The 238,081-nt window shown below is 43.0% G+C and overlaps 1 protein-coding gene across 2 annotated transcripts; it reads right to left on the bottom strand.

Moving 5' to 3' along the window:
• Positions 1-17,845: 17,845 nt before the first annotated feature.
• On the bottom strand, positions 17,846-237,279 carry NEXMIF (neurite extension and migration factor). 2 transcript variants are annotated; one of them, XM_083484953.1, is made up of 6 exons: positions 236,351-237,279; positions 124,917-125,025; positions 107,403-107,461; positions 84,720-84,876; positions 35,188-35,312; positions 17,846-33,852 (listed from the first exon to the last, which is right to left on the bottom strand). In XM_083484953.1, the coding sequence occupies exons 5-6, from the start codon at positions 35,273-35,275 to the stop codon at positions 29,567-29,569; spliced, it is 4,374 nt and encodes a 1,457-aa protein (XP_083341079.1). In that variant the 5' UTR covers positions 35,276-35,312; positions 84,720-84,876; positions 107,403-107,461; positions 124,917-125,025; positions 236,351-237,279; the 3' UTR covers positions 17,846-29,566. The 2 variants fall into 2 exon arrangements, with proteins under 2 accessions (XP_083341079.1, XP_083341080.1); XM_083484954.1 differs by lacking the exon at positions 84,720-84,876.
• Positions 237,280-238,081: the final 802 nt, after the last annotated feature.

Consider the following 238,081-nt stretch of genomic DNA (forward strand, 5'->3'; position numbering starts at 1 on the left):
CATTGAGTTTCAATGTCATGACAAACTGTGCTTTCTCAGTATAGAAACACACTTCCTTTCTTGTGGATGCAGACAGGAGATTAGAAGCTTCTGCTTCCTATTTCGGTTAACCGCAATTTAGCATTATGCCCAAATCCTATGCTGTAGTTAATTATGCATTGTTGAAACTAACCAGCTTCATAGACCATTGTCTTCCTTCATGATTCAAACTAACGCAGGATTGCCACCATGAGCTGGGCATCAGCTGAGGACGCTCCAGCAAGGAGCCCACTGACAGAAGCCACCTGGATCTGCACCTCTTTACCATTGCTGCCTGGTTGCTTCTTCACCCATCTCTTCTTACTCTGGTGCCACTATCTGATTGCCCACTGGCTCTCTGCCTGGCAAGCAAGCAGGTGGTAGCAACGTGAGGAAGAGGAGCATTGGCAGCTGGTGATCATGGCAGGGAGGAAGCAGACTCGGGCCACATTCTCACCACACATTGAAAGCACAGTGATACTATTTTAAACAGTCACGGCTTCCCCCAAAGAATTTTGGGAGCTGTGGTTTGTTAGGGGAGCTGTGAGTTGTCAGGAGGCTTCTGTTCCCCTCCCAGAGCTATAACTTCTAGAGCAGGGATGGCCAACTCCCAAGAGACTGTGATCTACTCATAGAGTTAAAACTGACAGTGATCTACCCCCTTTTGGGGGGTAGGTTGTTAAGCCTTGTTAAGGGAGGTGGAAGGGGTTCAGCAGGGCAAAGGTGTTGAGCTTCTTTGGGGCGAGCCAGTGATCTACTGGTGATCTACCACAGATGTCCAGTGATCTACTGGTAGATCACGATCTATCTGTTGGACATGCCTTTTCTAGAGTGACTGGGAAGATGGAATGATTGTCAAACCAGTGTGAGAACTGTACCTCTTTGAGGGAAATAATACAGGGCTCCTAACAACTCACAGCGCCATTAACAAAACACAGCTACAAGAATTATGGGGGAAGCCATGATTTTTATAAAACTCTGAAGCAATTTAACAATAAAACATCAATACTAAAAAGTATATTTTAAAAACAATGCCAAGCCCAATAAAAAATATGGATTTGTTTTCACTATGGAGCAGGAAAGCAAGTCAGGCATAGCATAGTTTTCAATTATGAGTGTACTAAATCCAGCTAAGCAAACACACACCCTCACCTGGGAGATTAGTCAAACAGCTGCCTATGAATTTCATATAAATTCCTACATTTTATCTGTTCATTCTTCTAAATAGCCAATATCTAAAATATGAGATTGTACAGATATTACAAGCTTAATACACAATGAATAAAATATACGTTTCCGAGCACAATTCAAAGTGCTGGTGTTGACCTTTAAAGCCCTAAACAGCCTCAGCCCAGTATACCTGAAGGAGCGTCTCCACCCCCATCGTTCTGCCCGGGCGCTGAGATCCAGCGCCGAGGGCCTTCTGGCGGTTCCCTCATTGCGAGAAGCAAAGCTACAGGGAACCAGGCAGAGGGCCTTTTCGGTAGTGGCGCCCGCCCTGTGGAACGCCCTCCCATCAGATGTCAAAATGATAAACAACTACCTGACATTCAGAAGACATCTTAAGGCAGCCCTGTTCAGGGAAGTTTTTAATGTATGATATTTTAGTGTTTTTTTGGTTTCTGTGGAAGCCACCCAGAGTGGCTGGGGAAGCCCAGCCAGATGGGCGGGGTACAAATAATAAATTATTATTATTATTATTATTATTATTATTATTATTATTATTATTAAGTAAATTGGATATAAAAATATATACAAGAACATTTAATATCCTTTTAAAATATTTGCTTGTGTTATAACAGCATCATGTCCACTAGAATCCCTCTTTTTATATATAGCACAGCTGGACTCCAATCACCCAACCTTTCTTTAAAATTTCGGTGTTCCTTTAGCACCATTGTCAGTTTAACTATGCCCATCTTCTCCCATAAACACCAAACCAGTTCCATTCATCTCTGCATGTCTCTCCAAATAGAATCCTAGCTAATGTTAGTATGTATAGGACCTGAATGCAAAAAGTATTTAGTATCATATGGTCATTTACATGATTCAGTGAACTTGTAGCAGGTTAGTAATCAAACACAGCCGAAGTATTTCATTAATAACTGAAAATACAACCACTTTCAGCATGTCCACCAGATGTGTATAAACATTGGGAAACCAGTGTTTTCAGTTACTATTGTCCCCCTGCCATTTTGCTTTTCCATGGTGAGCAGTGCCACTCTAATGCCGTATTAATACAATTTTCTCAGTCATTTGTGGCTGTTCTAAAATTTGAGCAAAAAATGAAAGCAGAAAAAGAAACTCCATACTTCTTTTGGGATTTCCATTTGTAAGCCATTTCCCCACATACCTATATTTTACCTCATTGTGTTCTTGGGTCACATACGATATAATTTAGAGACCCATTCAACTTGCTTATACCTATGCTACTTACAGCAAAGCTTTCCAAACTGTGTTGTAACACATTAGTGTGTAGGTGTGTCACGCGAACGCTCTCTGCACTCCTTCCGGGGCTGGAAAGGGGTTAGGTTAACCTCTGGTTTGCTAGTAAAACTGAATTACTGTTTCGTGAAATGATGCATGTCCAGAAAGTGTGTCACCAACATGAAAAGTTTGGAAAGCTCTGACTTACAGGGTCTGGTTTAAGCCACAGATGATCGATGCCAACTCCACCCAGTAGAGGGCAGTGTGTGAATGCATAGTAACAAATATATTACCCCATGTATTGTTTGCCTAATTGCATGGGTCTTTAAAATAGAACACCTCCTTGTGTTGGCCACCACATTAACAGCTCATTTGATTCCGTTCTTCAGAGCATCTAGCAAAACAATTGGGACGCGTTCTCCATCCAGTTAGGAATGGCATTGGCAATGCCAAGTCTTGCACCAGGATAAAGAGCTGGAAATTAACAGCATTTATTTGTGCTGGGCTGATTTGCCCTTTCTTGGGTGCAGTTAAAAATGCTGTCCTCAAGGAATCGGCCATTAATGGTTCAGAAATGAAGGAGATCAAGGAGTTGGTTTTCAATACTTGGCAACTCCAGGTAGGTCTGGAATAGAACCCTCCCTGAAACCCTGTTGCTGCCCGTCAGTGTAGACAATATTGAGCTAGTTGGACCAATGGTCTGACTTAGTATAAGGTAGTTTCCTCTGTCCCTGTGTGTGCCCCTATTGTGCCTAAAACATTATTTCAAAAACAGCTAACAACATTGTTGAGGGGGAGATGAGACAAGAATGAACTAGCAGCTAGTTTAAAGCAAGGGTGGGTCAATTTGTGGCCCTGCAGACATTGTTGAACTCCCAGCTCCCTTCTTCCCTGGCCATACTGTCAAACAACCACAGGTTCCATATCACACTGAATGTTCTAGTGCAGAAGGGTCACAGCTCAGTGGTAAAGCATCTGCTTTGCATACAGAACGTCCCATGTTCAGCATCTCCAGGTAGAGCTGAGGATGTCTTCTGTCTGAAACTGTGGGGGTTTCTGCCAATTACTGTAGGCAACAGTGAGCTAGCTGGACCAATGCTCTGACTCCCTATAAGGCAACTTCTCCTGTTCTCATGGCTTTGGAAGGACTGACACCCTGTGGATAAAAGCTGGAACTACATTAAGCATCGGTAAAAACGTGCTGCTTAGACTCTCCTGCCTGTGATGTTGTTCCTCAAGTGCCACCCCTCTCCACCTGCCCTCCTCTCTCATAAGATTTCACCCTTTCTCCTTTGCTGCTCTGTGCACTTGGAGCTGTGCCTAAGCCTTAAGATGTGTAGCTGAAACAAATCCATATCCTACAGCCTTTTAAATGTGTCTGTGGGAAGAGGGGGTTATTGCTTTGTTGTTTTGGTTTAATTATTTACTTGCATTTACTTTATTCTGCATTCTTTTGATGAAGGGTGTGTATATTATTATTATTATTATTATTATTATTATTATTATTATTATTATTATTTCTTTCCAAATTGTCCATGCATCTATTCTCTCTTTGGCTTTGCTGTATTTAAGTTTATATTCTAAGCCCCCTTGATGCATGGACCTGCCCTCTTGTACACTTTATAAAGCTCCTTGTACATTCATGGCATTATCTAAATAATCAATATCCCCCCTAATTAAGCAAATGGAAAGAAGTCAGCCTTGGGTAGGAATATCCAATGCGTTGCCTTCCAGGTGTTGCTGGAGTTCCAACTCCCAGGAGTGTGACTGCAGACTGCAGGCTGGGGAAACTTCTAAAGCTATTCTTATAATTCTCACACTATCAAAATTCACTGTGTCTCACAGAATACAGAAGGATCGGCCTCCTGCCCAAAGGCACTCCCAGGCCAACATTTGACACAGGGGAAGACAGCAGAGGGAAAGGCAAGGAGACCAAGACCTCCTCACTCTGGCTTCACAACACATCTCCCATTCAGAGCTGCTGCAAGTCATCACTTTGGTAGCTGAAAGCATGTGGGTGGGGAACCTCCAGTCTATGGCTCAATCCACTTTGCAAGACACCCCTCTCTCACCAGGCCCTGCCCTTCACCAGTCCCCCTCTGCACCCTCACTGAGTGCTTTTGCCTTAGTGGAGTGTGTGCTCTTGAACTGAGATGCTTCTTGCCAGTAGGATGGGAAGATATGGGCGGGTACGTGTGTGTTGTAGGAACCCAAAGTGTGTGGTACTGCTCCGGGGGGGGGGTAATCTAGGGAGTACTAAGAGGCAAGGGGCGCTGGATGTATAATGTATATCAGCCCTTGAATAGCTGGCATCACTGCATCAATGCCATCTGCTTTGTTGAATTAATTAAATTAAATAGTGCTAATTGGATTTTGAATAAATATGCAGTTGTTGCTCTTTTGAATTCCATTGTGTTATTATCTTCCATAGCGGGTCATGCTGACAGCTATTCTGAATACAGTGGTACCTCGGGTTAAGAACTTAATTTGTTCTGGAGGTCCATTCTTAACCTGAAACTGTTCTTAACCTGAGGTACCACTTTAGCTAATGGGGCCTCCCACTGCCTCAGCACCACCGCCACACGATTTCTGTTCTCATCCTGAAGCAAAGTTCTTAACCCGAGGGAATATTTCTGGGTTAGTGGAGTCTGTAACCTGAAGTGTCTGTAACCCGAGGTACCACTGTAATGTTTTTTATAAGGTAGAGTAGGGGGTCCTTATGGAACCAAGGGGGAGTGGCCTGAAAAAGTTTGGGAGCCACTGCTCCAGCATCAGCGTGGCTGCAATGTAGTGCCCTTTATGAAAGAGTTGCAGCAAGTGCTCTGTCCAGTTTTTCTCCTAGCTCTACCCATTCCAGGCCTGGCCCTGGCTTTGTTGGGATGTTCCATTCCACTGTAAGGAACAGACGTGGGACTGTTGCGTGTCACATGTCTGTAACACATACCAGCATTGCACGCTGGGAACTTCTGTTTGTGTATAGCTTTGCTGTTTTGCTTTGGACACGAAGGAGATCAGACATGTTTCCTTTTGTTCTGATCTACGCTGAATAAAACCTGCTTGTAAATATGCTCACACAGCCTCTCGTGCCACTTCTGTCTGCGCAGCATTTACTCCGCTGAGTAGCGTGCTTAGTCTTCTAAAGCCTGGGTTGCAGATTTATGCTGCACCAAGGACCGGAGTTCACCCAGCACACCGGCTGGTGGGCTGGAGCCAGCTGGGGACCTGCCAATTGCCCCCATTTCCTTGGGTGCAGTCTGTCCCCATAAGTTTCCTCAGCCTTGTTTCATTGGATGGTGTATTATTTGTTTTTTAATCAGTTCATTCTGTAAGCAGCCATGAAATGTCATCAGCAGCATTTCCATAAAACAAAGAAGCCTTATTCTCCTGCTAACACTGCCAGCGTGAATGCCCACTGAGGTGTAGCCATGCCCTCTTGCTCAACACCCTTCTTCCTCATATCAAGCCGGGCTCTAGCTAGAAACCTGCTTCTCCTCTCCTCTACTGGCTCACATTTTTGCATCTTGCAGATCTGTTCACTTGAGTCCCCACCCCCCTCAAGCAACTTATACATTACATTAAACCAGTGAGTGAAATAAGTGGTGGTGGGAATCTGTCCTTTCCGTAGACAGCTCACAACACAGAACTCCTCAAGGGCGATGACACGGCGTGTTAGATTCATTAAAATATGTGGAGAAAGAGGCAGGCACTGATGCACTCACAGGAACCTCAGCTTACTTATTAAGAATGGCATGTGATTTATTGCGACATCTTTTCCAAGCCCAGGGCTTAAAGTCTCTGCTCATAAACGCCCAAGGGAAGGATGTAGTGCAAGGAAAGGAAACACATTATGGGCCTTGCTCAGAGGTGCTGCAGCAGACTTCTCCAACCTGGTGCCCTTCATAATAATAATAATAATAATAATTTATTTATACCCCGCCCACCTGGCTGGGTTTCCCTAGCCACTCTAGGCAGCTTCCAACTGAATATTAAAAACAATGCAGCATCAGTCATTAGAAACTTCCCTAAACAGGGGCACCTTCAGTTGTCTTTTAAAAGTAAAATAGTTGTTTATTGCCTTGACATCTGCTGGGAGGGTGTTCCCCAGGGCAGGCGCCACTACTGAGAAGGCCCTCTGCCTGGTTCCCTGTAACCTCACTTATTACAGCAAGGTAACCACCAGAATGCCCTCGGCACTGGACCTCAGTGTATGGGCTAGATGGTGGGGGTGGAGATGCTCCTTCAGGTGCACCAGTGTGGTGTAGTGGTTGAGAGCAGTAAACTCATAATCTGGGGAACCAGGTTCGCGTCTCTGCTCCTCCACATGCAGCTGCTGGATGACCTTGGGCTAGTCACACTTCTCTGAAGTCTCTCAGCCCCACGCACCTCATAGAGTGTTTGTTGTGGGGGAGGAAGGGAAAGGAGAATGTTAGCCGCTTTGAGACTCCTTAGGGTACTGATAAAGCAAGATATCAAATCCAAACTCTTCTACAGGTCAGAGGCCGTTTAGGGCTTTAAAGGTCAGCACCAACACTTTGAATTGTGCTCAGAAACGTACTGGGAGCCAATGAAGATCTTTCAGGACTGGTGTTATATGGTCTCGGCGGCCACTCCCAGTCACCAGTCTAGCTGCTGCATTCTGGGTTAATTGCAGTTTCCGAGTCACCTTCAAAGGTAGCCCCACGTAGAGCGCATTGCTGTAGTCCAAGCAGGAGATAAGTAGAGCATGCACCACTCTGGCAAGACAGTCTGCAGGCAGGTAGGGTCTCAGCCTGCGTGGAGTTGGTAGACAGCTGCCCTGGATACAGAATTAACCTGCGCCTCTATGGACAGCTGTGAGTCCAAAATGACTCCCAGGCCACGCACCTGGTCCTTCAGGGGCACAATTACCCCATTCAGGATCAGGGAGTCCTCCACACCAGCCCGCCCTCTGTCCCCTCCAAAACAGTGCTTCTGTCTTGTCAGGATTCAACTTCAATCCATTAGCTTCCATCAATCCTCCAACCGTCTCCAGACACTTCAGCTCCTTTGGACTGCCGCTCCCATCATTCTCAGTTCAAAACATCTGGAGGGTGCCAGGCTGGGGAAGGCTGTGCTGGAGAGGCACTGTCCCCACTCTAGGTTTTTGAACCCACGGAATGTGCATGCAGCAAAGAGGATCACATAGAATCACAGAATTTTAGAATTGGAAGGGACCTCAAGGATCATCTAGTCCAACCCCCCTGCAGTACATGAATCACAGTTAAAATTTTGAAAAAACACTGGCTGTCACTATTTAATTACAGTCGTACCTCGGATCTCAAACGTCCTGGCTCCCGAACAAATCAGCTCTCAAACAATTGAAACCTGGAAGTGAGTGTTCTGGTTTTCGAATGATTTTCGGAAGCTGAACATCTGGTGTTGCTTCCACGGCTTCTGATTGGCTGCCAGACATTCCTGCAGCCCATCAGAAGCCGCACCTTGGTTTTCAAACAGTTCCTGGAGTCGAAGGACTCCTAGAACGCATTCTGTTTGAGAACCAAGGTATGACTGTACCAGGCATATAGCCATGATTTTATGACACCCGTTCGTCTATTCTGACTTTTGTGGACTTATGTTTTGTCTGACTTATGTTTTAAAAACATAGATGTGGACACACCCAAAATCTTCTGGCATATTTGTTATCCTCCTGCCCTGAATCACTAAATCTTAGAATATCTCACTTCTAATGTGCATTCATGTAAATGAATAATAAAATGCCCCCCAACCATCCAGAGAGGCAATGTTGCTAATGGATCAAGCCTATCATGGTGGTGGTGAGGAGGGTCTGTGGCAGAGCTGCCATAGTTCCCTAAGCTTGGTGGGACTGCTTTCTCTTACATCCTTGATTTGTCTTCTCAGTGGGAGAAGTCAATGGGAGGGAAATGGGAAAATGGTTTCAAAGGAACAATGGAGTTTAGGGACCCACTGGTCCTCTGTCATCCCCGAATGTCCTGTTACCTTGACCAACTATATCACAGGGTGCGTACAATCAATGGTCACAGCCACAGGTAAGGTGACTTGAGGGCATCGTGGCTTGGAGGGAGCAGGCTATGCAAGGCCACCTCAGTCTAGTTTCAGACCTAGTTTTAGTTCAAAAATAGTCTTGGTCCTCCTGCTTAATGACCTTTATTCGGGAGGAGACATGGGGCACAATCTTATTAGTTCTATTTGTTCTCTCAACAATTTTCAACATAATTTAGCACAATGTCCTTCTGGAATGACTCAGTGCACTGGGAGTTGACGAGGCATTTGGTCCCTCCCAGAAGCCACTAATGGACCATTAGACTGCCTGAATATCCTTGGAATATATTAAGAGTTGCACCTTCTAGGAAGCAGTTTTTCAGAATACAAGACTGAAGTTGGTTACTAGTCCCCAGTTACTCATTTAGAGGAACCTTTAAACACACTCAGTAAATCAGAGACAGCATGGTGTAGTGGTTAGAGTATTAGACTAGGATCTGGGAGAGACGAGGGTTTGAATCCCCATTCAACCATGAAGCTCACGGGGTGTGACCTTGGGGGCCAGTCACTGCCTTTCAGCCCAAGCTACCACACAAGGGGGATTGTTGTGGGGATTAAATGAGGGCGGGGGGAGAACCAGGAGTGCCACCTTGAGGAAAAGGTGGAATATAAATACAAATAATAATAACAACTTTATAACAAGTTCATTTCATGTATCTTAATGTCTGGGGAACCAGCCTCTTCAAGACGGAGAACAATTCTCTCCAGTCAAAGCTGTCATTTTTGTGCAATGCTCATTAATGTGCCATACGTACCCTTGCGAACCCCTGGAAAAAAGCACTGTATATAGTACATATAAAAGAATCAAGACCCATTCAGTGCTATATTTCTGCAGCACAATTTTTAAAGCATAAATACAAAAGTATTTTTATACAGTTTTATGCATTGCTGTATTTATTTATTTGTTCATGTTCTGGTTTCTTTAGGGAACTTGGAGTGTATTATATTGTATGCACAGTGATGCACACAATTTGTGTGAGTGGCTCTTTTTTTGTATAACTGGTAAAAAAGTAAGTTGCTTCTCATTGAGATCACAGAATGATATGGGAATGGGGGGGATCTGTGCGAATAAGCTGATAATTGAGATTTTCAGAAAATTCAATCCCTAGTGTGAGTGTATGATTTTTTTTTTTTATTAAAGATTTTCTTGGTTTACAAAAGTATGTGCAATCTCTCTCTCTCTCTCTCTCTCTCTCTCTCTCTCTCTCTTCAAGTAACATTTTTTACAGATCAATTTCATTTGTTGAGACATTAGGAAGAAAAGGGGGAAAGAGGTGGAAGGAGGAAAAGGTGAGTGGCGGTGGGGTTGTGTGGCGATGTTTCTATTATACTTAATATATGTGGGGTTTTGTGTCAATGTTGCTTGTGCAGGTTCTCTGCTATTCACTTGTGTTTCTTTGCTGGTGAGAGAGGTTGGGGTTGGCCTAGGGTATGGTTGTTTGTTTGTGATTGGCTGTGGTGATCTTTGTTTTAATGTGTGAGTGGGGTGGGTGGGTGTTTTGGATCAGGTTAGCCATATTGATTTGTATGCTGTTGGTGGATTTTTGTCATTGTCATGTTGGGCTGTCTATGTGATAAAGGGGAGCCATACTGGGGTGAAGGCATCTTCTTCTATTTGTCCCCGTGTCAGTTTCAGTTTATTGGTTAATTTTTCTAGTAAGGTTGTTTCCCATACTATTTGGTACCATTGGTCCATGCTTACTCCTGACAGGTCTCTCCAGTGTCTGGTTATGATGTTTCTGGCTGCTGAAAGTAGGTGGGTTATGAGTTCTTTGTGGTGTAAATGGGCATTGTTGTCTTGGAAGATGTTTAGTAGAGCCAATTCTGGGGTGATTTCTAATACTTGCTTAGTTATTTTACATAATTCTTGTATGGCTGTTGTCCAGAATAGTTGGATTTTGGGACACTCCCACCACATGTGTGACACTCCCAACACATGTATGTGCCTGTGGAGGTGCACCCTCTCCAGCATTTTGGTGAAGTTCCTGGGCGTATTAGCGCTAGTTTCCTTGGTGTTAGGTACCACTTGTAGGTGAGTTTCAGAGTGAGTTCTTTTCTTTTCGTTGATATGGATTTAAAGGGGGGTTTAGACCACATTCTGGTCCATTGAGTGGGGTTAATCTCATAGCCTATGTCATCCTCCCATTGTTTTTTGATTGCGTCTAGGGGGTTCGTGGGATTTTGTAGTATTTTGTATATTGCGGATACCATCCCTTTACCATGTCCTTTTGTTGTTAGAAGGATGTTTTCGAAGGTTGTCAGGGGCCTAGTTGCTGCTGATTTTACTGCTGGATTGTTTAAGAGGGCATGTAATTGGTGTTGTGCTAACCAGGGCATTTGGGTATCTTTTAGTTTGTCCTGTATTTCTTGTGTTGACAAAGGTTTGCTATTTTTATAGAAGTCTATTAGGTGATATAAGCCTTTGGTTTGCCAGGTTATTATCTGGAGGTTTTGTGCTGCATGGTGGAATAATGGGTGGTACGCCAGGGGAGTTAGTGGGGATGGGGATAGTTTGCCTATTTCTGTTTTCCATGCTTTGAGCATGGTCTGTGTATATGTGTTAAGTGTTGTGGGAGTTTTCCTTTGTTTGTTTGGGAGGAGTGGGTATGCTGTGGTGCAGGTATTTTCAATTGTATCCCTCCCTAGGTGTATCCATTGTTTTGCCTCATCTTCTAGTATATATGGGATTATATGGCGTATTTGGTTGGCACTGTAATATGCTTCTATGTTGGGGATTCCCCATCCTCCTTCTGAGGTGGGGAGATGCAGGTATTTGGGGCTTATTCTTGTTTTTTCCTGTGAGAAGATAAAAAAGTGTAGTTTTCTCTGCCATCTGCGGAGTTGGGTAGGGGGAATGCAGATTGGGAGGGCTTGGAATAGGTAGGTTACTTTTGGGAGTGTGATCATTTTGATCATGGCTATTTTGTCTGAGAGAGTGAAATTCATGTTGTTCCATCTCTTTAGGTCTTTGTTAATTTGTCGCCACAGGGGCTTGTAGTTGTGGAGGTACTATTTCTTGAGGTTTCTGGTTATTTGTACCCCTAGGTATCAGAACATGGTGTGGCAAAGTTTTATCTTGGTGACCTTCGTGAGTTCTTTTTGGGTGTGAGGAGGGGTGTTGAAGCACATAGCTTCTGACTTTGCAAAATTTACCTGTAGGCCCGACACCATTGCAAATGTGTTGAGTTCTCTGATTAGGGAGGTTGCTGTGCTTATGGGGTCTGGTGTTGTGACCATTAGGTCATCTGCAAAGAGCCCTGATTTATAGGTTCTGCCTTTTATTTACACTCTCTTGATGTCTGTGGCTGCTTGGATTCGGATTGCCAAGGGTTCCAGAGCCAAGATAAATAAGAAGGGAGACAGTGGGCATCCTTGTTTCATGCCTCTTTGGATTGCTATAGTATTAGAGTCCATATTGTTAGTTCTGCATTTTGCTGAGGCTTGGGAGTATATTTGTTTGAGGATTTGTATGAAGGTGAGTGTATGATTTTGAGTGGCCCAAAGCTTAGTTTGGGGACCATACCTCCAGCTCCTTATTTGTAATTTTCACTTGGAGCCATGCGTTAAAAGAGTTTTGTACGGAAACAATCCGTTCATAAAACTGGAGATGGCAAGGATTGAATCAGGGGTCTTCTACACGCAAGGCTACAGCCCCTCTCTTCCAGAGGAAACTTACTTTCTGGGGACATGCTGTGGGGAAGACAGCAGGACCCCAGGGTTTGGGCTTTGGATAAGGGAGACCCTAGACATATGTCCCTGCTTAGCCATGAAGGTAACTGGAGGTTACTGAACCAGACCTTCTATGTTCAACCTACTTCACAGAGTTTTTGTAAAGAGAAAATTAGGTAACCCTCTCATCTGCCCACTTTGTCAGACTGGATACAAATTGAACTAAGAAGAACAGCTGGGGCAAAAGAAGACATACAAATTTGTACATTCAAAGATATTGATTCCTTTTTGAATGAGAGTAATCTTAAGAAAGAATGTGAAACTGTTTCATTCTGCTGGGGCATAGCAAATATTCATAGTAGATGGGCTCGCTGGGAGATGAAGTGCTCCATTTGAATGCAGAATGGCCTGTTTTCTGTTCATGGTTCATGAAATTAAAATACCAAGAGAGAAATTGTTCAGTTGTTCTGCATGATATTTGAAGAAGTTGTCCAGAGCCCAAGTGAATTGGAAGAATAAATTTTAATAGGAAATATCGAGAGGCAGAAATTAAGAAATGAACTCTTTTAATAGAAACAGAGAAAGCACTTTATTCATTTTCCTCCCCAGCCCCTGCTCCCCCCGCAACACAATACATTTAAAGTACACCGATTGAACTGTGGTTGCAAGAAAAATAGAACCTCTCCTCTTCCCAAGCAGAGAACTCGCATATGACACAGAGTCTAGCAGCTGCTCCACATACCTTCCCTAGCTGGGCAATTTTCGCAGGGACACGAGCTGCAGGAATACATTTGTAGGTGCTTTTGTGGCCAAATCAAGGCACTGCCTGAGGGGGTTTACATATAGGGAAATAAATGGTGGAAGATAAGGAAGGGGATATAATTCAATAGCAGGGACCTATTGCCATTACCTGGAGCACAGGCTTCCAAACACCTTGTAGGTTTAGGTGCATTCTGTGCACCTGTTCATATTCACCATTAAGCATGTGCCATCTCCTTTGATCTAATATTCAGATGACAGGGTCTTATGCCAGTGAGACTGCACATCTTGCTTCTTGCTTCCTTTTTCCTTGTTCTGAGGACAAGAATATTTCAGCCCTGGTCAGAGAGCAAGAGAAGGAGATTTCACACATCCCATTTGCTAAGCATTTAAATAACTGCATTCTCTTTGGTAGGCAGAGCATGGAAGAAAACCATTTCTCATCTTACAGAGGCTAGGATTATTAGAAAAGGAATTAAGGTAGCTTTGAGTAAAGGTACAGCAGAGTAGCCTTTAAGCAGAGGTAATCTCATAATGGGAAAACAGTATGGGGAATAGATGTGAAATTTAATCCTTCCTGAGATATGATGGTGCCAAGATTTAACCTGGAACCATTCAATATTCAGCCACTTGACCTAAGGGAAAAAACTAAATACTGACTAGGAGACGTTGTGTTTTTGTTACTTATTAAAAATCTCCCCCCCCCCCCCACACACACCCCGGTTGCTTACCGCAATAAAGCAAAGCAAACAGTTTGTTGTTGTTTTTAAGATGGGAGCAGAGCATTTAAAAAGAAGCAACAATTAATTATCTAAGGGACCAGCAAAATAACAACAGCTTGGAAGGCGAGGGTTCATCTTATTATTATATATTGCACTTGTTAGTCACTTTTTAAAAAGATGAAAAGGGACTTAAAGGGACTTACCCCCCAAAAAAGCCTGCCAAAAAAGCAAGGTATTTTCAAGGAAAATGGAACATCTTTACAAAAATAAGTCTAGTCTTAGTCATTTAGCTGACTGTGAAAACCAACAGTTCTGGCACAAGTTCCACCTGTTTTGCTATCTAAGAAAACGTTTTTTAGTTTAGATGTTTTTAAAAAATAAGATGAAAAATGCGTGTTCTTTGTAATTTTGCAAAATATGCTCATTAACCACATGAAAGGTACTCCCTGATGTTATTTTTTAATTTAACTTCCTAGTTTTCAAATGACTGAAGATTTTGATGGATATTTCTGAGCACTTGGGGTCAAAATTATTATTATTATTTATTAAATTTGTATACTTCCCTATACCCTCAGATCTCAGGGCAGTTCACAAGATAAAATCTCAATATAAAAAACACAAAATACATAATCAAAATAAAAACCAAAACAACCCAATAACACCCCCCACCCATTTTAAAAGGACATTGGATGTCAATCAGCTAAAGGCCTGGTTAAAGAAGAACATTTTTGCCTGGCGCCTAAAGGTGTGTAATGAATGCACCAGGCCAACCTCCCTGGGGAGAGCATTCCACAAACGGGGAGCCACTGCAGAGAAGGCCCTGTTCTTGTGTTGCCACCCTCTGGACATCTCGTGGAAGAGGCACATGAAGAAGGGCCTCAGAGGATGATCTCAGGGTCCAGGTAGGTTCATATGGAAAGAAAGCGAAAGAAAGCAATTTAAAACAACCGTTGTCGAGACATTTCATTCCGAATCTGCTAGATAGAACCAGACAGAGGATAATAACAGGTGGGTGCTTTGCCCTCCCCCCAAACATAAATCCTGGCTATGTTCATGGGCCCAGATAAGCAAAACAAGCAAACACAGCTGGCACTGGAGCACCAGCCCTGGAGAATGGGAATGGGCAGAGGTGGGAGGGCTTCCTCCTGTCCCCTCAGCAGTTGCTTCTCCACTCCACCTAAAAGGAGGACCAGCTCTGTGGGATTGTTATAACTGAAGTAGCTGATTTTACCAAACACACATTGTTTTGCCTTTCAAATTATATTTTTATTCAGTTTTATAAAGCGAACACACATATTTTAGCAGGAAATTAATAAAAGGAAAATTGGAAAAATCATAGTTTTTAAAAATATAATCTCAAATAAATATTTTGGATCTTAAGATGGTGGGGTTTTTTACACTAATACTCAATAACATAGTACTAATATAGTTCTGCTTTATATTTTGTTGGATTTGAGCCTTTATGCCATTATTAACCACTATACAGTGCAATCTTACTGCCAGTTAGACTGGATATCAGTTCTCTAACAGAACCTGATGTTAAAAGGATTGTTTCCTTTTTGTTAGCAGTTAATAAAAATAAACAGGCTCTAGGTCAAATTGCACACTCCTTATTCTCTCTAGTCTGTTTCACTATGGAGATCAACATCCCTTGGCTACTGTAACTTGGCCACCACATGTGGATTTAGCTTACAGTACTTTTTCTCAATTAAGTTCCAGTTATATTAGGAAGTCTTTCAGAGGGCAGATGCAATTTGGTCATCATCTTGGTCATCATTTTATCATAATAACATTTGAATATATTTTCAAAATATACTATTGTGTATTAAACACTATTAGAACTCATAAATGGGACCGCATTGCAACATTTCACTCTTTACTGGTTCTTCCACACAATAAATGGTAAGAAAGATTTTATAAAGATTTTACATAAGAGGCTTTCTGTTGCTAGAAAGATGTTTTAAAAACTTGTACTGCTTCTTAGATCAAATTATTTACATCTCAGTTGTCTATGACATTATCTCAGCTGCAGATATTCATACCAGAGAGGGAATAATCAGTATCGAGTAATCATTTTATTTAGTGACTGAAAAATACGTTGTCTGAATAAATCCATATACCTCTCTCTCTCTCTCTCTCTCTCTCTCTCTCTCTCTCTCTCTCTAACAGATAGCAGTTTCCTAACTGAATCTTTACTGAAATCTATGGGTTCAGCTATACAGCGTCAAATAAAACGTTTTAAGTGTGTTTTAAGTGCAAGATACAATGTGACACTAGATGGTGATGGTGAGCCTTATGTAAAATTCAATGTATTTTTTAAAAACGCTTTAAAAAAACACATGGGAATTCAGCAAGGCTAATTCTTCCAGAACCTAAAAAATTTGCTAAGTACAAAATGCTGTTCTATATATTTAAATTTCTTTACTTTCTACCAAGTTTGCCATATTACAGCAAGGTTCCACAGGTATTCTTTATTTTTGCTCCTCCTCCACCGAATCTGTTACCATCTCCCTTTGTAATGCATTGGCTGACTACGGGTTATCCAGCTTAAAATCTTCCTGTTAAGTGTACTCTACTATGACAGCCAGTGAGTTAGTGAGGATGAAGGCTTTTAAGAACACCTGTCTTCTCAGATAGCCCTACCTATCCTTCTAGGGGCAGAATTGCAGAGGAGGTGAGTAGAACCAAGTGTAGCTGTGCATGTGTGGGTGGAATGTCTTCTGTGAATGTAGGAGCCAACTCCCAGGGGCTGGGGTCCCTAAAATAATTAAAGGGGCCAGCCCACTAAGTTGATGGGCATTGCTATTCAAATGGTGTTTGTACACAGCATCATGTGATCAATTATGTGGAACGGGGCTTACCCCCAATCTTTTATTCAAGTTGGCTCCCCTGCTTGCAGAGGTGGAAATCTCAGAGTGCACTCCTTGGTGAGGGGAAGGAGGAACAGGGAGAGGGTGCAGTTCCACCCATCTCTGAGTGGGAGATTGCAACCTGGGTGGAAGTCAAATTGCTGCAAGCAACAATGAATGCTTTCCTTCTCTCCTGGTATTGCAGTATCTTTTCAGTAGAGTGATTGATAGTTTGGCAACTGTGAGGGAGATAATGGATTATGTGGATGGTGTGTGAAGTGAAGGAGTAAAACGGAATGAGTTTGCATTGGATGAGTGGTAGCATTGTATGATTTGTGCAGTGTGATGAGGTAGGAGTCAGCAGGCTGAGTGTTGCATATTCCAAGTCTGGATGTGACTAGGCAAGAGGGAGGCTGAAGAGGGAAGAGTTCCCTGACTCTTGAGATGTCTTCAAATGGGCTGCTGTGAGCTGAGGGAATCTCCAGATTTAATTACTGAATGGCTAAGTTATTCAAACTAAAAATGTAATGGGGTCATTGCTGACAGAGAAAGCCAGCTCTGAAGCTGTACAGGCAGCACAGAATTATCTGATGAGTGTAGTGAAAGACAATTAAAAGAAAAACCCATTGGCTGTATTTGGGCGTGGCACCACACAAAGCAAAGCCACTGTGGTACTTTCCAGACACTATTGGACTCTTGACTCCTGACAATGGCTGGACCCAGACCCAGCCAGCATAGCCACTTGTCAAGGAAGATTGGAGCTGTGGTCCAACAATATCTGTAGCATACCATGCTGGCTATATCTGTACGAAAGCATAGCTGAATACGACTTGAATGAGCCACAGTGAGGCTTGTGCACTCTGCACTGCCCCAACAGCTATGGGGAATGTGGAAGCTTTGGCTTCCATTTTGGCCTGTCGTGAAGTTTAAAGTTTCAAACTCTGGCTAATATTAACTATGGTTTATTTGAAGCAAGTCAACTTCAGACCACAGTTTGGATGACCCTGCAAACTGTGGTTAGGCAGAAATGGAAGAAGAATCTTCTAAACTCTTCCTTGTGGCTATGCAAGAAGAAGATGCCAATCCAAGTCTCACCATAGCCTGCGCCGTTCATACTGAAGTTTGGTTTTCTAAGGGGACTACATACAACCAAATGTGAGCAATTTTTGTTCCCTCCCTGCCCCCTGCCATGAAAAAGCATTGTTGTTGCTGTTTTAAATTTAGAATCGGGAACATTTCGAACATGACCCCAAGCAAACGTCTATGAAAAGAATGGATAACTCGAGCCAGAGACCGCACCATGGTACCACTCACTTTGCCTTCTGATACTCAATAAATGAGAGTTTGATTTCTTCACATACATCATCTTAAAATGAGATTTTTATTTGTATTTATTCCATAAACAATATAACAAAACTCAGCAAGTTAACAGTATGACGTTTCCACCGTACAGAGTCAGTCACAAATATTTAAAACCTTTGCAACAAGAACAACAAAACCAAAAAAATCTTACAAGAATAATTTACAAGAGGATCTATAAAACAGCAAAGCGCTCACAATTTTTTTCCAGTTTCCTTTACACAATATCACTACACTCTTTCACGACAATTTCTTTTTTATTACAAAATTCCCAACAAAAAGTTTTAAATTTTTTTTTCTTTGTATTTTGGTTTTTAAAACCAGAAACCTTTTAAGTGTACATCCTTTTATTAGCACCCGGAGGGGGTGCCAAAAAGGGGAAACCTCACACATACAATCACTTCACAGCACTTTTCTAAGAAAAATATACACTTACAAAATATTTTACAAATTGGCACACTTAAAAATATACAAGATTTTGTAGGCGTCTTAGAGTGATCCTTAAGAATTATACTTCAATTGACTCTACAGAATATTTATAAAGCTCATTCTAAAAGAAGAAGAAGAAGAAGAAAGGCAAATTATCCCCAAAACATGTTAAATTTGCAGTGTGTACACTGTTAAAAACAGAAATGGATATGTTACATTCATTTCAAGGGCCATATAGGGCTTCCATAATACTCAAGGGGAATAAAAGTTTTCTTTAGCACCATAAAACAGTAAGCAACTGAATAAAGAGGTGCCTCTGGTTCTATGGAAGTTAAACTTAAGGAGCAGTACATTCAAATCTCTGTAGGCAGCAATTAAAAGTGCCCACAGCCAGGGCTGCGGGTTACGAAACAGAGCATCTCCTTAGATTTCTACCCTGCTTCCAACTGGGAGTAAAAGACAAAAGGGAGTTTTAACTGGGTCTTCCCTTGCCTATCTCACAGTTTCTAAATACACCCCCTTTGTGCTTCTGATTCTGTCTCTACAAGGGTAGTGGTAACTAAAAAAAGGCTATTTCTTTCTTCCCTTTCCCCGCACCAAGTGTTCAACGTCTCAGTAAACTCACCTGCTAACTCTGCTCTCTCTCTCTCTCTCTCAAACATCCTTCTGCTTTGCTTCAGCTCCAGTTTATCCCCACCCCCCACCCCCCAATGGCTCTTACTCCATTGTCATTAGTGTCACTTAATTACCTGAGAAACAGATTTTTGTTTTTTTTGTTTTTTTAAGAAAAAGCCTTGGTTCAGCCAAAGATATACCATACTTTATTTTAATTCCACCCCCCTTTTTTGCATCTTTTTATTTTAAAAAATGGTTAGCTCATTGAAAAGAAGAGAGGGGCTCATTCTCAAACTGGTATTGTGGAGGCTCAAGCCACAGTTCCTCAGAGGTGCTTGGGGGAATTGCAATATGCAGAGCTGAGAATGCAAAGCTTTAAATGCTATAATCTAATACAACCTACAGTTCATAGACTTGTCTCTTTCTTAAACACTGATCTCAGTAGCCTTGGTTCAGGCATAATGCAAAATGATTTTCCGTAGTTCCACTGGTGCAAGTAATGCTCAGAGGGGCGGGGGCCAAGAAAAGAGAATGGGTGGGTTATATGACCTTTATTTATTTATTTATTTAAACATTATATAAGAAAGTAGTTTTGCCATATGAGTGTGGTGTGGATACTACTTCCATGTTCCCTTCTGGTAAACAGCTTGGAGTGTGTTTCACTGTTTGACCACAGGTAAATCTGGGTCAAAAGTAATGTGTGTAAGCCACCAGCAGCAAAGTCTCTCTCAAGCAACTCCTATCTCCTAAAACTACCCTCTCTAGCTTTGTTGAGAATTTCACATTTGGCAACCTGCTTCAAAGCTTCCTGGGGATTTGGAGTGTGTGCTAAAATGCCTTGTGGTAGCCACAATAATGACAGTTGTCACATTATAATGTTAAATGTGTCAGAATGCCAAAGTCCCTGCTCTTTAAACAATTCTGCACTCTGGTTCTCTGACATCTGCGTTGAAAAAACATGCCACAGGGCAGCAGCTTTGAAGGGTCCACATGTCTACATTTCAGCTTTCCCTTCAAAACACTCACAATGGGTGGCCAGGAGTAGGTTGGGCTCTTATCTGCAAGTATGTAGAAGAGAAAGGGCATGGTTTTATATGCATGCTGTAATAGTCAAAACGGAGATGAACCTTGCATTTTTGCACTTGGATCCTAATACCAAAATCTTAAAAAGTGGCTCTAATCTTCACATTTGGAGGTTTAAAACACATGGTAGTTTTGGCACAGAGCTGAAAAAGGGACCACTGTTGGTGGTTTGTACACTTATACCACTTCTGCCTCTGGGAAATAAGTTCAGTAGGTTTTTGTATTCCTTGAAAAAATCTGTTTGAGCAAAGGGAACAGTGGGGGGAAAAAGAAATGTGTGTACATATCATGGGGAATTCTATTTCTTTTCCAGCCCCTTTGAACCCTTTTGAAAAATACCTGTCCAGCTTCAGTATAAAATTAGGTGGCCTCTCCTGTTTAGAGGCAAACCTCTCCCCCAAAAAGCATGGGAATAAATTCAGGTGCTCTGGACTAGGGGGGCTAGGGGCAGCTTGCTTGAAAACAGCATCAATTTGGACTTCCAACAGACAAAAACATTGCATTCTCACCCTCCACCTCATATACTTGTTGGCTTTTAACTCTGTTTAGAACCCTGCTTGACATTTGGTTTGCAAACAGTTTTCAGAAGCGTTGCTGGCCTGATAATCTTTGTATAGACATGCCAGGATTTGCTCTCACTTCATGTATAAATGCCACAGGGGTTTTAAGAGCAAGAACGAAACAAGAGCCAGTGGAAACCCAGGCACCACTTAAGAAGAGTTGGGAAGGAGAGCAAGTTAACCAGTTTATACCAATAGGTGGGGCAGCCGATAGAAAAGGAAAAAAGAAAAGGAGAGGATGCCAAGAAGCAGGAGAGGATGTATCATTGCAGGAACAAGCCAGAGGGTGGGCATGAGGGCTTCATGGCAGAGCAACAGGGAAGTAAAGGGAGATGTACAATGGCAGCAGACACCATAGCTTCAATGTTCCAGATCTCTAGCTTGGGGGTGGACAATGCAATGAAACAGAAAACACCAAATTGAGCCAAGTGATGGTAGAGATGGGGGTGAGGTTTTTGGCAAATGCAGGAATGAGAAAAAAGGTGCTTATGACAATGCTAAATTGAGGTAGCAGTAAGGAAGGTGCACAGCACACAGGTTGGCAGTGCACCAATATGTTTGTTTGTTTGTTTGTTTTTCTAGGGGGGGGTTTCCAAGGGAAGGGGTGGAGAGTGAGTCTGAGAACTCAAGCAGTACAAATGAATGTGGGGGGGGGGTGAGAATTGAGTACAAACAACTTTTAACAGAGTGAGTGGTAAGACGACAAAAGGCTGAGAGAAATAGAGTGTGCATGGGAAGGCGGATACACAAGGAGCTAAGCGAGCAGAGGAGGCAGCACCTGTCTGAACTAAAAACAGGGAATGGGGAGAAGTTGCAGAGTGGGGAGGGAGACACCTGTATTACGAGTGCAGGTTTGTCAATATACTGCAAAAGAGAGAATCACCGTGTCCTTACATCCTGTATGCATGTCCTATTGCACAATTAGGAAACACAGTAACTATTGCTGCATGTTTCAGTACAACATACCTTATTATGTGTTGAATGTATGGATCATGATACAGGTTTATGTAGGAACATGGGGTACACGAAACATCAGTTCAGGGTCAGAGTGGAGGGAATCTGCTTTTGGCAAAAGACCTCGGCCACAGCAAGCCAAGCTTTCCACCATGAGGGAATCCTCTCCCCACCCTTTCCTCTCAAGAAGCCCAACTAGAAGCAGAGCTGAAAAAGCACAGCTGTGTCACACTGTGTCACATTCACAGGACTGGGCATTTACTTCTCAGAAGGCTCTGCAGGTACATAATGCCAACCTTCCTCAAATCTGGTGCAGGCTGGAGAACAACAGTAACCAGCTCATATCCCAGGGCTGTCTCTGCAAAAGGTGTAGGGTGGCACCTCTGCTCACCTACACCTGCCTGCCCTGTGCAGGGAGTGGAAGCCAGCATTACTTCCACGCATAGCATACAAGGCCAGTTTACATGTTAAGGCTCAGCTCCCCTGTGAGGTGACGACTTTAAATTAGGTGGAATCCACATATACAGCGGAATGAGGTGGTAGAACAGATTTACCACATCAGATTGCAGGCTGGGAATACTGTTTTGGATTGCGGGGGTTAGAGGAGGGTAGGAAGTGCTACTTTTAATTTAAAAAACAAACCCTAGTGCATGATGTTTAAATTTCTACCATTTCTTGTTGTGCTAGTTTTCTACTTGCAGGGAGCTTTTCACATTGGGGAGCATAAAAAAAAAATGTAACCCCTGCCCCACCTGTGGCCTGTAATGGTACCATCCATTCTACCACCTTGTTCCAGGCTTTTATACCTCACTAGCTTCATGTTCACCAACTCCCCATGCAGTTTGGGCCACATAGTGTTCTTCAGACCAGCATAAACTTTTAAACTATTTTTAAAAATGAAGCCTGTGCAGAAACTCTCTGCACACAAAAGCCCCCACCCTGCCCCCTGGTGTCAGCCATGAATGGCAGTGACACAAAGCAGTGTCCACATGCTTACTATATGTGAACCAGCATCACAGAGGTGCACTGTGACATGTTAATTAGCATGGGGAGCAGTAAGTATTTCAGGCAAGGGGGTGGACTAGAGGGGCCCTTTGGGTCCCTTCCAACTCTATAATTCTATGGTTCTAAGTAGTTTTTTATTTTGCAGTTGTGGAAATCAAACCACAGGGCCTCTCACAGGTACTTGGAATAAAGAGGAGCACCAAGCATGAAAGTCAAGACAGGGTATTGGGTGGGTGTGGGTTTGTGCAAGCTATTTGATCATGCAGCAGCTGCAACAACACATCACAAGCACATCCCAAGACAGGGATTCAACATGGTCTGGCTCAATGGTTTGTTTCAAGTACATAGCAAGTCTTGAACTTGCTATGGGCCAATGGTGTGTTTGAAGCATCCACATCACCAGCAGCCATTGGCCCCAAAGAAATCCACTCTGCGATGGCATCAACATTCTCCAAATCCTCCCACAGTGGGAGATGGTGCTGTGGCGTAAGACATGGGGCCAAGTATGTGGGCTGTGGTGGCCTCCCCTGTCCACCCTGCAGTTAGCAGAGGAAGAAGCCTGATGAGAAAGAATACTCTTTGAGTTTGCTTGTTAACTCTGTATTTTATAGCCGGGAGGAAGGTAATAAACATCAGTGGGGTTAGGCAAAGGGAGAAAGAGAAGCACCTGCAAAATGCAAATTGAGATAGAGGATGTTCTTAAAACAAATAAATTTGCTGGTGGGGGCACATTGTATATGCACCAGTGAGATCCTGCCAGTGGAAAGGAGGTGAAGATGGTGGAGGTTTTTAAACAGGTGGGGTGGCCATCTGTCAGGGATTCTTTAGTTGTGATTCCTGCATTGCATGGGGTTAGTTTAGCTCAGGGTTTCCCAAACTTGTGTCTCCAGATGTTTTTGGACTACAATTCCCATTCTCCATGCCTAGCTAGCAGGACCAGCGGTCAGGGATGATGGAAGTTGTAGTCCAACAACAGCTGGAGATCCAAGTTAGGAAAACCCTGGATTAGCTGAAACTTGGGAGTCCCTTCCAAGTGTACAGTATCATGATCGTAGCATCCTACCAGAGCCAGCCCACCCATTAGGCCATGTGAGATGTCTACCTCAGACATCAGGATCTGCCCAATCCACAGGGGCAGCAGATCTACCCCACCCAACACATAGGTGCCACTTCTGCTTAAAACTACTTTCAGCTGCTGCCCCTCTCCTTCCTTGGCCTTGTCTTCTAGCTTGGCTCATGCTTCCTTTTCACCCAGAAGCCCCCTGTGAGACAACAACTCTGCTGACTTTTCACTGAGGCCAGAGAGGGACAGCAGTTGAGAGGACCAGGAAGCGGAGGAGGAGGAGGAGGAGGAGAAGTCTAAGCCACTACTTTACCAATGTTGATCTTCAGCCCTGCTTCTTCCCTGTGTGGATCTCCACTCCCTCCGCAGATCATTAAATGTATAAAAACCAGGTATGATGACCTAACAGCTTGCCCTTGCTCCCAGTTGTGCTCGTTTTGGGAGAATCTTTGTATATTTCACCTAGTTTCCATTTGGCTCCAGTGACTTTCCTTCCCCTGATTCCTGAGTCAGTTCAGTTCTGCAGTGACTGAAAGCAGAGAGAGATTGCCTCTGATTCTCGGGCTGCAATTCTGGCCAGGGTGTTGATTCTTATTGAACATCCATGGGGTTTCCTCTTCCTACCCTGCGTGTAATTTGACGGGCCATTTGGATCTCGCCTGTTCAAAAATGGATTGGGCAGATTCCCTCTCCAAATACAGCCAGGCCGGTACAAGACATTTTGACACTTGAGGAGGACTCCAAAACGGTGCTCCCTCTCCTCGCCAGGGAAGAAAGGAGTCAGGGAAGATCTACAGCAGGAACAAGGGAAGGGTCGGGGGATAAAGATCAACCTTGGGAGCTGCTGCCCTAGGTGGATCCTGCCACCTGAGGTCACCTCACCTCACCTTTGCTCATGGATGGCTTGGTCCTGCATGCAGCTGCCAAGCAAAGGTGATTCTCCTGTTAACTCTTTGCCCTCTTCCTAAAATGATTGGTAGTAATGGGCTTTTTTTTTCTTTGCTAAACACATATACTAGGGAAAGTGTGGGATTTACTTACAAGTAAACATGCACAAAAGTGGGTTGCACATGCAATCAAAACATTGCCTTTAATGTCACTAACACCTTCATGCTTAATTAAGAGTATCATCTCATGTAATTTGGTGGGATTTACTTCTGGGCAAGCATGCATAGATTTCAGTAAACCCCATTGATTTCCACAGAATTTACGTTTTTGTTTGTTTGTTTTGTTTATTGCACTTATATCCCATCTTTTTTTCCAAGGAGCTCAAGGTGGTGTGCATGGTCCTTATTTAATCTCCGCAACAGCCCTGTGAGGTAGGTTAGGCTGAGAGGCGTTGGCTGGCCCAAGGTCACCTAGTGAGCTTCATGGCCGAGCAGGGATTTGAACCCTGGTCTCCCAAGGTTGCAGTCTGGTACTCTAACCACCACACCTTGCTGGCTCTCTACTTCCAAGTATTAGTTGTGGGTTAGGCTGTGAATTTAATTTAATTTAGAGGGGAAATCATGGTGGCATGACCATGGCAGAGGAAAAATTGGTTTCATTTTTTAAAAAAAAGGTTTTTGGTTGCTTGATGCTTATTTTAATTTTTCCTTTCTATGGTTGCTCTGCTTAGCAGGCACGGTTTTTGTTTTGTTTTTAAAAAGAAAACCTCTCATTACTGGGTCACCCTTAAAACCTCTGATTTCTAAACTTGTTGATAGTTCTCCAGACTGTATTCCACAGCTGGAGCTAGCCTGGAGTGGGGAAAGATATCCATTCCCTTTCAGTTCTTGATAATCATGCAAAAGGTGGAGGCATGTGGATGTAGGAAACATATAGAAAACCGTATTGTTCAAATATTAGCATCCATTATAAAAGTTACTACATGCTAGCCAGTCTTCAGTACTCCCAGCAAAAACCTATGCATGCTTATTCAGAAGTCAGCCTCACCATGTTCAGTTGGGCTTATTCATAGGTAAGTGTGCACAGGACTGCAGATTTAGCTGTATTCCCAAAGTTTCTGCAAAATTAATCTCGGGATGTGTTTGATATCTGTGTGCACATATGTTGATGGGTGTGCACAGCAAGGCACCATGCAATGCAAAGGTGGCCATTTTGGATACTACGGGAAGATTATCTTGTTTTGAACTGTATATTGTATAACAGTATCCCCACCCCCAACTATACCTATTTTAAATCTTTTTTCATCCCATTTATCTGTTGAGGGTGTTGTACACAATCCCTTCCCTCACAAATTTCTTTCCTCACAACAATCCTGTGAGGTAGACTAGGCTGAGAGCTGAAGGTGACCATGTCAGATTTATGAGAAGGTTGGGATTTGAAGTGGATATTTGAATGTTTTACTGAATGCATTGAGCAGGCAGGGCGGGGGAAATGCAGGGCTCACACAATGATTCTTGGCATCGGAACTGAATGTTAAAAGCAGGTAACGGCTTCAAAGTTCCAGAGAGCACAAAACATCAGTGGGTGGTGGCTACAGTCATGTGCATTGGAGTTGTGCTTAGAAGTCTGGTTTTGTACTCTACCCCCCCCCCAAATAAAGTAAAATTTATTCCACAGCTAAACTGGCAGGAGAGGCACCATTCTGTGGTTTGCCTCAGGTGCCAAAATGTGCTGGGCCAGCTCACCCACGAGGCAAGATGAGGCAATTGCCTCAGGTTGCAGAGCCTACTTGTAGGGAGGAAATGGAGGAGGCTACCCACTTAGGTCAACTAGAGTCTGCTCCTGCCAAGCATAATTCCAAGCCTCCCACAATGATGGCCTTTTATTCCCCACCTCAACCATTGTGTAAGGTTGTTTTGATTCTTCCCCTTGTTTCTGATACTGATCTCTATTCCCCTCTTATTCCTAATGTAAATCTTTATTCTCCTCTTGCTCCCAGTGTAGATATTTATCTTTGCCTGCCCCTGTTCCTGATGTAGATCTTCGCTCCCTCCTTCTTCCCTGGTGTGGAAGCACCATTTTGTGGTTCACCTCAAGTGCCAAAATGTATTGGGGCAGCCCTATCAGGCTCCTATGTGATCTTAGAACTAAACCACCAAGTAGCACTAAGACTGACCCAGAGTCAGCAATCTGACACTTCCTTCTTCAGGATGTAAATGAGTTAGGGCTGACATCTCTAACCTGGTGCCCTCCAGATGATTTGGACCAACACAGCTGGCTGCGGTGATGGGAGTTGTCATCTGGAGGGCACCAGGTTGCAGAAAGCTATGCAAGTGTATTGCTTTCAGGGCTGCAGCAAAGCAGTCTAATGGTTAAGGTATCCTTTATCTTCCAATTTACAGGAAGAGGAACTTGGCTAAATATTCAGACAGCCCCAATGAATGTGAAAGAAAGGTCAGGTGCCAATCAGGCCAAAACTAACCTCTGATTACCCATACTTTCCTGTATAGAACTATTCACCAGATTTTGTTTTTAATGCCCCTTTCCACCTTTGCTTTTAGCTGATCAGATACAATATCTGCCTGAAGGAGAAAGATATTAAAATAGGCACCACTATAGGTGCTTCCACATGGCAGCTTGTTGTGCTCATGCATGCAGGCTTTGTGGGGGGGGGGGGCAGAGTCCACATGATGGGACTCAAAAAGCAACCACCACCTTGCCCTTGGAATTTAATTCAGATTTCAATTTCCATGAGGTTTTTATTTTTGTTTTACTCGCTAGATTTTCTGTGGAAATGGTAAATCCCGATTGAAATGTGAAGCAGTATGGGATGGCATCTTGATGAAAACGGTATTGTATGGATCCCATGCAAAATGTGAGCAGCAGCATTTCCACAATCAGCTGCTGCATGGAAGCATCCTATGAGCCCCAAGGCTATAATCTGGAGGAGTAGGAGTCATGACTGTGCCACACTGAAAGGAACAAAACAGGACTTTGCGGTAAGTAGCTGAAGACCCTTGGTCACTTCAATGCTTTCCTTCCCTCTTTGGAAATGCCCTTAAATCCCTAGTCACTTTATCATTTCCCAGTGCAGCAGGTCCTAATCTTAGCTACATTTGCTTCCAAAAGGCTACCCAGCTGAGAGGCCTTTTCCATTATCAAGTTTTCATAAAAATCAGTAGCAAAATGTACAGGCTCAGGTTCACAAATGTATTTTTTTTTCCCTTGGAGGAGACTTGGGGTGGGGGGTAAGATTTGAAATAAGGCCTTTTGATAAAGTACATTGCCATTAAGCAGCCAGCACTTATTACTGTCCCCAGAATGCACTTACCCCCCTATATCTAGTCCCCAACTTGACAAGATCATAAAGAGTTCCACTTCCATATTTGTATGATATATGACGTCAACATACAAATTCGTAATTGCATTAGAAATTGTTTTTTAAAAAAACAAAACAACCCTTCAAACAATAATTTCTTTTAATCGTTTAGAAAACACCAAAGCTTGGAGCAGAGAGCTCTTCTAACAGGAGAAGCGTAGAAATGGCTACGAAACAGCTCAAAACAAAATACCAAAACAGTGTATATGAAATGCATTGGTTCCCATTTCCCCCCATCACTATTTTTTTTAGAATCTATCCCAAGTCGTATTATAAAATATAGAAAACTGAGTTACAAATATGAACAATACAACTTTGCTTTTGAAATAACCTCCAGCTACAGGTTTTGCTTGAAAGAAAACAGGCGACGGTATAACTGTTGCTCTTCATTTCACTGACTAATGTACACACTTGAGTTTCCAGTAAATTTACCTAGAGTGATTTTGTTTGATGTCTAAAACCCTCCAATCAAACACTCACAGAATGAGGTTTAAGTATTTCATCAATACTTTCCAGAGGGCACTGTAATTTCCCAGTTTCCATTTTAAAGTCCTCCTGGCCTCCCTACTAGAGGGCAAAAATTCATGAAATGAGGTAAGTTAATTTGGCACACACATGTTTAGTCATGCCCATAAAACTTTTGGTACATTACAGTATAAGTGAACATCATTTTCATAGTGGTTGCTTTTGAAGGGGGTAGCTAATCGTATCAGTGGAATGTTTACAGTAAATCAGAAGGCAAAAGAAAAATCAAGAAAGAAAGAAAATAGCTCCAGTAAACACTCACAACCCATTGTTGATAAAGAGTTGTAAAAATATGTACAGTACATCAATTCTTCAGAGTTTGGCACAATTTGTGTGGTTGTTGTCAGTAATAGTGCATCAACAACTGTACAACAGTATGACTTCTGAAACACAGGGAATACTATGTTAGATTTGCTGTTAAAGATGAAAAGTCCCACAATTTCAAAGTTTTGATTTCAGCACTTAAACACTTGAACATATTACAAGGCATTGTTATATATATATATATCTTTCTTGAGCAAGGAAGTGGTGGGGGGACAAAAAAGAAAAAAGGGAGGAACCCAAGCAAGCATCAAATGTCTTTCTAGAAAAAGGTGTCTCTTCTCCAAATACAGGTTTTTAAAAAATGCTCTCTGCTTTAAGAAGAATGTAGTCTGTTTCCCTGCAGAAAAACCAAACATTTTATGCCATCTTAGTTAGGTCAGGTGGTGTCATGTATGCTCTAACTTGGATAGATGAAGCTTTATGGTGCCAGTTAGGATATAAACAGCAGGGGGCTAGAATGCAGACCCAGAAGCCACATGGTGCACAACTAGGAATGAGTTGTCATTTTGCAAACTAAATGCTGTGTTTGTTTGGCTTTTTTAGGGGGAGGGGGGATGCACCACCTCTTTTTTCTCTTTATTTTTCAAACCGAAAAGTTAAAAAAAGTCTTTTCCTTTTTTTGAAAGCTTCAGAAAAAGGGAGAGCACAAAACAAGCCCTTAAAAATAAAACAAATGAATACAAACTGAAGAAGCCAAACAGCAAGAAAAAAAGGAGTAGCCTTGTTAATTTGTTTTTAACCCCAGCCAAGCCAGAGGAAAAAAAGTTTGGTCATTCTTTTAGGTAGCTTGCAAGAAATAAGTATTTTCATGCACTTTTGAGAACATAAAGGAGAACAACCACCAAAAAATATTAGCAGGTAGTAGGGGGAGGGGGCATTCCAGCGAGTTTGGTGCAGCATTACCTCAGTTTCTCAAATGAAGCCGTCGCAGACGGGTCCTTACGGACCTGCTCACGCTCCGCTTGCTTTGCTTTACAGTTGTCATCTCTCAGTGACTTAGAAGTGGATTTATGCCGATACAGCTTTTTATGGGTGGGCTCGTTTTTGGCTAAAGTGCTCAGGTTACTATAGCTTTTATCAAAAAAGGGAGAGTGAACGTCTGGGGAGTACCCAGCTGAACAGTTGGGACGTCCAGGATCACAGGAGGCAGCTCGGCCGCTGGCTTTGTTCAAACCCTTGTTCCCTGGCTTGTGACTCTTTGCCGTTGCAGAAGAACCACCATTCACCTTTTTCTTGGACTCTTGTGATGTGCCAGCCAGGATCTTAAGAGTTTTCAATTTCAGGCTGTTTGATTCAGGGGGCTGGAATACATCAGAGGCATTGTTATGAGAAACGGGCCCCCACAGTGGCTCAATGGAGACCTTCATGAATCTCTGAACATCTGCCATTCCAGATGCTATGTTTGACAAAATGTTGGACGGCTCCTCAAATTCCCTTTGATCGTCATTGAGGAGGCTGTTAGCATTACCTAGGCTTGCTTCAGACCAGCCTCCGCTGTTGTCCTTCCCCAGGGCCCATTCCCCAGGGAGCCCGTTAGGCTTCCCTATCTGGATGGAGGTCGGGCCACCACGGTGGATGGATTCCACCAGCGCTTTTGTCGCTGAGGCTGAGTTGTTCAGTGGAACTGCTGCTCTCCCACCAATGCTCAAAGCCTTTTCGTCATGAGCTCCAGCCACATTCTTCCCTTTCCTTGTTGATTTGGGAGGCTGTCTAGAATTTCTGCTTTGCCCCTTCTCCGTCCCTTTGCTGGCTTTGGGTGATTTTTTCCGTACGGTTTTCTGTGGAGGGTTTGGGGTTGCACCCATATTTTTATTGGATGAACCTTTCCTCTTCGGTTTTGACACTTTACCGTTGCTGTTAATTTGGCCAGATGGCTCATCAAATGTTGACAGGCATGGGCCCTTTTCAAGAAGGCCGACAGAATCTTCGTCATTAAACATATGGAACTGGAATTGGTGGTTATTTAAAGTAAATCCATTATCAGCCTGATCTTGGTGCGTCTGGAGGACCCCACATCCCCACTTGACTTTCTCAGGGTTATTCAGCACAGCCTGGGAGCTCTCAGGAAAACATTTCATGGCCCCCAGTGGTTTGACTTCCGACCCAGTTATCTGTGGGGAAAGGTTAGGGGTATCTGGGGGAGACATTTCTGAAAGAGATGATTGGCGGAACTTGTCAGGAGTGAAGTTGGAGATATCCAAAAGGTCCGTAGACTCCTTCAAAGGTGTTATTTCATCTATGCTTTGCTGAATCACTAGTTTGGGGCTGCAGTGGGCCAAGAAATCATCTGCAATGTCATCTTCACCATCCTTTTCACAGGACTTTAAACTTAGGGAACTGAAGTTGCTGGAACTAACCGACAAAGAGCCCACTGAATCAAAGCTAATCAGCCTCCCGTCGTCTGTGCTTAGTGCACCTTGTTGGAACTGAAAATGCCCCTCTCTATTATTGAAATGACACGACTGGAAAGATTCCTCTGACTGCGACTGCTGGCTATCTGACATGTACTTTTTTTGGTATGGCAGTTTGCTACTATTCAGGTTTACTTGACTGTATCCAGAGGCTGGAGGGCCATCTGCACCTGCACAGCTCCCGAACTCTGCAGCCGACTGTGCAGGAGCCTCCCGCAAATCACTCGGAAATTCCTGGCTGCTGCCACCGGATGCTTTGCTTGCTGGCCAGAGGCCTCCGAAGCTGCTGGGCTCCATCTCCAAGTGGCTTGGTGACTGCTGCAGCTCTGACTCTGGCGGGGACAGGACACAGCTCTGGGCAGGTTGCAGAGTGCAGAACGGCTTCTCTGCTTGAAGAAGGCCAGGGAGGGGCTCCTCCTGCTGCTGCTTTGACTGCTGATGGCTGAAGTAAGAGATCCCAGTGTTGCTTGACAAATCAGAGGCATCTAACAGTGTCTGCAGATACCCTCCAGGGATGAGGGGCACACTGGCAGCAAGATTAGCAGACGTAAGGGCCTTGTCTGAAGAGCAGGTGGTAGCTAGGAAAGCTGGAGGATTTTTAGCAACCTTATCCTCCTTGTGCTCGGTAAGGCGAGAGCCATCTGCAGGGCAAGGACCACTTTCACCCATTGCAAGAGGCTCCTGGTTCTCCAAGGCTGGCGAGGCCTCTGCCAGGCTGGCCTTAATCTGCTTGCACTTCAGCCTTGCTTCGCTTTTGAACTTGATCCTGCGCAACACTTTCCTCTCGGGCCCTTTGAATTCCTTTGGTGAGGCAAGGCTCGCGATGTCATTCAGCTGCAAGCTGTTTGCACAGCTGGGTGTTGCAACAGCCAGGGTCTGCATCCCTCTTGGGCCTGCATCGCTATCTCCAATTCTGCGGCAAACCTGCCTTGGGTCTGAAGAACAAGAGCCGGGCTTGGCCATGGGTTGCTCAATGGCTTTGATTCTTTGAATCCTGTGCCTATTGGCCAATTTGCCTTTTCGCTTCCTTGGGTGAGGCAAGGAGGAGACCTCAGAGCCATTGAGATATAAACCTTGTTTGCACTGAAGTTCTGATTTCAGTCGGTTCTGCCACTTCTCTTGCCAAAAGCTCTTCAGGGGGGCCATCTTGGCATATTTTTGCAAACGTTCTTCATTCAGGGTCACTGTAATTTCACTGGGATCCACTTTTGAAAGCTTGACAAGCATTTGTTTTTGCCCTTTAAAGCGGTTGGTAATGATGTATTTTATGATGACTGGGGGCTCCTTGCGAGAAACTTTTCTCCTTTTCTTTGGGCACCATTCATCATCATCCTCCTCCTTGGGTCCATCTGGGTGCCCCTCCTTCTTATCCACAATCTTCTCGCTCTCAATGGAATCCACATCATATAGGTAATCATCGCTGTATCTCACTTTTCTCTTTGCTCGCAGGCCATAGTTCTGTTGTATGAAGGAACTGGAGTGGTCTCTGGGCAGGTACTTATTGCAGTCCTTAAGATTTTGGAGAACATCAAAAGAAGATTCAGTACAGGTGCTGTCATCACTGAAGTCCCCGGGATCCTCTGTGGAATTAACAAGTTCCAAGAAGTGGTTTCTTTTGGGAGAAATGTACTGTACCACTTCTGTACTGGTGCAAGATTTGTTTAAGGCAACTTTCTCACTCTCCTCATCGTCATCCTCCCTTCCTCCATTTGCCTCCTCTTCCCCCCAAATGATGCTTTCCTCAGATTTGAACTGGGAAGTATCAGTGGCCCCTCGAGGCCCCCTCTTCAGGGCCATTCGGCCTTCCTTTTTAGGGCATCCACTGAGCACGTTTGGGAAGAAATTAAGCTGGGCATCGTCCTGCAGAGAACCTGCCTTCTCCTTCACACTGTCTTGGAAGGACTCATACCGAATTTTTAAGGAGCAGACGTCACTTCCCAAGTTTGAGTCATCATCAAACATGTAATTATCCACATCTTCCTCAGAAAACAGGTTCACAGAAAGCTCATTTTTGGAGCAAAGGTCGAGCAGCTCGATTTTGCTTTCACTGATGAAAGATTCAAAATAACCCCACTCCTGGCTGGGATTTGTTAGTAAAGGTTCCTCCCCATTGCACTTGTCTAAGAGTAATCCCTCATAGTAATTTTTCTGAGTGGGGTCCTCTGAATCGCTGTCAGATTTCTCTGCATCTCTCTTGTCTGCTGCTCTTGATTTATGCGCAGGGAAGCTTAAGAGTTGGTCTGAAAGCAGTTGATCCCCATATCTCATGGTTTCCCCTGTGCTCATGCAATGAATCCCTATATCAGAGACTGAACAGGTGTCATAATCCCTATTTATATCACCCACTTTCAGGCTTATTCCTGGCTCTGAATCAATGCCATCCTTTGATTCGATAAAGTAGCCCAGGCAGGTCCGGCTCGGCTGCATCAAGCAGTCACCAGTGAGGGCTGAGATGCTCCCAGGTTCCATAATGTTGAATGGAGCCTTCTCACAGTCTCCGGGCAGGGACCAGGTGCTCATGCCCTTGGAGATGCATGATGTGAGTGAAATGGCGTGTACAGAGGAGGAGTCATCAGAAATGTGGTCAGTTACATCAGCCAGCCTCAGGGGAGAGGGAGGGTTCAGCCAACAGGACTTCTTTGAAGCCGGGGCCTGCTGGGCGCGGCTGCCCCCTTGGCTTTCTTTCAGAGCACCTGGGAATGACAGCGGTGGAGATGGAACTGCGGCCTCTGCATCCTGTGAAGCCTTCTCTTCCCCATCCAGGTCTTGTGACTCTGAAAGAATGAGAGGGAAAAGGAGGGGTGGAGAGAAAAGGGAGCAGGAAAAATAAGACCCTCGGAATTTTCAATCTGAATCTTCATCCCTCCATGGAGGGTGGAGCAAATGGTTCCTACGAACCAAATGATGTGAAAAATAGCATTATTATTATTATTATTATTGCTGTCAGTATACCGATGTTTATTCACTTAATTTATTTGATGTTACCTTTAAAACACACACGCATATACACTCTCACTCACAAATTAAAAACAACCCTTAAACTAGCATATCGTGGCCATGTACCAATGAAGAACAGCACAGCTAATCCCTGTTTGGTGTTTAAATTTAAAACATGCTCTAAATTAATATTCTCACATCAAGCTGGCCACAGACTAGGTCACTGTACAGAGAAATTTTAATAACAACAACCCAGCTATTAGTTTGAAATTTAATTTCCATGTAGACAGACTCATGAACAATATTAATTATTTAACCTTCTCCTATAATGCTTGTTGATCATGCTCTGCAGCAAAATTTCACTGTGGAGGAGGCTTTTTAATATATATATAACACCACTTTCAAACTCTCTTTTTTAACTCACTAAGCTTTGATGCATAATATGCAGCTCAGATCATTTCGAAGCAGACAGCTCCATACACAAACACATTGGGGGGGAAAACCCCTTTTCCATCCCATTCTCCAGGGCTCTGGTGCTTTGGCCTATGTTTACCTGATGGTCAGGCTAATTACTAACCAATTGTCAAATGAAATGGAGTGAAAAAAGTCATAAATAAAATATTATGTATGAGAATTCTGGTGATTCCTGTGAGCATCATTGTAAAAAAAAAATACTCAGAGCAAAGAGTACAATGTACTCTTCACAAAAGCTCTTTCACAAGCTGCCTATTAACCCCAACCACTCTGTTTTTAAATCCTGCCAATTATGAAAATTAAAAATCGAAACATAAGAAAGAAGCCCAAACTTCCAAGCTTCCTAGTGAGTCTGGCATAGCAAGGTGACCGAGAGACATAGCTACAAATGAAAAGGGCTCTGGTTCAAATCTCACCCCTGACATGAACTCGTGAGGGATCCTTAGAAAAACCTCCATATGGTGATACTAATAATAATATTCACCCACCTTACAGAGTTATTGTAAGGAATGCAACTGATAATAAATGACTCGTGGATAATGTGTGCACTCAAGAGCATTGCATGAACGTGAAATATTTAATCTTATTAAGAAAATGGCACAAGGAAAGCAGGCTGACGTTCAGGGACAGATCTTGGAGTAAATCAGTTTCCATTAGGAGTTGGCAGTGGGTCCCTTGCTACAAATAGATTTCCTTACCATCCTCTTTCACCCCATTAATTGGGATTGGTTCTGGGTCTTCTGAGGCACGCTTATTATCTTCTTGGTCACCCATCAATTCAGTCATGAGTTCATCAATCCATTCTGAATTGAAGTCGGCCAGCCTACATATGTACAAAAAGAAAATTACAGGACATTAGAACCACCAAACCAATTTGCAGCCCTGTGAGTGGAAAAAAAGCTCAGTTAAGAAGACTGAAATGTGGAAGCACAATAACTGGCCTATCTTGATGTCTACTGTATTTTTCAATCAGGTCAGAAGCAAACAATGTCTACCACAACCGCACAACACTTCTACAGCCCCAATTGTGTGCAAAGCACTGCCCAGAACCCAGAGGCATATGGGTCACATCCAGGGCAATTATATTCTACACTGGGGGTGCCTCCAGACTGGCTTTTATTGCAGGATGGGTACTCTTTATGTATGCTCATTTTCCATAGCATCCACACAATGCTGTTAGAATCAGAATGTCAGCCTGTATCCTCACCAAACATTTAATCTGGCTTTACCCTTTCCAGAAAAAAAATATTCTAAATTAAACAAATCAGTTGCCTAAGACACATTTGTTATATCTGAACAATGCTTTTACAGTATTCAGCCTCCACCTGGAAGAATACTAGTTGGACAAGACTGAGATGATCAGCATAGACTGGAAACTGACAATGGTTTGGTTTAGATGTCACAGCAAAACCATAGTTTGGCCCTTGAGGTAGGGATAGGCCAATCTGGCAATTTTGGTTTCTCTCAGTTTCTCAATCTGAAGTTCAGCCCTCCAGATTGGTTCACAATTTTCTTTTATGAATAACCACCAGCATTTTAGAGCAAATTATTCATTATATACAATATTTTTTGTGTACAATTTCCTCTAATACGCAGATTTTTTGCTTATTGTTTCAGAATGTACAAATCGCCAGAATTTTAGTGCACATTATTCATTATATACAATTTTTTGTGTACAGTTTCCTCCAATACACAGATTTTTTGCAAAATAGTTTCCCCTAATATAATGCATTTTTTGTATGTTATCGTCACTTAACATATGGATTTTTATGCACACTTTAGCCTAGTATATACATTTTAGTACACATTACTTGGAGAACCACATTACAAAATTTGGAGACATCCGAATTTTGTGGGATGGCTGAGTTTAGATTTGCTTATCGTTTCAGAACGTATGAATCAGCTAGGTTTGCCTTTAAACTGAATTGAATTCCTCTTCCATCCCTACCTTGGGGCTGTTCCTTAGGCTCCCCCATCCCATCTCTCTTCACAAACTCCAATTCATTTTCTCAGTTATTGGTTCAAGTTACATATTATTTGCTTCCACTGTTAACCAAAGTTTGTCTCCAAGCCAGAATCAGAAACCATAGTTTGAACTGGGTTTCACGTTCTGGTCTGGAGGGAAGCTGCAGTTTATTTTAAAAATACTTTATTGCTTCAGTTGTAGCAAACAACAACTACTGCAAACCAGGAAGGAACTGAATCAAAGTATGGTGAAAAAAGCACCAAATGGCAACAACAGCAGGCAGGGTGGTTTTGATTTAAATCAAATCAATTTAAATCACTAGTCAGTAAGACTTGATTTAAATCATTTTTACAGGAAGGTTCAACCTTGCTGGCATCCTCTTAATATTTACAACCAGAGGAAGGTTTCATTTTTGGAATAATAAATTTTAAGAGTAGTTTTTACAGTTATATCAAAAATTACTGATTTGGTTATACTATCAGAAATACATAGGCAGATAATTATGAAATTATTGTTTCTATTTGGACAACTTTTCTGCTGTAATTTATTTGAAGGAGAAAAATAATCATTTCCTTAATAACAATTTAAACAATTTTTTAAACTAAAACAATAACATTATAGTATATGTATCCATGTTTGTTAACCAATATCGTTAAATGATTTTAAAAAAAAAACTTAGACTGAGTTTTAGCACACATGAAAAACTTTAAACAAATCCTTATTTCCAGATGAATAGCCTTTGGACTATAATGTAAATTAAACAGAAAACTATCTCTAGAAAGTTTTTTTTCCTCCAAAAGCATTTTATTTTAAAAATCCGATTTAAATAAAAAAAATATGATTTTAACAAAAAAAAATCCAACTTTTTTGATTTTTTTAAAAAAATCTTTGATTTTTATCCACCCCGACAGCAGGTGGGGTGAGGCTAAGGTGAGCCAGGGATACAAGAAGGCATCATATTCCATTCTGCTTTGTATTTTTTTGCATGTAGTACTGTTTGCATTCTGCTAGTTAGTCTTCCACCTATGTTATTCATCTTGCTGTCAGCTTGGGCAAAATTATGTAACCAAGTTACATGAATTACATTGTCACTACGTTGTTCCACCCCAATCAATTCAATGCAAAGGAAAGAATGCAAATGGGGGCGAGGGGAAGCAATCCGTTATGAATTGTTTGTGGTCCCAATCCCTTGCATTGTGCCCAGAAAGCAGTTGCATTGAATTCTACTAGCACAACTTTACAGGGTTCAAATGCTTGGCTACATGTTAATCACTTCATAGCAATTCAATAATGATAATGAAATTTCAGTTCATAGATACTATACACAAAGCATGAAAGTGTAGATTATAGTAGCAGAGACATAGCTAGAAACCCAAAAGCAGCTGGAGGAGGAGAAGGAGGAGGAGAAGAAGGAGGAGAGGGCAGAGGATGAAGAAAGAGCTACACATGGAACTGGGTGTGGAGAGTGCAGTTGAATGGGACATAGCTGTGGGCAGCCTAAGAAAGTTCCATCTACCTTGGGCCTGCACATAAAAAGCAAGTCTAGCATGAGAAACTAATGTGATGTCTGCTGCTTTCAGAAACTCTTCTTATTGTGAGACTTTTGTGGGTGAGCTGAGAGTTTGTCTGGACCCTGGGTGAGAACCCAGAAGCTGAGAGGGAGGGTGCGTGCCAGAAGGAAAATGAAGTGACATATATATGTGTGCATATGACTTTGTATTGATGTAACCTTTTTAAATGCTACTGTGTATTTTTGTAATATTTTGTTTAAGTTGTCATCGCTTCAGTTTTCTGTACACCGCTTAGAGATATTTTAAAAGTTTTAATAATCAATCAATCAATCAACCAACCAACCAACCAACGTATGGGTGGAAAGTATGGAAGAAAGTGATCCTATTTAAAGCTATTTTGTGCAATGCCCAATAAGCAGAATAAAAAGGCAATCATGTCATGAACAAGCAATTCCTCACTAACCACCAGGGAGTGCCAAAGACCTCTTGGAGAAACAACAACTGTCTTATGCAGCCATCTAAAGACAAGGAGCCAGGCTGCGTTAAGGAGCTTCTTCTGAGTGAGAGGTCCATAGTCTTGGTGTCACTACAGAGGAGAGCCTGTCTTGGATACAGAAGTCCCCCAGAACTAATGTCCTAGGATTCTCCAACACCATTCCAAAGACCTCCTTTGCCAGCTCAGTCAGGAAGGTGGTTGGGCCACAGGGTACATACTCCACCAACAAGACCCCTGTCCTGTCTCTGCCTCCCAGTACCGAGTACAAACCATCAAATCCATCTCCCAAAGGGACTGGCCTCCTAGTGAGAAGGATGGAGTTTTTATGAGTTACTGCCATGCCCTCTCCTCATCCCTATGTCCTCAGACTTGTGCTCCACGGGATACCCAGTTGGGAAAGCTGGGTAAGAACACACACACGTGCCCAAGTCTCTGCAATGCACACCAGATATACACCTTGCCCACAAGCAATTTTTGCTCAGTTTTGATGCAGCATGTTGACAACATCTTAAACCAAATATGCCCTCCATTCCCTTTCAGGCATAAATAATACATCATGCAATTACCACAGAGTGGGGCAGTGCTGGTAGCCCAGTTCCCAGATGTTCCCAGAGTGGTGCAGACTTCTGAACTAACAGAGGCAGTTGCTTGCATGCAGACCCCCAGTATGATTAGGGGCCTCAATCTCACAGAAGTCTAGTCTGGATGCCAAGGCTGGATCTATGCTTTGGGGCCCTTGGCACTGTGCCCTCTGTGTGCATCTTCGGGGACTCTTCTGATTGGCACCAGGTAGCTACCCCTATAATCTGCACTGGATTTTCACCCGTTTTCAATTTCCCACAATGTTCTGGAGCAAAAACTACATCGAGGCTCTGATGCATTCTGGAAAATTTAGGATAGTGGCTCTTCACATCCCACCACTTGGTCATGCACCCCCAGGGACAGGTAGGGCCCTGTCAAGTCCTGGAACCCTGGCAGCTAGCCAGGGAATCCAAATGCTAGCACCAACTGTGCTGGACACAACCGAAGCTGTGTGATGGTGCTCAGATCTGACTTCTCTAGGAAGGTTCACAGTGGACACACCAACTGCAATTGAATACACACAGTCCTGCCCACAGTCACAACCTGCCTCTCTAGGAACTGGGCTGGGTCCAGACACATTGCCACATTGCGAACCTGGTATTTTGGAGTGAGTGCATCATCAGCCCAAACAAGGTGAATTTCCAGATGGGCTTTTCCAATGGCCAGAATCACCTCTGTTTTGTCTGCCAACATCCAACCCATCACTGCTTCCAAACACCATAGTAATTTCCTAGAATCTGTGACGCAGCAGATTAGCTTGGCATACTCTTATCCCATACTGGGCAGGTAATATTGAGTGTAAATGGGAACTAGATGTGCAGTTTTCCAGCCTGAACCAACAGCCAGAACTCTATGCATACTAGCCCTTTGCAAACAAACAAAAAAGCTAGACTCCTGCAGGCCAGCTGCTCAGGAGGCAAATAGCCGAATGTTTGAATTACAGCCTTTTGCTATATGCAGGCAGCCTTGGCTGCATCTTTGTATGCAAGCACTTTGTTGGATCAGAGCCACTACCTCCCTTCCATTATTTCCTTGCATGCACAGCCAACCTGCCAAATTTGGCTTGGAGGGCTGATTTAAAAAGAAATAAAATAATTCCCACTCAGCTGTGTGCACAAATTTGCACATTAGCAATTCACCCAATTAGCTGAAGGTGTCATCATTAGACATAAAGATGTATCGTTTAATTGCCTCTTTAAAATAAATCAAGTTCAGTCATACTTTAAACTCTGATTTGTAAGGCGCAAAGTTCTGTGCTTGGAAGAGTCACTTGTAAGGCATATTCGGCTTTCTTTTTAAACCTGTATCCTGGTAACAATGTTAATGACAAAAGTATTTAAGGAGACCAAAGGCAAAAAGAAAAGAAGACACTATCTGGACATCTTTCCTAACTCCCAGGGAAAGCCATGTTCGCTTAAATCTTGGATAATCACTGACGGGAGATGTCACACTGCGGCTGAAGCATTTTTCTGAGGGCTGAATTATTCACCCATGAAATTTAGCTGTATAAGCCAAGAGCTCCCATTTATCTCTGGCTTCAGAAGTGTCTGACTACATTGTATGGCTCCTGGTCCACCTCCATCCTCTCCAGGAATATCAGTGAATGCTGGTACTGAATCCAAGAGAAATCAGAAACAAGTCATTATATCACAATGAAGGTAACTGCAAAACGCACAGCTGGGCAATAACATTAATGGGACCAACCAAAATGTCCCAAATAATTGACTTGCCAGGGAGTCCTCTGGACAATTTACTCATTGGAAGGAAAAAGTAAACTGACTGCGGCAAAATGCTTCCAAAATCAGCCCCACTACCTTGCAAAACGTTGTCTCTGCCTTCACCCTTGTCAAACACACATACCTGTTTTCCTCTGAAAAGAATGGAGTGAATGTCTCAAACGAAGGTGCCCGTCTGACTATCCTGCCTAGCTTCACTCGGTCAGAAAGCTCCAACACCTCTGCCTCCAATGAATTAAGAAAGGTGTGTAGAGCCTTTTTCTGGATCAAAACTCTGCTGTGCTTAACCTTGTTATCTTCCATAAGCCGGAGGTAAAGGGCTGTGTGTGCTGTCAACACAGAGCTGGGGAGAAGGCTATCAGCTTTCTCAGATGGATCCTTGGCGAGCACAGCATCTGCACTTTTGTGTTGGTGGTGAGTGAGAGGCTACCAGATGATCTAGCAAGCAGCCTCAGAGTCCCCTTGTAATTATACCACCAGTAGGTTGCAAGAGGCTTCAGGAATATTGACAGCTAACACCGATACATCATTGGCCTTGAAACCACTCTCTCTCCTTGTTGTATTTGCACGCTAAAGACTTAAATCTATTCAAATAATAGATTTTAGGCAGAGGCAGATTTAGGGGAGTACGACCAATTCGCCTGCACTGGGGCCCAAGCCAAGAGGGTATTGCAGGGGGTACCACAACAACGATAAACTACGGAAGGCAAGAGGGGGCACCAAATTTTGGTGTCACTGAAATTTTAAGGCCCAACGCCCACCACTGTTTTAGGGGGGGTTGTGAATTTCTTTTCCTATCTAAATAAGGATGAAAGCAACGGCATCTCACCACTCTTCTTACCTAGAAAAGATTCTGGGGTGGGTAAGGGGAACACCTATGTACAAAGGCATTAATCACATTGTGCTGGAGGTACTCGCTTTTGCATATTGAGCGGCTCAGCTCTAATTGTTTCATTAGAACGATTCTGGTTCTGCCCAAGGCTCCAGCAAACACAGAAGGGAGGCGGGTAGAAAACAACAGAGGAAACCCTAATGGGCAATACTACAGCAAAGATAATAAATTGATCAACGCTCCACATCTGACATTAGTTAATTCATCACAGTTTTGCTCACTTAAGGGCAACTACAGAACCAATTTCTCAGTAAAAATGAGCACAAAACACAAAGCAATAGAAATTTGTGCAACACTGTTTTCACAGTATAATGATAATAAAAGTGAAAGCTTCAGTTATTTAGAATTTCTGATAATCTTTGTTTGGTTTTAGGCAGAGCTGGAGCCACAGAAAAGCCTGGTTCACTCATAATGCAAAGCCAAACTGTGGCTTAATAAGTAAGCTTTGTAGGCACACAAAGGAAAATATGTCTTTTATGCCGCCCCTGGTTCTGCTGCCGACATGTTACCCAGAGCTATGCCATGGTTTGGCTTACTATTACTTGGGCACCCAAGGTCATGGTTTATCTCACTCCCAAACAAGTTTTTGGCTGAAACCAAGGTGTGTTCTGGATTTAGCACTCATGATTTGGGGAAGACAAACCACAAGCCTGGGTTTGGACATAACACTAAGTCAAACCATGGTTTAGCTCTGGTTAGTGTGGCAGCAGCAGAAGTGGAGGATGATGCAGGTAGCCTTGATTTTGCCTCTGGGTTCCTACATGCTTGCTCATTCTCACAACGCCATGCTTCTGCTTTAGTATTATATGCTAACAGGGTGAAAGAATGACACCATCAAGAAGGGCATAAGTTTTGCTAGTTTTCCTTAAGTGCTCTTTGACCTAAGCATGGAAGTGTTGATTCAATAAGTTACATCACTGTTTATTCATGCCCTCTGATGAGAGCAGGCTGTGCTTAGCTTTCTTGTCAGGTACCATGACAGACCCTCCAAGTGTCCCTATTTTCAGGGATTTACAGAGGTTGTCCTGGTTTCTGATTTGATCGTGGAATGTTCTGCTTTTCCTTAGGATGTCCCTATTTTCATCAGAGAAATGGTGGAAGTTATGCCATGAAAAATAAATATTGAAATACCAATACCCATTAAACTGAGGAACACCCAGAAAAGACTATTTAATATCTACCGTTGTCTCTGTAGACAAGATGAAAGAGAGAGGGAGAGGCTGTCTTTAATATGATAGTTGCTGGAAAAGGATCCTGTGAAGAGTCAGCTATGATGGGGAAATGAACAATACGGCATCCTTAATTACAGTTTCTCACCAGGTGAGGGGGCTGGGTGTTTTCTCCTTCCCTTTCTCTTTCACTGTGGCAGAATTCACTCACTCACCCAGAATTAATGTACTTCAAGGGATTTAACAAAGTCCACCTAGGACTTTGATCTCTTCAAACTGCCTTTTAGACATACATTCTTGTTCCCCTCTCCTCGGTTAAAAGGCCTGTGAGACTTACTGGAGGGCAGGGTGAGAATATGACAGTCAGTGTTCCACTTCGTATAAATACTGCACCAATAGTTGAAGCTGTGAACCAGATTTCTTTTACAGCCCACTCTCACAAATGTTTTTGGACAGGAATAGCAGGGTTTATTGGGGGGGGGGGGTATTCCGCCTCACACATCTAGAGCAAGGTGATTGGCAAGCATTATTATTATTATTATTATTATTATTATTATTATTATTATTATTATTTGCAGTAGAAATCTAAAGATGAAAACAAGTCATGAAAATTGTGCAATTACAGTGCTGGTAAGATTCCTGCTGCTGTTACAGACAGATGTGCATTAAAAAAACCACCTTTATATGGTCTATACAGGCACATTATGCTTACCGGACAGGGTGAAATGGGGGCACATTAAGTCAGGAGAAAAGCACACAGTTGGGCAATCAACAGCTAACCTTTCCTACGGTTCTTAAAAAAAAGTTTAAATGTTATTTTTTATTATGCTTTTATTTTCTTGTAAGCTGCCTTGTGGACCTGATTTAGGGCAAAATTCAGAACCATCTCAAATAACAAAGCAAATGTGATTACTTAAAGCCAACCCTCCCGTAAAGATTTAAGGCACCAAGCAACCAAAGTTAAGCACTCTGTTGCTTTCGGTTTATGGAACAGGTAACACACATGTTAATCACTCCCAGTGAAATTAATGAAACACAAAAGTGCTTAACTTTGGCTCAAACATTCCCTTTGTTAATCAACTTACTATCTAAGCCCCCTGACCTTAATTTTCCTGCTATCTAAATGTTTTAAATTTATTGTTATTCAGTAATACGTAACAGGTATGCACTAACAGATGTTATGACTGGCAGCAGTTACTGCCTGGAAATTTCCCCACATTGATTGTGGCTTCAAGCCTCTTGCCAGGGGTTCATTATGTGGTCTTGGGAAAGTCTCAGTTTGTCACCTGTAAAATGGGAATGGCAACAACCTCCCTTACAGGATTGTTGCGACGGCAAAGGCAATAAGTAGTGCTCACCTTTGCAAACTGAACATCTCAATTAGTTAAACTAATTAAATAAAAATCAATTATACAAACATTATTATTAGTGTTAGCAATGTCACATATATAATATACACTCCCAGAGGGCCCATAACGTGGAACGAAACAACATATTATGAATGTTTACATGTCTTTGAGTTGTATATATCAAGCTGAAAAGAAAACAAATCCTAATGCAATAGTGAAGCCCATTCTCAGTGTAAAACACATGTGTGGACAGTCACTTACCCACAATGTGTCTGAAAATGTAATAAAAGAAGCAGGATGAAGAATTATGGAGATATTTACCTGAGTTGCTAAGCTGCAAATTCACTTCAGGTGTTTCAGTGCTTTTCAGGCGCGTGTATGCTTTTGTATTTTAAAGGACAACCTTGTTCTTTGTGGGGGTTTGTAATAAAAATTGCAAAAGGACTCTACAAAATTCACTCTAAGCCTCTGTGTTACCTTATGGCTTGACCTTCTGACATCCATCTTTTATTTGCCATGAAACAGGCTGGCAGGAAAGAAAAGCCTCCGCAAGAGCTGCTACTTTCAGCCAGATATAAATGCTACCGGTTCAGAATTACTATCCAGCTCTAGCCAAAAAAAGAAGCACTCGTGAAAAAATAGGGCAGCTCACCAAAAGAGGGCAAATCTCAAGAACAGACTTCAGCAGTCATCTAATGGAACTGAAGAGCCCCATCAAACAATAGATCCGGCAGTTGTAGTCTCTCCTCTCTATACGGAAGGGTTGGCCTGACATTAAAGCCCTTACCGAATACATCCTGACTGGAGTCAAAGCTTGCTATGAGGCCAAAGTTGGTCCCTGATTCCCAGTTCTTTACTTAAGGGTAGCCAGAATAAGAAGCTGACATTTACACACCATTACATCCCCAAATAAATAAGCTTTCCACATGAAAATTAGAAAACCATGAACTGGAGACAGTACACACCAGCATCACCTCCATCTTAAAACTTGGTTCTTGCACAGTGAGCAAGAGGCCAAGATTTAGGAATAAGAAAGAGAAGGTATGCACTGCCTGAACTGGAGTAGCCCAGCATTCATTTTAATGCTCAAAGTTAGGTACATTTCTGTTTCTTGTTCAGGCAATTCCCTTAGTTGAGTGTTCAATAAGGAACTGGGTATCAGGAACTACTTCCAGCGGCATATTTTAGCTCAGTGGTTCCCAAATCTTTCGGGGGGCATGTTCCCTTGGTTTTACTCCCAGTGCTCCCTTCCCAACCTACCCTATAAAAAGCATTCAGAATGGTGGTTTGCAAAACCAACTAAGCAGTGCTATTTTTCTAGAGAAAGAGGTGCTGGAACTCACCATGAACACCTCCTTTGTTCTCTTATAATGGCAATGGTGCCCACCTGAGAGGCGCCATAACTGAGCTCTGGTGAGTTCCAGCTGAAAAAAGCCCTGCAACTAAGGCAGATAATAACAGAATAACTGGGGGGAACTGAAATTGACACATTTCTTCATCCCTAGCTGTTTCCAAGGGCTTGAATATTAGATAATTTTGAAATTTGGAGGCTAAACACAATTAAGGGTATAGCCAGTGCTGAAGAAGATAGCTTTTCAGCTCTCTTGAACAACAGAAGCAACCCCCTATAACAAATTGATGAAGTACTTATTTTCAAAGTCACAGCATTTCCCTGTGTTTTGGAGTGCCAGTGGACTTCAACAAACAGAAAACAAATAACCTCTCTGCCTTCTTCAAACCACAAGATAGAGGTAAACACAACAGAGGCCTACCACAAGATCAACTGCAGGTTGTGCCTAATATGGGATACACTTTATAAAATGAGGGAGACTCTGTATGAAATGGTGATCCTAGTCTTAGGGATGAGTTTGCCACCCAGCTGCCCTTCATGAGAAACATAGCCCGAAAGACATGGAAACAACTTACGTCTGTAATGGAGGACAGCTGGGTGACTAAGTGCAAGACTTAACATGCTCGCTGAGACGGCAAACTCTGCAAAGGAAATGGGCCTCAGGCACAAGAAGCAAGTACAATGCTTCTTGAGATACAAGCTCAAAGAAGTTGAGGACATAGTCTGAAGGGCAAACCTGGAGGGTGCAGAGCTTAAAGATTTAGCTTCCTTTGTTATTGATTGGTTCAAGCTGCTGATACCTGACCTAGTTATGGAGACTAATGATTTGGAATGTATCCACAGGGTCTCCGTGTAATTATTGGTTGGTTGATATTCTTGTTATTTATTAAAGAAATATATACTGAATTCAGATGGAAAGGATCACGATTTCTAGCCAATCAATGTCAGGAGCAAAAAATAATAATACAGTATAATCTATCAGGGGGAAGGATGGAAGGAAAAAATACACCCCTAAAGGTATTTCCACAGAATTTGCTTCCTTCTACAACTCCACAAACCCAGATACTGCTCAGATTAAGAACTTTTTACAATAACTGAAGAAGATGCATCCTTTTTGGTCAGTAAAATGTCCTCCATAGAAATAACTCAAGTGCTAAAAAGATTACATTCAAGTAAAGCTCCTGGGTCGGATGCCTCTACAAATTGTTCTATAAACAATTTAAAGATTTTGATGCCTTATTTTCTTTGATTGTTCAATGATATCTGGGAGGTGGCACCTTTACCCACAACATGGCTTGAGTCAAAAATAGTAACTATACCCAAATCATACAAGGACCCCCTGTTGGTGAAATCATACAATCCAGTATCACTGACAAATCATGAATATTAAGCTCTTTGGGTGGACAGAATTAAAAGGCATTTGCATAAATTAATTAGTTCAGATCTAGCTGGTTTAGTCCCACTTCAGAACATTGCTGACCCATTTAGAAAATTATTGAATATTGTTTTTTCACTCCACGTAGTTAGGCTCCCTTCTTACAATACAGTGGTACCTCAGGTTACATACGCTTCAGGTTATATACGCTTCAGGTTACAGACTCTGCTAACCCAGAAATAGTGCTTCAGGTTAAGAACTTTGCTCCAGGATGAGAACAGAAATCGTGCTCTGGCGGTGTGGCGGCAGCAGGAGGCCCCATTAGCTAAAGTGGTGCTTCAGGTTAAGAACAGTTTCAGGTTAAGAACAGACCTCCGGAATGAATTAAGTACTTAACCCGAGGTACCACTGTAATTATTTAAGGCCTCTGACTGCCTGGAGTAGAGAATTTTGTTTGAAGCTTTGGAAACGATGTAATTTGGCCCCAAATTTATTAAAACAATTCAGCATATCTATTCTATTTCCAAAGTAACAATTCAGACTAATAATAAATCAGAACTGATGGATATCCAACAGGGGACAAAACAAGTCTGTCCTCACTCTCCCATTCTTTTTATTTGGGCAATGGAACTGCTTATATGCATCGCCTGGGTATTCATATTAACCTTCCTATGTTCTGGGTCTTTATGCAGACTATATAATGGTTACCACCTCCCACTCCGGTGGAAGGTTTTTAAAATTTTAAAATGAGAGATGGATTGATATGCACATTTAAGGGAGTCTGTGGGTCAACTTTCCAAAATCTGAAGTAATGTGCTTTAATGTCCCTCCTTCAATCCAGAATAAGGTATCAGTATTCCACCAAATTAAACTGTGTCATCTACATTTGAGATATTTGGGTGCATATATCACAATGAATTTTAATAAGATTTTTTAATGATAATTTTTATAAAACATGGTCTTTATTAAATAAAGATATTAAAAGATGGGAAATGGGAACCTATTTTGTACTTGATAGATTGTATTGTTCTTCCTAAAATTACCTATATTTTTCAAACTCTCCCTGTATGGCTCTCTCCAGAACAGCTGCAAAGGTAGCAGAAAAAATTAATTCTTTTATTTTTGCACAAAAGAGACCAAGGGTTCTTAATAAATTGCTTTATTTTTCTATTAAAGAAAGAGGATGGGGGTTTGCCTAATTTAGAATTATGTTATTTGGCCGCTCAATTGAGACATATACTTAAATTGGTATGATAAACAATAGACCCATATAGAGGCTGAGAAAATAGAGAGAATATATGGTTCAAAAACAGGCCTTTTACAAACAATGTTTCAATGCTGGAACAGAAAATGTACATTAATAGCTCTAGTACATTCTCAATTGCCTTCCACCCCCTTTTTTATACTAAGAACCACACATAATATTATAATAGGGGAGGGTCAGGGAACTTTAATAAATATGCAAATTTTATTTTGAGAATGCTTCTAGTATGGAGATTGAAAGGAAACACAAATTAAGAAACATTAATGTTCCATGGTTGTTATGGTGCTAAATTTCCACCTTTTAAAATAAATTAAAAAAACACCAGCCAAACTGCTGCCACCTATAAATTAACTGAATTTGAGAATTTAATTACCATCACCTTTAAAGGTGGTAATAAAATATACAAATTCTAAATATATAAACTTTTAAAATAAATACCGTATTTTTTGCCCTATAGGCAAAAATGAAGGGGAAATGTGTGTGCGTCCTATGGGGCGAATGCAGGCTTTTGCTGAAGCCTGGAGAGCGAGGGGGGTCAGTGCGCACTGACCCCTCTCGCTCTCCGGGCTTCAGGAAGCTATCCGCTAGCCATGGGAGAGCTGTGTGAAATCGCGCAGCTCTCCCACGGCTTGCGGATAGCAGCCTGTTATGGGAGCTGGGGTCGGGGGAAGTTTGGGCTTCCCACGCCCCAGCCCTGCACCTGGGGGGGGGGGTAATTTTTTTTCTTTATTCCCCCCCCAAAAAAACTAGGTGTGCCCTATGGGCCGGTGCACCCTATGGGGCGAAAAATACGGTACATTTTTACTTTTAAGATGAACCTAATGGCCAGACAGGACTAAGACTGTCATGGAGCTACTGTAAGATCTGGACTGGAATGTAGAATCATAGAGTGGTAGAGTTGGAAGGGACCCTTGAGGGTCATCTAGTCCAACCCCTGCAATGCAGGAATCTTTTGCCCAACGTGGGGATCAAACCCACAACCCTGAGATTAAGAGCCTGATGCTCTACATACTTGAAAAATACTTAAGGCCAAAAAAAGAGGCTTAAACGTCATTTTCATACCATTTAGGCACGATACAAAGAAATTACTCTATAGTATATAAATGGTAAATGACCCCCAGATGGACGCCATATTTTGATGCATCCACCTTCTCAAAACATTAACGTGGATGTTCTGATATTGGACTGCATTACCATTTGTGGCGGGAGTTGCGTGAAGGTTCAAAACTTCTGGTCCACTGTTTTTTTTCGAGAAATTAATTATGGGTTGCCATACTGTCCCCTCCCAATTTGCATTATTGTCCATTTATGAAGAGAAGAGGCCGCTTTAAATTTGCACATTAGTTAATTCTTCATTTATTAATTGCTGCCAGGGTTAATATAACCCATTTTCGGAAAGCCCAAGCTAGAGCCAAACATACTTATTGGTACGTCCCATACCATACTTATTGGTATGGGACGTAGCTTAGAAAAAATAGTAGTTTTAGAAAAATTGACACATAAATTACAAGTTGCAATAATACATTTGTTACAACATTGTTTTACTACATATGAAAGTAAGAAGGGACATGGACAAGCCCCACCTACTGCTTATAAGTGAATTTGGTTAAGTCATTAATATATATCCTAATATTTCTTTCAGGGTTAACCCCCCCTTGACATAAAAGGGACCTGTATTATGTTTAGTTACCAGTTTACAAAATATCTGCTATATAAATTTTTTAGTTCTTTGTTATATCAGCCTACCATTTCTCTGTTATTACTATTTCGCCACAACAGACTTTTATTTAAACAGAGCTATAGAAACCCCAAGGATTATATCTTGAGTATTTTAAAAGAGGGTGTTTGTTTGTTTTTAAAAAGTGAGCCTTTTAAAATATAATGGCCCAGCGGACTGAGACCATTTTGGCACCGCTGTATTTCAGCTGCACAAGGACTGACAGCTTGAACCAAGTAGCAGTCCAACGAGAAGTGCCAGATCAAGATTAACTGTAGTGTTGCCACTAGTTACTATAATGATTTTAATCAAAGAGTATTGTGAGAAAAAGGAACTCTGGTTTGGCTGCTGTGGGCATGTCCAGATTTCTCATTAGGCATTAACAACGATAAACACTTTTGACCAGAAAATTCCATATTGAATCTTCAGGTCTTGTGTCTGAGAGTAAAGAGCCCATATGCATAAAGTGCATTCTTCTCTGCACCACTGAAAATATTCTTTAACACTTGTAATGGGAGGGGGGTAGAGGAGAAATAAATGAATGCTACTAGGAATTGTCAATCCACATTAAATTTCATAGGGAGCACTGCAAACAAAGATGGCTTTGTGTTCATTATCTGCGCTGAAAATATACCTTCACATTATCTTATTTGCATTGGATACTCAATTGGAAAAAATATGAGGGGTGGTAGAAAGAAAGATCCTTTATGTGGCATCATTTCATTCAAAAGCCAGAACCAGTCTGCCACTGGAAAGTGAGATTAAATATTTATTCATGTAGCCGGGATTTCACATTTTTGCTGTGGCTACTGAAATTACAAGATTAGAGGAGAAAATGCAAAGGCAGGAAAAACGGTACAACCGATCTGTTTTGGGTATTTAGTACATCCATATTCTCTGTCATAATTTGGTGTCTCCCCCTCCCTGCACCAAGACTTTGAATATAGTTAAAATGTAATTTCATATGGCAGTGGAAAAACCACTCCTCAAAAAACCTTCCCTGGACTTGGAAAAGCTAGGTAACTACCGGCCAGTTGCTAGTCTCCCCTCCTTGGGCAAGGTTCTTGAGCAGGTGGTCGCAGACCACATCCAGGTGCACTTGGAGGAAATTGGTTTTCTAGATCCATTTCAACTGGGGTTTAGACCTTGTTTTGGCACAGAAGCTGCTTTGGTAGCCTTGTATGATGACCTCTGTTGGGAGAGAGGCAGGGGAAATGTGATGGGTTGTGAAGGGCACCGTTTAAGGATCAGGGACTACTTGGCCACCTCCACAGCCCACACTGGAGACTCCCAAAGCATGCATGCACCCACACATGGGCTACAAGTTGCCAGCATGTGCTGCAGAGTACAATGTCTACACACACTAAAAGGCAATGGTTGTTACAAAGATCTGATTTATGAGAAGGCACAACAGATGGTACAACAAACAGATCCAAATGAATGTGGGTGTTTGAAAAGGAGTATCACTGATCATAACGTGTTTTTACATAGACTAGCTATGTGTATTGATTGATGGCCTTGAGTCATTTAAATATATTGGTGCAATATATAAATAAGTCAATATTTAATAATACCAAAAGCCCTCTAATGATGCTATAAAGGGAAGCAAAGGGGGGAGGGGGAAGATATTGAATGTATTGTCTTTAAAAAATAGAAGTTAATTTAATATGGAATTCCTGAAACTGTCTCTATTATGCAGCATAGCAGCACAATAAAAATGTTTATCATTTTACAAGTGTCCTATCAACTATTGACATTCTTGCATCAAGGTTTTTGGATTCCCCTCCCCCTGTGAAAAAACAACAAAAGCTCTGATTTTCGTGATTATAAGGTTTGAAAACACATGCAGAATCACATAAACTGCATGTTATCACAAGGAACTGACACTCAGCTGTGCATACACCCACACTCAAACACCTGTTTTTGGAAAAATCATCATAGCATGGGGAAATCACTAATTGATCACTTCACATTCTACACCCTACCTGCCCACTCAGATCTAGATCACAGACACAGGCTATGGCCTGCTTGATCAGATCAACAACCCATCTAGTCCAGCATCTTGTTCCCACAGTGGTCCACCGGAACAAGAATCCTCTCCCTTCCTGTGGTTTCCTGCAACCGTTATTCAGAAGCATGACTGCTTCTGACCATGGAGGCAAAGCTGTGGCTGTGGTAGAGAGAAGCCCAAACAGATCCAGCCCAACCCACATTCATCCATCCAGCCCATAATATCTATTATGGAGCATGGCCAAGGGGAGAGATCTGCCACCCATCAAGTCAGGCCGTAAGTCCAACTAGCTCACTATGGTCTGCTCTCCAGGTGTTGTTGGACTTCAGCTCCCACTATCTCTGACCATTGGCATTTCTGGCTATGGCTGATGGGAGGTTGGAATCCAACAGTAGACCATATAGTTTCCCCAGTGCTACTGACATCTATACGGAAATTATATTTCCCCAAAGTCCTGGGAGACTATTCCTGCAGCTGTAATTTGTATCAATTATTTTCAATTCTGAATTTTAGATTGCTATAACCTACCATGGGACCTGCTGGTGAAGGATGTTGGGGAAAATAAATATATTATTATTAATAACAGGGGTTTAATCTGGGGCTTCTTGTACACAGAGCATGTGCTCTACTACCAAGCTACAGAACTCAGAATAGCACAAATCAGCACTTTGGGATGGGGACCAGGAAGCCAGATTTAATCTCCTCTCTTGCATAGCCCTTTTTGTACTATTCAGAATAACCGCCAGATCTTATATGCATGCAGTTCAGGCAGCTGCACACACTTGGGTTTCGACTAAAGCCATTATGTGTAAACTAGGAGTAGGGAAACTCCTGTTCCTCTAAATGTTGCTGAACTATGATTCCCGTCCTCTCTGGCCATTGGCCATGCTTGTTGAGGTTGGCATGAGTTTCACTTCAGCAATATCTAGAGGGCCAAAAGTTCCCCATCCCTGATGTGAATGGAATCTGAAGCAGCCCTGAGGTATTTCAGAGCAGACGTTTTCACAACACATTTACTGCCAAGAACCTGCCCCAGCCTTCCCTAACAGGAGAAGATATTTTGGACCACAACTTCTATCAGTCCCAGCCAACACAGTTGCAGGTAGTTGTAGCCCAAAACATCTGGAGGGCACCAGGCTGGAGAAGGCTGGACAAGCAGACCTCTCCTTGCTCTAAATGCAAAAGCTGACTGAACACACATTTGAATCTTGCTTCAGGACTGAGGACGGGACAGCACCCCCACCATACCTTAGGGCAGGGTTTCCCAAACTTGGCTCTCCAGCTGTTTTTGGACTACAATTCCTATCCTCCCTGACCACTGATTCTGCTAGCTAGGGATTATGGGAGTTGTAGTCCAAAAACAGCCGGAGACCCAAGTTTGAGAAACCCTGCCTTAGGGCATCAGGCGCAGTGCAGGTGACCTGGCACAGCCAGTTCTGTCATCTTGAACACCAGGCCACTTTTTATTCTCCACTCCACCTGGTGCCAGCTTGCCACCCACTCAAACTAAATGGCTAGGTTGAGGAAGGTTAATTGCACCTCCCCCCACCCCAGAAGTTCAGAGTTATATGAAGAAGGCTCCCAGAGTCCCTCCATCCAAACTCAGGTGACACATGGCATTTAGTCAGGTACGTTTCCTTGATTGTTGTTATTATTTTATGAGAAGCACGTGAGAGGCAGCAAACTTCAGCAGAGCTGGAGGGAGGTTCTTAACCCATTTATTCTCTGACTTTTTTTCCATTTAAAAATCACCTAACCAACTAAAGATCTGTGAGGGAAAAGATTCAGGATGTGTGTTAGCAGCTTCGAAGGTTTTGGACTGTTACCTGTAGGGAATGGACACAGCACATTGCACTGCATCCATAAGGTCCTAGGTTTGACCTTTGGCATTTCCAGATAGGTCTGGGATTGTCCCACCCCCTGATGGACTAACGTTCTGACTTAGTTTAAGACAGGTTTCTATCCTGTAACTTTTCATGTTAAAAGTGATGCCTTGCAACATATATTGTGGCCTGAGACAGGAGGACAGCTTTGCTTTGCAGAAACTAAGCAGCACTCAACATCCACAACCAGCTTTTATAGATGGCAGCTGTGTATTGAGCTGCTCATCAGCTTCAAAATATATACAATACACACACACACCATCAAAATCTGTCTCAGTCCCCACCCCTAAAAAAAATAAAAATTCTCTGCAATACTTTCAGTTTCAAAGCCCAAATTACAGCCTAGTGCTTCGAAGTGATTCTGGATAGAAACTGACAAGCATCAAAAGAAGAATAATCAGCCCAATATTCATTCTCCCAACCCAATGAAGTGGAAATATAATCTATTAGCATCAGTGGTGAAAAGTAAATTAGATTTTTAACCTGTTCCAGTTGTTGTTGGTTTTTTTCCCTTTTAAAGTATTTTGATCTTTAAACCAACAGCTGCCTTTTAAAAGCTTGATTAGATGAATAGAAGCACATAGCCCCATGGAAGGCAGGAATTAAACCACAAGGAAATAAAATCCTAATAAGCTTTAACAAGCATGATTCATATATGACTAAATTATGCACCTTTCCCCCTTAATGCCTTTGCTAAACAAGTTTGCCCATTTTCTTTAAATTAAATTAAATATGGCTACTACATATTATAGCATTATTTAGTGCCAACAAGAGGAATGGCACAGAACTTGTGTGCCACACTGGTCTGCTTCTTGCAGGTTTTTGACCCCATTTGAAACAAGCCAGGCTAGGATGGATGGAGGATTCAGATAAACCACAAGGGGAGGCTAGGAGGCAGTGATGCAGCTAAAGTGGAGGTAAAGATAAAGCAATGCAGAAATGGTTAGCCTTGAGGACAGCAAAACAGCTTCTTTTTCCTACCTGGCGAAATCCAAGGAGCAGAGAGGAGGGAGGGAGGGCCTGATGAATATATTTATCTTACACAACTTCCTTCAGGGTAATGAAAGGACCAGTCAGACCCAAGAGATCTACAAAGGCTCATGTGGAGCTAGGACTTTTGCTTGTGCTCTGTCCAGGGTCCTGAATGACACCTCTAGTTGCATTTGTTCTCCAAAACAGAGTTCTCAACCCATGACTGTAGAAATCCATTCCTGCTCTTTCTATTTATTTCCTGCTCTCGTTGTCTGCGTCCAACCCCTGTTGGACAAGCTTCTTCCAAACCCTGCCAGGGATCAGCTTCCCTTTTAATTTTCTTACATTTTTCTTGCGCCAGCTTTGCATAGCAAGGTAAGAAAGTGCCTCATGTCAAGTCAAATGGACCTGCTAGCTCTGCATTATGATTCTCCAAGTCTCACTCAGGAGGACTTTCCTAGTTCTACCTGGAGATGCTGGGGATTTTCTGCATGCAAAGTGCGTGTTGTAGCAGATGTGCTGAGCTACAGCTCTTGGCTTTACACCTTCAGCAAGTAAGGAACATGCTAAAACAGGGGTGGGGTAACCTATGCCTCTTCAGATGCTGCCACACTACAACTCCCATCCTCACCCTGACCGTTGGCCATGCTAGCTGGGGCTGATGAGAGCTGAAGTACAACAACAACTGGAGGGCTACAGGCTTCCTGTGTTAAGAATATAGCATGCACCCACTTCTGCCTTATAACATGCAAAGTGGTGGCAGACCTCACTACACATGCCACAGCAGGGATGGAGAACCTTCAGTCCAGGCATCTCTTTCTGGCCTGCAGGACTCTCTTGTCCTCACACCCCTCACTGGCCCCACTTTGCATCTTCCTTGTGTGATTTTGCCAGGCTGGTAATTCAGATAATGCTTCTTGCTTACTTGGATGAAGCATAGAGACAGAGGTGTGTGTGTGTGTGTGCGCACGCGCGTGCGTGCGCGCCTACGGTACAAAGTTAAGATTAACATTTATTACTCTGCCTGGTTTTGCTTCTAGCCCTGCCTGCTACTGACATGTGGCCCCTGGAAGGTTGCACATAAAACAACAGCAACAAACACAAAAAGATTTCTGTACAATTTGGAAGCCTTACAAACAAGCAATACTATAGAGTTCTGATATACCTTTTGCTTGTTATTTATGCATCAGCCCTTTCTTGTTGGGGGATGTTCTAATAATGTCCTGCTTTTATGATTTTCTGCTGTATGCCCTCCACCTCCTTTAATATACCTACACAAAGAGCTCTCTTAGGTGGAACCAGAGCAGTGGCTTCTTTCTGGGACTACATGTAAGTGGCTAAAGCTTTGCTAGTCTGAAAGGAAGGAAGTGGGGTACAATAGGGCACATGAGATCAAGTGTCATCATAATTGAAGAGCACCAGCTCATTTATGGTACCCAGAGTGGGCAGTGGAGAAGAGAACCGAAGATGCTTAAGTGGCATGATAAAGAGCCTCTTTGATGGGTCATCTTTTAGCACAACTCTGCTGCTATGTGGATCTGCTGCACAGGGTGAAGTTGCGCCCTCTAATTAGGAATCATATTTATAAACTAGCTACATGGCAGAATTGTGGAAGGATGCTGGGCACTGCCTCCTTTCATTTATTACTCTGCCATAAATCAACAAGACCACCATAAAAAATGAGATTACTATAAAAATCTACGCCTGCACTTAAAAAGCCCTTCTTACAGAATTCAAAAGCTCAAACTGAGAAATGGAGGGAAATGTCTTGTAGCACCTCATATATCAGCAGGGCAGCTCTTCAATGACACAAGGACACAGCAAAATCCATTAAATCAAAGCCCATAGCCACACACTTTTACTATTATGCACATAGGTGTTACTTGTCTGGCTCAGACATGCTTCCCAAAAGCAAAACGTGGGCATTTGCAACACTCCTCATTCTAAACTATGCTTATTATGGTCTTTGGAGGAAGGAGAGGCTAAAATCTTATATGAACAAGGGTTCCACAAAGATTCACCTGGTTTGAATCAAGCTGTCTCAATGGGACACCTGGAGACAAGCGTTGAGTATACAAGATGTGTGTGTTTAGCCTGGGGAAGAAGGCTCCACGTGTTGGGACAATGGTGAGTAGTCAGAAGGAGAAGAGGGAGCAGACCAGGAAAAGGAGGTGTTGGAAGCTGAAGAGGTAACAGAGTTTAGTGAGTAAGAAGAGGCTGTAGCAGAGAGCAGACTTAGGCAGAAGTGGAGGCTGCAGAGAAAGGAGGATTGGAGGCAGAGTGGAGGCAGGCTGTGGAAGAAGACAGGGAGTCTCTCCCTTCTCCTGTTCCCCTCCTCCCTAGTCACCCAGAACATGAAGAGGAATGAAGAGGGTGGAGCAAAGAAAGAGACGAAAGCGCCTCAGATTGCTGGGGGAGGAGTCTTAGAGACGAGTGGGAAGGAGGGGGCCTTCAGTCCTTGCAACAGCCTCAATGGGGCAAGACCTACTGGGTCTTCCTACTGGGAAGAGTTGCTGTGATCACTAGTCCTGAGCTGTTTTTGTTTATTTCAATGAAGTTTAATTTTATTATGTTTACATCCTGCCTTTCCTCCAAGGAACCAAAAGCATCCTATATATGGTTCCTAAGCAGCCTCTCATGTAGGCACTGGGTAAATCTAGACCTGCTTGGTTACAGCAAGGTGGTTGCATCAGGAGCATTTGGATCAGGTCCCCGGACTTTTGCTTGATAAGTGACTCAGCTCCATCAGGATTTGTTAGACAGCAGACGATAATATGCACAAAAGAGGCGTCCTCTCTCCTCTTCCCACCATAACATCTTAGGCAGCTTACAAAAGGGGTGGGTCAAAAGCAAAAGTTGGGAACTACTTGAAGACCTTTGCATGGTCCGCAGCAGAACGCCAAAGATTTCCACTCCCCGTCCCCATTTCTTAACAATTACAAGAACTGTTCTTCCAAAATAAGGCTGGCGAAATGAAAAAAAAAAAAAAAAAGGCAGGGATTACTCACAGCTCTGTCCACCACATTACTGCTTGCTCAAGTGTCTGTCTGCTTATTGCTCACTGCCTGTTTAAAGAAGTGCTGCAAGACAGCAATGGTATCACCAACACGTGTCACACGAGAAGAGCAGTGCCTCCAATCACAGCCTGGGTGTCTGCCGTTCCATCAGGTGCTTTTCTCAAGTGTGCTCTTCATGAAATACTGGGAGAAAGTGAGGAGGTGAGATATCCAGCTCGCCCAATAACAAGTAAGCTTTAGTTCCTGCTTGCAGGCTTCCCATAAAGGGCATCTAGTTGGCTGCTGTGAGAGCAGAATGCTGGACTAGATGGGCCACTAGCCTGACCCAGCAAGCTTTTTTGTTCTAAAGTAGTTATTGTTGCAGGGGCACCAACTCAAGAGGAGTGGAGTGGGATGACCAATGATAGGTCTTAGGTGGAAAAAAACAGAGGTTGGACTATCATTGCTACCACAGCCTACAGCATCTGTTACCAGAAGTGGCCATGTCACTGCCTAATGGTAGGGTTGGTCTTGCACTTTGAGGAAGATCAAAAGAAACAGGCACACTAAAATGGGAGCAGGCAATTCTTGCTATATGATCTTGTCAACAACTGTTTATGTTGCTTGTACAGATGCAAGACTGGAAGTAAGTTTCACACTGAATGACCACAGCATCAACAGACCTGTAGGCTTGTGTTATTTACTAAGTAAATCCCATTGATTTTCATTTGACAGTATGCCATTTTGAATGGCATTTGTTTATCATAAATAGTGTGCATGGGATTACATCCTTAATTGCACAGATGCCATTAGCCAATCGATTTTAGCATTCTCCTTCCAGTAAGTGCTTATCATGTTTAAACCCCTGAATGACACAGCCCCCAAATATCTGAATGACCACGTCCTTCCCCGCAGATATACTGGGTGCTGAGACTGGTAGAGAAGGACCTCTTGGTAGTTCCTCCACCCTCAGAGGCTCAGTGGGTTGCAGTCCAGGAAAGGGCTATGGAACTTCATTCCCACAGAGGCATATCTGGCAAGTTCATCATACAGATTTGGAGAATGCTAAAGACACACCTCTTTGCCCTGGATTTTGATACTTAGCATGTATATTTTAAGGACACACCTTATTTTTGTGGTTGTAAATTGTTTTTAATTGTTTTTAATATTGTGTTGTAATTCTTGTAATTGTGTTGTAATTCATCACCACCACCACCTTCAACTTAAAAAAACTGTGCAGTCTGATCACTTAGCAAATGCCAGAACTGTATCTGAAGTATGCAATGCAATAACTTTTATGTAGGATTATTTATTACAACAGCAGTCATAAAGAAGAAATGTGAAGCACAGAGAAAAAAATGAGATACACAGGTTAAATTGCCATGTTGGCACTTTGCGATAAATAAGTGGGTTTGGAGTTGCGGTTTGGGCACTTGGTCTCTAAAAGGTTCACCATCACTGCCCTAGGCTGCTCCACTTGTGAGGCCCCTCCCCATCCCCCACCCTCACAACTAGAAGAAAATGGAAGAGTGTCATAAACAAAATTGAGTGAAGCCAAAGATTATGGCGGGTATTTAAAATTCTGCAATTCACAATTTCTCCTCTAAAGGACGTAAAATGTTATTGTTAAAAATCGTGGTGATTTTTTAAAAATGCATAAAATTAACACTGAAAAACATTTGCAATAACTGAACTTTGTAAACCCTTTGTGGAATAAGCATTAATTTTTAGGAAAATAAAGTTGTAATGTTATTCTTAAAAAAAACACCTTGAGTTTACAAAATATATTGCCTGGGAAGAGTAAATAATATGACCATGATTACCTGACAGTGCGGCACTTTTAGAATCTACTTTATGTTGCCATTAAAAAGTCAGTTTTAAAATACATATTAAGAAGTAAACTACAACCCTCAAATACAGTAAGGCTAAAAAAATTTTTTCTAGCCTTCCTCATAGCAAAATCACCCAAAACTTCATCAAAATTTGTTTGTCTAAGTTTGTCACTCAGTGCGGACAACCTCTCTTGAGACATTGTGGCCCTTAGTTCATTTTTAATTCTTTTGAGTCTTGAAAAACTCCTCTCTCCTGAGCAGTTGGTGACCATAAAGCTAAGAAATAATAATAACAATAAATTTTATTTATATCCCGCCCTCCCCAGCCAAAGCTGGGCTCAGGGCGGCTAACAACAATCAAAATAACCCAACATTCTAAAAACATTCATTATAAAATTAATTAAAATCAAATTGATGGCAACCATTAAGCAAAATTCTGTGCAGATTGCCAGAGGAGGGGGTCAGGCTGCGCCCTGACCAAAGGCCTCGTGGAACAGCTCCGTCTTGCAGGCCCTGCGGAAAGATGTCAGGTCCCGCAGGGCCCTAGTCTCTTGTGACAGAGCGTTCCACCAGATTGGGGCCACGGCCGAGAAAGCCCTGGCTCTAGTTGAGGCCAGCCTAACCTCTCTGTGGCCTGGGATCTTCAGGATGTTTTTATTTGCAGACTGTAAATTTCTCTGTGGGACATACCAGGAGAGGCAGTCCCGTAGGTACGAGGGTCCTAGGCCGTATAGGGCTTTAAAGGTTAAAACCAGCACCTTAAACCTGATCCTGTACTCCACCGGGAGCCAGTACCGGATGAATATGATCTCGCAGCAAAGACCCCATAAGGAGTCTCGCCACGGCATTCTGCACCTGCTGGAGTTTCTGAGTCAGTCTCAAGGGCAGCCCCACGTAGAGCGAGTTACAATAATCTAGTCTGGAGGTGACCGTCGCGTGGATCACAGTGGCTAGGTCAGGGCGAGAGAGATAAGGAGCCAACTGCTTAGCTTGGTGGAGATGAAAAAATGCCGCCTTTGTTATAGCTGTAGTCTGCGCCTCCATAGAGAGGGAGGTATCGAAAATTACACCCAAACTCTTAATGGACGATGCTGGCACTAACTGCACCCCCGCAAGAGATGGGAGTTGCCCCCTCAATCCCATATCGCCCCGTCCCAGCCAGAGGACCTCTGTCTTTGAAGGATTTAACTTTAACCGGCTCCCACGTAACCATCCAGCCACAGCTTCCAGACATCTGGTCAGTGTGTCTGGGGCAGAGTCAGGATGGCCATCCATCAACAGATAGAGTTGGGTGTCATCGGCATACTGATGGCAACCCAGCCCAAAACTCCGGACAAGCTGGGCGAGGCGGCGCATAAAGATGTTAAAAAGCATCGGGGAAAGAATCGCACCCTGAGGTACTCCACACACCAAGGAGTGGCGCGATGACAATTCCCCCCCAAGCGCCACCCTCTGTCCCCGACCAGAGAGAAACGAGTGCAGCCATTGAAGGACTGTGCCCTGGATCCCCACGTCGGCAAGGTGGTGGTCCAGGAGTTCGTGATCGGCCATGTCGAAGGCTGCTGACAGGTCTAGAAGAATCAGCAGCCCCGACCCGCCTCAATCCAGCTGCCTGTGGAGATCATCTGTTAGGGCGACCAGAGCCGTCTCGGTCCCATGACCAGCGCGGAAGCCAGACTGGAATGGATCGAGAGCCGATGTTTCATCCAGAAACCTACTAAGCTGTTCAGCAACCACTCTCTCAATCACCTTACCCAGGAATGGAAGATTCGAAACCAGGCGGTAATTGGATAGATCTACAGGATCTAATGATGTTTTCTTTAAGAGCAGATGCACCACTGCCTCCTTCAGTTCCCCTGGGAATATCCCGGTGCCAAGGGACAAATTGATGATATCACCCAGGGGGCCCGCACCTTGTCTGGACACGCTCTAATCAGCCAAGACGGGCACGGGTCAAGAGGACAGGTGGTGGGCTTTCCAGCTCGGAGGAGTCTGTCCACATCGGCTGGGGATATCCGGTCAAAGTGGTCCAATACTGGACCCGAGGACAGTCGAGGGGCCTCCTGTTCCTTTATTGTATCCAAATTGGCAGGGAGGTCATGGCGGAGCAACAGGACCTTCTCCGCAAAAAAGCTCGCAAATGCCTCACAGCTGTGTGTCAAATTGTTATTTAAATTTGGCTGTCCTTCAAGGGTCGTTAAAGACCTAATTATACTAAATAATTGCACCGGGCGAGAGCTAGCGGAGGCAATGGAGGCCGAGAAGTAGGACTTCTTAGAGGCCTTCACTGCCATCTCGTAGGTTTTTCATAAAAACCCTATAAGATGTTCTTGAGGCTCCGTCATGGGCACCCCGCCATACTCGCTCTAGCCGTATGAGGTCCCGCTTCATTTTCCGAAGCTCCTCGGTAAACCAGGGAGCCCGGTTTCTGCGGGGTCTCAGAGGGCACCTAGGTGTGATCTCATCAATGGCTGCTAGGAGCTGGATATTCCAGCCCTCAACAAGCTCAGTCAATGAGTCGCCAGGGGGAGCAAGGTCCCGCAAGGCCTGACGGAATCTATCAAGGTCCTTCAGCCTCTGCTAAGCAGGGTGGGGGTGGAAAATCAATCCTGGCTTTCAGAGCGTAGTGATCAGACCATGGCACCTTCATTGAAGGAGACATGATCACATCTATACCGACGCCAAAGATCAAATCCAGCGTGTGGCCTGTTTGATGTGTGGGGCCCGAAACAAACTGGGAGAGCCCTAGTGTCGCCATGGAAGACACCAGGTCCAGAGCCTGTGAGGAGGGAGTGGCATCAGCATGGATGTTGAAGTCCCCCAATACCAATAGGTTAGGGAACTCCAAGGCCCAGCCGGCCACCGCCTCCAGCAGGCCTGACAGGGTGGCTGCTGGTGCGCTAGGTGGCCGGTACACCAGCCAGACAGCCAAGCTCACCTCGGAGCCCCACACTAGGCCAACATATTCAATGCTGGGGATCGATGGCAATGGTAGAGCCCTGAAAGAACAATCTTCCTGGATTAATAATGCCACCCCTTCCCCCCGGCCCACAGTCCGTGACTGGTGGAGGACGGAGAAACCCGGGGGCGCCATCTCTCTTAAGGTAACAGTTTCTCCTTCGCGCACCCAGGTCTCCGTCACACAGGCCAGGTCGACCCCCTGCGAGGTGAAGAAATCTCACAGGGTGGCGGTTTTGTTGCCTATAGACCTGGCATTGCACAACACCAGTGATGGAGGTGAGTAATCCTTGCTCACCCTACCTTCGTCCCTCGGGATGGGGCACAGATTGGAAGGGGTACGAGCATATCCGTATCTCGATCCCCTTCGCCTATGACATCTGCCCCCACCGCCATACCTCCCTCGCCCCACTACGGTAGCAATCCGAAGCCTCAAACCAACCTCCATTTACAAAATAGAAAAACAAATCAAACCAAAAACAATTGTACCAAACAAAACAAATCCCCACCCCACTCAGTATTCAACCCCAAACCAAAATAAAACGGAACAAAATAAAAATACATCAATAAAAACCACCGTTCACAGTGGTACAACAAAGTAAAAGGTAAAAAACCCTTTAAAACACTTTAAAATATATAAAAACATTTATTTATAACATATATTTATAAATAGCCGCAATATTGTTTCCACATTAAGAAAGGCCATCTGAATTTTTTCCTTGTATATAACTTGATAAAGGCAGAGAGTGCTCTGCTATAATCCTATGTCTTTGTTTCACATACAGGTGAAAGTGCAAAAGTTCATCAAGACGTTTCAGGCCAGTATCTTCTGGGTATGCTTCTATCAACAGTTCCAAACCTTGCTGAATTTCTTGCTTAGATGTTGTCAAATTAGCAAGAATGGCAAACAATTGTGCAGCATCACTGTACACAGTATTTCTTCTTTTTAAATTGGCGTCAAGTGCATCTAATATAGGAATAAAGGATTTTATCCTAAACCTATCTCTTGAAGAAAGTGCATCTAAGGCATCAGGTGCACTTCTGTCATTTATCTGCTGTTCCCTCACTCTTTGTCTCCTTGTTTTGTAGCTGACATATGGCAAGGTGGCTTTTGCTTGTTTCTCAAGCTCATCAAAATCATCTCTAATTTTCCTTTAAAAAATCCAGAAGTGAACTGTACAAACTTGCACAAGAACTCAATAACAGGTCTGATTTCTGGAGAGCTTTGCTGACCTTGTGAAAATGACCTAGCACACAGGACCAAAAATGCAGCATAAATACAGATTCCAGTTCTTCCATTTTCTGCAAAAGATTGTTAGCTTGGAGCCTGGTCTCCCCCTTCCCATTAACATCAGAGTACAAATGACTGAGGGCATCAGTGATAGCACTGAAACTTTCCAAAACAGCTTCAGTGGCTTTTGTGTGTGTGTCCCACCTAGTGTCTGACAAATATTTAGGCACTTTAGAACGAGGTGGCAAAAATGATTTTAGAACTGCCCATCTCTTTGTGGAGGATGAAAAGAAGCTACAAATTTCATTGACAATGTCAAAACTGTTCACTGCATCAAGGCAGCAATCCACAGCTGAACGGCCCACCAGATTTAAAGAGTGACCCGCGCAAGGAATAAATTTTGCAAATTGGTTTTTCCCCGATGATTTTTTGCTGCATACCATTGTACTTTCCAGCCATGTTGGCAGTGATGTCATAAGACTGCCCACGGCATTTTCTAAAGTCAATTTCAGGCTCAATAGTGAAATAGTTGAACACAAAATCAGCCATGCTGTCTCCTGAGTGGTCTTTTGGCTCAAGGAAAGTTAAAAATCTCTCAGTTGGCAAACCATCTTCAGATGATACATATCTGATAATTAAAGTCAACTGATCAGTATGTGAAATGTCAGGAGTGGAATCTATTGAAAGGTTGAAATATCCAGCCTTTCTCACATCAGCCAGAATTGCATCCTTAACTTTTTTTGCCATGAGTTGAATAATTTCCTCACATATAGTTTTTTACAAAGAAGAGGGATTGTCTGATCCAGAATGTCCATAACGATTAATATGAGCAAGTAAAAATGGATCAAATTTTGCCACTAGTTCTAAAAGACCAAGATAATTGCCATTATTTGGAGATCCAAAGTGTTCATTGTCTCCTCTGAATGGTAAGCCTTGTTCTACAAGAGTGCATATTACAGCAATAATTCTCTCCATGACATGCCACCAGTACTGCTGTTCTGCTTTTATTTGTTCCTCTAGCTTGGAAGTTAACGTTTGCCCATGCTTCCTTGTTAGGTAGGCCAACATGGCATTCCTATGGTTCTCTGAGTTTTCATGACTTTGGGTAAGAGGGGTATTCCCCCCCCCCCCCGTCATCAAATCCACAGATAAAGCTGTGGAAGAAGATGCAAGGCCTGGAAAAGAGCTCTTGTACAAAACCTGGACTGCTTTTTGTACACTTGTTTGGAATCTGAAAATGGTCCACAATGATGCAGAACTTGAGAAAGACCCCTCTCTACTCAATAGGATACTTCCTCATATGATAATTCTGACCACAAATCAATATCTGTTAGTAGGTCTATATTTGGCACCATCTTTATCTGCATCCGGAACACCTTGGACTACTATCGTATCAGGTGTGAACTGCAAAATCTGACTATTCACATTCTTTTCTTGTGGCTCTTTAGCCTCTCCCTGCCCAGTAAGTGACTCTTGAATTAGTTCTATATTTTCAGTTTGAGCTAGTATCATGGCTGCTTCCTCATAATCAGCTTGCTGTTCCACATCCTGCTTCACTGTTTTTCTTTCAGGGAGGTTTTTGTCTGGTTGAATGCTTGTAGTTGGTTCAGACTGAATAGCTTCACTGAGTGGTTTATGCACGAAAGCAGTGATTGGTCTTAATTTCATTGTCATAGCATTTTCGAGTCTCTGCCTCTTGCACTTGCCAGCACCACTTTCAAATCTTTTACTCATGCTTAGATTAGAATCTAAAAATAAAAATAAAAATTAATCCTCAACTGGGTAAACCTGGGCTTCTGTCACTCTTCAGTAGCTGCCACCACTCACTGACTTCCCTATGCCTTTCTTGAGGGGCAGTGAGACCCCTCTGGCTGACTCCTGGGGTTTGGAGATGAAAACCCCTAAATTTGGGTTTCTCCTGGAGGGTTGGCACCTGCACATTTTGGGGCTTTTTTCCTCCCAGGACCCTTCTTAAGGCACTGGTAGTGGGCAGGGTGGGAGAGACTCCGGTCACAGCACCAGACTGGGCTTTTAAACAAAGAACAAATATTTTCTTGACTATCTACAAGTAACAGGATTTTAAACACAAAAGGCAGTTTAAATTAAACACAGAAAAGGAAAACACCACTGGGCACAAATAAAATAAGACAAAACGCATTTCCTCTGACCCTGAACTGACCCCTATACAGTGGTACCTCGGTTTAAGAACAGTCCGGTTTAAGAACGATTTGGTTTACAAACTCCGCAAAACTGGAAATAGTGTCTTGGTTTGAGAACTTTACCTTGGTCTAAGAACGGAATCCAAACGGTGGAAGGGCACCGGTGGTGGAAGGCCTCATTAGGGAAAGCGTAGAACAGTTTTGGTTTAAGAACTGACTTCCAGAATGGATTTAGTTCGTAAACCGAGGTAGCACTGTACTTATTTTCCCTTGGGAAGAGGTCCAGTTACCAACCTGCAGCCTGGCCTCCTCCCTTCTACAGGTAGTCCTGGATCCCTCTGAGGATCCCATCCTACCACTGGTGGAGAAAGGGGGGTGCTGTGGGGGCGGTCCACCTCGGGTGTCATCCCTGAGGGGCGACTGCTGTGGGCAGTGCCCCCCTGGGAAGCTTGCCACCACTTGCTAGTCTCAAGGACAGTGTTTCCGGAAATGATACTACTGTTTTGTGATAGTCTTCATCAGCTGAAAACACTGTCCTTGAGACTTTTGGCATGCCTTCTGTTGGAACTTTTGAAAAACATTTGAGAAAACCTTACTTTTTAGTCTTTTGAAACGTCTTTTGTTGAAACCTCTGAATAACCATTGTGAGACTGACCTTTGATACCTATCTTGAAAACATGGCTTGCTGTTCCGTGCCACTAGTCTGTTACATTGTCTATATGAACTCCAATAGATTTATTTCTACCTTTTGATTTATATCATTATTCTATTACATATGATTTAACAGTTATTAGCCTACGTGTTGTGTCTATATTTCTGTGATTGGTTACCTGCTTTCAGCAATACGGGTCACTGTTTGGTAGTACCCGATTGGTTAGCTGTCAGATTCTAGAGCTCCCTATTGGTGGCTTTTTGGTAATTCACAAAATACAGAGTCCATTCACGAAGCAGTAACATAAATCTCCATTGGTACATATTGGGTGTATATTTCAGCGGCTGAACATACAGTGGCACCTTGGGTTACAGATGCTTCAGGTTACAGGCTCCGCTAACCCAGAAATAGTACCTCTGGTTAAGAACCTTTCCTCAGGATGAGAACAGAAATCGTGCTCCGGCGGCATGGCAGCAGCAGGAGGCCCCATTAGCTAAAGTGGTACCTCAGGTTAAGAACAGTTTCAGGTTAAGAACAGACCTCTGGAACGAATTAAGTTCTTAACCCAAGGTCTCAACTGTACAGGTTTATGGCCATGCTGTAGTGTAATGCTTATGTGACTGTGAATAAAAGGTGGCTGGGCTCATCGTCTTGGGATTTTTAGGAAAACTGATTTCCAATAAGTGCTCCCCCCATTTCCATAACAAGTCATTGAGTCTGTACTCTGAATAGTGGCACCAGGGACCTAAAGGGGCAGGACTTGTCAGTCCAACCCCTGCACAGTCTCATCTGGGCTGGCCTTAAGGCAATTGGGCCAAATTGGGCTTCATGGGCCACTCCTAAGGGGCCTCCTGCACCGGGGCAATCTAAATGGATTTTATTTATATCTCTAAGATTCTGCAGACTTCAGCTGTGAACTGGGCCCTACAAAAAAAATTCAAGTTGGGCCCAGAGTCTCATAGCTGTTGGCCCGAGCTGCCCTGCCCTCGCATGAAGTCTTGGGTTTGCAATTATGAGAGAGGGGAGACTGTGGCACTGGGGAGCCAGCGGGCTAGGGAGGCCCCCTAGATTTAGAGGCCCTAGGCCCTTAGCCTATACATAAATCCGGCACTGCTGGTGGCAACCAAGTCTGGAACCAACCCACAGTGGCTGAAAGTTTTCTACCCAACAGCACTAGTTCTTGGACCGCAAATGAAAAACAGCAGGCCTAGAGAGAAATAGCAGGAATTTTATGATAACATGTGGCTTTGGGATTGCATGTAATGATCTTTCTTGAGGTAAAGAGAATTCAAGAAAGGAAAACAAGGAATCATTAACACACACACCCTGCCGCCCCGAAAAAAATCCTGCCTGTTTTGAAGCTAAACATCTCTGCAATCATCAGCTGATATATTAAACAAACTGCAAATAATCATTTTGCTATTTGCCTCATTAAATCTCTCTGCCCACAGAAAATGCCAACACACACACACACACACACACAAACACACACGTTTACATGTAAGAGAGAAAAGAAGACACAAAAAGGATGTTTAGAGAGAAATTAGGTATTTGGATTCAAACTGATTCTGTAGGTGTCCTAAAATCTTCCCCCCATCAACTGAACTGCTAGGGGTCGAAACCAATTTCATTACACACCATGAGAATGAGCCTGCTTTCTTCTTCTTCTTTTTCCACCACTAGAATCTGAGCCTAGAATCTGAGTCTGCAGGCAACTTCCAGTGGTGCAATGCATTTTTTGTACATTGTTTTCACTGATATATGCATTTCTGTGCTCACTTTCCCTGAATAAATGATTTTTTTCCTGTACAAATTATTTGATTGTTTTGTGAAGTGTAAATTAAGTGCTTTTGCACTGAGACGTCAATCAAATTTCTCCCTCCTACCAAAACAAACAGTGTGACCTGGCATAAGGCAGTCTTTCCATCTGCTGCCTGCATTCCAACTCCAGGTTTTCTTGCTATGCACTTTAAAACGGGAAACGCTTCAATCAGAGCTCGCACCTCATATCCCACGAAAGGGTCCACACAGGAGAGAAGCCCTACAAGTGTCTGGCGTGCGGGAAGAGCTTTGGTTGGCGGTCGGACCTTGTAAGACATCAGAGAATCCACACAGGGGAGAAGCCCTACATTTGCCCCGATTGTGGGAGGAGCTTTAGCGCCAGCTCAGACCTTACTAGGCATCAGAAAACCCACACAGGAGACAAATCCTACAAATGCGTGGCCTGCGGGAGAACGTTTAGCGGGCGATTGCAGGTTGCTAGTCACCAGAGACTCTGCACCAGGGGGAATTGCTGAAACCAGGAAAATGCCCATAGAAAAGGGCATTCTTGCGACTCGACAGTGAGCAGTCTTTTTTACTTGACAAGCGGGGTATATTTCTTCAAGGAGGGGTCCACAGTAGTCTGTGGTTTGCTCTGTTTCCTAGCAAAATTTTGTACGTTGAATCAAGATTTCTGGTGTGCTTAATAAAGATGACTTAAAGAAAACACACACACACACACACACACACACACACACACACACACACCAAAACTACCCTGTATTTCAGTCAGGTATTTTTATGGTCTCATACAATGTTGTTAAAAACAAACCCCCCCATCAAAGAAATGAGTTACAGAAGCACAATAAGAAAACAGCAGAGAGCAGCCATCAAAGCAATGCCACCTGCAGGGCAACAAAGCAGCGCATCCCAAAAGGCATGAGAAAGGATGAATAGATTTGCCACTTTCTGCCCCTTTACTCTCCTCATCAGTTCACTCTGTTCCACTCCAGTTTAATGAGGATAATTTCTAAAAAAAATTCTGGAACTGGAATCTGCACTCCAGTTCAGGGCTTTTGGGGTGAGGGATGGGGGATGGGGGGGTAGAGGGTATGTGTACCCTGGCTCTGCTCCCAGTTGCCCTGTAGGAGCTGGGAGGATTCCTGTCTGCAGCAGGTAAGCTTCCTGTGCTTTCGGGGCAGGGGAGGGGGATGTTCCCACACAATGCAGAAACCCAATTCCACCTTGCATGGGAAGCAGAGGAGGCTTCTTTCTGCAGACAACCATCCTCCATCTCAAGGAGGATGGGACAGCTTGTGCACACGTTTGTTCTCCCTTTCGCCGAAATACGAAGTCTAAACAGGGCTTACAACAGCACATGTGTGAATTGATAAAACTGTGGAAAAGGCAGTCTTGTTGCAATTGTTTGTATGGTTGTAGCAAGATTCTTTTTGTATGTAGCTTTATCAATGCACACAAAAAGATGGACCAAAATAATGGATCAAAAGAATCTCTGCACACCCGTTAATACAATTGCTGAAAGGTTGGTGGGGTGGGGTGGGGTGGGGTTTTTTTATGGCAGTGCACATACATTTTGGCAATGTTGGGATGAGGCTAGGTGTTTACATTAACTGAAAGCTGTGGCCAGATGGACACATCTTGTGCTCTGTAGAAAATTTAAGAACAATGACAATAGAAGAATTACAAAAATTCTATCACATGAATTCAATTTTGAGAAAAAAGTATCCGTTAACACGAAGCTCCTTATTCCTACTGCTCTTTAGCTTTCAGCGCATCGTGGAAGCATCCCTAGTCTTGAGCAGATAAACACCTATTTACCTTGCAGTCTTGACTCTTAAGATTATGTGCCAGGCAAAGAACCCCACTGAGAAAGAGCCTGACCTAAAGGCAGCACATGCCTAACTTTCCCCAGCAAGAATACCCAAAGAAGGGGGTCTCTAGATCAGTGTTTCCCAAACGTTTTTGGGCAACGGCACACCTGTTTACTGAAAAAAAATCTCGCGGCACACCACCATTAAAGCCCCGCCCCGTGACGTCAGCGCGCAGCGTCACGCCGGGAGGGACGCACAAAAGTGAAAGTTTTTTCCCTCGGCAGCTCCTCGAAAGGCTTCTCTCAGCTGCGCTCAATCCGCCTCGGAGAGGATTTCCCCTCCGGTCCCATGCGTTCGTTTGGGGCATCGCTCCGGCTGCTCCCTCTCCCGCCACGCAGGAGCGATGCCTCTCTCTGGCTCTCCCTCCGCGCAGGCTGAGGGAGGGAGGGAGGGGCGCGTGTGACCCGTCTCTGCTGGGAGACCAAACCCAGCGAGGCAGAGTCGCGCGGAGGCGCCCAGGCAGCGCTGCCGGCTGCGAGGAGGAGCGCCAGGCAGCAGCAGGAGGCGCGGCCTCTCCTCGCCGCCGCCGCCCCGCCTCTCGCTGCCCGACTCGCCCGCCTCCCTCCAGGCATCTCGCGGCACACGAGGCAACGTCTCACGGCACACTCGTGTGCCGCGGAACACCGGTTGGGAAACACTGCTCTAGATGATCTCAGAGTGTATAAGAAGATTTATGTGGAAGCAAGTGCTTCATGGTAGGATTTTTCATATCATCACTACTAAACTAAGGCATTTGTACAGCAATTGGATGCACTTAATGTATACATTGCTTCCAAGCAAATGTGAATTGCTGCATCAAAGCTACTGAAGCCCAGAAGCCATGCCTTCCCACTGTGCAAACAAAACTTGGGTTTGCATATTCTCTTCTCTTCTGTTCCTCTTCTGTGCATCAGAGGAAGATATCAGAAGCTTTCATTTCTGATTTTAATCAAGCTGCAGTTCCCCACTACACCTGAACTCAGGAAGCTGTGGTTTGTTTAAACTCTGGTTTGTAATCAAGCCAGGATCTGAAACTCCCACCAGCCCTAGCCAACCCAGCCCTAGGCAACCCAGCAGTCTAAAAGATCTGTACAGCATCATGTTGTAAAGGACATTCAAAGAGGCAGAGGGCACACTCATGGGCGTAGTCAGGAGAGGCAGCTGCCCCCCAAGTCAGGTAAATAAATAAAAATACTTAACTAACTGACAAATTGCATTGCCAATAACTTGGTTCTGGCCCCCCCTGACAAAAAGCCTGCCCCCCCAATAAATCCTGGCTATGCCCATGCACACATTTTCCCTGATGCAGCTAAGCCTAGGATTTTCTTACATGAAGCCACAGTCATGGAGCTAAAAGTGCAAGCAGGATGCAAGCTGGACTGGCTTCCTGTCAAGACAGTGAATTTCATCACACCTGGACTCTAGATTTGAAGTTAAAGCCCACTTTGCTTTCTCTGTTTTTAAGGGTCATTTAATGGCTTTGGCTGGATTGATTGTGTTTAAACATTTCTAAACTGTCTTGAAAATGTATTTGTAGGTTTAAAAGTGAGGGAGTCATTTTTTGGGAGGTGAATTCCATTATGTAGTATGAAACAACTTAATGCACTAAGGGCAGCATTTTTTGTATCATGCAGTTATAATTTCATGTGACAATGGGGCCTCTATTTGGTAATATGCCCTGCAACAAAGGGACTTAATTGCATTTGACCATAGTCTAAGTTGTGTGTGGTTTTTTAAAAAGCTTACATCTTATAGATGGCATGGTCATGATTCCTGTCTGCAGTGTTATATTCCATGCAGATGATGTTTCCATGCCAATTAGCAGGCTCTGGGTTTTTTCCCCTCCCCCTTCTGGTCATCATGGATTTTAATGAAATCAGTTCAGAGGGAAATCAAAGCTTCTTCTGCACCCTTGCCTTACTAACTTGAAAACCACCACCACCCTCTATTATTATTATTATTATTATTATTATTATTATTATTATTATTATTATTATTTCTTATTCTTCTTTTAAAAGTGTTAGAAATACCCGATTTTTGCTGCCTTAAGAACCTGTTCATCCGTCTATACAGCTGGGCACATGCAAATTGCACTGTGAAATGTACCTGCATATTCAAGTTTGTGCTAACAGAACCAGTTTTATTTCCACCCATGGAAATCTCTCCCCTCCCTCTGATTCTAAAAGCAATGGTACAGTCCACCACCTCAACTCCCCTCCCCAAGAGAATTCTGTAGTTGGGAAAACTGGTTGAATTTGATTAAACTTTTGGATTTCTTCCAATATTTTCAGCCATTCCATCTGCAGAAAAACACTCTACCAGCACTTGGCACATTGATAGCATTAACCGCCTCCTAAATCAGCAGCAAGTCTTGCCTAATAATTTGGCATTTGCACGCTGCTTTGTAAATTGTAAAATCCTCGCGTCCTCTGGTGGAAGGAGGGATCCTTCCCTCAACAACAACAAAAAAATGGAGGCATAATCTGTAAACGTTTTGAAGAAAGAAAACATCTTCCTGTAAAAATGCCTCTCTGCCATGTTTAATGAAATGGAGGTGGGGAGAGAAGTGTAAGAATAATAAAGGCAGAAATGAGATACAAACTTAATTTTCCACCTCATTCAGGGAAGGAGTATATTGCAGAACGAGACTCTCTGGCTACAGAAGCTGCACTAAGCAAACAGGAGCTCTTCTGATGTTGATGGCTGTTGGAACAGCCTAAGAGAGGCCAGAGCACAGCAAGCAACCCACCAAAGCACCCACCAAACAAAAACAAATGGTGCCATTTTGTGCATGTATTTCTTTACTGCACAGCAAAGTCAGCAGGTGGAGTCCAAAAGCAGCTCCGACATCTGCTATCAGGGGGAAGTTTACTTCACATGTTATAAAATTCTTTCCAGGAAGGCATTTCCATGTCAGAATGCACATTCAACCTGCATGTTAAGTCATCTGCCTGTATGAATAATGTGTATGAAGGGTTGTTGTTGTCGTTGTTTTACTCTAAGTGGTGTGTGTGTGTTTTTGCACGAGCGTGCGGCAGTCATTTCGGCAAAGGGAGAGGCAGGTTTGTGACCAACCACCAGAGGGCATACAGTGGTGCCTTGAGTTACAATCGCCTCAGATTACAAACGCTTCAGGTTACAAACTCAGCTAACCTGGAAGAGTTACCTCGAGTTGAGAACTTTGTCCCAGGATGAGAACGGAAATCGTGTGCTGGCAGCACAGCGGCAGCAGCAAGAGGCCCCATTAGTGAAAGCACACCTCTAGTTAAGAACAGTTTCAGGTTAAGAACAGACCTCCGGAACGAATTAAGTTCATAACTAGAGGTACCACTGTATTAATTCCTGCAGCAGAGTGCCCTTCACATAGGTTTTTGGCAATGCGATGGAAAAAGCAGCGGAAACAGCTCCAAAAGCTTAAAATCACTATTTTGGGAGAAGTTTCCCAAAAAAAGATCAACAATGTTGGGGTCAGGAATTTTACTTTTTGAAATATGACAACCCTACTGTTAAAGTGGCCTTTGAGGATAATTTATGTTATAATTCTAGCGGTATCCTCAGACCACATAGACATTAACAGATTAAAACATAGTTAAGTTGGTCATTTTCCCAATTCAGATCCAAGCTTCTATGGGAGAAACAATATAAAAACACAGTATTTCATAAGAAACAACATGGCACAAGGCTAACACCTTGTGCACACTGGTTCTAAACTAGGGATGAGAGAACCCAGGATGCAGAGTGTATACAGAGCGTGTACTGTGGTATATGCTTTGATAGACAGGCTACATGTGAAAATATGTAGAAACTGTAAAAGAAAGTATGAAAGGATATTGTTGGGAGGATCTGCTTACTCAGAGTGTATTAAGAATGTGTTGATAATGTTTGTGCAGGAAAAGCTCAGCCTTGAGCTAGGCTGAGAGAGAGGAGGCATACAGCTCACAGAATGCAGGCATGCTTTTCCTCTGCAAATATGACTTAATTCAGTCCCTCCAAGTGTCCCTATTTTCCAAGGATGTCCCTGATTTAGAGAAGCCATCCCAATTTCTGATTTGATCCTGGAATATCCCGCTTTTCCTTAGGACGTCCCTATTTTCATTGGAAAAATGTTGCAGGGTAAGGAGTAATGTGACACACACACCCCAGTTTTTTTTAAAATTAATGTTTCATTGTGTTTTTATATATGTTGGAAGCTGCCCAGAGTGGCTGGAGCAACCCAGTAAGATGTGTGGGGTATAAATAGTAAAATTATCATTATGGAATGGGACGTCCCTATTTTCATCAGAGAAATATTGGAGGATATGCTTATTTTGATGCATTTATATAAGGTATGCATTTATATAAAGATAAAGGGACCCCTGACCATTAGGTCCAGTCGTGACCGACTCTGGGGTTGCGGCGCTCAAGCTACTTGGCGATTCATGAGTTGCCAAGCTACTGCAACCTCTTCTTCCTTTGCAATTCTCACAAAACTTTTCACGAAGCAGCCATAGCTTGGCTGGAGAACAAACATTTTGCACCTAGTAAGGTAAAGGTAAAGGGACCCCTGACCATTAGGTCCAGTCGTGGCCGACTCTGAGGTTGAGGCGCTCATCTCGCTTTATTAGCCAAGGGAGCCAGCGTACAGCTTCCAAGTCATGTGGCCAGCATGACTAAGCCGCTTCTGGCGAACCAGAGCAGCACACGGAAACGCCCTTTACCTTCCCGTTGGAGCGTTACCTATTTATCTACTTGCACTCTGATGTGCTTTTGAACTGATAGGTTGGCAGGAGCAGGGACCGAGCAACGGGAGCTCACCCCATCGTGGGGATTCGAACTGCCGAGCTTCCGATCGGCAAGTCCTAGGCTCTGTGGTTTAACCCACAGTGCCACCCATGTCCCATGCATTTATATAAGGCTGTGTAATTTATAGGCTTGTGAACTCTACTTCTGTAGGTTCCCCAGTAGCCGGTTTTATGACCAAGTAAAGTTGTGTTAAATATCACTATGATGTGGTTATTGAAGAAATCCACCACATTACACAGCCTAACATCAGCTGATTTACATACAGCAGCAAGTTTTAAGTGAAAACTCCTAATTGCCTCTTCCCATATTTCCACTACTACCGTTAGTCCAAGCATCAGTTTATATCACAAAGAAACTATACAGGAACAAAACAACATTCTAGAGCGGGGGGCTGGGGGCTGGATTGAGTGGGGAGGACAGACCAATTCTGTACTCCTTACAGTTTTTGCATTTATTCATACCCTCTCTGACTTCATATTGAATAAAGAGAAGCCACACTAAGCATGAAATTAATCAAATAAAGAGTAGGCTGCAGGCTCTCCTGTAGAAGCCTCTACAGAGTCATCTCCCCTGTTGCGATCTCAGATTATATTTGCTCCTTGCACATTAGGCAATGCAGTCTTTTCATCCTTATGCTGCCGCTGCTGTCCTGCTTTACCTCTATGCAAACCCTTTTCACCCACTAGCCCATTCTACAGCCATTATTGATTTTGATGCACCCTCAATGGTTTTCAGGCAGCAACAGAGCCTCATGGCAAATGCAGGTTTATTAAGAGCTTTATGGGGAGAATTTGATGGGAATGCTGAAGAAAAGGAGTCAGGTCTCTGAGCTGCTAAAGCACAATTCTTACCAAAGCTAAGTGAAGAGGATGTCTTCTGTTATGCAACAGAAGATTTGTGGTGCATAGGAAAAATGAACTCCAGAAGAATCATCATAATCTGTATCAATAAATTAATGGCACAAGCACATTTGCAAGTTTTTATCTGTTTTTAGTTTATTACTATTTTAACTTTCTGAAAGTGTTAAGTTCTTGTTGCTAATTCTTCTTATTGATAATTCTATTGATCTATCTTTTTTTGTAAAACCACTTTGAGGTTATGGGTTATTCCTTTTTGTTTTTTTACAATACAATGAAGCAGTGCATATGTTTTATTAAATAAAACTTCCTGTCTATATTTTAATACTGCAAGAACAGCAGAGCTGCCTTATAAATGTTGCCTCTGACTCAGGATGCAGCTTCTGACTATGGGGTAAGGTGAGGTGCTACCCCCTCACAGCCCCTCTCCCTGTCCTGCCAAGGTACTTGAACTCGGGTTTCTTTTTCTGCCAAACTCTTTAATGCACAAATCTGAGTGATCCATAAGCAAGTCAAGGGTTAAAGGCACAGCAGGGAACTGCATGGCTAAGCACGAGCTGAGGCGCTGATCCAAGAACCTAATGCCTCCTGCCTCTTTCTTTTGGAGGAACAGTTGGACGGAAGCCTTAACATGGCAAATGACAGGCATTTGTGCTCTGGGTAAGTAAACAGGAGTTTCTACTAGTGAGCAGGGTCTGCTGATATTGAATGTACACGAATCTTTTTGATAAAAGCTGCATAGATCTTGAGAACAGGGTGTAATTCCACAGTCAGCAATGAAGCTCACTGGGTACCTTTGGACCAGTGACTCACTCTCAGACTAACACACCTCACAAGGTGGTTGTGAGGATAAAACGGGGAGAAGAACTATGTGTGTCACATTGAGCTCTGGGGGAAAGTTGAGATATAAATGCACTAAGCAAGTAAACCAAAAGAAAATGGCAATCATTGCCACTCTCTTCCGCCTAAGATTCTGAACTTCAATTTTGTGAGTAGTGCCAGGGATCACTTACATGCTAAGCAACACAACATCTGGAGAGCTATAGGTTTTCCTCATCACACTTGGGTTAATGCTGCTTTCTAATATATACACAGAAGCATACATAGCTCATTGAGGAGGGAGTCAAACAGATATTAGCTAATTGCTACTTATACCTGTCAGACAACATGAGAGCAATGCCTATTGTTATAAAACGATAAAACTCTAAATTACGAAACTACATCAAGAATCTGAAAGCAACATTAAGAAATGCATGTGGTCATGAGTGAGTGTGTACAGGTCAAAAACAGAGAACATAGACGTATTTTCTCTGGCTCCTTCGACCTTGCTGAACAATGGCACTGGATGTTTATCAGCAAAAGACAATAGACAATACTCAGTTTCTACCAGGGTGGAATTTTCTGAATGATTTTCAAATGCAACTGTTGAATCACCAAGTACTTCTCTGCATTGCCCCCCCCCGTCACCATTGCATTCAGCACCTTACAATATGAGGGTCTTCATTCTGAATCCTCAGGTGCAGCATCCTTACACAGAAAGAGTCCTTGGGCAGCAAACTCCTCAGGAGACCACGAGGAACTTTCTCCAAAGAAGCTTAAACCCTGCTGCCTAGAAGTAGCCTAAGGCTACTGGAAAAGGTGCTGGTTTCCAAGTGCTCAGGTGCTACACTAAGTGGGTCTGGCAAACAGTCATCACTACTCTTGCTAATTTAGAGCTCTGCTAGTTGTTCCATGACCCTGCTTGGGGCAATCTGTTCTCCCCACCCACTGGTAGAGGAAGAGGGTGACGGGGGGGAGCGCATCGCCCCTGGCAGTGCGATCCCGGTAGGGTGCCATTGTGGCTGGCCCCCGCAGCCGGCACGCCATGCCCCCAGGATGCGCACCACACCCCTGTGAGCAGTGTGCCACACCCCCAGGACATGCGCCAGCCACGCCCCTGTCTGCTCTCCGCCCCCTGTGCCGGAGCATGAAGCTCCACCGCTGTTCCTACCCCCATTGAATGACGCTTGTCCAAGGTCCTGCCCTTCCCCGAGATTAATTTTCCATTTGCTGCAACATCATCTCACCTTAGTGGAAAATGTCACCATGGATCAGGGCAGTCTGACACTATGTTTATTTGTCGCAACACGAACGCATGTTGATGCATGTATATATACCCCAAAAACTGCTTAGAGAGGTTTTGCTTTGTTTACAATCCAGTGGCATATAAAATTCATTATATATATAAATAAGCAAACATTTCCTTTCTCTGGTTATAAGATTATTGGGGGTGGGGGTGGGCATAACTGGAATGAGAGAGTCTGTGCCCTCATTAAGAAACACCGGTCTGGCTTCATATCACATGCAGACATATCCAGGACTGAACTCAGTGGGACCCCACTAGAGCATTAATGCAAATTGGGGTGAGCCGCATTCTGAGTAATGTTCCCAGCTGGCAAGTGAGCTGGTAGCCCTTACTATCTGATGCTCAATTTGGTACATGCATACACACACACACACACACACACACACACACACACACAGTGGTACCTCGTGTTACAAACCCTCCGGGTTACAAACTCCGCTAACCCCGAAGTAGTTACCTTGGGTTGCGAACTTTGCCCCAGGATGAGAATGGAAATTGTGCGCCGGCGACACAGCAGCAGCAGCAGGCCCCATTAGTGAAAGCGCACCTCAGGTTAAGAACGGTTTCGGGTTAAGAACAGACCTCTGGAGCGAATTAAGTTCATAACCTGAGGTACCAATATGTGTGTGTGTGTGTCTCCCTGGAGGTAATGCGGGGCTATTGGGTCTTTGGTCCCTGCTTTCTGGGCTGCAGTTTTTAGGTAAATAGGCACCGTTATTCGTAACTTAGTCCAGCCAGATCTGGCTCTGTGCCCTGCTCCCTACATTTAAAAGCAATGACGCCTCAATAACCTCTGTCCTTTACCTTGGCGTGGCAGCCTGACCTGATAGAGCCCAAGGATAGAAAGATAGTTCAAATTTCCAAATAAATAATGAGCTTTAAAAGGTTGCGAAGGTGGTTGTTATGGAAAAGCTTACGCATCCTGTGGGGGACTGCAGAGCCTGGGGATTAGGCAGGTGTTTGGGTGGTATCTCTATGACCTATCTCAATAATTGTCCGCATCTCAATATAGTCTCAGAATAAGCACTGATTCATCTGGTATAAGCGTCAACCAGAATTTTCCGGATTTGTTTTCCTCATCCATGGTTTGCCTAGTTTGTCTATATTTCCCCCTTGCAATTAGATCTTAGTGCACTTTCATTGAAAAATAAATAAATGTGCCTTATATTCAGTACTTCAATGTCTATATTTATGCTATTTTTTTCAACATATACTTAACAAGTCTATGTTGTGCATTTTTGGTTTCGCTTACCCCCCCCCCCTTTTCCTTTCCTTTCTTTTTTAAACAAAAAAAAAAAATCTCAGCATTTGAAATGCAAGTGCCTCAGGCTTGCTGGGATCTCCAAGTTGTTTTGATTTTAGAACATAGAACATATCAAAATATGAAATAAACTCTCAGGTGCAAAATGTCCTTCATTTGTGGCTGTGGGATAAATCAGCCTAATATAACCAACATGTTGAAGACTAATTAATGCATGAGGGGGTTAAGACCATAGAGTGAGCTGCCCAGCCAGCTTAGCTTGGTTATTCCCCCTCACCTTGGAAGGAAGGGCTACCAAACTCTTTGTTCTCTCACTTCCACCATGTGAACCCTACTACTAAGTAAATCATTTTTAACCTACCAAACATGTGGTCTCTTCCTATGCTAAGGGAAGTGGGGAGCTTTGAAAGCAATTAAAGAGAGGATATTTTAAAAGTCTAACAGCTGTTATTGCCACACTTTACTTAGCTGCATGTTTGGTGATTTTAAATCACTGCTGGGTTCTCACCCCAAACATGACTTGTCCCAAACTTGGATCTTGGCATCTAGGGGATTCCTTTTATTTTGCCATATCTATTTTTCCTTTTAGTAAATTAACCAACAGTAACATGGGAACAATAAAAGTAGCTAACCTGCCATGCAGGGTGATTGCAGGGGTTGCTGACATAATATTTATATGAAACATTTCTAGCACTTGAAATTTGCTACATAAGCCATAAATACTGTATTATCCATATAGTATTTTTCCCAGGGGCACAAAGGGTTCCACAGACATTATCTTAGGCATTGTTGCAAGAACCTTAGGCTGCAAATGCAAAATATGAACCAATCTATATCGGTATTTCATTATTAATTTGATTTCTTATCTGTTCTCCACCATAAGGTCCCAGGGCAGGTTACAGCAATTTAAAAATACAATATTAAAATAAGTTTTTAATATGAGAACAAAAGTGTGCTCATTCTGCCAATCAGCTGCCATTTTATGTCCCCTGGTATGGAAGTGCTTTAAGAACTTGTCACGCCTTCCATCTGCAACAGATTGTATGAGAGGCTGAAGAAAATTAACATTGCAACAATCAAATCTCTTTGCTAATCTTGAGAGCCTTTCAAAAGAAACAGAGCGCAAATCTTAGACTGGTGGATGCTCTGCACCACACTCCAATGGAGGAAGCGGCTTTCTACTGAGTCAGGCCACTACTCCATTCAGTTTGGTGTTGTCTGCACTAACTGGCAGGGTTTCATGCAGGAGACAAACCCAGCCCTACCTGTCGATGCAAGTTGTGGACCGAACCTGTGGCCTTCAGCATGTGAAGCAGATGCTTTACCGCTAAGCTTGCCCCTCAGATGTCCAAAATGACTTTATTTGCCAAGCCCTTGGCATCAGGTGTCATTAGAGGCAAACCACAGGGGTTGCCACAATCAGATTGGCCAACCTTGCAACTACACACCCTGATCATGTGGCCTCAAATTATTTAAGCTGCTGATGTGATTGTTGTTCCTCTCTTTCTGTGCTTGGCAAAGAAAGGTTTCCACCCTTTTGCCCTCATTCCCAAGCATCATAGTCTGTTTAAGAATACACCTTTGTATGGCAGAGACAGAACAGTTTCCAAACGAGGAGGGGGAGGGAAGGGAGAGGGCTGTCACAGCAGGGATTTGGGCAAGAAAAAGAGGTGGTGATCAGAAGCCAAATTGCTGTGATTCACCCAAACAAGTAAGAGAGAGAGAGGAGGGAGGGAAGGAGGGAGAGAAGGAGTGAAGCTCAGGATGACCAGAATTGGAATAAACCTGCAATATGTCTGCTTCTGTGCCAGGTTCCTGGGTAACTTGTAGCTCACTGGAGCTATAGCCACAGTACATTAGTGGCATCCTCAATGAAGAGAAAGTGCAAAACACATACTCTTTTCAGTCCACAGTGGAGAATGCATCATAAGGCAGGCAGGGAGGGAGGGATCGAAGGAGAAAATAAGGGCCGTTACGATCTAGTATATCGGGTCCTCCCTTAAAAAGGGCACGTATTGTGGTGAGACCCACCCACCTCTCCCTACTTTTAGGGTTTTGCGCTTGACCTTGCTATGCCGTTGTGTGTTGTCTGTCGTTGAGACAGAGGCATGGCAGGAATCTTCCCTACTTGGCTTACTGGCTGTTGCCATTTGGGTTTTGCCTGCCGCGTAGCAAATCATCATAACTTGTAAGGTTGCGGATAGGCTCTCATTCAGGTGATAGGGATGGGAGAACGCATGCCCGACTTTCTGCTTATCCAGGTGTTCACCCTTGGCTGACCTATGCTGGAACCCTGGGTCAGTGCTACCTGCAAGGCAGGGAGCTAGTCAAACCAGAGCCTATGAAACCAGTCACATTCTGTAATCAATAAAGTTGTGGCCTAAATTCTGCCAAAAACCAAACCAAAAATTTGAGTCAAGTGTGGATTTATTTAGGGGGGAGATTTCTGGGTCTGAACACGCAACTAGAGTTTTTCTCAAGTATCTCTTATACAACTATCCGAGCAAAAGTGGAAGAGAAAAACTACCCAAGCCTTCACCAGGGAAACGGGGTTAAAGTAGGTCACTATGCAGTCCCCATTCAATGAGAAGCCCCTGCTTTGGAAAAACAACTTAACTACAGGGAAAAGGCATCTCAGCCATGTACTTGAGTGCTTTTATTGAAGAAACAGGTTTAATTGGACCCAGAGTTCATTGGGACACAATTCTGGGTGAGTGCATCTAGGGTTACAGCTTCTGCTGGAAAAACAAGGAAGGAAACATGATCAGGGCTGGCCCTGCCACATACAAGGGTGCAATCACACAGTAGATTTTGGGATGGCATTACAGGGCAGGAAACGACCCACTATTTATATTTTTAAACCCCATTTGGCTTCCCCATCTCAGGATGCCTCTTATTTATAAAGTTTACATACAAATATTTGCATTCCAACTGTAAACCTCTGCACCAAAAGTGGTATATACCGGTAAGTAGATTTCACTAACTGCCATTAACCCGCTAATCCAAGTGGCATTTGCAAAAGCACCCTATGCTCAAATGTTGGGATTAAGCAGTGTGCAACTAACATGGAGGACGGGGGCGGGAGAGAGATTACACTACACCAAAAACGTGTTTTCATCAAAAATTTAGCTGGCTGCCACCAGCAATGAGGTTCCCACCAGGTACCAGGCAAGCCTGTCTTTCTCACGCTCCCCAAACTTATCCCTATAGCTCAAGAATCTTCGAAATTTCTGATAGCTGAGGCACACCCTTTTGTCTGAATCAAAACAGGAGACATAGTTCACTCCCAAAAGTGTGTAAGAGAGTAAGAATGAGCATAGCAGGAGTCCACCAAGCAGCCTACTCTGATTGTGTGATCTGATCTCTCTCTCTCTCTCTCTCTCTCTCTCTCTCACACACACACACACACACACACACACACACACACACACACACCTGAAGGAAAGCAGAGCAGAAACAGTTATGCAGACAGAGGTATAACAGGCAGCCTGCTCTGAAGATGGGGACCTTGGACTTAAGAACATAACATCTGGATGGATCGTTCTGGTGACCCATCTAGTTTAGCATCTTGTTCTCACTGTTGTTGACCAAATGCCTGTGGGAAACCCTCAAGCAATACCAAGCAGAAGAGCCCTTTCTGTGGGTTTCCAGCAACTAATATTCAGAAGCCTTGCTGCTTTCAACTGTGGAGGCAGAACATAGCCATTATGGCTAGTAGCCATCAATAGTCTCTGCCCCATGAATCTGTATAGTGTTCTTTTAAAGCCATCTAGGTTGGTGGCCATCACTGCCTCCTGTGGGACTGAGTTCCACAGATTAACTACGAACTGTGTAAAGATGTATTTCCTTTTATGTTTTCCTGAATCTTCCAACATTCAACAATTTCCTTTCGTTTCTCACAGCTCAGTTTGGGAATAGTCTATCTTGTGGAAAATATGTCTGGCAAACTAACATGAAATAACAGAAAGTTGTTTCCTCCCTCCCAGGAATCAAAACAAGCTCAGTCGATCAGTAAGAACATGATGCCACAAAAAGATACATAAGTGATATTTTAGTATTGAAATGCATGTTGCAGATGGCACACCAGATGAGGGTCGATTCATTATTCACTCTTCTTGCAATGATGGCATCTCTCATTTTAGCTCCGCTATTTCCTCTCATTTTACTCACAAGCAAAGTCCTATGTTGTCTCCTGACTATGAACCCTGCATGAGCGAACTTTGCTAAAGTGACACTTAATGAATGATGCAGCCATGACTTGGTGTGCACTCTGCAGCATTAGCCAGGATCAGCAATCCTTGCAGTAAACAAGTAAGGGGCCAGTAGCAGAGCAACATCTTGCAGCCAAACAGGGCTAAATGAATACTGGCCAAGAAAAAAACAATATATGTAGTATATCATTAAAATTAATCAGGACAAAAATGATCAAAACAGGCCGCACTCATTATAATCCAAAGTATGAATAAGATGTAAAAGTCAGCATTTGTCTAACTTTCCATCTGATTTCATAAGATTATCAGCATTATTGCTATTAAAAGCATGTATTAGCTGCTTCTCCAATGCTTTCAAAAATGAATTCATTGAAGGCAAACACATTTCAACAGCAGGTCAAAAAAAGGAAAGACAGACAGACAGAAGAACAGCAGGAGCAGCAGGAGCAAAGAACACAAACCACTCAAAACGGAAGGCCAAGAAATGCACTTTGCACGCGTGCACTCACACGCACATGCACACACCCCTCTGGAGAGCCAGAAGAGAGGAAATATGCTCTGCTTAATATTCTCTCTCTCTCTCTCGCTCTCTCCTTATATACAGATAATTTTGATATTGCAGGACAGATATAGTTTAGCCACCGTCATAATTTCCCTTCCCATTTTTGAAACAACTCTTGTCATAATGTGAAAGACAGTTAATTTGGAAAAATGAGTTGGCTGGATGAAATTAATATGAAGTCCACCAGTGCAAAGACAAGTTAAATTTTGAGAATCCAAGTAAAGTTGCCTGTGTCATTAAAAAAAAAACAGTTTGTACAGGGCCTGGAAATTTTCATGAATGGTGGTGGTGGTTGGTGGTTGGTGGTGATGGTGGTGGTGATGATGACGACGATAATGGCAATAAATGAAATAGGCTTGCTATAGTATTGAACCTAAAGACTGCTTCCAAACCTGCCATTTAAGAACCAGCCCATTCCCTTCAATTACAACTTCCTTATTTATATAGGTAGGTGTCACAGGTACAGCACGTAACTGAGCAGTGCATCCTGACCACAAGGGTAGACGTTTTCAACACACTGCTGCAGCAATCATGGAGGCGATGGCAATCACGCCACTCAGAGAGCATATTGTCCACAAAAAAGATGTGGATGGGTGCTCTGCCCTTGGGGTTCCCAGAAACTCTCAGGAGTTTCTTCTGCATATGCAAGGCCTCGCAGAGCTATTTCAGTTGGGTACACATGCTCTCCTTCCTCTTACCTTTTGAAATAATTTCAGCACATTTTTTCTTTCTCTCCACAGTTGCGTCTGCAGACCTCTCTCCTCCCAAGGTTCACTCTCCTGGCGCCCGTCTTTGGGCAGGCAAAGAGAAGAGTGGAAGGATTTTCAGCAACTGACGTAAGAAGGCTGAAGATGACTGTAAAATAAAGGCAAGCAGGTTAGCGCAAAAATGCCCGTGCTCTGCTTACATATCAAGCTAAATTAAATTAGTGGCATCTACATAAGTGCCTCCTACTGTTTTTATTCCTACATACAAATACCGGATCTGTCAACTCAAGTGCAGTTATCATGGAAGCAGCACCAGGGGGGCTGGGGAAGAGGAGAAAAGCCAAAGTAATTTGTAAAATTAAAAAATCCATTAAATAGCAAAAGGATTCCAGAATGTTATCTTGGTTTCATTCAGGAGGGAAGGTGATCTACCCACAACATCTGGTGGTCAGAAGCAGCACTGGCTCTGACTGTGGAGGCAGAATATAGCCACCATTGCTAGCAGCCATTGATGTCCAACCCTCTTTTAAAGCCTTCACTGCCTCCTGTGAGTATGAGTTCCACAGTTTAACTATGCACTGCAAGAAGGGTCCATGGAAGAATTCTGTAAGAGTTTGAACTCCTCTGTCATTCCTTGGGGTGGAATGTATCTTGACTGGGCCAGTAACTTTTGCCCATTATTCTGTTGACTCACAGTTTTATGCCTGTTCAGTGCTGAAGTCATCTATTTTCTTATTGAAAGTTGTTTCACAGCAAGTGCTGTTCAACAGTGGAATGGACACTTTCAGAAGGTGACGGGCTCTCCTTCCTTGGAGGTTTTTTAAACAGAGGTTGGCTATCCATCTGTCAGGGATGTTTTAGCTGAGATTCCTGCATTGGAGGGGGGTGGATTACATGACACCAGGGGTCCCAACTCTACAGTTGAATCACTCTACGGTGATTTCATTTTGCTCCTGGTCCACCTTCTTCTTATCTCTCCCTCTTTTGTCATTATATTTGGAGATGCAGATTATGGCAAAGTCTGAAGAAACGTGTTACTGACAGGAGCAGCAGAAACAAGTATTTACAAAGCTCACTGGGTGATCCTGGGCTGTTCACTGTCCACAGAGTTGTTATGAAAAGGTGAGATATAAATGTAATAAATATTCAAAATGAGCTAAAATTTCAAAGTGAATTTTCACAATGAAATTCAAATATAATTATTTATTCAAGTATTCAAGTACAATGAAATTCAAATATAACCTCAGGGCCACATGTGGCCTGCAATGCCTTTTTTGTGGCCCCCAGCAACATCTGACACACACCCACACACCCTGCAGCCATCATGCTGCCTTCCCAAAGCTGGGTAAGCAAAGTGCTCAGTTGTGGGAAGGAGGCGTGAGGGCTCTGACAGTGCCCTAGAGTTCTCCAACTTACTTCCCAAAGCTTAATTAGCTTCTTCTTCTTCTTCTTCTTCTTTTTTTTTTTTGCTTGAGGTAAAGGACAAAATATTACCCGCCCAGTACATGTTCCTAAACTGACCCGACACATTTCCCCAAGTGGTGGACAAGCCACATTCACACCATACATTTGATACCACCGTACATCTATGATACCACTTTAAACAATCATGGCTTTCCCCAGAGAATTCTGGGACCTATCATTTATTACAGGTGCTGAGAGTTACTAGGAGACCCCCTGTTCCTGTCCCAGAGCTACAGACTCCAGTGTGATTTAACAGTCAATGCTTCTCTCAAGGAACTCTGGGAATAGATTTCCCTTGATCTGGAAACTATACCTCTGTTGAAGCAGCCTAGATTACTGCAATCTAATTTTTGTAGATGTTTCCACAACGCAATTAGGGTCTCTTATTTGCTCCTATAATTTGGAATGGATACTATTTTTGATTGCAGTTATGTATATATTTTTAAATAAAACAAAAAAATCCTCACCAAAGCTTCAATGTTCAAAGACTCCAAACCAAAATTTCCTACCTTTCTGACATCTCTTGCTAATGGTTTGCTCCCTTTCTTTTTTGTAGGGTACTGCAAACATACATAATCAGGCTCTCTGTGCAGGACCCTGTGATATCCCTGTTGAATTATGCAGAACTGGAGACTCATAAATAATGGTTCACTGCAGCACAAACAGTGGCGATCTGTAACGTGCCTACATAAGTTCTCTGAAAGAGCTCTTGAAATTCTCCGCAAAGCCTGGAGCTTCAAACAGCTGCTTGGCATAAGCAAAAGCCAAACCTGAATGAAGACAGCCCTGGTTGATTTGCTCAAGACCACTCAGAAAAGTAATGGGCAGAGCTGGGAAAAGAGCCCAAGATGCTTTGAGAACAACAGATAAGGTGCTGTGCAGATGCACCCTGGCATATTGCTGGTTGCCTTTAAGCAGAAGTGTTATTATTAGCAACATCATCACTTTCTACTCTTGCTGCAATAAATGGTGTGTATTTGGTTTTGCATCTACCCTGTGGTAAAGACAATGCTTGATGGTATCTTTAGAACAGCTTCCCCCAACTTTTTTTAGTTTAGAGAAAAGGCAAATAAAAGGTGACAATGACAAAAGCTGAAAAACTGATGCATATGATGGAGAACGAGGATAGAGAAGGGTATCTTTCTCCCTGCCCCCCCCTTTTGTAACACTATAACTCATGGTCATCCAATGAATATGACTTTTGGAAGATTCAGGACAGAGAAAAGCAAGTACTTCTTAACACATCACATAGTTAAACTATGGAAGTCACTCTCATAAGGCCACCAACCTAGATGGTGTAAAAAAAGGATTAAACAAGTTCATGGAAGGTAAGGCTCCATCAGTGGCTAATAACCAGGGTGGCTATGTTCTGCCTCCATGGCTGGAGGCAGAAACGCTTCTGAACTCCACTTACTAAAAACTACAAGGGGGAGTGTGCTCTTGTTTTCGGATCCCGCTTGCAGGTTTCCTCTTGATGTATCTGGTTAGCTACTGTGAGAACAGGATGCCGGACTAATGGGTCATTGGCCTAATCCAGCAGGCTCTTCTTGTGTGAGGTGGGTTTTTTTGGTAAAGTTTATTATTATTATTTCATGTTATAAAACCACTTCTGACATCAGGAGGAGGTGGGATTGCGGGCTCACGCCCCCAACATGCGCGCAGGGGCTGGTTTCCAGTCCCGCGTGATCGGGGGAATCCTCCTAAGCCAATACCGCTCTTACCTGTAACCAATAAAGTTGTGGCCAATTTTAGCCCATTAACCTTAAATAATTGCGTCCTGTGTCTTTATTCCTACCAGTGGGTGGCGGGAACTCACCATGCAATGTATATGAAACAGAGAACAATTATAACAAATGAAAATTAAAAGATGGAAAACAGGCATTTAGAATGAGTAGCTGCATATGAGTTACAATAACGAAGCCCAAATAAGGACTATCATTATCCAATTATTAAGTATAGTTCCAGGTTTGCCAGTCTTCTTATGTTCTTAACCTGATTGCCCTGCGAATGCATTGGACTACAACTTGCATCAGGCCCAGCCAGCATGGAAAGGAAGGCAGACTTCACTAGCAAAGAATCCCTCCTTGCCAATGGTTGCCATGTTGTGCTGCCAGCCAAGTCCAGATGCTGCTGAGTGTTATCAGAAGCCTCTGGACCTCACGGTGGAGCAAGAACAGGTTCCTCATGTTCCAAAGGGATTTTCTGGAAGTAGCTCAGGGAAGGTCAACTTTTTGCCAGGTAAGGCCGAGTGCTTCTGATAAAAGAAGGAAGCAAGGACCCAGCTCAACCTTGAGCTGAGCAACCAACTCACTAGCAATGCCCACACGCTCAGTTCCCCCCTTTGTAAGATCATAGAGCTGTAGAGTTGGATGGGGCCCAAAATAGGAGAAGCTCAGCTCTTGTCCAATTCACCAATTCATAGTCTTCTTCCTAATTGCCTGGGGCAGATTCTTTAGTCTCTGTGGGTGATCAGGACAGTGTCTGTTTAGGAGCCTGAGTTAGACAAGCAGATGGGCAGCCATTCTGTGTTTACACAGCACCAGAGCTGAAAAAATAGGTGCCCCAGCACATTTTAGATACATTAGTTTTACTTTACTGGTGCACAAAAATGGCTCAATTTTTTTTCTAAACTGGGGGCAAAATTAGCCTCCTAAGCAAAAGCTAGAAAGAGCTGTTGTCATGAAGGAGGAAGACCTCCAGAAGATAGAGACAACTCAAAAACATCCTGAGGTTTAAGCATTCTGTGTCAGCTCAACACACAAGGGAAATAACCCTTTAATCCTGTGCACTGTGTTTCGTTTACTGCAGTGTTATCCTGCATGAAGACATTATGAAGGATATCCCTAGAGAAATTTAAGGCACAAAAAACATCCTGAGTTTGAACTTAATTCTACCATTCCAAAAAGGCTGTAAGCAATGGCAGATGACCTTTAACATCACTCACTTGTCAAGAGCTGCTCTGCCTCATAATGCCATGCCAAATTATATATTGCTCCCTTCTCACTCTTGCAGGCTTTGCTTTTGGTTGGAACTTTAAAATATTTATTTTCATTCATCAGGAGTGCCTGCCATTGCTGTTATTGACAATGAATCCCCCCTTTCTTAAAAAAAGTCCCCTCAAGTCGGGGATTAGATCTTTTAAAAAGATAACAGAAAGAATTTAGCAAGTCACTAAATTTATTTCCAGAAGGGGCTCAACCTGTCTTATACTTCTGCATGCTAATGTGAATAGCTAACCGCAGTTAAAAATCGTGAGCTGTACACTGAGTTGAAGAGAGAAAGTGAACCTTTCGGGTTTGCAGGGAATGGGAACTTGATTCAAGTGAGATTTGCATTTTGATCCTAAATGGGATTGCAAATATGCTTAGTAAAAATAAATTAAAATACACTGTAATTATCCTATGACAAGTGCTTGATTGCGCTTATTCCATCATCTAAGCGTGATTTTTGCTAACCTTCTTGTAATTGTTGATGCCGGTGCAAAACCCTGAATGATTACTCCCCAGCCTTTTTTCTTTTTGTAGGGCTCTTATGCTCATAGTTCAAGATTAAAAGGTCCTAATATTTAAATGTGTTGAGCACCTGGGGGCTGGGGCTGAGCACCCTCAGCTCCCTGCCACCCCAAATGCTGTCATCATTGAGAAAAGAAGGGCATTCAACGTCTCAGAGCAGCAACACCACCTAAATGCAAATTAAGGACAGGTGGAAAATTTATCCCCTTTGAATGGAAGATGATATCAAGCCATATTTCATAGTGCCAAAACCCCTCACCTATAGCTGAGGATTCAAAAAGGCACGGGTTAGCAATAAGCCAAGAGCAAAGGAGATGACAGATGAAACAAACAGAGAGGAGATTGCAGCTAAAATGTCATAGGGCCATGACTACTAGAGGCATAACAAATTAATATTAGCTGGGATTGAGGCCAAACCCTATGCTAAGGGCAATTAATATAGAATTACAGGACAACAAAAGAAATTTAAAACAGGTCTACCATCTACTTCAAACTGGCCTAAAGACCATGTGCAGACCTTGAAGCCTCCACCTGCCCTATTTCTGCATCCTGCCAAAAACCAGAGAACAGGATGCAGCTCGAAAGCTCATCAAAGTGCAAGTAGATAAATAGGCGGGAAGGTAAATGGCTTTTCTGTGCGCTGCTCTGGTTTCGGCAAAAGTGGCTTAGTTATGCTGGCCACATGACCCGGAAAAACTGTCTGCAGACAAACAGACTCCCTCGGCCAGTAAAGTGAGATGAGCACCACAACCCCAGAGTCCTTTGCAACTGGACTTAACTGTCAGGGGTCCTTTACCTGTACCTTTTAATTTCAATATGAGTAGGAAAATGAGAGTACCCCTAAGCATTTTTTAAAGGAAAAAAAGCACTATCCAAACCTAAATAGGTTTTCCCACATCCCTCAATACCCTCCTGGATTCTAGGGGAAGGTCTAGATGTTATATTCACTATGCAGATCGGAATGCCTGAGGTGAGCTTCGCACTCTCCGGATTTGATTAGAATTCACCCTCTCAATTCTGCCCATCAGCTAGCAAAGATGAGTTCAGCAATATGAACTGGCAGCAACTCAGCTCTTTAGCCATAATAATAATAATAATAATAATAATAATAATAATAATAATAATAATTTATTTATGCCCTGCCCATCTGGCTGGGTTTCCCCAGCCACTCTGAGCGGCTCCCAACAGAACATCAATAGCAATAATAAAAAAGCAACAACATCAAACATTAAAAACTACCCTAAACTTAAAGCATATGAAGATGGTTGACTAATTTGTGTGTTTAAAGAAGGGTCTCCACAAGGGACCTCTAAGGAGGTGTTAAAACGTAAGGGATGTGGGACCATATGAGGCTCCTTAGAGGTCCCAATTTAACAGCATCAGTGTGCAAAGTGGTTTACAGAGAACAGAATGAGTTCAGGGTGAGTTACGCTGACAATTAAAACAACAAATTCAACTACAAATCAGTGACACGTAAATGCAACAACAATGAATAATCTTAAAACACAATGTGACACTCATTACGAATTAAGATATGAGGCTAAGAACTACCAAAAGCTGGAATAAACAAACAGGTTTAAAGTAGAAGCCAGCATGAGTACATAGTGACAGGGAAGATCTCAGTGGATTTTGTTTCGTTTTTTGCATACTATTGAGTATACTTGTTACCCAAATTCTAAGAAAATCCAAGTCAGTAGCGATACCTACTAAGCATGAGGTAATTTCTTTATATTGAATAAAATGTACCCCTAGACTCAGGGGAAGAGCAGGAATAATCCACAAACACATTCTTCAGTTTTCATTGCTGCCATTCAGGAATTTTTTTTTTTACACCAAGGACAGCGCGCAATTTTTGTGACACTAAACTGAAAGTTAAAATTAAATGCCCCCAAATATGAAAAAGAGCAGACGATTTCTTCACAAACTGCCTAATAACAACAACGCCTCCCCACCGTAAAAAAAAAACCACCCTTCCACTGTCCAAAAATGCAAGTAGATATATAGTGGCTATTCACTGCATCACCATGTTGCACATCAACATCAAATTGTGTATGTTTTTGCACATTTATAATCAAGTTTTATTGATGATGATTCCATAAATTTTATCTAGTTGTTCACTGCAGCTATTTGTTTCCAAGGTAACAAATGCACTTCGCTCAAGAGACACAGTAAATCATGATTGTTCTAAATTTGGGGGTCCTTGGCCCTTTGCACTGTGGAATAAATGTATCTCTCACTGCACAAAATGATGCCAACATCACTTAAGACTGCAGCAATTAGCTTCAGTTTTGTTCAGATTTTTATAATTAAAAACACACATAGACATGAAGCTGTGTCATTGGAAAACAAATGCTGCAAAAACAACAGTTCCTGGATTTCTGGTGCCTTCATGAATGTTTTTATTTGTTCCTCCAATAAATGGCTGGTCAGCCATTGCATTTGTTAGGAGGCCCACTGGGTGCCAAAACCAATCATTTCAAGTCCAACCCTCCAAAATTGTTAGCTAGTAAGTTTGGCGCTGTGGGTTAAACCACAGAGCCTAGAAGTTGCCAATCAGAAGGTCGGCTGTTCAAATCCCCGTGACGGGGTGAGCTCCCGTTGCTCGGTCCCTGCTCCTGCCAACCTAGCAGTTCAAAAGCACGTAAATAGGTACCGCTCTGGCGGGAAGGTAAACGGCATTTCCGTGTGCTGCTCTGGTTCGCCAGAAGCGGCTTAGTCATGCTGGCCACATGACCTGCAAGCTGTACGCCAGCTCCCTCGGCCAATAAAGCGAGATGAGTGCCGCAACCCCAGAGTCGGTCACGACTGGACCTAATGATCAGGGGTCCCTTTACCTTTATCCTTTTCAGCAGGCAGGAGCTGAAAGGATACTAGTTCACAAAAATGTATGTATAATAAATATGTTAAGTCTGTAAAGCACCACAAAACTCCTTGCTGTTCTTGCTCTAATTAAAAGTGCTGATTTTGTCCCATAAAGCCTTAAATGGCCCAGGGACTGCCTCTCCCCATATGAACTAACCCAAACCCTGAGATCATCATCTGAGGCACATTTTTGTGTGCCTCCTACATGAGAGGTCCAAAGAGTGACAACATAAGAACGGGCCTTTTCTGTGGTGGCTCCCTGCTTGTGGAATGCTCTCCCCAGGGAGGCTTACCTGGCACCAACCTTCCTTTCTAACCAGGATTTTAACCTTTGCTTTTAACTATCTATGGCCTTTTAGAGTAGGTGGGATGTTTTAATGTATTTTTTCCCCTTCTAGTTTTAATATGCTTATGTGTTTTCTTTTCGTAAGCCATTTCGTAAGTCATGGTAAAAAAGTGACTAATTGCCATGAGTTTCCACGGCAAAAAGTGACTAATAATAATAATAATGGCACTAGGGTGAGGAGGAAGAGCGTAAGGTCATATTCAAAATCCAGGTGCAAGGCATACTTGCTGAGTTTGCATTAAGGATATGAACTTTGGTTTCTGGGATTAGAATTTCTGTATCCTTTCAGATGCTCAGATGATGCCATGCCTTGTTTTCCAGCCAGACCCCAGGAAGATTCAGGTTCAGGCCCTCACACAGACTCCTCAGATGCAAAGCTGTGCAAGTGCCCTGCCAAAATTGCAATGTGACATCAAAGCTACAAATTATAAACACCCATATGTTTTAGGCATATGGTCTTAATCATTAATGATACACCCTAACCTTGATCTCCTAGGTAACTTGGATTTTAAAGTGCAAGGTTACAGGAAGAGGGGGGGCAGTGCTCCAGCTTTGGGTAAGAGAAGCAATTAAAAGAGAAGAAATGTAGCAACTGTATACACCGATAGTAATCAGAGATGACAGTCAACATTTCCGAAGGCTTCCTGGCCTGCAATTTCAGATATTAAACTGCTAATCCTATGAGAAAATAATTACTTATGAACAGGCTTGCTTTTTTGGTGTGGTTTTTTTTTTAATGTAGCAAGAAACTTTTTAGCCCATGGAGGCGGAGCATGGACTTGGCATTCAAAAGTGAATGTACAAGGTCTTTCGCCCACTATATGAATACAGCTCTGTGACTTCTCTTTCACACATGCAAACACCTGAAGGGCTGCACCATGGAAGACAGAAAAAAGTTGATCCTTACTGTTCCAAAGCCTAGGACCCAGAGCAATGGATCCACATCACAAGAAAAGAGATCACAACTCAACCTTACGGACAACCTTTTGACGGTAAGAGCTGTTTGACAGTGGAACAGACTACTCCCCTTCCTTGGAGGGTTTTAAACAGAGGTTGCCAGGGACTCTTTAGTTGTGATCCCTCCATTGTAGGAGGCTGAGCGAAATGGCCCTTGGGGTCTCTTCCAACTCTACAGTTGTATGATTCTATATGTACTGGATCAGTCCATTGGTGTTGCCTCTCCCTTCATGCCCCAAGTGAACTTGTCACCATATATGCAGCGTGTATGGCTTTATCCACATTTATGCTTATATTTCACCTGAGCAAAAGAAATTGGTCTTAAGTTGCAAAATTGATTTGTGGATCGGGGCAAGGTATGTGGCAGGTAGGTGGATGGGTGCTGTTACAGCAACGTTTCAATAAAAAGTAGAGGTAACAAGTAAAGCCTTGCAACTAAATTGCTGGTGCACGGAGTGCTTCTGCATGTACTCCCCCTGTTAATTAGGGTGGTTTGGGGGGGTGGCATATTTGGGTTCAGTCCCTGTTCTATTTGATTTCTTCATTGGTTTTCAGCTGTGCCCCTGGAGATAGTTAAAAATCACTTCTCAGTGTGAACTAGGAAGTGGCAGCCCATGCTGTTTGTGCGCAAGCTCTGCATCAAAACTGCAAAGCAAAACCAAATCCACCCAGTGCACTTTTTTACTGTACAATATGCTTCATTGTAAGAGTTTGGAAAATGGGACGCGGGTGGCGCTGTGGGTAAAAGCCTCAGCGCCTAGGGCTTGCCGATCTAAAGGTCGGCAGTTCGAATCCCCGCGGCGGGGTGCGCTCCCATTGCTCGGTCCCAGCGCCTGCCAACCTAGCAGTTCGAAAGCAGCCCTGGGTGCAAGTAGATAAATAGGGACTGCTTACTGGCAGGAAGGTAAACGGCGTTTCCGTGTGCTGCGCTGGCTTGCCAGATGCAGCTTTGTCACGCTGGCCATGTGACTCGGAAGTGTCTGCGGACAGCGCTGGCCCCCGGCCTCTTAAAGTGAGATGGGAGCACAACCCTAGAGTCTGTCAAGACTGGCTGGTACGGGCAGGGGTACCTTTACCTTTTTAACAGTTTGGAAAAGGTAAAACAACAAATGACACTAGGGGGTTGTTGTGCCATCTCCTGAGCCACCTTGAACAAGTAAGAGCCAGGCTGGCTCACTCTGACCACAGTGCCACTGGTTGTGGGGTACTCTCCTGTTTGGTGGGGAGAAGACTGATTGCTGTAGACTGCAGCTGCAACTATGTCTACAAAAGTTGAACCATTCCAACACCACTGCAGTTACTGTTACATAAAGCAGCAAAAACCTAGGCTTATCCTTCATGGCTGAAATCATTCTTTGATGGGGAATTTTGTGACCTACACAAGAAGCAGCAGGGGCAGGGGCAGGTCTTAATTGCACTTCTTTTTGGCTGAAGCTGCAGAAACCAGAAGCACGTAATGCCATCTGCTGGTTGCAATGCTTTTCTTCTAGAAGAAGAAAAAGAAGCTGGTACTCACCATGAAGTTGGCACAGTACATGCCACACTTTTAATCAGTGCTTTTCTTTTAGAGAAAAAAAAGGTCTTATCGAGTTATATGGGAAGTCACAGAAAAATATGAATGGTAACGTATGATGTTCTTAAGATGTATTATGTGAAAACCTAATAAAAATTTGATTTAAAAAAATAAATAGAAAAAGGGTCCTGATACTGCGTACCCATGGTAAACCTGATACAGGGTACCTTGATACTGAGTACCCCCAGGAAAAAAGCACTGGCTGGTTGATATGCAGACTTACAGCTGTCACCTGCTGGAGAGGTTTTTGTATCTCCATGGAACATCTCCTTGGCCACATCCTGGAACTACATATTTTATTTCATAAAATTTATACACCGATTGTAAAAACAACAGCAACCAACAACAACCCCCAAAGCAGTTTACATAAAAAGCTAAAATAAAATTATCTGTAGGAGAAACTAATAACAATTTAAGGCTTACAAAAAGCTTGTTTAAACAAACAATAGACTAACAGAAGATTAAATATTGCACCAACGTTGTGAACAACTTTTTAATTTGAGGATTCAGTATTTCACTGGCACAGCTAAATCGTGAGAGGAGGTGAACTGTTTCAACTTTAGGGGTTTGCCGTATGTTATCAGTCAGTAGGTGCTACTGCAATTGTTTGTTGACTTGACTTGATTTATGGGTGGGGTGTGGGGTGTGGAGCTGCCTGCAACTGGAAATAAGTTTTCTGTTAGGTTCGTTGGCAAAGGAATTGTAGGTGTAAACAATGCATGAATTCAAAAACTTGTGTCAGGTTTTATGGCTTAATTTCTAAATAAGAGATATGGAGTCAATCTTGTCTGAAAATTGTGCTTAGACCCACTTACATGGAAGCTCTTTCCCAGTTCACAGATGTGCAGAGAATAATTAATTTTTCTCTCTCTTTTCAGGGAGATGAGAAGAAAACGACGCTCTGCACAACAGTAACAGCACACATTACTATGTAAGTGCTGTACAAGCCCTATTGTGATGATAACAGGTTAAAAATTGCAGCCATGTTAGGTTTAGACTTTGTCTCATCTTACCATTGGTGAAGGGTCCAATTTTTGAATGTTCCTCACCAGACATTAAACTCCCCCACATTTAGTGAAGCAGCACACCAAGAACAGAATATACACTACGACTCTCTCTTCTGTGTGCTAGTTTGCTACAAGCAATGTGTTTAGGGGTTACAGATGGGGTGCAGAATTAAAAAAAATTAAAAAGCACATAGTAGAAAATTATGCCATTTCATTCTGCACAATTATTTTACTTATTTAAAAAGCTTATACCTTGGCCTGTCCTAAAAACAGTCTTAACACCAGCTCTTATTCTGGTGCCAAGATTGATCCGGAATCTAATCTACTGCATTTAATCACTTATTTTCTGCTGCCTGGTCTAGTTTTTATTTTATTTTCCTGCTGCAGACATTATTCCCCAAATAATTAACAGAGACAATATTCCCAAAGTCAATACCCACTTTTTTATAATTTGCAAATGCACACAAGAAAACGAAGCTTTCTGCTTTGATTAGGGGTGCAGGTGCACATATATTAAATGTTTTGCAACAAGTAATTTGCAATGCTCAACTAGTGCGATGAAGTCAAGCACCTCGCCCAGTACTCGGCTGTTATGCCCATTGATTTGAAAATGTCTCCCTAATGCACTTATGCAGTTCATAAATGCAAGGACGCTTCTTTAACCCCTGTAGCTATTGATCAGGTTCCTTAAGCTTGCAGTCTGATCATGCGTGTGAATAAACCTTATGGTGAACAGCAAGAAAGAGGAAAAATTAGAAGCAAAACAAATAATAAAAAGATAATCAAGCAATAAGCTTTTTGTAAATCATGGTTATTTTTTTAAAAGGCCATATTCCTTATTTTTAATTCATCAAACTTTTTGAGAGTTCTGAATATCTGATGCTTGAAATAATTCCCTGCAGTAGGAAATTTGGGTGGCTGGTTATCCAGCCATTTAGAAACACTTTGGGCCACCCAGAAAAGGGCAGTTGTTTCTACATACTCAGGGGGGGTTATATATGTACAGTGGGACGGAAGTGCATAAATTGCAGTATCATCCCATCAAAATTGGCCTGACAAAGGCCCATGAATCCCCAGGGCTTACAGAAGGTTGAGGGAACAGTGGGAGGGGGTACACCTCCAACTTACTGACCAAATCTGGTCTGCAAAGCTGTTTTCCGCAAGCCATGGTCACCTGTCGGGTGTGGAACAAGTACAGGAATGGCTGGATTTGCTGGGGAACACAGCTGTGCAACCAGAAAGCAGGCTTGAAGTCCCTTCCTGTCAGCTGATACTTCAGGGCTGCTGATCAGTGACACTCTTATCAATGCATCATAGATCTCTTTGGAAGCTGTGTGAGGTGCTTTGAAGTCCTGACAATCACCACCTGATATCATTGTCATGTTAGGGGATTGATGGGAGGATATGAAAAATCCCTCCCCCAATTATTCACCTATTCTACCACCCATCCTTGCCATTTTCAATGTTATTCTACCAGGAGGAGCAGGAGGAGAAGGAAGAGAAGGAGGAGAAGGAAGAGTAAGAAGAAGAAGAGGAGGAGGAGGAGGAGGAAGAAGAAGAAGAAAATGAAGAGGAAAGGGAGGAAGAAGAGAAAGGAAGTTGTTATGGTGGTGATGCTTTAAGAAGCAACAAGTAAACATAACTTCAGGTCTTAGATGAATCTGAAGACACACAGGAACACAATTATGACAATCCTCTTTTCCTTTAGGATTACATTTCCCCCTTACCCAGCTTCTGCCTTGTGCAAAGAGAAATAATGCAAAAACATAACATGATGGCACTTGTGGCTCCTTGTGAATGAATCCCGTGGCATATAATTACTTTGAACTAGTTCTCAGGCAGTAGGCCATCATGGTATCAGGGCTAGGGTGCCAGTACAATCTGCTACAGTTTATTGTCCATAAGGGTGGGGTGCGGGAAAGACTCTCCCTTGGTGCATTTTAAGCACTCAGAAATCTTTAGACCAAGGCAGCAGTAGTCTTCTAGGCTGCTGTTTGAATTTTCTGACCAAGATCAAAAAGAAACACAGAAAGGTCTTTGAAGTGTCAGGAAATGATTGCTTCTAATCATGGTTCTGTCACCAAGCTTTTTCTTGTAATGATCCTTGACTATGATCCCTAACCTTTGGAGCCAAGCCCTCCCATCTATAAAACATGACCCAATAATTCAAAACCAGCCACAGTTAAATGTTTACAATGATTACTGCAGGAGGGAGCTCTCTCCCCCCTTTAAGGCCACTGCTTAACATTTCCTGTTCTATTTATTTAGTCTGAATCCTATCTCTCAAGTTGGAACTCAAGTTGGTGTACTTGAAGTTTCCAGGTGACATACCACCCAGAATGAGCCCCACTTAACTTCAGCAAGGTGGCTGCAACATGCCCACTTGGAGGGACAATTAGAAAGTCTTGGAATCCCAGGACAGAAGTGGGGTTGCAGGTGAAAGCAGCACTGCCACAACCACATAATCAACATTCCTCTTCTTCCAAGGCAGTGGTAGCCAATGTGGTGCTCTCCATATGTTGTAGATTGCAACTTCCAACAGCCCCAGGGATGGTGAGACTGCAATCCACAACATAGAGAAGGCACCATAATAGTTACCCCTGCTCTAAGGAGATTAATTTGGGTATTGTAAGGTTGTCAAGGGCTACTAATCATGATGGCAGTATGCTACATCCAGGATGGACACTATGTCTATGAATACAGCAGTGGGAGAGGGCTTGTGCTGTGTTCATGCCATTCTCCTGGGCTTTCCAGAGGTGTATGGTTGGTCACTGTGGGAAACAGGAAATGCCAGGCTAGATATCATTCATTACATTTACTAAGGGCTGTGTCCCTGCTCACTCTACTCATGAACCCCCTGGCCAGTCGCTCCATATCAACCACCTAGAGCTTTCTGCTTCCCCACAACATGCAACTATTAAGCTTGCTTTTCACCTCCCCAACCCCATTTTGGAAGTCACTTCCCTTTTCTGCTCTGCAGTCCTACTTTGCACCCATTTTTACCTTCATCCCCATGTCCATGCCTCCTCCTTTTGTGCAACCCACCCCTGTGCACAGACCACCCTCCTGGTGACCTCCTTCGTGTTCCTCCTGCTATGAGCTGCAACTACTAAGCAAACGTTTCACTTCTGCCAAAGTATGTAGCCACCACCCCTTCCTATCCTGCAGTTCCTCCTTTCAACCCCATGCTTCCTACTCCCTCCTTTTTTTTTTAATTAAAAATTTTCTTGTTTTACAGAAGTATGTGTAATGTCTCTCGTATTTTTTCCATGTAACATTTTTACAAATCCGTTTCATTTGTTGAGGCATTAGGGGGAGAAGAGAAAAAAGAAAAAAGAAGGGGGGTGGAGAGAGGGAAGATGGATGGGGTGGGGTCGGGTGGCGGTGTTTCTATTATGTTTAATGTATGTAGAGTTTGGTGTCAGCGTTGCTTGTGCTGTTCACTTGTGTTCCTTTGGCGGTGAGAGAGGTTGGGGTTGGCCTAGGGTGTGGTTCTTTGTTTGTGATTGGCTGTGGTGATTCTTGTTTTCGTGTGTGAGTGAGGTGGGTGGGTGTTTTGGATCAGGTTAGCCATATTGATTTGTATGCTGTTGGTGGATTATTGTCATTGTCATTGTCTACTTTTTCAAAACTCCATGCCTCCTCCTCTCTCCTATTATGCAACACCCCTTTGCACACACACCCGGGAGGATATATGTTACATTATATATGTTGTTGTATCTTTGAAATGAACAGAATGTTAAGAGCTAGGCTGCCAGTTACCTTGTTCAGTTAAGAGAAGGTTGAGTTCAGCTGATGTGTGTCGTGCATATATGGGTGTTTGCTTTCAAATAAAATACCTGTGCTAAATTACTGCATTGGATTTGGTACTTCATGTTGAAGACAACCCTTGATTCCAAGAGTAAAACACACTATGTGAAGGATCTCTCCCACAATTTTAAACCCCCCTCTCAGCGTCCCTCCCTTAGGCCATAGCCACTGATGTTGTGCAACCTGCCTTGTCTTTTGTTACTTTCACCGCACTCCACCCCAAATTTGTGAGGATACAGGACTATGATGAGCCCTGCAAATCCTCTGATGGGGATTATGTAACGACACAATTACTTTATATTCTTGACTAAAATGAGACCACTCTTGCTTTACTCTGTATCAAATGCCTGCTTAGGGGGGAAGATCTTACATCACTTATGTGGGTCATTTAATAAAGCATTAGCACATCATCTTTGCCCTGTGGCTTATAAATCTACTCAGCATCCCTTCAGGTGTCACTGGAGACCTTGCTGCCTCGGAGGCGAAAGGAATTTCACCTCCACATCATGGGTGGGAACTGACAGGCATCTCATCACAATGGGCACAGAATGATGCTTTTTGTTAACTTATTATAATTATATATAAGATGCCTTTCTAGCATTGAAGACATAGTACAATAATAAATCAAAACAAAACAAAACCCTAACTCAACAACCAAAAGATAAACAGCAGCAATCAGAACCAACAAAATCAGCTGCCTGAATCAAATGCCAATGGTTGGTGGGCCCTGTAGGAAATGCTTGGGAACCATTATCCTGACAAATGTAGCTGACACTTTCCTAGTCACCTGTGTTATGTTGCAAGAACGTAGCATTACACTAGGAGACAAGGGACAGAGGATCAGGTGGGTGGGCAGGGGAGGCAGCAATAGTTATCAGAAAAGCAGAGAAGTTAAGAAGACGAGAAAATAAGACCCCTGCGCTTTGCACAGAAAGTCCTTGCTGGTTCAGGAAGCAGGTCCATCTAGTCCAGTGGCCTGTGGCTAAGAACAGACAACCAGCTGTTTCTCAGAAGCTTACAAGCAGGGCTTGGTGGCAACAGCTCTCATCAACCGCTAGGACTGATAAATATATTACTAGTTATTAATTTATATTTTGCCTTCTATATGTGACCTCCCACCCATTCCTTTTTTACCATGATGCCTGGTGAAGGAGTCTGGACAACTTGAAATCATGCAAATAATCAATGTGGCATTTAGGTGGGCCAAATAAAGAGGTTGCCTTTAATAACCTTTAATTATTATTATTTATTTATTTTTAATTGTGGGCTGACTTTGCCTTTCATTTATCACACATTTCTCAGGATTTAGTCATAGATCATTTATACGCCACATTTCCCACAGATGCATTTGTTCTCAAAGCAGCTTACAGGAAACTATTGGTCAAATAGTGCAGTAGACATAATGCATTTTTTTTAAAAATAGTATCACTATAACACTAACAATTCAAAGTTAACAATTCTTACAAATGACATTAAAAGGAAACTGGGAGCATTAAAAAAAGATTTCCTGAAAGGTCTGTTGGCAATACTCCAAAGAGACCCTGAAACTGATGGAATGAATACCTAGCAACCCCCTTGCCACTTTTATACATAAACTCAGAAAGCTGGAACTACTGTGTGCAGCCTTCTTGCAAAGGCTCCTAGGTAAGAAAGTAAGCGGCTATGCCTTGAGGGCAAGCACAGTGCTTCTCCCCCATCTCCCCCTACCCACCAGAAGATGTCCCTTCAGGCTCAGGAGACAAATGGCCCACTCTCTGGCTCCCAGAACCACTGTGTGGCTGGGATGTGTTTCTCGCTTTCCTGAATGGCTCAGTTGCTCTACCCATACCAGCTGCTGGAAATTTCAGGAGAGGACAGCGCTCTTGTGCTAGAATCCTGAAACTGAACGTGGTTCAGCAGCTAGCAGGCAGTCAATGTCAGTATTTTAACATTGGTGTAATATGCATAAAGCTGGGTGTCCCACTAATCACCATAGCATATATGTGCCCTGTTTACATAGAAAGCAAGGGGGATACAGGCTCAGGTAGGAAGGTGGCTTATACTGTGTCGTACCAGCTCAGTTTTGCCTAAACTAACTGGCAGCAGCTCTCCAAGGTTTCAGACAGGGAACATTTCTAGTCTTACCTAGAGATGCCAGGGATTGGCCTGGGAATCTTCTATGTGCAAAGCAGATGCTCTACCACTGAGCTATAGGTTCTAAGGCATGGGAAAGGAAGGGTCCAGCTTCCCTCACCTGCACACCCCTTTTGATATACCCTTGTTTCCAAAGGATTTCTATAATAAATGGACTGGCTCAGCCACTCATTCACAGGGCCTTCACAATGTTCCCAGTCACTGTCTGTATAATTGCCCCCCCCCCCTTTCTCAGGGGTTCTGCAATATTAATGTCTCAAGTGGCAAGAAAACAGAGATAATAATCCTGGTTTGGCCTTCCTTCTGTGGGGCGGGGAGTGGCGTTGGGACTGTGCATGTCTTTCTGTAATTGGGACTTCTCCCATTTATCTGTGTGAGAGAATGCAGAAACTAATGCAGGGCTTTGGTAAGATGAAAGGGGAAACTTAATTAAAACAAGTTTTGAAGTCCATCAAGATGATTTTTTTTATCTTGTTCAGATTAGCAGCCATCTGAAATTACACTCTGAATATAAATGGGGTGCCTAACACTGGACTAGATGTTTGGCTTTGCACACGAAGCCCTTACTTTAAATGTCAAAACTCACACCAACTTCCTCTATTTTTGACGGTGTTAAAAAGTCTTAAATGATTGTGATGATTTTAATGCAATGCCTAAAAATTATGCATATCAGATGAAAATAAACATCAATTTTAAGTGTCACGTTGATTCCTTGTAAAGTCAATTAGTTGCAGGACAAAACTTTCAACATGGGAAATAGGTACAGCCAGCATGGTGCAGTACTGTAGTTCCATATACCTACCCCCATTGCTCCCTATCCTAATATATATACATCTCTTGGCATACATCTCCAAATAAACAATTAAGTCTGAATTTCAGCCATTTAAAGGCAACGGCCACATGAAAGCCCTTAAATATGCTGGGGCACCTGCTCTCCACAGGCTGGACCCACCATTGTTGCCTCCTTGTAAGCTTGAGGGTTGTGGGGGGGGACGACAGTGGGAAGCAATGAGAATGAATAGGAGTGTGGGAGAATGGGGGGGAGGGGGCTTCCAAGGCAGGGGAGAAGATGGAGAAAGGAGAGACATGTCTGTAGCTACACCTGAACCATCCAGTCAAGGTATTCTTAGAAGGCTTTACCAGTAATAGTGTCTCTTTATCTCCCACCCCACCCCCCCGCAAGAAACCTGGAGACAGTACAGTGGATGCTCAAGTTGTGAACGTGATCCGTGTGGGAAGCACATTCACAACCTGCAGCGTTCGCACCCTGCAGCGCCGCCTCTGCGCACGCGCGGGTTGCAATTTGGCACTTCTGAACATGCGCGACCGCCGAAACCCAGAAGTAACCCGTTCCAGTACTTTCGGGTTTCGGCACATCCGTAACCCCAAAAAACACAACCTGAAACATCTGTAACTCGAGGTATGACTGTAGTTTGTTAACGGTACTGAGAGTTGCTAGCAGACCAGTGGCGTAGCGTGGGGGGTGCAGGGGGGGCCGGCCGCACCGGGCGCAACATCTGGGGGTTAGGGGGCGCAAATCCACGGGTTAGGGCACGCAAATTAGTTGCCTTGCCCCGGGTGCTGACAACCCACGCTACGCCACTGTAGCAGACCCCTGATAGTGCTACCATTCCTTGCACTTTTAACATGGGAAGCTGTTCAAGTGGTATAAAAGTGCTTTAAACATATGTAGTGCATGTGATGTGTGAAAGAGTGGCGGGGCATTGTGAGAGAGAGATAATGTGTATGTTTTGGACTGAGTGACAAAAGGTGTGTGTGTGTTCGTGCTGAAATAAAAGGTATGTGCAGGTGGTGGTATTTCTAGGAGGAAAAGAGAGTGTGTGTTGGGTTTGTGGTTTGGAGAGGAGGAGGAGGAGATTGGAGTGGGTGGAAGTTGGCTTGAAGGAGAAATGAGTAGACTGAAAATTAAACAGGAAATGACTTGGTTATGAATTCATGTGAAATAGATTTGGGGATGGTTTTCCTATTAACCTGAGGCAAACAAATACATTTTTGAAGATTTTATTCAGAAGTGTTTTAGAGGAATTACTTAGCATGTTTCTGTGACATGGGTACACTGATGGAGCAGATAGGTACCATGTGGTTTTATGTTTTGCAGTTCACACCCACCTTGCCTTGCACTTAGGCTATTAGGCAAACTACTTGTCTTTTATTCTCACCAATTTGCCTGATGTTTTTGTGACTTGCCTCTCCTACCGCAGTGGCCATTTTGTGAACAGACACACATTCACAGCAATCATTTTGTGGCTGCATCCACAAACACACACTCAGAATTCCAGATATGCTGCCAAATGTTGGGAAGCCCTGTGCCAGTGTGATTGAATATTGGGAATGAGAACAGACAATTGGCACAACAAAACTGACGTCGATCTTTCCTAACAGTGAAATTACTTGTGAATACTTCCATTTGAGATGGTCATATTGCTGCACTGAAATTCCACAGTATTAAGGCTTTTGTGCCCTATGGCCCAAGTTCAGTTCTGTATCAGCGAGCAAACGAGTTTTGCTGCCAGCTGAACCCTTAAGTCCAAGCTGACACTAACACCTGCCTGCATGTTACATCAAGGCCCTTTCCAAGAATAAATTTTTATATGCTGCTGCTTCTTTTTTTAAACTGGGCTACTGCACAAACAATTCATTCTACTGAGTGGTAAGTTCCACACCATTGCTATTTCTTAAGACGTAGCTCTGGATCCATAAACCAGCATGTCAAACTGTTAACGGACAGCACTGACAGGAGGCACTTCCGAAAGACTCTCGTCGCAGCGCTTGCTCCAGCTTTCTGACGATGCTGGCATTTAGACCTAGTCCATTATCTGTGCCTTGCACCATGTACTATTAGTTTCATATTGAGCTTTCTTTAGGAAACAGAAGAACTGAATCAATTTCTTGGGAGGATAAACTTGCAGCTACAAGGAGGTGGTGTTGGGGGGGGAGCTACAATTATACTTTTCATCCATGAAAGGCAAATCAGATGGTACTGAAATCCCAGCAGAAAACACAGATTAATTAAAGTCTGCATTTTCTAAATCTGTTATTCAACTCAACACAGCTGTTTGGTGTGTGTGTTTCATAATTATTCCTTTGCTGTGATTCTCATTGTATGTTCTTACTACTGATGTGCTGTTAGAAAAGGACCTTGTACTAAAGGGTCTTGTTGGTTGCTGAGAGCATACATGCGAGAGGATGCACAAGAAGGCATGACAATTAACTTTGTTTTCCTGTGTCACCTCAAGCTACATGACAGCAAGGTTTACCATATTAGTGGGTGCTTGAATGCTGCAATTCCCTTTTGCAAACTCATGGCAGCAAGAATGTCTCATTAATGTATTTACCCTGATGCAGTTGTGTTAAACTAGCATTGTAATTTTGGAAATGGCTGTTATGCGAAGGTTTCCATATGTCTGCAATTTCCCAGACATAGCTGGAATACTGCAGTCAGAAACCAATGTTTAGATGTTGGCATTTCGTTTGCCAAAAAAAAGCTCAGCAACTTTTGTGTTGTTATGCAATTGTGTCAAAATGAACCTAACCAGGGGTCAGCAAACTGTCTAGGCTTGGTAACCAATAAGCATTTCTTCTAGACAGTGAGAATAGAGCATGCACAGAGTGCCTTCCCTTTCCTGCATCCTGCCCTGTCCCTCCTTGCACTCTCTAAGGCATGGACAGAAACTTGCAGGACAAAAAAAAGCATGTCTCTTTTTAGAGATTAAACATTGTCTCTTCCACCTTAGCAAGTATACTATTCTAATTAAATTAGCAGTGTCAATGTGCACATCACCAAAGATGTTAAACTTACTGATGTTGTGTTGACCATCATGGTCATATCAACCACAGAAAAAAAATATACACTAACACAATATTAAAGAACAGCACCAACCAAAATATAATTTTACATTATACTACTACTGGGAGGGACGTGGGTGGTGCTGTGGGTTAAACCACAGAGCCTAGGACTTGACGATCAGAAGGTCAGCGGTTCGAATCCCCGTGACAGAGTTAGCTCCCATTGCTCTGTCCCATATCCTGCCAACCTAGCAGTTTAAAAGCATGCAGTGCAAGTAAATAAATAGGTACCACTCCAGTGGAAAGGTAAAGGGTGTTTCCGTGTGCTGCTCTGGTTCGCCAGAAGCGGCTTAGTCATGCTGGCCACATGACCCGGAAGCTGTACACTGGCTCCCTCGGCCCGTAAAGCAAGATGAGCACCGCAACCCCAGAGTCGTCCATGAATGGACCTAATGGTCAGGGGTCCCTTTACCTTTTATGCTACTACTACTACTAATAATAATAATCCATGTTTTTTTCTGTGGTTTTTTTCTGGAGGGAAGCATGGGTACGCATACCCCTAAACATTTTGTGAATCAAGAAACAGAATCTTTTTTTAAAAAAATAGTTTCTTCTCTAGAATGGTGAACCATCAGTTCTGTTGCTACCCCTGATGGTGGCCTCATTTCCTGTCACGGTGTTTCCTGAGTTTCAGACGGAAGCGAATGTTTAATGAGAGTACCCCTAAAACATTTTTTTAAGGAAAAAAAGCACTGGTGATGGTGATGATAACAACAAAGGTTAAAAATGAGAAAATATCTAAATATGAAAGGTGAAAGGAACCAACACATTAAAATAACACACATTGCAATTCACAATATTAACCTTACTAAAATTTCTCCTCAGTTTTTGGGCAGCCGCTGCAAATCTCACGGCTGTGTCACCAAATTGTTAGAATCAAACAACAAATATGTGATTTCCCCTGGATCACCACCACCATGAGATCATAATACTTGAAGTCAGAACAAACCAGTTAGAAAGCAGACAGCTACTCTCAAAAGCCCATTTCTAGTTTTTCCCTAAATCCCACCTAGCGACAGCTCCATTTGGGGCTCCTTCCACCTGGGAATGGGTGAGAAATTTCATTCATTTCACATTTCTAATTAACACTTTCCCAAACATTGTGCAAACACAGAGATTTGGCAAGATGAACTCCACACCTACCTAGAATGTTAAGCCTGTCCGGATTGTATCCTGGGACTATGATGATGCTTCTTGATTACCTAAATTAGGAGAGAGGAAGAGAGAAAGATGTGTGTATTCAGAAATCTTTTGAGTTTTGTGTGGCTAAAATGCAGCCTACTGTCAAAGGTGAAAGACACACCTGTTGCTCCTCCTACTTTTCCTTCTAGCTCCATTCACTTTTGCCTTTGGCTCCGCCCACCACTGGCATGTGTCCCTCTGGAAAGTTCCCCTTAAGGAAGTGTGGTGCTCAGGATGAAAAAGGTTCCCCATCTTGCCAGTGGTTCCTATACTTTCTGGGGCCAGTGCCCCCTTGGTTCCATAAGCTCATCCCCAGTGCCTCCTACCCTACCATATGAAAGCCATATTAATTTCCAACTGTGAAAAAGGTGGGTATGTATGTATGTATGTATGTATGTATAAATAAATAAATGCATTATTTAGAATAGCAGTTTGCTTGACCAACTAAAACTCAGAACTGTAACAATTAATTGCACATATATTCAAAACCCAGTTAAAAAAATTAGGTTTAATTAATTCAACTAAACTGATGAACTTGATCCAGCGATGCCAGCTCTTCAAAGTCTGATAGTCATTTACACCTTCAGCGGCCCCCTGCTGCCTCCATGCCTCTTAGCAGCCTCCCCAGGTAATCTCACCTCCTGCCTTCGGAACCACTGTTCTACATTATCAACCTTGCTCAAACAGGAATCTTTCAACTCATTGTTTAAAAGCAGCAGAATGCTGTTCATAGAAAAATATAATCATCACCAGGCATGCATTAAACACACACACACACACACACACACACACACACACTTTGAACCAAAGCTCTGTCTTCTTTCCTTCCTCTTTAAAATAAAATAAAATATACATCCATGATCAAAGTAGAAGGCGGCCTGTTCTGTTACTGAAGGAGGTGAAATTGCCACAATGTGAACATTGCCTCAGATGCACCCAGTAATTCAATGCTATCACTCTCAATGTATTTCATAGCCCTGACACAGCTGTTCTCCCCCTATGGAATGGAAGACTATACTCTAGCACACATCTCTCTCTTTCTTTCTTTCTTTCTTTCTTTCTTTCTCTCTCTCTCTCTCTCTCTCTCTCTCTCTCTCTCTCTTTCTAGAACAGGCAAGAAAGAAGAGCACTCGCCTCATCTCTTCTTGCCATCCCCTTTTCAATCCTCTTAGTGCAAAATATAATCAGCATTATCTAATAGCAATGTTAATATTAGCAATAAAATTACTTCTCGGTGTAATATGTAACATCTGTAATTATCCACATACTGAGTAATTGCATAACCCATAAAGGATGCATCTCCCAAAAAGTCCCCAACTTCTTCCCATTGGGACAAAGTGCTGACTGGGATGGGGGTGGAGGTCTGCACCTTGAGCCAAAAGCTAACAGCTCGGTATTGTTATGAGTTGTGGGTGTGTGGGTTTGTAGGTGCCAGATCCTCTTAAATTCCTGGGCCCAATGTGAGTTTGTTTGTTTGTTTGTTTGTTTGTTTGTTTGTTTGTTTAATTTATATACCACCCTATACCCAGAAGTCTCAGGGTGGTTCAGTGTCTGGAGTGTTAAAATTGGCTGCCAGACACTGGATTTTGCAAAGTGTTAAAATACAGGTGAAACCAGCTTCTTGTGTTCAGGAAATCACCTGGGGAAATCAGCCAAAGACAAAGCCACAGGGAAGGTAATGGGCCATTAGGAAAGCCAGAGAGAGGAGACTTTGCCAAGGGCCCCTCCTCCAGCTTTGAGTTTGTTAGCAATAGCTTAGAATTGCAGATGGCAGGATGAGCTTGAGGTGGGGAGGTGACAGTCTGTTAAGCACAGCAAGATGGAAGCGGAGAAAGAGAGCCATGGCTGGTGTCTGTTTGAATCCAGGGCTGCAGCTATGGGAGAAGCAGGAACCTCTTGAAGTGTAATGCTACAAAACCCTTCATCTTAGGCTCAGGTTGTATATATAACCAGGTTGGAAATAAACCATAGAGACACAACAGTCTCAGCTATGCCTCATTTTCCAAAAGGAAACCCTGACTAAAGCATGCCTGGAATCCCCGGAATCTCACACCGCTCAGAGATTGGGGTGGCATGTAACAATATGTTGGACTGAAGTCTGCAGTCTCTACGGCAATGGCTAATCCACACAGAGGCAAATGGCAAAAAGAGCACAGCACTCCATGGATGGCAGCAGGACCTAAAACCCAAACAACAGTGGTAGCCCAATCTGGGCAGCAAATGTGGACTGGGAGGATCAGGCAAGAACAACAGAGGGAGAGAGGACTATCATCCAGAGCAAGGGGAAGGAAAAGATCCAGGAGTTGCAGAATGGAGCCTTGGATCCAAATTAAGATATGTCTAGGGGGCTAAACATAGAGAGGGCATACTACTCTACTGACCAGGAAATAAGATTCAACCTGAAGAAATCATGCAACAGGGACTATGCTCATATAAATTGCTGGTTGGGTCATTTGACTGACAAGATGTTTGGTATCTTATATATTTGTAAATCGCTTACAAGTCCTGTGAAGATGTCATGGAGGGGATAGGTGGGTCCCAAAAAGGAGGGGGAAGATGTGGAGCTAGATGACCTAGCAGGGCGGTGCATGGAGGCTTGAACAGGGCTTCTGCTCTAGAGCAGCATGAGTTTAGAGTGTTGGACTAGGGCCTGGGAGCAGTGGCGTAGCGTGGGTTGTCAGCACCCGGGGCAAGGCAAGTAATTTACGCCCTCTAACCCATGGATTTGTGCCCCCTAACCCGTGGATTTGCGCCCCCTAACCCTAACCCCCAGATGTTGCGCCCGGTGCAGCCGCCCCCCTGCACCCCCCATGCTATGCCACTGCCTGGGAGACCAGGGTTCAAATCCTGACTGTACCATGAAGCTCACTGGGTGACCTTGGGCCAGTCACTGACTCTCAGCCTAACCTACCTCACTGGGATGATGTGAGAATTAAAGGCAACCTACAGCTCCTTGGAAAAAAGGCTGGGATATAAGTTCAATAAACAACAAATAGAAAACAACATTCTGAAAGAGGCAGGCCAGAACAAAGGAACAGAACTGAAAAGAACTTGGGGGAGTTATGACTGTAAGGATAGAGTACTTTCCATGCAGAGAACCTTCCATAATATTCTATTAATGCATGGTGAAGTTTTAATAAAATGAGTCATCAAGCACTACCATTCTGATATCTTTCCTCCAGCCAGAGCTAGTTTAATTAGCTCAAGATCATTATACAAAATGGGGAAGGTGGGTGGATTACTATTACAGCCATTCCCCACCCCGTTTACTGATAAATGACATAGGCTTGTCACCTAAGTTAATCTCTTACAAAAACTGAACTGGGCATGATTTTTTTATTTTTTCTCTCCTCTCCCCTTTAAAAAAACAAATTCATAGTTCTATTTCACCTACCAGGTTGCTAAATCAGAAAACTTACAATCCTCAACTTCATTATCATTACACGCTTCTGAAAGAACCTAAAATGCATTGTATAAGAATTACAAACCACTTCATGTATGGCCCGTGTACAGCTGTTTGCCATGATTGGGGGGCCTGCATTTCCTCTCTCTCCCTCTTTCCGTGACATTCAGTGACACAAAACATGTGAAACCATCTCCACCTGCAGGTGCCAAAATGCATGATGAGACATCCTCAGATCACAACCACTAACCTTGATGGGTGTCATGTACCCAGAGTCTGGCAGTGACCAGAGCACAGTGTTAGAGGCTATGGTGTCATCAGTTAATGAGCCAGGCTGGGTACTTTGATCTGAGCCTGGTGCTGCTGATCAAGGGACCACTGAACCCAAGGCTAGTAGGCAACAGTCTACCAAGCCTTATTCCACAGAGTATCAAGGTCTGTGTAGGACCGACGTCAGAGCCCTCACAAATGCCTTCCATTCATTGTGAGGAACTGAATACCTTCTACAGGACACCACCAATCTAGGGGAACAGGTAGCATACCAGAGATGCAGAAGCCATGCCCATCTTCAGGCCACAGGGTCAACCCTTTAAGGCAGTGGCCCCCAAATTGGGTAATAATGCCCCTTGAGAGCAGTGGGATTACCAAGGGGTACTAAAAGGAAAGGTGGGCAGGGGGCACTGGAGGTATAAATGTCTATCAGATTTAGAAAAACTGGTATCATTGGATCAAGTTCACCAGTTTAGTTGAATTAATTAAACTAAATACTTTTAACTGGATTTTGGCAAAATGTGTAATTAATTGTTACTGCTTTGAATTCTATTGTGTTATTGCCTTCCTTAGTCGGTTGTGCAACTCAGTGTTCTGAATAATGCTTTCTATAGGGTAGGCTGGAGGGCGTGGGGGCATGGGGATTGAGTTCATGGAACCAAAAGGGTTCTCTGAAAAAAATTTAGGAGCCACTGCTCCAAGTTCCCCATAAGGGGGCGCAGTCTCGGCGAAGAGATGGGAGAGACTCACAAGTGCTCAAGTCACTTCCAGCGCTAGTTGCTGTCCATGGTGCTGCAACAATGGATCTGCCTTGCTCTGTGGCCTCCTCCACAAGACCAGACCAGGGCAATGCAGGAGAAAAGAGCAAGTGAACCAAACACACTGGCTATCATATAATTCTGCCCTAAAGAAGCCATGAGAAAGATATAAGGAGGAGAAAGGAGACAGAGAAAGGAAGCTAGCTAGATAGCAAGAGGACCACAAAATTAGAAGAGGGATGAGAAGAAAATCTAGAGTATGCAAAATTACTAAATTGGGAGGGAGAAATAAAATGAGTTGTAATAGCAGGATTCTCAGGAATCTATGTTTGTTTGCTTTCACCTTCGGGGGAAAGAAAACAATTATTTGATTAAGTTTAGCTATTACAATCTGATCTCTGTCTGTACATTTATTTGCGCACACAGTGCAGTTTTGTATTTGAGCAGCCTGGTAGGCATGTATAATATGCATGCAATGTGGGTACGAGTCAGGGATAAAGGCTAACTGAGGAGGGGGGCAGAGAGAGAAAGAGACTGTGAATCAGACGACAATTAAGGTTCAGCTAATGTTTGCATCCAAATGCCAGGACTATGGAATGAAAAATCACATGATGCAGCAGTGCCTGGTGGGGCAAGGGGAAGAGACCACCTGAGAATTCCACTTACTTGGCCCTTGAGTTTCTTGATGGAAGAAAGGTGTTTGTGGTGTGTGTGTGTGTGTGTATGAGAGAGAGAAAGGGAAAAAATGATTTAATGCATGTTCTGGGAGAACTCTTATTTAAATAACCAGGAATTCAGCAGCATGAAAGCTCAGGTTGCAAAAGCCCTATCCTGGCCTTTTAATTCCTAACGTAATGTGGGAAAGTGGACTCAAGTCTAACAGCTCCCCCCCCCCCATCTTCCATTACCATCTCCATCACCCTCCAAGAATTGGAGGAATTGTTCCTGAAGCAGGGCACCCTTTCTACATGCATAAGATCCTTACAAGATCTAAAGCTCTGATCTTCTGCATTTCTCAAATATGCAGGGAGCCTACACAACTCCTGCAACATCTTTGCCTCCAACAAAGGGTTAACTCCTAGGGTTGTGGGGAGTAACCAAACTTGGATTCAGCTGAGAGGGATGGATTTATGAGAATGGTGACGCTCCGGACACTCATTCCTGGTCGCTCATTCTCAGATAGCAGGCAGATTTACAGCACCTGCTTATCTGGTTGGCAACCCTTCAAAGCCATTCTAAGACTTCAGCAATTAGAGCAATCATCCAGCTGTGCCACAGAGAGAGACACACACCTCCCTTTTTATCATTTCCTGCTCTGGGCCATGGGAAGTTACATCTAAGGAGTCTCAGAATTGGCTGACTTGGACAAAGATGTCCAGCTGTATAAAACCCATTTGCATCAATCAATCAAGGTCCCCGGCTAAATCCTAACTAGCATTCTGCTTCCCTTGCCTGATACTTACAGCTGGACTTGAACTCTGCAGCCATTTCTCATGGGGCAGTGGGGAGAGAATGATGGTGAAGTATTAGGGTTAGTTAAAATAGATTGTTTTATTGTACCTGCTCTTCCCCATCAAGATGTCTAGAGCTTGCAATCTTTTATGTAACTCTTTTATTCTATTGAGCAACAAGATCTTTCTGTAGCTGCTATTTCTGTTCTTTAAAAAAAATATTTGGGTTTATAGATAAAAATACAAAACTTAATATCAAATATATTTTCCTCCTGTTTTTTGGTCCAAACTAAGCCTATTTCAAACCTTTAAATAAATATGTATTCTTTAACTGCTGGTTTGGTCATGGTGTGACTTGCCATGATCTGAATCTAGTGTCTGGGCCTAAACTCAGGCTATTGCACAAGTTAGTTGACGTTCATGGTGTTGAAGAGTGAACTTCTGGCTCATGCCCAAGAATCTCCTAATAATTGGATCTATTGATTGGGCTTCCCTCAGACTTAAACTGGAGAAGATGGGCAGCAGCTTTCAAACAGGGAAAACTGGAAAGGGATGTCACTAGCATCCTAGTCTGACAACCATGGATCTAAAGATCTGCAGAGGATGGGTGGGCCAGAATGTTGAAACAAGGCTATTATACTTGCAAGGAATGAAAGAAAGCACAGCAGAGGTAACTAACATGGCGTCCTCCGATTCCCACCATCTTTGGCCATTGCCCATGCTGGCTGGGGCTGATGGGAGTTGGAGTCCACATTAGCTACCTCTGCTAGAGAGCAAGTTCCAGTAAAACTGTGGCAGTTTTTGGTCAAGATCCTGGAAACCTTAGTAGTTGAAGTTCTGGATATATATAACAATCTGTGAAATTCAGGAACAAATTATAAGCCTTAGTGTAACTTCATTAAGCAAGATAAACTCGCTTTGGTGATCATGTGTTAAAGGAGTTTCTGCCTCTGAATGCCTTAACGAGAACATAAAAGGCATCTGCAATTTCCACTGCATTCTATCTCAAAGTCAACTCAGCAAATGTCACTATGCTAACACTGTTTCTCTTTATTGGGTGTGTTATTTAATAATGACAGCAAAACGCTTCTTCGTTCCAACTTTACAGAATATAAGAGCACACAGTTGCAGAGCTACAATGGATTAATTTGCACAACTATTGCTTTTTTGTTGTTATCTGACACATATTCAGAGTTGATTTTACTAACTGATTTAACTGACTTAAAGGGGACTTGCTTGTCAGATGTATAAAAGGGGCTTAAAAACACAAAGCATTGCTTTCTAAAAGACATACACACAGAGAAAGCTTGGTGCTGTTAAATGAGTACATTCCAGACCTGCAAGCACCTGGTGCAGACACCTGCTGCTGCAAAGGACAGACCAAAACAAGTGCAGGTGGGTTGACCAAACAATGGAACGCCACACAAAGAACCCATACAGTTCAGTATCTCTTTTCTAGTGGGTACTGATTAATCCAGTTTACTACTGGTGTGAAGGGTGGGAGGGGCTTGCAGTTAGGGAAAGCCCAAATTGTATATACACTATATGCATCAACCATTTTCCATTTTCTTCCAATGGAAAAAAATCTCGATGAACAGTGATGAAGGCTTGGAAAATGGGCGCACATGAACAGAAGATTTTGCTCACTGAAGCAAACACGCAGATCCTCCAAATGATGGAGAAAGCATATAAGTAAGCAATATCAAATGGGCAATGTGCACACTGACCAGCAAATGAACCTATTTTCCCCTTGGGGACTATCCACATTTCCTGGTCAGTGTGTGAAACTGATGCTGAGGCTATGCAGATGAGTCAGGCACCATCCAAAGCATCAAGTCACATCCTTCATCATCCATAATGACTAGGCAATATTCAGAATCCTTTGTCAATGGTGCTATTTTGTACTTATTAGGTATTAGGGCATGTCATTTTAGGGGGTGTAACTTAATTTCTGCAATTTTTTTCAGTGGTGGGTCTTAAAAATTGGTTTTTGGGGTGTGAGGAATTCAAATCTGCTATCGTGCGCTGTTTTGTGATTGGACAACATTTAGCTTGGTAAGTCTATATTTGATGAAGAAGCACATAAACTGCTTTTGGAAAATCAAACAATTTTAATTTCTGAAAATGTCAGGTAATGCTTAATAATAATGATGATGATTATGATGATGATAAAAAAGCTGCAAGTACTTGGCAATAGTTTTTAACAATTTACTGTACTTTTCCGTGTATAACACACTCCTTTGTGTAAGACGCCTACTTGGCGGGACTCCAATTTCAGAAAATGGCCCAAAGGATAGGAGTTGTTGAGCTTTTGGGGGGAGAATTGCCCAGAGTTATTGAGCTTTTTTTGGGGGGGTGCAGCAGATCACTAACCTGATGGTTGCAATTGCTCGTCCCGCTCGTTAACGATTGCTCGCATCTGCTACAAGCGTCTACCCGATCGCCAACAGTGGAAGTCTACAGCAAGCACAATTGCCGCAGCGGCAGCCAATCCTCAGCAGCCCTTGACACACCCATTTCCCACAGCCAATGCAAAGAAATTCTTGCTGCAGTCACCAATCACACTACAAATCGCCAATGACAGTCTGCAGCTCATGGCTGCAACCAATCACCCATCACCCATAGCCACTACCTGTGTTTAAGATACCCCAGGTTTTTAAACCTCCTTTTTCAGTAAAAAAAAAAACCACCTAGTCTTATACACAGAAAAGTATGGTATATGCAATTTCACATACATTTTACTTACCAAGCAAAACTAAATTAATTTAACCATTTTTTTTCAATTGCCAAGCCATACTACAACTTTTTAGCAGCCTTCACACCCTAATTAGACATGCCTTCATGAAAACCTGCACAATCATTAGCAATCATACACATTTCACCAGGCAGCCTACATGCATTAGGGCACTGGGGATCTAGATTCTCAAAATAATAGCTTTATTCTTAGCTACTAAGAGTGTAACAGGGCAGTGGTCTTCTACTTCCTCTGTTCAAAACTGCCAGCACTATTAAAATTCAACACCACACCACTGAACACAGCATGGCATGTGAGGCTGTGGAGTGAGGAATGATGTATGGCCATGGACTACTGGAATAAAACACTGGGTAATTGCATGAATCCATAAATGGTTTGAAAGTTCTCTAATGCAACTCAGCCCAACTAACCCTTTAGATCATTTCACACAGACCACTGGCTTTGACCCTAGAAGTCTTTGGTGACCGTTATGAATGCATGAGCTGCATGAACAGCTAGATAGTATAAGACAGCTTTCTGTGCTCCTGAGTCGGATAATTCATCCATCTTGCTCAACAGTGTTGACACCAACAGGAGCAGTTCTTCAGGATTTCTGGCAGGAGCCAACCCTATCCTTACCAGGAGATGTTGGGAATTAAACCTGAAGCTTTCTGTACATGAAGCAAGTGTTCTACCACTGAGCTACAGCCCTTCCCCACCAAAAGAAACTCTGTGCTAGGTGCCAAAGGGAACTTTTGCTGTTTGAGACAGAGGGTATGTCCTGCCAGTCACCCAAGGTTGTTGTGGGGATTAAATGAGAAGGGGAAATAACAATGTATACTACCATGAGCTCCTTGGAGAAAAAGGTGGCATATAAATGCAATCAAATATATAATAAATGTTGTTGTTGCTGTGTTGTTGTTTTAAAAAAACAGGCTGCACCTTTTGCAATTATTGTGACAGAGCCTGAAATAATTTTCTCAGGTGATTAGTATATACAGAGTTAAATTTTCCCATCAAACCTGATTTAATTCAAGTTTAAAAAGGAGTTAGCAGGCAGCTTGTGTGTGTGAATAATTTGAAAAATGCTTAGATTCTTTGTAACCCAAAATTAAGCAGGTGGTGCCGTACTCCTTAATGGAGAGGGGAGGAGTAGATGTAAAAACGAAAGGGTTGAACTATGCCTGGTTTTATGTCTGGAGAAGGGGCAAATGTGAAGGAAGAACACAGAGATCTACAGAACAGAAGAAACTATTGGATTTGGAATGTTATTGCAGTGGCCGAATCCCCCCCCCCCCTAGATTATGCAAATCTAATAAGAGTGACATTGCTCCAGCTGAACTCACAAAATGTACCCTGCATGGGTCTTGGGTGCACTATGCTTTCAAACCAAAGGCCTTTTAATGTCTACATTTCTGTTTCTTTCACCCTCCATTCTCCACCTTCATTTTTAGTATAAATATTCTTTTTCCACCCCCATCAATTTCTTGATTTACATAAACACAAAATAAAAAAATAAAAATGATACAAGAGTACTGCAGAAATCAAGAGCAATTGTCTTTCTATCATCAATCACCGCCATTTCTTCTGTCTCTAACACTAAATTGGATTTTATATCACAGGGCTGGATAACCTTATGCCCCCCCCCCATCTAGTCCAGTATCCTGTTCTCACAATGGCCAACCAGATTCCTCTGTGAATCCTTTATTACAGCTCTGGGATAACAGAGTTAGGGGGTGCTCGAATCAGGAAATTAATGAATGGTAGAATTTAATATTTGGAGTATGGGAGAGAAGGTGCCAGGCCAGGTATAGAAGTTGGTAAGAATGACTAAAGGTTCTGGAAGCAAGTCATTAATACATCAATGGAAACCATAATAGTGACAAGAAGTACTCTGCTGGTGAGAGGGAGGTTACAGGAAGCAAGATGTCACACAGGAAAAATGTGCCCTTTTGAAAAACAGGCATCTGCATAAGGGGAGCAAGCAGACAGAGAGGGAGGAATTGCTTGGAAGAAGGGTTCTTGGGAAACAGAAAGGAAGTAGGAAGAACACCATGCACTGCTGTGAAGGCGGAACCAGGGGTGTAAGAAGGGGGGCAGGCTGCCCCAGGTTCCATGATGGAGGGGGTGACAAATTATCAAGAAGCAATTACTGCCCTACTAGGGCAGTTCATAAAAAACTTTTTTTTAAAAATGCCTCCTCTAAAGGTCTCCAACCAGGGCAGAAAGTAGGCTTTATTTCACCCGTGTAACAGACCCCCCTCCCCATGCACATTTGCGTACACACAGAGAGACTAGAAGCCTCAATAGTAGCCCTCTGGAGGCTTCACCTAGGGCAAAAATCCTGGCTAGCCCCCCCCCCCCCCAGCTTCAATGTGAACCATTCACAGTGGGATCAGATGTTAAACAGGGTTGTATTTTTGCCCCAACTCTATTTATTACTTTCTCTATTTATTATGATTCTACACTTTGTCGAATGGAAACTCCCCCCACCCAGTAGAAATTATATATCGAACAGATGGAAAGCTCCTTAATCTGAACAGGCTGAAAGAAAAGAGTAAGGTTACCATAACTTCTGTCATAGAGCTTCAGTATGCTGATGACAACGTAGTGTGTGCACGCTCAGAGGATGACCTCCAAACCATCCTAAATAGCTTCACAGAAGCTTACAAAAAGCTTGGTCTATCACTCAACATCCAAAAAACCAAAGTGCTGCACCAACAAGCATAAAACAATTGCTCTGCAGTGACACAAATCCAACTCAATGGTGTAATGTTGGAAAGTGCTGATCACTTCTCCTACCTGGGTAGCTATCTTTCCACAAGGGCCGACGTTGCTGCTGAAATCCAGCATTGCCTGAGCTCTGAGAGTGCAACTTTCTCCTGATTGAAGTGTTTGAGGACCGGGACATTCGCAGGGAAACCAAAATGCTTGTTTACAAAGCTATTGTACTACCAACCTTACTGTATGCTTGTGAAACATGGACCACTTATAAACGCCATCTCCAACTCCTTGAAAGATTCAATCAACAGTGTCTCCAAAAATTTTTACATATCACTTGGGAAGACAGGCAAACTAATGCCAGTGTACTGGAAGAAGCAAAGATCATTTTGTTGCGGGTCCCTGCTATTCTTAAATTCCCAAATATATCTATAATAAAATTTCCAAAAAAATAATAAACATGTACCAAATACTTTCAGAGTTCCCCAGCTATTAAGGTTGTCCTGAAAGATGACTATAAAACTTCAACTGGTTCATAATGCAGCAGCCAGGTTGCTGATTGGGGTTCCATTATGGGTGCCCTGGCGCCACCAAATTCTGTTACCCCATATCTGTAACATTATGGCAAAAAGAGGAAGGAGCAATATTGTGCTGTTGGGCCATAGCTGGAACGATCCTGCATTTATTTCCCTCTGCCATGATGAAATCATGACATGTAGAGTGTTAATTGCAACATCTAATAAGGTAGATTAGGACTGTCAGTCAACATAGTTTTGTTTGGTTGTTGGTTGCAATCTTCGTTAGTTTTCTTCTTTGTTGTAAAATAATCAATTCAGTTCTGCTTTTAAGATATATTTAGAACAGGTATTTTGAGAGAACTTAAAAGATTTCTGTAAAATATGAAGATGCATTTCTTTGTGCAAATGAGAATAATTTGCTACATAGACTTTCTCCCATTGTCTATTTGCCTGCAATTTCCACCTCAATTACTCTCTTTTTTCCTGTGTCTCTACCCTTTTGTTTAGTCTTACATTTGGCATTTCTTTAATTTATATTTAGAGTTACCCGACACCTTTACATTAAAATCCGCAATTCACATAATGCATGTTTCTCTGAGAGAAAGGATGCCTTAACGCTAATAACTGCAGATAGGACAGAAGGAGACAATAATCCTTGCTCCACCCTCCCCACATAGGTTCTGGAAAAGGGATTTCTAAACTATTGACAAGAGAGTCTTTTGAGGCATAGTGATACTGGTGGTCCCCAATTCTTACCATTCTAGGATGTGGGAGTGGATTTTTTTACAAAGCCTCCTTAGATGACCTGGTCAGTATGGGAACGGCCACTCCTATGCCCCAGCTATCCCCAAGCTTTTGATATTGTAGATACCATATCAAGAGCGAGGCTGTTCTGTATGACAGACCTTTAGTTCGGTGGCATCTGTCCTCTAGAACTTCTTCCTACTACATATCAGACAGGTGCCATCTCCATTATTTCGTTGGTGCCTGCTGGAGGTCTTAGTTTTCCAACAAGCCTTTCCAAGTGCATATCTACATGTCTGTCTGTCTGTCTATATCTATCTATCTATCTATCTATCTATCTATCTATCTATCTATCTATCATCTATCCCAGTCTGGATTTAAACTTGTTTTTAAATCTGCTTTTTGTTGGTGGTGTTTTTCTTGTTAAATCATTTTGGAAATTATTCATAAATTAAGTGAAATATATACATAAAGGGCAAAGCCATTTAAAGGAAGAGGAAACTTTTGGGCACCTGACAAGAGTGGCACAGGGATGCCAGAAGTGGGGGTAGGGCAAGGGGGGAGGGGCTGAGCAAAATCAACATTCTGCTTCACTGTCAGAGCAAGATTGGTTTCTCTTTCTTCATATTTGGCTCCCTCTTACAAAAGAAAAGAGGGGGTGCTTCATGCAACCTTCCATTTATTCCACCCTGCTCTCCTTAGAACTGCACCAGCTGTTCTGTTTTATTCCCCAGGCAGGCCAATCTGCCCATTTTACTTAGCTTTTTAACAAAGCAGGGCGGGGGGATGGGGGACACAAAACAGAAACAATAATATGGTCAAAGACAGCATCCCACATGCACACGCTTCCTTTATAAATCTTATTTTTTTGGCCATAGTAAGGAATTGAGAAATCCCATCTGTTTTGGTGTGTCGTACCTGTTAGGCGGTTCTACCTAAGTCCACACCTGGCCCAAATATATATTCCTGGAGAACCAAACCCATCTCTCTCTGTAGAATTCTCCCCCACCCTTTCCTTTGTATCCCTCATAATTCCTGCCCAGAATACAACACATGGATTGCCTCAGCCAAGAGTCTGCCAATTCTGAGGGAAGGGAGACTTGGTTTTCAATCTACTTCGCTAAATTTTCGACTAATTGCTTTTTAGCACACTTCCTCTGCCAGTATCTTCACAGCTTAACATGGTCATTCCTCTGGGAGTCTCCCCCCCCCCGAAAGAAAGTAAAATCTAAATACATTCCTGTGATGTAATTGCTATTGGCCTTTGTAACAGATACTTCCTCCCCCACCAACAACTGCTTTAATCAAAGTTTTAAGATTAATGAAAATCAGGAGGATAAATTGAGATTCTATAAACAGTTTAAGAAGCCAGAGAACTGGGCATGGTATAACCCATAAATAGTGTAGCTAGAAAACCCATTGTTCTAGGACAGTTCTCACTGTATTTTTCTCTAAGAACATCAGATCTGGAAGGCACCCAAATGGTGCTTTGTGGTGGGTGGACACGTCCATATGGAAGTATGGTGGACATATAAATGAACCACAATGGGAAACAACTGGGTGTGACTGAAACACCATGTCCCTCCCCCCTCAAAAAGAGCAGGTATGCTGGTGGCAATGGGTGCAGTTTACTAGCTTTAGCTGGCACAGCAATGATGTGATGTCGTTCTTCCTGACAAAGGGCAGACCTTTCCACGATCATTCCAAACCCTAAAAATGCAGTGGTGTTGCACATCCCAAGTTCTCACATCCAGGAGATGGGAAAGTGGCCTGCCCTGGATGGGTGCAGTGCTTCATCCTTCCTACACCAACATATTCGCTCACCTCCATGCAAGTCAAGTTTGCCTATGGTTACCAGGCTACTGAAGAAAAACAAGTTAGGCTTAAACAGAGAATAACGCACCACTTCTCAATATGCATATTATGAGCAAAACAAAACAAAAAAACAACACAGTTGTGTCACACTCCGCAAGTGACAGGACACGTAAACTTTATATTTTCCCTTGAGAACATTCAGCAAGCGTCATGGTTCCTTTCTAGAATCACCTGGGATCTTCAGAAGCACACATTTCAGACATCAGCTATCCTTGTTTAACCCCCAAGTCAATTGGGTATCATAAAAGGGATTCCAAGTTCTCCAGAAGCTTTCTGCACAAACATCTTTTCATTTTGGCAAATCCAGCTTTGCCCCCAGCATCTCAATCTCATGACTCACCCAGAAATTTCAATCAAGTAGAACTGGGAAAGTCAACAACCAAAATTTCAGTGTTGTGTGACGTGTCCCATGTGTTATCCATTAAAGGCACTTTATAGAGTGTTTCTCTGGAAACCCCAGTTCTCTCCTCTCTGGAGGAAACTAAGGTCTCCAGAGGAAAACCTTGATGCAGAGTTTGCAACAGCGTGGAGATGAGTTGCAATTGTGGAACACTTTGGAGATTTTGTGAAGAGTTGCAGGATCTTGCAAGCCACTGAACTCAGGACTTGGCATGTGGAGCCAAGCCCAGACAGGAATTTGTATAAGCTCAGAGGTGACTACTTGCAACATCTGTAAATAGTGTAAGTATAAAGAGTATATGTTAGTGTTGGCCTAGTAAAGATAACTGCTACACACCGGTTTCCCGAGGTGAGCTTAACCATTTTATTCAGCTTCTGTGGTGCACACACACAACTCAAAACAAAAAATATAATACTGAGTAACTGGTCTGGGGAACTGAGGCAAATACAGCAACAGTTAAATGATTAAGCGCCCATCTCTGAGCAGGCTCTAAGTTCCCTTGCACGTCATCTCTACCCCCCCCATTTCCTTTAGCCCAAATTTCAGCAGAGGGTCACCCCAAAACAGGGGGACAGATTAGTGCTGTCCTCTTAAACTTGCTCTCATAAGTTTTAGAAACGGTTTTATGAGCCAAACTACCTATGGGTGGTCTTCTTGCATGCTTGAAAAGCCACTTCAAGAGGACAGGACTGAGAACAGTGGGTGGGAAATGGGTAACTGGCCACATTTCTACCATCTAAAGTCACCCCTATCTACATAAGAACACAGCAAGGTGCCTTATATTAAGTCAGACTCTGGTCCATCTAGCTGAGTATCACCTGCAATGACTGGCAGTGGCTCTCCAGGGTTTCAGGACAGGAGCATTTCCATCTCTACCTGGATATGATGGGGATGGAACCTGGGATTTTCTGCATGTGAAACAGATGCTCTGAGCTACAATGCTTCTAGGGCCAAAATAGTCGCTTTTTGAAGATGAAAAGGTATGCCAAGCAACAGTCACAGGTGCTTCGCCGTTTGCTTTCTATTGCACTTCTATCCCACCCTTTCCTCCAAGGAGTACACCTTGGAGTACATGTTTCTCCTCTCCATATTATCCCCACAAGAACCCTGTGAGGTAGTTTAGATTGAGAGGTGGTGACCAGCCCAAAGACACCCAATGAGCTCATGGCTAAGTGGGGATTTGAACCCCAATCTCCCAGTACTCTAACCCAGCACTCCCACCACAATGGCTCCCATGCAGTGTTCACATGTAATGTGTAGTCTGACCCAATGCCAGCATAACTGTCAGCTTGACACAGATAGGAAAAGACCCAGACAACCAGTCACAGATCTAATTTCCTTAGATCTACTGGAGACCTATTCCAAAAATACACATTTTTAACTGAATCATAAAACACTGCTTGCAGGAGCAGAGCAAAGTGACTGTGATTCTCCCAAAACAATTGTAATCTTCAGATTTAACTGTCAAGGCACAGGAGCTGCAGGTATCAATGCTCGAGAGAGACAGCGCAAAGAGGGCAATTATTATTCCCTGCTCTCCTATTTGAGTGCACTGGCTCCCAAGTACGCCAAGGTCAGGAGAGAGATGTGGCAAAAAGGTTTTCCTTTTCATTAGGGAGAGGCAGGAATACCTCACATTGTAACAGCAAAAGGTCGTCACAGTAAAAAGACTGGCAAAGCAAAGATGAATGCAGCAGCTGAAGATCAGAAAAGAGCTGAATGAAATTACAATAAGTGAAATCAACATGCATCTCTCTTAACCAAATTATCTCTTCATTCCTAGAGTCCCACTGAGCATCTCATAGATATTTCAATTCACATCCTCTCTTCATTAGCAAATATTAACTGCCTGAGGGTGTCAAGAGTTAAAAGAGTATATACTGCATTTCTATTTCCTCCTTTCTTCCAAAGGGCTTAGGGCAGTGTGACCACGGCTTTGTTCACCACTCCTTTTATCCTCACAAAAACCCTTGTAAGATAGGATAGTCCAGTGGTTCCCAAACTGGGTGGCACTGCCCCCAAGGGATGAAGGGGTGGTGGGATTATTGGGGGCTGCTAATAAGTAAGAGGGACACAGGTGGTGCTGTGGTCTAAACCACCGAGCCTCTTGGGCTTGGTAATCAGAAGGTAGGCAGTTCGAATCACCATGAAGGAGTGAGCTCTCGTTGCTCGGTCCCAGCTCCTGCCAATCTAGCAGTTTGAAAGCACAAAGTGCAAGCAGATACATAGGTACCGCTCTGCCGGGAAGGTAAACGGCGTTTCTGTGCACTGCTCCGGTTTCACCAGAAGCGGCTTAGTCATGCTGGCCACATGACCCAGAAAAACTGTCTGAGGACAAACGTTGGCTCCCTTAGCCAGTAAAGCAAGATGAGCGCCGCAACCCCAGAGTTGTCAGCAACTGGACTTAACTGTCAGGGGTCCTTTACCTTTTTATTAAGTAAGAAGGGCAGCAGGGGGAGCTGGAGGTGCAAATTAATATCAGGCTCTGCAAAGCTGGCATTCCCAGAGCAAAATTTGTACTCCAAGAGCTGTGACAGCGGCAAATTCAAAAGGAAGATACTATGCAAATGTGAAATGTAAGCAACATCTTTGCCGACTTACCATGGAAGCAGTCCTCAGTAAGAAATACCCATAGGCTTGTTTAGAAGCATTCCCTTCTCCCCAGCTGGTCTCTAACACTCCTAGGAACAGTGCTAGGAACACAGGAGATCTGCAAACAACATCAAGAGAAGGAATGGATTAAGAACAAATAATGCAAAGGCTTGGGTGGGTGAAGCAACATGAGAGAGATCAGCACAGTGGAACAAAAGCAGTTTGCAATTAGTGACTGCTTCAAGCAAAGAGGCAAAGCCCCAGCTCCATGATAACAGAATCTGTGATCTTCTCATTCTAACTACTAAAACACTCACTTGGTGTGTTGATTTGTTTAGGTTAGAAAGCAGACAAAGAGAATCAAACATAAAAGCCTCAGTAGTGAGCCTTCTTTGGGCAGAAATGGGCATGATGGTATGCCACTGAAAATGGCAGCCCTGTGTTGGGTTCTCCCTCTCTTCATGTAGAATAGGTGCCATGGACTGGAAAGACATGCACGCAGGCACAGTCTCCAATTGCTTGGAACAAGCCCTGGAAAGGAGGGGACTTAGCTAAGGGGAGGTGGGGACTTTCAGTTTTGGAGTCAGACCCACTCCATTTAATGGAGTCAGACCCACAGGGAATGAGCTGCTGTGCTCATTAGACCTGATGCTCAGCCAAGTCTGATTGTGTTTTTGCTGTTGAGGAGTAAATTCCAACTTTGAACTATGCGTGATTTACTGACTGACACACTGTGACAGTAGACTGATCCAGGTTGTGAAATCAAGACATGGTGCCTTTTTTAACACTCCACATTGCTGGTGTTGTGACCTGCCACCTGTGCTGCTTACTTGCTTACCTGCCTGCTCTGTCATCACCCTGAAGTTGCTGCGGCCACCTATTGGCAGACATGTGAACTACAGCATGGCAGCCTTACAACAGCAGGATAAGGTGGTATAGACATACTTTTATAAATAAACAATGCACTTAAGGTTGTGAACTGAAGCCTGGTGTCAGAGCATGGGAAGCTGGCATGTTCAGACACTGTGGGTTAAAGACACAATTCTGTCATATACACAAGATCTGCTCTCAGGAATCTACATATCCTACATTTCATACTCTCCCAAAATTCTGAATTCTATCATACACAAATTAAACACATGCTCACTTTGCAGTTCCCATTAGCATGACGAGAGAAAGCAGAGGACTGCATATGATGTTTTAAGTGCATTATAGAAATGTGACACTAGATGTTGATGGTGAGCTTATGACAAATTCATTTTCATAGCTTTTTTATGTGTCTAGATTCCACCATAATCAGCCATCATTGCAGGGGTTGGACTAGATGACCCTTTGGGGTCCCTTCCAACTCTACAATTCTATGAGACTATGAAAGGGGGAGTACCATTGTACTCAGGTCCTTGCTGGGGGATTCCCATGCCTTTGGTTGACCACTGTGGGAATTAACTAGATAGGGTTTAGTCTGACTCAACGGAGCTCTTCTGGTGTCTTTAAATGGCAGCAAGAAGCAAGTAAGGGTCTCAGGGGTCAGTGCTAAGGCAGTTAAGGCAGAGAACAGATAGAGGGCTTCTCAGAAAGGCCACTGTTGCCTAGGCAAAGTTCCAGTCTGAGCAGGAGGCCCTTGTAGTCCTTTCTGTTAAGGAGAGCCAGTGGCTGACCTGGATGGACGTAGTCACTCCAATACCTGGAAACCCTTCCACTATCCAGGCAGATGTTCCAACTTGCAGGCAGGTATAATGCCTCGCCACACAGGGCACTCGAGGAGGGAGATTCAGACTTCCCAGTTCTTCCAGCAGCTTTGGACAGCTGCTATCTTTGGAAATAAATCAGAATTTGCAAAGCTGAATTTCTCACAGCACCATTTAACGAACCAGACACTAAATTCTGTGTGCGGTGTGAGAATGGCCACAAGAAATACATGCAACCCTCTCTGCAGCCCATGAAAACACTTCTTAGTTCTGAATGTATTTTATTTCCTCAATAACCTGGGGAGTTCAAGGCATCACTTTTGTTTTATGGAGGAGTAGTTCAAGTACAGATGTAATGTTTGAGAGATCTATTCAGATAGTGGGATACAAAGCTGAGCTCCAGTTTAAATGCAGCCCTCTTAGCTTAAAAATGGAAAGGAAGAAAAAAGAAACCTAGCACCTTACCTAGGGCTGCTATATTTAAAAGGGGTGTGTGAGAGAAAGATTTGGGGATGTTTTGTTCCTGTAAAGAGGGGGGCCTGCATTCCTGATTCTCCCATTGTGGAAACCAAAATATGAAAAGGCAGCTCTTGAAATCCCAATTATTTAGCCCATTGGGCTTATTGGTGGGAGAAACAGAAGAAACATAAATGGCAATTGTGAATTATAAAGCAGCAAGGGCTTGTTTATTGTTAGAAGGGGGGGTGCTACCTCCTCAAAGTAAAATGCATTTGCCAATTTTTACTGTGTATGAAAATAAAAAACAGGTTTAAAGGAGGGAGACAGAGCAAGAGAGAAAGAGAGCAATAAACCAAAAGTGCCTAATTATTTATACAAGCATCTTAATAAAAACGAGGAAACCTGCAGAGTAACTTTCTGTGTCGATTGATAAAGCTGGCTCCCACCCTCCAAAAAAGAGGAACTACACCAGGTGCCCTAATTAACAATCCCGGAGAGGATTTCTGCGCACAAACATAGACAGACACGGCTTTATGAACACCTTTTGCACTCCTATGCTGTGTACTCCCATTAACCCTCTGTGCTGCTCTATTTACAAGTCATTTCCACTGTGCATATTTCCCAATGCCTCGGAGAGCAGGCGCAGCTGTAATGCAGCACTCAGAGGCAAAATAACTGCTAACTGAATGCAGGGCTGGGTGGATAAATTCTTCTTTGGGGAACTTCCTCCTGTCCCACTATGTCTTCCAGTGAGAGAAGGAGGGTGCAGAAGGGTGTGGAAAGCAGGCTGCTTCTACTCAAGCAGGCTACATGTCACTGCATGAGGATATCATTGGCATTAATAGATGTTTGCATTAGATTTCAGGGAGTCTTTTCACTGCTCCACACTAAGAAAGCAAGCTTTACCAGTGTATTTTGTCTTGTGTTAAAACATGGGCTTCAACTGATCAAACTGCTGCCCGACATAACATATGTGACCAAACTGCCTAATGATGAGCTATCATCTTTTCTGACAAATCAGTGCACATACCTTTTGAAAGCCTTTCAGTGCAGCATCAATGCCTTGCAGCAGGCGCTGCATGCATGTGTGAGAGGGAGACCCTGCAGGATTTTTATTCCAGCTTCTTTCTCAAAAGGATTGGGGTAGGAGAGAGAGGTTTTCAGTCTCTCCTCTCTGCAGACAAACACTCTATTAAAATACATTAAATGCTACTGCCTACTAATTTGCTTCTGCCTTTAAAGCATTCTTTAAAAAAAGTCAACACACAGAAATTTCAACAGCTGGCACAGAAGTGCTAAAGTAACAGTTATTTGTCTAGCAGCAACACTGGGGAAAGGGCATGGTAATAACATAATGCACAATTGCAGAGGGGGAAGGGGAACCTCTATAAATTTCATTATGGACCAAAAATATCTACTTCCAGCTTAGCACATCAAGGATGTCACAAACACCTTGTATAATCTCTTCCATCAGCAGCACTAAACCTCTCCAAACCTCTCATTTGGCAAGCCATTATATCTCTGCTGCTCCCCAAACCCCACCCCACCCAAAAATCAATTTGTTCATTATAATTACTTTATTAGTGCAGATGCTTTGATGACTTGATTCCTTTACCAACTGGCATTCAATGTTAGTCCTACTTAGAGTAGACACAATGAAGTTGATTCATTATTTTCATTGGGTCTTCACTGAGTAGAATTTAATTTAATTGTATAGGCTATAAATTGTATAGAGGAAACAGCAGAATATCTTTATCCTCTGTTTCCAACCTTTCTTGAGGACCATTGCTTTTCTCTCAAGAAGCAGGCGTCTTTTAATTTCATGGCTGCTGTCACCATCTGCAGTGATCATGGGGCCCAATAAAGTAAAATCTCTCACTGCCTCTACTTCTTCCCCTTCTATTTGCCAGGAGGTGATGGGACCAGTGGCCATGATCTTCGATTTTTTGATGGTGAATATGGTCTGAAGCTCAACATCAAAAAAACGAAGATCATGGCCACTGGTCCCATCACCTCCTGGCAAATAGAAGGGGAAGAAATGGAGGCAGTGAGAGATTTTACTTTCCTGGGCTCCATGATCACTGCAGATGGTGACAGCAGCCACAAAATTAAAAGACGCCTGCTTCTTGGGAGAAAAGCAATGACAAACCTAGACAGCATCTTAAAAAGTAGAGACATCACCTTGCCAACAAAGGTCCGTATAGTAAAAGCTATGGTTTTCCCAGTAGTGATGAATGGAAGTGAGAGCTAGACCATAAAGAAGGCTGATCGCCAAAGAATTGATGCTTTTGAATTATGGTGCTGGAGGAGACTCTTGAGAGTCCCATGGACTGCAAGAAGACCAAACCTATCCATTCTTAAGGAAATTAGCCCTGAGTGCTCACTGGAGACTCCAATACTTTGGCCACCTCATGAGAAGAGAAGACTCCCTGGAAAAGACCCTTATGTTGGGAAAGATGGAGGGCACAAGGAGAAGGGGATGACAGAGGACAAGATGGTTGGATGGTGTTCTCGAAGCTACCATCATGAATTTGACCAAACTGCGAGAGGCAGTGGAGGACAGAAGTGCCTGGCGTGCTCTGGTTCATGGGGTCACGAAGAGTTGGACACGACTAAGCGACTAAACAACACAATGCAATACAGTAAAAGCTTTAATATTTGTAATTTCCAAACTACTTATTTAAAATGCCTTTCTGGGTTAACACACACACCACATGAGTATCCTTTCTTTTTTAAAGTCAGTGTTTAGCTGCTAACCTAAAATGTGATTTTTCAGGAGGAATAATTCACACACAAGGTGAATTCCTTCATTAACAGCATACCTTCTATGAAATTTAGAAACATTTAAAACAAGTAGGTTAATGAAGCAACAATATGCGAACTAGCTGATTAATACAAACTTCCAAAGCTCAGTGAGACAACAGCTATTTGGAACTCATTTTTAAGGCAGAGAAATTGTGCGCACAAATTTATAGGAAGACAGGAGGCTGCTACGGCCCTTGCCTATTGATTTAGAACAGAGTCATTGTTTAAAATGAAAACACAGAAAACCCCAAAATTATTGATAATTGCTTTGGAGAAACAGAGGTCACATTTTCCACAAGCTAGTGTAAAGGACAATATCTGGATGCACAATATATGGAGTTGCCTTGCAGTGGACATTATTCTCATATTGATCTCATTTCCCATTTCCCTTTTAAAACTCTCTTCCAAAGTCCAACAATTCAAGGGGGGGGGGGGTGAAAAAAAGGAAGGAAGGAAAACAACTGAGCATGGCCAGGTATAAAGTAAAGAGATGAAAGTGTGTGTGTTTTTGTTCTCTTTAAAAAAGCTCTCTTCCAAGCCAAGCTGCCTATACAGTATCAGGTAAAGAGGAGAAAGAGACACAAAAGGGTAACAGAAAGAGTGAAATGGTGACCATTTACCCAGTGCCAACATACAGCCGTTACAGATGACCTCGAGAGAATGCAGCCTAAACAACAATTTTAAACCCCCATTTTAAATTCAAACGCAATACTTCTTCCCCAGGACTGATGGTGGAAGGCTTCTCAAGGTTTAACACACACACTCCCATGGAAAGTTTGCATTAACTATTTTGAAATCTGGAAGAAAAGGTGCCACCAATTATGGTACATTTTAGAAGGTATGAAAAATGTGAGTTGGGGGGTGGCAAGGAAACAACGGATAGTGTTATGCAACAAGCGCTTGCTTTATTTTTATTTTATTGCTAAAAGCAATGTTAACTCCATAAGAACCTGCTTGTTTTAGAAACTGGAGCTGCAGAGGGTAAATGGGGACAGTGCTTTTAGCGAAGCTACAAAGCCCTGCAATTTGAAGTTGTTTTCTCAGAAAGGACACAATAAAAGCTGCAGCTGGAGCTAGGAAGAGTAAACCCTGATCATAATGGCAGAGGTTCAGTTGCTTCTTCATGGTTGCTGCATTAAATCTAACAAACTGCGCTCCTGAGATTATCCGACATCAAGGTCTCTATTCCCAGCGTCCAGTTTCAAGACTGTTTCTCACTGACTTACATACACAAGAAATGGCGCGCACCTTCTACTTCATAACTTGCAATGCTACCAAGTTGCAAAAAGGAAAACGTGTTTTGCGGACACAGCCCAGCAAAATTCAGTATGTTCAAGAATAGAGGTCTTATGAACCAGGAGCAGGTAACGATAGCAAGGCTCAATGCATACCAATGAAGAAATGGGGAGAAACAGTACACACTAACTGCTCCCAGACTGCAAGGCAGCAAAAGCAATTATTATCTATCGGAATAGAAATTAGGCTCATTTTCTCCTAAGGCTTAAGCAAAGTTCCAGTTCAGAAAAGTCTATCAACACTGACTCAAGACAACTCAGACAATCTTCCAAAGCAACAGCTGCCAACCTGGTGCCCTTCAAACATTTTAGACAAAAACTACCAAATAACCACACCAACTTGTAGAACATACATTTCTAAATAATAATTAGATTCTAAATATAATAATTAAATAATTAGATTAAATAATTTAGCAGTATAGCATGAGCCTGTTACCAAATATGAATAAAATAAGAAACTTAAACAGCATAACTTCTTACCGGCATACCTTGGCCCCTCAGAGAGATGTTGCTCAAGGAGATGATGCTCAAGGAAAGAAAGTAAGAAAAATGCGGCAAAAGCGGGCACAGCTGTGGTGTTAGCTGTACCATGTAACTGGTAGCTAATCAGAAGGTGCTGCTAACTTTTTAAAACTCCCAGCTGGTGACGCCTACTTGACTTTCGAATTGAGGAATGCATTACCAATTAGCACACTGGTCAGGGTTGGCCTTGAGACCCTGATAAGGCAAATGCAGATGCTAAGGTCTGCAAATTGTTTTCTTGTGATCTTCCCAGTAAGGCTAAGCTTCTGACTGAACGGAAGTTTGATACGCAGACTTGGTACAATAGGGAGTTGTAGTTCAAAACATTTGGAGAGCAGGAAGCTGCCCAAAGCTTCTCAAAACCATATCTCACATGTTCCCACTTCCCCTCTTGCAGGTGGCTTCCCTCTTACAAAACAAGCTCTGCTGGATCAGAACCAATGCTCTTCTAGTCTAGTGTACTATTCTCATAGTGGCCAGCCAGATGATTCTGGAAAGGACACTAGCTGGACATAAGCACAACAGTCCTTTCCCACTCACGTTTCTCAACAGGCGGCATTCAGAGGCATAGTGTCTTTATGTTGGGGGCTATCATGAAATCTTCTGGTTAGCAAAGTTAATAGTTGTAGCTATGCCATATGTGAAGAACTACTTCCTTTTGTCTGACCCCCAGTCAGTTTCACTGGATGAGCACAAGTTCTAGAATTATGAGAGAGCTCTAAACCATATTCTGCCATGGGGTCCAAATCAGTGAACTATGTCTAGCACTTGCCTTCCAAAAAACCACCATCTGAAGTGGGACTGGAGAAAAAGAGCTATAAAATGAATGAATGAATGAATGAATGAATGAATGAATTATGAAAGAAATAGTTCTAAGAGCTTAGCAGGAGGATGTGATTAGTTGTTAACGAGAAGCATATGGAGCATGCCCCATGCAACAAGGTTGGAAGAAGCACCTTTGCAATTTGCCCAAGTTCCTCATGTGGCTTTAACGAGCATAGGAAAGGGTGTTGCATGCAGCCATTTGTGGCTAATGGGCCTGGGAAAGTGGCTATAGGGATGCATAACTCACAGGTGAGTGTGCCTAGGATTGCAGATTTGGCTACCTTCTCTGAGTTTCGGTAAAATTAACCAATTGGGCCAGGCATAGGCAAACTCAGCCTTCCTGGTGTTTTTGGCCTACAACTCCCATGATCCCTAGCTAACAGGACCAGTGGTCAGGGATGATTGGAATTGTAATCCCAAAACCTCTGGAGGGCCGAGTTTGCCTATGCCTGAATTGGGCATTGGAGGCAACTTTCCTCTGTGTGTTGAAGGGCATGCAATGCAAGTCACAATGAAAGGCTTGTTTTGAACTATATATTGTAAGATAATAATGTGTGTGTTTTTTAACTGTATCTATTTAAAAGTTCAAAATTGGGAAAGGAGTACGACAAGGCTGTATATTGTCTCCCTGCTTATTTAACTTATATGCAGAATTCATCATGCGAAAGGCTGGACTGGATGAATCCCTAGCCGGAATTAAGATTTCTGGAAGAAATATCAACAACCTCAGATATGCAGATGACACAACCTTGATGGCAGAAAGTGAGGAGGAATTAAAGAACCTTTTACTGAGGGTGAAAGAGAAGAGCGCAAAATATGGTCTGAAGCTCAACATCAAAAAAACGAAGATCATGGCCACTGGTCCCATCACCTCCTGGCAAATAGAAGGGGAAGAAATGGAGGCAGTGAGAGATTTTATTTTCCTGGGCTCCATGATCACTGCAGATGGTGACAGCAGCCACAAAATTAAAAGACGCCTGCTTCTTGGGAGAAAAGCAATGACAAACCTAGACAGCATCTTAAAAAGTAGAGACATCACCTTGCCAACAAAGGTCCGTATAATAAAAGCTATGGTTTTCCCAGTAGTAATGTATGGAAGTGAGAGCTAGACCATAAAGAAGGCTGATCGCCAAAGAATTGATGCTTTTGAATTATGGTGCTGGAGGAGACTCTTGAGAGTCCCATGGACTGCAAGAAGACCAAACCTATCCATTCTTAAGGAAATCAGCCCTGAGTGCTCACTGGAAGGACAGATCCTGAAGCTGAGGCTCCAATACTTTGGCCATCTCATGAAAAGAGAAGACTCCCTGGAAAACACCCTGATGTTGGGAAAGATGGAGGGCACAAGGAGAAGGGGATGACAGAGGACGAGATGGTTGGACAGTGTTCTCAAAGCTACCAGCATGAGTCTGACCAAACTGCGGGAGGCAGTGGAAGACAGAAGTGCCTGGCGTGCTCTGGTTCATGGGGTCACGAAGAGTTGGACACGGCTAAACGACTAAACAACAACAAATTTAAGAGATATATTTAGGCCTATTTTAATTATCTATTTTAAAATTTATTTCACTTCATTTATCTGTTGGTAATCTGTACATGATCCCTTCACACATTTTTTCCTCACAACAATCCTGTAATGTAGGTTATACTGAGAGGCTGCAAAAGGCTCAAGGTGACAGTGTGAGCTTTATGGGAATGCTGTGATTTGAGTCTGAAATCTCAGTGCAGAGGTTTCCAACCTTTTTGGGTCCGCGGCTCCCTTGATCAGCTACATTCTTTCTGTGGCACTCCTGTGGGGCTCAGGAGCACCCCTTGCCTGCAGAGCAGACAGCCTCTCACACTTTTTTCGAACATCCTGCCTTGTGGAGTATTCCCTCAGCCTCCTCTCCTCTCTTCTTGGGAGTCATCTGCCTACCAATGCCACTTCCCTCTTCCCTAACTCAAACTTAGCTGGGGGCCAGGGAAGCAACAGGGGCAGAAGTGGCAGTGAGTGCTTCAGAAAGTGTTTCTGTGCCACTGTGGGAACATGCCTCCCCAGGGCCTGTATCTATGGTGCTTATCTATGATACTAGGATTGTTTTCAGCACTGGTTCCCTGGCTGTGGAATGCCCTCCCTAGTGACATGCACCTGCCTCTATCATGATTAACTTTAAAGAGGAAATTGAAAACATCCCTCTTTACCCAAAACATTTGGTGACTGAAGAATATTGTTTAGGTCACCCTGAAATAATTGGATGGGAGAATGTTTTTAATTGTCAATTGTTTTTAGAATGTTTTTAACAGTAGCTGCTTTCTGAGGTTTTATAATTACAGTTCTTTTTAGCAGTGCTTTTTCCCCAGGGAATGCAGGGGGATGCATATCCCTAAACATTTTGTGAATCTAAGTTTGGTCACATTGAGGGGCAGTTTTTCAATGAGTAGGAAAATGAAAGTGCCCCTAAGTTTTTTTTCCCTTTTTTTAGAATGTTAAATCTGATTTAGAATGTCCTTTGCTTTGATTTTTTTTCAAATTGTATATCTGCTTGCCACCCTGGGCTTCACTAGGAGGAAGGATGGGATACAAATCCCTATGATGATATAGTGTGTGCTGCTATAACAGGTCACTGGGTCTTTGGAGAAGAAGAGGGAGGCAGAAGCAGCAGTGCCAGGCACTTGCAAGACTGAGAAGTGCAGGCTGCACAACAGGACACCCCCTCCTCATTTAGAGCATTTTTGCAGGCATCTGATGCTCATTTTTGGAGTGCCCCTATTCAAACGCTTGTGATGCTATTTGTTTTGCCTGCAGTAGTAAATAGCTACACAAGTGACACATATTTGGGGGCATACTGTTAGCAGGATTTATTCCCCCAGCTTCCATACTTGCTTTTGTAAGGGCAAATATTAATCAGACACACCCCTACAGCTAAAGGGGGCGGGGCAGGAGGGATTTGAAAAGTCTGCTGTCTTACTGCATCATTTCATAGATCTGTCTGCACTAAAGGAACCAAACTCAAATCCTCAGGTCAGCCCTGAACTGTCGTTTTTCTTCCTAGTGCTTTGAGGAGTAAAAATAGTCCACAGTGAGTTTTCCAACTGTCAGGCAGCTTTCCTGTGGAAGTGCAAGCAGTTGCCAGGGGAACCACGAGGTTCCCCCAGGTCACGTTATAACAACCACCTCTAAACAGGCAGCATCACAAATGCTACCATTGCTGTAGCAATCTTGGGATTACCGTACCGGAAGCTGGACCTGGACTACAGAACCTGCAGCCTAAGCAAGTGCTTCCTTTGAATGTTACAAGACTTAAAAGTATCGCACCTAGTTGACAAAAGTCTGAGGGCTGACTGATAAGTACAAATAAGTAGAAACAGGTAGCAATGCTTTTCCCGGAGTGTATGGGGCAGCAGCAACAGAGGAAGCCGCTCCGCTGCCTGGGACGGTGCACCCAGGGGCGGGGTGCACCATGGTGCCTCCGGAGTCTGCCTGCTTCCTCCCACTCAGCCGCCCTACAGCTGGGGGGAGGCAGCGGGCAGACCGTTTGGGCAGCGCGGAGCCTGCGCATACCCAAGCCACCGTGTCTCTCCCAGGAGTGACGTGTGGCTCAGGCGTGCTGCAGGCCCTGTGGTGAGCACCACCCAGCATTTTGTTACCCCCTTCTGTGGTGGCACCCGGGGTGGCCAGCCCCCACCGCACCCCCTTTCCTCTGCCCCTTCAGTGAAGGTGAGGGGTTGCATGTCTGAACACTTCCAGGATGGGGAAACAACAGCTCATTGTACACAAATAGCTGGCCCTAAAGAAACAAGGTTCTCCCTCACAATGCTATTTTCTGTGTATCATTTTTACATGGGGTATAAATGAATATATAATAACAATAATAATAATGGGCCTGCCCTCTGTATAGAGATGAAGAGAAACAAATCTGATCATTCCTGATCACAAGGAGAAGAAAGGTTTTATATTTGTTGGAAACTACTTTGAGTGGCTGGGGCAACCCAGACAAATGAGTGGAGTGCAAATAATGGTGGTGGTGGTGATCCCAAACCCCAGATATTTCCAATAGTAATTCTGAGTCAGACAAGGCCTACATGGCTGTAGGGCAGTGGGACTCTGCCTCAGAGATCTTAGGGACCGAAGTGGGTCTAAGGTCCATCCTGAGGCCCCATCTATAAACAGACAAAATACTGGGGAAACAGGGTTCTGCAAATCACCTTGGATTCCACTCCTGGGTGGTCCATGAATGTTTTGAACCCCTCAAAAAAGTTCTTTACTCCATCACATCTACAGCTGGACAAAAGTCCCTTTCTCCCATGGCACTTCCTGGCAGTGAGGGAAAGAGTGATTCTTCTAGAGGCCATACAACCCAGAATGCTGCAGTAATTCAAGGCTGTAAGCAGCACTAATATGACAGAGAGCAGATGGAACGAGGCCTTAGGACAGATCCAAAGAGACATATAATCATAACACACACACCCCCATGTAGATAATCTCTCTCTCTCTCTCTCTCTCTCTCTCTCTCTCTCTCTCTCTCTCTCAGTAGAGTGTGAGATAAAACACAGAAACAGAAAAAAACCCAACTTTACACCAAATCAGACTATTAGTCCATCTAGACTGCCTACATTGGCTGGCAGTGGTTCTCCAAGTTCCAGGCATGTATCTCTCCCATCTCTGCCTGGACATGCCCAAAACAAGGGACCTGCCAAGTGGCATGCACAAAAAAATGTATTACTGGAGTAAAAGTGCACACTAAATTCATATACTGGTGAGAATAACATACCAAAGTGCAATATAAGGGAGAACTGCTTTGCAAAAATGTGTATATTGGGTAAAATTGATTTTTAAAAAGTTTATTAGACAGAATTCATACAGAATTCATACAGGATATGCAATTGTGTAACTAAATCAGTAGCAAAGTTTGTATCCCAAGCTATTTGCAATACCTACACATCCAAACTCACACCCACAAAGGCTTTTCAAAGCAGCTTACAGAAAAAATATGCACAATGCAATCCCATCCAAGTGTAGCATCAATAGCAGAAATAGCAGGATGTCACAGAGGCGCCAGGTTGATTCAGGCTCAATAAACACACGAGAAGTAACTGGCTGTGTTCTTAGATAAATAAGGTATACTATTAATTGTATCAAATTTCAACAGAAGTAACTCATAAAGTTCAACAAACCAACAAAGCAGAAGACCCAGTGGATCAGATCATTCTCTAGCCAGTTCATGCATAAGGTCCATCTGTGTAATGGTGTCTATTCCACCTGTTTGTTCATAAAGTCCAAACAATCCACATGAGAGGTTGTTACAGTTCCACAAAATTTCTGGAATATTTGCCTTGTTTCGTCGTCCTGGGCTTCATCAGTAGTTATAGCACATATGTGATATTACAGGACAGTGGATCTTATGGCATGGTAGTAGCTGTATGTTACATATACAGTATGTAATATCACATATGTGCTTTAACTACTGATGAAGCCCAGGACGGCGAAACAAGGCCAATATTCCGGAAATCCTTGTCTAGACTCTGTGAAAGGACCATCGATACACTGAATAGTATACCTTATTTATCTAAGAACACAGCCAGTTACGTCTTGTGTGTTTATTGAAGATGCTTTATGTGACCATAGGTTTGTTTGTTGTTGTTTTGTTAAGGTTGATTCAGGCAGCATTTCCTGCCTTGGTCCCCTCATAGTGCTCAGGCAGCAGGCCCAACAAGGACCTGGAGTAAAGGAACCCAGTCAGTCCATGATAGAGGCAAGCTATAAAGATTCACAAAGAACACTTACTGAGGAGTGCTAGTTTTAATTTTGTCTCAGTGCTGTTTAGATTTTTAATAAAGAAGGATGCATTGTTGGTATTTTTCATGTATTTTTTCATTTGTTTTCCTCCTGCTGCATGGAATCATTTTTTTAAAAAAACAAATTGAAAGTCAAGATTGAAATGAACAAACTTGAATATCTGAATCAGTCATTTGTGCAGCAAGATTTGGGTATAATTCATTGTGTTTTGGTGGTGAGTATTCTGATAATCGGACCTGTGTGTACTGCTTTCCCCCCATGCTAGGGAGTCACAATGATTTCATTCAGTCTGGTTTTCAAGCAAACAAACCCGATTTCAATGGAATATGGGCATCCTCCTGTTTTCACACCTGCAAATTTTCTAGTACAGTTCTAACCTCAACAAAATATACCAAGGAGCGAGCATTTTAGGAAGAACCGCATGCAAAAATGTGAATTTCTGTGCAGTTAAAAAGAATTGCAGATTGATGCCAGAAGCAGGATGAAATTCACTTATGAATGAATGTGAAACTGACACAATCTAGAAGACTGAATCCCCCGCTGCTGATGTTTGAATTATCCTCTCACCTGCTAGAATTTCCTAGAAGCCTACAAATGAGGTCATGATTCAGTTAAATTTAGGAGTCAGGGACAGGTGCTGTAGATTTCAATAAGGCCCACCATACTTTTCCCACCACATCCACTGGAAGAGGATTCAAACACTAAAAGCTCTGCATTTTGGGTGCAGATGAAATGTAAGGTTTTAAGAGCAAACATAGTGGATTTTTCATCCACACTTTTGTAATTGGCACAAAGGTACATTCCACTGTGTTGAGTACTAGATCAGCCATCAGGCTTGCTTGTTCACACATTATCATGGGAGCTGTTTACTTTTTAATTTGCATGTCTATCCCCATGCCCCACCCAAGAGTAAAAAATTAAGCACATTGCTGAAAACTTGCCCCAAGGAATTGGAGTCAGGAGAGGTGGGCGAGATATATTGGTAATTTCCACCAAGGCAATAATCAAAATTGCACCCCTGAATTTATTGTAAAACACACTTTGGGTGCTTGTGCCTTGTTTCTTAGTGTCCTGAAAGGTTTCTGATCACAGGCTTTTTTGCTGGCTGAACCAGGGCTTAAAATGCAACCTTCGACTTCTTTCTGCCTCTCTCCATCTGCAACATGGCAAAAGCTTCCAGTCTCAAAGGGTTTTGTAGAAGAGCCTAAATTCATTCACATTTGTAGAGCGATTTGAAATTCATAGTGAAAACTGCTATGAAAGTGCTAAACATTCTTAGTTCTCTTCTTCCACTCAAAAGATCTGTAATATCTGAACTCTCGGAGTGCCTGATGTTCCTCTCTCACTGCGTCTTAACAGCCATTGATTTGTTGCTCAGTGGACATGCAGGTGGAGGGGGTGAGAACAATGTTAGGGGAACACACACTCACATGCACGTACACACACACACACACACACACACACGAAGAATGAACCAAGAGGCAAAACTGAAAATCATCAGGAGTCCACAGCATTCTGTTCCTGGAGAACTGGACACCATCCAGCTTTGAAAAGAAGGAAATTTTGGGGTGGGAAAGACACAAGGCTTTGGCCCCAGCAGTTCTAACTTCAAGTTTTGTGATGTCCTTAAGCAAAGTGCCCTGAATATTTCCCTTCTTCCTGACCTGTCTCCTTCTGGGCCAATCTGCTCCACTGCCCAGAAGGAGATGCTAAGGCAAATAGAACCTGCTGCTCCATTTCCCTTGCTCTTGCCACTTATGGAGAGCATAAGAAGAAGCCTGCTGGATCATGCCAGTGGCCCTTCTAGTTTGGCAACCTTTTGATGATAAGAACTGTTCAACAGTGGAAGGTACTACCTTGGAATGTGTGGACTTCACAGGAGGTTTTAAAACACAGGTTTGGGTCCTTTCCAATGTTGTAGTTCTATGATCCTATGATTTTTGAGGACTATTATTCAATATTTGGACAGTATTGTATTCATTTGTTGTGGTCCTTTATTGATAGTCCTAATGAAACTATGGGGGACGCGGGTGGCGCTTTGGTTTAAACCACTGTGCTGCTTGGACTTGCCGACTGGAAGGTCAGTGGTTTGAAGCCCCGCTCCCGTTGCTTGGTCTCAGCTCCTGCCAACCTAGCAGTTCGAAAGCATGAAGTGCAAGTAGATCAATAGGTACCACTCCAGTGGGAAAGTAAACAGCATTTCCGTGTGCTGCTCTGGCTTCACCAGAAGCAGCTTAGTCATGCTGGCCACATGTCCTGGAAAAACTGTCTGTGGGCAAATGCTGGCTCCCTCGGCCTGTAAAGCAAGATGAGCACCGCAACCCAAGAGTTGTTCGCAACTGGACTTAACTGTCAGGGGTCCCTTTAAGGTAAAGGTAAAGGTACCCTTGCCCATACAGGCCAGTCGTGTCCGACTCTAGGGTTGTGCGCCCATCTCACTTAAGAGGCCGGGGGCCAGCGCTGTCCGGAGACACTTCCGGGTCACGTGGCCAGCGGGACGAAGCTGCTCTGGCGAACCAGCACCAGCGCAGCACATGGAAACACCGTTTACCTTCCCGCTATAAAGCGGTCCCTATTTATCTACTTGCACTTAGGGGTGCTTTCAAACTACTAGGTGGGCAGGAGCTGGGACCGAAAGATGGGAGCTCACCCCACTGCGGGGATTCGAACCACCGACCATGCGATCGGCAAGCCCTAGGCGCTGAGATTTTACCCACAGCGCCCCCCTCAAGGGGTCCCTTTACTTTTACCTTAATGATTTTTCTTTCTTTCTAATTGCGGAGCAGAAAAGGATTTGAAATCTCCACGAGGCTGTGATGTCCACAGTGCCCTTGGACAATCACTATCTCTTAGCCTAAGGTACAACAACCTTGCTGCAAGAATAAAATGTACAAAGAGAGACAATTGCACCAATCTGTCCCAGCAACCCCCATGGGTGGGACAGCAACCAATTATTCCTCCCTATAATACAGCAAGAGATGGGGAAAATAAACATCTGTAACTGCACAGTTTGTAATATAGCACAGGCAAAAAAGAGGTGAAAGGACACTAGGAATAAAAACATACACCAACAGCCAAGAAAGCAGGCATCTCTACACCTCCATGCTTTGATTGCTACGTGGTTTATCCGTGGAGGAGGGCAGTGCTACCTCTCCCCAGAATCCTAAATGCATTTATTCATGTTTAGGTTCACGGACACAAGAGGTTCCGAGTGATCTCTGAGCCTTTTCCTAATTGAGTGTGGCTGCCAAACTCATTTTTCTGAAGGACAGTCTTACTGGGCCAGTCAGCAGCTCACCTGAATGCTGCCAATGATGCCAATTTCACAAGGCTTGGAAACCCTAGAAATACAATGATAACATAAACCAGTGGTTCCAAAACTTTTTCAGGCCACCCTTTCCCCCTCAAACTCACCCCCAGTGCCCCTTGCCCTATCCTGTAAAAAGCGTTCATCAGAATAGTGGTTTGCATGATCCACTAAGGAAGATAATAACACAATAAAATCTAGATACAGGTAGGTAGCCGTGTTGGTCTGCTGTAGTCGAAACAAAATTTTAAAAAATCCTTCCAATAGCACCTTAGAGACCAACCAAGTTTATTCTTGGTATAAGCTTTCGTGTGCGTGCACACTTCTTCAGATACATGCACACGTGTGCATGAACATGAAAGCTCATACCTATAACAAATTTAGTTGGTCTCTAAGGTGCTGCTGGAAGGACTTTTTTTTATTTTGTTTCAACAATAAAATCTAAAACAGTAGCAATTCAGCCTGGACATTGAGATCCATCTCTGAGGGCCTTCTGGTGGTTCCCTCACAGTGAGAAGTGAAGTTACAGGGAACCAGACAGAGGGCCTTCTCAGTGGCCTGCCCTGTGGAATGCCCTCCCATCAGATTTCAAGGAAAAATCAACTACCTGACTTTTAGAAGACATCTTAAGGCAGCACTGTACTGGGAGGCTTTTAATGTTTATGGGGGTTTTTGTAATTTAATATCATATTGGAAGCCATCCAGAGTGGCTGGGGCAACCCAGTCAGATGGCAGCATATAAACAATAAAATTATTGTTATTTATTTATTTATTTATTTATTTATTTATTTATTTATTTATTGCACATTTATTCAAAATCCAATTAAAACTCTTTGGTTTAATGAAAACTGTTGAATTTGATCCAATTGTGCCAGCTTTTCAAAGCCTTATCACCATTTGCACATCCAGCACCCCCTTGCCATCCCAACCCACCCTAAGTAATCTCCCCTCGGGGGGGGGGGGCGTGTTACCACACACTTGGGAACCACCACTATAAACAAAGGAGTTGTGGTGCATTTTTGTGATCAGATGAAGAACTTGAAAGTGCTGCTGGATCCAGCCCTGCTTTTTGAGGAGCAGGTGTGTGTGTTTGTGTGTGTGACCAAGAACAGAAACCAAGTGCAACCTAGCGGAGTAGGAACCACAAGTGCTAACAAGGTTTTCATGTACACTGTAATAGGTAGCGAAAATCCTTTTACTGAGAAACAGAAACTTAGTTTCTGAAATAAAGGCATCAGAGTTTGCTAGATGTAATGAAAGTGAAAGAAAGTCACTGAGGATTGTCTGAGAGAGAAGCACCACTGTTTCTATTTGTTTAGCTATGCATATCTGCAAAAAGCAGAAGACAACTAGTGAGCCTGGGACACATACCAAAGATAAAGCTTCATCAGACCAGTGCTTTTTTTCTAAAATAATGTTTAGGGGTACTCTCATTTTCCTACACATATTGAAATACTGGCCCTCAATGAGGCCAAACTTAGATTCACATAATGTTTAGGGGTATGCGTATCCCTGCGTACCCCCAGGAAAAAACCACTGCATCAGACATTGTGCAAGTTACACCCACCGTGCCTGCCTTAAAAAGAGGTGGAAAATATCCAGCTACAGGTAATGAGAACATCCCAACAATCAGTAATCAAGTTCATCCTTTGCTAACCTGCAAAACCTGACGTTCTTGGTGTAATTTCAGTTTGCCATCCAATTCCGAATCTGTTTTCACACACACACAAAAAAAAAATACTGAGGCAGGCTACCGGTACTTTTACAACTTGAATGACTGTGCCATGTGTAACATGGTGGACTCAAAAATATAATAGAATTGGTGTGTTTGTGAAAATTAGACAAGTATTGTCTCACAACTCAAGCTATCAGCAGGATCAAGCAAAGCCAAGGAGAGCAACTTATGTAACACTTGTGTGTAACACGGACATCAGCTGTGATCATGAGCAATGATTCTTCAAAATAAAAAAGTTCCTTCCAGTAGCACCTTAAAGACCAAGTAAGTTAGTTCTTGGTATGAGCTTTCGTGTGCATGCACACTTCTTCAGATACCACACGAAAGCTCATACCAAGAACTAACTTAGTTGGTCTTTAAGGTGCTACTGGAAGGAACTTTTTTATTTTGACTATGGCAGACCAACACGGCTACCTATCTGTAAATGATTCTTCAGTGCTAGAGCCACTCAGCCCACCTCTGTGTTTTGTGAAGTTTTGCCAAGTTAGATATAATGGCAATAAAAGCAATATTCTCTGGGAATATTGGAACAATACAGAGAATTATTATTTATATATTTTATAGGCTGTTTCACCACATAAAGCCATCAAAGCAGGGAAAAACAGAATAAAAACACAGAAGCACAACCTCTAAGAACAGGAAAATCAAGCCTGTGAAGTAGGTTAGGGGCCAAGTTCTTTCTGTTTTTACTGAAATAACAATCCCCTTTGGTTATATTTTTTCTTTAACAAAAAAGTCTGACTAGTTCCATACCTTGTTGTTGTTTAGTTGTGTCCAGCTCTTCGTGACCCCATGGACCAGAGCACACCAGGCAAGCCTGTCTTCTACTGCTTCCCACACTTTGGTTTCATACCTTATGCCCACCTTAAAAATAGTTCCTGTTTTTTGCTTTGAAAGAAGCACATGGATGTGAATAGCTAAAACATCTTGCTACTCCATCTCATTTTAATTGGGTCTGCCTAGGCATCTCAGCAGCTCCCACAGTTGGGAAATGCAAGGGAGGGCAGGAGAGCCTTGCCTCCCCCACCCTTAGCTAAGCCCAGCTGCACATCAACCTCCCAGCAAATGAAGCTGGGAAGAGGAGTTCAGCAGGGGAGGGGGATTCTTTAAATCATTTTCTAAGTTATGTCACATTGTTGCTCAATTCCATCTTTTGACATTTTTTTCATGTATTGTGGTATCATATGTATTGTAATTTTGCTGTTATTTTTATAGATCATAATTTAGTAACGATTCACCACAATAGCTGAGAGTGAATTTCTGCTTAATTGTGCACAATTACATTTTAATGAATTAATGAATATTGCTTTTTTGATGTAAGTTGTTTATTTTAAGTCATATTTTTTAAAATCATGACTTATTTGCCTTGGGTCTGGTTGTTGTAAGGTGTGTGAACTTGTATATCTTGTTGTTTCTTCAGCTTCTAAACCGCCTTGTACATAACAATGTAAAAGTGAAATGAAAATAAGAAGATTGTTTTTTAACACAAAAATGTAACTGTAAGCTGACTCCAGAAAAAGAGGCACCAGAACATATCATGAACACCTCCCTTGTTCTCCAACAATGGCAATGGAGCCCACCTGAGAGGTGTCAGAACTGAGTTCCTGTGAGTTCCAGTTGAAAAGAGCCCTGCCTTTAGATATTAATAGTTTTTACTGGAGAGAGAGTATTACAAAATTTCACATTCCGCCGCCCCCCCCCCCTTTATATATATCTTGCAATATACATGAAAATGTAAAATGTCATCAACTCTGCACCATCAGATACTTGGGAGTAGCTCTGCCTGCCCAGAGGGGATGTTTCACTGGTCCTGGCCACCTCTCAGGGGGCAGAGACACCTGCGTGTCATGTGTAGGTCATGTGACTTTGTCCTGCACTCAGCCCTCCATGATCAACCAGTCTCTCACCCTGACAAATACACTTTCCACCATTCTTTCCTCTAAAATGTGTGAATCTGCAGCCCCCACTGTTAACACTTACTTCTTAATGGGGAACCCAGTTATTTTTACACATATGCAAACACTGTATCTGGCAGAGTATACAAGCATTTCACACACTTGGAATATCAACATTTAAATAGCAACTAGCATGTAGGAAACAGCCCTACGACGCAGACATGGCAAAGGGGAAAAAAATAAGACGAGAGCTAAGCCCCATGAGGAGAGATTTCGCAAAATGCAGTGGAAAGAAAACCAATTATTGTTTCCGCAAAGTATTTGTAAATCCATTTCAGAAAAGCAAGAGGGAACATATAATACTGCATTACCAAACTGTTCCGAGTTTTGCTTATGTACATTTTAAGATCTTTTAGATATCTTTTCCCTATAATCCCCCCCCCCCAAATACTGGCAGGCAGATATTAATTGTTCAGAATGTAAAATGCACAAATTTAATGCTTCTGTCAGCTTTATTTTTTTTGTACACCCCTGAGTTTAATGCACGGATTTATTGTATTATACAATCATAGTTTAACAAACTGTAATCCACAGCAAAGTGGTATTAGTACAGAAAAGTGTTGATGCCTCTAAACTGGGACTAATTAGTCTCTCTCACATGGGAATAACTAGCTTTTGCTGGACTAGGAAAATCAGGCTTTTACTCCGGGAAGAAGCACTCCAGCAAATGTAATGCCAATGCGACTGCAAGAAGAATGTGAGGTGGAAGCCTCTCTCTCCTTACCTCCCAATTTCCCACCCCCTTTACTCACCACCACACAACATTTAGCAGCAGTGCAAGTTTCCAGGTCTAGAGTTACTGCCATATCTCTAGTCTGGATGTTATGGAGATTTATTTATCTTTGAAAAATAGTTATATATTCATTAAAAATATCAGAATGGTTTGCAACAATTATAAATAGATAGATAGATAGATAGATGATAGATAGATAGATGATAGATAGATAGATGATAGATGATAGATGATAGATGATAGATGATAGATGATAGATAGATAGATGATAGATAGATAAAAAGAATTTAAAAGACATTAGCTAACTATTATGGATGTATTCTTAATTGCCTGCATAGCCCTGGCAAAATAGGAACATTTTCAGCAGGGGTTTAAAAGTTGGTTCAGAAGGCTCCTGCTGAATCTCTGTTGGCAGAGAACTGAGCCAATGGCTCTACCCTGACCTAAGTTGCTGAGGGCTTTGCATATTAATACAAGGACCTTAATCTGAGCCCACCATGATTTCCCAAGTTACTGCCTGTGTTTTGATTTACTGATTTCTCTCACACCTTAACGCAGTAAAGCTTATGATGAAAGCCGACCCTCTCTCCACCACCCACACTTTGTTGTTTCCCCAGTTTTTAATTTTAGAAAATACACTCCTCTGGGCATCTTGTACGCTGCAAGGGGAGAGACTGCTGGACCCATCAAGGAGCTCCAGCTTTTCCACCTGCCTTGATCCACCCCCTGCCTAGGACCCCTTATAAGGTGAAGATGCCGCTTAAGTATTCTTGTCTTCTCTTAACATTTTTATAAGCAATGCTCCTGGCCTTTTTGGCAGGAACACAGATGAGTTTGATTTTTAATGCTGTTGATGTGTTTTGAATTGCTTTGTATCATTTGCATTGTCTGTGTTTGCATGATTGTATTTGTATGTATCTGCTTATTTGGGGGGGTGAGTCATATTTTGAGCCTGTTTGGCTGAAGTTGGTGGCGCATAACATAACATAACAAGTCACTGATGGTGTGTTAGGTCCTGTGCAAAGCAAACACAATTTAACTGGGGGAGTGGGGCAGAGGGAGGCACCAGGGTCAGCAGAGAGAGGATAACCACCACCTAGGAAAAACGGGCCCTAAGCCAAGTTTTAAAGGAGGAGATAAGAGATTGGAAGAACCCTGGGCTCCTTTGGGAGGAAAGGCAGGATATAAATTGTATAAATAAGCAGTCGTTTTGATGGACTGATGGAGGGAGATGTTTCATGCACAAGAGAGAAACATGGCTGAAGACATGGAGGGCGGAGCGACAGAAAGAAGACAAACAGGGAGCAGAGAGAAGATAATTTGCTACGAAGCAGAAAGAAATAAAAGAAGGGGTAGGGAGGCGAGAGCAGAAGTTGATATGTAAGACAGGAGCACCTTATTAAAGCACTCATGTGCAAGGAGCAGGGGGGAATCCTGGTGTGTAACGCACGTACACACGCAGGTATGTGCTCAGAATAGAAATGGCTTCCCCGTTAGGCGAATGCTACAAAAATGCCAAGGATTTCAGGATTTTGAATGGCATTTGTTTTGCACCGAGCATTATGTTTTACAGATTTCCACCATGGTATGACTTTCAGCGGCCCCTCCTCACAGCTCCGACTCATCTAGTGGCAGAAGATTGAAGCAGACAAGTGTGAAAGAATCATATCGGGCTCAGCATCATTAGTCTCGTTTTAAAAGCACAGGAGTTGACAGCTCTGAGGAAGCCCAACTTCCTATTTGCCCCCCAGGGCCCAGTTTTGGGGTCAGCAAGGTTGTGGAGGAGATTGTCTGCTCAAGAACGTATCAAAAATTAAACAAGAGGGAAGGTTTGGTTATTCTTTTTTTTCTTTCTTGCAGAATTACAGAAGCTGGTTATACAGTAAGATGGAAAGGATGAGAAAAGCTTAAATGCTCATGTTGAATATAGAGCAAAAGAGCAATTCAAGTTTACCTTGGTAGAAGGAGTGTATTATATTTATTTTATTATATGTATACTTACATTATTATTATATTATTATTATTACAACATTTAAAAACATAATTATAAAATACACTAAAATATAAAATTATAAAATACACACGAAAACAAACTAGTTAATATGATAGTAAAAAATGCATTAAAACACATTTGAAACCAGAATTATAGTGTGCTTAAAGTAAATACTGATTATAGAACTGCATCATTACACACACAGTTCTAAAATTGGGAGAGTGAGAGAGTTAGAAATCTAACAATATTCAAAATTGAACTACAATCGGTAAATTTATTCTTCATATATCCTATCATTAGCAGGAAAGAAGAATACTCCATCCTGGCAACTGCGTCCCAGATCTAAGAAGCAACAGCCAGGCAGAGTAATGAATAGGAGGCTTGCAGAGGCATTCAGGAAAATGTGATGAAACAGCAAAGCAGCCATACTGGGAAAATGGTGAAACATCCAAAGGTGTTCCATTGCCTCCAAAGTTCACTACATCAGGGGTTTCCAAACTTTGGTCCATGGAACACCAGTGGTCCATGAGTTTCATTCAGATGGTCCACAACATGCCCACACGAAATATCCATATTGATTTTTAATTCTACTTTATTGCTTCCCTTATTTCTTATATTATATTTTATTGTCTTATGATACTATGAATTCTATGGAATGGAGATTGTAAAAAAATAAAATGCAATATAAGAAATAAAATAAGCAATGAAAATTAAATTAAAAATCATACAGCACCTAGCACAGCACATTACAAATGCTAAAACAGGCAGAAATATCATTAAGATGTCTGCCAAGACTACCAGCAATTTTCAAGTGGTCTGTGAAAGGGCAGGATTGTTTGGGAACCACTTTGCCACTGTAAATTTATTTATGGACTCAATATCTTTCCAGAAATAAGCAACAAAAATTTAAAACAAAGCACATGAGCATATCTTAAGCCAAGCATCTACTTCCTGTGTATTATCCTGCACTGTGGTGGTATTAAGCTTCTGTGGTGGTATTGGCTGCTTTTGAACACATTATATGGTTTAGCATTATGTGAGTCTTAGGTTCTCCAGCTCAACTTCCTCTGGTTTAAACCTCTGGTCACAATAAGATTTGAGGCTTTTGTTAACTAACCATTATGTTATGTTCAAACCCAGATAATTGTGATTAATCTTAACTATAGTTTATGGAAACAAGCCTAATTAAAGATACTGTGTATGTACAGTAGTTGTCTTCTTTCCACAAACCACTGCTAAGGTTAACCATAGTTTAGGGTTCGGGACCAATGCAGTAGATTCAAAAAGCATGCAAACACTCCTGATCTTTTTGCAGCCACGCCAATGGAAGGGGGGGGGGACACAACACCAAACCACAACTGAGCTTAACATCCAGAACAAACCATGATGGTGCCAACTTTACGAAACATTGTTTATTTACTCTTAAGAACGTGCATCATATCTATGACCACCCCCGCACTTTACTCATCACTTTGATCACAGATCGTTCAAAACACAGTTTCCTTCTACTCAAAAGACTAGCTGGGAAATGCTGTTGCCTCTGACCATTCACTTGCCTCTGGACCCACACATGAATAAATTCATGTTTCCTGGCAAGATGCCATTGATTGGTTGCATTCTCTGGGGAGCAGGCTATGTGGTGGTTCAACCACAGCACCACTTCCTAAAAGGCGAGAACAAGGCTTGCAGCAGGTATCCCTCCTTTCTCTTTGCCTGTCTCACAGCTTGCTTGCTCAGAGGGGGCAAAAAGAATATGCAATAATACTACAGAAACTTCAGGGGTTGGTAGTCAATCCCTTATTGTGAAACTGATTTTTTATGGGGATCTGCTGTGGAACCAGGACTCACCTTAGCAGCCTAAGCCCGACCACACGAAAAGGCGGCATTTTTCCATAAAGCTTATTTATGCCTTGCCTAGGAAGCTCCATGCCAGTTGCTGTCATTCCTCTCGGGTTTTTACACAACTGCACAAGCACAGTTAAGTTACAGGGCTGGCGCTGTTTCTCACTACAGCTACGACGCTGATTTTTGCTCTCACTTGCAGCTACAATGCTGGGGCAATCCAGTCAGGAGGACAGGTTACAAATAATTTATTATTATTATTAATTGTTCATTGTGAAATAAGAGGGCAGTCAGGTGCTCTGTGCTTTTAAGATTGTTATTTATTTCATCTGTTCTTGTTTCATTACTGTAACGACTGTTGAAATGTATTCTTATAACCCACAGTGAGATCAATTTATTTGTTATTTATTTATATGTAAAAAAATATTTACATGTCACCATGTCATAAAAAGAAATCAAACCAGTTTACAGCAGTAAAACATTAAAAAAACAACCATTCCATAAAAAGCATAAAAAAATCAAAGAGTTTAAAACAGACACCAATTAACTATTGTGGAAGGATATATTCTTAATTGTGTACACAGCCTTGGAGGAACAGAAAAGTTTTCAGCAGGCGTTTAGAGGTTGACACAGAGGGTGTCTGTTGCCTGAGCAAAGGACACCAAAGACTCTATTTTGCATTGATGTCAAATGAGCCTCATGAACAACAATGAACAACAATGCTCCTGCAGGTTATCTTGGTGAATTGGGATATAAGGGTTAAGGTGATCCCTCTGATGTAAGGTGGAATCAAAAATATGTTAATAAACAAATAAATAATAACAAACAACAATACAGGAGAGAAAAATAAAGGATTTGTAAGAAGCCAAAATGGATAATGATGGATACAAAGAATTGTATACAGTCCAGAAGGTCTTCCTTTCCACCTAGGAAATACTTTCTGCACGGCAAAGAAAGTTATTTGATGGCTCTCAGCTAGACACCAGTTTCCTCCTTCCTACCACTAACCCCTCACATGTTTAGTTTACCTAGAAAACTATCATTAAAGGATATGCTTGTGTTAGTTTCGTTGAAGATCATTGTGCATCTCCTGGACTTGTAATATGTTTTCTGTTTATTATGCACTAATTCCAAGCCATGGAATCCAACACTGCTCATGAGCTGAAGATTTAGTCTGTCTTTAGAATATGCAACATAGCAAAAACGAGCTGCAGATGAGGGGCTCCGAACTGCAAACGAATGTCAACTTCATTGATTAGTGGTACTGCCAGTGTGAGGAGGCGCAGTGCCCAGACTAGTGTAAATTAGATTTAAATTGCCAGCTCTGTGTAAAAAGCGGGCCTCACATAAAGGATTATGTGAAGGCCAAGGTTTCACAAAGAGTCCACTGGCACATTCACAATCCAGCTTTGTGTACTCATTAGAACACGGAGCTAATCACTGCTGTTTGCAATGGCTTCAGGACTACAAATTTTTCAAGGCTGAAACTCCCCTCCCAGAACTCAAAGGGGCTTGAGGAATGGGGAGGGGGAGGGACACACACAACATATATTCCTTTTCTACAGCTTCTGGCATGCATAGATTTGGTTTCACCTCCCACCACCAACTCCCTTCAATCCAGTGATCTGAATGAAATGCAGTTTTAAAAAGAGGAGGGGGAGCCCTCACTAAGGCAAAAGGAAGAGAACACTATTTCATTACTTTTGTACAAAATTAGGCTTTTTTTTTTTTTGCTGGGAAGTGTCTCCACAGTGACCTACTTCTTTTCCACAGTGAGTGGCTCATTTATAAGGACACTGCAAGGCATGTGTACTGCAACAACAACAAAGAATTCCAAATCCATCTCTACTGGTAATAAAAAGGAAGGAAGACCTTCTCTATTATAAGAGTAATGAAGACAGACAGACACAAGCATATGTTTACAAGCTGGAACGTAAAAGAATACTCACACCAGCAGAGAGAGAAAGAGAGAGAGAGTTTGTGTGTGTCTGTGTGTGTAATCGTGTAAGGTGGATTTTCTGTTCTTTCTACTGCACAATGGGCTACATGAGGAAGAAGACATTAACATAAAAAATTTACCTAACCCCCTTCATCAATAAACAGCTGGTGTGGGCTCCTAAAAGTTGGCAAGGAAATGAAGGCACATATAATCCACTTAGGGATTTTTATTTTTATATATAAAAACAAATTATAAATGAACCAACAAATCTTCTGCCGCTGCCTCATCCTCCAACCTTGCACTATTTGAGGTTTAAGAGCATCCTAATTAGGGTTGCCAGGCCAACAACAGCCTAGACCTTAAGATTTCAAGGCCCAAACATGAGACTTAGGGGCAGCCCCTGGTGATGTCACGGGAAGGGTCCCCGTGATGGAGACCAAGGTTCCATGGAGACTGGGAATAGGGAGCAGAGGAGGGCAGACCCTCCAGAGTGTCTGTGGTATAATTTGCAGCCAGCTCCTGGGCTGAACTGAAGCCTGCAAGCTGCACACAAAAGCATGTGTGTGTGCACGCACGCGCACGCACCCCATTCTTCTTAAAAACCTCAAAGGATGGAGAGTCCCTCACCGTCATGGAAGCCTGTTCCACTGTCAAACAGATCTTACTGTCAGAAATTTCTTCCTGTTTAGTTGGAATCTCCTTTCTGGTCTTGCCCTCCAGAGCAGGAGAAAGCAAGCTTGCTCCATCTTCCATGTGACAGCCCTTTAGATATTTGAAGTTAGCTATTATATCTCCTTTCTCCTCTTTTCTATGCTAAACATACCCAACTTCCTCAGCCATTCTTCATAAAGCTAGGTTTCCAGATCCCTGATCATTTTGGTCAACCTCTTCTGCACTCATTCCAGCTTGTTAATATCCAGATGTGGTCTGACCAAGGCAAAACAGAGTGGCACTATTACTGCTCTTGATCTGAATACTAACTTCTGTTGATGTAGCCTAGAACAGCATTAGCTTTTTTGCTGCTGCATCACACTGTTCATTCATGTTAAACTTGTGGCCTACTAAGACCCCTAGATCCTTTTATCATGTATTGATGTCAATCTTCTCTAGTCAGCAGTCGTCTTTTACTATTTATGCACCCTATTCCAACTATCTCTCGGTTGTGGAAGTACTTTAATTTTCATATCCTTCCACTTAGTGAATCAGAGAAACCAAAGTCTCTCTGTTTAAGTAGAGAATTTCAGGGATACAATATGCAAGAGATGTCTGCAGCTGTGTGTATTGTATCTGTTCTGCTTTCTTGTCCTGCACTAAGCACACTTGGTGCTAAAATAAATTGTTTAGGAGTAGGAGTAGAAGCAGTAATACAGAAAACAATGCAGAAGTTGGCATAACTGATTATGAGAAGAAGAAAAGAAGAAAGTACTCTAAATACGGAGCAAGGCATTTGTGTTTGTCCTTGCTTTATTATTGTTCTTTAAGAATCAGCCAGAATCACAATGCTAAAGAGACGTTAAATAACATGATGTCTGCATGGTGCAACACCCACAAACTGCTACTGAAACTTTAAAAAAGACAATGAAATGCCAATCATTCCCCCAGCCTTTGTGGTCAGAAACCAACACTTTCCAATGTATTTTCCAAGAAACAGAGAAAAGAGGAAGATACTTTATTGAGAGCCAGACCACTGATCCATTGGAGCACAATCAGGTCCAGTTTCGCAGCACAACTACCAGTTTCATCACAAACCTACAGTCTAACCCAAGCTTCCTGAAGGTTCTCCCTTCCTAAGTTCAAATGTGAAATATCACTTGGTTTTTTTACCCCTCCCCAGACGAATGTTATTAATGACAGGAAATACCTAGCTAGTACATCTTTAGCACAAGAACCACTGCAAAATGGTTGCAAAATAGCTGGATCAGGACCAGAGTGGTCAATAGGTGGTATTATTATTATTATTATTATTATTATTATTATTATTATTATTATTATATCCTGCCTTTCCCCCAGACTGGGACTCAAGGCAGCTTACACAAATGAAAACAACACAGATATTATAAAAAAGCTAAAAACATATAAAAGGCCATCACTAAAAAGTAACCAAATGCTAGATAGGTATTTGGCCTCATCCAGCAGGATCTTCTTAATTTCATATTCCTACAATGTATATAGCAGGCTTCCTGGTAAGATGTCACCTGCAGGCTGACCTCTCCTGCAGAGTGCAGTGATCAGTTGGGTATATTGGGTCCTCCCTTAAAGAGGGCCCATGTTGCGGTAAGACCTGGCAACCAAACCCTATGTTGTGGGTGGGGATGATTGGTTAGCCACAACACCCAATTGGAAGGTCCCTTGATGCTGGGTTTAATCAGGCCAATGGGATGCAGGCTAAACGGATCAAGGGACCTATATATACCTATGCAGGTAACACAGAGCTTCCTCTTTCGGTGTGTGCATCGGAACACCAGCACCGTGAGCCGAGAGAGAGAGAGCGATCTTCCTTCAACGATTCTGCTTGGTGATCTGTTTCCATTATTCCCCTTTTCTTTTCCCCTGCTTTTTCCTTTAGTCGTTATTCCCTCCCATTAATCCCCATCCTTGCCTTCCCTTCCCCTTCCCTTTCCCTTCCCCCCTTGAGGGGCTTTTGCCCCACGGGGCTTTGGCCCTTCGAGCTTGGTGAGCTTGCCGCTGCCGTTAATTGGCTTTGTGTAGTGGCTCACCCCTTTCCCCGGCAGTGGCTGTAGCGGTGGGGCTTCGAAATTCTTGGAGCTGATTTTAACTTGCAGAGAGTCCCTCAAATTTAGTATTGTGTTTTCTGCCCATTTTATTCCTGGCACCAATAACGATATCGCTGATGCACTATCCCGTTTTCAGATGGAGCGCTTCAGATCCCTGGCTCGGGGTGCCCATCAGTTTCCAGAATATTTCCTGGTTCAACTTTGGAACCATGGCAACAGCTAGTTTTGCAGTGAGTAGTAGCTTCTATTTCTCCTTCCATCTCAAGGTCTTATAAGAAGGCCTGAATGCTTTTTAGCTTTCAGAGCAAAGTTCACGACCGGTCTTAGCACAGAGTCACCATCCACACAGCAGGTGTTGCAGTATTTGGCTCACCTGCGTTTTATGGGTCGTGCAGTGAAGTCCATCCGAATTCAGTCATCTGCCATTTCGTTTTTCTGTAGGTCCTTTTATTCCAGGGACCCTTGTGCAAAGTTTGTGGTGGGCAAGGCTCCAGAGGGCTGGGCCAGATCGCAGCCACCTAGGGCTCCAGGCAGGAGGCTGGTCACATTTTATATTCTTTGTGCTATGTGTAGCAAGCTGAAGCTAATTTGCTGGTCTACTTATGAGGCGAGACTCTTTTCAACAGCGTCTTCAATTGCTTTTCGGTGCACTGCGTGTGGGCGAAGTGGTGGTGGAGTCAGTGCAGGGAAGGACTCCCAGGGGCTTGCTTTTGCAGGATGTACATCTGTCTGATGCTGAGCTGATGCTCACTATTCGTAATTCAAAAACTGACCAGTTGGGCAGAGGTGCCTTGATGAGACTGCCTGCCACTGGTAAGCCCGGCCCTTGTCTGGTTAAGGATGCCAAGAAATATCTGTCACTTCGCCCACCTGGGAATGGTCCCTTCCTGGTTCATGAGGATGGGTCCTTGCTAAGGAGGCATCAATTTGCTGCAGTAATGTGCAAGGTGCTGGCAGCGTGCTGCCTGTCGGCCAGTGAGCTTGTACCTCACTCCTCTTGCATTGGGGCAGCTAGTACCACTGCGCATTGGGGCCTGTCCTTTGACAGGATTAAGGATCTAGGTCACTGGAAATCTGAAGCATATAAGAGTTATGTCCGGAAGCGGCACTGAGGTGCAGTTGCTAATGTTGTTTTGTTCATTCCTAGGTCCACCCACCTTGCACGTCTGGATAGTCAGGCACAGCATTGTCCACTGGGCCACCAAGAGGGCGGAGGAGTCTGGATTCGGATGCAGGTCACGTGAGCATCTCTTGGGTGCCCAGACAAGGAATGCGTTGGGAGGAGCTTCTTCCAATGTTGTGGGTGAAGATGTCTGCAGAAGGCACGCCTGCGGCGATAGTGGTGCTGTTGGGTGAGAACGATTTGCTGGAAGCTCCTGGCTTAAGCCTGCAGACCTGCATGCAGGAGGACTTGGAGGAGTTGAAAGCAGCTCTCCCTGGACTCAAACTTTTCTGGTTGCAACTCCTGCAGTGATGTGAATGGAGAGGAAGTCGTTGCCCAGCTGCCACTGAGAGGGCCAGGAGGCACGTGCAGAGTGCAGTGGCCAAGAAGGTTCTGGCCTAGGGTGGGACGGTGATCCGTCACCTGGACATTACCTTCTGTGTTGCGTCCCTTTACAGGCTTGATGGAGTTCATCTGTCTGTGATTGGAAATGATTTATGGCTGACCTCCGTGTCAGCGGGGTTAAGGGATTGTTTACAGGTGTGAGTGGTTGGCGGCGAGTGCGGATGCTCATGTGGCAGATAGGCTCTGGTTCAGGTGATAGGGATGGGAGAATGCTCTCGTCATCCCTATGTGAAGGGTATTCTGTTAAAGGCACCCAGGGACTCGATGGTTTGGTCAACCCCTGAGAGGGGGTTGTGCCCGTGCCTGAGTCCAGGGGGGCATTTGGGTGGTGGAGATAGCCTGTTCCCAGCTTTCCGCTTATCCAGGTGTTCAGCCTAGGCTGACCTATGCTGGTGCCCTGGGTCAGTGCTACCTGTAACAGTGCAGGGAGCTAGTCGGACCAGAGCCTATGCAACCACTCACTTGCTGTAATCAATAAAGTTGTGGCCTAAATTCTGCCAAAAACCAAACCAAAATTTGAGTCTTGTCTGAATTTATTTAAGGGGGAGGTTTAAAGGTCTGAACACTCAAATGAGAAAGTATGAGTGAGATTGAGATCATTTATGTATGTTACAAAATGACATCTTTAAGGTCTTGCAAGGATAGCTACAACTAGTGGACATCTCATCCTATTTACATAATGTATGACCTAATTTGTATTCTGTGAATATTTAATTACAGCTAACTGAAAGCAAAAATTACTCAAAATATAGTTCAAGCCCTAATTAATGTTTTGTCATCATCCCCCCCCCCCTTCCTCACTGCCATGGGCCAGATTTGGCTTTGTTCCTCCTCATCACCATCGCCTCCCCCCCCCCACCCCCAGAATTACCTTTTTCACTTAAAACAAAACAAAACACATTACTTTCAAATTTTTAATTGAAAGGCACTTTCTCAATTAGTTGCTACCTTTCCCACCCTCCTCTTCATCCATTAGGGAGCCTCGACTTCTACACAGGATTCACTGAATTATTGTAATTAGCCAGTTTTTGCAGAAGCTGCATCTCCTGTCAACATGGCTTATAAAGGTTCTGTCCCTCCGTTAGGAAGCCTTGTCAACCATACAAGCGCCATCCACTTTCACCTTTGGGCACAAGAGGAGAAACAACTGTGTTGAAAAGGATTCGCGCACAGCTGTTCAACAGCTCCCCTCTCAGAACATGGGAAAATGTCTGTATGAGCAGCAAAAAACTATTCATCAGTGTTTACAAGGCATATAATGGGTATCTTCTTAACACAGTGTGTTGTTTTCAAGCCAGTTTTGAAGCGCGAGAAAATGACAAGGAGGAAGAGTGACTTAAGAACTACACAGACACACACACACACACACACACACACACACACACACACACACACACAAAAACAACACATGGATGGGGCAGCAATAAAGTTTACAGTGTATTCATGTCCCCGGATATGAGGGCCCATATTCACAGTTCCAGTTAGAGGAGAACTACGGCCTTGGGGTATTCAGGGCTTGGCAGGGGTGGGGGGAGAGGAAGATTGCCACCACACACTCCTGAGACCTTTGTTTTCTGTGCTGTATAGAACTAATGTGATGTAGCGTTGTGAGTGTCAGACTAAGGTATTGTTTCTCAAACTTTGGTCCCCAGCTGTTGTTGGACCACAACTGCCATCATCCCTGACCACTGGTCATGTTAGCTAGGGGTGATGGGAGTTGTAGTCCAACAACAGCTGCAGAACCAAGTTTGAGAAACACTGGGCTAAGGCATAGAGGACCAGAGTTCACACACTCCCTAGGCAATGAAGCTTGGGACAGTCCCTCTACCTCTCAACCTAATCTGCCGCAAAGGGTTGTTCTGGTGATAAGAGGGAGAGGGCAGAATCATACAGAGGAGTGAGGGGAGGCACCAGCTAGGGAACTCCTAGGGAACCTCCAGGGGAAGAAGGCTCAGAGCCAGGAGATTGGTGGTGGGACAACGATGAGTGGTCAGAAGGAAGAGAGAGAGCAGACCAGGAGGAGGAAGTGTAAGAAGCTGAAGGTGCAACAGGGTTTAGTGAGCAGGAAGAGGCTGCTGCAAAGAGCAGTCCATAACCAGAGGCAGAAGAGGAGGCTGGAGAGCGGGGGGAGGGGGAGAGACAGAGATCCGGCAGGCTGCTGCATAATCCAGGGAGTCTCCCCCTCTTGCTGCAACCAGCTCTGGTCTCTCAGAACACACAGAGAAGTGAAGAGGGCAGAGCAATGAGAGGCAAGGTGAAGGAGCCTTAGGCTGCTGGGGAAGGAACTGGGACGGGAGTCTTAGAGAATGGTGGGACGGCAGGGACCTTCAGTCTTCATAACTGCCTCATTGGGATAAGTCCTACTGGGAAGAGTTGCTGAGACCACCAGGACGGAGCTGTTTTGTTTCTTTGAATAAAGAGTTAACTTCACTGACATTGGGTGATTTGTTGTTTTATTGCTGACCTCCCCCTGATTCCAGCTCCTGACATCATCCAGTCCACCACTGCACATAAGAACATAAGAACCTGCTGGATCAGACCAACCACCCGTCTCACCAAGCAAAACCTAGATGACCCTTTGGGATCCACATGAGCAGTACCTGAGTGCAACAGCATTGTCCCCTCCTTTGGCTACATCCTTCTCTGCAATGAATTTGCTAAAGCTTCTTTTAAAGCCACTGAATTTGGGTGACCATCACTGCCTCCGGTAGCAGCAAGTTCCCCAGTTTAACTGCTTCATGAAGAAGTACTTTCTTTTTTTCTGTCCTGAATCTTTTCCAACACTTAGCTTCATTTGATGTCCACAAGTTCCAGTGTTACGATGGAAGGAGAAAAAACTTTCTCTAACCATCTTCTCCAGTCCATGCATAATTTTATAAACTTCTATCATGTCACAAATCTCTAATTTCAGAATGCCACAACACAAAGGCTATGGCCCAAAACAACTGTGCAGCTAATTCTGAATGCCCATGGTGGTTCTGGAATTGTGTTTCTCAAAATACAGCTCAGCCCTATGCTCCACACAGCAAACTAGTTCCAAGATTCAAGGAAGTTTTAAAAGCAGTTTATGATCTTGGGGTAGTAGTGGAAGGCATCACGGTTCAAAGCAGTCAAGAAAGAGATTGGGTGTGTTTCTGGTAGCAAAATGAATCCTAGCCAGAGTGCATCTTCGCATAAGAAACCCAATTATGGCATCTCCTCTAATGCAACCTGCTACACAACACCCCCCCCTCACATTTCAAAGTCATCATTCTTTGCCTTCAAAGTATTCAGCATTTTAATGAAATACTTACTGATTTGCATTTTAGGGCGTAATTATCACTGCAGTCACTGTTTAGATTGTTGTTATTACTCTGACAAGTGATTCCAAAAAACAGTATCTTGGAGTTCCATGCTGTTTCAATGACTTTCCAACCATATATACTTTCTCTGCAAGCACTGAATGTTGTTGGTTTTTCATGACCCTAACAGCAAAATGTTTCGCCAACCATGACAGAGTTGAGAGAATCTCCTTTCTGCGGGCTATTTCAATGAAGTTGCCAGTTTCTGCTTCAGCATTATACCAAGCCAGTTTGCTGGGTACGCAGTATGGTCTTCATCAAGTGTGAAATGATGTGTTACAGTAAACGTTTTCAACGAAAAATTGACAGGAAGATAAGAAGAACCTGCGGCTAGATCAGGCCAAAGCTCCATCTAATATAGCATCCTGTTCTCAAAGTGGCCAATCAGGTGCCAGTGGGAAGCCCAAAAGGAGAACCTGAGCTGAACAACACTGTGGCTTCTGGAAACCATGGAAGGGGAAAGTGCTCTTGTGCTTGGAACCTGCTATTGAGCTTCACACAGGCTTCCAGGCCCTTCTTAAGTTCTCAAAATGTCTTCCTATATTCCTATACCTCTACCTGCTGTTATGCAGGTGATCATTTAGAGACCTCCTGGGCTGTGGGGCCCTGGACTCTATCTCTAAAGGCCATCCCAAGCTTTGCCACTGCGTTCAGAGAGAGCTAGGATCCCTTTGGTGCAGAACATCTTTTTTCAAGGATGCTGGGCTCTCTTTCCAGCTTGTTTCTGCCTGCACCAGCCTCTCTTGTTTATAATTTAAACAGGCCTTTGTGCTTACAGCTACAAGTCACCTACAGAACCAGCCCTTCAGCTACTGAACATCTTATTTGTCCTTTCTTCTTCAATAAGCACTCACATCGTTTAAAACTGCAAAGATGAAACTTCCTCCAACAGGTGGTCTATGCATACAGATTAGTCTATATTTGCCTTTTCACAGAAAGACACCCTGCAGGTTTCAAGCTCCTCACACTGCAAGAGATATTCTCAAGCAACAATGCTGCCTCACATAAGCCGATCTGTATCACTGAATTCCACCTTTGTCTCCAGCTTTATTCTTATAAGGTGACTAAATTAAAGCAAGAAAAAAGTAATTTTGAGCAACTTGATCAGGGGAGCAGCTTCCCTCCAGAACTATGAAAGCTAAATAAGATTAAGACCACCACTCAGCTAAATAATTGGCTTTATTTACTTTTATTATTTAAAAAAACCTGCCGGGGGGTATGTGTTAATTGTTTTGCTGTTTCTCGGACAGTTATGATGAGAGTGCATGTCGGATCTCGTCTTCAGTTTTCCTTTTCTGTGAACCGTCCCTTGGAGCTCTCCGGGCCACATCCTGTTACTTGGCTCTGCCCAATGACCCACCCTTGCATCGCAGTGCTCACCTTCTGTTGTCAGATATTTCGGTTTTTAAGCCTTTGTGCTTTTTTATGTTTGTACATATTTTATGGGCTAATAGCCGTAAATAAATAAATAAATAAATAAATAAATTTGCTGTTTCTGTTATAACTATTGATTTGAACTTTTATCTTGTGTTCCTATATTGTGAGCCACCCTGAGATATTTTGATGAAAGGTGGTATATAAATCTAAATAATAATAAGAAGAATGAAAGCCAACACACACACACCAAGATCTGCACTGCAACAGGAGTTTCAAAAGGTGAGCAAGTGAGTTGTTTACCTACCTCACAACCGACCATTTGTTGTTCAAAATACCAGGTGTGGGCTTACATGCTTGAAGCAACAACAATAATATTCAGGTAAAAATGAAATGGTGCCATTTCTGAGGAATGGTGTTAACACGGGCAAGCTCTGCTCCACTTCATACGCTCTGTGGTAAAGGTAAAGGGACCCCTGACCATTAGGTCCAGTCGTGGCCGACTCTGGGGTTGCGGCGCTCATCTCGCTTTATTGGCCGAGGGAGCCAGGGTACAGCTTGCGGGTCATGTGGCCAGCATGACTAAGCCGCTTCTGGTGAACCAGAGCAGCGCACAGAAACGCCGTTTACCTTCCCACCGGAGCGGTACCTATTTATCTACTTACACTTTGAAGTGCTTTTGAACTGCTAGGTTGGCAGGAGCAGGGACCAAGCAATGGACTCTCATCCTCTCGCAGGGGTTCGAACCGGCCACCTTCCAATCGGCAAGTCCTAGGTTCTGTGGTTTAACCCACAGCGCCACCTGCGTCCCTATGCTCCTTGGAGTCTGTGGCAAATATGATGTTGGAATTTGAATGGGGAATTGCTGTTATCAGTGGTGTGCGGTGAATTTTTTTGTAGGGGTACAGTTAGGGCCAGAGGCAACTGCTTACAAGGGTGATGGGGGGATGAGATCGCGTGTGTGACGCCTTGACGTCTTGCATATGAGCATCGCATCTCACTCCCTAAGCTGGTCAGAAGCTTCCTGGGATTTCAGAAGGTCGTGTCAGGGGAACATTTAGGAGACTAGCCTGGCTCCCCCATGTCCACTGATTGCACGCCACTGGCTGTTATGAATACTGACCTAGCCCACAGCAATGCCTTAAAATCTAGTTTCTAACCATATTTACTAATTATAATCCCCCTACGTACATACATACATACATACATGTTCCAAATTACTAGCTTTACTATTTTGTCATTTTTGTGTGCATGTGGGTGGGTGGGTGAGAGAGAGAGAGAGAGAGAGAGAGCATGCAAGAAAAATCATTGGGTTTTAATTCACAAGAGACAGAGGCTTTTTTAATGCTTTCTCAAAGGCATTGTTTCACTGTTGGACTATTAGGAAATATTTGTGAAGATATATTGAGATCACATAATAATATAGTGCAATGCAATAGATGTTTATTATGATGGTGTTTTATATAAGGATAAGTGGCCAGCTGAGGTTAAAATGAACGTAAGAACCCTTCTGGATCAGACCAATGGCCCATCTTGTCCAGCATCCAGTTCTCACAGTGGCCAATCAGATGCCTGTGCAAAATATGCAAGCAGGATCCAAGCACAAGAGCACCCTGCCCTCTTGTGGTTCCCAGTAACTGGTACTCAGAAGCATTTCTGACTCATTGAGTGTTCAGGCAGAGCACAGCCACCATGGCTACCAGCTATTGATAGCTTTATCCTCCATGAGGATGCCAGCCAGGCCCAGTCAACTGCAAAAAGGAAGCCAATGCTGTGAAAAGCACAAATAAAGCCCACATATTCAAGATTAGGTGAGAGATAAACAATTCATTCTGCCTGTATATGAAAGCCAAAATCACTGGCGCATTTACAGCTCAATATTCTCCTAGTCCTACCTTAATTTTTTTAGTGGATAAATAATGCTTAGTACAAACAATTTTCTTCAGAAATCTTCTAGCATTCCAAAGCAATTCATGATGATGATTTAATTGTTTTTGTCTGTATATCCTTGACACTCAACATAAACATCGAAATGGGGGGGGGGGGCTCTCAGCAAATCATATTGTATTCTCATTCTTCAACAAAAACTGTTCTAGCATAGCTAAAAGGTTCTTGCTTTTAATATATATGCAAGTTCAAACACACATGTAGTTGCAGCTGATGTGTATATGCATGCATGTAACACACCCGTATACAAAAACCAAAACAAAAATACATAAAATGTTTTTCACAATTTTAATTAAGTACAAGTCAAAGTAAGCTATCTGAACACGAAAGTGGCACACAACAGATCAAATGATAAAATGCATTATTAATATTAACCTGAGTGCATTTCATTTGTATCAATAATGCTTGGGTATTTTTAAGGGACCAGAGTGTCTACTACACAGAACCAGCTCTTGTTCCATCTCTGTTCCTTTGATCTGCTTGAACCGAATACCAGGGGATGCATCTACAACAGAACCATGTGGCAGATTCTCACAACCATGTTATCTGGTTGATCACTGCAATTTTCCCATAACTGCCTGGTCAAGTTAAAGCTTTCATCAGATCAAGATGCAACACAGGATGGCCTTTTACCAACATAAGAGGAGTAGTCCTCAATGGGACTGAAGCTCCCTGGTGAGAACATGATTGCCATATGAACAGGCTTTCAAAAGGTCATTTTGACCCTTCCCTGGGGAGGCTTGAACAGGCATTGACTAAATTTAGTGCAGAAAAGTTTGAGAACATCGGCCTTCAAGAATGTTCCCCAGTAGGGAGACTGTGCAAGTGACAGACGCATGCAGGAGCCATCTGGATAGCAGAAGATCTAACTGTAATGTTCTGCCTGGTGCTATTTGCTATTACAATAAGCTGTTTGTGGGAGTGGGGGTGGGACACCAACATTCCCCTGCTTTATAATGTAGTCTATCTTACAAATGATGCAAAGGTCCAGCACGCATACCAGAGCAGAAACTGGGCTTGTGACTTTAGGGCTATCTTAGAATAAGCCGTCTAAGCACTCCTTTGTGTGCTGAACAAACTTTGGGTTTTGAATCAATGTTCCAGATTAAATTTGTTATAAAAAGAAAGAACACAATTCATTTGTAGTTTTTAGATCTCATGGTTTTTGCCAATAGTTGTAAACAATCAAAAGATTTAATATTGTCTACAAAAGACCATCTCTACTTTGCACCTTCATTTTTACCTTCCTTCTATATTTTTTTGAAAGCTGCCCAGAGTGGCTGGGGCAACCCAGTCAGATGGGCGGGGGTGCAAGGAATATTATTATGAATTATTATTATTATGAATTATTATTATTATGAATTATTATTATTATTATGAATTATTATTATTATTATTATTATTATTATTATCCTTTTTTTCCCACCTCTATTTTTATGTTTCTTTGGGGAAAACTGGGGGTGGGGGGGGAAACACTTGTGTTTTCTCCTTCAGAATGATAAATATTTTTTAAAGTAATCTTTGTAAACAATAGCTACACACTACCAATTAACACTGCTGCAAATTGCTTTGACCAAATATTCAAATGTAGCAATGTTAGCAATAAAAGTATTACAATTCAGTAGGACTAGACTATTAGACAAGCACCGCCCTTAGGACTCAATATTGGCAAAAAATACTTTGAAACCCATTGAAGAATACAGAACACCTTCAGGAGTGCATTCTGGGAGTCTAAATCTGATTCCTATTAATGGAGTTAATTTTAGTTATGCTATTGTTTTCAAGCATATTTTCTTTCCTAGAACTTAGCCAGATATAAATGTAACTAAGGAGGCTTGTTAATTTCAATATCATTTCTTCCCATGGATGCTAGGAGAAAAGACAGCATTCTGACATGACAAAGCAATTGGTTGCCTGCCTCCAACAATGAAAAGTGAAAAATGGGGGCTAGGAACCAACCCTCTAAAAACAAGCCAGGGCAGGTACACAGTAATTTCTAAACCATTTGTTCCCATAATTTCTAACATATTCCTTTCAGACTTTCCAGCTGTCCATCTTTCCTGCTAAACAAGGACAGAGCTGGCTGCAATTTGGGGAGTCCATTTGTTTTACCACAATATATCACAAGACACTTGCCAACAAGTATGAAGACACCTAAAAACCTTTGAAATTCTTGGCTTTGGAAATGCAGGGTTTTGTGTTGTTGTTTTTCAAGGCTGCTAATTTACTTTGGCTTAAATCCTAGATTGCTGGTTGCACTTGTGGGAGGTGTGGCAGTGAAAACAGCCCTTGCAAGTAATTAAACATGTAGTGGACAAGTAACGGGAGGGTGGGGGAAGAGAGAAAGAGAGTGAGAGTGGAGTAGAAAAGTGTGTACTGTCTTGTCACGTCTTACTGAAGTTTCCTCTGCTGCATCCCTGATGAGAAAGTTGTGCAATAGGGGTGCAATTTGAGTTCTAATTGGATAATTAGGGAAGGAGGATTGGTGAGCTTTTGCTAGACACGGTTTCATATTGTGTTTTAAAATTAGCAGAAGCTGCGCCAACTGCATATAATGTTCTGCAGGCAATTAGCAAAATTTACTGCTTACTAGAATTCAAGGCAAATCATTATGAATTTACAAGCAACAGCCAAATTTCTTCTCGTGGCAACTCCTACCCTTTAGGACTGTAAAAATGACTCACCATCACAACACACCTGCACGGGCAATTCTCCTTGACACAAAGAGGGTGGGGGGGGACTCATTTCCACTAGGGCTGTGTATCTGAAGAAGTGTGCATGCACACGAAAGCTCATACCAAGAACTAACTTAGTTGGTCTTTAAGGTGCTACTGGAAGGATTTTTTTTATTTTGACTATGGCAGACCAACACAGCTACCTATCTGTAACTTACTGTTGGTGTCTGCCAGGCAATGCATTCCTTGGAGACCAGATCTGTCGCCTCTGTGGAACGTGCTACCTGAAGCTGGTTGTTCCACTCTGATTCATGAACAGGTCAGCCCTGAGCCCACCCCCACCCCCACTCCCACCCCCAAAAAATCAGTCTTCTTGGCCGAGCTAGTCTCAACTGTAGTGATGAAGCCTCCTGGGCTAAATGTCCTGGGGGCTTTTATATTCACACTGATGTTGACTTGGTAGAATTGCCTCAGGACATTCTGGCAGCCATGACAGCTATGGGGGGCTGTCTCATTTAAATCATAGAAAGATTCAAAGCTTAGCATTGTTTTCAATGGTGTGACTGTGGCATGGCTGCTAATCAATGATATGCTATAGCATGAGTCGGGAACCTTAGACCTGGGGCCAATGCAGCCCCTCCAGGACTGTCCTCAGGCCACAACCCCCCCCCCCCTCAGCCACACCCTCAGCATCCCTACTTCCACATCCTCGAGTAGAATGTGCCCTTGAACTCTAATAATGCCTCTTACTACCCTGGAAGATAGAGAGGTGTGTGTGAATGACTGTGTGTGTGTGAATGCAGGAACTAGTCTACTTTATAAAGGAAACATTGGCCACTATTGCCTCTGGCCCCACCCACCACTAGCAAGCGGCCCCTGGGAAGCTTCCCAGAAGAGAATGTGGTGCCTGAAAGGTTCCCAACATCTGTGCTAGTCGCTTGGCCAGCTGTGCCATACCTGCCTTCTTTGCTCAGGGAATGAAGAGGTCTGCAGTCATTTGTCCAAGATGGAAGAGGGCCACAGCTGTGGAACACTTTTGTTTTGCACAAGAATGGCAAGCAAGCGAGCCCTATCCTCATATACCATAATTCCTCTTTCCCCCTTTTCTCACACACAGGGAACTTATTTGCAGCAGCCAGTGCCACCTGCTGATGAAAAATGAAGAGCTATTTTCCATCTGAGGAGGAGATGGCCCCAGCAACAACACAGGAGCCAGCTAAGTGATTGCAGCACAGCAGCTGAGGATTCACTGCTATACTACTGTCCCGCATACATTGAAAAGTGGTCTCAAAGGCCACCTGCAGTGCTTTGAGCTGTTTCTATATATGCATACATAGAGAGTGGGAAGAAATTCAATTCTGTTTGCATTTATAGGTGAAGTTACATACTTTGCACTTTATGAAAGAGAGCCATCCTTCAAAATCCACACTTCTCAGAATTCTGAAAACAATCCTTCACCCAAGTAATGTGTGTTGGGGGGGAATACATGTACTGGGACAAACTGTACATAAAAAGGCACGTATTAGTGAAAATGGCATACAAAAGTGTGTTGTATTACAGAAAGTTGCTTTGCAGAAATGTGCATATTGGGCAATATTGTAATACAAATGTGCAGATTTTGAGAAATGCACATTAATATGCTGGTGAATTTTCATAAGGGCTCTGTTTTTTAAAAAAGAAAAAAGAAAAATTGCAAACTGGTGAGGAAATGCTGAAAAATGAATTTAATGCAGGAAAAATGAGAAGCTGAGAGAAACCCAAAGTGACAGATTTGCCCCTCCCTATCAGTCACTGTAGTTTTACTCCCTTTAGCAGGTGGTCAAAAGTCAGCAAAGGACAAATTCTGAGAATCCCAACGGTCAGGAAATGCCTTCAAATGATGACCATCTAAAACTGAAATAGGTAAATAAAACGTATACATGTTAATTTTCTACACCAGGGATATTAAAGTTCTACATGATTACTCAAGCACTGGTCTCAAAACAGAAGTCAGCATAAACCTGAAATTTTCCCCTCCCTCTTTTTAGCAGGGGTGAGTGCACAATCCAAAAATAAAAACACTGCTTTGTATTACACTTGCTACTATGCACCTGAAGTTAGAAAGGCCCATCGTTTAACATGCACCTGCAGATACAAAGATTACTATTGTGGGGGACATTTTTTTTAAATGATGCCAAATAAAAGTGTTTCACCACTTGTTTATTCTATGCTGGCATGTACAAGAACAGCCACATCTGATGTTGCACACATCCCATTCCCGCCCCCCAACCTGAAGAATACCTGATGGGAGCTAAACATTAATTACTACGCAACTGGCACAGATGGGATAATTATATTTCCCATTTCCAGATTTCACTGAATCCAGCTGTACTGCCACTCCGCAGGAAGAACAATAAGCCCAGCCTGTAATCCCCCTCCTCACAATATTGCACAGTGCTACTACCCTAGCAGACCTCTGTGTTACAATCTGCAGAATCTATAATAGCAATTCATCTGCAAGGCCATTTGATGGAATACGTGAAATAAAAGGAAATGGTAATAAAATTGTAAAACATTAGAAGGGATAGGCTACAAGTGAGGCTTAGGAATTTTGTTTTAGCTATCAAATGGCTCAGCGCTGTGAAAAGCGGCATGCTTTCAAACATATTCTCACAGCCAGTGCTAGGGTACCATGTTGGTGTACAGTACAATGGGGGGGGTTCAGTTCCAAAGGTTCTGCATACACACACAAAAGTGTACAAGCAGGTCCTGCTATCCAAACACTTGTCATACGAAAATTCACTTATCCAAACATGAGGAATTAGTCCCCAAACCTTACTATGGAAAACCAACAGATTCAGATATCCAAGCAGCTAGACCTGTACATAGTACTGCGATCAAATAAGCAACCCTTTGACATGACACACAAGGAAAAAGGAATAGGAGAGAGGAGGGAAAAGCAAGCTGAATCACAAATTCTTTCTATAAATGATAGTGGCAGTTCTGCTGGACTTGTCCTTGTTGAACAGCAGTCCCTCCCCTGAATGATTCTTCTCCCTCAGCCCATATCAGATCCAACAGCAGAGCTGATGACAGACATCCAGCCAAGGAAGAGAAGGCAGTTCCTAACCCACAATTCTTTGATCAGAAAGCTACCTTCTTTGTTTTTAATAATAGTTATGAGAGGACATGGCAGGAGGGAGGACTCACACAGATGGAGGAAAGGGTTAACTTCCCCTACTTGTTCACTACAGGAAAGCATGGTGGGGAAAGGGGCACATCAGTGACTGTTAACAATTATTTTACAAAACCTTAAAGTGTTGTGGCCTAGAGGCAGAGTTCATGAGCTAGCAGACACAGCTTTTGCTGCAATGTCACCCTTAGGCACAGAATTCCTTCTCCAAATATATTAATCAAGTGCTAACATTATTAATTATTATTATTACTAATCTTTTAAGGCATGAAAATTGCAGTTTTAGCAGCATGTGTTTGGATTTTAGCACCTTTTTCATCTTTTGCACTTCATTTAAAATGAATAAATGGTTTATTATGGCTTCCACGCCACAGGGGCCTCAACAGATGCCCAATAATACCACCCCCTGGCACAGTACAACTTTGGAGCCCTTTTCTGCTTATCATCTCTTTGACACTCTGGAGCTGAATGCTGTGTGCACATTACTGTATGGGAAGAATTGAAAATAGATAGACACGTGTCAAGTTGAAATGCTGTCAAGAAAAAAATAACTCAGAGCAGGAGTAGCCAGTGTAGTGCTCTCCACATGAAGGCCAATGATATAGGATGATGGGAGTTGTAGTCCATTGACATGTGGAAGGCAGTAAGTTGCCTACCCCTGGACTCAGAACAAGAGTTTCAGCTTTGCTGCTTCTACAACTTTTTTCTCTAATCTGCTACTCTCTCAGATGCTTCAGACTACAAGTCCCATCAGTCGTGGTCAGCACACCCCTGACCCCATAAGACTCACCACCATAAAGTCATGCTGGCTATGGCTGATGGGAATTGTAGTCCAAAACTTCTAGTGGGCATCAGTTTGGGGGAAGGCTGTTCATAGAATCATAGAATTGTAGAGTTGGAAGGGACCTAAGGATCATCTAATCCAACCCTCTGCACTGCATGGAACCTCAACTAAAGCATTAATGACAGGTGGCTGTCCAACCTTTGCTTAAAAACCTCCAGGGAAGGAGAGTCCACCATCTTCTGATGGAATCCATTCCACTGTCTAACAGCTAATACCTACCAGATGTTTAGCTGGAATAGCCTTTCTTATACCTTGAATCCATTGGCTCAGGTCCTATCCTCCAGAGCCAGAAAAAACAAGTTTGCTTCATCTTCCATGTGACAGCCCTTTAGATATTTGAAGATGGCTATTATATCTCCTCTCTGTCTCCTCTTCCCCAGGCTAAACATACCCAGCTTCCTCAACCATTCCTCATAAGGCTTGGATTCCAGACCTTGATCATCTTGGTTGCCCTCCTCTGCACATCTTCCAGCTTGTCAATATTCTTCTTAAATTGTAGCTCCCAGAACTGGACACAGAACTCTGGGTGTAGTCTGTCCAGGGCAGAATAGAGCAGTACCATTACTTCCCTTGATCTGAACACTTTTGAAATTACTTTCATAGGACAACCACCTTGAGAAGGAGATGAAGAGCACTAAACCGGGTTGGGGTGGGAAAGAGCAGGGGTAACACCCTTAAAAGGCTACTGCCATTCCTTCAGTGCTCCTTTCTTGGCTTGTGTTTGGCATTTGGCGGAAAAGCTGTGAAACTGTCAATATACCAGAAAGTGATGGGGGAGGGAATCAGGTTTACTTTTTGCTAATCTCTTCCAGTCAAAGCTAAGGTGTGTATTACTTGTAACAACAGAAAATGAACATCACCAGAGGTGGGAGTTTTAACTTGACTAGTGTTTGTCTAGTTACTTTTCTTTTTTACAAGTGCTATCACTGTGGTGGCGAAAGGTTGATAGCTGAAATGGAGGGAGGGTTTTGAATGGTATCCTATCATTTATTTTCATGTGATAAATCAGAAGCCAAAAGAAAAAAAGGGAGACATTAAAGGATATCCAAAACAAATGCCACCTCTCTCTGATAGCTTTTTGCAGAATGAAGTGGGGATGGCTGGTTCTGCAAGGGGAAAAAAATAAGTGAGCTTTAAATGTACTCACCACAAAATAGCGAGACTGCAGCCAGAATTATAACCAAGCATTTGCATTTTATGGCTAGCATTGTTGGTCTAACCAAAAAACAAAATGGTCAGTGTGAACACACCCATCACAGCATCTCCAACCAACTCCTCTGCTTGGAAGCTCCCTGAAAGTGCTTTCGCAGAGCAGCATCTAGAACCCTCCAGTTTCCAGAATTCTCCGCTGGGCTTGATGCCTCAAGGAAAGATTAGTGGGGAGGTGAGCAGACTAGCTTCGACATCCCTGGGAGAAAGTGTGATGTTGTAATGCATGTGCAAAAGATATTGTGTAAATATTAGCGTATTTGCTGAAAACTAAGGTGATAATATACATTGTGCTAAATCTGTAGGTAAGTATTTTAGGTGAATTATGGCAAGCGTTAGATGAGGGAGAGGGAGGGTATGCTTGGAATGGCGGAAGTGAATGGTGTTTGGCTAGTAGTTTCGAAAGGGAGTTTGAATCCTGGTGGGGTGGCAAATGGGAGTTGCAATTGCAGTTGGGTGTGGAAGAAAGTCTTTGGGTGGTTGCAGCAGGGTCAGTGAGACAAAGTAAGATCAGTGTGTCAGTGTGTCATGGCTTCCGGCTAAATGGAGAGGGAGGATTTAACTTAGGTACATCTAGAAGGGCAGAGTAGATGGGAGTGTTTCTATGAAGCAAAGTAAAGGATAAGACACAGCCAAAACCTTATGTTTCTCTACACTGAGCTAGAGTAAAACCTTTTAGTGCAGTACTTCCATTATCAATAACATTGTTTCACAAACACACGACTTTTGGCTGACCACACAGTGAGTAGGACTCATTCAGATACTTGGTATATGTGGAGGTTGCAAAAATAAAGAGAGTTTAAATTAGCAGAAAGCTAGCTCAGGGCTGTGCACCTTAGAGGGAGAGAAGATGGCACCGGAGATCTGAGGGGGATCTGAGGGTGGTGCCAGAGAACAACACAGCTGAGAAGAAAACTGGGTGAGACAGAAGGCGCACTGGATGTCTTTAGCTAGTAGCATCCAAACAAGCCTTTCCTGCTCTGAAAAACTGCTAATCCCAGTGTGGCCACAACACTCCAGGCTATGCATTTTCTAAAGCCTTCCCATCAACTTTGGAACTAGCAGGGATCACTGCACAGCTGCTGGGACAACCTGTCTCCACTTCTACAGTTTCAAAGTTGGGCACTTGCAGTGCTGAGCAGGAGACTCTGTTGAGGACAAGTTTCAGGCTACTTTCTGAAGGGAAGAACTGACAGCACATTATTGGGGACCTACCAGTTGGCACACAAGTATGCCGCTATAATCTTACTCAGAGAGGTGAGTCCTTTGCAGTACTTCTTCCTCCCCAAACTCAACAAAGACTGCAACATATAGCAAAGGCCTTTTAACCTTCCAGCCAGTTCTCAAGGCAGAGCTTAATACACTCCAGGTCTTTGTCAGCCTGCATAAGGCTTCAGTTGGCTCAAGTGTTAGGATATTTCCGTTCCACCTTAAAAGGGAGCAGGCTTTGTGAGTCACAGTCTGTGCATGTCCTGTTCACAGGATGTTTATGTTTGCTATTGCTTTCGTTTCTCTCTCTGTCGAAGACACTGACGCAGAACGGTCATGTCTTTCTTTGTTCTGATCAACGCTGAATAAAGTCTGTAAATAATGCTCTCCTGGATGCGACTTTTGCTGTGCATTATCTGCTGATAAGAGTGTGCATGAGCCCTGGAATGTGGCAAGGTATTTCCAGGAAACTCGTGTCGCTAAAAGCTCATACTGCGTGACTACGGGAGATCGATGGATCGTCCGGCAGCCGGCTTGGGGGCCATGATGGACACTATCTCCCTGGCAGTATCCCAACATCAAGCTCCCTGCAGAGAGATCTTCTGTAGCTGCCTCTAGAGGAGAATGCTTCAGTCCTTCTTTTGAGGTAGCTTTCTAAACACCTGCAGACCTAAAAATGACCTGAGATATTGACATTACTATCATTGTGGGTTACATTTTATCCCACCTACCGCCCTTTGCAGATACAATGATCTGAAAACTGGTTCATGCTGGCCAATAGCCAAGCCAGCCAATCAGCTCAGCCTCCTGACTCTGGAGGGGAATTCAAGTTACTCTTTTCTCTTGCTTTCCCCATAGAAGTTGAAAGCAGCTATAGATCACAGGCCCTGGAGGTTTTTAAATGTTGTGGGTTATGCAGAACTATGAGAAATAGTTTGAGCCTGTTAAACAGTTAACTGAATCGCCAGGCAAGGCAATTAAATGAAATTGCTATATATCATATTTAAATAGTGCAGTGTACACTTACACTTCTGTATTTGGGAGGTAGCCGTGTTTGTCTGACACAGTCGATATAAATTAAATAATTTAAAAGTTTTTTTAAAAAATTAAAAATCTGAAGAAGTGTGCATGCACATGAAAGCTTATACCCAGAACAAACTTAGTTGGTCTCTAAGATACTACTGGACAATTTTTTATTTTTATTTATTTATTACATTTCTGTAGTAACTATCCAGGACCATCAAGTTAGGTATTCAGCAGAGAAGTTGGCATTTTGAGGACCTCAACTTTTATTTAAGCCAGCTGAATTCTGAGCCAGTTCAGTTTGCAGATTTCCTGCTTTTATGAAGCATTCTTCTACTATAAACTCTTAAAACTATTAACAAAAACCGGATCCCAATTAATCCAGCAATTAAAAATTAATAATAGTAGGCATCAGATTTCTTGCTGCAGAAATCAAGCCACAGTAGCACTGAACTTTTAATTATTTTATTAATTAATGAAATAGATTTGAGGAAGCTCGTCCATTGGTTTCCCCTACAGAAAATACAATGCACTTACTTGACACCAAACATATATAAATACTAAGAATGTGCACTGAAAACAAGGTTTAGTTCAAAACTTGCTTTGGACAGTGATTTGCCCCATAACTGAAGTAGAACCTCAATTTAGAAAACCTGGTTTCATGTTTCCCTTCAATATTATGTAGAAATGGCAAGCTAAATGGTGACGACAGTGGCACTTTCCCAAGGACAATTCAGACAACAAGGTGCTTGTTGGTGGTTGGGTGGGATTTTCCCCACCAGCCATCTGGTAAAAAAAAATATATTTCAGGAGGTTTTTGCACCCTGAATGCCTTTCAGACATTTTACATGTTTTGCAAATTTAAAATTTATAAGGCTTTAAGTTTTGGAGGTTTAGTTTATGTTTTACATTTTGTATACAGTGTACTTTATTATTGCACACCACTTTGAGAACTACATGGTAAAAAGTGGAATATAAATCTTTTAAATAAATAAATAAATAATCTTTGGGGCTGCAGGCTTTTCCCCCACCCCCCTTCTCTATGCAAACCAGGGAGGCATCAGTGTGTCCACTGGCCTGCCTAGTGGTGGTGGTGGTGGAGCCTGTACCTTCAAACATAGCCTGATTCTGAAGCAAAACCCAACTCCCACCAAGTCCATGCCAGCGTGTATGGCTATGAAATTGTGTATGTATCACGTCAGCTGCCCAAGTGCTGCTGCCTTCTTTGGAGCAGTCCCTGTAAACTGCTGAAGGAGCACACTGGGCTTTTATCAGTTCTCCTGATACCCTCCAAAAGAGGTCTGAAGCTTTAGGACCTGCCCACTTCGCTTTGAACTGCTATGAGAAAGACCACCTTCATTTCAGAGGTGATCAAACAACCTCCAAAGTGTCCCAGTTTGGTTTTTGAATTTCAGCTGAAGCAGATGCACACCCCTAATACATATGCATACATATGAATGTGAAATGGTTTTCTTAGAAGTATGATTTAAAACAAAAGAGAAAGTTTGTGGATTTGATGGCGAGCAGGTGGGGGAGAGAACAGAGAGAGAAATAAGTCACACAAGTGTAAGTGAGAGACTGAGTGTCTTTGCCTCACATTTAATTAATACCTAGATGGAAAAGCCCCTAGAAATATTAAACAAAAAGCACACGAAGAATGGACTTGACCTTTACTGCTTTCTTTATGAAGTATGAAAGACTACATCAGAGTTGTTCATTTTCACTCCATTAATTTTTTTTTTCTCCTTGCTTTCACATCACAACATCAGATTCAGGTTTCTCTTTTCTGGAGAATCTAAATGAGGAAATCAGCATAACAGCTTGTTCATAAAAGAGGCACTTACCCCATGATAACACAGCCCAAGTCCCTGAATCAATCAAGAAAGGATTTGGTTTAGTCCCACTGAAGTCAATTAACACCCTCATACTATAAATGTGCATTAGAAGGTCGAGCCAAGAAAATCCTACTTAAAACTTAAAACTACATTTTAGCTGCCAAACCCCATTACTAGTGCCAATGGCACTTGATTAGGTTTGCTTATTTATTCATTAAATTTGTACGCTGCCCTTTGTCTGAAGATCTCAGGGCAGTTCACAGCATAAAAGCAACAAAATACATAATAAAAACAAGAACAAAAACAAAACAAATCCAGAATCCCCCCACTCGCCCCACAGATGGTTCCTCAAAGGTTTATGTAGCACAAACCAATCTTCAGCCACACCCTTGTTCCTTTTTCCTTTACTTAACTGGATTTTGTTTTCACATTTTATTTTCCGAGGCAGTGCAAATGTGCAGCTAACCAAATAAAAAGTCAGAAAAAGGTCTACTTTACACATTGACCACATTCACACATAACACCAAATCAAACCAAAGGACTGCACAAACATTCCGGCTCCCAGGGAGAAGAATGCAGCTGCTTGGCTCCTCCCTCATCCCGATAGCTCACTAAGCCATGTAAATCAGAATTGTTACAGTTAAAAACATTATTCCAGCCAGTGATCTCAAGGTTGTCAGCCACCCCATTGCCTGGGTAAACAGGAATGTTTTCAACTTCCTCCTGAAAGTTAATCATGATGGAGGCAGATGCACCCCACTAGCATAACGTCCAACATGTTGCTGCGAAAAACCAGGAGGTGCATCTTCCAGGATGTGCTTCCACTCAAGTCACATGACCTGCGCAAGATAGCGGCACTCCAAAATGGGATGTCTGAATTTAATCAGGGCAGTTAAGAGGTATGCACTAGCGAGGACATTCCATAACCAGGAAAAGGCCCTCTCCTGGGTTAGTGCCAAACTGGCAGCCTCCAGTGGCAGCACCAACAACTGGCATTTTTGCGGCAGTTCTACTACCACACCTGTATACACAATCATCCAAGCTCCACTGTCATTAATTGTGGGTGGGGACAGGGACTAGGGAAGGGGGACTCAAAGGAATGCTACTTTACCAGCAAAACATGGGTGAGTGGAACATGAGTGTTCTCCAGAATGAGTCTAGTTAAAAAGTAATAGATTTGTGCAACAACTTGAAACAATTAAAGCTACTGATCACACTGTCCCTAGAATATGTAGTATACTATGTTTTCATTTTCTCTAAAACATGAGCCATACATGCACACCAAAGGAAATAATACAGTGGTACCTCAGGTTACAAACACCTTGGGTTACAGACTCCGCTAACCCAGAAATAGTTAAGAACTTTGCCTCAGGATGAGAACAGAAATTGCACGGCAGCAGCAGTGAGAGGCCCCATTAGCTAAAGTGGTACCTCAGGTTAAGAATGGTTTCAGGTTAAGAACAGACCTCCAGAACGAATTACGTTCGTAACCAGAGGTGCCACTGTATACCAATACCTCCATTTATTGCATGCATGCACAGAAGGCACCATAGCAGCCACGTGCAGATAGATCCAAAATTAGGAAATGTACAGGTTGGCTTCACTGCAGTATAAAAAAGGGAGGATTAAAAGAAAGGTTGATGGACTTGCCTTCTAATTATCCTAAGAGCTCAATTGAAAATAGCATGTTTCATATTTTACATATGGCAAAATTAATGAATTTCATTTTCTCTTTAGAATAAAAGCTTTTCTCTGCACAGATTATCAATTGTACATGTTATACTTTGCGAAACATTTTTTTAATTGAAAAACTCTATTTGATGAGGAGGGGAATGAACCTAGTGTCTTCAAAGGTTAGGTTTCTTCTGTACTTTCTCCTCCTTTTTGGCTGAAGAGCAGCAGTTCATAAGCTTCTGCTTTTCCTTCCATATTAACTTTGGCTTCCCATCTGACCTAAACCAGAGATCATGGTTTAACCATGACTATAATTATTTTCAATAGAAATCAACGTTATACCACAGATTAATACAATATTACACCATGAACTTGCTTGTTGAAGTTAACCACGGCTAAACCTTAAACTAAGGATGACAATGGAACCAAAGAGAAGAGAAAAGTAAAAGGTTTGAAATTCTTCTTCTTGGCCACACAGAAAGAGGAAGTGGGAGTGAACAAGCCTGGGAGTAAGCCAAGCTCATCCACATACAACAAAACCATGGTTTAGTGTCATGCTCCAATGCAACTCATTGCTCATTTCAGATATCATGCCCAATACTGCCTTTTCTATGTCATAAAAAAATGTTTTGGCTCTTGCTTAGATCAATATATAAACAAGAAACACAACTTACTGTGATGTCCAAACACAGCCAATATCTGAATTTTTTTGAACACCTTTCACCACACAAAATATGCTACATAAACATGCTATGCAAAATCTAAGAGCAACAATTGTTTTATTGCATTTCATTCTCCAAATAAATTTGCTTCAAGGAAACTTGCAAGGAAACTGTACAGGAGACTCATGATGTTGTCATTATTTTCATCACCATCATCATCATTTAATTAGGCACATAAAAATACAAAATTATAACAACGTTTGATCTTTTGCTACATTATACAAGAACAAAAGAAGAAAACATTACCTAGTCATGCAAACCTATATTCTGTAAGAAGCATGTAATCAATTCCCATTTCTTAAATTCTGAGTTCCCTCTAAATATATATGGGCCAATGGGTTTCAACTACTTTAAACTTCTTTATAATGCTCTTGATTTTTCATCATCACCATTGATTTGATAATTGCTAGTTGCTCCCATAACTTCCTATTCAGCTTGAAATGATTTTGTTTACGACGTCCCTTCCAAAGTCTAACTCGTAAAATTTTGGCTAAAGCAAATAACACCTGTACCTAAAGCGTTAGTTGTTATTCCAATTTAAAATATTTTAAATTGGGACAAAATGTTCCTACTTCAGGGCAAATACACCACACATATAGTAATACCCTTTTTGCCCACCTTATAATGTCCACTTTCCATTTTACTCTTCCACAGTGTCCACACCCCTTTTAACACAGTTCTGTTGATGACATTTGTGGCAGCTTGTGGTGTTTTCATAATACCTATTTACAAAAATAAATACTGAGCCTGGAGAATCTTTAAAACAGAATTAGTTCATTTACACTAGAAGCACACTGTTGGAGTATTCTCCCACCCAGCTAACCAGCTTCAAAATTTAGACTTATTTTTCTCCTTAGTTCTTAAGCTGTTTTTCTTCAGCCTCATCCCATCATGCTTGGAGGTGTGTGCCCAGGAAAGGATCAAGTTCCATTTATTCAAGCATCTCCAGTGAGAAAGCCATACAGAAGCTTTGACAAACATATGATTTTACATAACCAAAAAGAATGCTTGCTAGTTGCTACCACGGAAAGAAACTAAAATCATTGTTCCAAAGCCAGTGAGTAGATATTTAAAGGACAATGCTTTGACACATCATCTTCTATGAATAAGAACTGCAGAGAATTGCTTCCCTAGACACATGGAGAATTCATAAACTTCCATTCTTTTCTCCCACCAAAACATTTCTAACCACAGCTACTCTTAGGGCAAAATAACTATTCAGAAAAAAGCAACACACAACTCTCTGTTTTCTTTCAAGTACAGTATTTAAGCGCCATACTTGGCTCCTTATAAAACAAATGCCTTTACTGCATGCATAACCGCAAAGCATGTATGCTCTAAACAATTTAGCTAACAAATAGAAGCTGATTTAATGGAAGTATTTTCAGAAACACACTGCCCCCCCCAAAAAAACCCAGAAACAATTAAGCATTCACTGTAATTTGCATTTGCTTTCTCTCCCCTCCCCATATTTCTAAATCTATGTGTTCTGCCTTCATATGAAGCCCCACATGCTCATCAAAATACCTTGCAGGGCAGAGGAGGAGAAGGATTTAGCCACACAACTCCCATTAGAGTCCATGGGAGCAATTAAAATCTGCAGTGAAAAAATAAAACTGCATTGCAGGAAAATTTAAGAGTTCAAAGCCTTCTTTTCTGAAACTCATAGTCTTTCATGTTACTGTAGATTTACTTTAATACACTTCTTCCATGTGCTCTTTTTATAACTGTCTACAAGGCAAAGGAAGATAGTCAAATTTGACCACTGAACAATTAGCCTCCTGCCTCCTACCCACATTAGAAAAAGGTCTAAGTAGCTTATTATCCAGAATTCTCAGGTGCTGTTAGATGATGATGGTGGTGGTGGTGATGATGATGATTATTATTATTTGTTGTCTGAAATACCAATACTGATACAAATAGGACTTACATATGTGCAGTGAATTGTAGTTTTATACAAGCACCCAGCTGTGTAGGATAGTTTTAAAGCAAGAAAGAGGGCATTTGTCCAAAACCATAGGCGTTATCTCATGAGCTAGCAAGTAGAATTTTTTTTAGCATACTTCCATATAATTAGCAGATTGCTTATTACATGTGCAAAAATCTGCTGGTGTTAATATTAACGCGGATGGGCACTTGCTCACTCTACATCAGGCATGTCCAACGATCTACTGGTAGATCACTGGATGTCTGTGGTAGATCACTGGCTCCCCCTAAAGAAGCTCAACAACTTTGACATGAACTCCCCAAAAGGGGGTAGATCCACTGCCAGTTTTTAATTCTGTGAATAGATCACATTCTCTTGGGAGTTGGCCACCCCTGCTCTACATAAATACCTTTTGCCCAAAAAAGCTACCCAATGACCAGCTTTATACTGACTGCCTGTCATCGTTCTTCTATGTTTCCCAAATATTTTAAAACATTATCTGGAAACTAATATGTGTCCAGCAAGGTTACAACTATTCTTCCACTGGCTATTTGCCAATAACTACCGAAATCTCCAAATGAGGTGCTCATGTGGACACTCTGGGTTCATTTGAATTGGAGTTTCAACCCAGTTTTGGCACCAGTTTTTGGTTGCCTTGTATGAAATGTGTTCCTGTTGATATCCTGAACATCTCAGTGGTTTTTGAGATAATCACTCATGATATAATTCTGCAGTGGCTGTCTGAGTTGGGAATAGAGGACAATGAAGGCAGTGGTTCTGCTCCTACTTGAGTGGTCTCTTTCAGAAGGTGGTGCTTGAGTGTTGGCATTTTTCAGCACTAGGGAGCCTCTAGTGTGGGGCTCTGTAGGCATCAAGCTTATCTCCCATGCTGTTTAACATCTCCATGAAAAGACACTGAGTGGTCATTTGGAATTTTAGATTGTGGTGCCATCAGTATGCTGAAGACACAAAGCTCCATCTCTCCTTTACTTCATAAGCAAGTGTGGTGGACTTCTGAACTGGTGCCTCACCTTGGTAATGAAGGTTGCCTTGAGTTCCATGGTCTGTTTTAATTTGTTTTTATTCTGAATAGTTTAAAGTCAGTTGGCTCAGCTGTTAATTTTAATTGCAGCATACAGGTAAGGAGCATATCTGCTTTATCTATTGTACTTTTAAGTGGGCTTAAAAGCCATGTATTTTAATTGAAGGACAGGCACTGGGAGAGCAGCTGTTTTAGCTCATCTGATAAGGAAATATTAGAAGCTCATCTAAACTGAAGAAGACTCTGCAGTTTTCACAGTCTTAATATGCATGGACCCGCAATGCTTCTGATAAATCGTCCAGAATTCCATTGCCAAATTTAGGGCAGAAATATACACTGAACTATTATGAATTAGCAGCTGGAGCAGCTGGAGCAAGGTAACTGCAAAGCATTTGCAGTAAGATGCAATTAATTTATCTTATATGAACAGCCCTGGTTCTTTACATGGGAAGTGTGCAAGAAATGGGGCTGGAAGTGCCTTCTCCCAAATAAGAAGTTTTGCTACATTTTTCTCTAAAGAAAGCTTAGCTAACTGGTCAATTGATTTGGGCTTGTTTGGAGCTGATACATATGATCCGAGGCAACCTCAGTTTGCTTCATATAACAAAACTTCAACAATGCACAATAATTTTGGCATAATAGACTCATCCACAACAGAGAGTGGAATTCCCTCAATGGAAACAAACAGTAGACGGGATCTTTAGCAGAATGGACACACTGGAAAAAGCAGTTCTGATTTCAGTGCCATAATTGGTCCACTGGCTGGGTTAGTGGAGAAAGGAATTCTCACTATAGCCCTACAGACAGGTCCTACCAGCAAAGACATTGAAGCTGATGACAGTTTGGATGTACTTCAAGATCTCAAGATAGGTCTGAGCTTGCTAAGTCCCTATCAGATTCAGTGGCTAAACAATTAAATTGCATTCATCAAGATTTGAACTTGAACCCAGGGAATTGTTTTTACACCAGTACGAATGCTCAGGAGATGGATTTTAAGTTGTTTTCCATTATTGACCTTCAGATTTCATTATTCCCTTCAGATCCAATGCTATTGCTAGTGCAGGCATAGGCAAATTTGTCCCTCCAGATGTTTTGGGACTACAACTCCCATCATCCCTAGCTAACAGGACCAATGGTCAGGGATGATGGGAATTGTAGTCTCAAAACATCTGTATGCATAAGAATGTATAAGAAATTGGGGAGGGGGGATTGCAAAGGAAGAATATACACGAATAGCCAACAGCTGAAGAGAGAAGATGAGCTCAGAATGAACTAGGTTAAAAATAATTTAAAACCATTTTCTTTGGCTATGTCTGAAGCAAGAGTAAGAGCAAACAAGTAGTTGGTTCCTAGTAGGCATGAAGAAGAACGAGAAATGATTTTGGGTGACAGGGAGAAGGTGGAATCCAAAAGGAAAGTAGTGCCCAACCTGGCGATAACAGAACAAACTATGCAAAGAAGGAATTTAACGCCAAGACTTCTGCACTTACCTGGCCTATAAGGGGTGTGAAAGTTAGCTTTCTGACCCATAGATTAATTGCTACATTTCTGTTCTATCAGAAAGTCTGGACACACCAGTATAAAGCTAGGGGAGTTTACTAGTGGTATATAAATGCATAGAAATTGAAGGTTAGAATCATACATACAAAGAGCAAAGAACTCATACACAAAGAGTGAGTGTGCTGTGATAGTCCTTGTACTAAACACTGAACAAGAATATTCAGGTTAAAGATCCTGCTTAGTCACAATATTACTGGTTTTACCTGGGCTAGTCACACTCTCAGACTAACATGTCCTTTGCTCCATAGAGGCAGGATGGGACAATATAATTACATCAATATCATTATCACTAAGGGTAAGGTGAGACAAGCAAATCCCACAGCACAATGAAAGATGCAACTGCAACATGGTGCAAAATACGGAAGCATAATTTGAACAACGGCAGCAAAACCATTGTTTCACAATTATTTTAACCCAGGCATTGTTTGTTTTTGGTGTTTTACATTATTACAGATCAAAACCTAATTTTGCAAAATGTATCTTATACAGATGAATCCCCATGGATAAAATGCAAGCTGCCAAATATTACAACAGTGGCAAAGGGGGAAAATAAAGTCTTCAACAGCAAAAAAAATAAAAAATAAAAATACTAAAACTGTCAGTGTTTTTTGATTGGTGAATTCATTTATTCTCTAGCAAAATTGTCATGCTGGGAAAATTATATTGTATGTGTAAACCAACAGAGCTATCAAACATGTGCACCATAAAAGGAGTAGAAGGTTTAATGTCTCTTAATACACAACTCTGTTCCTTTATTGAGCATTACAGAGATAATCAGTAAGCTCTATTCTTTTGAATTGGAAGATCATTGTTCAGCTCCCTGATGCACCACAAAAACTCATTGAAAAGGCACATATGAGTTTACACAATGAATCAACCCACACTTTACTTGGAAGTGGCAGTTCCCATGGTCAAAGTGCAATGACAGGTGAGACCCTTTCCCAAGGCATGATTAATTTGCTGGCAAATCAAGTGGGCACCTGCATTCTATTTTTTTTTTTTAATGATATTTATTACTTTTCAAACAATTTCAACACAACACTACAAACAAACAAACAAAAGAACAATACAAATACAATACAAAAACACTACATACAAAACAAAACAAAAACAAACAAAAACAATTTAAAAACACCTCAAACATTTTCAATATCTTATCTTTCATTCGCTTATTTCCAACGACCTCCTCACACCTCCCTTTTTGTATTCCACTTCTATTTATTGTTTCAGCAATTCCTTTCCATCTTCCTCTGTTTTCTATCCTATAATTATCTTAACTCATTCTTGCCTTATTTTTTCCTTTAATTTTCTATTAATCTAGTTATACTTAATTCCTTATAACATTTCTACTAAAGCCATATAACTTCATTCCAACATTCTTCTAACATTCATTAATTTTACAATATTTCTATAAATAGTCTTTAAACTTTTTCCAGTCTTCTTCCCCCGACTCTTCTCCCTGGTCTCAGATCTTGCCAGTTATTTCCACCAATTCCATATAGTCCATCAACTTCATCTGCCATTATCCAACACTTCAGTGCTTTCAAGAAGCAACCATTCTCTCAGCCAGCAAAAAGCAGATGGTTCACAACAAAGATTAGGGGTCTGGCAGGGCAAGTCCACCTCCTTCTTTGGCATCCGTCAATATCTTAAATTTTACTTGTGGCTTCCTGCCCTGCCAAACAAATCTAGAGATGTCCCTCTGCCACCTCCTGAAACAATCCATCCCATCCAAAGCTTGCAATGTTTGAAACAAAAGCAACATCCCCGACAACACAGCAACCCTCATCCCCACCACAGCAACTCGGCCCAACAATAACAACTTCAGATTTGTCCATATTTCCAAATCCCCTTTCTCTTCAATCCAACGTCCTTCACAGTTATCCTTGAATAAATTCACATTTCTGGCAGTCATACTAACCCCCAAATACCTCTCTTTCTCAACCGATGTTAGTCCTGTCTCCTCCTGAGACTCTGTCAAGCTTTCCTTTTCCTCAGTTAGGGCTCTGATCCTCAAATTCATCTGTTTCTCTTTAAGTTCAATCATAACAAATGTCAGCTTATGTTCATCAAGTTGTCCTTGTATGGATGGGACTCTCTGTCTCTCCAGTTGTATTGCTTTACATTCAGCAGCAAGGGTTTTCTCCTTAACTTCATCCGCAGTTTGCCGTATCAAAGTAGATTCCTGTATCAATTTCTGGATGGTTTCTGTATTGGTATTCACTTTTTGTCCCAGATTATTTAAACTTTCTGCCATTAAGTCTATTTTAATATTTGCAGCATCCACTTTCACATTTATCACGTCTGTTTTCTTGTGAAGCTGTTCCAGCGAATCGTTTATTTTCACTAATACGACCGCTAAGGCCTCTTCTGTCGGCATTCCGTCTGTTTTTTCCTTTCCATTTGCCATAACACTTAAGAGACTCAAGGTCAATCCCAGAGTCTCACAATTCTTTATCTTGCAGCTGGAAATTCCCCTAGCCCAGCTCCTGTAGAGCAACCAATTTCAAAAGCTTCCACTAAGGGAAAACAGTTTCTATTTGTATTAGTCAGTACTGTCCTCTTTTAAACAATGTTCCAATAATCCAAAGTTAGTTTCAGTTTTCAGTTACTTTTACTCCTCTTTAAAAGCAGCCGGAGACAGTAGAAACAATGTATTCTCTTATTAAGCTACCTGTCAATGAACGTTCTAAACGCTGTCAATGAACATTCCAAAAGACATCGATCCTGCTAGCAGCCCGTTTCCAGGGTCTGAGCGGCAGTATTTTAACTCTCTTGACTCTCTCCTACAGGCATATTCAGTCCACCACTTCCCCCCCTCTTCTCCTGTCTCCAAAGGGGGGGGGGTTAGTTCTTTGCTGATGGAGATTTAGTCTTTTTACAAAAGGCTTTCCAAGACTTCACCTTGCAGGCTCATTGCTTTAATTTATTTACAAAAGGGGAGGCGGACATCCTGTATTGAACCTCCCCGTTTCGATGCCAAATTAAACGTTTAAAAATCCAATTCTCCCACTTCAGCTCTACTCACAGGTAATTACTTTAGAGTCCAATTGTCCACAGGAAAAAGTCAGTGCTCTCCGGCAACAGCTATGCGGCTTCGCTCCGTGGAAAAAGCAGACAATTCGAAGCACCGCGCCGCTCACCCCACGTCGCTCCGGAACCCCGAAACTGGGTTTCCCCGCGAGTAGGGGAGGCGCAAAAGGTGCCCGCTGAATCCCACGTTCACAGGCTTCTCCCGCCTGTGATTTTTACGGGTCTCCGCCTTCGCCATGGCGGTACAGACCCAAATTCCCACGGGGCAAATTCCTCCCGATCAGAGGAATTCCGCCATTGCCGGAGGCACCAACCCGGAAGTCGGGCACCTGCATTCTACACTGCAGCCTCTGGGAAACTCAAGGGAAAAAACCAAAAAGATAAACACGGTTGTGGGACAGAGTGGTTAGGATAATGCCTACACACATAATACACTTTTCCTGCTGGGGTTATTCAATGGTATACTTTCTACACTGCCTTGATTTTCAACATGTGTAACATCCATACGCTTCTTAAAATATTTAAAGGATACCAAAGATGCCACAGGCATTCAAAGAAGGCACACTGAATATAACACATCAGAGGTACTAATATTTCTACAATGTGGTCAGTTGCCAGTGATCTTGGAGAGTGAGTTTGAGACAAGACATGGTGGATGGTGGGATAGGAGCCCTGGAGTGGTTGAGCAGTAACTTCTATTGCCACAGGTGCCTCTCCTCACACCCTTCATGCGCTTCTAGGCTGGCAAATGGAAGGGAACATGCAATACCTTTCAGGGGGACAGGAGGGGCTGGCCCAGGGGCATTCCTTTGCTGAGCTCTACTTGTGCACCTAAATTGGCTTTAATATTGAGAGCCAGTGTGGTGTAGTGGTTAGAGTGTTGGACTAGGACCTGGGAGGCCTGAGTTTGAATCCCCACTCAATCTAATCAACCTCACTGGTTTCTTGTGATGGAAAAATGGGGAGAACAATGTACGCCACCTTGAGCTCATTGGAGGAAAAGCAGGTATATAAATGTAAGAAATAATAAAATAAAAATGTAGTGTTATGCCCCTCTTCCCCCCACAAAAAAAGTTTCAACTCAGAGCAACTTGACAATAACCACTACATTAAATGGCATTCTAGTTAAAATAACAAAGCAATATAATAAAAAAACACATCAAAATCTGTAAAGAAAATAATGACAAAGCAATTCTCTAAAATAAAATACGGAGTTAAGAAAGTCAACAGCAGTGGAAAGTAACAGACAGTTGACCTCCTCCCTGTGCCCCCAACTCCTCTCCCCCAGAACATGAATCAACACACTTTCACCCATATATATCCCTGGTAATGATTGAGATGACAACAGTTTATGGGTGAGAAAATGAGAACAGACATGACAGGAAGGTAAAGAAGACGTACACACACACAAAAAACCCACACACATACCTTTTACAATAGTAAGGTGCAAACAACTTCTCCATCACAGCATTTTCTTTTTAAAAGAAGTCATCACATATTCATAATCCTAACTGATTTTCATAAGAGATTAGAGTGGATGAGGTCTCTTTGGGAACTGCCTGCTACTTTTCTGCTCGAAAGAAGATCACTGCCTGTGTGCCTCAGCTCCTCCATAAAAAATTAATTAACAATATTTCCAGGAACGTAAACCACTGTTAAGGTTCTGCAGCTATTGCATGGCTTAGCAGCACTCCAATACAGAGTGACAAATTGTAACCTGAAGCAAATGACACCTGGCATGCACCCTGCACCAAGATCCATCAGCATCCCTGCAACTTCAGAGGACAAGCCATGGCAAGCAAGGACCAAACACAAAATACATTGGGAAGACATCAAGAGACAGATGTCAGTTGCACAAGCCCTGCAGTAATGATTCCATCTCTCCTACCTGCCACTTCACATGGCTAAGTGTTTCTGTTTGGGATCAAGTCATTATGGTATATCAGCAAAGTTTTGACAAGCCATTATCTGAGTTTACTGCAGATTAGAAACCAGAAGAATGTGTTGGAAGTCTTTTGCTCTTAGATATGCAATGAGTGATTTCAGAATCTAGAACTTGCATACCCCCTGGAGGAGAATAGTGCTAGCCTCTACAAATGGTAACACTGGCACTGAACTCTCGAAACACTGTCCAAAAAGTGTAATATGGGCTGGAGAAAGGTTGATATCATGCTTGCCTCTGTCATAGATCTCCCTTGTCCCTTAGTAACCTCAAAGTTTCTACCCCAAAAGGTTGGGGGAGGAGATAGAAATGGAACCACCATGGGGGGCATTAAGCTCAGAATGCAACACCAAGAGCAGCAGGTTCTATCACTAAACTGAAAATGATGTGTATAATGTTTCTTTGTATTAGCTGCATAAACTACACATAATCAACATTAGGAAGTTTATAGCACCAGTTCTGAAAAATTAATCTGAATTTCACAGTCATTACCACTGATTTGCGTGATGTTCTAGGACTTCCATTGAATATCATCTGAGGACTGTATTTTTAGCCTTTGTTATGATGATTCCCCCCCCCCCCAAAGCTTGCATCACTACACAAAGAACACCAACCAAAAGACTTGATTTATTATCGATAATGTCAAACTTGAAAAGGTTAACCACCATATTAGCTGTCAGCGAAAATTAAGGGACTCTGAGTTTATCACTTGAATACCCAAGACAGCGCAAGGACCCAGATTCACAAAAGAGGGGTGGCGGGGGGGGAGAGAGAGAAAAGAGTGAGGCGTTTGGGTGTAATCATTTACATTCACCAGATGGCAGAGTGAATTCCTTCCAAGGCACTGCATCCCTAAGCAGCAATCCTCACATCATAACTGAATGCAGCTGAAAACACAATCAGAGTAGTGTAGAAAGATTAGAAAATATCAGATGCCCTTATGAGGTGAGGAATGCACAAAAAAAGCACAGAATATGTTTACAGGGGCAAAAAAGTTAGTGCTAACATGAGTCAGGATTGGGCCAAAGCCAATGTATGGTGCTAAAAAAGGAAACCCGGCATAGACCATCTTTCTTTCAGAAGATGCAAAGCAGATGTCCTGGCAACTAGTGATGATTAAATATCTCTAATGTATTTGCCAAATAATTTTTTTTTAAATTTTTAAATTTATTTTTAAAAGATGCTGATGATGACAGCAACGACAATACATACAATGCAAAGCATCTGTCAGGAACTCAGATCATAGCAGGTCTTGAACACACCTTTACACCATACATAACAAACTTGGTACCCTCCCTGTGTTTTCAGTTACAATTTTCATCAGCCCAAGCCAGGTGGAAATTGTAGTCCAAAGCATATGGAGGGCATCAGGTTGGCAAAGGTTACTCTGCTTCATCCTGCCTGAGTATCACACTCTCTCCCTCTTGCTAAAGGAGGAAATTGTCATGAGATAAGCCAGTTAAAGCTCCATACTCATTTTTTATTTTACTTATTTATTAAATATATATACACCGCAGGGCAGTTCGCAAGATAAAAATACAGTATATAGCACAAATCGTTAAAACAAAAATAAAACAACAGCCAGGGCTTTTTTTCAGCTGGAACTCAGTTCCGGCACCTCTCAGGTAGACGCCATTACCATTCTAAGAGAACGATGGAGGTGTTCATGGTGAGTTCTGGCAACTCTTCTAGAAAAATAACACTGACAGTAACACTCCTTCTCACAAATACATTTTAAAGCCATAGAATATTAATCAGCCAAAGGCCTGGTCAAAGAGGACCATTTTTGCCTGGCCAGATGAACCTCTCAGGGGTGCCAGATGAACCTGTCAGGGGAGAACATTTCACAAATGGGGAGCCACTGCAAAAAAGGCCCATTCTCATGTAGTTACCCTCTGGACATCTTGTGGAAAAGGCAAAGGAAGAAGGGCCTCAGAGGATGATCTCAGGGTTTGAGCAGGTTCATATGGAGAGAGGTGGTCCTTGAGGTATTGGGATCCTAAGCCATTTAAGGCTTTGTAAGTCAAAACCAGCACATTGAATTGAGCTCAGAAGCTAATTGGCTAATTGGCAGCCAATACAGTCAAGCCAGGATCAGTAGTAATAGGCTCAAACTGTCTTGAGGGGGAGAACCAGTTAACCCCGCTTGAGCAAGCTTTCAAGTATAGGCCTGTGACTGGAAAGAGTGGGGCAAAAGGTAATTGTGGATAAGCCCTAAGGGAAAATTGTACACCCATCATGTACATTTGGTGGGAATCAGTGTTTCTTCCAGTATTCAATAAATGTAATTCAATTAGCCATAAAATCATCCTGGTTTTGCCTTTGTTCTTTTAGTCTAATGTTATATCTTGCTCACTACGGCAAACTCCCACACTTTCTCAATATATTATTTAATAAATGGTACAGTTATCAATCACCATTTTCTTCCGTATAAAATTCTGGCTGCTGCCAGCTTATAGAAAAACCTGTTCTTTATGTTCTTCCTTCAGGAGACCTTTCATATAATTCAATAAGAAAGCACTGGATCTAGAGGTATTTCATATCCTAAAATCCTCCTTAATTGAATTACAGGTAACTTGCAATAGAGGTCTGCTTAGTTCAGATGTTTGCTTTTTACAAAAAGTCCAACATCTACCTACTGGAGTAAAAGCAGGCCAGGATTCATGAGGGGCATAATGTTAAGAGTTATTCTTAATGAAATTTGTCTAATCAATGACTATTCATGTTTAAAAGAACATATTACCTCTGAGCAGCTGTTGAGTGAGCACAGGAACTAGTTCTAAGCACAAATTCCTCCTAGGAACTAACTTGTGGGCTTGTTCATTCATGAGCTTTACCACCTAGCTACATTCTTTCCAAATCTGGCAAATTTTGTGTGAGGAAACTACAGCTAGAAGAAGATGCTCCCTGCATCCACAGTGGGGAACAATCTAAGCTATTTAGTGATCCATTTTGCCACATCACCTGAGGATGTTCGCCTGCCACTTCAGATCACGAAAAACATCATCTTTGGCCTTGCAGAATGCTTATTTCAGCCAAGGCCCAGGCACCGGCTATATTCATGCAAATTTTATACAAATTGCATATGAATAAAATATGTAAATGAGTTGTTGCCCTACAGCTCCTGATATATTTCAAATGCAGCCTTTGGTGCTAAGCTAAACACTGCTCGCTGCTGCTGTGGTGGAATGCTGCAGTATATTCCACAGTAATATTCATCTGTTCAAACTGGTTAAAGCCATGCCATGGAACCAACAGAGAAGGCCTGGGATTTGGACCTGAAAAACCAATTGCTCAATTGCAGTTAGTTCCCTTCCATTCCTCAGCTTCTGTGAGCTGTCTTGTACTGTGTGAAGCTGTTAGTTTATCTAGCTCAGTGCTGCCTATATTGATTGGCAGCAGCAATCTAGAATTTCAGATAGGAGGAACTCTCGGTTCTACTGGGAGATGCCAAGGACCTGGGACCTTCTGCATGCAAAGCAGATGCTCCACCACTGAGCTACAGCCTTTCCCCACAAAGCCAGAGGATGCAATTCCTTACGTGCACAGGCTTTCACATGCAGAACTATTATACTCAACGGCCTGTTCACAACTCCATGCAAGTCTGTGCATGAACCTCCATATGTGAACCTGTGCATGAATCTGTGTCCTTTGCTAGGTGCATCCTGCCAAAGAAGGTAAAGAAGGTAGTTGGCCATTAAGGAGAGGGCTTTTTTCAACAGTGGATAAACCCTCCCCAGAAAGGTCTTTTCATTGCCAGATGAAAACCTCCTTATCTTCCCAGGCCTTTCAGTTTCAAAAAAGATATATGAGTCCTTTTTAGAACTTGTGAGTTACTGGTTCTGTAACTTGTATTAAAACCAATTTTAAAAACTTTTTTGGGTTTTAAAAGCTGTTCATACACTGCCCAGAGAACATAATTGCTTTATGGGTGCCATAACAATGATGTGAATAAAAATAAAATAAGGTACACTAGCCTGTGGTTGCTCTCACCATTATCTAAAACTGTGAGAGTCCTTAACTTTATACTTGATGTGGCTAAAGGGGGGAAACTGGATTTTTGGGAGATCATAGCTAGATGAAGGCTAAGGGGCCTCTCCAGGTGTCCTTTTTATTGTGCATTCATGGTAGCATCATATGTGATCCCTCATTCAATACTGTTTGTGTATGCAAATGTTTCCGGTCAGTATATGCCCCATAACTTCCTGTAGAAAACCTATAACTTCTTATACCACAGGTGTTCAGGGTTGTGTGTGTGTGTGTTGTCCCACAGTATTTGCACAGATGGCAATGGTGCAGTAACATTGGGAAAGCATCCCAAAACAACTAATACAGTGAAACCATATGTGGTTGTTGTAGTAAGGTAAAGGTAAGGTAAAGGACCCCTGGACAGTTAAGTCCAGTCAAAGGCAACTATGGGGTTGTGGCACTCCTCTCACTTTCAGGCCGAGGTAGCTGGTGTTTGTCCACAGACAGTTTTCCAGGTCATGTGGCCAGCATGACTAAACCTCTTCTGGCGCAACAGGACACCATGACAGAAACCAAAGTGCACAGAAATGCTGTTTACCTTCCTGCCACAGCGGTACCTATTTATCTACTTGCACAGGCATGCTTTTGAACTGCTAGGTGGGCAGGAGCTGGGACAGAGCAACGGGAGCTCACCCAATCACAGAGATTCGAAACGCCAACCTTCTGATCGGCAAGCCCAAGAGGCTCAGTGGTTTAGACCACAGTGCCACCCTCGTCCCATTGTGTCCGGGGTACCTCAGGGACCACCTGAAACCTTATATCCCACCTCAGTCACTGAGGTCATCTGTAGTAGCATTGTTGGTCATTCCCCAGGTTGGGAAGAAACTGTGCCTTGAGTGCCATTGGTTCTGTGGAACTCTCTGCCAAGAGAGATTCAGCAGGCGCCTCCAATGCCAACTTTTAAACACCTTCTGAAAATGTTTCTATTCCATCAAGCTTATGCAGGCAGGCAAGAATAAATTGCCACACAATGTTTAGGGGATTATTGTTTCTAATATGGTTGTTGTAACCTGTATGATACAGAACCATTAAATTGTAGAGTTGGAAGGACCCCGTGCAATGCAAGAATATGCAGCTGTCCCATAAGGGGATCGAACCTGCAACCTTGGCGTTATCAGCATCACACTCTAACCAACTGAGCTATCCGGGCTCTTATTGTGTTGTTTTATGTATAATTGTTGTAAACTGCTCTGATTTTTTTTATGAATGGTGATAAAGTATACACTTTTTATAAATAAACCATAATAATTTTCATAATAGCCACACACACAAACCTACCAATCGGGGGGAGGGGCTAAGAAACCAAGGAGGGGGGAGTTCCCCTGCTCCTGTGCCCAGCACAGAAGCCAAATAGGATGGTAAAGAAAGAACAGAGAACTCTGGCCTTCTCCAGTAGCCTGCTACATTTTCATTCAAAAATAGGTTTGTTTGTTTGTTTGTTTGTTTGTTTGTTTTTAACCAGACTGCCTTTTAGTTCTTTCCCTCTCTCCTCCTTCAGCAAGCTAGCCTTTCTTTTTTTCTTTTTACTGGCTAGTACCTTTCAAAGCTTCCATAAATGCACTGTCACCTTTATTCCTGCAGCTTTGCAAGCGAGAACAAGAGAGACTTATTTCCCAGTAGTACTGCAAGGTTAAATTTGGGGATGGGGGGAGAGAGAGAGAGAGAGAGAGAGAGAGAGAGAGCAGGGAAAGAGTGGAAATATTATGTACATGAGCAAGTAATATGGGTAGCTGCTCAGCAGATTGCATTGAGAAGGATAGATGTACATGACACACAAGCTTTTAAATATTCAGTACTAAAAATAACATAAGATCCAGTGCTGACTTAATATGTTTTGTCAGTAACATTCTATTTTCTAAAAAACACACACAAACAAAAAAACCCCAAAAAACAGTATAAACTGGATTAACCTTTTCAAGCTGGGGTGGGGAACATCTGCAGCCTTCTAGGTGGTGTTAAGAGACTCTGACTCCTATCAGTCCCAACTGGCATGGTCAAATGTCAGGGATGATGGGAGTGCATGGACCAGCAACATGCAGGGGCCACAGTTTCCCCACCCTCATTTTAAAGCCTTAATCCACTCAGGTTAGCCAGTTCATCCAAATGCCTCCAGGTTCTCAAAATCCCACGATCCTTTAAGAAAGGGCCAAAGTTTAGTGGTAGAGCATCTGCTTTGACTGAAGTAAGTTCCAGGTTCAATCCTCAGGCAGAGAATGCCCCCTGAAGAGCTGCTACCAGTCAGTGTAGTAATAATACTGATCTGGATAGACCAATGGTATGATTCAATGTAAGAAAGTCACCTAAGTTGCTATGATGTTTTGGAGAAAGCCAGTTAAATCAAGTTCTGTACACCATTGCTAAGCAACAGATCCTGCCTATAAGTCACATGGCAATGTTTATCAAATATCAAAGCGCCTTAATTTCCCACAAGGAAGTGCAAAATTCTTCACCTCTAGCCCTCCATCCTATTCCAGCATGCACCATGACCACCAGAGATTCTCAGCCAGAGCAAACAGCCGGTTTCACAGCTGGCCAGGAGAGCTTTGCAGTTAGCCCATTGGCCTTTCCACCTTATTACTGGAAGCCACTAGTACATGTAGAGACTGTAGAAGTGGAATGAGAAAAGAGGGAAAGTAATGCATCTGCAAATATCACTCTCTCACGTGCTCTGCAGAAGATTGGTAAACATTCTGTTTTCCGGGGATACAGTTCAGCTTGCTACTCATTATTATAGCCACCAAGGCTTCCTTAAAATATGCCTTCTGGAGACAAACAGCAGCTAGCTAAGTAGCATTTTATCTGATATACAACATCTATTTGCCCCTTGCAGGGGACACATTTAAGCCTTGAGTGCCAGTGGTGTAATTTCAGCTCTATGTAAACCATATGGAATTCTGGCCGTTTCCCTTGATTTAGCTCAGGTAATCTGCAATCTTAAAATTAGCATGACAACTCCATGAAATAAAAACTGCATCATGACTTCCTAAGAATTAAGGATGAAAACATGTAATGCAAAATATTCCTAAAATATAGCCTTGGATAAAAAGGCTATATATGTCTTTCAACCTTACTCTAGTAATTTAGAGAGAAATTGGGGAAACGAACTGTATGTCGTGTGTGTTTGTTTAATATTATGTGACTGAAATTAGGGCAATAAAGAGTTAAGTCAATCCCCCACCATAACTTACCTTGTTATACCGAGATTTTGCTGGGATCTCAATGAAGAGGGAGTTATTCTTACATACCATATGTTCCGTAAATCCTCATAACACCAAGCAGAGGGTGAGATGAGGATGAAATTCCACCCTCAGATCCTGCTTTTGTATATTTAGGGTGTGCTTTGAAGTTATAAAATTAAATCCAACACAGAGCCAACAGCTGTCTTGCATGGCAGCAGCTCCCAAGTTCCGCATCTGCTTGGGGGCACTAATCCGCCTCAGTTATTTTCAATACAGGCCCACCTCAGCTTCTACACCTGCATACAGACTTCCTTTCTTAGTGCAACTGGACTCAGGCTCCACTATACTAATTCCAGCCTGAAAATTAGGGTGCACAGCTGGTACTGAAAAGGATGTTCCCTCTCCATCTACTCCACTTCCCTCTTTCTCCCCCGGTTAGCAACAACATTCTGATTATGCATTAGGAAGAACTTTCTGTCTATGAGAGTTGTGTGGCACAGGTGCCCCCTCCCACCATGCCTGACTCCCAGATAAGCAGATAGGACAGCAATACTTTGGGTGAAATCAGGCCACAACTTTATTGGTTACAGATGTAGAGGTTTGGCCTAGGCACTGCGTATATCCATTAAACCACCAACCCGCATGCTGGGGTGTACATATACATCTGTTGGGGGTCAACCTCAGGCAAAAGGGTCCTATGACACACATCAAGTAGAAAGCCTGTCTGGGTTTCTGCATAGAAGCATCTCCTTCTGGATCCCTTTAAGAGGAAAGCCCTGAATACTGGAGGGGTAGGCAGAGGCTACAACCTCCCCCCTTCATTTTACCCTGTGCCTAAACTGCCAAAGTGGTGACAATTGCTATGAGGTAGAAAAAATGAAAGGACAGGGCCAATTAGTCCAAGGGACAAATTCCTGCCCAGTCACGAATACAGCAACCAACGAATAGTACATAACAAGGTTAAGCACAGCATAACTGCCAAAATCTAGAGATGGAGGATGGGAGATCCAATGAGGAACTGCACGAGGAGGTGGAAGCTGGTCCAATTTAAATACCAAGGGGCAGACTGGAGTGAAGCCTACAGGCTCAGTCTGGCCTAACCCCAGTGTGGAGCCAGCAAAGCAGCCTGTCCACAATTGGCTAATTTATGGGCAGGCTGCAATCCACTTTCCTGGCCTGCGCAAGGGCCATTTAGAGATTGTGCCAGCCAGGAAAAGCCCTCTGAGTCACAGCTCCCTATCAGATTATGGTGGGATGGAAGGTGCTGTCCTGCAATGCCGCCAGTTAGGATAAGGGGACTTGTGGGACAGGCTCTCTTGGGTGGTGGTGGACTCTCCTTCATTGGATGCTTTGAAACAAAGGTTGGCTGTCCATCTGTCAGGTATTCTTTAGCTGCGATTCCTGCATTGCTGGGAGCTGGACCAGATGACTGTTGGGTCTCCTTCCAATTCTGTTATTCCTTTCCATTGCATTCTCATGACAGGTAGGCACTGAAGCACAGCTGGGTGAGGAAACCACATAGGATAGGAATGCAGCAAGTTGCCTTGTCCTGAGTCACAGCACTGGGTCCACTTAACCCACTAGCATCTACACTCACTGACAAAAGCTCTCAAAGGTTTCTTAATGGAGCCTGGGGATTATTATTACCGTGGTACCTCGGGTTACCAATGCTGGGGATTATTATTACAGTGGTACCTCGGGTTAAGTACTTAATTCATTCCGTAGGCCCATTCTTAACCTGAAACTGTTCTTAACCTGAAGCACCACTTTAGCTAATGGAGCCTCCTGCTGCTGCCGCACCACCAGAGCACGATTTCCTGAAGCAAAGTTCTTAACCTGAGGTACTATTTCTGGGTTATCGGAGTCTGTAACCTGAAGTGTATGTGACCTGAGGTACCACTGTACAACTATTGTTATTTACAGTATTTAAAATGCTTTTTAGGCGGACCTCACAAAGCAGTTTACATAAGGTTACAAAAACAAGCATCAATTATTTTATTTTTTAAGTTACAGTAGAATAGAAAAGACAAGTTGTTTCTTTAGAAAAAACTGTTACTGCTTCTTCTTCTTTCCACTCAGGGCATGATGGTCCTTCAGATGCTCCTGTGGTGGCAATTGTGGGGGAGGGGGGAGAGAGATGCCACTATGGGAGTTGGGGTGTCCCTTAAGCTTCATTCCTCTTCCTTTTGTAGGCAACATACATGCTCTGTCACTGAGCTAGGACCCTTCCCTGGTGTTTGAAAAGAACAGTCTGGGGCAGAGGCAACTTACAACCCATGCCTCCCTCTCCTCCTGTCGCCCATCCAGAGAACTTCTGTTATGAAGTTGGCATATAAATAATGCAACTAACTAAACAAAAACAAGTATACCTCTGACTAGCACAGCAAGCTCTGGGCTCTCCCCCTCACTGGCCCCACTGTCATCTGACCCACTTTTCCTGCCTGAGCCAACAAGCTTGCACCAGGATTCTGATCCGCCTTTTTGGTCCAGGTGCCTCTCATTGGCAAGGATGCCTTGGCACATGCACTGGGCAGGGTGTCCCAGGAATTTGCTATCCCCCAAGCAATGAATGAAGCAGAAATTCTCACCCTTACCCATTCTCCCCACCCACCTGTCCCATATACACATTGTGCCGCCACTTTTGCAGGACTCTTGTTGCATGTTTCGTGTGTGTTTTTCATCCTTTGGAGACCTTAAAAAAAAAATAGGGGGAAGGCAAGAACACAGCTTTCCCCTCCCCCAATACTGCAGTATTGTCGTTGGATTGGGTTCAGACCTGCTTCTGCCTAATTATATGGAAGGCCCTTACTGCTGACACATTTCTGTTTATGTTAACAGTGCACATAAAAAAATGATGCAGGAAGCTGTGTTTGGGGAGGGGAGTCATCTGAACTGTCCCTTACTACCCAGCACAGAGCACCATTACCTTAAAAAGCTTGTTCAGGAAAGCCAAATTTTGCCTTTGATCTGCCCTCTTTGCAATTCCCCCACCCAAATACCCAGGCCCCCTAAAAATATAAGAATAAAAACCCCAGTAATCACTGCAATCAGAAGAAGTAGTTTGGGAGTTCTAGGGTGCTACGAATAAAAAACCTAAGCTGCTTGAAATCAGTGATGGTCCATTTCTGTAGGAGTTTAAAAAATGCTACCTGACCTTTTCCAGAGTATGTGCAGATTAGAGAGGGTTTACACCCTGCAATTAAAAAATAATAATACAAAATCAAAATCGAGAAAGGATAATGGGCTGGATGCTGGAACAGAGAGTGTGACAAAGGGAGGATAACGCACATTCTCCACTTGCACATGCTAGGCTCAAACACTGTTTATCAGACAGTAGCAGCACTGCGGCATCCAGTCGCGCAGATCATGAGCTGCTGTTTTGTTCACATTTTTAATGTGCCATCTTGCAGTAGATGCCTGTACAGCAAAGTAAGTGTAATCTCTATATATACCCTGTGTGGGTGTAAGGGGTTATTTCTAACAGTTCTCATTGCCAATTTAAAAATGCACGGGGGGGGTGGAATTAGAGAGAGATCTAACTGCCTTCAAAAATAATAATAATTCCATATTGATTTCCCTCACTAATTCTTCCCAGAACCATTTCATTACGCAATTTCTACTGCTCTCCAAAAAGCTCCTTCCTTTCAAAGAGCCATCCTTGATGCTAGCCAAGGGAACCAGACGAAGCTAAGCTTTCTCCCTCCCCTCCTTTGTTATAAACACAGACGGAAACATCATTCAGAATGTTTAGCCCCAAGTATCGTTTCAACAATGCCACAGCTCGCTTTTATAGGACGGGAGTGATGGAAAAGAAGCTAAAACAGCTTAATATGTACAAACATAGAGCTTCGCTTGAAATAAATAATGCTGAAAAGGAGAAATTTAGCAAAACCAACCCTTCTGAATGAAGAGGCTTCTGGTAACCCCTCAAGCTAAATTGAGATTACTTTCCGCTACCCAAGTCCCTTTATGTATTTCTGCAATGCTGTGCTATGTCCACTTTCAGGTATATGCACAGCTTTTATTATTTAATAGCTTGTTTTAAGGCTAACCCAAGATATAAAGGGTCAATGGTCTCTTTGTGCATGTTCTTTAGCTATTATGCCTAAGAGTTTGGACAATAGTGTATCACGCAGGTACACTACTCAGGGAGCTGGGATTCAACTGAGGTTCCCTGGTGGCAAACCTAAGCTAGAAGTTTGTTGTTGCATAATACGCAAAACAGTCCTTGCAATTCCACTAAGGTTGCCTATGAATAAAGAGAGGGGAGTCTTTCGAATACACGTGGCATAAAACCAATCCAGAAAAGTGAGAGTAACCTGGATGTAGGCTGGGAAGAGTAGGCCAATTTGCACACCTAAGAGACACAGCATCCCTTTGCTCTATAAAAGTATTTCACAAACTTTACCCCCTTGGTTCCATGAACTCATCCCCATTGTCCCTTACCTTACCCTATAAAAAACATGGTTCAGAACTGTCATTTGCACCAGCCACTAAGGAAGATAATGGCAGTAAAATTCATTGCACGAAAAATATTTTTACGCAGTCTTACCAACTAAAACATAAGGTTGAATGAAATGTATAGCATAACTTGTTTATACGTATATATAACTACTTACCAAACATGCACAAACATTCAGCTTCAACAAATGTACAATATTGTAAATAATTTATAATCAATAGCTATTACCAGTATAACTGGTTGTCTTGTTGCTCGTGATGACTCAGAATCGTTAATACAAACAAATGTTACCAAATGAAATAGCTTTGAAAGTGATAAGAGTGGTTAAACTTTAAATATGAAGTGAGGAAGGTGTTTCACTCCAGGCTCTAGCCTAGTCAATTGCAAATCAGCAATTAACGTGCTTGGAGGGGCCCAGCTCCAGGACACCCCTGCCACCCCTTGCCTCTTAGCACACCCCTGGTAAACCCCTTTGCTACCCAGAAGGCTATACCACACACTTTGGGGACAGAGGAGAACTGCTCAGGTGAACGAGAGAGCCGTTGGTTCTTCATTGACTGCTGTTTTTAAAGGATGCCTTGCTGTTTTTAACCACTCAGGCTTCTATTTATTGCTCTTTTAAACTGTGGGGAGTTTGGGGTTTGCTTTGTATTTGGGCATAAGCACCTAGTTCAGGTGTAGTTCATGCTTATGGTGGATTCGTGAAAAGTCATACTGAGTTCCTATAGCCTGACACTCTTTCCAGCTTGGCCAATTGCTTTAAAAACAGTTTCACACAACTGCAGATAGGGCTGGATGATTGTTTGATTGTGCGCACAACTGAACACAAATAAAGCGGCACCCAAAGGCAGTTTTGAGAGTTTTGAAAGAATGCAGCAGAATCAAGGAACCAAAGGCTGAATACGTAAGAACTTTGCAAACTGAAAACATCTCCTCCCCAGGGAAATCTTTAAAGTACATAAATGTAAACTACAGCCAAAATCTAAATGTGTGCGGGGGAATTAGTTAAACCTGGCTCAAGGCCATAGGCCATAATTGCTTGTGTGGAATTATTTAAGTATGTAGGTAACAAATGGAAACCAGAGACTTCAGCACCATGCATGGGAGGTAATCTAATTTCAGTGCAACAGGCAACTGAAAACAGGTCTCAAAGGAATAACAGCATATTTTTTCAGAAGCCAAAAAGAATCATGAAAAACATGAACAAAACTTTGTCTATTAAACGCAATGGGAGTAAGTGCCATTAAACACAAATGAGGCTTAATTGTTCATTTATAGAAGTATTAATACACCACCCTGTGGCAAAAGGTTGTTGTTGTTATAATATTTTTATTTACATCCCACCTTTTCCCCAGACCACGACTCAAGGCGGCTTACACAAATTAAAGCAACACCAATAATAAAAAGCTGAAAACATATACAGTGGTACCTCGGGTTAAGAACTTAATTCATTCTGGAGGTCCGTTCTTAACCTGAAACTGTTATTAACCTGAGGTACCACTTTAGCTAATGGGGCCTCCCTCTGCCACCACGCCTCCACAGCACGATTTCTGTTCTAATCCTGAAGCAAAGTTCTTAACCCGAGGTACTATTCATAGCTGTCAACATTTCCCTTTTTTAAGGGAAATTCCCTTATTCTGAATAGGATTCCTTGCATGAAAAGGGAAAAGTTGACAGCTATGGTACAATTTTTGGGTTAGCGGAGTCTGTAACCTGAAGCATCTGTAACCTGAAGCATCTGTAACCTGAGGTACCACTGTAAAAGATCATCGTTAAAAAGTAACTGATCTCTAGTTCAATTAAAACAACACAGAAAACAAATGTATTTAAATACAGATAATAAAAAAAGCACAGCACTATTAGAGCACTTTCCCGAAAAGCAGTCAGTTCTCAAAGGCCTGCCAGAATCAAACAGTCTTCACCTGCCAGCGGAAGGACAAGAAGGAAGGAGCAAGTCTGGCCTCTCTAGGAAGGGAGTTCCAGAGTCTGGGAGCAACAACTGAGAAGGCCTTCAGGTGGGCACATCAGGGCCCAACGTTTAAATGACTGGCTACTCAAGGAATATTTCAGAGGACTGTGTAGACCTGCCAACAGAGCCTGAAAGTCAAAAGTGAGGGTGCCGGCTGAATTTCTGTCTGCTGCAAGATTGCTTCACAGCATGGTACTGGTAATGCTAAATGCCTGACGCCTACTGGAGGCCAATCAGGCTCCTGTAATATGACGGACAAGTAACATTTCAGTGATCGGGATGGGGTATGAGGGCTCAGACAGTTGTTTAGGGCATCCTAAGCCCATGTTGTTCAGGGCTTTGTATAACACAAGAACCTTGAACCTGGCCCAGTAGGATATCAGCAACCAGTGCAGATGTTTTAGCAGAGCTGTCATATGCTATCAGCTGCCTGCCCCCATTAGCCACTGTATTGTGCATGGCTGGAGCTTCTAGATCAGGCCCAAGGGCAGCCCCATGTACAGCACATTGCAGCAATCCAATCTTGAGGTTCCTTCTGTATGGACTATAGTGGTCAAGTTATCTAGCTACACCCATTGGTGGCATACCAGCTAGACAGTCCTAGGCACTGAGATCACTTGGGCCTTTAATGACAAAGTTGTGTGCAGGAGTATCCCCAAGCAACAGAGCAGGCAGCTTGCCTACTCCTGGACACAGATCACCCACCTAAAGAGCCTCCATCTTCCCAGGATTCAAACTCACGGTTATTTACCCTCATACAGTCCACCACTGCATTATAAGACACTGGTCCAGATCTTGAACATTATCTCCTGATTCAGAGCTGCATACCATCAGTGAACTGATGGCACCATTCTCCACAGCTCCCAGAGGCTTCATGCTCTGTGTAACCTCATAGCACAGTCAAAGAGAACTCACCCAATGCTACTCTCTGGACTGAACTGTGCAAATAGGAATGGAACCTCTATCTTACCATGCCTCCAGCACCCACCCCACACAGTTGATCCTGGAGGATTCCATAGTTGATGGTATCAGAACCTGATGAGAGACTGAGTAACAGGGTTATGCTCCCCATGTCCCTCTCCTGACACAGGTCATCCATCAAGGCAGCCAAGGCAAATTGAAACAGATCCAGATATCGTCATCCAGCAACACCTGCAGTTGCTTCACCACCACCACTCCACCACCTTTCCCATCTTCCCACCTTTTCCTGTCCTTTACTCCCATCCTTTAGGTCCCATGGTGGGTTACACCATGATGCCACAACATTAAAAAATGGTTTAAAAGTCTTGCTGCCACGGGAAAAAAGTGTGTCCTAAAAAAATACACCTCAGCTGTCAAAAGCTAGGGTAAAGATTTGTGTCTTCAGCATTCACTGGAAACAGTATTATGAAAATGCCAAATGTACCTCTGTGCAGAGGAAGTTCAACAACTTAGGGGCTGCCACAGAGAAGGCCCTTTCCTGGGCCGCACACACCCTGAGCCTCTGAGGGTGAAGTAACTACCAAGAGGGTTCCTTTTGCTGATCTCGGGGCTAGAGAGGGTGTAGGGATTGGCACGGTTTTTTTAGGTTTTCGCAATAGGCTGGGAGCTGTTGCACACCACTGGATCTAAGGTGGGCTTTTAAAGGAGTGGTTGTATCACTGCCTCTTTATGAGTGACGCATCTCTCCATCACACTATAATGCATTCACAACACCCTGGACCTACCAAGCCATCCCACTCAGCCTAGCTTAACTAGCCAGGAAGGGCAGGGGGCAGGCGGTCAGATGTATTACTGCAAGTATTCTGTCCACATCATCAGGTCACCTCAACTGGAAATGGTCCCAAAACACTGGGCCAGACATTGCACTGGACACCTCAACTGCAATTGTTGCAAATTATTGTTGGAATTATTATAGAAAGGTGCGGTATAAACGTCTCAATGCAATAAAAAGAAACATAGCAGAAAATAAATGTCTGCATATTCCTACCAAAGTCAGGAAAGTATCTCCAATTCTTCAGAAATATTTCTAGTAAACTGATCATTAACTGTAAATGAGACCCTGTCATTAAAATCCATAGATTCACAGTGGTAAATGACACATCACATTTACCACTTCACCTAATACACTATTCTTTTTTCCCAAGAGTATCTGGAGGGTTTGTTTCTGCTCTCCACAGTGCCTCAGATATTACCTGTAGTTCTGGCTGTGGGAGACCTGCCACCCATGAGCATCTCCGGCAAAACAGTTTGTCACGGTCTGCTAAAGTCTCTTTTTTTTGCAAAGGAATGGAACAGAGGAGCACAGGAGGTTGCCTTGTGCTGAGTCAGGCCACTGGTCTGCCAAGCAGTGTAGCCTATTGTCTACACTGACTGGCAGCAGCTCTTTGGGTTTTCAGGCTGAGGTCCCTCCCAGCCTTTCCTGAAGATGCCATTGGGGACTGAACCTTGAGTTTTCTGAATGCAAAACAGAGGCTCTACCACTGAGCCCTTCCCCAATAATTATTCTTTGCTTCAGAGTGGGGCATCAAATGTCTATTAGAGTTCAGTTTGCTTTGCCTCTACCAAAAACAAAGCACTTGTTTTGGGGACAATGAGGAGAAACTCAGAAATGGAACACAGATCTTGAGCAGATTCATACGAGAAGGAAGGCCTGATTCCTAAGATCTGATATTCCTGGGTGTTCCCAAAGGCCATAGCCAGCATCCCTAACATTTGACTAATTGTCAAATTGAGCACACATATTGAGAAATATATCATTTATTTGACATTATTTTATTGGATTTTTTTTTACATTTAATAACAAATATATAACATAAAACGTTCCATATTCCATCCCCAGGTATCAGGTTGTACATTAACATAATTTAATCTTTTTAATCCATACACGTTATGCAAATGCCTGTCATATAATGTCCCAGGGATAGCACAAAAGTTGTTTTATTCATGACAGAAGAATATACACCCAGGTTCCACTATCAGAATGCTTGTAATCTGAAATCTCAGTTACTCAAACACAAAGGATTATACCCAAACCTTGCTACACAAACGGCTGATTCAGATATCTGAACAGCCAGAGTTTGCCCACTTGCTTACTTCTTTGTGTTTTGCTGGTAGGCGGCAGCTGTTTGGGGCATAAACCATGGAGAGATTTTCCTTCGTTTGGTTGTTGCTGGTTGGCTGCAGCAGTTTGGGGCAGAAAGAGTGGTGGGTGGGAGACAGAATGGACAAATCACATATTAGAAATGTTTCCATAGGAAATAATGGAAATCACCAGCTTGTTAAGTGAACAGTTGCCTAACAAACAATTTCCTGGGAACACATTGTGTTCGGAAACCAGGACCCACGTGTGGTTCAAGCGGTTTCCTCTCCCTCCCCTCCCTACAGTAGCCATATCTGTAAAGATGCTTTGGAGAGTTTATCTTTAAGAGCAGTTTCATTTGCATATTGAATCAATAGCCAAAATACTGCAAAACAATTGCCCATTTTTTTCCTGTACCTTTCATCACTTATAAGTTGTGAGTTTATTTTCTCAGCAACAGCCAATCACCAGACATTTTTATTCTGTGTACAGTGGTACCTCTGGTAATTAACTTAATCCATTCCGGAGGTCTGTTCTTAACCTGAAACCGTTCTTAACCTGAGGTACCACTTTAGCTAATGGGGCCTTCTGCTGCCGCCGCACCGCCGGTGCGCGATTTCTGTTCTCATCCTGAGGTAAAGTTCTTAAACCGAGGTACTACTTCCGGGTTAGAGGAGTCTGTAACCCAAAGTGTTTGTAATCCGAGGTACCACTGTACATTATTGGGCCTCTCCATTTTCTCCCGTAATGTGGTGGGGGGAGGGGGGAGAATGGCAGGAGAAAGTGAGGCTGCTGCACCTTTTTTTCTTCCTAGTCAGCAAGGTAGGTCGGAAAGTACAGGTGAATCAAGTGCTGGAAATAGAATGATCCCAAGAAGCAAATAGGAAGTGGAAGGTAGGAAGTGAGATTACACACACACACACACACACACACACACACACACACACACACCTGTTATCAGAGATCCATCTGGGATGACTGACTAGCAAATGTTTCCATAGTATGCACCTTGGATTCACCATCCAATGAATAAGCAAAGTGATTTTAAGACACTTGAGGGGAAACCACATCAAAATAATTTGAATGTAAAGAAACCAGTGTTTTAGTGTGGCAGCACCTACACAGACATCAGGCAGGCTCCTTCGCTGCATTCTTTCCGGCTCCTGCTAAAAGCATTTTTGTTTTAACAAACCCACCCAGACATGTAGAATGTAAGTGTGTTTATTTGCTTTTAGTTTATTTCTCATTTTCTGTTTTGAATGCTTTAGATTTCTTTTCAACTGTTTTCACTGATAATTTTATTCTCTTTTTAAGTTTTGTTTGTTTTTTACAATAAAGCAGTGTATAAATTTAATGAAATAAAAAAAATATTATTATTATTTATTTTATTATTGCAATAAAGAAGTGTATAAATTTTATGAAATAATAAAAAAGAAATAAACACAGTTTCGAAGAGAAACTCCTGCAGATGCTGGCAAGTGTTAGATGTGCTCAGGTTTTTTTTAAAAAAGCAGAGGTGGAAAACACTGGAGCCAGATTAACTGCTGCACAGCCTGAAACTCAAAAGCATTTCAAACGAACTTAGAAGACACATCACAATCCACAGAAATGTGTCTAATGTCCATTTTATTTATTTAATAAATTTATATCCTGATCCCCACCCCAATTTGGGATTCAGAGCAGTTTACAACACTTTAAAGGATCATTATAAAATGCACAGTGATTAAAAGCCATTAAAAGCCATTAAAAGCCATAGTTAAAACACCTTAAAACACATTTAAAACCAGCATTATAGTTTGCTTAAAGTAAAATTGCTTATAGAACTTCAGCATTCTAAATTGAAGTACAACCAGTAAATTTATATTCCAAATCGCCTCTCATTAGCAGGAAAGAAGAACACCTCACCCCTGCAACTAGGCAAATGTATCAGACATCTAGGATGATAGCAGCCAGACAGAGGAATGAATGGGAGGCTCTCAGAGGTGTTCAGGAAATTGTGTAAGACTGAGTGTAGGATCAGGAGGTCAAGGGAGGCTGTGACTCCAGCAATTTTTCAAGTCACCACCTGTCACTGTCATGCTGAAAACACAAGATAAAAGACTTGGGATTCTCTACAGTTATGAGGCATGCAGGCCACTCACCTCGCATCATGCTGAGGAGATTCAACTGGATACTCCAGACTACACACACACACACACACACACACACACACACACACAGAAAGCACCTCTGCAACTAGGAAAGCTGGTGTACCTATAAAGCTGTGTTTCCTTTTGGAAACTACTTTCGTCGCCTTTCAAGACCTTGGCCCAAGTAGAGTGACAGCAAGACTACAATGTAGAGTCTGTGTGTCTGGGTGGGACCGTCAGAAATGTTGGGTAGTTCCAATGCGTTATTTCATTTATTTACAGTATTTAACATCATTTATATGCCACTTGATTGTAAACAGAACCTCTAAGCCAGGTATTTTCCACATTTTCAGGCTCAGGACCCACTTTTAACCAAAACATGCATTCTTAACCTCTTGTTTGCACAATGGTAGTGTTCCTGTTGTAGACTCACCTTGGATCAAGCCACATGCCAGTGAATGTGGCACAAATACCTCTCCTCTCCTCTTCTCCCCTATATCCCCCCATGGGTGCCAAAGGATACCCCTTCTTTCTGAAGCAGATTTTGGGGTTGCATGGGGGCATTCGGGGAGAGGGGAGGAAGGGTAAATCATGTTTATGCAAGAAGTAGTCCACTGCATAAATGGGACATCATAACTTAGTGCCACTAGTAAGTACCACAATCTTCATTTCAAATCCAACTTAACTATAAAAATATATATACCGCTATGTCATAAAAGGGACGCGGGTGGCGTCCTGCCAACCTAGCAGTTCAAAAGCACGTCTAAGTGCAAGTAGATAAATAGGTACTGCTCCGGCGGGAAGGTAAACGGCGTTTCCGTGTGCTGCTCTGGTTCTCCAGAAGCGGCTTAGTCATGCTGGCCACATGACCCGGAAGCTGTCTGTGGACAAATGCCGGCTCCCTCAGCCAGTAAAGTGAGATGAGCTCCGCAACCCCAGAGTCGGTCACGACTGGACCTAATGGTCAGGGGTCCCTTTACCTTTACCTTTATGTCATAAAAATATATCAAAGCAGTTTACAGGAACTAAACATAAAAGAGTACAATAAAAACCATATTAAAAAGTTAAAAACAGACATCAGTCAGTCAGTGTGGAAGAGTGTATTCTTAACTGCCTGCATAGGCCTGATAGAATAGAAAAGTTTTCACCAGGCATTTAAAAGCTGGCACAGAAGGAGCATGCTAAATCTCTGGTGGCAGAGTGTTCCACAGGACTGGGCCAGCAACATTAAAGGTTCAGCTTCTTGTGGTTGCCAAATGAGCCTTGCCAACTTGGGGATCAATCAATGATGCTCCATGCTCTTGCAGGTGATGTCAGTGATCTTAATGACATGAGCCAGCTGACAGACACACAACTGTTTTTGTACAGGGGGGCCTCCAGTAGGTCTATTCTGCTGCCCAAATTAACTATTACAAGTTAGAAAAGAAACAGTAGATGAGGCTTCAATGCTATGAATTCATGTTCCCCAACAGGTGAACCTTAATGACTGAATGTCTCCTCTAAACTAGGGCTGCAATCAAATAAAGTTTACTTGATTAATGTGAGGGGGCTGATTTTAATCTACAGGGGTCAATTATAATCAGCATGGTTAAGGGCAAATTTGGCTCATTGTTTTTTAAGACAATTTCATACTGGTACTTTATGGTAATATTCTCTCTTGTTCCCTTCTGAAGACTGTCTCTCCTTCTGAGGAGGAGCAGAAGCATTGGTTCATTAAGCTGAAAGTTGATTAAACAAATGAAAGCTATCCTCAGTAGGAATGCTTAAGGAATTTGTTATGGGGAAACTCACTCCTGGGCAAACTCACTTGAGTCACACCTCTTGAACTAATGTTCAGATCAAAACACAGGTCTGAGGAATCTGCAGAACACATTGTACAAGGAGGTTTGAGGGCTGGAGGAGAAGAAGGAAAAAGGAGGAAAAGCAGGAGGAAGAGAGATATTTTTTAAAAGTAGCAGTTGCCAGTTGGAGCAGTCAGAATGCACAGATCCATGGTGATTTTCCAAGGGCAAAATGTAAATGTTTGGCATGTTATGGCATCCCCTCACACCCAGGGGCACCTAAAGCCTCAGTCCTCACATTTTCTAGCTAGTTATTACTTGCTTTTAAAATAGTTTCTTTAGAAGAAGAAGAAGAAGAAGAAGAAGAAGAAGAAGAAGAAGAAGAAGAAGAAGAAGAAGAAGAACTCTGACCACATTGTAAAATTTATTTCTTTTGGAGTTTGAGGGGGCAGGGGGGGGGGTTCTGATTTTGGTGAACGTTTCATTTCTTTAACACAAATCTGCACACTGCTGCAGAAACAGGATAGAACAGACTCCAAATGACACAAACTGGAATGGCACTAATTTGTGAATTCATGCATCCACCTAAAGCGGGTAAAAGTAAGTACCTGTATTTTTAAGGTAAATACATAAATAAAAATTAAATTGGTTTTTAAAGAAGATACCTAGCTATAATACAATTGTCTTTTTGAAAAAAACCTGGTTCAAAGAGAAACCTGAACTTCCTCCTAGGATATGATTCTTCAAACTGAACCCATGGTCCTCTCACAAAAGCCTTCTCTCCTCTTTAAAGAACTGCTGGAGAAACATCTTTATTACTCATCATACAGCACAAGTATTAATGTACTTGTCTGATAGCTCAATACTAGGGGGCCAAGGTCTAGGAAGTCATCACAGGCACTAGAATCCAGGCGATGATGCACTTATCTTACCAAGGGTCATCCAACTTCACCATATGACTGTACTCTGTTTTATGCCCATCTACCGGATCTCTGATATGTGTTCAGTTCTGAAGCCATTAATATTTATAACAAGCTGGGACTTCAGAGTATCTCAACCAGGTCACTATGTGAGTGGAGTGACTTCCACTTACGCAATGGAACTATCTTCACCTTCCTCTCTTTCTCCTGCATCTCTCCCAAATCTACTCTGCAGGGTTTGGAGGAGCCCCAGAGCATATTGAAGGAGGTACTGCAAGGTGGCACAGATAATAAACATATAATATGCCCCCAAGTACACATGGAAATATAGGGTGTTGGACTTTTAAAATATGCCCTTCCAAGTTTCTTCCAAAGTTCTCCTCTTCCCCTGACATAGAAAAAGATCACGTTTGATAAGTTAAAAATGTTTTACTTACGAATGCTCCAAAAGACAGATTCATGCACTTTTCCATATAGTAGTAGTTAGAAAAAGTTGCACAACCAGCAAGACCTGGCTTAATTAGTAAGGGAATGCAAGAGTGGCTTGTGAGAGTTAAGCAGTCTGAGCTTGGAGCAACCCCCTCAGACCTCCTCACATGTTGAGCTTCTCAGGTAGACTAGGGGAACAAAGACTTGATGGTCCTTCCCAAGTTGAACTAAGCTTGGCCAGACAGCTTACTCTATGGTCTTAATCCCTTCATTAGACTTAAGTATGTTGGTTATGTGAAACTGGTTATCACATACAAACAACATTATTAAAATGGATGTGATCACCCACCAGCTATGATTGCAGTCTTCTTGTGTCCAACATCCTCTAGTTTTTAAGAACTAGAATAGTCAGCCATAATTTCTGCCGGAATATCTCCTACATTTATGATAATGGAAAAACGCACACATACAGTTTTCTTTTCTTTCTATATACATAAAAATGTAAAGCTGTCATCACACAGTCCCCATTGAGGGATTTGTAGTGCCTCATCACAATCCTGTTAGTATGGGGCAACAGATTTCAGCTCAGCTGCCTAGTGGGTGAAGCATAGACTTTTTGAGGTGCTGGGTCCTAGTGTGAGTCCATGTGTCTGGTTTCAAAGTAGGTAGCCACAGCAAAGTAAGGAGACACCACATAATACATCTAGATCAGTATTGTCTTCCATTATGACCAGCAGCGGTTCTCCAGGGTCTCAGGCAGGAACCCTTCTGAGTTCCACCTGGAGATTCCTAGGGCTGACTGTAGGACCCTCTACATGCAAAACAGATGTTTTGCTTTGCAGGGAGCTGCTTTAAGAAAAAATCAGTATGGCAACTGGTTAATATTGCCACACTGGCTCTCCAGAGCTTCAGGCTGAAGCTTTTCCTAGCTCTACCTACAGATGTCAGGGATCAAACTTCAGGACATTTTGTATGCCTATCACGTGCTCTGCTGCTTCCTTCCCAGCCACATTCCACAGTCTTCAATACACCAGTATAAACACATTGAAAGAGATCTTAAGTACCTGTAGATATATTTTGGTAAAATCAAAGTTTGAGTAATTTCGAACGTTGCTTACACAAGACTATATTAATATAGGACTGCAAACATCTAAGGAAGGTCAAAAAGCTTCATACCATGATTCACCACATCAAAAGTACTGAGGGGGAGGAGAAATCTAAACATATTAATCTCATCCATGATTCTCTTCACTTACAGAACGGCCTTAGTGACCTCTGCCAACTCATATTGCACAGGTAACAACTTTTAAAAAGCAATTTTGAAAAGCACTATTTGTAGAAATGGTGATCTGACAGCATCCCTGATTCAGAAAGTCCCGAGGACTTTATTTTAATAAACAGCTTTTTGAAAAGGTAAACACAGCTTCTGCATGACTCTGAGCCTCACACTTTCAACAAATATTTTCAGCTATTTCATTTCGGCCAGGGAAGGGAGGGGACTGCACCATTCTTTTAGCACCCTCTTCACATTTATTTCCTCAGGATCAGTGACTGAACCCAAATGGAGGCAATTTTTAATGGTTATTTGTGCTGAACATGTTTGAACATGGTATTGCATGTGCAGTAGCTCATCATGAAGACTGCAGTCAGGAGGCTAAGCCATACTCACCAACCCACATAGCAAAATGACTGCATACACGCAGCCTGCTGCATGGACAGAATTGGCATGCGGAAACGATGTAAAGTCTTCTCCATGCAGTAGCCATTTTACATACATTAGACCTCAGTGCAAGAGTGAACATATGGTGTTTGTGAGAAGTCAGAGTAAGTTCATAGCTTATGTTACTCACATGGTGAATGTCCAATGACATGGTAAGTTCAGTGCATGGGCATTATTAACATTTACATTCCACTGAATACCACAGAGGGCTATCATGGCAGTTTACCAAAAAAAACCCTAGTATGATAAAAAATAATGTTTTCTGGATCATGCCTAATGCATCTTTCCCAATGCAAGCTCTTAAATTCTGTTGCATTCAGATCAATAATGTTGCAGCAGCAGTAATCAATGACTGTGTGAATAGTTAAACAAATCAGGAATTAGCCCAAAGTGTGGGTCATTTCACACATTTACAATGCTTGCTTCCTAACAGAACTATGATTATTGTTGTCTTTGGAATTATTGTCTTCCAAAGCAACTACTCTATTCCGAACTTTAAAATGTAAAGTGTAATGCTTGTGGTCAACAAAAGAGGTTTAAAGACTGTCTTAAGGCAATTTATTAAAAAATGTAGTATAAACACCAACAATTGGGAAACACTGGCTTGCAAGTGCTCCAATTGGAGAACAGCCTTTACTAAAGGTGTCATGGGCTTTGAAGACACTTGAACTCAGGACGAAATAGAGAAAAGTGCTAAGAGGAAGGAACGTTTGGCAAAGCCACACATTGATCAACTCCTTCCTGGAAACCAATGTCCCCACTGTGGAAGGACGTACGGATCCAGAATTGGCCTCCACAGTCACTTATGGACTCATTGTTAAAATTGTGTTTATGGAAGACAATCTTACTCGGCTACGAGTGATTGCCAAAGAAGAAGATTGTTGACTATTCAAGTTTGCAGTCTTTTAGCAATCTTTGTCTTTTAGCACATCAGTTACCCAACAGGAACCAAACAGAACAGTTAAAAATATACTGCAATGGAAATCTACTCTTGAGTTTTATTTTTAATTGTGAAGGTTGCATTCAGAACATTTTTGGGAAATCAGTCATCACAGATTTGATAATCAATGCTTAATCAATCAAGATGAGTAAACTGGCTAGTCTCCCACATGGTTTCAACTTTGGATGTTCATAGTGTGAATTTATTTCTGTTGAGATTAGTAGTGTGTTTAAAGTGTATTTCAAGTATATAGTTCCTTGTAGGGTGGGGGCAAGAATTATTGGCTGGTCCAGTAATGTTTTTATTATTGCTGCCGAACTGTTTAACACCTTTAGACAAAGTCAGCACTTTATCTAAAGAAAGAAAATTTGATACAACCAATACCACCCATTTTGTCTTCTAAAGAGCCTATGCCTAGGGCTGAGCACATCACCTTAATTCACCCTTCACTTTTAACAAAAGGAGGACTACAAATTTTCTTCAACTCTCTGCTTTACCAAGAACCTGTGAGTGCTGATGAGCAGTAAGAACAGAGTCAGAGTAACTGCTGACTTTTATATTTTCACAAGGTAGAACAGCTCCTGGCTCTTGTTCCCAATACACTCTACTGCTGCCTTCATCAGCAGTAGATGTTCTGGACTACAACTCCCTTCAGTCCCAGCCAGCACAACCAATGGTGATGGATTATAGGGGTTGTAGGCTAAAATATCTGGCAGGCACCAGGTTGGTGAAGGCTGCCTTACTGCAACACAAGGTATTTGTACACGAGGCAGTTCATGAAGGAGTATACAACAAACCCTGCAGTCTTCCTGCAGAGATAGTGGCAGACTTTGAACTTGAGAGAACAAAATCAGGTGAAGGGAGCAAGATTACTACTATTTATTAATTTATATACTGCTTAATGCCTAAATAGGCTTGTATTTTGTACTGTACTCTGCAAGCTGTTGGGAGGAGACTATCATCTGAGTAAGGACTTTGAAAGCCTGTGATGGTTTGCTAGCTAATTATCTGCATCTCAAAAACCCCTCCTTCTCCAGCAGTGAGAGAGCTGGGAAGCTGAGCTCATTCCATTGGCTCTGATGTGACAGACCAGCTTCCTCTCCCCTCAACTGCTACATGGGGGCAGCCATTCCAGTAGCGAGAGAGATGGGAAGTGGGGCTCATTCAATTCACTCTGCTGTGCTACTCCAGCTCCACCAGACTGTCTCAGGGGGAGCGACAGGAAGCAGAAGGACTCCTTCCAGCTCCACCAGGCACCTCCTGCCCCTGAGCTGTGCCAGGTGGGCATTATAAGAACAATTTCTTATATAAGAACAATGTCTTCCAAAGCAACTGAAAATGGAAAGTGTAATGCTGGTGGTCAACAAAACAGGTTTAAAAACTCTCTCAAGGCAAATCTAAATAAATGTAGTATAAAAACCAACAACTGGGAAACACTGGCCTGCGAGCGCTCCAGTCGTAGAACAGCTTTTGCCAAAGGTGTCATGGGCTTTGAAGACACTCGAACTCAGGACGAAAGGGAGAAACACACTAAGAGGAAGGCACATTTGGCAAACCCTCACCATGATCAACTCCCACTCAGAAACCTATGTCCCCACTGTGGAAGGACATGTAGATCCAGAATTAGCCTTCACAAGTCACTCATCGACTCACTGTTAAAACTGTGTTTATGGAACACCAATCTTACTCGGCTATAAGTGATCACCAAAGAAGAAGAAGAAAAGAAGAACTGTGTTTAATACAGTGGTGCCCCGCAAGACGAAATTAATTCGTTCCGCAATTTTTGCTGTCTAGCGAATTTTTCTTCTTGCGAAGCACGGTTTAAACGGTTTAACAAAGTCGCAAGACGTTTTCGTCTTGCGAAGCAAGCCCATAGGGGAATTCGTCTTGCGAGGCAAATCGCGAATGAAAAAACCTTTTGTCTAGCGAGTTTTTTGTCTTGCGAGGCATTCGTCTTGCGGGGCACCACTGTAATTGGTGCCTGTGTTTGATTTCTATTTTCCTCTTCCCTCCCTGTCCACTTTCCCTTGTGTGTCATGTGTTTTTAAGTTGTGGGGCAGGAACTGTCTTTTCTTAACTGATTGCCTGAAGAGAGCAGTACAAATTTGCTAAATAAATAATAAATACTATTAATATATCACTGTCATAGATGAAACAGCAGAGACCCAGGTCCAATTAAATGCAGGCATTAAGAACAGTCTTGCAACCTCCCACTTTCCTTAAATTAAAATTAAGACATCTGCTGTATCCTAAATAACTGCAGGTTGTTTTGTGTGTGTGTTTTCCTTTCTGCATTTGGAAGACTGCCACTCAGGTGCTGAAACTGACTGACTCTAGCAAGTAACTTTGAGCAGGATGCTCAAAGAGAGAGTAGGGGTTCTTTGAAATGATTTTGGAAGAAGGGGAGACAGCTCTGGTTCTCTCTGGTGTATTATCCTTCTTGGAAACAAATTACAAAGCCCAACAGATTCAGAGCCTGATCACATCAAATACTGGTTGAGCAAAATGACCTGACAAGAGAAGAATGAGGGAATGTAGAAAGCTGCCTTGTACAAAGGCAAGCCTAATGGTCCGTCCAGCTCAGTACTGCCTGCACTGACCGGTAGCAACTCTCCAAAATTTCAGACAGGGAGTCTTTCCCAAGCCCTTCTTGGAGATGCTGGGGATTGAACCTGGGACTTTCTGCAGGCAAGGCAGATGTTTAAGCTATATGTCTTCCCAGGGTCTTGTTCCTGGCACAAAGGAACAGCTGCCACACTCTAGGACTCTGTTGCAGTACTGGTGAAGTAGCAAATACTTGTGTGACTGTACACATGCTCTCCCAACTGCTATTAAAGCGGCTTAAATGTTTCGGGGGGGATCATTTTCAACCTCCAAACTGCAAAACCCGCAGTGGGAAGAAATCACAGAATTGTAGAGTTGGAAGGGATTCATGGGGTCATCTAGTGCAGCCCACTGAAATGCGGAAATCTTAGCTCAAAAATCCCTGACAGATGGACTCCCAACTTCTGTTTAAAGTCCTCCAATGAAAGGGAGTCCACAACCTTCCGAGGGAATTGTTTCCACTGTCAAACAGCTCTTACGGTCAGAAAGTACTTTCCAATGTTTAGTCAGAATCTGTTCCTGGTCCTACCCTCTGAAGTAGAAGAAAACAAGATTGCTCCATCTTCTATATGGCAGTCCTTCAGAAGATGGCTTTGAAGATGCCTATAGTGTCACCTCTTGGTCACCTTCTCCTCCATGCTAAACATACCCAGCTCCCTCAACTGTTCCTCATAAGGCTTCGTTTCCAGACACTTTATCATTTTGGTTTCCCTCCTCTGCATACGTTCCAGCAGGTTCAAAAAAGGATCACTATGCAGAGATGGAAATCAACAGGGTGGAGGCAAATGCTTATTCTGTTTTTTGGGCACTAGAAAAGCTATTTAGGGATGGAGAACCTATATCTACAACTCCCACCATTCTTGACCATTGGCCATGCTGACTAGGGCTGGTGGGAATTGGAGTTAAACAACACCTAGAGGGCCGCCTTACTTTTTTAGAACTACCAATCTTATGAATGAAAGCACAATCTTATGAATCAATGTTGAGGGTTTTGGCAACACATGTGTGTGTGCGCACACACACAAGCACACAGCGCCTTTTCAGCTAAAGAGTTTTGTTCCACATTATCATGTTTGACTGGGCTGACTATACAGGGTGCTTTTCATTCCTTTCAACTCACTTAAAGCGTTTGACATTTCAGGAGTATTAATAGTTACAAGAGTTGATATGATGGCTTACCCAGTTCTTGGCTACGTACAAAGTTACTGTTTCTGAGCACCCATTAAAGCTCTTCAAAACACCCTAGAAGCCTGCAGCCAAAATGATTAGTTGATGTAGCTTGAATCAGTACGTGAAATGTAGCCCAACTGGGGCTTGACCCTCATTGGGTTTTCAGACCATGATGCTGCGTTACAGTAGAATGCAGAGCTGACAAAATTCACCTTCAATGCATTATGTAAAGCAGTGTTTTTCAACCACTGTTCCGCGGCACACTAGTGTGCCGCGAGATGTTGCCTGGTGTGCCGTGGGAAAAACTAAAAAAATCGAAAGTTGTTGTTTTTTTTTAACTCAAATTTTCGATTGGGGCGCCGTCCCCGGAGGGAGGCGGGCGAGTCGGGCGGCGAGAGGCGGGGCAGCGGTGGCGAGGAGAGGCCGCCCAGTGCGGGGCTCTCGCCGTCTGCCTGCCTGGCTGCCTGCGAGCTCGGCGGGCAGCGCCTCCGTCCGCAGCGCCCGCCTCGCGGCTCTCATTCCCTGCCCCTGCCAAAGCTCACCCAGCAAAGCCGCGCTCTCCTTCCTGCCTCGCTTTGCTGCCTCCTCCCCCACCCCCACCCCCAAAGCTTGGAGGTTCCCCGCGCCGACCCGCAGGTTTGACCCCCTTCTCACACCTGTTTGCGCTCCTTGCACAGAATGGGGCGGATGGGGAGGAACGGGGCTCGCCGCTGCCTCCGCTCGCCCTCCCCCCCTCCGCCGGCGGTCCCGCGATTCTTGGCTTTTTGGCGGTTGGCACAGAAGGAAGGCAAGGGGGAGGGGAAAAAATTGAAACTTACACTTTCGTGCGTCCCTCCCGGCGTGACGCTGCGCGCTGACGTCACGGGGTTGTAACGTGCCCCACATGGTGGTGTGCCTCGAGATTTTTTTCATAAAACAAGTGTGCCTTTGCCCAAAAAAGGTTGGGAAACACTGATGTAAAGGAACAGTGCTCTGTCAAAGTTTAAGTTCAGAAATCCCATGTCTTTCTTGCTCAGTATCTCAACACCTCCCTCTCCTGTCCACTTCATAGGAGTGCATTTAAAAGAGAAAAAACCCTAGGCAAACTGACAACTTTGCTGTCAGTCACAGAAGCTGTAATGCAGATTTCCTCCAGCTTATTCCTCAAGCTGTTGAAATATTCATTAACATTCTGTGCCATTACACCAGCTCAGCCACTGTCACAGGCTTCGCCTAATTCTACAGCTAAGAAGCTGGTAAGGTGGCAAGAGTTCACCTCGAACCAGAGTCAGACACCAAAAGCTGTGAAGTGTGTGCAAGTCCCTCAAAAACACTGTCTGAGCATGTACAGAACAGATTTTCACCACAAGCCAATAACTGAAACCTGCTTCTCCATATCAAAGTTCAGGAAAGAAGACTTTCAGGAAAGGTATTTCCTTAAACACTCTTGCCTTGCCTTCCAGAACAAAAATTTCACAAGAGTTTGCAATTAGCAATACACTAATTAACAACTGCTGTTAATGTAGCACTCTAGAAAAGCTCCCCCACAGTAGGGCTGACATATGTCCGGGCGTTACCGGGATTTCAAAGGTGGAATTGACTGGAGGGGGGGGGCGTGTTCCAAAAGGTAGCACCAAGTCCTGGATCTTAGGCAAGTCAATCAAAAACTCACTTTTTTGTTTTGGTGTTTGTGTTTTGTTTTGGTGGGTTTTTTTTTTTTTTACTTTGGGGGTTGTCTTTAAAAAGTTCAACAACTTTTGGGGTGCACCTCTACCCCCACAGGCTCCCACCAATTCTGCTTAGGTTGTAAGTGGGACCATTTCAAGTGCTGTTTATGTATCGCAAGAACGTGAAGTCCAACACACACACACACAAATGTGAGTACCTATTTCAGGCCCAATTAAAATACTTTAAAGTCTGGGTGGGAGACGGATACAGTCACAGTTAATGCAAGACAGAATTTTGGTAGCTGTGCGCTAGACTCTCACCTTGACCTGTTTCACCCGTGCATGGGGGTGTTATTGTTAGTTTCTGTGATATGCATTTATATATATATATATTTACTGTAAACCAGCTTGTTATCCTCAGATAAAGAGTGGTATAGAAATTTAATAAATAAACACATCAAAAAATGTCTCATTGCTTTGGGTTACTCAACAATTAGGCTCTGTTGAGAGAGGGATGCAGCTGAAATGGATCTGACTGTTGAGAATAAAAGAAGAAGCCTGCTGGATCAGGCCAATGGCTCATCTAGTTCAACGTCCTGTTCTCACAGTGGCCAACCAGATGCCTGTGGAAAACCCACAAGCAGGATTTAAGTGTAAGAGCCCTCTTCCCTCCTCACACACTGAACACCAAGCCAGAGGAAATGTGTTCTTGCAATATCAGCAGCAGCCCCTTCCTTAAACAAAACAAAACAAAACAGTCAGTTCCCAAAGATGTGTCGGAATAAAGCAGTCTTCATCTGCCAGTACAAGGAGGAAGCCAGTCTGGTCTCTCTAGGCAGGTAGTTCCAAATATTATAACATGGGAGGGAAAATGACTGTCCAAGCCAAAGGCCAAAACGTTCATTTAGGCTGCTATCCTATACATATTTACCTGGGAGTATGTCCCATTTAACTCAGCTTGGCTTACTTCTGAGTGAACACATATACGACTCAACTGCTAATGATACAGCAGAGAGAAGCCTTGCTGATTTATGGAACTAAGCACAGCTAAAATACTAAAAGCTAACCCCAGTTTTTTTGGGGGGGGTTAAGCCTCAGTAGCACTTCTGAAGACATTTAAAAGGCTTTGGGAGCTTTAGATTTCAACTCTCACAAGTTACTTATGAAAAATGCAATCTCTGGAAGGAAGTGGGGGGGAGGGAGAGAACTTCTGAAGATTTAATATTCTTTCTCTGGGCTCTTCCACGGCTGCTAGTGGATACTGAAGTGACTAAAATATTTTTTAATGCCAACAAATAAGCTTCTCGCAAAGTTATTACTGCATCAAAGACTTGTCCTTCCTTAGTAAACTGTACCAGGCACAAAACTCTGCTTAGTTTTCCAAGGTCTGTAGTTGCTACTCGAAATGCCTAGTGCAACTTCTGAGGGATTGTCCAGAAGTATGAAAAAAGTTTGTTTCATTTTTCAGATGTACTCAGGACAGCAAATTTTACTTTATTTTGGGTTTTGTTTTTGTTTTTTTTATTACATTTATAACTTTTTGACAGTAAGAGCTGTTCAACAGTGAGATGGACTCCCTTGGAAGGTGGTGGAGTCTCCCTCATTGGAGGCTTCTAAGCAGAGGTTGGGTGGCCACCTATTGGGGATTCATCAGGACTAGATGACCCTTGGGGTCCCTTTTCAACTTTACAATTCTATTATTCTATCTCATCTTTCCTCCAAGGAGCTCAAAGCCTGTGAGGTAGGCTAGGGTGAGAGGCAGTGAGCTTTGTGGTTGACTGGGAATCTGAACCCTGGTCTGCCCAGGTACTAGTCTTACTCTCTGAGCACTATGGCACACTGGCTCTCACTGGTGCAAATACATCTCAAACTTCACACAGACCTAATGAGGACAGATTATGCTCAACAGAAGCCAAGGTATGGTGATGGTCAAGAGCTTAGATAGCTTTAATATGGACATATTTATGGAGGAGAACAGGCCTATCAATGGGCATTGGCCATGAGAATTAAATCGGACCTCCATGTACAGAATACTTTTGAATGCCAGTTGAGGAGGGGAAGTGCATAGGGTTGTGGAAATGAAGCCTTCACAGAAACATCTCAGAAGACCACTATCGGAAATGGCTAGATAGGACTTATCCAAGCCAAGTTCTTCGATTATTTATATGTTTTGGGAGGGCTGGTCTTATCTGAGTACAGGGGTGGCCTGCCAACAACATGCAGGCTACATACAACTTCCCACAATTGCTGTGGAACTCTACTATGTTGGAGTTATTATTTATTATTATTTATTTATTGCATTTATATCCCACCTTTCCTCCAAGGACCTCAAGGCAGCGTACATCATTCTCTTCCTCCTCCTATGACTCTCACAACAATCCTGTGAGGTACGTGTGGCTGAGAGTGAGTGACTGGCCCAGGGTCACCCAGTGAGAGCTTCATGGCCAAGTGGGTATTTGATCCCTGGTTCCCCAGGTCTGGTCCAACACTCTAACCACTACACCTTTCCGCCTTTCAGGTAATACAGGTCCAGGAATCAATGTCTGGTAGAAGATTAGTCCACAGTTGCATTCTGAAAGCAAAGAACATTACTTCTTAAAAGTTGTGAGGACTTCTGTTTAATTCCCCTCTTCGGGTTTTGTCGTTAATTAATGCAGCATCCATGACCCAAGATGCCTGAAGAGCATGTGAGGCTGCCTTATATCAGACTGTGCTAGCTGGGGCTGGTAGGAGTTGTCATTCAAAACATCTGGCAAAGGCTGCCTTCCTTATACTGAGACAGGGAAGGGCTGTAGCTAAAAGGTAGAACATCTGCCTTGCATGCTGGGCTAGGAGCGACTCACCCATCCCCCAATTTGGAGAGACATTTCTACTCATGTAGACATAGAATCATAGAACTGTAGAGTTGGGAGGATCATCTAGTCCAACCCTGTACAATGCTGGAATCTCATCTAAAACATTCATTGCAGATGGCCATCCAACCTCTGCTTAAAAACCTCCAGCAAAGGACAGTTCACCACCTCTCATGGGAATCAGTTGCACTGTCAAACAGCTCTTACTGTCAGAAAGTTCTTCCTGATGTTTAGTCGGAATCACCGTTCTTGTAACTTGAAGCCATTGGTTTGTGTATTACCCTCTGCAAAAGAAGAAAATAAACTTGTTCCCTCATCCATGTGACAGCCCTTGAGATATCTGAGGGTGGCCATAATATCTCCTCTCAGTCTCCTCTTTTCCAGCCCAAACATAGCCAACTCCCTCAAAACCTTCTCATAATGCTTGGTTTCCAGACCCTTTATCACCTTGGTCTCCCCATCCTCTACATATGTTCCAGCTTGTCAATATCCTTCTTAAAGTATGGTGCCCAGAACTGGACACAGGATTCAAGGTGGGGTCTGACCAAGGCAGAACAGAGTGGAACTATTACTTCCCTTGATCTGGACACTATACTTCTGTTGATGCAGCATTAGAATAGAGTAAGTTTTTTTGGGGGGGTTGTTTGTTTGTTTGTTTGTTTGTTTGTTTGTTTGTTTGTTTGTTTGCTGCTTCAGCTGCTGCATCACACTATTGACTCATGTTCAGCTTGTGGTCCACCAAGACCCCTAGATCCTTCCCATATGTACTGCTGGCAAGCCAGGTGTCCCCCATTTTATATTTGTGAAGCTGGATTCTTCCTGAGTGGGTGGACCAAGGTTCTGACTCAGTATAAAGCAGCTTCCTATGTTCTTAACTGGGGCACCTAGTGTAGTGCTGCCTGCTCCAACTGGCAGCTGCGTTCCAGAAACCCCTTCCACCCAAGATCCCAATGACACAGACCTTCTACATGCAATGCATGGGCTCTGCATGAGCTCTGCTAATGAACGACAACCTTTGTGTTCTATAATTGCAAAATCTTTATTGCCAAGTGGCACCAGTTTAATTACTAGAGAGTAGCTCTGCATAAAGAGAAAGAGAGAGAAGCAGGAAAAGCACACCTGGGAAAGTGCCAGGATCGTACTGGCACACAGTTATACACATATTGTAATGCATCTGCTGCCTCTGTCCCAAAGTGCTGCCCTGTTTACTCCCATTCAACAGCACATTTGTGACCTGCACATACAGAAGGCCGATGACTGGGAATGTCCTTTCCCACTTGCACAGCAAAAATCTAGCACAGGTTTTCAGGCATGAAACAAATGTTTTGCACATTAAAAAAACATAATATACTCAGAAAGCAACCACTAGTCTGGAGCAACTCTGTAAACTGTAGTTTACCAGCTGCAGTTCTTTGGTTTGCAACTTTTATCGTATTAGTAAATAAGATTCCTGTCCCTTACTTAAATCTACGCAAACATACAGATAGGGGAAAATATTATACAGGTAACTCGCAAGTTGCGCATGTTTTAACTTGGGCACATTCAGCTTTACACACTTGGGAAAATAAAATTAAAGGGAGGGACAGAAAGGGGGTGAGCATCTGGGGGGAAAGATTTTGGCAATCCCACCTGCCATTGAACCCTGTGTGTTTTGACTATATGCTGCTATTTGACTTCACACGCTATCCAAAGAACATAATAACCCCTGTGTAAGCTGAGAGTCACCTGTACACTAATAGGAAACCCATCCTCCAGGTGTAGATCATTACAAAGTTGAAAAGCAACAACAGTTGTGCACAAGAAAGAAGTATCAGGGGTTCAGGGAAACACCCAAATTTACAGATGTTTAGAATGGGGGACATAAAGAGGGAGGGCTCCCAAAATAGCCTAGTGAGGAATGTGCATGCTCAGGGGGTACAGAATACTGTGAGGAAAACAGAAAATGAGGTGGGGTGAGAATGGAATGAAATATCATGAGGAAAGGAAAGACTGGCACCCCACGCGGCAGTATTCAGCACTGCAACATTTAGTTGCTGTCCCTACCCCTCTCTCTCTTTCAGAGAGAAAGAATGAAATGTATGTCATATCAAACCAAAAATTTATTGCTTAGCCAAGAGCCATCATCCGAATGAGATGTACGAAGTACCAAATTCAGAACTACCACAAGGAAATTTGACTCACGAGCAGCTTTTAGAAATTCCTACCAAACAACACAGTAATGGCTCTTTACTGTTCAGAAATGCGCTTAAAAAAAACACTTTCACAGAATATTCTTTAAGAAAAGGGATCACAGACAAAACCTTGAGTGCAATACATGCAGGGTACAGACGTTCTCATCAGAATGTCCTGGAAACTCTTTGAGAGGGTCGGCAGGCTACTGCTCCAAAGGACAGAGACAAAGGGGCAAGAAAGGAGAATAAAGAGACACAAAAATGAAGGCTTAAAATGGAGAGATGAGGTCCAGTCAGGGAGTGGGAGTAGGACGTGGTTCACACTGAAGACCCAGCCTCTCAACTTGCCAGAATGAAGCAATTCCATACTGTTTGATTTATTTGAAATTCTTTCATCTTTTTGAGCCCTGATCTGGGGGAAAGACAGGATATAAATAAATAAATGATTTACTTCATAAAAATTATACACCAATTGATATTTTTTTAAAAAATAATAATAATTTAGCAGTTTACAAAAAAGATAAAGCAATAAAATGACCAATAAGGGGGGGGGACACAATAATTTAAGATTTTTAGAACAGCTAAATTAAAAAAATAGACAGTACAGATTTAAACTCGCAGCAACTTTCTAGGCTTCTGGGTAGGCTTGTCTAAACAAGATTGTTTTTAGCAGGCACCAAAAAGAGTACAATGAAGGTGTCTTCCTGATATCAGTAGGCAGGTAGTTCCAAAGTAGAGGTGCTGCCATAAGTTCTTACAAGTGTGGCATGAGTATTGATACACATCACCCCAATCTCTGAAAGGTGAGAGATTCTACTCACTCACTCAAAGTTCATTTTTCCTTTGGAAAATGAGGCACAGTGGAAACTGTGTTGTCTTTGGGATATATGGTATTTACACATATATACAACCGGAGCCTACGATGGATGGGTTCACAGCATTAACAACCCAAGAGGGTCTTGCTTCCCCCAGAGCTATGGCCCTGGATCCAAACAGAAATCCAACCTGGCTCTCTGACCCAGTGCTCCAGTTTGCTGCATATTACAGAGTGTAACTGTTTTCCTCCAGCCGCATCATCTCCAACTGCAATATGAAACTCTCCACTCTGCTTTGTCTCTGTTAACTATTTAACAAGCTCAGGGCGGGACTCCACCCATTTGCTGGCTGGCACAGATATTTTGCTTTGCCATCCATGTTTGTGGCCATCAGTCCCTGCTGTAGGAGTCAATCCCATAATTTAAATAGGCACTGTGAAGAAGTCTTTCCTGAATCTTCCAATATTCAACTTCTTCAGATGCCCATGATTTTGTGTTATGGGGGGGGGGGCTCTTCTCCATGCCATGCATAACTTTTGAACTTCTAGTGCGTCCCCTCTTTCTCACCTTTTCTTTAAGCCAAAAGGTCCTGAATGCTGCCACCTTTCTTCATAGGGGAGTTGTTCCACTCCCTTTATCATTTTGGTTGCCCCTTTCTGAATCTTTTCCAACTCTACCATAAGCTTTTACAGGTGAGGTGACCAGACCTGTATTCCAAATGCCACAGATTTGTATAACAGCACCATGACATTGGCAGTTTTATTTTCAGTTCCTTTCCTGGTAATCCCCGATCACCTGCTCAGATCAGGGCCAGGCAGAGCACTGGAAGGGGGTGGAGCCTCCCACTCCTATATAAACACTCAATGTGAGCTGTTTCATTGCTGAAGCAACAGATCTCTTCTGACTCCTAGATCTGGTGAGGCCGACATGCTTATAATAACCCCATACTGCACTAACGAAAACATAACTGGGACTACCAGAAGCCACAGTGCTTTGCAATGCAAGTAAACTAAAGCAATTGGTTTCTGAGGAAGCCCTATTATATATTATTTCTGGGCCAAAGATCCCACCTCCTCAAAAAATAAAGCATAGAACAAATGAAATAGTATCCAGTTGTGTCTTAGGTTATCAGCAAAGACAGATATGCTAGCAGGCATGAAATTGAAGTTAGCAACACAATTTCTGCAAAAGCTCTTAAGTAGTAGATACGATATGTAAAGATCCATTTCTGACACCCTGAAACGTGAAATAATCAGTTTCTTCAAGACTGTTATATTTACACTGTCCAAAGATAGCTCATCTTGCTATTCAGCTGAACTGCAAAATAACTTTAGCAAATATCCTTAAGAATGTGGTTTTCACAACTATGCTGTGGAGAAACCTGGGATTCCTTGGCTACTTACTGGGGGTTCCTCAGGCCGCTCTGAAAGGCTACGCTCAATTTGAATGTAACTCCTAACCAGAGACTGGAGAAAACTGTGACCCTCCCTTTGTTGTTAGGACTCCAACTCCCATTAGCCAGCATGTCTAATGTCAGGGATAAAGGGAGTTGTAGTCCAGCAACAACTGGAGGTCCCCCACAGATTGTATCCCTGCTGTTGCATAGCTTAACAGTGATTTAACATTACTTTATCCAGCCCTCAAACTCTCCCCAGACCAGTGCGCCTGCTTCACCCACAAGTGTTTCCCTGCCATCTCGGAACTGTAATCATGCCTTTTACTTGTGTAGATGGAAGACAGAGAGAGGGTGTATATGTAGAAACTAGCCTCCTATACAAAGTTGAAAATCACACTTGTTGCTCCAGCCATATCTGCCATCACTGGCATGTGGCCCTTGGAAGGTCAGCCAGAAGGGTATGTGGCCCTTAGTCTTGCAAAGGTTATCCACCCCTTTTTAGAGTCATGTCCAAGCCAGTTCCACACCCCTGCCATAATCAGTCAAGATTGGATGAGAACCATCAAACTGAAGCTCAACCCAAACACAATTAATAGGTTGCTCCTCTGTCCAGATGAGTAGTGTTTAACTGGGGTGGGGTGGGGCTAACTCCCCCTAAAGCTGGGTGGGCAATCTTTTTGGACTTCCTTTCTTTTTTACTGCAACCTCAAGATTTACCGGGACGTGGGTGGCACTGTGGGTTAAACCACAGAGCCTAGGACTTGCTGATCAGAAGGTCGGTGGTTCGAATCCCCGCGATTGGATGAGCTCCCGTTGCTCAGTCCCTGCTCCTGCCAACCTAGCAGTTCGAAAGCACTTCATAGTGCAAGTAGATAAATAGGTACCACTCCGGTGGGAAGGTAAACCGGGCGCTGCTCTGGTTCACCAGAAACAGCTTAGTCATGCTGGCCACATGACCCAGAAGCTGTACGCCGGCTCCCTCGGCCAATACAGTGAGATGAGTGTCACAACCCCAAAGTCAGTCACGACTGGACCTAATGGTCAGGGGTCCTTTACCTTTACCAAGATTTACCAACCAGAGCCAGGGCAAGGAAACACAGGTCACACCAGACCATACATTTAAAGCATGGCTTCTTCCTCTCTCACAAACATGATTTCCAGCACTCTTAACAAACTACAGTTCCAAAGATTATTTAAGGGAATGCCATGCACATTAAATTATGGGACCACAGCTAAAATTAAATAGCAGGGTGCCCCTAAGCACGTTCTGAGCAGAGGAATCTGTTTTCAGAACCAAAACTGAATGGAGCTCATAGTTTCTCACACAAAAAAATCCCACTCCTAGGAAAAATCATTTTGTTGCTGCTGTTGTTAAAAAACCCTAAGAAACCCTGGCCAATCCTGCAAACCACCTACCGTAGATAGAGATCTACCAGCAGATCCTGAGCTACCTTCTACCCAACCCTGACCTAAAGGATCAAGTTCATAGCTTCAGAGTACTCTTGGATCCAAGACAGACACTCAAGGTGCAAGTGGTCTCAGTGTCACAGAGTGCCTTTGACCTGTGTAGCCCAGCTATGCCTCTTTATAACCAAATAACCTGGTTTCTTTGGTCGATGCTCAGGTAATATCCTGTTTAGATTACTGCAGTGCTGCCTTGGAATACAGGGCAGAAACCTCAGGTGGCGCAAAATGTGGCAACAGGGCTACTAACTGAAAGCATTCATCATGCACATATCACATTGCTCCTTCACTGGCATTCAGTTTGCTTCCAGGCTCGGTTAAAGTACTGACTTTAACCTATACAGCTCGGTACACCCCTGAACCTAATGAAACACCTATTCCCATGAGTTCCTAATGGAGCCCCAAGATAATCTACTCAGGACCTCCTCAGGGTGCCCCCTCCTTCTGAAGGTAGCAGTAAAAGAGAGGGCTTTTTCAGTCATTCCTACCGCCTGTTACGTAGACATCATACAGGTTTCTGCCATACAACCAACAAGGCAATTGGGATCTTTCATAGGTGTGATTATTGTTGTGGCCACTCTCTGCTGTATACTTCCATGCAGGCATTCCTACACCAGCCTTTGCCAACCTGGTGTCCTCCATATGTTAGGACCACAACACCCATCAGATCAGACCAAGCACATGGGAGTCATAGTCCAAAAATCTAGAGGGCACCAGGTTGGTGAAGGCTAGCCTACCCATAGATCAACAGCAATTGAATATTCATACATTTTACTGTGCACACTGTATTCTGGGCAGCTTTCAACAGTTTTAAAAAAGATATAACCCAACAAAAATTAAGAAGCAAAATTATGGCATTTCTCTCAGTTCCCTTGAAAAAATTATGACCTGCACTCAGCTAAGCTCTCATACAGTCTGCAGAAAATCCTTTGTTTTCTGGTCTTTTATCATCTCATCTTGGCCTCCTGATCTTTGTCCAGTACCCTGACGCCAAAACCAGTCACCTCTCACCTCCCCGCACCGTGCTGCAGCCTTCAATAACCTCCAGAGGAGCTTACAATCTAAGTTTTGACACAAGAGAAACAGGGGCAAGTACCTATTCTATTGCATTAAGAATAAAAACGCTTGCTGGATCAGGCCAATGGCCCATCTAGTCCAGCATCCTGATCTCAGTGGACAACCAGATGCCTGTGGGAAACCGGCAAGCACAAGACTACTCTGCCCTCCTGTGGCTTCCAACAACTGGAAGGTAAAGCACCATGTGCACACATGGTGTTGGATAAAAGAGTAATAATACCTTTTTAAAGAAAAAAAAGAGAAGGCAGCAGATTAAGCCAACTTAAAAACACAGGAGTTCACCACAGGTTCCGCAGCCATAATTCCAAATGAAAAGGATCACATGGACTTGCTTCCTCCTATAGGTTAGTCATGGCTCCCCGCACTGTCCTCCTCCAACAAGTTAGCCACCAAACAGCCAACTTGGTGAAAGGCACCGGGAATTAAAACAGTGTGGGGTAATGTTTGGACTAGAAGCAGGGAATTCCAAATCCCTACTCAGCCACAAAGCCCACTGGAGTAACTTGAGCCAGTCACTTCATCTCAGCTTGACCTACCATACAGGGTTGCTTGTGAGGATAAAATAGAGAGTGCAAGAACCATGTCAGGAACATTACATCAACCCTAGGCCACGACCAATCTCACACATATATAGGGTTGCCATATTTCAAAAAGTGAAAATCCAGACATAAAAGTTGTTGAGCTTTTTTTGCAAAATTGCAAAAAAAAAAAGAAGTTGCTACACATCCCAGACATTTTTGCGATTTCCAACTGCAATATTCCAGCTATGTCTGGGAAGTTCAGTGCATTCTAAAACTCTAAAAAGCACTGTTAAGAAGTATGATCCATAGTGCATAAAATCAAAGGGAAACTCACTGCAACTCGTGTATACTGTGCTGTCTTGATCTTCTTGGAGGAAGGGGTGGGATGGAATATAAATGTAGTAAATAATTAAAGCGCTAATGGAGGAGCTGAACAGGACCTTACAGAGTGAAGATAACACATGCAACAAGCCTTCCATCACAGGTACTGTCCACACCAACTACAAAAAACGTTTTTGCAAACTTAATCCTCATCTTCCACACAAACAAGCATCCATCAAACATCATCAGCAATCCATCTATTGATATCCAGACAGTGTCACACCTAGTCCTGGCCAGGCATCAGATACTGGCTGACCTTTGGGTCTCTTCCAACTCTACAATTCTATGGAGTTCACAGAGGTCAAAATAGACAGCCCACAGACTTTGATGAGTGGGCAAGTTCCCCTGAAATCTCTGTTGGTATTGAGACCTGCTGAAGAACCCTTGGAGCTGGCAGAGGAGGAGGCAGACTCATTTCCCAGTCCTCAAGAATGCCAGTACCAAAAGGTTCAAGTCCAGGCCAAAGAACAGCAACATAACATACTTCTATGGTCCCAGAGTAGTCACCCCACTGATAAGCAATATCTAGAATTGGTTTGGGGAGCCTTTGGCCTTCCAGATATTGCTGAACTACAACTCCCATCAACCCTAGCCACTGATGATGTTGCTGGAGTAGGTGGTAGTTGTACTAGTTGCAGTGTACTAGTTTACTCATAGTTTGCAGCACAGTCTAATTGTTCTTGACACAAAATGCCTTTTTACATATGGTCACCGATATAAGCAATAGACGTTACTATACATAATTTCATATCTGTAACAAATTGTAATGATAACTTTGAGACAACTTAGTTGCTATATTCAGGAACATTTATCTGCTTATTGTTGTTTTATTTTCAGTTTTATGTAGCTGTTGCATGTCATATGCTTTAATGTAAACAAAGATATATCTAAATGCAACCACGTTAAATGACTTAGAGATGAAAATGAATAAAAACTATGTTACCAAATAAAAAACACAGCACCTTAAACTGGGGCCAGAAACAAACAGGCAGCCAATACAACTGATGCAGACCACGTGTAGTATGGTTTGAGTCCCTGGCTCCTACAAGTATTCTGGCTACCTACATTTTGCACCAAGTTTCTGAACTGTCTTTAAAGGCAGCCTCATGTAACGCACGTTATGAAAAGCAACATAAAAACTGCCCTGTTGGATCAGGCCAATGGCCCATCTTATCCAGCATAACTGACTGAACAGAGGTCCTAATGGGAAGTCTGGAAGCAGGATTAGAGCACAAGAGCACTTTCCCTTCTGTAACTTCCATTCAGAAACATTTACTGCCTCCAACTGTGAAGACAGAGCATAGCTATCATGCCTTGCAGTGACTGACAGACTTATCCTCCTCCGTGAATTTATACAATACTATTTTAAAGCCATCCAAGTTGGTGGCCATCACTACAAGGCAGAAAAAAATAGCTCTTTTTCTCTGTCCTGAGTCTTCCCACATTCAGTTTCATCAGATGAACCAGGTTCTAACACTGAGGAGGAGAAAAACCTCTCTGCTGTCTCCACGCTATACAGAACTTTATGAAGCTGTACCATGCTCTCCCCATCACCTTTTCCCCCAAACACGCCCAAATGTTGTAACCTTTTCTGATTGGGAAATTTACTAAAACCATCAAATGCACGCACGAACAGCTTGTTATCTCTACATCCACTGAATGAGGATCAACTGCAAGTAACCTCACAATGATTAGTCTTTCTGAACTCCTGCAACAGCCTAGAAATTATTGTGATAAAACCTTGTCAAGAAACCCCAAAACAGTGCTATGTTCTCAAAACCTTGCATTGCACAGCAATAAAGTGTTCCAAAAAACACACAATGGGACAGCACATGCCTTTCATGTGGAAGGTCCCAGGTTCAATCCCTCTAGTGAACTGGGAAGGGGAGTTAACCAAATAAGTTGCTCTAGTCAACTTGATGCCCATGGGTGCACATGCACTCACAGAGCCTTGTCTGGTGCCCACGTGTTCCCCTCCCTGCTCTGACACTAAGCTTCATTCTATAGGAGTCAATAGAAAATGTGCTGGGTATTTATTTGTTTTATTTGTGTTGTAAAAACAACACAAAAGCACCCTCAAAGCAGTTCACAAAAAGAATAAAACAATGATAGTATCAGGAGAGAGAGAGAAATCAGTTAAAAATGACCTACAACATTCAAATCATTAAAAACCAATAGATTAAGACACATATCAACACTCTGTGTATGTGGGTTGGCTTTCCTGAAGAAAGAGCTTGAAAGAAGACAGCGAAGGTGCCTTCCCTTTGGAAGGGAGTTCCAAAGTGTGAGGGCTGCTAAAAGATTGATTTATTACAAATGCAGAGTGATCACTGTATGGCACCTGTAACAATGCCAGTTCCACAGATGGAAATAGTTGAGTGGGCACATGTGGGGTAGAGTGTTCTTGCAGGTATGTACTTGGTTGCAGTGCGTGTGGTGCCCACAGCATTTTCTCTGGTTTGTAGATGTGCCCATGGGCAAAAAAAGTCTGGCAAACTCTAGTCTCTTGATCATTTTGATTGCCCTTTTCCTACACATTTTCCAGCTATACATGGTTTTCTTTGAAGTATGGAGACCGAAACTGTACACAGTACTCCAAGCACGGCCACAACATAGATTTGTTCAACAGCGTTATGATAGAGGCAGATTTGTTTTCAGTCCCTTTTGTAATGATCCCTAACAGAGAATTTGCCTTCCACAGCTGCCACACTTTCGGTCAACATTTTCATCAAGCTATTCACCATGATCTTGATGAATAGTCATGACAACCAAGATTTCTGGTCAGTCACCTCAAATTCAGACCTCATTAGCAAAATATGTTAAGTTAGGATTCTTTGCCGCAGTGTGCAGCATTTTACACCTGTTTACGCTGAATTGCATGTGCCTTTACAATGTCCCATTACAATAATGGACATAACCAACTGAAGTGTCATTGAGTCAAGATTGGAATTCTTGAGATACAGTGGCAATTGACAAACTAGCTAAGGCTGGGGAGGAAATCACACCTATCCACCAATAAAACCTGCATCTATGTAATAACATTAGAAGCAGCCTTATACAGAGTCAGGTCAATGGTCCATGCAGCTCAGTACTGCCTAAACTGCCTGGCAGCCACTCTACAAAATTTCAGATAGAAGGAATTCTCAGCCATACCTGGAGATGCTGGGGACTGAACCTGGATCCTTCTGCATGCAAGGCAGGTGCTCTGCCACTGAGTTACAGCTCTTCGGGGAGGAAGCACATGTCCAAATGAATCCCCAAAGCACATAGCTAGCCCTTAAGGGACAGTGCAATGCCATCCAGAAACATTTGTACACCCCCATGCATATCAGTGACCCGCAACACTTCCTCCACTTTGTATTGGTTTAATTGCAGCTTGTTTGCCCTCACCCACACCAAAATTTCTCCGTACACCTGCTCAGGGTTTCTGCCACCCTCTTGGGATCAGAAGATGGAAAGCACAACCGGACACATCTCACTAAACAGGTGCAAAGTACGGCCCAAAAGAAGTTAGTATATGTGGCTTTAATTGTGCAAACTCGTACTCCCAAGAGCTCTTGTTCTTCTCATCTCCCAAATGCTGCAGCTACGCTTCTGCCTCCTACCCCCCTTTTTTTCAATGGTTCTCTTCTCTATCCTTTCGTAACTGTGTGCAGTGAAGGAGGACTAAATGGCATAGCCCTTGCAGTGGAAGAGGGCTAGAAAAAGGACCAGTGTAGAAAATGGTTCGCTCAGTGTTCTGTAGTGCCCAAAGGTGTTCAGGGCTTCCATGCAATGAGATACCTGAAAATGTTTGTTTGTTTTTGGCGAGACTTTCATATACGGCATGAAGAAGATGCACGAAAGATTGAACAAGCTTGTTTCCTGCTGCTCCAGAGGGTAGGACCCAAACAAATGGATTCACGCTACAAGAAAGGACATTTCAATTAAACATTAGTAAGAACTGTGTGGCAGTGAGAGCAGTTCAGTAGTGGGATGGAGCCTCCATCACTGGGGTTTTAAAAGAGAGGTTTATCAGGGATTCTTTAGTTGTGATTCCTGCATTGCAGGGGTTTAGATGTCACTTGGGGTCTCTTCCAACTCTACAATCCTAATAAGTCTACAGAGAATGACTTTTAGATATTTTGCATACATATATGGGATTAGATTTTTAAAAAAAAAAAAATCTTCAAGGTTTAGCGACAGCTCCCACTGCAGCATCTATACGCAAAACTTCACCTTCAGTAAACAAGAACTGATTATCACCTTTTGAAAATTTGACTATATTGTGAATGCTAAACCCCTTTTGAAATGCCTGGCACCACATACATGGTTACCTTCCAGATGAAAATAGGTACCACGTTAGATTGAGCTGCTTCCCAGTATTCCTTTAGTCGTATTGTCTAAAGCCATGAATGGGCTGTAAATTGCAATTGCTAATCAGCAATGGCATTCTGATTGCTTCACACACCAATTTTAAGGTCTTTAAACTGCTGCCACCAACTCACCTGAAGTGCAGACCCAAAAATGATAGGCAATATGAGGGGGAGTTAGTTTTGTGGAGCCTCCAAGTCTTCTGCTTCTTCATAGTTACAGAAATTTTCCCTGAGGCATTGATAGATTTTGGGTCAGATTATGCCCAACAAGTCTTCAGGAAGGAATACAAAAAGGCACTTGGGAGTAAGGGAAGCAGATCAAAATTTAGCAAATACGGAACAACGGATACTGTATTTCCAAGAAAGTAGGATCAGCTACATTCTGCAAAGATTTGAAAATCTAAGCCTGCAACCCTAACTGAAATTACCTGGGAGTAAGCCCCATTGAATCCATTAGGACTTACTGCTTAATAGCCATGGTCTTCATTACCTTCTCTTAGATACAAATGAATTTCAAGAAAGGGCAATGGACATTTGCAGGTTGCCCGAATAAGAGGATGAAAAATTTAAATCCTCTGGTTAAAAGAAATCCTTCTACTGACTGCTCTCATTCCAATCAAATTCCACGTATGAAACATGCACCATGGCAATTAAAGCAGAATATAGTTCAAGATCCTATTGGCATGGACAATTTCGTGAATAAAGTATTGTGAGCAGCATCAATAATGAAAAGTCACACAACAGCCTTTTAAACATAATAAACACTTTGTAAGAAGAGTCCCAAACAAATGGAGAAACAGGCAAACCTCTCTGGTACTATCTCATTTTGGCTAGAAAAAGTACAGTTGAACCGTCTTTGTTGTAAGCTAGATGTATGAAAAGATAATGCGCAACTGACTTGCTCAATGACCATCCTTTGGCTAACGCTTTGAGGATAATTATTCACTGGAACTGCCCCTGCAAGCCAAGAGCCCCAAATATATGTAGCCTTGCACGGCCCATTGCCATTTTCAATGTCAATAATCAAGACACAGACCAATGGAGAATGACTGTCAACATGAATTCTAAAGCACGTGTGTGTGTGTGTGTGTGTGTGTGTGTGTGTGTGTGTGTAGGATAGGCACTCCTTTCCCCAAAGTTAGGATTTGGGGGTAGAAGATTCTAATACAGGTAAGAGAGATTCAGAGTGTGCAAGTTAAGTTTATTCTCTCCTAGAAATGAAACAAAAGCAGTGGTGCATAGCAGATTTATTCACTGAACAGGTTGATTCAACAGAGACGCAGCACGTCAGACCCTACTCATGTGCTTACATAATTGTTGACTATTTAACCAGTCTGTTCTTTTGTCAAATATTTGTTTTTAAAAAGCAGTGTGCTGATGATTGCCATTTTCTGGATTGGCCCATATATTCAGTCCCACTATATTCCAGTCAGCTCAAAGTCAAAACTGGATCTTCTCTGGATTTTGTTACTGATAAATAACATAAGACGAGCCCTGCTGGATCTGGCCAGGGGGCCATCTGATCCAGCATCCTGTTCTTATAGTGGCCAACCAGATGCCTGTGGGAAGTCCACAAGATACCCCCTTCCCAAACTCCAATACATATATTGTGTGGAGAAAATGCCAATTCCACGCCATACATTTAAAGCATTATGATACCACTTTATAGAGTCATGGCTTCCTACAAAGAATCCTGGGAGCTGTAGTTTGCTAAAGGTTGAGCATGGCGTAGCTCCCATGCAGCTACCCCATCCCCCCATCAAGTAAATATATAAAAAATACTTAACTAACTGACCAATCACGTCACAGATAGCTCAATTCTCTCTCTCTCCCCCCCCCCCCCGGCTGCCAACATAAATCCTGGCTACGCCCATGGTGCTGAGAGACGTTAGGAGACCCATTCCCCTCAAAAAGGTACATTTCCCACAATCCCTGTGAAGAAGGGTTGATTGTTAAAGCACTCTGAAAACTGTAGCTCTAGGAACCTAAGAACAAGTTTCTTCTAATAAAGCATTACCTGGACACCACAGTCAGGCCTTTGCCAACCAGGGGCCCTCCAAATGTTTTGGACTCCCATCAGCACCTGCCAGCACAGTGGCTTGTACTGTTTGTAGTCCAAACCACATGGGGAAAACACCAGGTTCAGAAAGGCTACCTTTTAGGCAATGATAACTCGTCAGAACACAATCCATTGAATGGTTTCAGAACCTTTTGATGGAAAACAAACAGAAGTCACTCCCTGGATAGGATAGGTATTTTATATGCATCACATACTCCAAGCCCATTGAAAAGAGTAAGCTACAAAACGTAAAATGCCACCTGCCCCCCACCAAATATGTATAGTTCACTTACTAGCAATCAGGCTGGCACACACAAACACACACACACAGTTGACTAGGTGTCTACTACAAGGCAACACTGAAATTCTGTCAATAGGTGCCTAAATAACATAGGAAGTTGCCTTTTAGCAAGTCATCCCCTTGGTTCATCTTGCTCAGTACTGTCCACCCTGACTGGCAGCAGCTATCCATGGTTTCAGGCAGAAGCCATTCTCAACTGTGCCTAGAGATGCCAGGGCTTGAACATGGCACCTTCCGCAGGCAGAGCGGATGCTCTGCCACCAAAGCAAGGGTTTTTGTGGTTAGGAAGGGAACGTGGCTATGGAGAAAAGCTAGCAGGGCACTGGGGAAAGGGGTAGAAAAAGCTATAAAAAGAAAAGTGAAACATGAACACAGACCGAGTTCCCCCCCCCCACCACCAAAAAAATATCACACACATATCTTCTGGCTCTCTGCACAGTTCTTCAATTAATGTGAACATACAGAATTCGCTGGGAGCAGAAAGAAATATCTTCAGTAGGAACTACATTTATCTAGGTGGCACTTAAGACAATGTCTGTGAACCCTTTACTGCATCATTAAGCTTCTGCAGAGCTGCTCTGACATGCTGTTATCATATCACCTGCAATTAGTACTGTATAGTTAATAAAACAACCACCACCAAAAGTCCATGATAAATATTCACACAGGTGAAATGCACTTTGCAAGCCAAAGCCCTCTTCTTGTGTGGCACATGTGTACAAGCAGTCAATAAATTTAGGCATCAAACTAAAGAACGTGAAGGATAAAAGCCCAATTTCCAATTTCTCACTGGACAGATGGTTAATTATATTCATAGCTGCGTTTCTCACTTGGGAAGAGTTTCAGATAGTCAACCAGCATTGTCCAATTACCCTGTTTAATATGGGAAGTGACAATAAACTTTAATGGTTTTAGGGTCTTCTGGCCATACCTTGGTCACTACACCCCCCCCCATAAAGTAATTCTCTCCCTCATTAAAACCTTATCTGCAGTAAACAAGAAGCACGGAGTCATGTGCTGGCCAGTGCCAGTGTGTAAAAAGAATAAGATGGCAAGGAAGGATCACTTAGTGACCTCTTTCCTTTTCATAATGTGGAGCAGTTCTCAGTTGCTACCTAAAGCAAATTGCTGACCAACAGAGGAGCAACCCCTGCAATAGGGAAATCCACTTCCAGCCCCCTCCCTGCACTGAACACACACAGTGCTTTAATTCAAAAATTTAGCAGAACACTAAATTCCTAAGCATGAACCATGAAATAAATAATCACACTTCTGGCGAAGAACCATCTGATAAACATTTTTCTCTGCACACAAATAAAGTGGGCATTATCCTTCTCAAGAAATGGCTTAAAATGCTGCTGCATTTAACTTTTGAAAGCCTACAGGATGTCAAGAAGGAGGCATCTTGAAATCTTTAATCCAGGGGCCTATAATTTCATCCCCAAATCAGCAGATTCCATGTATCCACGCACAGAGAAACATCCAATTTGGAGCACTCATTCACTTTTTAGCAAGCCAACATTTTCAATGCCATGCATACACACACACACACACATGCACACACAGCCTCTCTTTTTTTCTACCCTCTCCCCACCCAGGGGACCATACATTAAAATAGCTGCTAATTAATTATGGTAACCTCTGGCCCCTGCATTCCACAGAAAACCAGCAAGGAGGATTCAGGTTTTAAAGCAGCCCGCATTTAACAAAGGGGGGGGGAGGATATGTGATTTTGGTTCTATTCTCTTTCCCCCTTCTTTTTTGACAGATTTTCTAAAAAGAGATGTATGAACTTAAAACACCATGCGCTCCCCCACCATCTTCGCACGCTCCCCCCCTCCTTTCCTTTCAACCCTTTACAATCCCCCTCGCGCTCACCGCCCTGGATCGGAGGTATTTTGATTGGCACAATTAATGCTTCAATTCTGGCGGACACCCCCCACCCAGTAACCCAGACCTGCAGGCTCTCTCCTAAGAGAGAGAGAGCGAGAGAAAGCAAAGCCATTCCTAGCCATCATCTGCCCCCACAAACACGCGCGCGCGCGCGCGCGCATCCCTGCAGCTTATTTGGCCTCCTCTCCGTATTAAAAAAAGAGAGCCGAGGTGGGGGGCCCTCCCTCGAAGGATTGCAGTGCTCGGGCTGCCTGCATCAGCGCTCCCCTCCCCTCCTTCCTGGTCTGATGCAGCTGCAGCGCCAAGCAAGCCTTAGAGAAGAGCCGCCGCTGTCCCCGCCGGATTCGCACAAAAGGGTCTACCCACCCTGAGTAGGCGACGCCTTGATACGAGAATGGGGAAGGGGGGGAAGCTTACCTTGGAGCGAAGGAGGCGGAGAGGCCTGCCCGGGCAGGGGCTGCTCCACAGCAGGCGTGAGAGCGAGTCTGTGGTGGCGGCGGCGGCGGCTGCTGCTGCTGCGGCACTCAGGACTGCCGCCGCTTCTCCATGAGCCCGGCGCTCCAGCGCGTGCAGGTGGACGCGCCTTCCTCTCCTGCTGCCTCTGCTGGTGCCTCTGCTGCTGTCGCCGCCGCCGCCACCTACTCCTCCTCTGGGAGGAGAAAAGGATGGAGATGGAGATGATGGAGCCGCCGGCGCGGCTCGTGCGGCACGAGGGTCCCCGCAGTTGTGCCAGCCGGCGCCCGCAAGCTTCGGCCCCGCGCAGCTCCCGCCGGCCGGGCAGGAAGGGGGGCGCGCCTGCTCCTGCTGCCGCTACTACTACTGCCGCCGCCGCCGCTGCCTCCTCCTCCTCCTCGCCGCCGCCGCCTTCCTCCTCCTCCGCGGCTGCTGGGGCTTCCTCGCCTCCTCCGCCTCCCCCACCCGGGTTGCTTTTGCCCATTCAGAAGGTGCCTAATGCGCTGCCGCCGCCGCCGCCGCCGCTGCCATTGTTGCCTCAGCCGCGCCGCTCTCCGTCTCGCTATCACGGGCAGATGAGGCTTCCCTTCGCCCGCTAGGCAGGCAGAGCCGGCGCTCGCTTTTCTGCCTCTCCCTCTCTCCCCACACCCCCTTAATACTATGAAGTCTCTCTCCTCTCTTCACTCGCAGTCTTTCCTCCTCCTCCTCCTCCTCCACCCCACTGAAAAGCGGCGCGCGCAACGACGCGCGGCCACCTGGCATATAAAGGGCGCGCAACCCCCGGCGCTCTGGAGGCGCGCTTGGAGGAGGCTGCGGCGCAGGCAGCGGTAGCTGCACAACCGAGCGCGCGCCAGCGGCGACCCTGCGCTACCTGCTCTCCGCCGCCGCTCCCGTTTCCCGCGAGCTGCATCGCCGCCGCCACAGGGTATTGATTACAGAGGAGAGCAGAAAGTTCTGAAATTGGAGCGGCCGCTCCTAGGAATGGCCCTTTTCCTCAAAGCCGCTCGAAGCAACGGCAGCGTAAGGCGACGGCAGCAACTACGGCGGCTCTTTCGTCTCCAAGCGTATCTCCTGCCTTACCTCGTATTTATATTAAAATGGGTTTAGGAAATTACCTCGCTCGGGCCAAGTTAGAACACTCGTTCATCTAGATCAGCTTTACCTGCGCTAACTGCAGAGCCTGTGTGGTGCAGTGGTTGGAGTGCTGGACAATGATCTGAGGGACCGGGGTTCAATCCCCACACGGACATGAAGGTCACTGGGTGACCTTGGGCTAGTCACTCACTCCCAGTCTAACCTACCTCGCAGGGTTCTTGTGAGGATAATATTTGGGGAGAGGAGGACCAAGTACATCACCACCAGCAAGGTGGTATATTTCCAGTGGCATAGCATGGGTTGTCAGCACCCGGGGCAAGGCAAGTAATTTGCGCCCCCTAACCTGTGGATTTGCGCCCCCTAACCCTAACTCCCAGATATTGCGCCCGGTGCGGCCGGCCCCCCCTGCACCCCCCACGCTACGCCACTGTATATTTCTATAAATAAGGTAAATAAATAAGTGGAAGAAGCTCTCCAGGGAGGGAAATGAAACTAGGACCTTCTGCTTACAAAGCAAATGATATACCCTTTGCCACATACATTAGAGCCAGTTTTATGTATCTTTTCTGTCTTTAAACTACAAAAAAAAGCCACAATACA

The sequence above is a fragment of the Podarcis liolepis genome, assembly GCF_965112155.1.
Source record: "Podarcis liolepis genome assembly, chromosome: Z".
NCBI classification, from domain to species: Eukaryota; Metazoa; Chordata; class Lepidosauria; order Squamata; family Lacertidae; genus Podarcis; species Podarcis liolepis.

Bases quoted from the DNA above. Each gene is read 5' to 3' on its own strand.
- NEXMIF (XM_083484954.1), bottom strand. From the start codon at position 35,275: ATGACTGAATTGATGGGTGACCAAGAAGATAATAAGCGTGCCTCAGAA. The intron at 33,853-35,187 runs GTAAGGAAATCT...TCATTCTTTCAG, and splicing joins TAATGGGGTGAAAGAGGATG to AGTCACAAGACCTGGATGGG.